Raw genomic sequence first — 288,358 nt, 5'->3', positions numbered from 1 at the left:
ATAAAGAAAGTTTTAGTTATGTATTGTGTTGTTTACAAAATAAATCTTTCTGGTCAGGTACAACATGAACTTCAGTTTAGACAGGGTCAACTACAAATATATATAACGTACAGATAAACCATCAAATAATACAAATGAAATAAAAATAAAAAAATATTCACATATGTGATGCGTATCTACCATTTTAGGTACAATGGTTATGGCGATGGCAATTTTAATGGTTCGTGGTCATTTTTCTGGGATGGTGGTTTTTATTGGACTGTCCCATGAACCGTTGAGTTTCAATGATTACGAAATTATACTTGTTACTAGAAGGGTGCGGATTCATGTTAGTCTGGATTGGTTACGGTGGCATGTCTATGAGCGAATGACGACGTAACCTTCAAAGTGTTATTGAAAAAGTCCGACCTATCATAACGAGGGTACCGGCAATTAAATCTACCTCTGGAAATTGGAGAATGTCCTGCAAAAAAGATTAGTAAAAATTACTTTCGAATCGGAAGTTTTTGCTCCTGATAAAATTAAGTTAGCTGAAATGGACTGTACTAGTATGCCTTGATTTTAGTATGCTGTCACGATTTCACAAAAATACACAATGGAGGTGAAATTATAGAGATTTGAAATTGCACAGCAAAACCCGTATATTTGACCAACCAGGCTGTCGAATACCCATGTGACAAGCGGCAAATACGTAATAATTCACGACGACCGGTTTGATTAGACCGCAGCATTCAGAAGGTTTGTTTTTGTGATAGCTCACTGACAAGTGCAACGGTATCGTTGTAGGTCTCTTAATATCATAAACATTCCCATTGATTTTCGCGTATGAAGAACAGGCTCCATGCACTCTCCTACATGTCGCAAAGTTTAACTAATTGAAACAGGAGTCTACGAGGCTAAATGGTCTGCATGCCAGACTCGCGATCGAGCCATCATATCAGATTTGTTACCTATGGCAATGTTGCCCAGAGCAGAACTCTTTCCTCGTATGGCCTCGGTACTCAATAACCTCATTGTGTTGCTGGTCCTAAAACACCAAATCAAACCAAGTAATCGAATTAAAACAACAGCAAAACCCTCAGCTAACTTTTGACTGAAATAGTCTTTCCTTGTTTTTGATAATTTATTCGAATTTTCCCTTGCATACATGTCTTAGTGTTCTACATTTTCGGCAGTATCACACTTGCGTCATCATGGCACGTGACCAACTGTTGTTGCTGATGATTGCAGTTTGATGTTGCGGAAAATTATGTTTTCTTTTTGTATAATATAAACATATTTTTTTAAACTATCAAGACTATAATTATAACTGTTCCTTTTTCATTCATTTTAAGGCAATATTTTGAAATCTAGTATGTATGTATGTATGTATGTATGTATGTATGTATGTATACATATAAACATACATACATACAAACATACATGCATACACACATACATACATAAGTAGTGAAAGGGGTGAGATTAGCGACAATGGGAATTAGCATTAAAAACACCCCCTGGGTAAGATTAGCGACAATGGAAATTTAACATTAACCACCCTGGGTAAGATTAGCGACAATGGAAATTTAACATGGGCAAAAAACCCTGGGTAAGATTAGCGACAATGGAATTTAACACTGGAGAAAGGAAAAAAAAGGAAATATTGATTTTAGCGACAAAGGCATTCGAACAATGGAAAAAAAAATATCGATTCTAGGGGTAGGTTAGATTCTATTACTGCTGTGTTAGTTTCGAATCCATGGTGGTTCCTTAGTTTGAAGGCTCTATTGATTTTGGTTCCACCTTCCTTGATTTGAGCAGTGATTTGTTCATTGTTTAATTTTTGCAGATTCCTGGTTAACTTCAGGATTGATTTGAAAATTGTTTTTGGTGGCTCTGCCTTTTCCTGTGTTGGATACCTAGGTTTGTTTGGAATTCTGATATTTGAGTTGAGAGTGGCTCCTGTGGTTGTTTGGTGGTGTTTTTCTACTTGGACTGGTATAGTGTTGATGTCCCTTATTTCTAAATATTTGGCCATTTGCCTTTGAGTGCCGCAGTGCACTATTATGTATCCTGTGTTAGGTCTAATTATTTTGAGCTGCCCTGAGTGATTTCTTTGTAGGGCTCCTATGATACTGTTTGTAGTCATGTTGGTAAATCTGGGGTTTCTACTTTTAATGTATAGTGTTAGTTCTAAAGGGTGGTACTTACATTTTGGTTTTTGATTTGCATGTTTTGTACAGTTTGTTTGGGGGTAGGTGGTTTTCTCTAATTTAGTAATTTCTTCTATTTGTGGTATTTGGTTTGCTGGAGTCTGTTTTGTCTTAGTCATGTTAGTTGGTTCCAATTTTTGTTTCAAGGGTCCTTTTCCTAAATATCCCTTTTGTTTGATTGTTGTAAAAACGGGGGTGGGGGTGGATTCTAAATCGGTTGGACTATAGAGTAAGTCTTTTTCCGTTAATGGTTTGGATGGCCCCGGGGTTTGACTATTATGGTATTTAATTGCACAGCTTTTGGTCGAATTAAAGGGTTTTGTTTGGGTTTTGCCCGTAGGCGTTATTGTTGAGTTTCCTTTGTTAGTCTGCTTAATCCCCTGCTGTGCTATCTCGCTATAAGTTCCTGCCCCTGCTGTTTTTGTCTCAATTTGTATAGTTACAGGTAGCTTTCTAGGGGATAATGCCAATGTTTGGAAATTGGGGGTTGGTGTTCTAAAAGAAAGGTCTATCGTGTTGTTTTCCATGGCCAGGGTACTTTCCAAAACCTCCCCCCCCCCCGGCAAGGTATCGTAAGTATTGAATATGATGGGAGAACTAGGGCTGAGTTTTACTGCCTGTGCTCTAATCAATTCAAAGTCCGGGGTTGAGGAAGTGAAGGATAATTCCGTGGCTTGTATTTGTTTGGAGTTTGGTGTAGTTTTAAAAGTTCCTATGTGTGTAGGAGTAGAATCTGTAGTGTGTTTTTTGGCATTTATTTTGTCCATTTTCCTTTTTTGTCTAACTTCCCTGTAATTTCTGGTGTTCCTATCGTGGATTGCCTGCTTTGTTAAATTTAGAGATGCCATAGTATTAGTTGGAGGTAAATTAGGTAGTATAGTAAAGAAAAGATGAGAGAGCTGTTTTTAATCCTTGTGACAGAAAGTCTCACAATAATACCGGTGCTTGTAGTAATGTAAGGATTCTGTCCAGGCGTATACTAGTATGGTTCCTAGTACCTGTTTTTTGGATTGGTGCTTAACAGCTAGAGGAGATTAGGTTTGTTATATAGAAGGAGAGAGATTAATTTGCCGTTATTATTTTCTTTTGACTGAAAATCGCACTTCGTTATTGGAGCTATATCGTGTGCGGATTCAATCCAGGTATTTCTAGTATGATCCTAGAACCTGTTTGGGAAAATAGGCGGCAAATTAGATGAAAAAGATTTAGATATAGTAATTAAAGTTTTGGATTTTAAAACAGCACAGAGTTTTTGTTGCTCGATAGCTTAGTAATTTTCGTACCTTGTATTTAACAGTTAAATACTATGAGGTGTTCAAAAGGTAGCTGCTAGGCGGGCTGGTAGGCTGGATTCCTTTGTTCAGTCAGATAAAAATGGCTGCCGTTTTCAGCTAGGCGGGCTGCTAGGCGGGCTGATATCCAAGTTATTGTGGTCGTCCTCCCTCAGGTCCTTGCTGCACCCTGCACGTATTTGGTGGTCAAAAGATCACAACAGCTTTTCCAAAAACAAAAACTTCCGTTAAGGCCAGAGCTTGCCGAAACGGGAAACTATCGATTTTGTAGTCTTGTAGTACGTCTTCTCCCCTCAGCGGTCTTGATATGAATGATGATGATGATGACCAGCTAGACTGTTGTTTGTTGTTGTTGTTGAGTTGGATTATAGTGGTGTGCGCTCGCAATGAGCATGTACCACTGGTTTGTGGTGCCATAGGCACCTTTTTGATTGCTCCTGGGGGAAGGAATGGTGCCACTTCCTCCAGGCATTTATGTGTTCACAGAACACTTTTTGATTGGGCCGTCAGGTCGAAGTACTTTTGTGTACATATCAACCTGATTGTAAGGCCTATTATTTGTTTGTGTTTGTATTTGTAAGAGTGGGATTGGACCCAGCACGCACTCTGTCATTCATTTGCATTGATGAGCGACCAGTGGGATTGGACCCGATCTAGTTCGCGTTTTAATTTATGATGCGTGCACTGCACGTATGGGTTTTGATGTCTGTCCGTGGTAAGGGGTGAAAGTGGTCGGGCTCGGGCGGAGTTGTCTTGCCACAGGTTAGCAGGGTTTTTCCGATCCAGGATATTTGTTCTAAATTTCCGTCTTTTGGAATTTGAAATAAAAAACTCTGTGCTGTTTTTGAGAGAGGTAGAGTTTATCGAGGTAGATGTTAGCTAATAGGTGACAGCAATTTGATTGGTTTGTTTTGCAGCATTGTGCTGCTGGCCCTGGATGGAACTGGTGTTTTTTCCATCTTATTGAGTAATTATTTAGGGTCCTATTTTTCTAGTTATAAGTTTTGGTTGCAGCCTTGTGCTGCTGGCCCTGATAGTCATTGGGTTTTTTGACTACCTTATGCTTGTAATGTTTTGGGGTATTGTTCTATGTTATTGTTATATTTGCAGCATTGTGCCGCCGGCCCTGATAGTCGTTGGGTTTTTCGACTACCTCATATGTGTAAGTTTTGGGGTCTTAATAAGGGTATCCCTGATGGTCTATTCTTGCGACCACCTTATGCGTTCTATTTTTGGGATTACATAGTTATATCTAGGTTTTTCTTGGCTGTCACCTATGTATAGAGAAAAGAGTTTTTGTAGCTGTTGGTTAGGATGTTAGGAGAAGGATAGGTAAGGAGGAGTGGAGTAGGATTTTAATTTCACCACCTACCCCCCTGTACTTTTCATCCTGGTTTTTGTACTATATTTTATTTTTTATTTTTTTATTAAGGTTGGTGTTTTTTTATTTTATTCTTGTTATTTGTAAAGTTTTATCAGCCAGTGGGTTTGTTTTGATTATAATTGTTTGGATTTGTCCTTAGTTTGTTTTAGTTTATCAGGTTCCTGAACGGTCGTGTTAGTCTGTGAACCCACCAGATCTATCCGACCGTCCCAGTTCCTAATTAATTGTATTTAAATTTTTGTATAAAGTTCGGTATTTTAATGAAAGTAATTCCTTAGTTTGTTTTAGTTTATCAGGTCCCTGAACGGTCGTGTTAGTCTGTGAACCCACCAGATCTATCCGACCGTCCCAGTTCCTAATTAATTGTATTTAAATTTCTGTATAAAGCCCGGGTTCCCCATTTTTTGTTTTTTTTTTTTTTTTTTTTAATATTAATTTTTATATTTTTTTTTTTCTCTCCTCCTTTTTTTTTTCCCCAAAAAGAAAACCCGAGCCTTATACAAAAATTCTTTTCTTAGTTTGTTTTAGTTTATCAGGTCCCTGAACGGTCGTGTTAGGCTGTGAACCCACCAGACCTATCCGGCCGTCCCAGTTCCTAATTAATTATATTTAAATTTTTGTATAAATTTCAGTTTTTTTAAGGAAAGTAATGATATTGTTGTATGTGGTGTTTAAGTTGGGGTTTGTGCTATTGAGGAATTCTGGATATGTACTCGTCGATCCTATTTTATTCTGTTCAGTTTTGAAAATTTCCCTTTCTTTCCGTAATTTATAACATGTTAAAGATATGGTGCAGGTCTTCAGGTTCCCGACAGTAGTAACAATTTGGGTTGTGAGGTTTTGGTCCTATGTGTTTACCATAGCTGTTGGCCAACTTGGTTTTTCCTGTATAAATTCTATTTATTACTTTTTGATCTTTCCCTTTAAGCAAAGGCGGTTTTCTATTTCTAGTGGTTTCTTTGAGTGTGGTATGTAGTTTTTTGCCTGTCTTGCTATTGTCCCAATATTCCTGCCATTTCTGATTTATCATGACTGTGATTAGGCTGTAGATTTCACTAACACTGTAAGCCAGTGGTACGTGGTTTAGCTCGCTCAGTTTTAGTTTAGCTAAGTCATCTGCTAGATTGTTTCCTAGTATGTTTATGTGGGATGGGACCCATAGGAATTCTACTTGTTGTTTATTGCTTTTTAGTTTCTTTAGTATTAAGTTGGTTTTATTTAGGAAATTTTCTCTACTGTTGGTGCTGTTATTTAGAATGGTTGTAAGGACGCTTAGTGAGTCGCTTATTATTACTGTTTGGGGTGGGTTGTTTTTCTCCACCCATTCTAGTGCTTGTAGTATTGCCCAGAATTCTGCTGTGTAGATTGAGCAGTGGTCCGGTAGTCGGTGACCAACTTGTATTTTAAGTTTGGGGATTACGTATGCAGCTGCTGTTTTTGCGGGTTTAGTGGTTTTTGAACCATCTGTGTATATTTGTAGATGGTTTGCATATTTAGTTGCTAAAATTTCTGATGTTATAGTGTGCAGCTGCAGTTCTTGATTTAATTTATTACCATGTTTGGTGATAGAGGTATTGATGTTTGGATCTTCGTTATACCAAGGTTCAGGGTCGAAGTTATTGTATTTGTCTTTTTGGTTTAAGTCTATGGGAAGTAGTTTTGCTAATTCGTGCACTATTTTTCCTGTTGGTACGTGGTGCTTTTGGGTGTTACTAAAGGAGATGTTGCATTTCTCTATTGCTAATAAGGTGGGGTGAGTGTTTGATTGTGATCGTAATCGGGCTGCGTATCTCAGTATTAATTCCTGTCTTCTGAGATGGAGCGGTAGCTCACCTGTTAGTACTTGGAGTTCTGCTAGTGAAGTTGATGGTAATGCTCCAGTTATTGTGATTAGGGCTTTTCGTTGTACTTGCTCTAATTTTTTTAGTTGTTTTGCTGGTGCTAGGTTGTAAACTTGGCACCCATAGTCAAGTTTGGATCTTATTAGTGCCCGATATATTGCTAACAGTGTTTCCTGATTGGATCCCCAGTTCGATCCTTTAAGGCTTCTTATTAGATTGATGTCCTTATTGCATCTTTGTACTACTTCCTGTATGTGTTTTCCCCAATTTAGGTGTTCGTCGAAGTACATACCCAGGAACTTCTTAAATTTAACATATTTAATTACTTGATTGTTTATTGTAAAAGTCGGTTGTGGTTTATTTAGTTTACGTGTGGGTGAAAATATTATGACTTCTGTTTTATCCTGTGACAGTTTGAACCCCCATTTGTCAGCCCATTTTCCTATGTTATTTAGACTATCTTGTATAGTTTGTATGGTTTTTTGACTGCTGGGGTTGCCAACTTTCCATATTCCGCTGTCGTCCGCGAATTGCGAAATTTCAATTTGTGTGGTTGCCAGATTTTTATCTAGGTCGTTGATCATTAAGTTGAAAAGAGTGGGACTGAGTACACTGCCTTGTGGAGTTCCATTTTCAAGGGGGTGTATTTCAGAGTGTGTGTCTCCGACTCTAGTTATTATTTTGCGGTCTGTTAAAAAGTTTTCGATGAAGTTGAACATTTGACCAGTAATTCCATAGTGATTTAATTTGGCTAGTAAGCCTTTGGTCCATACTAGGTCAAATGCTTTTTCTAAGTCTAAGAATACCGCTATTAGATTCCTATCTGCTTTCCTTTTTGAGTTGAAGGCTAATTTGATCGCTGTTTCCAGTCTTATGAGTTGATCCGTAGTGGATCTTTTATTTCTAAATCCGCATTGGTTTTCGGATATTAAATTATTTTGCTCTAGGTGGCATTTTAGGCGATTAGTTATTATTGTTTCCATGATCTTACATATATTGTTTGTTAATGAGATAGGTCTGTATGAGCTGACGTGGTGGGGGTCCTTATTTTGTTTCAGTATAGGAATAACTATAGCAGTTTTCCATTTATCAGGTAGTATTCCTGTTTTCCAGATTTTGTTTAAGAAATTAATTATTGATTTTTTGATGTTAATTGGAATATTTTTATACATGATATATCCTATTTTATCCTCTCCAGGGGAAGTTTCTTTTTTGGTGCTTAGTGCCTTATCCCACTCCGCAGTTGTAATATCTTTGTTTAAGTAGGAATTTTTACTGCCAAGGTCAGTAAATAGTTTACTATGGGTTCTTTCTACCTTGTTTCTATGTTGTTGAAATGAGTTGGTGTGGTTTTTATTACTGCTCATTTTTGCAAAGTGCTTAGCTAGTGTTTCAGCCTTATCTTTGTTTGTAATTGCCCCTGGTAATTTTGGTGTGCTATTATATGTTTTTCCTCTAATGGCTCTAATTTTGTCCCAGACTTGTTTGGTACTGGTTTTGATATCTATACTTTTGCAGTATTTTTGCCAAGTAGTTTCTTTGGCTTGTTTAATGATTTTTTTGAGTTCCTGTTCTTTGTTTTTGTAAGTGGTGAAATCCAGTGAGTTTCCTGTGCGTCTAAATTTATTGAGTGCTTTTTTCTTATCTTTATGTGTTTGCTGGCATAGTTCGCTCCACCACGGGACTGGTTGTTTGTTGGGGCGGCCATTTGTTTTAGGTATGCTAGATGTTGCAGCTAGATTGATAGTATTAATCAGGTTATCATAGTATGTGTTTAAATTATCATTTTCTATATCCTTGTGGTCTATTGTGCTGAGTAAGGTTTTGTACATTTTCCAATCTGCTTTTTCGTATTTCCACTTGGGTTGTGTTTGTTGTGAAGTGAACTGAGTAGTCATTTGCAGGGTGGTTATCAATGGGAAGTGGTCACTGCCTATGGTGTCAGTTTGATCCACTCTCCATTCCGCCACCTGTGCTATTGATGTGGAGCATATGGTTAGATCGATGGCGGTGAGGGTACCATTTTCGGGGTTTAATCGAGTTCTGGTACCGTTGTTTAATATGGTCAGGTTGGATTCTGCTATCCAAGTTTCAACCAACCTGCCTCTTTTGTCCGTTCGATCACTTCCCCATATCTCGTTATGCGCATTGAAATCTCCGCATATGACTACTCGGTCCACCTGTTTATTGTCATTAATTTGTCGGTATAAGTCTATGTTTGAATTTTTACTACTGCCTCCTGGATCGTATAAATTAAATATTTGGATGTTCTCTATTCCGGTGTTTATTATTAGTGATTGAATTTCCACTGACTGATTTTCGTCTACTTTAAGAGGTATGGGCACTGGTGTTACGTTGGGCATGTTATTTATAATGAAGATAGCTAACCCCCCTCCTTGCCCTTTGAGTCTATTTTGAAAGTACCCTGGGGCGTAACCCTGAATTTTTGGTAGGGCCCTTATTTTGTTGGTGATTTTTGTCTCTTGAATGCAGATTATGTCAGGTTTTATAGATAAGTTTTGTAGCTTTAGTCTTAGCTCATCTATATTGCCTGACAGTCCCCTCGCATTCCATTGCCATATTGTTATGTCCCTATTTGTTGTACTATACATGATGGTTATGTTCATTTATTGGTCTATGGGGTTGTGGATTTTTATATCCTACTTGTTCCAATATGAGTTTTAGTATAGTTTCTAGGTGTTTGATCCTACTTTCTAGTGCGTCTAGTTTGTTATTTGTAATATTTGTTGGATCCTTGATTTGAGTGGTGTTAATGATATGCGACCTTTGTGGGGAGGGTGGGTGTGGGATGGTAGGTCTACTAGGAGTTTTTGAAGTGACAGCTTTCAAGTTTGTTGTGCTGTTAGATACGATTTGCTTCGGCTTGTTTAATAATATTTCCTGTTTAGCTAGATGGTAGCTCATGTTTTTAGAGTTCATTAGTTGTATAATTTGTTCTTCTCTAATAGCATGGGGGCAGTTTGATGTGTCGGGGAGGTGGTTTCCCTTACAGTTTGTACATAGTGGGGTTTCCCTTTTGCATTGCCCTCTGTGGTTACCTCCGCACTGTTTACATGTGTGTTGGTATTTGCATTTAGTGCCATAGTGGCCCCAGCGTTGACAATTGTTACATAATCTGGGTTTGCTGATATATGCTTCAAGTTTATATCTGATTCCTGTGGGGTTTAGTTTAATTATTGTAGATAGGGGTAGGTTAGATTCTATTACTGCTGTGTTAGTTTCGAATCCATGGTGGTTCCTTAGTTTGAAGGCTCTATTGATTTTGGTTCCACCTTCCTTGATTTGAGCAGTGATTTGTTCATTGTTTAATTTTTGCAGATTCCTGGTTAACTTCAGGATTGATTTGAAAATTGTTTTTGGTGGCTCTGCCTTTTCCTGTGTTGGATACCTAGGTTTGTTTGGAATTCTGATATTTGAGTTGAGAGTGGCTCCTGTGGTTGTTTGGTGGTGTTTTTCTACTTGGACTGGTATAGTGTTAATGTCCCTTATTTCTAAATATTTGGCCATTTGCCTTTGAGTGCCGCAGTGCACTATTATGTATCCTGTGTTAGGTCTAATTATTTTGAGCTGCCCTGAGTGATTTCTTTGTAGGGCTCCTATGATACTGTTTGTAGTCATGTTGGTAAATCTGGGGTTTCTACTTTTAATGTATAGTGTTAGTTCTAAAGGGTGGTACTTACATTTTGGTTTTTGATTTGCGTGTTTTGTACAGTTTGTTTGGGGGTAGGTGGTTTTCTCTAATTTGGTAATTTCTTCTATTTGTGGTATTTGGTTTGCTGGAGTCTGTTTTGTCTTAGTCATGTTAGTTGGTTCCAATTTTTGTTTCAAGGGTCCTTTTCCTTTTCCTAAATATCCCTTTTGTTTGATTGTTGTAAAAACGGGGGTGGGGGTGGATTCTAAATCGGTTGGACTATAGAGTAAGTCTTTTTCCGTTAATGGTTTGGATGGCCCCGGGGTTTGACTATTATGGTATTTAATTGCACAGCTTTTGGTCGGATTTAAAGGTTTTGTTTGGGTTTTGCCCGTAGGCGTTATTGTTGAGTTTCCTTTGTTAGTCTGCTTAATCCCCTGCTGTGCCCAGCGAGTTTCATTTTATAGTGAAAGCGCGGACGTGAAGGAAAACATCCTTCTAAAAACATAAAATTGATCTTACCTAGATCATGACCAAAACAACGCGCGGACCTAAAAGAAACACTCACTCACTTTTTTATACTACCCATTCCTATTCTAAAAATTATTTTCATTAACCACTTCAATAGACTATCCACATACGCAAAGCAATCCAACCCCAAATCTACTCTCCCACACCTCAAACACCAAAAAAAATCATCTTAATCTACTATCCACACCAAATTACGTGAGCGGTTACAAACACAAACACACAAACACACAAACACATACACTCACACTATTAAAAAAAAGAGTTAGTGTTTATATTCACACTACTCTACCTACACACATTGGCAAATTGATGGTTATTTCTTTTCTAGATTATTGGGGTAGCCCTGAAAAGGGCTGGTTTTTTTTGTTTGCTATGGCAATCTTTTAGTTTCTAAGAATGCGATGTCCTCTGAGGATGGACTGGCAATAGGTCTGCTTCTTCGGAAAGAGAAGAAGAACTCTTTGGTGTCGATACGACAATCGACAAAGCCTCTGTCAGGTTCAGGTTGCTGCTGCTGCTGTTGTTGTTGCTGTTGCTGTTGCTGTTGTTGCTGCTGTCTCTGAAGTCTGTACTTCTCTGTCCATTCTTCTTTCTCCCTGTTCACTTCTTCTCTGAAGAGCTCTTCTATCAGGTCTTCAGTGACTTTTAACATTCTCACATTCTCTATTTCTTTTGGCTTCGGTATCAGACTGTGTCTGACCCTATGCAAATTCACGTAGGCTTCGTTGAGCTTAGCTAGTTTGCAGCACATCTTCGTAGGAGGATGAGTCGACAATGGATGGTTAGACTGGAAACAACCCCGGTTCTTAAAGTTAAAGCGCGGACGTGAAGGAAAACATCCCCCACACGGATTTCGAGTCGCAACGTTCAATGAGTGTCATGAGAGGGATAGTAAGAAATTAAAGAGCATCAATCAAACATTCTTATAGCTAAACAAAAGACAAAGGCATTTTTTTTTCAAAACACAACATTTTTTATTCAAAAATCACTTAACACTAACCAACAACAACTCTAACATTTTTAACAATAATCCAACATTATAACATCAAACATTTTTTTCTAATCACAAACATTTTTTTCAATTCACAGTCTACTTTAAACAGGGCTGACAACGTTGTGAATGAAATTGTGATTTCCACTGTTAGAAATCATTAGGCCATTGATGGACACTACGTTTCCTAGCTTGAGACAAAAGATAAGCATAATGGTCACAAAACCATCGATCTACTTTCACATCGTTTCTAGAAGAAGAATGAGGATCAAAATGAGTCACTAAATGTTCTAAGGAATAGCCCAGGCTGCGATGATGCAGAAAATACACACAGTGCTGTCCACACAGCAAGGAATCTGTGCCTTGTAATTTCACATTATTGAATCGGGTGGTTTGAGCATTTCTTCTCATAAAGTCAATAATATCGTCTTCCAAAGGGGGCAATCCGTACGAATCAAAATATTCCACACATCCTTCTTGAGGAAAGTAGACGGCTACCCAGTGGGTTCCTGGGAGATGACTGTCGTCCGTGTTGATCACATAAGCTAGATGGTCTTGAGGTTTGCGATGAGGGAGTTCATCTTTAGCACAGACAACAGGATTCCAAGAAGCCGTATACGAACTGTGGTTCAAAAGGTAATAAAGTTCCCAGGTATCCATGTTTTGTGTGCTTTTTTTCTTCTTCACAGGTAATAATAAGTCATCAATTCGATCCTGACTTTTTGCTTGAAAATGTCTGACAAATAACCGTTTCTTCGTTTCGTCTCCTCACTTTGATTCAGGACAGCTTCGATACGATGGATCTCTTGAGTGGTTAATGGTGGACAAGAATGTTCACGCAAGTCTTTATACCACTGATGTAACACGTTTTCGTCCGAGATGAGACTCCAAGCATCGTCCAGGTACTCGTCCAATTTTTCTTCTTGACTCAACATCAGGCATTTATCGTGTTGAATTTGATTGGGATGATCGTTTTGACATCCATAGCAATTTTTCTTGATCAATTCCATCATTTTTTCGACCAAGTGTTTGGCAAAACAGGAGACTAAATGGGCTTCTTGTTCTGTCCATCTCGACTTCATCATGACAACTTCTTCGTCTTTATCTTGGGATTCTCCTTCCACAGTTTCCTCACATTCCATCTTCAAAGTTTCTCCACTAGGTAAAGAGGGATAACAGTCTTCCATAGCTTCTAATAGTCTAGAATGACTTCTCTCAAACTGTTGATTTCTATCGTATTATCGAATTCTGCATACAGGATGACGTTCACTGTCTCTGGCAGCTCTTTTGCAAACTGAAGTTCCACACGAATCTGGCCCGATTTTATAGGGTGGAAATGTCCCTCGTCGCTGCCTTGGTCTGGAGTGAAATCGAAAGCCCACAAAGCATAGCCTCCTTTGTAATCGTCGTACGTAATGCCGTGACTGGTGTTGGTTCCTAACTGACCGGTGGCTTCGTACAAGGACAAGTACGATCTCAAGTAATTCATCTAAGTCTCGTCGTCACTAAAGACAGGTTCGAAAGGTCTGGTACACAAGGTCTTGCCATCGCGACTGACTTCGATTTTCTTCACGTTGAAGTGTCGAAAGTTGAAAGGATTTTTTTCGAAGTCTCCGTTGAAGGCTGAATTCATGACCATAACAAGGATTAAACGCTTGGGTAACTGTCCCTGAAACAGATGATCTTCGATCATGGAATGCTGTCCAGCAGGAATGGTGAACGTTTTCACTTCCACGCGTCGTATGGGATACTTGGCGGTCGTTCTGCTCAACGTCTGACTGATGTCATTTCCCACTTTAGGTAACACTTCCACGCGTCGTACGTAGAGTTTGGCCTCCTCGATTTTGCTTTTAGGATTGCCACCAGTAGTAGCATCATCATCAGCCAACAAATGGAAAGCGCCACTGCTACGATTCAGTCTCAAGCGGACATTGACACCGTTCAGCAAATATTTCTCTTGCAACCACATGTCCAAATGCAAACGATCCATCAGTTCTAAACTCTTTCTATCTAGGATTTTGCTTTGTCTTTCCACAAAGCCGTCATTGTCTTTTTTTAATGTGTCAAACTCCTTCGCTTCGTCAGGTTCCCATAGCACACAGGCATTGAGATGAGTATTCTTGGCATCTATTCCGTACGTCAAGAGATTTTCCAGGTAGGCACGGTAAGGGTAAGTATCCATGCTGCTGCTGACCAGTTTGTTGTTCAAGTACAAGTCCACTGAGCTGAACAAGGAATGCATGAAATTGTTGACGGGAGCTATATTCTCAGTGGCTGCTACTGTACCATTATCCTTATCTAGAACTTTGACTTTCAAGTACAAGTAACTGCTATTCAGATCGATGTAATCTTCGGGCTGTCCCTTGATTTCAAACTCGATGGGAGCGGAATCGGTCAATGAGGAGACGGGATGAAATTCCACCCATTGGGATTCTTGCATCGTCATCATCGTGGGAGGCATGGCAAACAGATCCAGTTCCGTTTTGGAACAGGCGCAAGACTCTCGGTGCATCATTTTTTTCTCTTTCTCAATAATCGAAAACGTCTAAGTCTCGAACGGTTCTTCTTTTCTTGGCCTTTCTAGTTTTAGAAGTGTGAAGTCTGGTGAAAGGGTGTTTTCTTCGTCGTCTCTTTCTGCCTTGTCCTTGCTGAATGCCTGACTCGGTAGCGTGCAGGGCATTTATAGGTGTGTCTCGTTGGCCCAAAAGGTCTTTACCGTTTGCCGCAAGACATTTTTGCCTGCCCTCATGAAAGCTTCTTTAGGGTTTTGTTTGTCGATGATGACATTTTGGAGAAATTCTTTGCCTTGCGTCAGTGCCACATCTTTCAAGGCGTGCAATCCGCGTGTCACCATCGTTTTCAACACCGGGGCCACCGAACGAAAGGCCGATTTTAACATATCTCCTAAACCGTGTCCTCGCTGTCGAGCAACCCCTCGGTACACTGGATACATGACTTACGAATCGTAAGAGAACCATTTTAGAAAATGGAGTTTCACCGTGACTTTTCCTTTGGTGAATGGAATATTTTGTCCCAAATCTCCTTTTATAGCAATGTTGACCGTGTCCAAATACGACTTGCTGACAGGCAAATAGTGAGGATGTACAAATTCGCGGTGGACGTGGTAAGTGTTTCCACCTTCCTCGTCAGTGGCCGTGGCAGAATTTACTTTGAAAGGAATGACACGCAGTAACGGCACGGAGGTGTGTCCCACCACGTTGTACTCCACCACATCGGAGTACACGAAGATCAAATTCAGTCCTTGGTTCAGTTCTACCGGGAAACGAAAGTACCTTGCAAAATGCCCGTCATTGTCAATGTTTGCGATGTGAATCTTTTTGGTCTGCTTATCCGTGACCATATTGAGGTCTCCACCCAAAATGTCATACAATTCAGGGCAAAATTTAATACGTATACTTTTTTCCTCACTATCAAATTTAATGAGTAGACGGTGAGACAGTTTGTGGTACTCCATGGTGACACGTTTACCTACTTTGGTCAGAACTTTGTCAAAGGTTGCATAGAATTTGTCAGCGATGGCCTCCACCAGATGTTGACCACTAAAATAATGGCCTGAGTTAATTTTAAAGTGATAAACGTAAAGAGGAGGAGAAGTGTCACTGCTGTTACGGGGTAATGGCTCCTTCGCAAGATGTGATCTATGTTGAGGACTGCCCGTCATGTTTTGCTGCAGTGTTGGGTCCAGAATTTCGACGACAAAAGTGTTTTGAGTTTCAGTGATGTTTTTGATTTGTGTTGGGTGAATCATTTCTACCAAAGCCACTTCCAAATGGGCTTCGTGGCAGGATGGCCTGAGGTAATTTGGCCGTATAACAGCACAACGTGTTGTGGGGAAACACCTCCATGGAACTGTCACTGGGTAAGGTTAAGTAAAATTGGTTTTGGTGACTCATAATTCCAGAGTTCTGTGGCTGTCCGAGGGGTTAGTGGACGTCAGAGGCGTGTCTCCGCCCAAAATGGGGTTCTGGTTGTGGTTGGAGTGGTGACTGGCACTGGTACTGGACACAAGGTTCCCGTGGTTCCCGTTGGAAGAGAATTTCAGGGAGGGATTGGGAAGCAGGTAACCGATGCAACTGCTCAATAAAATGGTCCACAATTGTTTGTCTCCTTGTTGCAAACTCAAATTGGCAACGGCTGCCCCGATGACACAATACACCACGAAGATTTGGCAGAAAAAGACGATTTGCGTTTTAGGCACATACTCTCCGCACCACACCCACAAGGGTTGTTTTTGTAAATCTTGCACAGAAGAACTAGGTGAAGGAGTGGTCGACGTAGCTGCATCTGTGTGAAAGGACATGATGGTCACTTCTTTTTATAGTCGATGACTTGCGAAGCGTCGATCCAAGAATCAAAACTGGGTGGATATCCTTTACAACGTACTCTGACTTCTTTGACACGTCGTTTGCCCACTTTACGGGTTCTGCGTTCGAGAATGCTTTCGATGTCGTACACGTCGTCTTCTTTTTTGGTGACACGTTGTAACTCGGGCAAATAAAACGTTCCTTTGAGCACTTCTCCGTTCATGTCTTCCAATTTATAGACGGCAGGATGACGGCCATGCACTCGTCCAGTGACACGAAACAATTCGGTCGTCCAGTTAGGTAAGTAACCTTTGTCGAAAGTGCGTTTGGTTTTGCCAATGCGCACCCAATCTCCTACGGCCAACTCTCCACTATTCTTGGGGACAGCCCTCGTCGGGGACGTACCAAACAGGCGCTCAAACACCAACACTTCGTTCTCGCGAGTCACTTCTTGCGGGCACGTCCGATGCTTCGATGGTAAGATTGGTTGTACGCTTGCATCAGGTGCGGTAAGATGTCGATGTACTTCAAAGTGTGGTGATGCGTAAAATATTTCCACATGCGTTTTTTCAAAGTGCGTTGAAAACGTTCCACAATGCTGGCTTTGGTTTCGGGATTCTCGGTGGTAGAAAATGAATGTCACGTTTCTTTAATTCTTTTTGGAAAGCTTGGTTCAGAAATTCGGTGCCTTTGTCCGTTTGCCATCGAAGAGGGTGACGGCCACTTTGTTTCAACACTCGTTGCAGGGCTCGCACTAACTCGCTGCTCGATTTGGAAGTCAAGGGCACGACCCAGGTAAATTTGGAAAAGACGTCGATGACACAAAACAAATATTTGTAGCCACGATTGTAGCTGGCCAAATGAGAGACATCGGCTAAATCGGCTTGCCATTGATGATCGATGCCTTCCACTCGGGTGCGACTTCTGGCAAACTTGCGTCGAATGGGTTTGTGTAAAGTGTAGGTAGCTTGTTCTTGTAACCATCGTTGCACTTGAGGTAAACGGAGACTTTTCAGTCGCGTTTTGGCAGCACGATACAATTTTTGAACTCCTGCGTAACCTGCAGGATGCGAGGGATCGTAGTAAATGCTGTCTAAGACTTTTTCCATTTTTTGTGTTGGTTGGTGTGTTAATAAGACACCCACTCTTTGAGGATGCTACTCTTTTTCTCTTGGGGTATTTTCTTGGATTGCAATGCTTTGCGTGTGCGACCGGCAATAGGTGTTGAAGAGGAGGATGTCTGAGCGGGGGATATTGGTTCTTGTTTCACTTCTGTCTTCACTTCTGTCTTCACTTTCTTTTTCTCTTGTGATGAAGAAGGGGTGGCCATCATCTTTTTAATCCATCCAATTCTGGAGGTAGGTGGTGTTATTAACTTGCGTCCTTTTTCTGGTGGAGTTTGAAACCCTTCTTCTTCTTCTTCTTCTCCTTTTTCTGTCTTGGTCACTGGTAGTGGTGGTACTGGTACTGGTACTGGTACTGGTGATGGTGCTGAACTTTTCATCAAGGTCTTAAAATCTTTCAGAGTGGGTAGAGCTGTTTCGTCTAAAGCTTTCTGGTGAAAGAGTTGCAGTCGTTGCAAGAGTTGACCGTACTTTTGCGATTTTTCTGTTTCGGACAAATCTTGGCGATCCATCAAGGACTGCATTTCGTGTTGTAACTGGGACATCTCGCTCAAATGGGGATTGGGAGGTAAATGCGGGGTGCGTTGTTCTTGCCACCGATGGTATTCCATCCATCGTTTGTAAGGCACTAAAGCTAGTTTTCGTCCTTCCATGGGGTTGTCAGGGGTCGATTCTGAGATCTTGGGACTTCCGAGGGCCTTTTTATCTTGCTCCCACCAGTCCTCCCAACATGGTTCCCAAGACTCCTTTCAGTAAGGGGCCTAACAAGAGAGGTAAAATGCCTCCACGTTGGACCAACATCTTCTTTTTTTGACGAATCGGAATTTTCTTTTGAACCATTTGGCGAAGAACGTGACGATGTTTGCTTAAGCATTGTTTCTGGTGTTTGGACAAAGGGATCGTGCCTTTCAAGACGTTCAAACAACATTCGCACACGGTATCGATGACCTCTTTGGAGGCCGATTGAATGAGATTTTTTCGTAGAGGTGGAGAAGCTTTGGACAGGACAGATAACATGTCCCCATGTTTGACTAAACGTGGTGGTAGTCCTTTCCTTTTCTTTCCTTGGGGTTTTCTGGAGGGTGACATCTTTGAGTCTTCAGGAGCACCAAAAAAACACTGATACCCTACTTGGTCACACACCTTTTTTATACTGGAACGCGTCGCCACTGATTGTCTTTACGTCGTATTAGTTTGAGGACAGGCATGACACGTCGTGCAGGGGTACGTAACGGACTAAATCGAGCCAGTTCTTGCTTGGACAAATCCAGTAAACTTTGTAACATGCCCGATCTTTCTTGAACTTTGATTTTGGGAGAAGGTACTTTGTGAGCAGCAGCCACTGCCACTAAATTGGAGGGTCCTGCCACTGGGGAAGTAATTTTTGGGGTCATCAACGGAGAAGTTCTTGGTGTGATCAACGTCTCCAAGTACTCTTCAGTTCTTGGTGTCATCAACGGAGAAGTGGATGAACGTGAGGCTGCCGGAGATGCGGTCACCGCCGTGGCAGGTCGTGGTTTGCGAGTGTAAAGTTGCGTCCTGGCCGAAGTGCCTCTCTTGCGACTAGTTTTCTTCTGTGGACTTTTCTTTTTCTGGGGACTTTTTCTCTGTTTCTTTTTCTGGGGGCTTCTTTTCTTTTTCTGGGGTAGTGTCTGGTAAGAGGAGGGTCCCGCCACTGGAGAAGTTCTTCTTGGGGACCTGGTCTTTTTCTTCTTCTTGGGGCTTCGTTGGACTTTTTTCTTGGGGAGAAGTTTGGGGGCATTAGTATCCCATCTTAAGAGAGAGCGAATGATGACCCCTCCTAGAGTACCGCTCCCTCCAGGTTTCAAAATGATTTTTTTTTTTTTTGAGTGTCGATGCGGAGATCGGCCAGTTGGACCAAAGCGACTTTGTTTCGATCGAAAAAGCGTTTGGTTTGATGAGGAATCTGAATGATTCCTTGGAGTAATTGACGTGCCGTCACCGTGAACCATCGTAAGGCTTCTTTGAGACTAGCTTCTAAGACACGAGCTCGTATTTGTGGATTTTTTTTCTCGACTGATGCCATACAAGGCACGAATCAATTTGACGGGAAGATGCGACTGAAGGGACGTCATGTTGACGTTGTGTGAGACAGACGAAAAGGGTCTGAGGTTTTTATAGATTTTTTTTGTGGAGTGAAATTAAGTCGAGGACGGAGACGTGTACAGGACAGGCCCTCCGTCTTGGCACCAGTGGTGAAACAAGTGGGTACGAAATCGCAAATCCTCGGAGGTCGTAGGTTTCAAATCGACGAGTAAATAGGCGTGTGGAGTTTGAGTGGCATCGTCGTACGCCTGAGTCAGCCAAGGCGTTCCTAACTGTTTGGCTAAGACTTGCACTTGCGATTTATCTCGAGGGCTTTTAAACAAGACCACGTAATGCGCATTGAGACTGATGGTGCGATGGGCTTTACTTTGTTGAAACAAATTTTGGGTGATGTAAACGACACTGGCATTACGGTGATGCCCTTTGCGCGTGAACCACAGTTTAATTTCTTCTTCGTCTTCTCCTAACATGTCGTCAAAAATGACCAAATGGGTTTGACGGGAGTCAGAGACGATGCCGTCGTCTTCTTTAGGAATGCCTTCCACAAACACGATGGAATCGCCTTGACTTTCTCGCAAGAGGCTGTACGCCGATTGCCACTCTTTGTAACACCACACGATCCGCTGAGGTGGCCGATCGATCAAATGATGTTTATGTTCGATCAAACGTTTGACGAATTCGGTTTTGCCTGAACCGCTAGGTCCAGCAATGAGCATGTTAAAGGGATGACGAAGATACAAAGCCTCCCAACTGGCACGATCTAAGTGTTCGTCGATGACTTTGACAGTAGAGGAAGAGGGAGCAGAGACAGCAGAGGTAGCCATAGTGTGAGAAATGTCACTTGTGACACGAAAACAAACAAGACAAGAGTTTATATACTTTTTTTCACAACACGTTTATTGAATGTTTCAAACATGAATACGAAAGATAAAAATACATAAAAGTCAAAGGCTTAAGTATAAGGATAAAAGGCACATGATAACCATTAACGTGGAATAAACACAAGTGTCTGTACAACATGTTTTGGGTAATGTTCTAACCAGTTCTATAGTAGGGGCTAAGGTCACACAAGTGTCCTCCCGAAAGGGTCTTTCAGGTCTGTCAACGACAGTCCTGTCCTGGGTGACGGGTTCTTCTGACACTGTCACTAACACAGGTTGAAAAGTCGCAAGGCTCACAATCGCATTCCACTTCAGAAGCCTCACACTTGAATTGTGCCTGTCTAAACTTGTTTTGTGTTTCTCTGAAAGTATTCATCTTGTTCGCTCGGTCTTGGTAGTCACAATGAACTATCGATCTTGCCTAGGGTTCCTTTTTATATACAGACCAATACCGACGTGTCCATACGGTAAGGTGAAATGATTGGGAAGTCGCATTCGCTTCTGGTACACGATTTGATAGACTTTTTCCAAGGGTCGACTGACGATGTGGTGAGTGGGTAAACGTACAATTTTGTTCGGTTGATAGGTGGTCACTTTAAAGTTTGCATCCTCTCCCGATTGCAAGGCTTCTTTCAATACCCCAAAGTTCACCACACGACTGGTACGATAATTCAGAGTCAATCCTTTCACTTTACACGTCGTGTGCAATTCTCCTTGTGGGTCCCGGTATTCGTAGCCGTAATTTTTGGGACCACCACTGACGAAACTTAGAATCTTGTCGTCGGGATGTTCGTCTGTCCAGGCTCCTAAACGGTCTCCTTCGATGTCAGGGTGCTGTTGACTCGGGTGATGGATGTAAATGCAACTGTCCGTGTCAAAGTACAGGACACGTTTCCCTAACAGTTCTAAAGCTTCGTACAATTTTAAGCGAGCATGAGCTGTCACGTAAGCCGCAATGATGACATTTCCAAAGGGGTCGTCTTGTACAAAGTCCAGATCTTCTTCGTAATTGACCAAGATCAAATCCTCGCGAACGACGTCCACGTGTTTCATGTATTTGGTTTTGTCGTGAATCATCTGAAAGTAGCGGGAAGGTTCTGTCAAATATTCCGTCTTGGGTAAACACGGTCGTTATGCCATTTTACCCCACAAGCAATTTAACATCACTTTGGCAAACGACCGCCTGCCTTCGTTTTTCTCGATGTGGTCTAAAGAGATGCCTTCTTGTTCATAGTATTTCTCTTTGAATGTCTTTTAGTCTTCGGAAGTGTGACACCAGGAAGGATACCCGCTGGCTTCTTGCTTCAGTTTCAAAAAGGCATCCACGTAGTCGGCGAAAATGCCTTTCTGACTGGGGTCACCCTTGTGGTATTGTTGTGTCTTGGGAAAGTGGCAAATTTCGTACACTTCTAACAGTTGGTATCCCATGTCCAGAGCTTTGAACAATTCTACGCTGACCCAGGTTCCCGTCAAAACCCGTTCTTCCTGGGTGTGCTGACAAGGTTGGTCTTGGTTGCACGTTTCGGCACAAGTACGGCACAATGGAAACATCAGTTTGCCTTGACAATGGTGAGGTAAGACGGGATGGTATAGGTTCGTGGGAGGCAAAACTTTACACTTGATCAAGCCTTCGTATTGTCGAATGTTTTTCAGGTCGATGTGTTCCGTGAACAATTGTGGGTGCCCTGCAGGAAAGGGACAATATTTGCACACGTAGGGATACAGCGAACACACGTCCAAGTATTTGATTTCTTCTCCTTTCTCTTCGTCGGCTTGGTACAGCAAACAGGTGGCATTGGCCCTTCCTCCGTACAAACTATCCCTCGGGTTTAGGGGGTCCATCAGCTTGTAACTTTCCACGGCACGTTTAAACTCGGGATCGTTTTTCATACGGTGATCGTACTCGTGTTCCCACATTTCCACCACTTGGTATCCTTGCTGTTCTAACTTTAGGCGTCGCTGACAAGTGTCCTGGTACAAGTCTTCCATGGTTCGTTGTAAAAACTGATTTTTAGTGCTACGATCAGGGTAACAGACGGGACATCCGTGAAATAATCAACCGTTAAACTCGTACACGATCTTGGGGTTTTCTAAGTCTCAGCCATCGACCGAATACGTTCCGATGGTCTTTTCGCCTCCTCCGTTGAGGGCATGCTGAATCCATTTGTCTTCCTTGTCGCACAAGTAATGTAACCAAAGTAGGGCTTTGACCGAGTATTGACGTTTGACATAGTTGGTCGTTTGAGGACTGATGGCATCCACGGTGTTTTCAGGCATGAATCGTTGTCGATACACTAAGGAACACGCTTTGGCAATGGTGCAAGCTTCTTTCAAAGGATCGACCCCTCCGTGTTCCATGAACAGTTCTCGAAATTTTCCACAGCAACGCCGTAAAATGTCCACGTCAGAACGACAATACTTTAGCATTTCTTCCTGAAAGTCGAAAGGGTCGGAGGCGTGAGTCTGGTACCAAGCGTAGAAAGCTTCTCGTTGTTCGGTACGCATGTTGTCAGGGTCGTAATAGTGAGCCTCAGGTAAATGGGGTAGAACGGCGTGTTGATTGGCTTCCGTATTGAAAAAGTGTGGAAAGTACCCTTTAGCCATTTCTGTCATTCCAAACGTTTTAGTCATTCGACTCAAAGGCATGGCCAAATAGCTCATCGAATCTTTACACTGCACTTGTCCCACTTGCATGAAAATGATTTTGGCTCCGTTCAAAGTGACTTTAGGACGTTCAGTGCCTTGTTCCGTATAGTATCTGAGAAGAAACTGTCCATCGTATCCGGAGAAATTGTGAGCCATCACCGTGGCATGACGATGACAATCTCCGTAACGTTCGATGTCCTCTTGGCTCCACGTCTTGTCGATGGGATCTAAGACCCATTGGGCAAAATCGGCTAACGTGTTCGGTCCTCGAAAGATTTTTTCACGCCCTCCGGGAATCTTGCTGCAGTGAGGGCAATGACTGAAGATAGGTTCTTGAATGCACTTCTCGCACGCTCGATGAGCCACGCAGAAATTAGGAATGTGAATGCCAGTCTCTTGCATGCATTCGAAATCGAAAAAGATGAAATTGCCTTTCTTCTTGTGACCGTCCTCTTTCTCTGGTGGGGGTTGGTATTTTTGCACGTAGCATTCGTGTTCCAACTCCACGATGTGGTGACAAATGTGACATTTTTTCTTTCCTGAACATACGTGTGCCTTGGCATTATTGGTACGTAGGCCTTGTCGACACGTAGGGCACAATCTCAGCAGTTGACAAGCACATTTCTGCTGTGAACCTTGCGTCTTCAGATGTTGTTGGTAACAGGCAGAGCTGAGAAACGTGCGCAGACAAGCAGGACATTGTACTCTTTCTTGTCCTTCGCTGAGACAGGGTGGAGAGGCCAAACATCCTGGGCATTTCCATCCGCAATGTTTGTGTTGCTCTCGATTGTTATAGCCATAGTCACATTTCTCACAGTAATAACTGTATCCCAGGAATCCAGTGATAGTGGTAATGGTATCGAAATGGTCATCGTGATAATAGACATGAATGTATTTTCCGTCCTTAAAGTCTTTCCCTCGAAACAACAGAGGTCCGCGCATTTCTTGAGGGTGCACTTTTAAGGTGTAGAGTGGAGCTAGGACATCTTGCAATTTCTGCATCTCAGGAATGCCACAGGGTGTGTCTTTGGACAGTCCGGCTTGTTGTAACAGGAGTTCTGCTTCGTTTCGTTGTTTGGCTCGGTCGGATCGTTGAATAGTTTTCCAGGCTCTTTTCCATTCTACCGTGTCGTTCTTGTTGGCATAGGTTCGTCCCACAACGATGGCTCGGGCTAAACACATCTGGTCTTGAGAATTGTGAATTTGGACGAGACTCTTTTTGGTGTTGCGAAGGTCGTTCACCAATAACACCTTAATGCGTTGTCCGGTCCCTTGAGGAGGAGAGACGTGGGCCATTTTCAGTGTGGCTTTACCATCGGTGATGTCAAACTGGTCATTAGATTGTTGTACGTGTTGAATCTTGTCCATGACTTTGGAAGGCGTTAGTTCTGCGAGTCTGCTAAACTCGATCCAAACAGGGGATTTCAAGCTGTCGTGATCTATGGATAGTGTCAAGCGATCGTCTTCTTTGTGTTGACATTGTCGCTTGAGTGCGGTGAGCAAAGAATCCCACATCTCGGTGATAAACCCTTCTGCTTTCTCCAATGGTACGTCGGACTTGAAATCTTTAAACTTCACTGTGTAGGTGTAAGCCGTGGTTCTAAATTTTCTAGAGGAGCGCTTTTCCGTCTCTCGAATGGAATAGTACTTTTCAGGGTTGACTAAGGGTGGTGAACTTTGTTTAGAGGGTTCGGATTCTGGTTCACTCATGTCCTCTTCAAAATCACTGGCATGAATTTGTGCCAAGATTTCAGCTCTGGTACGAGGCGATAGATCACGTTTCTGCCTCTTACTTTCTTCTTCTTCTTTCTTCTCGAATGAATAGGATCGTTTCATCTTGAGTGCAAAACGTCAAATGACTCAAGTGTAAACACCATAGACTAATTTATAGTCATGGCAAACCAGCGTATATAAAAAGGGTGTGTGTCTTGTCCTTTCACTATTCATTTCACTCTCAAACCGAGCACAACGATGGAAGAGACTACCCAGATGGAACGTTTCATCAGAGCTTTGCGAGGGGTCATTAGAAAATTCTCTTCAGACCAGCCGACGGACTACTCTCCTTCCTTTCGAGATAAAAGTCAATATACTTGCTATATCTGTCAGAAGGAAGGGCATTGGTCTTCAGAGTGTCCAGACCGTCAAAAAAGAACAAAAACAGGGGCTAGAAAAGACAAAAGTCAAGATACCTGTTATTATTGTCAAGAAAAAGGACATTGGTCTCCAGATTGCCCAAAAAAGAAACAAGAGGAGTCGGAAGAAAAGAGGGATTCTTCAGAAGAAGAGAGAGATTCTTCAGAGGAAGAAAGCAGACAGGTGAAGAAAAAGAAACAGGAGAAGAAAAGAAGAAGGGAAGAAAGTGAGGAGGAAGATGAGGAAAAGACTGTGACGGTGAAGAAATTTAAAAAAAAAGAGAGAGTGAAAAAGGAAACAGAAGAAGTGAATGTAATTTATAAAGTGTTCTGTTGTGAATTGTGAATTGGATTGTAACTATGGACAAAAGAATACAATAATTATATAAGGTAAGTGTCTTTGAGTTTTGATTTTAAAATAAGAAGCTACACTCACGCACTCATACACAGACATGTACTATAAGGGTAAAATGGGGTTTTTTTTTGTTGACTTTTGAGTTATTGGCAAATTGAAAGGCTATCTCTTTTCGAGAGAAGTGGGTGGCCCTGAAAAGGGCCTTTTTTGGTGTAGGGGTGAGTTTAAGCAATCAACTTTAACTGCCTTAAGCCTTTGCCACGGCCAAGGCCTACTTCTGATGATGATGATTGGGTTGAAATCACTAAGGGTGGTACGATAGGCTTAGTCACAGGGTTGGCGTGTTTCGCTCGGGAAGGTCGTATTCTCTTCGGTCGTGATAAAAAAGTCTGATACATTTGTTTCAGACTTCTTAACTCCGCTAAAATGTCCAACAGTACCGTAGCCGTTTGATTTTCACCCTCTTGTTTCTTTGCTGCTACTTCTTCTTCTTCTTGTTTTTTTTCTTACCTCTTCTTGTTGCTGTTGCTGTTGCTGTAGGAGAAAAGCTTGTTCCGCTTCCTTTTTGTCGTTGCATAAATTTCTCCAATTCTTCTTTCTGTCTCTGTCTAAAATTCTCCACTTGCGGTAATGAAGAATGAGACGAAGGTTCCGGAACAAATTCTTGCGAGGTAAGAAAATCCACAAAATCCCAATGTACCTCTTCTGAAAGTAAGTCCGGGTTCCCTTGGGCGGTCTCCACTGCTGGTGCACCCCAATGGATCGTTTTCTGAGTTTCCGTCATGTTGAATCACTGTCGCATAGATTGACAGCACACAGGCGCTAGCGAGTCTATATAGACCACGTGACGTCACAGACTGCTCTCTTCGGATTGGATGCGGACTGACTGAATTTTGTAACGCGTGTTCGGATTGGTGAATGAACTCAACCCGTTTCAATCCTTCCTCTACCTATAAATAAGCGCAGTTCACTGCATTTATTCACCTGTTCTCGTCGCCTCACGATGTGGACCACAGTTGAATCATCCACCCTTGTGTCTTCAATGATGTTTAGGACGGACATGCTCATGTATGTCCGGTCCAAGTGGACTGTTGTTGATAGGACAGATACTAGTCTATGGATGAGAAGAGTTTACATAGAAAGACAAGGATGCCTCAAGAGGGTACTTGTGTATGGACCTGCAGTTAGAAGGAGTTTAAGAAGAAGAAGATGTGACAGATGCCGTCTATGTTAATATTAATATTAACATAAACCCAAAAGCCCTTTTCAGGGCCACCCACATTTCTCGAAAAGAGATAGCCTTTCGATTGCCTACCCCTTTTTTTAATTTTTAAAAAAAAAATTAAAAAAAATCCCATGTTCAATACCCCTTGTCCCTAAAGTAGTTTTTTTTTTTAGCATGTTCAATTCCCCTTTGTCCCTAGACAAACCCAAACTCTATTCCCATGTTCAATTCCCCTTGTCCCTAGACAGACCCAAACTCTATTCCCCATGTTCAATTGCCTTTGTCCCTAGAATCGATATTTTTTTTTCATTGTTCGAATGCCTTTGTCGCTAAAATCAATATTTCCTTTTTTTTTCCTTTCTCCAATGTTAAATTCCATTGTCGCTAATCTTACCCAGGGTTTTTTGCCCATGTTAAATTTCCATTGTCGCTAATCTTACCCAGGGTGGTTAATGTTAAATTTCCATTGTCGCTAATCTTACCCAGGGGGTGTTTTTAATGCTAATTCCCATTGTCGCTAATCTCACCCCTTTCACTACTTACATACATACATACATACATACATACATACATACATACATATCAATTTAACTAGATATTACTATAGTTTGCTCCTCACAGCATCGAATAAGATATAAACGTCTGTATCTCAGTAAAATTTCAGGTCAGTGGAGAGATGGATTGAAAAGATTGGGGCCACAGGGGGCACGAGCTCCCCACTCTCATGTTAAAGTGGATACAATGAAATTTTTAAAAGTTTGTCGTTTTCCCCACATGACGCATTTCATTTCAAATCAATATTTACAGCAACTTCCTATTTAGGAGACCACACGTTACCACGGCATCCTTCACAGAAATATTTAGTCAGCATAGTAATTTATCTTTAAGAGATTTTATTACAGAATTTATTCTAATTCGTAGCATGATAATGAAAATTATGCTTTGAAACAAAACTGAACGACCTTTGATATCACTTTTAATGTCAAAATCTGCATTGTAATCTGAAGTTGTTGTATTTTTGCAGAGACTATAAATTAAACGAACTCAAGTAAAAAAATAATTCAGAAATGTGATAGTGACCCTGCATAATTGTTATAAAGAGTGACCTTGCATAATTGTTATAAAGAGTGACCTTGCATAATTGTTATAGAGAGTGACCTTGCATAATTGTTATAAAGAGACCCAAATATGATCACCCTGATACTGCTGAAATATTTTAAATGGTCGACAAACGTTGTTTCGTATATGTTCAGTCCATGTATCTTATGGTAAGATATGGGTTTCTTCAGTTAACATAAAATGAAAGTTCCATTGGTCCTATTATAGCAGTTTTTCCTGACTGGTACATTTTTAAAGTATTAATTGTTTGCCAGATGCTTTATGAAAACATGTGGCTATGAATCTGAAAGTTTATTATTTGCTAATACTATACTGGTACTATACTTGTACTATACTGGTACTATACTTGTACAATACTGGTACTATACTTGTACTATAGTGGTACTATACTGGTACTATACTTGTACTATACTGGTACTGTACTGGTACTATACTTGTACTATACTGGTACTATAGTGGTACTATACTTTTACTATGCTTGTACTATACTGGTGCTATACTTGTACTATACTGGTACTATACTTGTAATATACTGGTATTATACTTGTACTATACTGGTACTATAGTGGTTCTATACTTTTACTATGCTTGTACTATACTGGTACTATACTTGTACTATACTGGTACTGTGCTGGTATTATACTTGTAATATACTGGTACTATACTTGTACTATACTTTTGCTATGCTTGTACTATACTGGTACTATACTTGTACTATACTGGTACTATACTTGTAATATACTAGTACTATACTGGTACTATACTTGTACTATACTGGTACTATACTTGTACTATAGTGGTACTATACTGGTACTATACTGGTACTATACTTGTACTATACTGGTACTATACTGGTACTATACTTGTACTATACTGGTACTATACTTGTAATATACTGGTAATATACTGGTACTATAGCGCTGTGGTTCCAACCTTGTCGAGTGTGAGAACCCCTACTTGTCTTCAGAAACTTTCGCGGACCCCAACCTGCTAATAATAGTTGTAGTTTTAGGCTCAGTTAACTGAGAAATTACAGACCCATTGGAATAACCCCGAATGGTTTGGGAATAAAGACAACTCAGTCCTTTTGAAATTGAATGTCATCCTGTTGGTATTTAAACTCGCAACTCTTACTTGATAACATGGATGGTCCAAGGGCATCTATTGTTTTTTGAGCTTTTAGTTGAATCTTGTTGTCATATTTATTCATCTTAAACATATGGGAATGTTAGGATGTGTGTACATTGGTTTCAGTATGGAGATGGTTTAAAGGATTTTAAATCATTCCTGTCCGGCTTCAGTTCCTCTGCACTTAAGTATTGCTTCTTGTCAGCTTTTCAAAAAAAGCGACGATTCTTAAACGAAAAATGTTATCTTAACTCAAGATTTTGTCATTGTTTCAAAAGACTGGTTAGAATTATATATATTGTCCTTGTGCCGACTTGGTTTATTTACTTGATATGAAATCAGTCCTAGCGGTAATTCATAGCATTAATGATTCAGCCACTGTATCTGCCCCTGTCGTATTTTCATAACTCGCGATAAGTCGGTCTATTCTGCGCACAGCTTTGAAAAGATGTAATGTTTATTCATCGGGCTATAGAAATGAAATACATTACTTTGGACCGTTTCTGTCAGCAGTTCAGTCGAGTATTTAGATCAAGTTTATAGCTAGTTTTACAAAAGTGAACGTAACAATGCCAATAAATGGCAAGAGATTTTAAGCTAACTAAACCGATCTTATGGATCAAAATAGTAAAGTTCAACATTTTATAATAAAAAATAAGCTATTATATGGAAGATAAACAACAATGAATAGGATAGAATGTGTTTGCAACGTCTTGTTTATTGGGGAAAATTACTAAACAACTTAGAGACATACTATACGCCGGGGAATCGCTTGAGAATCCCGTTCTAGAGGCAAGTAGACACGTTGGGTAGCAAACGCTTTTGTATGTGTGGGACAACTTCGTGCAAAATTGGAACTTGGATTAAGATGCAGAATTGTTTTAAGATATACATTTCCATCTTTTATATAATGTATTTATTTTTATGATTCTAAAAGATACATAGTAAATAGGATTTTCTGGGTAACAGATTCAAGAAGGTCATGTAGTGGGTCTTCATGTTGACATTTAGAAATCACATATTCATAAGCATTTAGAGTCGGAATGCGAGATAATTTTGTAGATTTTATGAATATCACTTTTCTTAATTAAATTACGTTCGTTTTTTCTTGATACAAAATGGAATTTTGAACAAACAAAACACGTGATTCAATGTTTACCGAAATGACGTATCGTTGCGCAGAATTACCCGAAGCGCAGAATTAGCCGACATGGTGGTAGGCCTAGTGTCGACTGGCTATTGCAACTCTGTATCATTGATATTATGAACGCTGTAGATAAATCCCAAGGAAATCGTAAACATAACGTTACGACGAACCAGATTACTGTAGCTTACTTGGTACAAGTTCAGTTTTAATGTTTTCGTCCAGCGCAATGTTTTTTCTCTCTCACTCCAGATGTTTGCCTATTTTGTCCCACTCCAGATTTTTGCATTTTTTGTCCCTTACGCACGAGAGGGGAGAGGGGATGGAAAAAAAGAAAGGATTCCGATGAAATTGTGTACCATTTTAATTTCATTTAGAACACAGGGACTATTAATACTTTTTATCGTTATTTTCATGTCTTTTATGATTAATGAATGAGTATAAATTCATCATTGAACTATAAGCCTGCAGTTAAAAGAATGTTTATATATTCGTATTATTGCGCCATGGGCGAATCACAATTTGATATACCACTAGTATTGGTATATCAATCTGCTTTATAGCAACACTTTAAATGCCATGTTATATATATATATATATATATATATATATATATATATATATATATATATATATATATATATATATATAAACCACCGACTTTATGACACCCTTGGCTACCAAGCCTTGCCGGATTAACATTTTTGCGGGACCAACAGAGGTGACGCATCGCCAATATAATGCAGTTTCATCTGCATTATACACCTGCTCAGGACTGAGGTGCTCATCAACTACAAGCTTCTGAAATTTGTCCACATAATCGGCAGCTCCTTCGTGGTCTGTGGACCGCTTTTCTCCACACACTTTATGCATGGGAATTCCATGACATTTCTTGAACCTTTGAAGCCATCCTTCACTATAGTCACACTCATGTTCAACTTTAAGTTCTTTATGAAACAACCGAGCCTGGTCCATTATCATCCCGTTTCTTTTGCGTACGTACATTATCAGTAGACCACCTCCCCCCACCCCCATATGCAAGCGTATGCATTTAGGTTAACCTACTCTTCCCCCTCCATGCGTACATACTAAATGGATGGCCCCATATCATGTGTCACAGCTTTCGCAAGGAAACACCACTGTCCAGTTTTTTCAACAGTTCTACTTTATCTTGTATCAATATTGACTGGTGTTTAGGCTTGACACCACCACTGACACTTGAATCTTTCTTAGAAGCCATAGCTAGAGTCAAATGTAAGTAAAATAAGCTAAGAATCGCACAAAATACAAGTATCACCACTAACAACTGCAGTGTAAACAATCCGAGTGCGCCCCCAGTAAACTTATTAGGCGGTGTCGGGAATTGCAAGTCACTTCTACTAATTTTGTCCGGACTAAAAGAGGTGTCGGACCATCTGTTGCCGGAAAATCGGTGGTTTACCTGTATATATATATATATATATATATATATATATATATATATATATATATATATATATATATGTGTGTGTGTGTGTGTGTGTGTGTGTGTGTGTGTGTGTGTGACGTTACTAACTTAACTAAACCACTTGTTCCACTAATTAAGATTACACATCCCACCTATTTTTTTAATTAAAGTTCTTCACTTTATCTCATGAAATGTAATGGTTTTATTTACAACTATAAAGGTCGCATTACTTAGAATTTTGATTTCAATATACGCTTGCATATCAAAACGTACTTTGCTATTGTCCAACCAAACAAATGACTGCCAATGATGCTGAGAGAAGCCAGTACATATTAGGCCTACAACGAGATATGTTGTAAACTCCCATACGTTTTAATATATTTACATGTATCTACAATTGGTCACACAATATCCTGTAAAAACATATACATTTCAATGCATTTACACATATCTAAAACTGATCACACATATATCTCGTATAATATCTTGTAGAATCTCGTACGTTTTGATACATTTTCATGTATCTGAAATTGGTTGCACAAAATCTTGTAAAATTACATATGTTTTAAAACATTTACATTTCTCAAAAATTGGTCACAAAATATATTGCAAAGAACAACTCTGATAATATGTATTATATTGTAAGCGCAAATCTATAATATAAGATACAAATGTAAATTAGAAAAGGTGCAGGAATTCAGTTTCACAACAGTGACTATAAATATACATAGACAATTGAACTATTACATTATTAAATTACAGTAATCACAAAACTATATTCATCTGCTGGACACAATCTTTAATTTAGCTCGAGTAATATTTTCTCCATTGTTCTTCCTCGAGAAATTTACACAAAAAAAAAGAAAATTGTTTTTTTCCCATTCTTTTTGTGAAACCTTTATTACAAGTGGTGACCAAAAAAGAAAAGAAACTTTTTTCACTTGGATCTTCTTTTCCTTCCATTATTTTCTACCTTCGTGGATGTTTGCTTCTTTCTTACTGACATCACAAACAAGACTGACCTGATTCTAAGCCAGAGGAGATGATGGGTCCTTTGAAGATGTGGGATATTTGAAAAATTTTACATAGCGAGTAGGCACAAAATGCGTTTTCACCACTTATCCTTGTATTTAAATCAGTAGGGCTGGACAATTTCTTCATTCTTAATTTCTATGTTCTTGTTTTAGCATCAGACTGTATACGTATTTAATGCTGTGTTTAGATATAACTTGAAGGTAAACGTTTGTTTAGATTATTCGTTGGAATTACAAAGTGCTCAGTGGAGCAAATTATTATCTGAAACTATTGTGAATTTTTTCAAAAGAGTTCTGGACAATGTCATTGTGATACCTCGGTACTGTTGGCTGACAAGTACATTCGGGATTTAAAATATATTAGGAACAACTTTTCGACTTGGATAGAACTTTTAAGGATTATTTTCGATTCATTTCATAATACTGTACGTTCCTCCTAAATTTTCAATTATAACTTGGACAATACTACTACTGCTACTACTACTAACAATAATAATAATAATAATAATAATAATAATAATAATAATTATTATTATTATTATTATTATTATTATTATCATTATTATTATTATTATTATTATTATTATTATTATTATTATTATGTGTACGTTATAAAACCGTATAATTGCATTGGTATCTTCACGAAAACATTACTTCTTGATAACTTTGTGCACGTTCTAAAGAAATCCATTTGAAAGTAAGAATATCATACCTTTTAGACTTGTTCCACCCAAGTCTCATTATTTTCCTTGTTTATAAAGTTAGCATTCATTTCAGAATTATTTCATAATAGAGATCCTATTCATCTGACATTTGAGGAATCGATTTTCTTTCGCATTATTGCATAGAAAGAGTAAACAATTTTAAAATACTTAGCTTACAAATTATGCAAGGTACATGAAATTAAAAATAAAAATTTACATAAATATCGCATACTTTGTTTTACCCACACGGTTTCAATGCTTAACCTATGAGAAACGGAAATGCGCATTCTGGTGCTTTTAAACAAACATCACGTTGCCACCAACTCTGTGGAATCGATTGCTTCCCTTTGCTGCCAAACACATCTTCGCTGTATTCCTGATCTGTTGTTCTCAATGTGCCATGCAGCATATCGAAGATAAAAGAGTTGAATCCAAAGTTGCAGTGGAAATATCTGAGGAGAAAATAATACACCTTTTCATATAAATATGTAGATGTTATCTAGGAATATATTTCACGAAAGCAGCAGAAGCATTGTGCTGTCACGAGTGGCGAAGACATATTTCAACTTCGCAAGTTAAAAACTTCCTTACTGTCTGCAATATTCAAGACAGATTTTTGTTTTATTATATATTTCTAAATTCAAGAACCGTCTATTTGCGTAGATATTTTCTCCATTCTTTGAAAATGTTATTAACAGCTGCGTTATTATATTAAAAAGACGACTGCTATTTTACAATGATTTAACAACAGCAACTTTTGTTTTAATTTGGCTTGTAAATGTAATGATTCTAATTGTATATTTTGTCAAGTAAATGACTCTTTTCATACAAGAATGCAAAGATCTTTCGTTGAAGCCAAAATTCTACCTTACGTGCAAAAGGTCGTGTATGAAAAATCATCTGAAATATACAAAATCTTGAAAGATAGTGGTGTTAAACATCGTTGGGTTCCATTAAAACCAGATCGTAAGGGCGTTTCATCCCGTTGTGAGCCATGTGATTTATCCCTCAAACTGAAAACAGTGGCATTTTTCAAATGTGTACGAATTAATCCCCGATGTTGATAGGTCACATTTGTGGGTGAACTGATTTCAGCCCAAAACTGGAACACAAGATTTGATAACGTCACCTTTGTAAGCATAAGAAGGTAACACTACGCTATGTCGGGTTTGTCTTCAGACCAGCGCCAAAGTTGGTCACCAGTATTCACTAGAGTCTGTTCCACGTAAGAATGGTGGCTGTCTCTCTTCATTCCATTCACGAGTCAGTTTGTACGCCACGTGCGAATGACAAACAGAATTTGTCAAATGTATTACATCACTACTTTTGGAGCACACCAAAACAAAATGGAATTACGAGCTACTGAAAATTTGAACGTAGCTTAAATTAGACGTATTGATTATTTCAAAGAACGGTTTATGTCAGAGAAATATTTTAACAAATCAAAGCCTTTCTTCCAAGCTTTAGTTAGATTGGAAGAATGGTGAAATATATGATAAACGGCGGCATTGGGGTTTTAGCAGGTTTATTGTACGAATTGATAAAGAAAACATTAGTTTTGTGGGTTTTCCATCTGTCGTAACAACGTAGAGTGATTGTATCGGACACACTTCAGGCCCGAGCATCTTTAAGCTTAGGATTTTAATGACTGAGTTTACCCTTAGTGGGTTTGTTACTGTTTATTTCTAACTTCTAACGTGAACTGCGTGGCCTTGTCAAGCTTGCGGTCTTGTTCAGTAACAGACGATGCACCAAATTCCGATTGTCACCTGATTTCGGATCGCAATCGACACTCTTCTATTCCCGATTTCCATATCGCTTTCAAACATGATTATGTTTGTAATGAGAAATTAAATCGCTACTAAAATAATTTTGTTTTCATGTTTAATCCAGCATCCCCCCCCCCAAAAAAAAAAAAATTGTTTTTTTACTATTTTGTCATTGAATGTAACGGGTATGCTAGACTATATGAATGTCGTAAAATATCTAATAGACACAGTTCATATTAAGTCCATTAACTGACAATCCGCACGGTTAATGTGGAAAACTATTTTTTTTACAGACAATTATTACTTGAAGCCTATATTTGTTGTTATGAGTTCGTTTACTGGGATTTATTATGACGCCACAGTGATTACATCAATGTATGCTCAGTCTTGACTTATTTTATTACCCGTTTATCGATCGATCCATCGATCCATCGAGAGAGAGAGAGAGAGAGAGAGAGAGAGAGAGATGCCATTGTGACGGATACCTGTGATGGTCGTCATGAAATATGGATGGGGGTTGCCATGGCCACAGGGCGTCCATTCTGACTCCCGTGTGGGCGACCATGCCGTAGTAGTAATAGTATAAAAGCATGGAAACGTACACACCTGTAAAAGCAAGTAATTATAAATATAGTACGTACTTTTTTTGTAAATAATTGAGATCCTGCAATTTAATTACGTCTTTTGTCATACTGTTATTATGAGGATAAATGTTGAAAGTTTGGATTGAAATACCATATTTCAGCAGATGTGTGATTTCCACTGTTTTAACATTATTAGCTGGGGATGAAGTAACTTAGGCAAAAACTTCGCTGACAGTGGAAATGATAACAAATGCAAAGATGGCATTCTCGTTCATCAAACTTTCTAAGGACAGTCCTACGAACCATACCTCAAGTGTATGCCGATAGATGTTATTCAGACCACCTTGGACACTTACGAAAAAAAAAATAGTTTGGGAATAAAGTACATTAATTTTATTATCAGCATTGGGTCCAAACTATAGCTAATTCAGCAAATTACTTCAGTATAGACATTATGGGATTACGGACTACAAGTAAGATTTATTTACCTCCTGAAGAGATTGGCAACGTGCAATGACTACCCACCTCATTTTACTAAGGATTTTATTTAGTTCAAATTACAGTCGCGACATAGATTGACCTTGACAAGCCATCACAACAAACAAAGTAAAGATGGCAAGTGTTTGGATCTATTTTCCTAGACTCTTAACTTACGTGTCCGCCAACATGGTCGCGTATGGACAATATTCAAAACTGAGTAATAAATCGCCCGATAGCAGAGGCGCGTACCTAGCGACGATGGCGAAGTGTCACTCCAATGGTGCAAATGGCCGAGGTGGTCCGAATATAGTTTCGTGGTAATGTTGAACTATAATGAAATACTTTACTTACCAACATGCAACGGCACCGTGAAAGCAGGTAAAAACATAAAAATTTGGTATGTAATGAATTCACCTGGATGCATCGCAGTAGCGCCAAAGACAGTGGGACTCCCGTAGCGATGGTGCCATTTGTGGATCGTTTTGTAAAAGTAAGGATTATGGAACAGAAGATGTAGATGGTACGAAAACGCTTCATTGTACATGAATAAAGCAAACACAGTGAACACCAGGTACATCCATCCGTATTCAGAGATATTGGTATAGAGGCTATTTGTACCTAAAATGAAATGCGAAAGTTCAACCACGATATAACCATTTTTCGGGAATCATTTTGATTACCTCTTCAGTCGTACACAGTCAAGACGTTGCCTAATAATGTGACGCGAAGGACTATTTACCTTACGCTGCTAACAATAGAAACATGGCTGAACACCTTTGTAAACTGATAATTCCTGGTTATGACGTTATGAGTAGCAAAAGGCACCTTTTACATATAATTACTATTATCGAGGTAATTTAGTCAAACTTTCTAGCAAAACATAAAGCTTTTGTCTGGCACAAATAACATTGTATATTTCTCAATGTTTTTAAATTTGAGAGAGAGATAGAATATACCTCCATTCATAATGTAGCAAGATAGAAAGCCAGATGTCGTGCAGCCGACTAACATATTGAAGGACCCCATCAATATTTCATGTCTCTCGTCGTCTTTGGATAGCCACCTATCTGGCTGATATTTCTATTCCTCTGCCTGGAATATATGTAATAAGACCCTATAATTTTAGTATGGACTCGTGGTCATGTCTTTAATACCTAGTATGGAATCATAGTCATATCTTTAATACCTAGGATGGACTCATAGTCATGTCTTTAATACCTAGTATGGATTTGTAGTTATGTCTTTAATACCTAGTATGGACTCATAGTCATGTCTTTAATGCCTAGTATGGACTCATAGTCATGTCTTTAATACCTAACATGGACTCATAGTCATGTCTTTAATACCTAATATGGGCTCATGGTCATGTCTTTAATACCTAGTATATACTCATGGTCATGTCTTTAATATATAGTATGGACTCATAGTCATGTCTTTAATACCTAATATGGACTCATAGTCATGTTTTTAATACCTACTATGGACTCATCGTCATGTCTTTAATACCTAGTATGGACTCCTGGTCATGTATTTAATACCTAGTATGGACTCATAGTCATGTCTTTAATACCTAATGTGGACTCAGTCATGTCTTTAATACCTAATATGGACTCATGTTCATGTCTTTAATGCCTAGCATGGACTCATAGTCATGTCTTTAATACATTGTATGGATTCTAGGTTATGTCTTTAATACCTTGTATGGACTCATAGTCATGTCTTTAATACCTAATGTGGACTCAGTCATGTCTTTAATACCTTGTATGGACTCATAGTCACGTCTTTAATACCTAATGTGGACTCAGTCATGTCTTTAATACCTTGTATGGACTCATAGTCATGTCTTTAATACCTAATGTGGACTCAGTCATGTCTTTAATACCTAGTATGGACTCATAGTCATGTCTTTAATACCTAATGTGGACTCAGTCATGTCTTTAATACTTAATGTGGACTCATAGTCATGTCTTTAATACCTAATATGGACTCATAGTCATGTCTTTAATACCTTGTATGGACTCATAGTCATGTCTTTAATACCTTGTATGGACTCATAGTCATGTCTTTAATACCTAGTATGGACTCATAGTCATGTCTTTAATACCTAGTATGGACTCATCGTCATGTCTTTAATACCTAGTATGGACTCATAGTCATGTCTTTAATACCTAATATGGACTCATAGTCATGTCTTTAATACCTAGTATGGACTCATAGTCATGTCTTTAATACCTAGTATGGACTCATAGTCATGTCTTTAATACCTAGTATGGACTCATAGTCATGTCTTTAATACCTAGTATGGACTCATCGTCATGTCTTTAATACCTAGTATGGACTCATAGTCATGTCTTTAATACCTAATATGGACTCATAGTCATGTCTTTAATACCTAGTATGGACTCATAGTCATGTCTTTAATACCTAGTATGGACTCATAGTCATGTCTTTAATACCTAGTATGGACTCATAGTCATGTCTTTAATGCCTAGTATGGACTCATAGTCATGTCTTTAATACCTAGTATGGACTCATAGTCATGTCTTTAATACCTAGTATGGACGTTTATATTTGATGTATAACTATCTTTACCCTTCTTAAGCTACTTAGCTGTTTGTATCACTTGTCAAAGATGTTGGTTCGTTCCGTTTGTCGTACGTTCGTGTTTGTTTGTTACATCTTTAATACATTTAATATTTTTCACCTAATCATAAACGTTTTTGTATGGACACATTTCAAAGAAATTAATTTAAAGTAATTCATCTATAACAAAACGTGGTCAGTGTGACCCATTTTATTTTTATGAATGGCTCTTGTCTTTTTAGCTATCCGTTGGTTACACCCTCATTCTTCTGGAACCTATTTCACATGCAAGCAGAAAAATTGGTATGTGGACACATCTTAAAAAAGTAACTTAACCATGACAACACCATGTTTTTGTGATTGAAATTTTACTCTCTATTGATTTTTTATTTTCAGGAGTCCGTTCATTACAACGGCAATATTTTGGATATCACACATATACTCTTGATATTTATCATTTATACTCTTGATATTTGGCATTGTTATCGCTCATTACACTCATTATCTTTATACCGTTTTTACCACCACCCATTAACATTTCTCTGAAGATTCATCTCAAAAAGTAGTTTAAAATATACCCAAACTAGATCAATGTAACCCAGTGTTCACGCCTGAATGTTTATTAAATTTGATCTTTCCGTTCGCTGCACCCTCTATATTACATTCTAAATCATATTTCACCTACTCTCATAAACGTTAGTATGTAGATACATTAAAAAAGCGTAAATCGACTATGGAAAAATTATGCCATGGCGTCCAAATGTTAAATCGTGAATTACTTTTCTATTTTCAGCTTTCCATTCATTATACCAGTAATATTTTAGATCCTGTTGCACATACTCTCCTGGAAATTGTTATGTGGATAATATCAACCATTGATACTCAACCATATAAGAATGAGGTGAAATTGTTATGTGGATAACATCAACCATTGATATTCAACCGTATAAGAATGAGGTGAAATTGTTATGTAGATAACATCAACCATTGATACTCAACCGTATAAGAATGAGGTGAAATTGTTATGTGGATAATATCAACCATTGATACTCAACCGTATAAGAATGAGGTGAAATTGTTATGTGGATAATATCAACCATTGATACTCAACCATATAAGAATGAGGTGAAATTGTTATGTGGATAATACCAGCCATTGATACTCTACCATATAAAAATGAGGTGAAATTGTTATGTGGATAATATAACCATTGATACTCAACCATATAAGAATGAGGTGAAATTGTTATGTGGATAATATCAACCGTTCATACTCAACCATATAAAAATGAGTTGAAATTGTTATGTGGATATTATAACCATTGATACTCAACCATATAAGAATAAGATGAAACTGATTCATTTTCACTCTGGAGTAACTTTAGTTGTTTGTCTTTTGTTTTTTAAGAACTTTCTCAGTACCATATTGAACGCTATGCCCAAGCAATGGGACAAAACTATTTTTCCAAGGAAGTACAGAGGCAGCTACCCGTGAATGTCCTGGACAGGTATGAAACCTGCGACCGTTGGATTTACGAGTCCAACGTTCTCTCAACTGAACTATCGCTGCTCACCAAGAGTGACTTATCTATTTTCTACCTTCCATTCATTGCTATTTCAATAGACTGGGTCTCATCCACCTACACTACTGAAAACTGTGGGGTTTCCGCGTCTTTATAAGAGCAACTTAATCATGCCAAAATCAGATCACTATGGTCTTAATTTCATTGTCGTGTGACTTTTGTATTTTTCTCAATATCAGACTGTATATGGTCAGATGTCCAGAAGTGTTCCTGTTAGGAAGAGGATTCGTGCTTGCAACTAAGCACTTTGTCTTATGAAAATGTAATAATTTTCACACTCCTTCAAATATGCACGCTATCTTCAAATATTTTATTATTTTGTTTTATCTTTAAGTTTTTATGCTTCATCCGCTCTTAATCTTTCTTTAATGACATAAGTAAAATAACATGTGTGCTATTTTGGTAATCCCTTTTGTTTTATCTGATAGTTTCCTTTCTTTTTGTGCTAATTGTTTATAAATCAGTTCCTATGTAGTATTGGCTGAAGTGAATAGTTGATTTAAACTTGTTAATATTTGTGGCGGAAAAAAAATCATCATGAAAAACGTGCACTTAATTGATGTTCGCGTGTGTGTCTTTATGTGTAACAGGGGGCATTGCACGGCCGAACCGGGTCTCGAAACTTTGGACCTCCCAGAGGTCCAGTCCCATTGCAATTGTATAATACCGCAAAGGAAGTATCCTTTTTACTTCTCTACGAGTCAAACGTCCTACCATACTACCTCAATAATTTGTTCTTATTCATCTGCACTCAGGAAAAAAAAATGTTATGGGTACGTGTCTCTATATGAGCAACTTAATCTTTCCAAAACAAGGTCACTGTGACCTACGTTTCATTGTCGTGTGACTTCTGCATCAGTTTTTATATGGTCAGACTCCAAATGTGTAACTTAGCAAGTGGATTCTTGCGTAAGAGTAATTACTTTTTCTAACATTAATTATTATCGGAACTTTAGAACTTTTCACTCAAAATATACTTACTATGTACACATTTTCTTTTTTGTTTTCTTTTATATTTTTTGTTTACTTCCTACCTTCTTGCTTTCTCTTGTTTTATGTATTGACTCAAGTAACATGTGTGCAATTAGGGTAATCCCTTCCATTGTAACTATTTTTCCCTTTTATATTTGCCAGATTGATAGGGTCAATTCTATGTAGTATTCATTGAAGTGAATAATGTATTTAAACTTACTCATATTTGTGGCGAAATAAAATAGAATAATTGTATTAAGAAAAAAAACTTTCCACTTAATTGATATGTATGTGCAATATATAACAATGCACGACAGAACACTGGACCTCACTTACTCTAGAAGGGTACCCTTCCACTTGAGTTTTCCAAGCCGACAGCCCCAGTCCAGTTCCGTTACAAATGACTACATTTCAAGTACATTACTAATCACAAAGTCTCCTGAGACATTTCGACAACACAAGGTAAACGGGATTTTCTTTTGAAGTAGGATAAAAGTCACATCAATACAACGTCTTTAGGGAAAGACGAATCCTGAGACCACGACTATAAAACTTTACTAAAAAGTTTATTAATAAATATTACTCAGACTTCTAAATGTTATTCAAAATCGACGAAAGAAATCTTTGGATTGTTATAATATTTTGCAACTGACGTCTACCAATGTTCTATAATAGAAGATTCCAAGATTTTATCTTGTGACTATTACATCTATTCCAGAACTTTTAAAACAAGTCCAAACTTTTTTCTTGGTTCTGTTACCTGATTTATTTAATTAAATTTTCCTGAAACTGTCATCTGCTAGAAATCTCCAAAACACGAGGTCACGTGCATTGGTGTGCATTTTTCCTATGTTAAATAATATGAATTCAGTAAAATATCTCTCTTTGTATGTCTCTCTGTACCATACCTTGTTTTTCCGTCTGATGTAGAAGTACCACTGAAATCCCCAGGCCATGCCGTAGAACATTACAAATGACGATATTACGGACATTGCTAAGTAAGCATGGAGATCCCGCATGTTGTAGTATTCAAACAATGCACCGATCGATGAAAGCGGAGATGCTTTTGCAAAGGAAGAAACTCCATCCTGCGTGATGTTGGCAACATGAATTAAATAATGCACATAGTCCTTTACGAGTTATACCAACACAAGAAGTCATTCGCCTGAAATTGCACAATGGAAAGTAAAACAAGTTATTACTTTTAAGATATTGACTAGAAATGTCAATTTGCTCATTTCCAGTGACTATTATAACTAAATAATAACTTGCAGATTTTATACCTTTTGACATGGTAAACAATTTTTTTAAAATTCAATCTCTGCGTCGAACTGCATGTTTTGTTTGCTAACAACATCTAAACAACTGGCTTTCAAGATAGTCTTCGACATATTTGAATGTAGACATTCATGGTCAACATTTTTCTACGGCCATGGTCATGCCATCTTATTTCTCGCGACAGCCGTGCAAATAGCTTAATTTCTGTCAGTTAGGTGTCGGTAATGCATAGTATCACGATTGATAATGTATAGCATGAGGGTATGCATAACTTGACGGTCAATAATGCATAACAAGATGGTATGTATAGCGTGACAGTCTATAATGCATAGAATGATGATATGTATATCATGACAGTCTATAATGCATAGCATGACGGTATGCATAGCGTGACAGTCTATAATGCATAGCATGACGGTATGTATAGCATGACAGTCTATAATGCATAACATGACGGTATGTATAGCGTGACAGTCTATAATGCATAGCATGACGGTATGCATAGCGTGACAGCCTATAATGCTTAGCATGACGGTATATATAGCGTGACAGTCTATAATGCATAACATGATGGTATGCATAGCGTGACAGTCTATGATGCATAGCATGACGGTATGCATAGCGTGACAGTCTATGATGCATAGCATGACGGTATGCATAGCGTGACAGTCTATAATGCATAGCATGACGGTATGTATAGCGTGACAGTCTATGATGCATAGCATGACGGTATGCATAGCGTGACAGTCTATAATGCATAGCATGACGGTATGTATAGCGTGACAGTCTATGATGCATAGCATGACGGTATGCATAGCATGACAGTCTATAATGCATAACATGACGGTATGTATAGCATGACAGTCTATAATGCATAACATGACGGTATGCATAGCGTGACAGTCTATGATGCATAGCATGACGGTATGCATAGCGTGACAGTCTATAATGCATAGCATGACGGTATGTATAGCGTGACAGTATATAATGCATAACATGACGGTATGCATAGCGTGACAGCCTATAATGCATAGCATGACGGTATGCATAGCATGACAATCTATAATGCATAACTTGACGGTATGTATAGCATGACAGTCTATAATGCATAGCATGACGGTATGCATAGCGTGACAGCCTATAATGCATAGCATGACGGTATGCATAGCATGACAACCTATAATGCATAACATGACGGTATGTATAGCATGACGGTCAATAATGCATAACATGACGGTATGCATAGCGTGACAGCCTATAATGCATAGCATGATGATATGTATAGCGTGACAGTCTATAATCCATAACATGATGGTATGTATGGCGTGACAGTCTATAATGCAAATCATGATGGTATGTATAGCGTGACAGTCTATAATGCATAGCTTGACAGTCTATAATGCATAACATGACGGTATGCATAGCGTGACAGCCTTTAATGCATAGCATGACGGTATGCATAGCGTGACAGCCTATAATGCATAACATGACGGTATGCATAGCGTGACAGTCTATAATGCATAACATGACGGTATGCATAGCGTGACAGCATATAATGCATAGCATGACGGTATGTATAGCGTGACAGCCTTTAATGCATAGCATGACGGTATGTATAGCATTACAGTCTATAATGCATAGCATGTCGGTATGCATAGTGTGACAGCCTATAATGCATAACATGACGGTATATATAGCATAACATGACGGTATGCATAGCGTGACAGCCTTTAATGCATAGCATGACGGTATGCATAGCGTGACAGCCTTTAATGCATAGCATGACGGTATGCATAGTGTGACAGCCTATAATGCATAACATGACGGTATATATAGCGTGACAGCCTATAATGCATAGCATGACGGTATGCATAGCGTGACAGCCTATAATGCGTAACATGACGGTATATATAGCGTGACAGTCTATAATGCATAGCATGACGGTATGCATAGCGTGACAGCCTATAATACATAACATGACCGTATATATAGCATTACAGTCTATAATGCATAGCATGACGGTATGCATAGTGTGACAGCCTATAATGCATAACATGACGGTATATACAGCGTGACAGTCTATAATGCATAGCATGACGTTATGCATAGCGTGACAGCCTATAATGTATAACATTAATGCATAGCATGACGGTATGCATAGCGTGACAGCCTTTAATGTATAGCAATACGGTCTATACCGCATGGCATGACGGTCCTTAATGCAGAGCATGACGGTGAACATAGCCTGACGGTATATAATGCATAACATGACAGCCAGCCAACGTATCATAAGAACTTCATATCAAGAGAAACAAATGACTGAACCCAACGAGGATTTGGGATGTAAGTTTCAGAAATCGTTTAATGACTTCGAAAGAATTTTTGGTGTGTGTTTATTGGATCTGTATTTGATTCAACAATGCATCGCGGTTTCAATTATATAATAGTAATTGAGAACTAAAGTTACATCAGCATTAATTAAAAAAGGTGTAAGTTGATAATGGCAAATGTGAAAGGCTCACACATTTCCTCTATATCTTATGGAGAATAAAACAAAATTTATATTACTTTCATTTTAAATACTATTCAATGTTGAGATATCTGACACTTGATAATTGGCTAACGAGGCGAAACGTACACTCACCACGAGCTGCGGTCGCGAGTAGAACAACTATCACCATAGCAATAAACTTTGAAATAGCATCCCTCCAATCTACTTTTTTGGTTGTCAAGATCATGGTACTGCGAAATGTTTCTCAGATCAGTCTCGTTTCAGCTTTAAACTGTCAAAGAAAATCAAAGAAAAGAACAAAAAGTTAAGAATGGCTTTTACAAATGGATATCCGTGATAATTGTACATATATTAAGAGTTATTGTAAGAGGTAATTTTCAGATCTACCCACTCATGTAAGGACATTAACAGTACCAAAACAAAGTATATAACAACTAGCAAAAAGCAACTAAGAATTCAAGCTAATGTGTTGGGATATAAAACAGTTAAAAGTCTTGTTATTGTACTAACGAGTAGTAATTTTTACACCAATCCATTCGTGTAAAGATACCGACAACAACAAAACAACAAATAACATCAGGAAGCAATCAAAGGATTCAAATTATTGTGTTGGGATGTACAATAACACTTAACAATCACTGTGACAATACTAACGAGTACTAATATGTACACAAAGCCATTCGTGTATGGATACAACACTAAAAGAAATAAATCCTCTACACGGATTAATGTCTGATTTGTTGTGATTATTATGCACTTTATATTCACTCTAAGGTTCTCCAAAATCTCGTTGGTTATTCAATATTTGTCAATTCTTAAAATAAGGTTTATTTTTCTTCAATTCTTCCCTGTCTTGGAATTCCGTGATTGATTGTATATGTGCTTTTTTTTATTCTTATGAACTTGTCAAACTTGTTGATGATTTTAGTAAACTCAGCATAGTTACTTTCATGATCACCTATTTCTTAGCATGCCATCTCATCGAATGTTTTCAATTTACTAACAGCAGATGTTATTATTTCATCATGTTTTAAAACTTTGTATTAGATCAATTTTCCCCGCAAATATTTGCAAATTAAACTTGTTGAAAAGAAAGCTGAAGGCAGTTGCAATAGTGCTGCAGGGTAGACAACCTAAATAATGCTTATTGGGTACGACAAGTTTTGTACTTGCTTCCAGGCTTTCTATGCGTCGCTTTCAGCAGAACACATCAATGTCTTTCTTTAGTGGTGTTGATTCTCTTGATATCTTACATGTTGTGTTGTACATGTTGTGCTATGATATCACCTCTAAGATCAGAAATAGGTTTGATTATAACCCACTGGACACGATAACTAAAACAGCTACACCACCTCCTTTCAAACTGAGCATGCAGTTTGAACTTGTTTCATTTCTTTTCAATGCCGCGTGCTGTATGTGCGACGTGTACAGAAGGCACACTTGTGAGATCTTTTTGCACCAACCAATTTATGAGGAAATTTGGAAAAGTAATTCGATATAAATTTAAACCGGAACACGGTAAAATGTAAGTCATATTTATGTGTTACAACTAATAGCAAAATATAATTTGAAATTTGATTGACTAAATTGAAATGATGGCTTTCAAGTCTTGTCATGTGGAAAATTTAAAACCAAATTACTTGACGCGTGTATTTATTTGAAAACGTCCTTAATGAGTAAAGATAAAACACAGAAAAGACATTCGATAAAAGATGTAACATAGGACATGTAAATGATTACAACTAAGAGTACAGGACGCAGACAACTATATGGTTTTGGTATAAAAGATGCCATTTGCATCTTTTGGCTCTGAACAATAATGAATTCGACGAGACACATAAAAGCCGTAAAAAAAAGTATAAACTCTTCCGATGTCATCCTCAAAAGATATAGAAGAGCACAAGAAAAAAGTTGAATAATTCAAGCTGTCTAACGTTATGCATGATTTTATCCAGTAATGTTTAGCATGTTCTTTATTATCAACTTCATGGTAAGCAGCTGCTCCTGTAATGAAAGTCGTATTTGCAACAATTTTATAAAACGTCTCTCAATGAATAACAAATCTCACTGCGTTACGGCCCTCACCCCAGCATGCTGAAGCTCTTCAACAACTGTTCCATTTACTCCGACTTTAATACTACGTTGCTTCTAATATCAGCTGTTGTAACTGTCATAAGAGGAAGAACTCGTATCAACAATAAAATAACAAGTCCACAATTATTTAGAAACAATTTCAGTATTTTTCTTGTACCTATTTCCCCATTTGTAAAATGTATGTGCTTAAAACTAATAAATTAACACTCAGTGCTGACAGATGTAATTACAACTTGAATGATAATAATTCATTTATGTCTATAATTCCATTCCATGCTATTCTTTCATCTTTAAGTGCATGATTGTAAGCTATTTTGGTATTAATAATGTTACAGTTTATTATTAAAGGTCAGTCAATAGTGAGGAAATTTTAGCACCTCAAGCACTGACAAAGATTGCACGTCTCCTTCATTCGTAACTCGTTCATTTCATCCAGATTCTTTCTCTGTCCGAGAAGCACATTATTTAAGCATGTTACAGATGGTTATACTCTTCAGATTCTGTGTAAATGTCATGAATAATGTTTTCTTTTCCATGAGAAACCCTATGTACTTTTCAGATGACTTTTGACCATTGTTAGATATTTCAACAACTTAATTATGGCATATGCTAGACAATAATTTTATCGATAGATAAATGGCAAATAGTGGCAATGGTGTTTTTCATAACTCATTAGAAAATCTTTTCTATGAATATACTCAAGTTGCAACAAAAGTTGATGATCTTTTTAAAAACCATGATAGTAATTTTGCTGAGGGGTGTATATGGTGGTTTAACGAACGAACATGTGTAATGTTTTAACAAGAAGAAACCCAGTCACATTTGAGGAACTGTTTGACAAATATGGTTGTAAAGTATTCAGAGACCTTGTAAATAAATATTTAAGATACCTTCGTAATGTAAGATCAAACAAATTGGTGGAACAAAACGTTTATAACTTAGTTCAACAAAGAGGAATCGGTGGGGGGGGGGGGCTTCCTTTATCATAACAGAAGAATTGTGGGATATATAAAATGACTGTAAAACGGCACAGAGTGCATAAGGTCTATCGATACAACCTACATATACGATTCAACACACTGTTCTATAACGATAGCCAATTAAAGACCAAAATAAGGAAAAAAAAGCCTTTGTTTCATTCACAGGTATGAAAAGCTGTGCCTTCAGTTTTTATTACCACGAACGAAATACAAATGGACAGCTAAATATGCTACAAAAGAGAAACATAATCAATTTGTTATGGTAATTTCATAGAAGCTGTCAATTCGAAACTACAATTCATGTGATCTGACCTTAAACTGTCTGAAAACAGATTAAAGAGTTCATAAAGACATCAGCAAACTCTCAAATGAAAAAATCCGTCTGAACAGTTAGAGATTGTTGGGTGTACAATATATTCAGATAGTTGAAAATCAAATGCAGTTAGATAACTTAGAGTAATTATCTTAACAATTAACTGAGACAAAAAATAAACGTTATTCTTAGCTGAAAGGGTGTAACAACTTTAAAAATGAAATGGTATTATAGATGCTGATATAGCCACTGAATTAAGTATACATATAACAAATAGAACTTTCGTTTGAGGCTTTTACATAAAGTGGTGGACGAATAGTGCTCCATAAAGGGGTCAGTCGGCTACTGACAGAATAGAAAATACTAGTAAATATTGATAGCTCTAAGTCTGAGTTAGTCAATAAAGCAGAAGCAGTGTAGCTTGAAACAGCTTGTCATTTTGTCTCCCTACTTGCGGAAAGTGTTATTTATTTTTGTTTGCGTTCCTGGGTTTGTTACTTGTGTTTTTGCATTGGAGTTGTAAAGAAAGCATCTAACAGAATTAAGCAAACATTACGTAGATACCACGATTGTAGACGCAGCACACACTGTCCTCATTGCCAAAGGCAAGACGCACCACTAGTGCAATAGCATGATTACAGCTTTAAAATTTTTTCAGCATTAACTTTCAAAAGCAGACTTTAGAATCCCAAGCAACAATTGGTATCGATATAAATGATTGTAAATTTCTGGATAAATATTTGAGTTGACGTTTTCTTTTTAGACTTGTAGATATATTGTGACTGACATGTCTGTTCTTGAATGTCATATATTGAGAAATGGTGTGTGTCAAACAGAATCGCATTGCAACCTTAACAGTAGAAACATTGCAGGTTTTGGAGCCAATAATTTAGTTTGGTGCAAGCAGAAAAGGCAACAATGACTTGAATAAAACAAGCTATATATTCTGGCCGTGTTTTTTCAGGACGCATATAGCAGCCGGATATCGAGAGTCGGGTGAGGTCAGAAGTGTTTAGAAGTTATTTTACCTTGTCTCTTATTTTATGATAGAATGATTGTAAGAGACAGTGGCTATTGTCAAAACGAGTCATAGAATTAATCTGAAGTACTTGTGTCACTCAGTGTTTGTGCCCTTCAGGTTATTGCTTTTTGTCAACATTAAGCTCGTGTCAGCTACGTGTATTATTCATGCTCAAATAGCTATTTTGCCCGGGATTTGGCATCGTACTCAAAGTACGCCTTCCTTTTATATCTAGAAAGGTGAAGGCTTCATTAAAAACACCTCATGTTTTTATTAATATGCCTTCTAATATCATTACGGTGTCTGTCACAATATTGCCTTTAGTATAAGCTTAATCATCCCGATTTAGTTACATGTTTTTGATGATAAAATATACAATTATCACACATAAAAAAAATCATCTAGTATAAAGTACTGGCCATTTGATTAGGGATGGGCTGTGATATCAGTTGAAACATTTTGTTTTCTTTTAATCACAAGACAATCCCTGTTTGTTCAAATAATGTTATTTTGCTAAAAATCAGGCTACGATATTTTCCCGCTATTGACAAACGAAAATTAAACAATAAAATTATCAGGCCCCTGCTACACAACAGTAAGCTGTTGGTCTTTAATATAATTGTGGTAGACTGTGGTATATTGTGGACTATCACGGTTCATAATTTTTCCTGGTATCCGGCTCTAGTTAGGGAACTCTTTTGCAATGTTCAGATCTTTTCTGAACTACTAGAATCAGCAAATATTATCTCTGAATATTTAATGAACTGTTAGAGTAGGCCTTTGTAAGGATTGAATCTTGACTGCAACATTAAACAACACTAACACTACAATTAAGTAAAATACTGAAAATTTAATATATTATCTAACCTTTTTAATAATATTTAATATTTATATATTTATATTTAATATATTATTGTACGCTGCAATATATTGCTTGAATTGTTTTATTAATTATACTAGTGTATTGTTGGTGTTGTTTATTTTGTAATATTTACTTTTTGTGATAGCTAGCTCTAATAAGAGTACGCCTTTGTTATGTTTAAATCTTTACTAAACATTGGATTATGCCTTTGTTTGAAACAACACATTTGCATTGAATATTAACCTTAAGCACTTTTAGCATTAAACTTTCATGTATAATGTTGTAGCCTGGAAACAATTAGGCATTATCTCATTGATGCTTTCATTTTAAAATCAGCAAGTATTTATATCGTCTCTTAAAAACTGTTGAATTCAATCATATTTACTTTTGTGTCACTATTTTTGTTGCGTAAAAGATGAAAATTTAATATATTATTTATGCGCCAGTTGTGCTAGAAATGTTTTATTATTTATTTTCGTGGTATCTTATTCCTACGCTCCAAATATTGTCAGTGCGATGTACAAATATTAGCATATACCAGACCAAGAAAGAAAAACTTACACGGTTACTAGTAAGGTTGCCATTCTATTAAAAATCATGTCGCTAGTTGCTTGATGTCTTTACATTGCAAGCAAAACAATTTTAAGAACCCATTCGTTGAAAAAGATTCCATCTGAATGACCAAAATAGCATAACTTTATTACATATTAGTTAAAATATAAGTTCTTCTGCCTGGCCAAAAGTAGGTTCGTGTTCTTGAGTACACCATCAAATCCAATACATTAAACATTACCTACCTATATTGTACATGTGTACTTCCCCAGGTAACCAGTACAACGTTGATACTTACCAATGGGAACATATATATGCATAGCCTTGTTAGGTATCTATAAATATTAGATGATGTCATTTACCCACTAAGCTTTGCGCCATCGGCCATATTGTTTTCGGGTAAACATATGATACAGCGTTCAGTAAACAGTATAGTTGTTTTCATCGTAATGTAAGTGATAAATTGTTTGTGTAGTCAAAGTGGTACGTTTAAATAATATTTGTGAAATACTATTACTGTGATAATTGGACTAACTGTCCTTACCTCTGCATTCTTTAATCCTGCAAATATAGAGGTAGTAGTAGTATTAGGTCTCTTATCATTACATTGAGGTTTGTACAATGCAATTGTAAATCTTTGGAACGGAATTACAAGAATAAGGTACATTTTAAAACACCCCACATCTCTCCGAAATATCATGTGATTTAAACTGACAGTAAAACATGTTTTCCCCTTGTCAGAGCACAACCTGCTTCATCTTTAAATTACCATTACGTTATAGAATTCATACAAAGACTGAAGGGCCTGGACTCATTTAAAAAAATCTATCAGTTCACATGTTCTCTTTTACCTCGCACTTTTTAAATAAAATGATGTCGACTTAAATTCTCTCGAATTGTGTATTGCAGGTTTTAATATTTCTCAATCCATGTGTTTATACCACTTAAAAATCATTGAACCAAATCTCCCTCTGTATATCCAACTTCGCTTGTCATAGGTCTGCTTTCCCGTATTCCTCTCTCTCTCTCTCTCTCTCAATTAAGTTTAGACACAAGAGAATCCGTGTTGCTATAAAAAATATGTGTTAGGAGAAATCTATCAATACCCCATATATTAAATATCGTTACTACCCAAATGAATGGCACATGCGCAAATCAACAAGCTTAATGTTCATGATATTATTAAATTACATTGGCTTCCAGAACGGAGACAAAATGTTATTCCTTACTGAATGAGAAGAATTCATCAATTAAGGTCACATAAACAAACCTAGATGCAGTACCATTTTGAAACATATCCTCTATATTACCATTTTGAAATATATCCTCCATATTACCATTTTGAAATATATCCTCTATATTACCATTTTGATTGTATGATAGACTGAAACAATATTATTATCAAAAGACATGACCCAAGCCAAAATTGACATGCGTAGTTGTAACAGTAAAGTAGATTTTGATTGGATCGTAAATCTAAGAGAGCATATCTAAATTATACAAGATTACCCTGCCACGACGCATTCTACCAGCCATGTCGATTTAGTGAAGTATTTGTCATGTCGATGATAAACTTTTACTTACGAGTGAAGTGGCGATGCTATATGGAATAATTGTTATGATAACTTTATCAATACTCCATATGAAACAGCATTTCTATGAAAAGAAACGAATAAGCAAAAAATATCATGCGTGGTTTTAACTTTAATGTATTTCCCAATGTACAACGATACGTACCACGGTATACCGCACCTGTATTAGGTAGCAACAATTCAGTGTTTGGGGTAGGGGCGGGACATTTTCTGGTTTAATTTCCACCAGTCCATAAAAAACACCATATTATATCCATGACATAATTAGGAAATAAACTGTTAGTAATCTTGACATTAAAGAACATAAAATATATATGCTCAATATTTATGTTCAAACGAAAAGCGCAGCCCCCAGTCGCAATCCCCGATAATATGTCGTACAGTAGTTGCATTTTCTCTAAGTTTGCTAAATTTTGAATTCATTGCAATCTGAAAGCTGGAATTAAAGTGCGATGATTAAATTATATTAGGCCTGATAATGTGAAAGAAATTGTGCTGACATTTGAGAGCCTTTTGATAAAGATATGAAGTATCAATACCGAAGCCTACAATTTTCTCGCCACACGGTTCATATAATAAGCAGAGAACGTTGAGCAGATGCCATCCCTGGGCAAGATAAATAACAACAATGGCCAAATAAACATTAAATATACTTACTCAGAAAACAAAAAATGTTTAGTGAATTTGAGAAATAGCGTATGCTTCAGACAACAAGGAATTCATAGGATTAACACATTCACATAATTTAGTCAACAAATCAAACATTCTTTTTGGGTTTTGTTTCATTCATTCATATTTCTCATTCTTTGAGTAGGCTATAAAAGGTATTTAAAAAAAACACCAAATCATTATAAAACCTTTTACTGCTAATTTGCTTTCGATAGTCCTTAAAGGAATTGACTCTGGGAATCTTGAAGACTAACATAGTACAGTCAGCAAGTAATGGTTGCCTGACTTGGTCTTATGTTAGAAACCGGTACCGCTTTGCTAAATGTTTCGTGAAATGCAGGAATAGATTGCAGGAAAGCCTTTGATATCTTCTGAGTGGGATTTCTTACCATTTTACAAGTATGACAGGATCTAAAGTATATACAAACATCAAAATTTGGCTAATAAAAAAGATTCAGGATCTTGTTATAAGTCTTACTGATCCACATGAGTTGCATGGGCTAAACTAAAAATGTTCTGTCTATAATTTGATAGTTCATTGACCACTCGTCACCAGCAGATACATCAGGTGGTCTCCATTTTCTCATAAAGATCCGATTTCAACAAAATAAGACAAAGGAAATTCTATGATTTTTGTTTTCAAATAGCCTTTTGAAACAAACAATAAATCGAAAGATCATTTTCCTGTTCGAAGACAAGTTGTTGTCGCTTGTCACCCTTGTTACAATAAAGAGATTGGTTACAAAATTTTTGATCACCGTGATCAATATATTTTGATTAATTCCAACTAGGAGAACCGTGACATCATCAGAAGCTGATCAATACATGTATCAGATAAATCAATAATGTCCTGGACAACATCATTCTTAAGAACATCCGTTTTCATTGCACTAGAAACTACACAAGCTGGGTATAAATCAGGGATTTCTTTTCCGATAGGAACGGTTTTCTAATTCAAACAAGGCTTGTCTGTTACAAGCGGATTACTCACACCCTTCTGTCCAGCTAGGTCATAGCCTAGTAATAAATGAATCCCCTCAATGGGTAACGACGAGACTATTCGACTGTCTGGGGCCATGCGACTTAGTCTGATACATTTACACAGTGAAGCCGAATATTAACATAACCACACTCAACACCCTGAAGAAGAACAACATTAAAATAACGACACTCAATACCCTGAATAAGAACACTTTAATTAGATGATGCCCTCTCAGAAAAGAGGCCAGGTAACTGATAATAACAGACTCTGAGAAGCTCATGTGTCCTTTAAATTTTAATAGGGATAGGATTGGCAGAATCAATAATGACTGATATGGGACCTTACGATATTCACAAATCAGACTGAGGTTTGTTTGACCCAACGAGTGCATTGCTTTCAATACATGCCAGTGACCTTGATCTCTTAGAAATAAGAGCATCTGGAATAGGGCTGTCTTGATTCTGTTGCTTATTTTTCACTTTGTAACAATCAGACATGCCGTATCATTTCTTCTTGCAATAGGTACACGTAGGAAGAGATAAAGACGTCTGACCAATCTTATCAGAAACTTGGTTTATAAATGTCGTGCCAGATTGATGTTTGGAAGGGCTCGTATTCGGGTGAAATATTTTTACCAAAGACTGATGAGTGGAATATTTAAAGACAAAAGAAACTTTTAAAGCTAAAGATTGCTCGTCCGCAGTACGAACAACATTTCCTAAACGGCATTATGGACTCTGTTCTTGAACTATTCACCTAATATGAGCTGACTGAGACTTTCAAAATTTTTATCAATATTTTGGCTAAACACTACCTATGAAATAACTGCTGGTTTTCTCTCCCAAATTCGAAATGAGTTTGTCAGGTTTCTAATTTATACTTCCTGAGCCTTTCCCCATAAGCCTTCGGTACTAACTCAGAGCCCTTCCTGATGCATTCTATAACCAGATCATAGTAAGCACTTTGCTGATGTCTTTGGCTTTGCCAAAAATTGCACTCTTTAATAATTGAGTCCAATGCTATCTTGGCCATTTACAATTTTCAGCAATTTTTCTTCAAAAAAAAGGAAAACATTTATCTACTATTTTGACTTTAAAAGGGGGTACAAACCTAATATTTATAGTAACATCACAACCTGAATTTGTGTGTAAAGTGGATTCTGCAGTTTACTTACTAGCTCTAATTATTTTAATCTAAATAGAGATTCCATTTCTTCCTTTTGTCTTTCTCTCTGCATCTGCAATTGCATTTGCATTTGCATTTGGTATTCCTCTTTTTGTAACTATATTTGTCTCTCTCTCTCTCTCCTTTTCCTCCAATTGCATTTAGCATTTGTTTCTCTTTGCTAGTTCTGCATTCATCTTTATCTAACTGTATTTTTCTTGAAGCTCAAAATATAGTAGAAGTCCATATTAACGCCAATGATAAAGGCATTGAGATGCCTGTTGTGGCTTGTCTATTGCTGATGTTCCGACAGTCTTTTGTTGAATCAAAGTAACATAATTCCAGGTTTAAATTCACTATAAATTCCAGTGAATCTATCTATACAAGAAATTTATCAGAGCACATTTGTATTTCGAGAGATAATAATTACTTGAATTCACTAATTTGAAGAATTAATTTCCAGCCCGAAATAATACTCTACACAACAAACAATACAACATGACCGTGCTAGAAATTAAAGCACCAATGAAAAATCCTCTCAGTTACAAGATTATAAAGTTCTCTACTTGACGTCAGGAAAAAATTAGTAGTTTCTAAAAACACTATTACCTAATAGAAATTACTAAAATGATTCTGATGTTTACAGATGAAAAATATTGGTTATCATTAGAAACCACAATCTGGACTATGTCAAATACACAAAGGAAATTCTAAAACCCAGACCTTGACCAAAATAAACATATTTACTTCTATTACTAATAATTATGATTTTAAACCCATGCAGGTAGATAATAATTTAAAACCCATGCAGGTATATAATAATTTAGTTATGTATTAGTTCTTTACAGAATAAAATGAAAAAGTCACTTCATGTCAAAGAGAAAATAAACTCAGTGCTGGACAAGGTCAAGTCCAACATGCAGTGTTACATTACAATATCATGTAATGATATAAAAAAATAAAAACAAACTAACAAACCATGCAAATTGAATATACATAACAGTTTAATCAAACCTTTAGTAGATCAAGTATTGGAGGATATATTTTTCAGAATATTATAGTAGAGTTCCGCCCCAATATTCCCTCGTTAGTATCGGACGATTGTGATGTCCAATGTATTACCATGGACCCAGAGAAATCATCAAGGTGATTTCTTGCCAATGTGCATGATTCAGAATCCACGGAAGAAAAATCCGACAACGAGGAGGAAAATGAACAGTGAACAATGAATCTGACCACGTATATTTGGTATCTGACGTTTGATATAAATATTAATACAAACAATCAAAAGTATCATGCATATATATTAGTAAACAACCATTTTTAATATGACGTCTAATTAAATGAGTGAGATTTAGTGTAGTAGAAGTCTTAGTGTAGTAGGATCTTTATTCCGATGTTGTAATACACATCATTTTAAAATAAAAACTTGCATGATTATATTCTAAAATTGCATTTATTTTTCTTTCTCAATATTATTCAATTCATACTCTTTTAGGTAATATTTTAATACAAGCTTTTCGAATGATGAGAGTAAACAATATACTTTATTTACAAAAATGAATAATGAGAGAAAAAACATATATGCTGTTTAACATAGAATGAATCATGAGAGAAAAAACATATATGCTGTTTAACATAGAATGATTCAGGAGAGAAAGAATATATATGCTGTTTAACATAGAATGATTCAGGAGAGAAAAGAAACATATATGCTGTTTAACATAGAATGAATCATGAGAGTAAGAAAAGATCTGATGTTAAAACATTTTAACACAGGACTCATGAGCGAAAGAGAAGATACAAGTGAAGAGACAAAAAAAAACGCAACAAGGATAAGGTTGAAATATAAATTTTATTTCATACAATTCATGTTTTCATTTTAATGCCACTTTAGCAATACCTGTCTCTTGTTTTTGTTTGGTTACATCACAGACAAAAACACATATGTATGGTTTCGGTGCACGCATGTAATGTACAGGGTTCCTATTCAGTTAATCTTCTGTTTTATCAAGAATGTTTTAGTTTTCATTGCTATGAAGTGGTATATTTTTTTAACTCCTGGTACGTGATTTTATTTAATTTTTGTAACTTGTATCGATCTTTCTAATCTGTATAAAATACCTTTTGTTATAAATTGTGAGCGTAATTCGAATATGTTAAAGAACTAAAATTGCATAGGATTTATAAATAGATGTTGTCGGCATTTGTTGACAATTAGTAATAATAATCTTAATAACAAGACTTTAAATGGCGCCTATTGTATAGTTTCTCAGTGATTTATGGGATATCGATGCTTCGATAATAATTCCTTGACTTCCAATTAGTTGCGTGATGTCATGTGATTATGCTTAATTCGACGTAAAATCAATAGTTAATGCTGTCAAGTGGGGTTTATTTCGAAATATCGTCGCAAGATCAGGAGAATATTAAGCAAACTGTTTCATTCCGATTTTAAGAGTCATTCACACTTATTGTGTTCCTGTTGTTAGTCTGTGTTATGTTGTACTTAGATATTTGCCTGGATAGTTCAGTGGCAATAGAAAGTGCTAATTATTTGGACTATAATGTCATTTTGAAAGTATTATAGATTATTCGAAGGATGTCTGGACAAAGTCATCTTGACACCGTTACGGTTCTTGGAGGACCAGTACATTTCCGGTATTGAAATTTGTAACGAACTTTTCTTTCATTTAGGACTTTCATAGGCGTTTATAAGGACTAGATTGGATTCATAATATTATAATTTCCTCTCATATTGTTCAATTATAACTTTGATAATTAAATTGTTTGTTAAGATTTTTTTTTAAATTGCTGGTTTGGCTTATTTTCTGTAAAGTAAGTATGTTACCATAGATTCGTAAAAGGAGAAAGTGATCTTTCAGATTATATCAAGTATCAAAAATATATTCAAACGCTCTATCATGTCATCACAAATATTATTTTCATAGTAAAACAGCAAACTATCCGTTTCAGTCATTTGCAATTGAGGTTTGTCTTTGTATTTTTGTCTTCACGTGATTATAATAAAAATCAAAAATAAATTTATAAAACAGATACACAGCAATCTTGGAGATATTCTATATTCACATTGACGAGTAATTCCGCTTAACACGTTTCCCTTTTTGCACCATTTAATTCCACTGCCACTAGATAGTTTACACATTTTTATTGTGACCATTTGGAGTTTCCTCTTAGAACCAAAGTTATATCTACATTATAATAACTGAACCGATAACATACACCTTATTAAGGACAGCATCAACCATTAAAATTAATTAAAAAATCTAATGGAATAAATTTCAAAAGTACTTTGAAAGCGACTTCAGTTGCAACGGCTTCAAAAATATTTTTTGTTTCCTATATACCAACCAAATACTGTACAGTTCATCAACTTGTAGAAATTCTTCTCAAATGTAGTCTTTGCTATCTTTCGCATCTCTATGTCATGAAAACTATTGCATTTTATCCAAATTTCTTAAAGAATTTACATACTCCATTGATCTGCTTTAGTTCCATTCCTAGTTGTAAACACAGTTGAAGCTTTCTGTAATGTACTATGCAAAAATCCTAATCATCCAAAGTTGCCACCAATTTTTCGATCTTACAGGAATTATATTATGATCTTCAGGTATGTAAATTTTGTCCACACTCTTCTAGCATAAACCGATAATTAATCGACTGTGATGCACCTTCTGGTCTCCATGTACAGAGCAGAATGACATGTGTTCTTCTAAAACTATAGATTGTGTAAATACGTGTAAACAATAAGGCAATAGAAGTGTTGGTGACTGATTTTAGCATCTTTTGATAACAATACAAAATGAACTGATGCTAGTATAATCCATGTAAAATATTTCTGTCAATGGTCCTGATATTAGAAAAACGTAGAGATTTTCTTAATGTCAAAGTTAATTCAATGCAGCAAGATGCAGCTTTGTGTGAGAATGAATTGCAAATTGTATAACCTTTCTCACATTCCCTCCTGAAGCATGTCTCAAGAAAGTGTATAATCACATTTAAATGTTTTGTTCTTCATCCACCATTTACAATCTGGATAATGGCATTTGAGATAATCTCCAATGAAGTACGAGTATATGCATAGCCTCTGCATGGTGCATGTCTCCAAATCATGTAAATGATCCATTTTGATTTCTTAAAGAACGCGTTACGATTTTAGTTTCAGACAATAACAATAAAATATTTTCTTGGGAGGATCAGTAAACATGTTTCGAGCGTGCTTTAAAACGTCATATAATACACTTGTCTCCCTTGACCATGTTGGACCAGCAATGATACACTTACAAGGACTTTTACACTTTATTAACGCTCACATTTTCTAGATTCATCCATATTTTCACGCATCATAATGTTAGCATGTCCATTGACAATGTTCCACTGAACGGAATGGCAAAGAAGATGCCTTCTTGCAGGTATGCAGATGAAAAAGTAAGGACAAATTAAGAAACACAAGGATATAACAAATATACTTTGATATATTTTAGTTATTATATACCTTTCAAAACTGGCTGACACGTTTGATTCTCGACATATTTCATTTTGTATGCAATGAGAAAAAATATGCTGCATTAATTCATACATAAATAAATTATTTACATGGATGTGTATGAAACTGAAACGTTTTACAAAATTATTCATTGTTTAGCAAAATCATTCATTGTTTTGCCAATGAATAAGATAAAATAGACAACATAGTCCCCACACGCTGGAACAGTCGCTTTGCATATCCTTTTTATTAGGAATGAAGGTAGCATGTTTGTTCAAATACTCCGTAAACTTGATATTATGATGGCCTGGTCCTTTTTAATATTTATCAAAGAATTCTGTTCCCTGACTTCTCAAAATTTAATGCACATTAGTGTTTTTCATGTTCATATTGTTTATCGGCGTTAGCAATACGCCCACGTTTAAACTTTGATAAATTATTTGGTAAAGGATCTGCAGACTGAATTCTTTGTAAGTTGTTTTCCTAAAATCAGGTCACAATGAATAAAACATGAAGCTGAGATATGCCTGTCTCTTTCTTGACTAATTTCAAAATATCCTGGAGACTCGCTATTACGATATATCTTACTGTCTCTGAAATGGAAACGAAAACAACTCATATAAAGTCATAATCATTAAACTATTATTATAATTATATATTTCCAATTAATTAAATATTAGTTTTAAGTGAATTCCCACCACTCAGAGTATTCTTGAACTGTATATTTAGTCACATCTTCACTACTAGAGATAAGTACTCTCGATGTTGCGGAAAGTATTGTCCAGTATTGTCAACGTTGAAATCCACATGCCTGTAAACAAAAATAATTATACGTATGATTGCATTTCAGTCTGATATATTGAAATCTAATTTTATTGGATGACCTCCAACAGGAATTCCATCAGAATATCGGCAAATAGACGGGGTGTTATAGTTAGAAATATCAAAAGAATTTGAACTGTAATCTCCTGACATTGCCTTTGATTTGAACAATTCAACTATATTTCAACTAGGCTTAATGTTTTTGAAATATATTTTCGTACGTACTGTTACAATACTCTTTGTGCGACATTCTGATCTATTGAATCGATACGTAGCATTAGTTCTTTTTTTTAAAATAAAATATTTCAGAATGTCCATATATCTCAGCATGATTAGAAGGATTCATTCTCACTTTTCTTCAGGTTTGATTTCTATAGAACAAACACAAAAGCTTCAGAACCTTTGTAAATGTTTACCTTACATCAACTTCATTTTTCAAATATCTGAAGTGAGTAAATCATGAAATCATCCTTGCAGATGTAAACTGATTAACATTCTAATGTACTGTGATCGAACGAAAAGACCAATGTTAGCTCCAACCGGGTCAGGATTTTCAGGGTGATTGGTATCGTCTTGAATAAACAGTTGTGTGGATGACTGAGTAAGTTTATCATCTTGTCCATAAGTTGGCATTGTTAATATCATAGCTCTATAATTATTGTTGTTACAAGCCACGGTAGCTTTATTTTGTATGCCATCCTCGGTGGCATAGAAAGTAGCTAGGACTACTAAATAAATTCACAGGTCCAACCTTTTTATTGTCAACTATCTATTTACCATCTAACACCTTCAATTTCACGTAAAGTTTTAAACCTTTCACATTTAAATAATCCATAGAATTTCGACTGCTGATTTGAACTCCAATATGACACACTCTAGACAATTGTGACACTCGTCTAAATTTGTTGTTAATAAATGTCTGGTGTTGCTATCTGTTTTGGAGGAAGATCAAAGTTGGATAGCGCACAGGAATCACGTTCATGAAAATTTTCTAAGCTGAATATTGACATGACTAACAATTGGAAATGTAGTATTCATTTATGATTTCCTAATTTTTTCCCACCTCTTTGATTCTTTTTGCTGATATTTACGATTTTTCCTGCCTTTGAGTGTGTCTTCGTTGTAAACTTCTTTCAATTCGCTATACCGTTTTGTTTATATTTCATTTCACATGTGCGTAATGGTTTGGTAGAAATACTGTGTTGATTCTTTCAATTCAGATATGATTTGTTCAAAGGCTTGTTGTACCAGAGTTCCGACTGATCAGAATAGTTGTCTACCCTCTCCTGACTTAATAAAATACAGGATAGTTGTCTACCCTGACTTAATAAAATACTTAAATTTCATGATTTCTTTCTTATGATCCATTTCTTATGCCGAATTGATAGAGACACCTTTAATGTGATCAGCGAATATTCAGCTATTGAATGCTTTTGGAAAGCCTTTCCATTGAACAAAATATTGATATTTTCTCTTCGTTTTCTTTCTAATATTTTCTATATAAACCAGACTCTATTTTCACCCTTTCAACTTTTGGAGTTCTGAATTATAAGATGATCTTTTTATATATTCATCATTGTGATCATTAATTTTACACATGAGAAAATCTTGTTTTAAGAATCGATTTGCAATTTCAAACAACTCTGATTTATGCTACTGATTATAAGGACGACGAAATGGATATTTCAATACGTTATTCTCAAAAATCAACCATTTCAAATTTTTATGATGGCTCGTGCTTCCATTCAACTGAAGGTTTTTTCAGGTACACTTAAGCCTAGTCATCAGCTTGGTTTCTCTTGCTAACGTATTTAGGGGCAATATACTTTCGAATGCGATCAGGTGATGTGTTATAATTTGCAAATCATTTGTTTAAGTTGATCATATAACGATACCTGGGGTTGTGCGTCATCATTCTATACATAGCTTTGTGTGTTCATTAGTACTTTCAAGACTGGACTATTGTAACTCAATTCTGTCTGTTTCGTCTCAATATCTACTCCAGAAACTTTAAAAAGTTCAAAACACAGCTGCTCGGATCATACTTAGAGTACCACGATCAGAGCACACCTCCCCACTGCTCTGTACCCTACACTGGCTATCCATTCGATCCAGAATCAAACACAAAATTTGTTCTCTGTGCTACATTTCACTGTCGAACTCAGTCATCATACCTATCTGACCTCACCCATGTGTACACACCAGCAAGATAAGTATGCTCCTCTTCTGACAATCGTATTCTTATTATTCCCACTATGAAAACAAAGTCATATGGACAGCGTTCCTTGCATACCAAGGCCCAGCGACGTGGAATTAATTGCCCACTGAACTTAGACACAAAGACACAGTGATCACATTCAAGAGGGCTCTCAAAACTCACTTATTTCGACAGCAAGAACAAACATAAAGACCCAATAATGTTTCCTATCTGAAATATTCTCAGCATGTTTTTTAATTTTTTTTAATGTTTTTCTAATTTCATGTTGTTTGTTTTTGTAATATTATGTTTCTTATCTTATAGGTGTTGTCTAATATTGTTAAGCGCTTAGAACTTCTAAGATTAGGCGCTATACAAAGTCCTCATTATTATTATTATTATTATGATTATTATTATTTGCACTCTTTCGACTTAAGTCGCTTTTTTCTGGATTTTGTATCATAAAAACATTGTCTTTCCTAAATGTCTTGAACCATTGGACAGCAAAATTAGAAACTTCCTCCGTGCATCTTTTAATGGCTTTGCGATTCTGAAAAATATCTTTCATAGTGTTGCGAACAGATTTTGGAGATTTATTGTTCAATGCTTTCATCCATAGATATCTGAAAAAAAATATCAATCACAAATAGTAAATATTAAATTACATCACTTTCTTGCTACGGATTTGCCACAGACATACAATCATCAAGTTGTTCACCAATGGAGGCGATTCGTTCTGAGTTTTTGGCGTACTTGTACTTGCGACACCGTTCTATAAGCTAACTTTAAAAATAGGATAATATCAGATTTGTAAAGGATATATTCTTGCAGCTTGGATAAGTTAACGTTGTGGAAATACAGAAAGTGGAAGCAGGGAATATCTGTCCAAACTTACTGTAATCAAAACAGAATTTTATAACCCAATTTATTTTGCCAATGGCCCATATTTGAAGTATTCGCTACGGGATGCCAAGTTTCCCACTGGCAGACTGAGGTCCTGCTGTAAAAGAAATTAATCAATCAATAAATTAATATAAAACAAATTCTCACAATTCATACATTCCATATTTATCAAATATGCGTCTTGGTTCTTTAACCATGTCTTAATCAGGATTGGAGACTTTAAGGTAATACTTCTCAATGATTCATCCTTTTGCTAAATAATTCTAAAATAAAAACATTATTATAAGTCCTGAAAATTTATTTCAACGAGTATGTCAAGCGTATAATTGTATTTTCGTTTAAGCATTGCCCCGAATCGTATTCAAAGGGCATATGGTATCCCCTGTGAATTGAAGACAGTCATAGATATATGCATATATACGTAGATACATCTACTGTTATCTTCGTGTTGTTCGAAAATAAGCATAACATCCGACACCCAAGAGCGGCCCGTCCATATAGACAAACAATGTGGTTGCCCAGGGTTCCAAGTTCAATTAGGCACCAACTTTGAGGAGAAATTATCAAGTGGGTGGATGCCGATTGCATGGTGTGCCTAGAACGCAAGTTACTGCCAGCTATTCTAGGGTTTCCGCAGTCCGTCACCTCGTGAATTAGTGTACACATAATTTAGTGCAATACCACCTACATTGTATAAGGTACTGACATCAAAACTCTGGGATGCGGTGGTTGTGGACGAGTTAGTGGTTAGAAAGTTTATAAAATATCTATACAACCAAAAAGGTTGCAGGTGTGGGAGTGGAATCAATTTGCTATGTTGTTGTGGGTTTACCGTCATTATTCAGCACATGGCGGCATGTACATCTGGTTTTGGAAGAGTCTGGGAAAACACCTAGAACAACCACCGAACTAAGGAAAACAATTGGCAAGCTTTTTGATATACCCACGTTATCCGCGCCCAAGGCTTCAACCCACACGCATGTCAGTAATCTGCAAAGGCCAGCGCCTTAGAAAACTCCTCCACACAGAAAACTCGGCCACTCAGCCACCCTGTTAGCAAGTTAATGAATATTTAAGTAAAGTATTAGAACATGTTGCCTTTTTCAAAAGTTAATTTAAAAATATGTTTCTTATTACTTAACATGTTTTACTCAAATATAAACTGTTGATATAACCCTTGGACCCTAGATGCATAAATGACATGAGTATCAGCTATGTAAGTTAAAATGGTTATGGCGATGGCAATTTTAAAAGATCGTGGTCATTTGTCTGAGATGGTGGTTTTCACCGGACTCTGAACCGCTGTGTTTCAGTGGTTACGGAGTTACACTCGTTAGCAGAAGGGTGTGTGTTCGGGTCAGCCTGGATTGATTCCGGTGGCATTATCTTGAGTAAGGCACCATATAACCTTCAAAGTGATGTTGTGCTGTACAACAAAGAAATCAATTCGTCCCATCCTACCTAGACCACCGAAAGTACTGAAAACTAAAACGACCTCTGGAAAACGGGGAATGTCCTGCAAAAAGATTAGTAAAAGTTTCTTTCGAATGGTCGGTTTTGTTCCTGATCAAACTAAATTAACTGAATCGCACTAGCCTAGTACGTTTTGATTTTGGTATATTGTCAAGATTTCACAAAAAAATACACAGTGGAAGTTGGAATTATACAGATTTGAAACTGTCTATGCTAAATAGCAAAACTAGTATAGTTCACCCACCAGTTTTTGACCCACCATATGACCAACCCCAAACGTGAAGACAAGCACTTGTGATAACATAATATTTCATACCTAACTGTTTGATTAACAAGCCATCATCCCAAAGACTTGTTTATGAGATGTCTCATTCACAAGTGCTCCACTAGGTCACGAGGTATGGTTGTAGGTCTCGTATTATCATCAATGTTCCTATTGACGTTCACAAATGTAGAATAGGCTCGATGTGCTCTCCAACATGTCGCAAACTTTAACTAATTGATGCGGAAATTTATGAGGCTCATTGGTCAGGATGTCAGACTCACGAAGGAGAATAAGCGGTTTCAAGCCATCATATCTGCAACGGCTTCAATAAAGGGTCCCAGAGTAAGAGACTTTACTTCGACGGCCTCCGAACTAAAAGGCCAGTCCAAACCAGATATTCGACGTAAACATAACACGAAAAACCAAATAATTTTGATTTGTTTGAGGAAATCAGTACCAAGTTGGTTACAGTTCGGGTGCTATTATATCTCTGCAGTAGTTTCTTGACGTCTGTGTGTGTGTTTGTGTGTGTGTGTGTGTGTGTGTGTGTGTGTGTGTGTGTTTCAGAGTTTTAACGTAGCTTTTTACAATTTTCAGTCATACCGCTACGATGTCTGCAGTGTGGTAGTTTACAGCAATGTCACGCACTCTGGCATCGTGCCGCAGAAATTTACCGTCATGTCCCACCCAGACACATTATACTGACACCAGGCCGACCAGTACTAATACTAACCTCTTCGCGCTGTGCGCCAAGCGAGGCATCTGCAGGTGCCATTTTTATAAGTCTTTAATAGTATTCGGCCGGAGTTCGAACTTGCAAGCTCCCACGTCCGAGGAGGACTCTCTACCCAATAGGGCACCAGAGCAGTCGTTTCTCGACCTGTCTTCAAACAGTGTGTTAAATTTCCCGACCTTCCTTCAAGCAGTGCTGGTCATTTCTATAGCTTTATTCAAAAATTGTGTGCAATTTTTTGAACAGTCGTCTAACTTAAGGAAATTCTGGTTGCAAGTGGTCAGTGACTTGTCAAATTGTTGTTACTATGTCGTATAAACAGAATATTCTTTCTTTAGATAATTAAACTCCATTGGCTGGGCATTCTGGAGTCACTAAGACTTATCACAAAATCTTACATCATTTTATTGGCCGAAAATTTAGTGTTGTTACCAAATACTGAACATCATGGTATAATTGTCAAATGGCCGAATTTTGTTTTCTTGAACAAGGTTTCGGACATATTGTCCATAGACCATTCATTATTTTAACAGATGATTCAAAGGTTATTCTTCTTGATTATGTCCCTGATTTTGAAATAGCAAGAAATACTCATCTTCACTCTACTCACTTAAAAATGTAATTACGGCAGGATAAAGTTTTGACTTTACAGTTAAAAAGAAATTGATTTAAGTTATATTGTTAATACTCCTGTGTGGCGAAAAACAGAAACGAGTATGCCCTATAAATATGTTACAGGAGTATGTTGATCGAGATACCCCTACTAATCATTCAATAAATTTAGTGTGAAGATATAAGTGATGTCGCGCACCAGATTGTAGTGAGTTTGGTTTAGTCAGTCTAAAAGATTCGGAAATATTACAGAATCTAGCCGTGAAACTTTCACATCTACAGCGACAGGAAAGCAATGAATTGAAGCAGCTAATAAAAAACGAAAAGTTTTCAATACCGGAAATGTGCTGGTCCCCCAACAACTGTGACGATGTCAAGATGGCGTCGTCCGGAATTCTTTCGAATAATTTATAACAGTTCCAGAAAAATATCAATGTGTCCAAATAATGAGTATTTTCTATCACCACTTAACAGTCCAAACGAAATGTTTATCCTCTCGAAAAATATCCAAGTACAGAATAGAACACGTCTTCAGACTAACATCAGGAACACAAAAAGTGTGAATGACTCCATAAATCGGAATGATTTTAATTGCTTAATTTTCTCCTTATATGCATCGTATATTGCGATTGTGCTTCGCAATAGGCCCAACATGACAACATACATTATTGATTTACGATGAACTAAGTATATGCACATGACCGCATGCATCCACAGAATTCTTCTCAAACCTTCCATTTCCCATCAGTCAATGAGAAACCACAGCATAGGCGCCATTTTAAGTTTTATTATTACAATTATTATTACCAAATGTCAAACTGTCAACACGTACGTAAATATTTATTTACAGAGCCTAATTAATTTGCGATTTTAACAGAGAAAAATTACACACACAATTTATCACAAAAAATATTCTAAACTAGAATTAAATTACAGTAATGTTGTTGCACTAAATGAAAATATTCCTCAAATGTACGCCATTTTCAACAGTGGATAATCTTTTCTGCTTCGTATTCCTTGAGAAATTTACAAATAAAAGAAAACAATGACCATTTTAATTTGGTTTTTTATTTTTTATTTTAAACATGTATGGCATGTACTGATCATCACACCAAGAACAGACCCTATTTTCACTTAAATGACTTTTTTCCGTCAATACTGTTCTACCGTTCTGTATCTTCGCTTATTTCTTTTATGACATCTTAAATGAGACTAACCTGGTTCAACGCCTCGTGGAGGTGATGCAATCTGAAAGTTTTACATCTGAGGAGTCAGTTTTCTTGTTCGCAATATAGAATATCGTATAAACACAGTTTATATATAAGTCCAGGCGCTGACAATATACACGTTTTATATGGAAAACTATCTTTGTAAAGAAATTTAATATTTATTCTAATTATTAGATTTTCGTTTTCAGGCCTTTTTATGGCACCTTCACAGTGATTACATCGATATATGTTTAATCTTGGTATTTTCTAATGTCTGTTTATCGATCGATCAAGAGAGAGACAGACAGACAGACAGACAGACAAAAAGACAGAACAGAGCAAAGGAAGAAAAAAATGAAATCGGTCTTTATTTTAAATGCTACTTTGAATAATATACATTAGGGCTGATATATTTCCAAAATTGGAAAAGACGGTGGTTCTCAAAGCAAATGATATCGCCAATATCGCGATACGAAATATTTCCTTGCTAATACAGTTCAATGTTTCATTCTAAAATATATTATATAAAGGACTTTATCCTCTCTCTGCAAATTACAAACATAACATTTACCATTTTAACAGATATAGTTAATTAATAAGAAAGACTCAAACATTAAAACAGTTATCCAAACCAACACAATACAAAGATTTATCAATCAGTTTTTTTTAATCCTTGTATAATTACAAACGTACTAAATCATTTCCATATTCTACAATTATTTACCTCACAAATGGATGATTTATGGACTTATAAGCTGTAAGATTGTGTCGTTCAATTATAAATGTTTTATTTTGAAAATGTCAAAAAGGTATTAACCATAATAATGTTTTCAATGTCGTTTTCTTGAGATCGAATTTTGTAACGTTTACTCTTGCTCTTGTGTATTTGTTTTTTTGGCCTGAGTTACTGTAAGCAAATGCTTCGTTTTCCCCTCCCCTCCCCTCCCCCGTAGTCAGATTTTGCCTAAAAAAGGAATTGTTATTTTCTGTCGGACAGAACATTCAAGTTAGATGTCCAGTCCATTTGATATTTGTCTATTATATCCAAATAAAATACCCCACCCATGTCATTGTAGCGGATACCTGTGATGGTCGTCATGGAACATGGATGAAGGTTGCCATGGCCATAGGGCGTCCATTTTGATTCCCGAGTGGCCGATCATTCCATAGTAGTGGTAGTAAAATACTACGGCGATATATTCACCTGTAACAGCAAAGACTTTTAAATATAATACGTCCTTTATTGGAAATGTGTCCAAAAAAACATGTCTGTAAAACATTGAGATCCTGTAATTTAGGACTTCAGTCATACTGTCATTATGAGGATGGATGTTGAAAGTTTTGTCACCGCGTACTTTAGACGGAAATACCATTTTCACTGTTTTAACATCACACATTGGGTTTTTAGTTTAGATGCTAGACTTCACTGACACTGAAAGAACGATTGGCCGAGAAGATGAGAATGCATCACACTACTTTTCATTCGCAGCTTTTTGGTCAAATCTAGTCAATCCAACATATAAAAACTTCTTCATAGACATTATTGGATTACACAAACAAAATTTACTCGCTCCGAAATTGAATAGCTTGCCAACGACCAATAACTACAAAATTCTTTTTACGATGAATTTCATTTACTTTAAATTACAGTCATGATATATATTAGATTAACCTCGGCAAGCCATCACAACCAACAAGCAAAGAGACTGCCTATTTGGAACTATTTTCTTGGACTCTTAACTTACATACGATCTGGTCGGTGTATTATAATATCCACAAATGGATAGCAGATCGCCAAACATCAGAAGCGTTTACCTAGCGACGATGGTGTAGTGTCAATCCAATCATAAAAAAGCCGAAGGAGTCCGAAACAGTTTTCATAATAGTGGTGAACTATAATGAAAGAATTCACTTCCCAACATGCAACGGCACCGTGAAAGCTGGTACAATCACATAAATCTGGAATGAAATGAATTCAGCTGGATGCATCGCAGTGGCGCTGAAGGCAGTGGGATTCCCGAAGCGATGGTACCATTTGTCAATCTTTTTGTAAAAGTAAGGATTATGGAGCACACGATGTACATGGTACGAAAATGCTAAATAGTACATGAATAAAGCAAACACAGTGAACACTAGATATGTCCATCCATACTCACTGGAACTGGTATAGAGGCCGTGTTTACCTAAACTGAAATGCAAACATTCAACCACCTTATAACCATTTTTTTAAAAAAATCTAAACATTCTGAAAGTCAGTATCGTTTCCATCTTACACAAACGACACGTTTCATCCGATTTGACTCTAAGGAATATTGGCCTTAAGCTGTTAAAATGAAATTGCGTGAATTGATTGATCGCAGCTCTTAATTCATGAGTAGTGAATGGGGTCGTCCCCAGTCACTACTTTCATGTTTATTTTATATTTTATTTGTGTTTTTACCTTATGTGGGTAATTTTATTTGATATTATTTACTTCTCTGGTTGATGATGTAATAATAACGATTGTACTATATTTGCGTGATTCAACCATTTGTCCCAGCATTCCGAGAAATGCAAAACGAACTCCAAAGCCTCGCTGCTGCATGGTGCGAAATCGACCTTTGTCTTCCGGTACACGTTTGAACTTTGCCAAGCAAAAATGGCCTCTACATTACGACAGAAATGCATTTAAATCCTTCCACCATAAACATATAACCAAACGGAGTTTCAAATATCACAATTTTCTAAAGTATGAAGGCAAGATTTAGTCAAGTTATAAGTAAAAGGCGACCTTCAATATCGGTACAGATATTTAACTTGTTTAGTCAAACTTGCGAGTACACCAAAAAATTAAATGACATGCACAAATACGTGAAATGTTTCTCAATGCTTTTCAATTTGGAGAGAGAGAGAGAGAGAGAGAGACCTCCATTCATGATGTAGCAAGAAAGACACTAAGAAATCGTGGAGCCGATTAGCATATTGATGGAGCTGAGTAATACTTCGTTTCTCTTTTCGCTCATTGACAACCACTTATAGGGCTGGCATTTCCATTCTTCTGCCTGAAATAGGTGTAATAGGACTCTAGACGTTTAAGTTCGACTTGTGGTCAAGTCTTTTATACACAAAATTATACACGCCATAAAAATTTGTATGTAGATCCACCTTAAAAAGAAATCAAAACATGACCAAACCAGACCAATGTGACATGATTTTCATGTCTTAGTGATTATGTGGTCTTTGCATGCCGTTAACAACACCTTCAATATAAGAAATCCTATTTTGCCTACTCTAACAAACATTATCTAATATGTAGATACATTCTGAGGACTATGCCAAACTTATACCACTGTGAACTCATTTCCAATTTTGAATTAATTTTATACTTTCGTCTTTACTTTAGTTGCACCAGCAATATATAAGATCCTGTTTCACATACTTTCTTGAAAATTGGTATTTGGATACATTTCCACTAAGGAAACAAAGCCATAGTAACGCTTGGTCAATGTGATTCATTTGCACGCAGGAGTGCCCTTTTTTTTTTTAATGACACTCTCAGTACATCATTTCGCACCCTGTCGAGGACATGGGACAAAGAACCTTTCCAAGGGAAGCACCGAGGCAGCCGGCCCTGATTGGCCTGGACGGATATGAGACCTGCGACCGTTGGATTAGGAGTTCTGGAAACTACACTGAGCTAGCGCTGCTTACAAAGAATGGCTTCTTTAGTTTCTGCTTTCCACTTATTACTCCAAAAATATTTTGGTTCTTTTTTACCTGTTATATTTCCGCACCTCTATAAGAGCAACTAAATCATGCCAAACGTAAGTCACTGTGACCCAAATTTCATTGACGTGTAACTTCTCTATTTCGTTTTATATCAGTATCTATATAGAGGGATACCCCAACTTTGTTCCTGTTAGCAAGGTGATTTATGCTTGCAACTAACCACCTTGGTATGACATTAGTTGTCATAAGGATCTGTAAAAATTCTCACACTCTTTCAAAATATAATTGCTATCTTCACATTTTCTTTTGTTTTATTTTATATGTTAAGTTCTTTCCTGTTTTATTTTCCTTCATGACATAATGGAAGCCCGATATATGCCATCTAGTTAATTCCTTCTATTGTAACTGTGTTTTCCATTCTTATTATGCGAGATAGATAAGGTCTTTTTGTATGTAATATTGATTGAAGCGAATACTTTATTTATATTTAAACATGTTCATATTCGTGGCTAATTAAAATTAAATATCTGTATAAAGAAGTATATACACTTAAATGTTGTGTGCGTGTCTGAACAAGGAACTATGGAATGCCTGAAAGGGAATTTAACCTTGAACCTCCCTAACTCTATAATCGCACTTTAGCGCTTCGATTATCAGAGCAGACAAGCCTTTCCAGTCTCGTTGGAAAAGCCTAAGGAGTATTCCTTCTACTTCTCTAGAACAATTACTAATCACACATAAAATCACGCGAGACTTGTCCACAGTACATGGTAGAACGTCTTTTCGTTTGAAAATAATTAGATTTTAAAAGTCAGATCAAAACATCATATCTAAGAAAACACGAATCCCGAGGTCAGTGCTGTAAATCTATTCTCAAAATTTTCATGTGGTAAATATTACTCAGACTTCTAAATCTTAATTACAAGCAGAGAGGGCATTCATTTGATTGATTAGAATATTTTACAGTTGAAGCCCATTAATGTTTTATAACAGGACAGGCTACTTACAAGAATCGTATTGTGCCTTTTGAAACTATTCTAAACATTTGTTTGTTCTGTTACCTGATTTCTTTGACTCTAGTTTGTAGAAACTGTCTTCTAATCTAAATAATCAAAGAATTCGGTTACATCTGCATTGTGGTTCTTTTCTTTCGTCTTAAATATTATGAACTTATTAGCATATCATCTCTCTCTCTCTCTCTCCTATACCATGTTTCTCTGTCTGATAGAGAAGTACCACGGAAATTCCCAGGCCATGCCGTAGAACATTACAAATGACGTTATGACATACATTGCTATATGAATATGGAGATCCTGCATGTACTAGTATTCAATCAGTTCATCAATCGATTAAAGCGCTGATGATTTTGCAAAAAACGAAACTCCATCCTGGGTGATGTTTACAACATGGATTAAATCGTGCCGATATTCCTTTCCCAGATACACCAATATTAGAAGCCATTCGCCTGGAATTCCATGCAAGAAAAGTACAACATGCTATTACTAATAGGTAAATAGCTTGTGATGTATTTCCACTGTATACATTCATGGTCCAAAATGTCCGCACAGCCATGGGCTTGCCTCTTTTACTGCTTGCGACAGCCATGGGCTTGACTCATTTACTGCTTGCGACAGCCATGTGCTTGCCTCATTTCCTGCTTGCGACAGCCATGGGCTTGACTCATTTACTGCTTGCGACAGCCATGGGCTTGCCTTATTTACTGCTTGCGACAGCCATGGGCTTGCCTTATTTACTGCTTGTGACAGCCATCCAAATAGCTTACATTCTACCCGTTAAGTGTCTGTAATGCATAACAATACTGTCCATAATGCATATTGTCACAGATTCAGCAAACAAATAACTAAACCTGTAGAGGAATTTGGATGTACGTCGCAGAAATCGTTTAACTTCTTTGCAAGCTTTTCTTCTTTCTGTATGCATTGGATCCATATTTGAATTTAAAAAATACAACTCATGTTCATGGATATAGTATTAATTGAGAATTAAAACTTAATTCGTCATAATTCAAAAAGCTATAAGTTGGTAATGGCAAAACTGAAAGGTTCAGCGATTCTCTCCAACTCAAATGGAGAACAAAATTAAAACAAAGCTTATTTTACTTTCGTTCGAAGTACTCTTCAGTGTTGACATATCTGACACTTATTATTTGGCTAACAAGGCAAGACGCACACTCACCATGAGCTGCGGTCGCGAGGTGAACAACTATGACCATACCAATAACCTTTGAAATGGCATCCCTCCAATTTACTTTCTTGGTTGTCAGCATCTTGGTAATGCGGAAGCTTTTGTCAGAGCAGTATGGTTTCAACTTTAAACTATAAAAGAAAGTCAAAGCAAAGAACACTGAAAAAGTTTAAAAGAACTTTTAAGAATCGATGTCAGTGATAATTAGTAACATGTATATTAACGAGTTTTGGCGAGGTTTATTTTCACACCAATTGACTAGTGTAAGATTACCTACAGCAACAAAACAAAATAAATAATAAAGACAAACAAAAAGCAAAGAATTCAACCTGTTGCGATCATCATCATCAGTCCTTTAGTCTGGAAGACCGTTGGGGCACCGCACAAGACCTAACAACCAGTTTCCTCCATTCCTCTCGATTATCCGTCTTTCTCAGTGAGTCGCTCAGTGTCAAGCCTCTCCACTCTCGAATGTTATCTTCCCACCTCTTTCTTTGCCTGCCTCTCTTTCTTCTTCCTTGAACAGTGCCTTGTAGGATTGTCTTGGCAAGTCCTGGTGATCGTGAGACATGCCCATACCACTGGTGTTTCCGTTTTTTCACTATGGTCAGGAGGTCATCGTGAGGCCCAATGGCTTGTCTTATCCTTTGTCGTATTTCTTCATTGGTGATATGGTCTTTGTATGTGACGCCGAGGATCTTTCGGAAACATCTAATCTCTGTAGCCTGTATCCTTTTCTCCAAGTCCACTGTTATGGTCCATGATTCGCAGGCATAGAGAAATATGGAGGCCACCAGTGAGTGCATCAGTCTGACATTTGAGCTGAGTGCGATGTTCTTGTCCTTCCAGATGGGCTACAGTTTTGTCAGCGCTGCTGTTGTCTGTGCAATCCTGGAGAGTATTTCAGGCTTCGATCCTTCATCTGTTACAGTTGCCCCCAAATACTTGAAGCTGTAGACTGTTTCTAGCTTTGTACCTTGGACCCTGATGTCAGTGATGATGCCTTTGATGTTGTTGGTCATTGTTGTTTTGGTCTTCTCTGCACTAATTTCCATACCATAGGCTGCAGAGTTTTTGTCAAGGCTCTCTACTAAGCTAGATAATCTTGCTCATTTCCTGCTAGTCCATCAATGCCATAAGCAAAGCGTAAGTTGGTGATTGTTCTGCCTCCTATGCTGACTGTCCATGTGTGCTTATCAAGCGCGTCTGCCATGATTCTCTCCAGAAAGATGTTGAATAGTGTGGAAGAGAGCAGACAGCCTAGTCGGACTCCGATTGTCGTTCTGAACCAGTCCCCTATGCTGCAATTGAAGTATATATGTGATGGAATGTACAATAAAATTTAAAAATCATCGTGACTGTACTAACGAGTTGTACCTTTTTACACAAATACAGTCGTGTATGGATACAACTATGAAATAAATAAATCCTCTACACGGAGTAATGCCTACTTTGTTGTAGCTATTATAGATTGTAGAGAAATAGGGAGGCCACTTTGTTGTAGCTATTATAGATTGTAAATTCTCTGTAAAGTTCTGATAATTCTTGCTGTTTATTCAATTTCTTCAATTCTGAAATAAGCTTTCCTTCACTACGTTTCCTCTGTTTCTTTTTTCTGTATTTGTTTATAACTGTGTTTCTTCTATAATAAACTCATCATTGTTGATTTCATACTCAAATATTCATTTGCATGTCATGTCGCCGATATCGTTCAGTTTACTAATATCAGAGTTTATTATGTCATGAAATTTTAAAACTTGTTATGTCATCAGTTTTTGTTCGAATATTTGCACACAAAAAACTTCTTCAACGTGGACACAGAAAGAACGTTTCATGAAAACTGTGGAACCGTATGAACCAATACCTCTTTCCACGCATAGTGAAACATTTGTATTATACTCTATGCACAAACTTAAAGATTTGTACTAACTGGAGCACAACCATTTACTCAACACTGATAGTCTCTCTCTCTCTCTCTCTCTCTCTCTCTCGTCTTCATTTCTTTATTTTTACAAATTTAGTTAGATGTTACTAGATACGATCTTTAAAATCTATGTTTATGAATTGTATATGTAATAATATATAACATTTTAAATAAATGTGTATCACGAGTATATGTAATAATATGTAATAATTGAAAGGGAGAATATTTGAATGTTATAAGAACATAGGATATGATGCCACCACCAATCTGTACAGGAAATAAAAATAATTTGGAAAAAAATATCAAATTATTAACATATACTAGAACATAAAAAACCCTTAAAACGGCTGCTAACAATTAAGTTGTCATTCTGTTGAACATCATCCTGTTTAATTTCTTTACATTGAAGTAAACATAAATACTTTTAAATTACATTGTTTAAAAGTGATCACATCTGTCTGAAGAAGACAGCATTACGGTTTTACATATTCGTTACAATATAGGTTCTTTAGGCTGACTAAAAAGTAGGTTTGTGTGTTCGGGAGCACTGTCAAATCAATAACCAGTCGGGGATTTAAAAATTGTCTACCAATACGTGTGTACCCTCGAAGTAACCTGTTTAAATGCGATTCTTACAGATGGGAAGAAAGAAAAAAAGAAGATATATATATATATATATATATATATATATATATATATATATATATATGAGTAAAGGTGTTTATTAAGTATTGTATGATGTCATTTAGCGAGTATTGTATGATGTCATTTACCCACTAGACAGTACGTCACCGGCCATATTGTTTTCGGACAAACATATGATACAGCGTTCAGTCCACCATATTGTTGTTTTCATCTATGTCCAAGTGACACATAAGCAGCAAATGTACTTATACCTACCCATACATACACCTCAGCATACATATGTGTACGTCCATGCACGTACACAAAGGCACATCCAGTCCATGATGCAAATTGTCAGCTACTGGTAGAACGATGTCAACAAATTTATAAAGACTTCTCAATACTAAGCAATCTTTGTAGAGAAAGAGTTTACAAAACTGTATTACATTAGGCTTAATGTAGTAAAAAGATGGTAAGAATTTACATCATTAACTTGAGAAGAACTGACAACCAAATATGTAGTGAAATTCATCACCCCTGTCACCCCAATCGCACAAAGTACATAGTCTGTCTTGTCTTGGTATGTTTCCCAACGCCCTGACTCTACTAGAAGTTTGTGGCTGCTAGTTCCAAATTTTAGCAAGGCAAATAAACATTTCTTTCTTGAAATATGAACTACTTCTCAAAGTTTGAATCCTGTTTTAATAGTTGGTAAGTCGTACTTTTCGACATAGCTTCTTCTAATCTTATACTCCATTCCTGTATAAATAAGTTATTTAACGATTGTGCAAAGCTTGCTTTCAGAGCTTGAGGGTTGGATATTGATGCTTGGCAAAGTAGATCAATTCTTCCAACTAAAATCAATATGTTTTTAGTATGCTCAAACCATGTATAAATAAGCCGGACTGGACATCACTCAACATGATATTGCGTAACGGTTCTTGTTTTGGTGGAAGGAAGTTCGGAATATTTTACATTTATTATTGAGATCCGACTCAAATCATGTGACATCATTTCTTCTACAAAGCTCCAATTAAAACCACGTACTTATGTGAACAGCATATATGTTATGTTTCTGATTGGACTGCAGTGTTTAATAGTGATTCGGTGGGAGCGATATAAACCGCACCAATGATTAGCTCTACATCAGTTTAGAAAATGGATTTTTTCATCATACAAAAATATCCATGATACCAATTTTGCGTATAGATCATTTTCAGATACTATTTTTAGCTGGCCAAACCTATCCCATAGCCGCATCCGGAACGGTCATGCGCATTTGACGTAGGGCAACTCGAGTGATCTACACTTCTTACATGAATAGAACATTTGTCTTTATAGATCGCCGCAGATAGTAGTAAACAATAATGTGCCAGTACACAAGTATAAGAGATGAACTGCACGATTTCATCTAGTATTTTTAAGAACAAATGAGTATATATTGCTTTATGTTACTGCATCGTGATTCTCATCTAAACTCCGCCCGCCCCCTCTTATTACTGCATGGTAATGAATAATCCGAAAATAAACAAGTTAATTTGTCTAATTAGCAGCAAACAATGAACACCAAAAGGTGGCACATCACATATTAAGCAGATTCCTCAAAGATTTGCCATTTAGTTAATAAATTAAATGGGAATGAATGTGAATCCCAAAACTGCTTATGATACATTCGATTGGCTAATAAATTTATTTCTCTCTCTCTCTCTCTCTCTCTCTCTCTCTCTCTCTCTCCTTAGTTAACTAACTCATTGAACAAATATTGATAATAATGATGAGTTAACTCATCCTGCGATAAATTTGCAATGACCAGTTGCAACAGTACTATCAGCTATGTGTAACTCATGTGGCTTCTTGGATTGGGCTTGGGATCTAATTACGCTGGCATTGATAATGCTGTGTTCACCTGTATGCATCCATCCACTATGAAATTAATTATATGCAACAAAGAGATTTGTAAATCCTCATGTTTTCGCGAGTATATAGTCTTGAAGAGTCATCTAAATACACGTAGATTTGTAGAAATTGTAATTCTGGTCACATGCGAAAATCGTCCACCAACCCCTTTCCTTTCAGAAATGGATCATACAACTTTGTTAGTTCTATCCAGGAACACGGACAAAGTGTGGCAAATTCCTCGGGACCACAACGGTCATGGGGTCAACCGTTGTTTCAATCTGTGATTCATTGGGGCCTATTGGATAATTTTTCCAAGGGCCCACAAATCCTTTTCGCTGCCCTGGTCCTCTCTGATGCTTTCTGTGCTCATATCTACTTTTCAAATTTAGGTAGGTTACTGAACTATTTACTCATGATTTTTAAACATACTATTTCTGTGAAGGGTGTACAGATGTCAAACCTAAAAAAATGAGTTTGAAACGTTCTTCACGAATATACACTTTGTTCATGAGAATCGCTTAAGTTGCCGTACGTTGATTGCGCATGCGTTAAATATTGGAGTGGAAAACCCCAGATTAGACTTCCTGATAAAGGTCGATATAATTTTGCTTTCTGCAAATTAAATCAAACTCATGTACATATGTAGTGTCATAGGTATCGAGGTTAGTTTCATTCACACACAACATATCAGAAGTCTGAATAAACTGACGAAATGTCTGGGTAAAATCAAACGGAACTGTTTAGTGGTAGAGAACAGCCGCCAAAGAGCTCAGTTTGATGAAAGGTGGTCAAACAAAGGTCACGCCTTCATATGTTTTGACGTTATGTAGTTAAACAAAGGTCATGCTAGATAAACTGCTGGCGGATTAAAAGGTCATTTTGAGGGATTGCCTTTATTTTCTCGTGACGTCATCAAACGTGTGCACTCCCATATCCGCCTTTTCGATTCCGTAATTACGCAAACCTGCACCCAACTACATTGTTCTCGCCAGATGAATGTAAAGGCACGTCTCGTTTGAGCGTAAAGATATCCTAATAAATAACGTTATGTTAAGCATCAAAACCGCACGAGACCGAATTCGAGACTTTTCCTATTTTTATTCAAATAAAACAACGTTGGAATCTTCAACTATCTTTGTTATCCTTTCATTAACAAATAGATCCATCGATAGAAAGACGTATAAACAAATGGATATGACTGATGATATGACTGAACAGATAGAATAACATCCAGTATTCATGGCCTGAAATCAATCATACGGTGATAGTTCAAGTTAAAAGGTCAATCGTTGCATTATACTTCAAATTTCTAAATCATTTAAATAATATTTGGTTTTGACATTCGACACAACGTTGTGCTCCTTTCGGCACACTTTTCATTTTAATACACTGAAACAATATCTTTCAGTAGTTATCGCTTTCATAAAATGTCATCCTCCTTCCAGCATCATCTGCACCACAACTACAATATTTGACAGTAGTAATTAAACTTGATTTGTCAACTGTCTTAGGCAAAAGCACTCGCTTTCGCGAAAGGTATTTGTACATCCAATTCTGGTATAATATACATGCTATGAAATTTTAATTCCGTAACTGACATTGTATCCTGATGTTCATTGTCCGGAAATATTCCTTCAAGATGACAGTCTTGGGGACACCATGCAAAATAACTTGTTTAGTTTTCTTCAAAACTTCACAATATCATCTGTCAGACATAACTGCATTTCTGACTGATAATAAATATGCATGATTGCTGTTCAGCTTCACTATTCCATATTCCGACATAAGCCAGGGAACTTCCAGCTATATTTTTTCTTTCGTACTATAGGGGCTCTGTATGTGAAGTATAATCTATGTATCATTTTGATGAAGTAAATATTCTCATCGACGACTGAATCAGAGTTTTATCTTGAATATACGTGATGTTGACAGAGGTTTGTAAAGGAAGCCAAATGGCGGCGCAGGGTGCTTGTGGTTTGCATAAAGAGTATCTTGTTCTGGTTTATAACAGAATAACACCATATTATATCAGTTATTATTAGGATTTGTTGTTGCTGAGTTTAATTATAGTGGCGTGTGCACAAATGTGCATGTGCCACTTTTTTCTGACTGCACCGCAGCCTGCTAATTGTTCCTGGGGAAGGGAATGGTGCCACCTCCCCCAGGCTTTTATGGGTTCAAGGAACCCTGATAGTTTGGCCTCAATCTGTGGGTCCATAAAGCTCCATTACAGCTGAATGGTTGGCTGTCATTAGTGGGAAGGAGAGCTCGGGAACGGTCCTGGTTGCTTCACATCGCTGGTTACTGTTGCATTTGCTTGGTGTTTCTTGCGTTTTTATTTTTTATTTTTTTTCAAAATGTTCTAAAAAAGGGGGGGGGGTTCTATGCTGTTTATAGAGATTGTTAGTAGAAATCATGTATGAAGAGAGATTTTCAAGGTTATTATGGTATTACTAGCCGAGGTGTTTATGGTGTACTTCCTACGTTATGTTATTTATAAGTTTTTAGATATTGCCTCTTTAAGTTATTTATTTATTAATGTTTTTAGAGATTGAATGTTATTTATACTTTATTTAGCAAGAGACCGGAGTCCTAGCCGATTACACGGTTCGTTAAGGACATCTAGGACATCCGATTTTGCGGTTTTCTTAGTTTTTGATAGGTGCTTCGTAAGTGAATTATTTATCAATATTTTTATAAAATTGAATGGTATGTTATGGGGTTTTATGTGGGGGCTTCTAAATTTATTTAGCTAGTTACTGGGTCTTTTGGTTTTGTGGGGATAGTAATTATATTTTGTTCCTAAGTCCTGCTGAGTCTGTGAATTTATTTATATTTTATATGCTGATTGTTTATTTTTATTAGAGTCCATAAGTAACTCTGGGTATGTGTGTGGTGATGCAATCTCTTTTTGGTTTTTGATAAATATTTTCCTAGCGGGTTGATATTTTGGGCATATATTGAATACGTGGTGTAGATCTTCGGTGGTGTGGCAGATAAAGCAGTTAATGGTTGCTGGTTTGGGTCCTATAAACCTTCCAAAACTGCTTGCTAGTTTAGTTTTTCCAGTTATTATTCTGTTTATAGTTTTCTGTTCTAAATAGGTACCGTTAGGTAGCTGTATGTTCCTATCTACGGTTTTGGGGGTTTCATGGTGTTTTTTACCTTTTGTGGAGGAGTTCCAAAAATCTTGCCATTTTTTATCTATATATGTTTGTGCGAAGCTTAGTGCTTCTGTAGAGCTATAGTTAAGCTTAATAGAGTTTTGATCTCCTAGTTTGGTTTGTGCAACTTTGTCTGATGTTTCGTTGCCAGAGATTCCAATGTGCGACGGTATCCACATGAGCTCGACTAATTGATGTGCTGTGGTGATATCGTCGATTAATTGGCATGCTCTGTCGAGGAATTGTTCGCTAGAGAGTGTATTGCGATTTTGGATCGATTTGATAACGCTTAGGGAATCGCTTATAATGACTGCTTTAGGTATTTGGCTGTCTTTGATCCATTGTAGTGATTCAAGTATAGCCCCTAATTCAGTGGTGTAAATGGAGCAATAGTCAGGTAATCTGGATCCCGTTTGTATATTGAATTCAGGGATGACTATTGCTGCTGATGTTCTTGGTGGGTTGTTTGTTTTTGATCCATCGGTATATATTTTAACATAGTCCGGGTATTTTTTTGTTGATTTCGTTTACTAGTACAGGTTTTAGTTAGTTCTCTTCTCCTTCTTTATTGCCTAATTTGGTAGCTTCAATGTTAATCCTTGGTGGTTTTTGTAACCGTGGTGAATTGTTCTGGTCTGTATTGTTTGTTACCTGTTTTTTTAGTAGAGGTATCTTTTCTCTTAGTTCAAGGATTACTTTGCTACTTGGTGTGGTGGGCATGATTTTGGGTTTGAAGACAACTTTATCCTTGTTTATAGCTGTTTTGGTGGGATGGTTGTCTGGGTGGGTATCTAATCGAATGGAGTATCGGAGGAGCAGTTCTTGCCTACGTAATTATTAGGAAACAATAATAATTATCATGAGATGAAAGAACAGAAAATATTTAAGCTCAAACGACAATTGCACACCTAACCACCCCGATAATTAAAATGGGCCAGTGCCTTACAGTAGATGAATTTGCTCTGCTTCAGTTAATTGTTGTATAAGTTGCAATCTTAAATCTAGAACTATAGTGGAAATATTAAGATATTCAGTGAAAGACATTGTGTTGATATTAGAAAGCCTTCTGATAAAAATAGGAAGTGTTAAGGCCTACAATTTTTTTTGCTACATTATTGATGTAATAGGTAGGGAAACTTTGAGTGGGATGTAAACGCCCAGTCAATATAAATGACAGAGATCGCCAAGTAAACCTCAACACAACAATTCATTTGGCCACCGTGTTCTCAGCTATTACAGGTGCCAAAGTTGAGATTAAGACCAGATGATAAGAATAAGATAAAAATTCTTTATTTCAGACTGCATAGTGCGTACATCTAAATTAAAATAGTGTCAGGAGGTGGTGAAGATGTGTGATCTCCTGCGTTCCTTAGGGTTTTGGTTATCGGTATCTAGATGATCGACCACAATGTTATTGCCCGGATGGAGTAAAGAATACAATACAATACGTAATCAAGGGATGGAATAAAAGAGAACTGAGCTGAGATATAGAATGAAATAACACGAGCCTTGCATGTAAAATATAACTTTAATCAAATATAAAAGTCAAATGAAAAGTAAGAAATAAATTTTAAAAATTCCTTAAAGACATAGCAAATAGGCACATTCAATTTTTTTTATACAATGAGGAAACTTATATTACATATATTCATACATAAACAGATAATTTACTTGAGAATTTAAAATATTGAAACGCTTTACAATATCGTAGATGGATCTATTTTTCAGCCAATCACGAAGTTAAATCTAGAGTATAATCCACACACGCTTGAATAGTCGTTTTATATCTGCTTTTCATTGACAAGAATTAGTGTAGCATGTTTATTTAAATACTTCGTAACGTTATAGTATAATACACTACTCCTATTCCACAACTATCAAGGAAACTAAAATGAACACCAGTGTTTCTATTTTTATAATGATTATCGGTGTTAGCAATAAATCAGCATGGAAACATTCAAAAGTGTTCGGTAAACGATCTGCAGTTGAACTTCTTGCAAGTTTTTTTCTTAAAATCGGGTCACAAGGAATTCAACACTTCAACACTGAAGCTGAGATGTATTTATTATGTTATGATATATTCACTTGACTAACTTCACAATATGAGATGTATTCAATATGTTATGGTGTATTATGTTGACTAACTTCAAAATATGAGATGTATTCAATATGTTATGGTGTATTATCTTGACTACCTTCAAAATATGAGATGTATTCAATATGTTATGGTGTATTCTCTTGACTACCTTCAAAATATGAGATGTATTCATTACGTTATGAAGTATTCTCTTGACTAACTTCAAAATATGAGATGTATTCATTATGTTATGAAGTATTCTCTTGATTAACTTCAAAATATGAGATGTATTCATTACGTTAGTATGTCTCTTTCTTGAATGACTTCAAAATATGAGATGTATTCATTACGTTATTATGTCTCTTTCTTGAATGACTTCAAAATATGAGATGTATTCATTACGTTATTATGTCTCTTTCTTGACTAACTTCAAAATATGAGATGTATTCAATATGTTATGGTGTATTCTCTTGACTAACTTCAAAATATGAGATGTATTCATTATGTTATGAAGTATTCTCTTGACTAACTTCAAAATATGAGATGTATTCATTACGTTATTATGTCTCCTTCTTGAATGATTTCAAAATATGAGATGTATTCATTACGTTAGCATGTATCTTTCTTGAATGACTTCAAAATATGAGATGTATTCATTACGTTATTATGTCTCTTTCTTGAATGACTTCAAAATATCATGGAAGCTAAATATGTACGACACTGCTCATTGTCTCTAAAAAGAAAAAGAAAACAGGTGATATAAAATGATAATCATTTAAATATTATTATAATTTCAATTTAATTTGGATAGTACTTAAATAGTATGATGAAGTGAATGCTGACAACTCAGAGCATTACTGAACCGTACATACAATACCATGTTCCTCGTCTTCACCAGAGATAGGTAATCTCAAAGTTAGGGAAAGTATGGTTCAAGTTTAAATGCAAACAGAGTTATTCCTTTGATAAAATCTGTTCTTTTAATTTTCTTTCCCAAATCATGATTCCACCTTCCAGTAAACTGAAATAATTCTGAGTACGCTTGCATAACAATCGCACCATCTAAGTTTGTATTAAAATCTAATTTTATTGGACTACCTCTTGTGGGTATTTCATCAGAACAGAGGCAATATATTGGATGTTACAGTTAGAAAAATGAAAAGATTTTTTGAACTGTAATATCTTGACACAAACCCATGTATAATGAGAATAGATTTTATCCTTGAAATTGGTATTCCTAGTGAAATTAAATACCGCCTGTTGCAAAACGATGTGTTCTACACTCTGCTTTAGCAAATCGATACTTAGCGGTAGTGCTTTTAAATATTTCAGAATGTCCATAGATCACTACACGACTGATTCTTACGTTGCTTGCTAGTAGATAAAGGTCAGTTATATATATGGGGTCGTCCATTAATTATGTCAACAAAATGGGGGGAGGGGGTTTGAAGAAGTTTGACAATTGTTGACATGGGGGAGGGGGGAGTTCAAGATAAATTGACGTCAACAATGTTATTTTTTACAATAAATTTAATAAATAAAAAAATAGGAAATTAGTCGGTGCGTTGGTATCGGGTGTATCGGTTCCACAAAAAATTAATGAATCAGCCACTATGCCCATTATAACAATTGAGGAACATTTGGCTTCCCCATGGGAAGATGATAAAAGCTGGAATATAAACTTTCGATTTTTTTCATGAATTCAAAGTGTTATAGTCAATTTGAAATCTGTTAAACAAGTAAAAAAATGTATTAAAATTTATTTGTAGGCCTTTTAATTTCCATGATTCTATTTTTAGCATAAAAGCCAGCTGTATAAAATATTGTTAGTTTGTAGGGGAGGGGGTAAAATTTTATTAGGGGGGTCACTGACAGTTTGACAGTTGTTGACAAGGGGGGAGGGGGTAAAAAATTGCCTAAAAATTGTTGACATAATTAATGGATGTCCCCTATCTTGTAATCAGGTTTGGTTACTGTAGACAAAAAGCTGTAGAAATTATGTAAAGGTTTCGCTTGACATCGACTTGATTTATCAAATATATTGAGACAGTGAATAAATCATTAAAAAGAGCTTCTTGCAGGTATAGACTGATTGACTTTTTAAGGTACTGTGATAGTGCGAAAAGATGGTATCTCCAGCCGGGTGGGGATCTTCAGAGTCATCGCTATCATCTTTGATAAACAGCTGTGACGATATTTTGAGTAGATTTAGCATCTTGTCCATAGTTTAGCATTGTTTGCATCATAGCTTTATACTGAATGTTGTTACAGGTTATTGTCTCATTATTTTGTAATATAGCTTCTTGTGGCAGAGAGCCGAGTTTGTAAAAACAAGTTCGCAGGTCCGATGTTTCATTATCAGCTAAATTTGTATGATTTGCTTCCTTTATAATATAAACCCAACATAACAAAACCTTTTAAATGAAAATAAATCTCAGGCCACATATTGATGGCGTATGTCAATATCACAACTGCTACAATATTGTTATATTATTCACCTTTACATAAAGCTCTGAACCTTTCAAATCTAAATAGTCCATAAAATTGTGTCCGCTGATTTCAAATTCATTAGGACTATCTCCAGGCAAGTGTGACAGTGGTCCATTTCTTACTAAAAATATATCTGATGCTACCACATGTGTTGGAGGAAGATCAAAACGGCAAAGTTCACTGGAAGCACCCTCATAAGTTTTCTAAATTGAATACGGACATTAATAAAACTTGAAAATTTCTTTTCCCATTGATGATTTCTAAGTCTTCTTTTTTATATTCTCTTTCCACTTCTTTCATTCTTTCTGTTGATTTCTACGATTTTTCCTGTCTCTGAGTTTGTCTTCCTTATTAACTTCTTTCTTCTTCTATACCGTTTTTCTTTTTATGTTGCATTTTAGATGGATGATCGTAGTGGGTTAATAAGAAAGTTATTTTAATCGCGATTCAATTCTGTGTTAGTTTTTCTTAAACGGCTTTTTGTGCCGGAGCTACGTGTTTTACTGATGCTTGATGAGAGTGAGAAGCAGGTTCCTCAGACTGATTAGGATATTTGGTTACAGGTGCTATAAAGAGTGAATATACTTTGATCCACCGATTTGATTGATTGATTGATTGATTGATTGATTGATTGATTGATTGATTGATTTTTATCATCTGCAACATTCTTTTGAACATTCATCCACATGTGTGTACTTTTTATGTATAATTTACAGGGATTCATAATCAAAATAAAACGGATACTGCTTAATGAGAAGTGGCATGGACACTGATGAGATCATGGACACTGATGAGATCAGAAATGATGCAAAATTACTGTCTTCTGACTTAATATAAAATTCAAATTCAGTACGTTTTTTTCTTTAATGGTAAATTTATTGGTGAACCAAGGTTATAACTCATTTTAATCTTCGCAACAGAGTCTCTCCTGATTCTTTCAAAATGTTTTCCTAGCAAATGTTGTATATACATATAGTAAAATTCTGATTGAATGGTCTTTTTTTCGTTTCATCTCTTTAATAGAGACATAAAATTGAAGTGGATTTTTTTGGCGCGTTTAAACGTTATACACTGATTGTCTGGAAAATAATAATTGTTATCATCACTTTGTGTAAACGTAACGATTCACTTTTTTATGCAAGATTGATAGAGGTTACTTTTCCGTTATCATCTTCCATCCAGCTATTGAATGATTTTGAAAAGCCTTCCCACTGAACAAAATACTGATGTTTTCCGTTTCGTGTCTTTTCAATATTTGTCTTCTTTAAACCAGTCTATTTTCATCTGTGTCAACTTTTGGAGTTCTGAATAATAAAATAATCCTTTTACATCTTCATCTTTGAAACCAATAATTTAATAAATTGGAGAGCCTTGTTTTAAGAGCCGGTTAGCAGTTTTAAACACTGTTGCTATATATTTCGGCTGTTAAGAACGACGAAATGGATGCTTGATTATGTTATTCTCACACGATCATATACTTTTAATTTGCATAGTGGCTTATGCTTCCCCAACTCGAGGTTTTTAAAGATACATGTATGCCCAGACATCAGCTTGGTTTCCTTTGATAACATCTTTAGGGGCAATATAATGTAGAATGCGATCAGATAACGCGTAATAATTTTCAACTAATTTGTAACTATGATTGTGCTTTATCATTCTATGTATAGCTATTATAATGGTTGTTTGCATTCTTTCGACATAATTAGGTTTGTCACAAAACATTGTTGTACCTAAATTTCTTTGATTAGCAAACTCAGAATCTTTGTCTGGGCGTCATTTAATGGGTTTACGATTCTCAAAAATATCTTTCAAGGCGTTGCAAACAGATATTGGAGATTTATTTTTCAATGCTTTCATCCACACAAATCTGGAAAAATATCAATCACAAATAGTAAATACTAAATTACATCACTTTTTTTCCTCGAATTTGACACTGCGTCCTTGCGTCTTTTCATTCTCAACTCCTTGGATTTCAAGTGACTTTCCATATTTGTCACTTCCACATCAGTTGAGACTTTGATGGCTTTCTTGAACAGAGAATGTAGCTTCTTTGTGTTTTCTGTTATCGTGGAGTTAATTGCTTTTTTGTCTTCTAATTTCTGCTTGGAATAAGCCAATCTGTGTTATTTCAGTGAATTTTGCAACTTGTTTCAATGTTGAACATTTAACGATTATGTATTTCTGTTTGTTATATACTATTTGGATTCCCCCTCTCTTAGTTTCTTTGTTAGTTTCCTGGTGATGAATTTGTCACTTAGTTTTCTAATATTAGTTTCCATGACTACTAGCTCCTTATGATGATATTTTGGTTTTGTTTGAATATGTTAAATTTATTACCTAGTATTTGTGATCTTATTTGGTCCAGGTCTTTGGGGACTGTGATACTACTCTTCCTAATGGTATTCTTGTCACCTAAATGGCCATTTTGTTTTGGTTTTGAAGTTGGCATGAGAGTATTTCCCCTTACTTCTTAGCTGAAGGAGTTATGGTTGTTCTAGTCGTTTGTTCTGGTGGTTTTGGCCATGTTTGGTAGCACTGGCTACGTAATTTGCAATCCTAAGGACAGCAATAAAACACGAAAGTACAACATGTAAGAATCGGAGTGTTTCCCCTTCCTTCTCAGTCGAAGGAGTTATGGTTGTTTTAATTGTTTGTTCTGGTGGTTTTGGCCATGTTTGGTAGCACTGGCTACGTAATTTATAAACCTGAGTACAGCAAAAACACACAAATCTACAACATGTACTAATCTATAGCCAATACGCATGCGTCGTCTTTGCATGTAATTTACAGTAAAGTGTGGAATCATGTGTATGACACGTTGTTAGAGACTGTAGGATGTCATAATTACATCCTTGAAATGTTGTATGCGTACCCAAACTAACTACATTTTAAACCAGCATTATACTGTCAGTATATCTCTATTCACATTTTAAACCACCACTGCACTCTCAGTATATCTCTATTCACATTTTAAACCATCATTATACTGTCAGTATATCTCTATTCTCATTTTAAACCACCACTGCACTCTCAGTATATCTCTATTCGCATTTTAAACCATCATTATACTGTCAGTATATCTCTATTCACATTTTAAAGTAGCATTATACTGTCAATAAAGCTCTATTCACATTTTAAACAGCATTATACTGTCAGTATATCTCTATTCATATTTTAAACCAGTATTATACTGTCAATATGTATAGATGGATGGATGGATGAATGGATGGGTACGTGCGCGCGTGAGTGTATGTATGTATGTATGTATGTTTTTATGGATGGATGGATGGAATGATTTACGATAACAATAACCAACGTTGTCCCTTCAACAGCCTTCAAAAGTAAACGTCGACTACAGTTTCCAGATAATTGTTTGTACTATTGTAGTCCATGTATTATTTACAACCCCTAAACCTCCAGGTCATTGTGCATGTTTAACTAAGTATTATTTATAGTCTGTTTGCAAATACACGATAAAAATATTTGCTCATTGGAGTTATTTTGCCAACTATAAACAATACTATGACAAGAAATCATAACGATCAGGTATACATAAATACATTCATACATGCATGCATGCATACGTACGTACATAGTTATGAGCAAAGTTGGTTCCGCACATCATCGCAAAAGATATCCCCCTCTGTAGCTCAGTAAAATTTCAGGTCAGTGCGGGGCTGGATTTGGTGGGGGGGGAAGCGGCAATAGTAGGTACGTGACCCCCATTCCGGTTGCAGTGGATACAATAGAAGGTTTACAAAGTTTAATAGTTTATCTCTTTCCCCAAGGACGCATTTCATTTCAAATCAACATTTTCAAGCAGCTTCCGAATTTGGAGAATACACGATATCACAGCATCCATTTCAGACGTATTTAGATAGACCACACGTTATCACGACTTCCTTTACAGAAGTATTTAGACAGACCACACGTTACCACAGCATCCTCTACAGAAGTATTTAGATAGACTACATGTTATCACGGCTTCCTTTACAGAAGTATTTAGACAGACCACACGTTACCACAACATCCTTTACAGAAGTATTTAGATAGACCATACGTTATCACAACATCCTTTACAGAAGTATTTAGATAGACCACACGTTACCACAGCATCCATTTCAGAAGTATTTAGATAGACCACACGTTACCACAGCATCCTTTACAGAAGTATTTAGATAGACCACACGTTACCACAGCATCCATTTCAGAAGTATTTAGACAGACCACACGTTACCACAGCATCCTTTACAGAAGTATTTAGACAGACCACTCTTTACCGCAGCATCCTTTACAGAAGTATTTAGACAGACCACACGTTACCACAGCATCCATTTCAGAAGTATTTAGATAGACCACACGTTATCACAGTATCCTTTACAGAAGTATTTAGACAGACCACTCTTTACCGCAGCATCCTTTACAGAAGTATTTAGACAGACCACTCTTTACCGCAGCATCCTTTACAGAAGTATTTAGACAGACCACACGTTACCACAGCATCCATTTCAGAAGTATTTAGATAGGATAGTAATTTAGCTTAATGATTCAGCCACTGTGTCTGCCCTTGCCTTTAGTACACATGGAGGGGTAGTACCTCTGGTGGGGGTAGTATTCGTACTCCCTTGGGGGTGGCTAGTCCACCTTTGGTCCCCACTTGGCGCTCAGCTATTACCTGTGACTCCAAGAAGCTGTAGCATGCGCAGCGGCCACATCATGGGGCAACGGTTTCGACCAAACTCAAAGTCCACGCAGCGGTTGTTCTCCCCACCCTCCTCTATGCTTGCGAGACCTGGACTGTGTATAGCCACCATGTTAAAAAACTGAACCACTTCCATGTGAGCTCTCTGAGAAAACTACTGAAAATCAGATAGCAGGACAAGGTACCGAACACAGAGGTGCTCACTAAGGCCGGCATGACAAGCATCCACACCATGCTGTGCAAGGCACAACTCCAATGCACTGGCCATATTGTCTTCATGCCGATAGAACGCCTACCTACGGAGATCTTCTATGGAGAGCTACAGCAAGGCAAGAGATCTCACGGTCGTCATAAAAGAGGTACAAGAACACCCTCAATGCCTCGCTGAAGAACTTTGGCATTGACACTGACAGCTGGAAGAGTGTCGCTGAAGATCGATCTGCTTGGCACCGTCAAGTTAATGCCGGTGCGGCAGCCTTTGAGCAGAAAAGACTGGTGGACGCAGCTGAGAAACGTGATCTGCTCAAATCCATGAACAGCAGTTCCGCAACTCCCAGTCAGAAACCTGTACATCCGTGTCCCCACTGCAACAGACTCTTCTGGTCCCGTATCGGACTGATCAGCCATCTCTGGACCCACCCCAAGTGAACTGATGACATTTAATTGTCCTCAATGACACCGATGGACGAACATCATCAGTATATGACACGTGTCTTATGGTAGGGATGGTAAAATACCTTACAAGTCAATTTTCATTTGGCTCAGATTTTGCTAGAAATAACTTACTAATGGTCATTTAAGAGTTTGTTGAAATATAAAACTGAAGTGAACTGAGGTAGATCACGTTATTATGATAATGTGGCTAAGAAATAATGCCACATAGAAAACATGTTACTGTGATAAGCATTTGAAACGTAGACACCGTGTTTCATATTATCTTCCGTGTTCAGGCATAAAATGAAAATCCTGTTTGTTGTTATTCATTTGTTGTCCAAAATAAAGTTTAGGATAAACTAATAATGATATATATCAATGTTACTCATAAAAACAGTTGCAATTGTAACAAGTAGTAATAAATCTTGACCATGTTGTTGCGTAATTATTTTAAATTATTATGAAATCTTTGTAAGCAACGCATTGACATTTATGGAGCACATGTTGACAATTACCTATCCTAACGAGCTTGAGCAGGCAGAAATTAGCCAATCTCATTAAATTTCTTTAACATGATTCTGTGTTTTACTTCTTTGTACCAAAAGAAAAGGGTTAAAGTCCGTTTAGTCTGCTTGTGCTAGTTAGGAAAGAAAAAAATGAAAATGGTCATCTCGTCATAGAGTGAATGGTCATGACAATTGTAGTACATAAGATATAATACAAAAACACTATCATTTACTCCTAATTAGGTCACTCTGACTGGTATTTGTTTGTTCACTGGTGAAGGAAATAAGACTGAATTATCCAACTCGTACTTACTTAGATAATTACCCAACTCGTACTTACTCAGAAAATTACCCAACTCGTACTTACTCAGATATGTTGGTACAGACCATTATTTGTATGAAAATATTATATTTTTCTTTGCCCATAGTAGAGTCAACACATTGGAAATATTAGCATAGCCTAAAAGTGGGTGGTAAATAGTGTTGCATTGAAGGCTATATACGGACACACCACATTTATTATTTAGAATGTACAGAATCAGTCCAGAAGTGTACTGAAGGTAACATTTAAAACATCGGATGAGTGCCATTGGTAAATAATACAACGCAAGTATTGCAGGTCAAATTTCGTAATAATAAAATCAGGAGAATTCTTAATGTACCGTATATGCTCGCTTATAAGTTGAGTCAAACTGCAAATAACATAGATCTGATCCGCTATAGCATAATGCGCCTGCAGATCGTGGTCTATGTTGTTTGTTCTACTTATTACTCCTAACAAACTGCAGAGACTCAGATCATCCTGGCCATTATGCGACGGCAGATCTGAGTCTGTGCAGCTTATAGTTGGTCTTATCTTATAAGCGAGCATTAACGGTAAATTATTAAGTTAATTTGTTTAATTAGGTTAATTTGTATTACTTCTAATAACAATGCATGCACCCCATAAAACTTTTACAAACCTCCTGCAGACTAATGGTATGGCAGTACACCACGGTTTAGTTAAGAAAAAGACAAGGATACAGTGCAAGATGTATTGTAGGCCGATAAATCAGCCCTTCACCCGTGATGTATTGTAGGCCGATAAATGATATTGATTTTCGGGTGAGGGGCTGATATCACCTATTCATTATAAGCTGCAATTATCTGCATTCAATTTGGCTGCACACATCGGTGTACATTTCATACACTTACCAGTATTTCTCGTGGCTGTGCAGCAACCGTCGGCTAAAGGGTTCTTTTGGTAACATGCACACTATATTTCCGGAGCAAATCATATGTACGGTGACTTGTAAATCCACATTGAGTAGCACAACCATCTGTCCTGTGGCCATTTTGAATTTCTCGCTTGATGTGGATGTTACCAATTGCTTGTATGTGTCTAAAGTGTACGCAGCTTTGTTCCAGAATGATCTGCATGCAGCGAAATTGCAAATTTTTATGAACAGGTCATATCAGGCCAGGGACGTCATGGGGGGGGGGGGAAGGGCATTCCCCCCCCCCCCCATTTCCATCTGCTGAATTGCTGTAGCCTATATACGAAAATTAACAAGCCCGTCAAGTTTTGCCTCCCCGCCATCAAGTTTGCCCCCCCTCCACCAATCAAGTTTGCCCCCCCCCCAATAAAAAAGTTCAAATGACGTACTTCATCAGACCCACACATCGTCCAGTATCAACACTGATTTGGGGGGGGGGGGGTAGATTTATCGGACTAGATGTATTGCAGATGGCTTTAAATGGAGAGTCAAGGCTCGATGGATCCAAGTTTATATACAAAATACGCCCAGTTTACCAGGGTAACATATTTATTTGCAGTAATATTTAGATTATGATCTATGGCCGAATAACAAGTGGTCTGTGGGAAAGGATTTAGTTACCTGTTATATGGTGGAAATATTCACATCACACACACACACACACACACACAATAGTGTTTAAGAAATATATCAGCCATAAAAACCATAATTATTGTCACTGTTATTATTATTGTTATTATTATTATTATTATTATTAGTATTATTATCCAACAATTCTTACTGTGCATTTCTTTATATTCAAATGCTGATTACAATAAAATTTGTTTGTTTATTTGTTTGTTTTTTGTTTTTTGGGGGGTTTTTTTGTCGTTGACACTGATATGTACACTGAAAGTAGAATCGATACAGACGGTGTATGTTTACATGTCGCACGCGACGGTAACTACATGGCTGCATCAACAGTGAATAGTGGTCCAAGAGTCAGGACGAACATGACGGATTACACCGACCACCCATTTTCAGCCATGTATGGAATGAATGTTGTTACACTGTATGTCAGTGCTATTAGGTTTATATTGTTATGGCACGAAACGTATTCTGTAATTTTGCTGTATTTCCAGACGCTGACGCGAAAATTCAGTAAGAAGTGGGAAAGAAAATTTAGAGAATTTTTTTTTTTTTTTAAGTGCAAATAATGCCGGGGAAAGCACAGAAAACGCCGTACATACATTACAGCTGTGTACAATTTATTTAATTGCGTCCTCTTGCAATGTAAAGAATATGACATATATTTTTATATCAACAAAATGTTCTAGCATTCTTGGCCGCCCAACGTATTAAATTGAAAGTACTTCGCAGCTATTTTAGACCTATCTAACCTTTTAGGTCATGAAATATTAACCAATAAACAAGCTGAGAATCTTTACTGCCACGGTATACGAAAATCGTGTGTGATTACATGAAAACAACTCACGCAGCACGTGAAGCAAAGATGTCAGAGCCTAATTTATGTACATTGAATGCTAATAGCTATCCAGTGTTATGTAATCAGCAGAGCAGTGTTAAAAACGCTCTTGCGGTTTTGACATAAAAGTAGACGGCCATGAGAATATGCGGTTTTCTAAACCATTTTCAGTTTTGGTAGGGCTAAGATGCGCTTGAACCAGACTTGGACTCCAAAAGAATTTAAGTAACACAAAAATCGAGATTGAATGGCACCTGAAGTAGTCTTTTGGATTAAATTATGCGCATTGTTCATTTTGAATCATGACTTGGTGCATGTTAATGGAAACCACCCACATGTGTTACCTCATCTGCGTACATGTAATCACAGGATACCGAAGGAAAACGAGGTATATGGCATCAAGGTAGCCCTACATGTAAGACCTCTAGGCAGATATTTATGTTGTGGGCGTCAGGGACATAGCACTAAAACAAAAATAACATGTGCTATGTCTTCCATTGTACGATTAGTTATCATGGGATTTTTTTGTGTTTTTTTTTTTGTTGTATAAAGGGAATTTTTATGTAAACTTAGTAAATACCAAATGTTTGATTTCAGTTACTTTTTATCATGACATGGACCATTTTTTTTATTGATGTAAAATATTAGGGGTGAAACGATACACGGTAGTCCTACAATGTAAATATTAGGGGTGAAACGATACACGGTAGTCCTACAATGTAAATATTAGGGGTGAAACGATACACGGGTAGTCCTACAATGTAAATATTAGGGGTGAAACGATACACGAGTAGTCCTACAATGTAAATATATGGGGTGAAACGATACACGGGTAGTCCTACAATGTAAATATTAGGGGTGAAACGATACACGGTAGTCCTACATTGTAAATATTAGGGGTGAAACGATACACGGGTAGTTCTACAATGTAAGACAGCACAAGTTATTGTAAATATTAGGGGTGAAAAGATACACGGGTAGTCCTACAATGTAAGACAGCACAAGTTATTGTAAATATTAGGGGTGAAAAGATACATGGGTAGTCCTACAATGTAAGACAGCACAAGTTATTGTAAATATTAGGGGTGAAACGATACACGGTAGTCCTACAATGTAAATATTAGGGGTGAAACGATACACGGGTAGTCCTACAATGTAAGACAGCACAAGTTATTGTAAATATTAGGGGTGAAACGATACACGGTAGTCCTACAATGTAAATATATGGGGTGAAACGATACACGGTAGTCCTACAATGTAAATATTAGGGGTGAAACGATACACGGTAGTCCTACAATGTAAATATTAGGGGTGAAACGATACACGGGTAGTCCTACAATGTAAATATTAGGGGTGAAACGATACACGGGTAGTCCTACAATGTAAGACAGCACAAGTTATTGTAAATATTAGGGGTGAAACGATACACGGTAGTCCTACAATGTAAATATATGGGGTGAAATGATACACGGTAGTCCTACAATGTAAATATTAGGGGTGAAACGATACACGGTAGTCCTACAATGTAAATATTAGGGGTGAAACGATACACGGGTAGTCCTACAATGTAAATATTAGGGGTGAAACGATACACGGGTAGTCCTACAATGTAAATATTAGGGGTGAAACGATACACGGGTAGTCCTACAATGTAAATATTAGGGGTGAAACGATACACGGTAGTCCTACATTGTAAATATTAGGGGTGAAACGATACACGGGTAGTTCTACAATGTAAGACAGCACAAGTTATTGTAAATATTAGGGGTGAAAAGATACACGGGTAGTCCTACAATGTAAGACAGCACAAGTTATTGTAAATATTAGGGGTGAAAAGATACACGAGTAGTCCTACAATGTAAGACAGCACAAGTTATTGTAAATATTAGGGGTGAAACGATACACGGTAGTCCTACAATGTAAATATTAGGGGTGAAACGATACACGGGTAGTCCTACAATGTAAGACAGCACAAGTTATTGTAAATATTAGGGGTGAAACGATACACGGGTAGTCCTACAATGTAAGACAGCACAAGTTATTGTAAATATTAGGGGTGAAACGATACACGGTAGTCCTACAATGTAAATATTAGGGGTGAAACGATACACGGTAGTCCTACAATGTAAATATTAAGGGTGAAACGATACACGGTAGTCCTACAATGTAAATATTAGGGGTGAAACGATACATGGTAGTCCTACAATGTAAATATTAGGGGTGAAACGATACACGGGTAGTCCTACAATGTAAATATTAGGGGTGAAACGATACACGGGTAGTCCTACAATGTAAATATTAGGGGTGAAACGATACACGGTAGTCCTACAATGTAAATATTAGGGGTGAAACGATACACGGGTAGTCCTACAATGTAAGACAGCACAAGTTATTGTAAATATTAGGGGTGAAAAGATACATGGGTAGTCCTACAATGTAAGACAGCACAAGTTATTGTAAATATTAGGGGTGAAAAGATACACGGGTAGTCCTACAATGTAAGACAGCACAAGTTATTGTAAATATTAGGGGTGAAACGATACACGGTAGTCCTACAATGTAAATATTAGGGGTGAAACGATACACGGGTAGTCCTACAATGTAAGACAGCACAAGTTATTGTAAATATTAGGGGTGAAACGATACACGGGTAGTCCTACAATGTAAGACAGCACAAGTTATTGTAAATATTAGGGGTGAAACGATACACGGGTAGTCCTACAATGTAAGACAGCACAAGTTATTGTAAATATTAGGGGTGAAAAGATACACGGGTAGTCCTACAATGTAAGACAGCACAAGTTATTGTAAATATTAGGGGTGAAACGATACACGGGTAGTCCTACAATGTAAATATTAGGGGTGAAACGATACACGGGTAGTCCTACAATGTAAGACAGCACAAGTTATTGTAAATATTAGGGGTGAAACGATACACGGGTAGTCATACAGTGTAAGACAGTACAAGTTATTGTAAATATTAGGGGTGAAAAGATACACGGGTAGTCCTACAATGTAAGACAGCACAAGTTGTTTTTGTTTTCACGCCCAAAACATGAATATCAACATCGAGGTCTCATATGTAAGACTAGGTACACTGCCTGCGATACTTTACATATCAATACATGTATGACCGTGATTTTTCCATCTTTCGAAGGTAGGTGGTGTCCTTTTATGTATGATGTTTACTGGTTGCATTTCCAGTATGCAGATTACAGATGTGTAGTTATATATTTATATGCAATTATTATCGAAGGCAAGATAAACTTAATTTCAAACAGACTATATGTTGGTTATGAGTTTTATTTGGTGTTTACAGCCATTTAATCGTGGCTCCATTTAACTCACCATAGCCACCAGGCCCTTTCATTTACATGGCATGGGTGCTTTGAAAACATCTTATTACCAGTTTCAGATGTTGTGACAAGAAAGGTTATATAAAACTTGTATACTTTGCCTGTCACATTTTCATATACAGGACTTTAAGCTAATTTGCAGTAATTAACATGCATCATGTTTTCCAAGTGCACAATTTTGTACAGTTTTTGTACGATTCATGCAATCCCACACCCCGAAAGCATATCAGTTAATGACTTTTGTATGAAGTTTCTCTGTTGTTATGCCATACTTCCTGTTTGTCACTCAGGGATAAACTACATTGATTTCTGATTGGTGGTTATTGTTTAATCTGGACCAGCACTAGCAATAACCACCAATGAGAATTCAGTGTAACATTTCACAGTGTGACATGCTGTTAGCATTGTTTTCAAATCGACCAGATAAAATTCAGTGTAGAAACTTCATGGAAAAATGGTTATTACATGATGAGTAAAGTACTTAATTATTGATGAGGAACACATTTGGAATGTATATTATATACTGAACATACAGCTGGGTTAGGCTAATTAGCATGGATTTGGCGGAGGTAGAAGATTACAAACCATGTCACTTTGTGTTAATTGGTTTATGATGAGTGCATGTTCTTGATAGTCTTTTTCAGTTTTACTAATAATAATGGGTGCCTGTGACTGATTTAGATCAATTCTAAATTTAAAGAAAAACAAGGCAAACTAATAACTTGCATACGGTAAGTTTCATTTTTTATTTGTTCTCCATCTGTTGTATCGATATGTGTATTGTTACAGCAAAAGTATCGATGCATTGATGTATTGATGCATTATTTCCCACCTAGTGGATATCCTTCCTAAATTTGGCACAAAAAAAGCTTTTTGAGAAGCACTTTTATTTTTAAAAAATAGTAACTGTGACACTATTTTTACATTGCTGTAAAATATTCTGTTCAACATATGTAATGGATATCATCTGATTTGAATCAAACAACCCAGCTGGTGAGCATAGTTTCTCATCACATAGTTGTACTGAGACAATCACATAGTTGTACTGAGACAAAAGGCTGTAGTAAGTATTTCACAATGAATGAGCATCATCAGTCTGATTCCATTTTATAATGGTGACACAACAATGCTCGAACAATGTTCTGAATTATTGTATTGGAAAAAGGCATCATTATTGGAACTTCTGTTTTTAGAACTGGAATGCCAACTTTTCTTCAGGAAAGAATTCATGGTCTGCAGCTTTCAGTATCCTATGGAGAACTTGGTTTTGTTGAATCTGTAGTTTTGTTTGTGTACTCATTTAAAACAAGGATATCTCAACTCAGGCGGCCATGGGTGATAAAGGAATGCAATGGATTTTCACTCGTACCTTGTGGCAATGAAAATAATGAGGATCATGCTACTGACCAGTTGGTAAACGCAGATAAGGTGGTAGTTGTCCATTTTATTTGGACTAAGTTCTTGTCATTTTTCAAGGTAGGATGTAACTTGTTGACAAATATACTAAATTTCAAAACCAAAATACCATTCCAGAACATGCTGACCAGTCCAGAATACAATGGGCAAGATCTGACTGACCGAAACAATTTATGTATTTATGTCAAAACCATAAGTGTCTTGAAAGGAGTTTTTTTATTATTGCACCTTTATGATGTTATAGAATAGTACTATTAGGCATATGGGTATAAACACACAAATACAAATTGAAAAATATTACACATCATTCCACAATTATACCTACATTGGATTCTTGCTGGTTTTAAATTTTTGAATTATATATATGTGTACAGTTCTGTTTGGTTTTCATATGTACCACAATGATAGTATGGTGGTTTTAAAAATATACATGTGCATTTATTAGTATAGACTAATACAGAATGTAACTATGGGGGGGGGGGCACGACATGAGGTGCCATTATTTGTCTTACGATGAGGTCTCATTCACTCTGGTGAATGACTTTCTTTACCACTATATACTGGTACACCATTTTGACAGAAAATTAAAATCATTCATTATTAATCTCCAAGAATGTGATGACATTTTTGAAGAGACATTAAATATCTCTAAAGAATTATTTAAACATACAAAATGGTCATTACTGGTGAAAAAGTCCATAAACTTAATGACTTTCTGAATAATAGTTTTCACCTTAGCTGAATTAGGGATCAGTTTGTATTATCCAGTTGTAAAATGAACCCAGTAGTACGATTATTAACTTCTACTGTCTTCATGGGTTGCGGTACTAAAGTGATTAAGTTTTTACAATACTTAGCAATAAACAATCCCACGTTTAGCAGAGATGAAAATTCAAGTTTATCCTTAATTCAGTCATAAAATTTATTGATATCAGCATGTGGATGTTTTTGCCATTTACCTAGTATTTCATGATTACGTTTATTTTGGAAGTTTTATTTACCTAAATCTTTTGGGTAATTCTTAATTGTGTTGATGTTCCATTAAACCACAATATATACATGCCATCCATCTGTTACACGTTGTTTCATATTCACACCCTAATTCTAGTTCTCGCTACTCTTGAATGGAATGTCATTTTGACGTGGAGGTTTTCACCAGATCTCTGCTGTCATACGTGAAGATCTGGTGACGAATGCTTAAGGGTCATGTTCTGGTGACCTTTGAATTCAGACAGTGGAAATGCAGCTTTCAAAAATCTGAAAGTGAACCAAACCTATTCATTCGGTACACATTCATGCTTTTTATCCACACTGCATAGTCTACAAACGCAAAGATGCAAGACTTCATCTGATTGGTTGATAAAATTAGCGATTACGGTAATAACATAGGCTACCAAAACATGACCTGTAAGCAGTCACTGTAGATCTTCATGTAAGACAGTGGAGATCTGACTTTAATTATATTGGCAAACAAGATAGACCCTGATCTGTTGCATTGTGCAAATAATGCAAACATCCTGGACCTCAAACCAGTTGCGTTATGCAGTGGCAGATCAGGGTTGATGTTTATTCTACTGATTACTTATAACAGACTGCACAGAACCTGATCTTTTATTGCATTGGTAGGGCTGGGTCAGTGCAGATCCGTTGGATTCCACTTATAAGTTCATATGGTAAATACGACTGACTGTATTCACTGAAATAAGATCATCTGTTAGACACGAGTCAGAACTTGCGTATACATTATTTCTGTATGTTTATCTGTTTACGTATCAAAAGCTTTGACATTTGGCTGGTACTGATAAATATAAAATACTTTTTGTAAAAATTTACCATAAACAGTGCTCCAAGTGTTTTGGGAATGTGATGCGATAAACAGGCTATGGAATGATGTGACCTACTGGATTTAAAATAAAGTGAACATAGATATTGTGCCAAGTGCAAAGACAATGCAGTTGGGAGATAAAAGTGCAGATGGAATATATGAGCAACCTTAGGATTTTTGTTTTCTTCTGGCCAGATATTACATCTATAACATGAAAAAGGTACCTTCATGCTTTATCAACTGATAAGATCTGAACATTGTCCTTTCTTTCATCATACATTGACGAAAAATTCTTGTTTTATAACTATTTGATCAATATGTATTTCACATATCACTTTTGTTATCTTATGTCTTTTCTTAGTTTTGAAATGCTTTTTTCATTTTCTTCGTCAAACACTTTAAATATTATTAAAAGTTTCAACATCATTTCCAAATTTCAGGTAACCTTAATACGCCAGCTTGATTTTTTCAGATGATCCATGACGTACAACTGGAACCTGCTCATGTGATCCGCAAGAGAAGTGTCGACCAAAAATTGAGAATTTATCTTCATTTAGACCAGAGTGTTAACAATCTTCCATCAGCACTCCGGAAGCTTGTACAAGTAAAGATAAATTGTGACGTTTTTAGCACGTAGCATAATGTGGGTCGATTTTTTATGGATACTTAGGGCAGAATATGGGGCCGTGTCCTAGTATATGTATATTAAATTGCTATTTTTGAGTTACTCCTTGAAATTTTGTTCCCAGTCAATCTAAAGATGCATCCCAGGTCTCTATTCCAAATACACAACAAAAATCCAGAATCTTTATTACATTATACACAAAGTTTACTGATGCTTTGTTAATGAACAATTACTACAAAGTAAAAGAAATGGGAAAATAATTGCAACTATTTTCTTGTCTTATAGTGTTTTCTTTAGCCTGGAGTTTCTGCAGGTAAAAGTGAGCCCCCTATAAAATTGGGGTCAAAATTAAATTGAGGGGTGGAATATATGGAAGTCAAATGGGACTCCTAAAATGTAAGATTTGGGGGAAAATCAATTTAATGGTTTCGTGTGAAATCTTTGCCTGTGTGTGTCTTAAGCAGAGTGGTGTGTGTGGGGGTTTTTTGACATCGCATTATCACAAACTCACAGGTAATTAGTGTGCAGATAAAGTGCTTGTTTATCAGTTACACTGCATAGTGTGTGTGTGTTTTTGACATTGCATTATCACAAACTCACAGGTAATTAGTGTGCAGATAAAGTGCTTGTTTATCAGTTACACTGCATAGCATGTGTGGGTTTTTTGACATTGCATTATCACAAACTCACAGGTAATTAGTGTGCAGATAAAGTGCTTCTTTATCAGTTACACTGCATAGCGTGTGTGGGTTTTTTGACATTGCATTATCACAAACTCGCAGGTAATTAGTGTGCAGATAAAGTGCTTGTTTATCAGTTACAGTGCATGGTGTGTGTGTTTTTTTGACAATGCACTATCACAAACTCGCAGGTAATTAGTGTGCAGATAAAGTGCTTGTTTATCAGTTACACTGCATAGCGTGTGTGGGTTTTTTGACATCGCATTATCACAAACTCACAGGTAATTAGTGTGCAAATAAAGTGCTTGTTTATTAGTTACACTGCATAGTGTGTGTGGGTTTTTTGACATTGCATTATCACAAACTCGCAGGTAATTAGTGTGCAGATAAAGTGCTTGTTTATCAGTTACACTGCATAGCGTGTGTGGGTTTTTTGACATTGCATTATCACAAACTCACAGGTAATTAGTGTGCAGTTAAGTGCTTGTTTATCAGTTACACTGCATCGTGTGTGTGTGGGTTTTTTGACATTGCATTATCACAAACTCGCAGGTAATTAGTGTGCAGTTAAGTGCTTGTTTATCAGTTACACTGCATGGTGTGTATGTTTTTTTGACAATGCATTATCACAAACTCGCAGGTAATTAGTGTGCAGATAAAGTGCTTGTTTATCAGTTACACTGCATAGCGTGTGTGGGTTTTTTGACATTGCATTATCACAAACTCACAGGTAATTAGTGTGCAGTTAAGTGCTTGTTTATCAGTTGCACTGCATCGTGTGTGTGGGTTTTTTGACATTGCATTATCACAAACTCGCAGGTAATTAGTGTGCAGTTAAGTGCTTGTTTATCAGTTACACTGCATGGTGTGTATGTTTTTTTGACAATGCATTATCACAAACTCGCAGGTAATTAGTGTGCAGATAAAGTGCTTGTTTATCAGTTACACTGCATAGTGTGTGTGGGTTTTTGACATTTCATTATCACAAACTCGCAGGTAATTAGTGCTTGTTTATCAGTTAACACTGTATAGCCTCTAATGAGATCATGAATGTGTCACAGAAAATGCATGGACTGATATTGGTCACATCAAATCTCTGCTCCAGTGACACATAAATGCAGTCTTGAGAAACACAGGTTATATGTGAGATAAGTGTATACAAACACTAAAAAAATGACAGCTTATGTGTTTTGTTTTCTCATTTCCAGACATTGGATGAGGTTTTTTTTACTCCACGTAATCAACATTATATTGTTTGTAATCTGATCTTAAAATGTGTATAAAAATATACTTTACATAATTACGATAGTATTGACAGAAGTACAAATTACTTTCAGAGCAAGGTTTTGAAAGCCATTGCTTATTGGGAGGACACGCTAAAGGTTAGAGCTACAAGAGTTCCAATCAGACTTAACAGGTTTGGACAAAACTACTATTCTCATTTCAAACAAAGTGAAGATTTTATTTTATTTAGAATTTATGCCTGTTAAAATCTTTAAGCACTTCCAGAAGCATTTAACAGTTATGTAACGTTGACTCAACATGTAACTATTTTTATGTAAAGTGGATTTTCAACATGTAACTATGTTATATACAGTGGATTTCAACATGTAACTAATTTTATGTAAGTGGATTTCAACATGTAACTGTTATGTAAAGTGGATTTTCAGCGTGTATCTTAATTTATGTAAAGTGGATTTTCCAACATGTTTTATACTGGATAATAGGAGAACATTTTATATTGTACAGCTGCAGTGTTTCCCCTAGGGGCACAAAGCTGCGTCAGAAATCCCCTTGGTATACAAACGGAGTTGGATTAGAAATGTTTGGGGTCTCTGCACAAACTAATGGGAAACACTGAGGTTGTTTAGAAGAGTTAACTAATATATGCACATTCATAACAAGTATGTCTGATTCTCATTAATGTATTTTCCAAGTGTATTCACACTATTATGCTCTATGACAGTGCTGTCCAACCTTTTTGACACCATGGACCACTGACAAATTTGTTTTGAAGCTAAGGGCCGCAGCAGAAAACTTAAAAGCAATGACTATAAAAATTATTCATAATTGTTTACCTGGTTAAGAAGATATGCTATGAAAGTAGGCCATTGACATTTTTCACATAATGTAAAAAAATTGCACGAGTTCTAGCGGAACTATTAAATTCAGCCAGCGGGCCACATGCGGCACTGCTCTATGATCCTAGAATTAGTGACAGAAAAGAGGGAGAAGCAAGAAGCTTTGTAAAATTCAACAAATGATTAATTTACCTAGAATACAAAGTGAAACATTTAAAAGAACTTACAATATTACAAAAATAAATTCCATATAATCATAGAATTTCTAACACGAGTCTTAATGATTGACGTTCTGAAGAAACGAGTGGTATTCCAAAATAGTGAATCCATTGGTGGAAGTTTTGATATGCCTGTGTGGCCTGTGTCATAGTAATGTGTCAGTGATCTTTTGTTGATTTCATAATAATACAATCCAAGAATATATCTTTATTTGAATTTCACTGTAAATTCAAGTCTCTATTTCCATGAATGTTATTTTCAGCACTTTGTATTTCCCAAGACAAATAACTTAAATAAAGTTTTTGAAAATTCCAGCCTAAATGAAATGATGGACACAACAATAATACAACTGATTCTGCTCAGATCTTAAAGGATGAATAAATAATTTCTTGATGACCAAGATTATATAGTCCTCTACTGGACCTCTTGTCATAATTATCATTTTCTTAAAAAGAACTATTACCTAATGGAAAATGTACCTATTATGTAATGGAAAATGTACCTATTACCTAATGGAAAATGTACCTATTACATAATGGAAAATGTACCTATTACGTAATGGAAAATGTACCTATTATGTAATGGAAAATTTCATTATGAAATGTTCCCAATGTTTTCAAGATAAATTTGGTTATAATTAGAAGGTCTGTTACTTAAATTATAATATAAAATGAGTTAGACAAAAATTCATGGGGAATTTCCTTTGATCTAGACAGATTGAGATAAATATGTTTACAAAACCAAAATCAACAATTCAGGTCAGGTAGAAGATGAACTTTTTTTCGACAAAGTCACATCCAAAATAAAATTATCCATTGCATATCTTGAATATAAAAAAAACAATACAGTTTAAGCATACGTAACAACACTCACACATCAGTATGTCTGATACACATTAATATATTTCCTAGTGTATATACATACACATCAAGTATGTGTGATCCATGTTAATGTAATTCCTAGTATATACACACTCACAATAAGTATGATTCACATTAATGCATTTCCAAGTGAGTGTACACTCATGCCAAGTATGTTTGATTCACATTAATGCATTTCCTAGAGTATATACTCATACCAAATATGTCTGATCCACTTTAATGCATTTCATAGTGTGTGTACACTCATACCAAGTATGTTTGGTTCACATTAATGCATTTCCTAGCGTGTGTACACTCGTACCAAGTATGTCTAATTCACATTAATGCATTTCCTAGAGAGTACACTTATACCAAGTATGCCTGATTCACATTAATGCATTTCCTAGTGTCTACACATATACCAAGTATGTCTGATTCACATTAATGCATTTCCTAGTGTGTGTACACTCATACCAAGTATGTCTAATTCACATTAATGCATTTTCTAGTGTGTGTACACTCATACCAAGTATGTCTGATTCACATTAATGCATTTCCTAGGGTGTGTACACTCATACCAAGTATGTCTAATTCACATTAATGCATTTCCTAGTGTGTACACTCATACCAAGGATGTCTGATTCACATTAATGCATTTCCTAGTGTGTGTACACTCATGCCAAGTATGTCTAATTGACATTAGTGCATTTCCTAGTGTGTGTACACTCATACCAAGTATGTTTGATTCACATTAATGCATTTCCTAGTGTGTGTACACTCGTACCAAGTATGTCTGATTCACATTAATGCATTTTCTAGTGTGCGTACACTCATACCAAGTATCTGATCCACTTTAATGCATTTCCTTGTGTGTGTACACTTGTACAAAGTATGTCTGATTCACATTAATGCATTTCCTAGTGTGTGTACACTTGTACCAAGTATGTCTGATTCACATTAATGCGTTTTCTTGTGTGTGTACACTCGTACTATTGCCAAGCTTTCTCAGATGTACCCACATTAGCCAAGACTCAAGCTTGCTTAGAGAGAGGTGAGGTGAGTGATCTGGAATGGTGAGTGCTTTAAACCACTCGGCCACTTGGGGCCTCCGAAGAGTTGAATAAGAAAGGCTTAGCATTTTGTGACCTAGTCTCAGATTTCTTCTCTGATGTTGATCCTTAACTTGCTGATCTTGAGTCTAACACCAAAAATTATTTTTGGGAAACTTTAAAACATTCATTAGATTTAGAATGATGTATGCTGTCTTTCAGGAAGTGCAGAAATGACAATGTTACCTACAAAGATGGTCAGCGATATTGTGTTGACGGCTGTCACCCTGTCACAACATGTGGGGATATTCAGATTCCAGAAGATCATTTACAGGTCAGTGTCCTAGGTTTAAATAGAGTTCAACAGGTCTTGTATAGGGAGTCTAAGGTCTAACAGAACTGCATTTTATCATATGACGGCATCATCAAGAGTGCAAATGTTGTTTATTGGGTACTCTGAAAACTGCAGATACCCAGTCTCAATTCCACAGAAGTCCAAGAAAACACAGCCTGAGTCATCTGGACTGATTTGGCTTTCAGTTGATGTCAAACCCAGGGCCAGGAGAAGAAAACAGAAAACATCCACATTATGGGGGCTAGATGACTTTTTGAATGTTGATTGAGGTTGTTCTGTTCAACTATTCTTGGGACCCTGTGAAGCTGCTTTTAATGTGGAATAGTTATCAATTGATGTTGTTCAGAATTGTATCATTGTCTTCTAACTCTTTGAGTAATTAGAGTACCCTGGCATATAATTTTTTATTAAGTGCCTTTCCTGGGTACCATGTATATTTAAATGGAACAGCTCCAAAGTAAATTTAATTAATAATAACAACAAAGCATGTCAGTTCACATGCCAGTATCTGCAATTCTCTATGCAGATACAAACTGGGCAGCTATGGATGGTAAAATAATTGCTAATCTGGGTGTGTTACCATAACCAGTGCTTTTCCAAATATTGTTGGTCAGCATCTGTGAATGCAGGATGAACTGGATCAGTAACCCATGTGTAGGGCATATGGACTAGCTATCACATGAACTCATTGGGCAGCTACATGTACCATAAATTGTTTTTCTGAACATAACATATATTTTAACAGAAATTATTTCTCAATTTGGAAACAAAAATAGCTCAGTTGGTACAGCATTGGGCTTATAGTGCTAGGGTTGCATGCACAGCATCTTCCCTGGCCAGCCTGGGTCATTTGCTATGATGCATCATTGGAAAAGGCACTTTTTTCCCCATTTCCTTGGTTTGATACAGCCAGTGCTGTTAAAAACAGCCATCTCGTGGGTCGGTGGTTCTTCCCTGGGTTTTCCAGGGTTCTTCCTCCACCAGTTATACTGGCCGCCATGTATAGCCTATCTTGTGCTGAAAAATGGCGTTAAACCCTAGATAACAACAACAACAACAACATAAAAACAACCAAACAGATTTCATTTGAATGTAAGATTCAAAATGCAAATAGTGCTATCAAATAAATGGGATGCCCCATATATGATGTCTTTTCCTAAAATAACTTCCCGATATCATTCACCATTTTATGGTACACCATTACAAGTCTTTAAATAGGAAAACAAGATGTATTGATTTTAATACGTTCAACAAAATGTTTTAAAAAGTGAACAAATAACATGTAATAGGCATAATGAGCGCAGCTTTAGTAATGTGTTCTGACTTGGGTCTATACATGGACAAGGCACTTGTACATTCAGTGAAGAAACTCATAATGACATGTACAGCAGTTTTATTTGAAACCACGGAAATGTTGTACATAGGGTTAGAATTCATTCTTCACTATACAGAAGTGTTATTTTCGCGGAATGTAGAATTCATTCAGAAATATCGATTATATATTTTTTCATTAATTTGTATTGGGAAAAAAACATCTTTTTAATTATTTTTTTTTTTATTTTATTGTTAGGAATGTGCATTATCTGGAAGTTCCAGGGTAATCCTTGAGGTACTGGACATGTACAACTAAAATCCAAGGTTTTTTCCAGCTGGACCATTCTGCAGATCATATGCATTACTGTAAAAGCTTGTCTTGCAAGCAATGGTTTCCAGCCTACCATCAGTGCTCACTAATAAGAAAAATCTGCCTTCTTATCATTAACCTGCCATTGGATAAATTACTGTTGACTTTTATTGTCCACTTTTCCATCGGATCTGTCATCTTTTACAAACATTTTCTTAATGCAATGACTTAGTTTTGTACTTTTAGCACTGAGCTGATTAATTTAAAAGATAATAACAAGGCTGGGGGGAAAAAGGTACCAAATGTTGTCTTAGTAAATTAGTAAAGTCTGCCAAGAAGAAAATAACTTTCTAAAATAAAGCTTCTGACACTTTAAATCTATATGATCAATTTTTTACAGAATTGTCAATATGTGAACAGCTCTACAGGCTTCAGCATGATCAACAATGCAGGGAAGGGTGTGTCTGATGCAGACTTTGTCCTGTATGTCGCTACATTGTCCACACAGAGATGTTTCATGGACCAGACCATTGCATATGCAGCCCACTGTCAGTTGGAGGCTGCTCTGGACAGGTGAATATTGCATCAGTCTCCAGATGTGAATTATTTATGGCAATGTTCAGCTTCTCATTTTGTTACATGTAAAACCAGCCCTGATATAGGGTTACAAAAACATTTGTTACTGACAGACACCATTTAAAGGTAAGCTTCAGGTTTTTCTAGGAACCATTGAGGAGTTGTCTGACAACCAACTCTAAGTTTACGACTTATTTGAAGACTATGGCCAATACTTGATCAAACTTGGTGTTTAAATTTATGTACAACACCTGGCAGATTCAAGTCAGAAAAGTCCAAAAATCTTGTTGTTCAGCAAAACCTCTGTATAAAGTTCAGTTAACGGAGATAATGAAAGTGTCCTTTAAATTGTCTGTTGGAATCTGCATCTGTTGTCATGATTTCTGTTATATACAACTTTGACCAAAAGGACTGGACACACTAGATAAGTGTCTACTGTAAAAAGGATATAGGAGTTCCCTGTATGTCTTTTATGAGCAGGTATCGGCTATCTCTAGGTTTCAGCAAAAGGCAGGTTGCACTGTAGTAAAAGTTAGGGAAGTTAATCCCAGTGATAAGAAGAATTGGTCCCAATCTTAATTGGAAAAATATTTCAAAAATTGCACAGAATTTTCAGCTTAAGCATTTTGCTTAAGAAAATGTAATTCTCGCTTTGATTTTTTATCCAAATCAAGATCTAAAGCAAAAATCCCCACAGAGGGTACCTGAAATTGATATTTGATAGAAATTGTTAAAAAGTGCGAGTCCTTTCATTATTTTCATTTTGCAGGTTGTTGGGTACCTCCATGTCTGTGCCACACTATACATTTTCTTTTACCCAATATCGTAGTATTACTGTCGGTAGTAACAAACTTGGTCTTCCAGTCAGAAACTTCTTAGGGAAGGGAGAAAGTAAAGTAAACTTGTTACTGTAAGGACACGTTTTTGCAAGTCCTTGTTCATCTTGATATTCATGATTTCAAAATCAAAATTTGCATTATTTTCTATTCAAGTTATAATGTCAGGTAGAATTTATGAGGAAAGAAAAGAAAGCTGGCAAATGGACAGATAAATCTGAGCAAGTGGACAACTTGCACTGGGTATATTGGACTGGTTACTTTCTAATGCTATGTATATTTGATTTAATTGTTTGTTTTTATATATAAAAGAATTATTTTAATACATGATACTGTAATGTAATATGGTATGCTGCACTTCACCTTGTCCAAAATTGAGTTCATTTCTGCATGAGCTAATTGACTTTTTTATTTCATTTTATGTTTTAAAAAAAACTAATACATATCTAAATTATTCTCGAATTGTATGGGCTTAATATCAGGATCATTATTAATAGAAGAGGTAAATATGCTTATTTGGGTCAGGGTTTTGGACTTTCCTAAGTGAATTATACAGGTTATGGTTTTGATTTTGCAAACATCAGGATCTTTCTAGAAGGTTATTTTCCATTAGGTAATGTTTTTTGGGGGGGAAAATGCTAATTGTGGCCTGAGGTCAAGTAGAGAACCATATAATCTTGTAATTGTGAGGACTTGGTCATATATGCTTTAAAAGTCTTAGCGCAGTCAAATTGTATTATATGTTGTGATCAGTAATTTTGGGCTGGAATCCTTTTTTTGTGGTTCAAATTATTGAATTAAAGTGATCATTTTCTCTGGAAATAGAAAAATTCTGATAAAATTCTTTGATTGAGACATTAACTGGAATTTATAGTATATTCAAACCTGGAATTATAATACTGTGTTTCAACAAAAGACTTGACACATCAACACTTTAATAACTACCATAGACGCATCATCGACTGAGTATTTCTTCTGGACTTTTACTAATTTTATTTTGATATATTGCATCTGGAGCACCTGCCTCTAAAGAAACAGACCTAGGCCAAATACACTGTATCAATACAATAACAGATCATTTCCTATTCTAGTACTTGTAATGCTCATTAAATTGCTTGTATTGTAAACACAATTCTCCCTGTGTACTTGCTACATTTTACATGTATCAGATGTCCACAAATTTTCATCTTTTCACCATTGTTTTCCCAGACTAAGCATGTGCCAGTAGCTTCTCATGGGTCGGTGGTTCTTTCCAGGGTTTTCTTGGGTTCTTCCTCCACCATTAATACTGGCCGCCATGTATAGCCTTTCGTGTGCTGAAAAATGGTGTTAAACCCTACAACAACAACAACAGCCAGACTAAGCATGTAATAAATATAAAATTGTAAACCATCTTAATTAGAATAGTGCATATTGGTTCATTCTTTCTTATTGGATCAAAATAGTAAACCCTGTCTATTGCTTTAAGATTTAGAAGCTGATTCAAAAGAGTTTAAAGTATCCATTTATCTCTACTAGAACCATATAGTATCCATTTATCTCTACTAGAACCATATAGTATCCATTTATCTCTACTAGAACCATATAGTATCCAGTTATCTCCTAGAACCATAAAGTATCCAGATATCTCTACCAGAACCAAGGTTGTTCTTTGCTATTTAATCTCTTGTATTGACTTTTACAGCAACATCCAAAATTCTGCTATCTACAATTTCAGTTTTTCATCTTGTTCACATATTAATACCAGTTAGTTTCTGCTTTCTTTTTAGTTTTCACAGTTCAGACTGAGGGATTTTTTACTTAAAGATTCTTTCAGGTCTTCTTCATTGGTCTGTTTTGGTGGCTCAAACTGGTTTGATATATTTATTAAAGTCTACAATTTTTTTATGGCCTAACTTGATTCTCTGTTTGCACAGTTTGGTGAACTTTGTTGCCATGATTTGGTGAATTTTGTTGCCAAAGATTTTTCATTCATTCTGTTAACTTTTAAACTTTAGTAAGTTCACTAGCAGCTCTGTTAGACTTGTCAAGAAAAGTTTTAATTTCTAGTACAGCTTGGATATAGGATTTTGTTTATTGTTGTTGTTCAATATTTTTTTCTTTTGTCATGTCATATTTCTGGTAGAAGACGCCAGGATAATACATTCTGAATCCCAAAAGGTCAGAAGCACTTGGAGTATCTGTTTATCGAGAATAGCTTCCATAGACATCAGTCTAAAATAAGGAACAACAATTATACGTAACTTTTTATTAAAAATACAATGAGTTTGTGTAATTTTTATTTTTAATCAGAATTAATTACATTATGATCATTTTTGTAGTTTTAACATCTGTTTGCTACAAGTGAAAAAAAAAAGATAAATGAATTTTGAAATTAAATTATTGAATTTCACTCGGTACTTCACAATTCATAATCATTATAATATTTTTAAATGTTTACTGTAATGTAATAATAATGAAATAGCAGTTGATTAGATTTTAATGATAATATGAAATCTGATAACAGCAATTTTGAATGGTTATGAGGAATGGTTGTATCTTGATGAATTTGCACAATTGTCCCACATAGATTTAATTTGCAAAATTGTCATTGATCAAGACTGCATTTATAATGAATAAATACAACACTTAGATTTAATTTACAAAATTGTCATTGATCAAGACTGCATTTATAATGAATAAATACAACACTTACATTTAATTTGCAAAATTGTCATTGATCAAGACTGCATTTATAATGAATAAATACAACACTCAGATTTAATTTGCAAAATTGTCATTGATCAAAATTGTCATTGATCAAGACTACATTTATAATGAATAAATACAACACTCAGATTTAATTTGCAAAATTGTCATTGATCAAGACTGCATTTATAATGAATAAATACAACACTTAGATTTAATTTACAAAATTGTCATTGATCAAGACTGCATTTATAATGAATAAATACAACACTTAGATTTAATTTGCAAAATTGTCATTGATCAAGACTGCATTTATAATGAATAAATACAACACTTAGATTTAATTTGCAAAATTGTCATTGATCAAGACTGCATTTATAATGAATAAATACAACACTTAGATTTAATTTGCAAAATTGTCATTGATCAAGACTGCATTTATAATGAATAAATACAACACTTAGATTTAATTTGCAAAATTGTCATTGATCAAGACTCCATTTATAATGAATAAATACAACACTTAGATTTAATTTGCAAAATTGTCATTGATCAAGACTGCATTTATAATGAATAAATACAACACTCAGATTTAATTTGCAAAATTGTCATTGATCAAGACTGCATTTATAATAAATAAATACAACACTTAGATTTAATTTGTAAAATTGTCATTGATCAAGACTACATTTATAATGAATAAATACAACACTTAGATTTAATTTACAAAATTGTCATTGATCAAGACTGCATTTATAATGAATAAATACAACACTTAGATTTAATTTGCAAAATTGTCATTGATCAAGACTGCATTTATAATGAATAAATACAACACTTAGATTTAATTTGCAAAATTGTCATTGATCAAGACTGCATTTATAATGAATAAATACAACACTTAGATTTAATTTGCAAAATTGTCATTGATCAAGACTGCATTTATAAAGAATAAATACAACACTTAGATTTAATTTGCAAAATTGTCATTGATCAAGACTGCATTTATAATGAATAAATACAACACTTAGATTTAATTTGCAAAATTGTCATTGATCAAGACTGCATTTATAATGAATAAATACAACACTTAGATTTAATTTGCAAAATTATCATTGATCAAGACTGCATTTATAATGAATAAATACAACACTTAGATTTAATTTACAAAATTGTCATTGATCAAGACTGCATTTATAATGAATAAATACAACACTTAGATTTAATTTGCAAAATTGTCATTGATCAAGACTGCATTTATAATGAATAAATACAATACTTAGATTTAATTTACAAAATTGTCTTTGATCAAGACTGCATTTTTAATGAATAAATACAACACTTAGATTTAATTTACAAAATTCTCTTTGATCAAGACTGCATTTTTAATGAATAAATGCAGCACTAAGACTTAGATCATCATATTTTTTGGCCATAAGTCATAACAAGATGGTTTTGATTGATATGTGTTTAGACTACTGGTTAGCAATGTTTACAAATACTGTCAAGTATTCAAGATGGCATCTGTACTAGGCATTTGTGAAGTTGATAAACTCAAAATATTACCTTAAAGTTTGAAGCAAAGTCCAGCACTTTTAATTTTCTTTGCAATAGATGTTGTATATATTGAATTAAAGATTACAATGTGCGGAATCTAATTGTATGTGAAGAATATTTATATACTTCGAAGATCAAATGCTCGATGGATCGTTAAATTTACATCAGAATATCTCCAGCATGGCTTGTGATATTTTAGTTCTAATTCTGAACTGTCATTCAATTTTCTGATTGGATGGAAATTTTCATGAATATTCCTTGTCTTTAACATGGTCACATACTTTTCCAAATGAACATTGTTACATACGAGTCACTGAGCTATTGGTTTTTGTACAGGAAGCATGAATTACCTATAATTTACTTTCGACCTGTGATACAGTGTAAATCTAAATGACGCTTAGAAATAATGAATATTTAGAAAGATACATTTTATTTGCTTTTATGTCATGTATATTCTATAGCAGTCTTTAATGAAGAAAGTTACTAACATATTGAAAAAGTGTAGTGACCTTGTAAGACAGAGAATTACCTGATGATACATGCTTGTTACTGGGACTACTAATTAAAACAACTAACTTTGGGATTAAATTTCTGTGGACACCTGTAATAAACAGTCATCTCAAACAATTTGGAATATTTAATAAACAGCTGTTATTTGCTACAAAGGATACTATGGAATGATTGTGCTTTGCAATTTTTATGGTTCTCTAACTGGGAAAGTTGGCATTTTTCATTTAGCTTGGTTGTTCCAAAGGTGTTCATCCCTCAGACAAATGTTTTGAAATAGTAAGGTTAAAGTTGTATTTTGGGGGTTTTATGAAAAATTTGAATATTTAGGCTTTGTTGCATATTATTTAATGTGGCCAAATGAATTAGTGACATTATCTTTGTATTGTGAACTTGAATAAGGTGGATGCTTCCAAGCTGGATTATTAGCAATAATTCCTTTGATAGTTGAGCTCTGGTGATAACATACACCTGCCACTTGGGTTAATCTGATTAGAATATAGTTTTCATTCAGATAAGCAGGTGATTAAAGTATGAAAAACATCAACTTTTGACTTATATGGAAAATGACTTTAAAATGTTTAGGGTGCTAATTTTGCAGATTGAGGAGACTGACTGGTGTAATGAAGGGGCAAGGAGGGCACAGTGGATGCAGAGTAGTGGATATTTTGCCAAAAGGGTGGTGGGGTTGACCCTCTAATTCTTTCTAGATTGAACACTGAAACTGTACTGTCTTTGTAAAATTGTATTGTTTTTGTAAAATGAGTAACAAAGCTTTCAGGACTCATGGTACTAATTCAGTTTCCATAATAAACCTATGCAAAGACTATGATATTAAAAAATTTTGAGTGCTCATGATCAAACCTACATTTATCAGTATAAATGAAACCTGGATGTTGGCTTCTGTGTAGAGGAAAGGATATGAGCTGCTGCATTTCTGGACCTGCATGCGTTTGAAACATGTACTTTCTATTCCGCATCAAAGAGTCTGGTGCTAATTTTAGTAAAGAGTGTTCCAAACTCAAGACTGTTAAAGGACTGAAATTCCATCAATAAAACAATGTGTCTGTTTTTTTTTCCACTTACAACTAGGACAAGCTCTCAAAAGATTCTTTTTTCTTACAACATAACTTACATTATTAACCAATCCTTTTTCAGCCTAACCCATATATACTCTATTTTATATTCACCCATTTCCAGGCTGGTTCCCATTTTTACATACCATTAGTACCGTGTGTCATTCACCAGCTTAATGCAACAGTTGATCAGGGTCAACGCCGTTTGTTCTACTGATTGCTACTTACAAACTGCATAGACACAGATGTGATGGCAGATCTGGGTCTGTGCTGTTTCCAGTTGGACTCGTAACTCTGTATGCAGTAAATAAAAATTTCATGCCAAAAAGGGAAAAAAATATTTCACATGATTTTATGACAAGGAGCATCCCATCATTCTACTGGAATATAAATTCCAGGCAGTTTATGGTGCTTTCTGCTGCAGCAAAATTCTGGCGTTTAATGTGTAGATCTTATTAAACTTTTTTTTCCATTTCAGACCAGTAGCAGGATACTTCAGTCTATGTCCAAATGCCATCTCCACAAACCGACATGAGTATGAGACTCTTCTATCCGTGCTGAAGCATGAAATACTACATTCCTTGGTAAGAAATGTACATGATATTCTTCAGTGTGATTTCAGTTTTTTAGAGATGTTTTTTTCTGCTATACAGATTTAGTTTACTGATCTTAAATCAAATTTGACAATGTAAATCTGAGTCATCATAAATAAATACTAGGATTATATAATTATTGTTTTTGAAATTCATGTAGTATCAATAAAATTCCACCTAATGACCATCCCAATACTAAGACCACCTGGCTGTAATGAAAGAAAATATGAAGATCCGACTTTGTACTGTGTTCCCATGTTTGCAACTCCAAAACGTTGACAAGCACACTATCACTGGTTCAACCAGTATATGCCATGGTCTGATTTTTACAAAATCACAACTGTGGAGAAAAATAAAAATGACCAAGGTGGTTTTTTTTCATTTTCTTTTAATCTTATGCAGATTTCCAGCCAATCAATAAACTTCCAACTTGCTAAATTATCGTTTCTATGAAAGTGGACCAAATCCATCATGTGATCTATCCCTATTGTACTGGTCACTTTGCTCAGCCTATCCATTTTTCCCACCATTCTCCTAATACTGTTATTCCCAAATTTTGGATTGTTCGGAAATAATGATGTATTTAATATATCCCCCAAAAGTTCTTGGCATGGTGCCAGATTATCATAACCTCCATGAAAACATGTAATATAAATAACATATTCAGGGAACTTTCAGCCATTTGCATATGTAAAAGCAGCTGAGTTTCCTAGTTATATGGAATGATGGATAATTTATTTCTTTACACCTATGTAATTTTAAGATTGTACAAGTAATAAAAATGCCTGCAGAGCAGATGACTATGGTGAACAAACCAAGACAAAAGTCAAACAGAAAAGTCTGGCTCAGACCTGTAACCTGCAGTAGATTGGAAAATTTAAATATGTTTAAGTCTTGTATCCATTCCTAAGTTGCTGTGTTCAATAGAAACTTTCAGGGAAATATTTTACTTATCTAAAGTTTGTACCCAGATATGACAGTTCTTTTCTTACCTGCTTTTAAAGCTGAGTGATATACAAGATATTGACAAGTGAGACACCATACTCCATAAAACACTACTTTTTACTTAACAGGGTTTCACTGCTGGTTTGTATGCCTTCTATAGAGATTCCAGTGGTCAGCCTTTGACTGCCCGTGATCCTTTCAGCAACAAGCCACCTTACATTCCCAGGTGAGAAAACAGACTAAAATAGATTGGACTTGAGTTGCTTGTTCTCCAAGTGCTCAGTGTGTTAATATTGGCATCTATGTATTTTCCAGCCTTTGTCATTTTGTCCTGATGAATGTATTCATCTCACCAATTCTGTCCTTCATTTGCTTTGTAGTAATATTATATGGCAACATGTATTTGGCTTGGAAATATTTTATCTCAAAAGCATATGGCATGCTGTCTACTTTTTTACTATGGCCAAGCTGTCTAAAGTACTCGCCTTTACTGATCACTGCCATCTTACCTCTCTGTTTGGGTTTGAGTCTCTGGCTCTGCCAATGTGGGTATGTGAGAAATCTTGCCATTAGCTGGTTGGTTCTTACTGGGGTTTTTCAGAGTTCTTCCTTTATCAGTTATACTGACCACTATATATAGCCTATCTTGCACTGAGAAATGGCATTAAACCCAATACAAAAACAAGAACCTACTGTTACAAAGATAAGTTGTTGTTTCTTATATTGTCATTTTCCATATTTAACTTTTGTGGAATTTTAACTTTGAAAGGCTTAGCAAAATGTGTAAAGGGACATAACTCATTCTAATCCTAAAAGAAAATCAATTATTAGAGTTGTAACCTTTCTAATATTGGCATTGCCAACAACACAGAGTAATTCCAGTTGACAATACTCATTGGTAGTTCCTGAAATACTTTTCTCAGAATGATTTATGAATTATTTAACCAATTTCCTGCTAAAGATGAAAAGGAGAAAAGGTTTAAAACCTGTATAATTAAGTGTGTGTGTGTACTAGATTTTTGCACATCAAAATTAGGTCAGTATGGACTGTTTAATGCATGCCTTGTTAAAAAAAGCGAAAAAAGTACAAGGGTATTTGGCACTCTCAGTTCACATTGTCCTTTTCCAGGTATTACAGATTTTCCAAGTCTGTAATAACAAGTTCACATAATGATTCCTGGCTGGCTGTGTCTATGGGATCTATAATAATGAATCCTGGCTGGCTGTCTCTGTGGGATCTGTAATAATGAATCCTGGCTGGCTGTCTCTATGGGATCTACTCATGTTTAAGAATCTATTTTGAAGCATATAACGTATGAAAAAATAGTGGATTCTTGGCTCATCTCATTTTAGGTAGAATCTGTGGTAGTGGAGTGTTTTCTATATTGATCCCAGATTAAGTAGATTCTGGATTCTGTGCTATGCTGATCCCACCATATCAGAGTAGAATTATGGTAGGCTGATCCCAGGATGAAGACTGCATTCTGATTTCAAATTACATGTATCCGGTCTAAACTAATTTGAATGTCAAAAGACTTATGAGTCTGCAGAATGACTTGCACTGATCCTAGTCAGTAAGACTTGCCTTTTTTGGTCTGATCCTAGAATGTACGACTTGAATTGTCTGGTCTGATCCTAGTCTATCAGACTTGCATTCTTTGGTCTGATCCTAGTCTATCAGACTTGCATTCTTTGGTCTGATCCTAGTCTGTCAGACTTGCATTGTCTGGTTTGATCCTAGTCAGTGAAACTTGCATTGTATGGTCTGATCCTAGTCAGTGAAACTTGCATTGTCTGGTCTGATCCTAGTCCGTGAGACTTGCATTGTCTGGTCTGAGCCTAGCCAGTCAGACTTGCATTGTCTGGTCAGATCCCCATCTGTCATGCTTGCATTGTCTGGTCTGATCCTAGTCTGTAAGACTTGCGTTGTCTGGTCTGATCCTAATCTATCACACTTGCATTATCTGATCTGATCATAGTCTATCACACTTGCATTGTCTGGTGTGATTCTAGAAGTCTCATGATAAATTGTCTGTCTGGTCTGATCCTTGTCTATCAGACTTGCAATATCTGGTCTAGCCTATCAGACTTGCAGTGTCTGGTCTGATCCTAGGCTATCAGACTTGCATTGTCTGGTCAGATCCTAGTCTATCAGACTTGAATTGTCTGGTCTGATCCTAGACGACTCATGACAAAGATGGGGGTACCTTAATTAGAGACCACTCCAGTAGTGTAGTGGTTAGAGCATCCGTCTCGGAGGTCATGGGTTCAAACTCTGGCCAAGTCCTACCTAACACTTGCAAAAAATGGTACTAACAGCTGCTTTGCTTGGCGCTCAGCATTAAGAGGTTAGTGGTAGGACTGGTCGGCCTGGTGTCATGATAATGTGACTGAGTGGGACATCATGATACATGTCTGCGGCATGATGCCCCAGTACTGGACATCACTATAAACTGCCACACTGCAGACATCATAGCGATATGACTGAAAAATTGTTAAAAGCTACATTAAATGTCCTAACACTGCACACACCTTACAAACCATCACAATACTATAATAAGGACAGGATATGAATATATGATTGGGGAAGAAGAGCAAATTGAGTTTGATAAATTTCTTTCAGTTTTAAAATGTATCAAATGATAGCCAACTAGGTGTATTGCATACCACATTGGGATTCTACCCTGATGGTCAGTGTCATAGCAAAATGCAGCAACTCCCAGAGATAACTGCGATATATGTAAACTCAGTGACCTACATGGACTGCTTGGTCCGGGCATTCAGTTTTTGTGATATTCCAATTGGGTGCATCCACTATATCTACTTCCACTTCTCCTCTTGTGTACATGTGTAAATTGTTATATTTTATCATAATTGTAAGGATTTGTATTGTTATCTTTGCCATGACATCAATGCGTAAGAACCCAACTTATGCAAGAACAGACTTACATAGCGGTCCCAGGAATGTAACCTTTACATATCTCAGGGATATGCTGTACTTGCGTCCATCACAATGTCCCTAACGTTCTAGAACTTTAAATCCATTTGAGATTAAGGGATGAAACTTGATGTACATCATTACTAGAAGGTGTTTTTTAGGGCATTGCAAGGTTTAGGTAATGGCTCAGTGTGTTGCGTCTTAATTTGAACTTTCCCTTGCACTCTATAATTTTAAGGGAATTGAGACGAAAGCATGAAATCTGGGCATCATCACAGAAAAGTTGGTCTTGATTATATGCATCTCTCAGTACCATATCTTCTCCACAATGAATATCACTGCAACCTACATTTAACTTTTGAACTGGCTTGGGCAAGATTTGCGTTTACCTCATAACCAAATGGTTTTTTTGGCAGCCTGTATATATACTGTTGATCTAGGTTCATGAATGTTGATGAAGGGATGCATCTGTATGAGGACTTTTGCTTTATCTCAAATGCAGGTCATAGTGATCCATATTTTGTCCATCACTGACTTTGGTAAAATTGTGTTTTGACATTTTTTCTTAAGTTCATTGGTAGAATCAAGAGTAGTTAATTATATACATTTCTGTTCGTACCACATCTTTACAGCAAGAGAAGGACATGGTGACCTATATTTTACATCTTAGTGGCATGGATTAAGTTTTTGCATTTAGTTCATAAGCAAATACATTGTATGACCCTATAAGTATAATGAAACTTGTTGACAGGATGCATCTTATGAATACTGCTATTCTCTGTTCGTGAAAGTGAGTCGTTCTGACTTGTATTTCATGCTTCACTGATTTGTGTTAAATTTCAACACTATTAATGCCAGAATCTTCCAACTTTTTTTACTGCATGCATCTCACTTACCGCTACACTTTTACAGCAAAAGGTCTTTGTGACTTACATTTCACATGTAACTGGCTTGGGTTCTTTTTTGCATTCATGAAACTTGGTAAGGGGATGCACAATTGATGAGTACTATGTCAAATAAATTCATCACTGTGACCCATTTTTTATGCTTCTTTTACTTTGGCAACATTTGTGTTTTAGGTTTATTTCTAAAGCTCTGGTAATGGTACATTTGTAAAAGTAAATGAGTGTATGGATCCCTATTAGTACCACACCTCAACAAATGAAGGTCATTGTGACATACATTTTACATATTAGGTTAACATTTTGTGTTTGACTTATAACCAGATATATTTGTGGCACCTGTAAGAATCCTGAATCCTGAGGGGATGCATAATGATGAGTACTACCTGGCACAGAAGTAGGTCATTGTGACCCATAGTGTATGCTTCACTTGGGTTCAGTTTCACTTGTTCATGCCAGAATCACCAACCTTGATGACTATGCATCTCTGACTCCTATTTATGATTCACTAACTTTGATTATCTTTTATTGTTGTTGTTGTGGAAGAAACTGGAAAAATCCCAGGAAGAACCACTGACCCATGGGAAGCTACTGGCAAGCTTTCTCCCATACCCTCATAGGTCAAACCCAAGACTTATACCCACAAGAACAGAAGTGAGATGGCAGCGATCGATAAAGATAAGCACTTAAGACCACTCAGCCACCTGAAGTCCCAGTTACATTTTGTGTTTAAAGTTTATTTCTAAAGCTCTGATCAGAGTAGACTCATCTTACTAGTTGATTGTATGTGGCTCTGTTAGTACCAGACCCTTACAATAAAGGTCATTTTCATCTAAATTTCACATTTAACTCTCTTAAGGTTATCTATTAGCATTTAGCTCATATTCCAGATTGGTTTCTTATCTACTGATAATACAGGAATTGTGAAACCTTGTGAGAGGATACATCTAGAAAAGTAGTACACCTACATCTTGAAAGAAGGTCAACATTAACTCATATTTCAGGCTTTACTTTGTTTCTATTTGATTTTTTTACCCATTAAACTGTATACATCTTAGTACAGTATAACCTGCCTTGAAAGACCACCCATTCTACCTAAAAGTATGGTCTCACAGCAGTGGTCTTTCAATACAGGTTTAACTGTACTACAATCATATGTTTGGTCACAGTGACCTATATATAATCTATTACTGGCATTGGTAACGATTCTACATTTAGCAAGTTTTGGGCATGTTATGATCTTTTTTACTTGTTTATTGTTTTGATTTCCCAAATATACAAAATATATTTTGCAAAAATTAGCAAAAGTAACACAGAGACAAATGAAATTTAGTATGCCTATTTGTATGTTTAAATAGAAGTTCAGATTATATTTTCATGTCATGATAGCAGTTTTCACATTATTCTACATATTACAATGTTTAGGACTCTGTGAATGTATCTTCTTTTTTCAGCAAGAGTATATTGTGTGTCTTTAATTTTTGGCAAGGGCATGTCATTCATATCTTCTAGTTTTGGCAAAGACACATCATGTATCTTCCATTTTATGGCAAGGGCAGATCATGTATCTTCCATTTTTGGAATATAATAAAACTTGGTATTTGCCTTCAGCATAGGAATACATCAGTGGAGTGACAAGGTGGTCAAGAAATTCACAAGAAATGACTGGAAACTGAAGAGTGGAACAACTGCAAAGACGGTCGATATGATCATCACACCAAATGTTGTGGTATATTATATTGTTTTTCTGGTTTTATTTCATGGCAAGATGTATTACCCATCCTGCATGCATTGGCAGTCATTATGGTTTGAAATTTTTGCGATGGTTTATGTCACAACTGCATGTTGTATGTGTTATTTTTTAAAGATTCTTTTTTTCAAATTACTTTTGAATATTAATCTAGCTGCATATTTAGTGTCTGCGTTGTGAAAAATACACACACTGAAATTTTACCAGTGAGACACAAATGGAATGAGAATAAATGTAAACCAAATACCGTTGAAATACAAACAATTTGAGTTCATTATGAAGAAAAAGGAGACGGCAAACACAAAATTCCAAACCAAACAAAATGCAAATGCATTTCATGGATAGATTTTAAAATCATTTATTTTCAAGCTGCCACTAACTCTGCTGTTTAATGTCCATGATGCTTAAGAATTGGAAATTTTTACATTGACACTTTGTACCCCTTACATTAATTGTACAGGCAGAGATGAAAAGAACAAACTGTTGATGTGATGACATTACTGGTAGTTTATCAAATAAAATACAGGTGTTCACCAACATGTACAATTTCGACTTAAAACATTTAGCATTGATATAATTTCTTGTTAATTTTTTTAATATTTATTTTTTTTAGTAATGACTAAAATATAATTAAACTATTTGTCTACAACAATAACATTCAGGTTTATAAATGACTAAAATGAATGGTGTTAAAGTTAACTAAATGACCACAACTGTCACGTAAGTCAAGGGTTATCTACATAACATTGACAAATAACCATCTATATTTTTACACTCATTGCATTACTGATGTATTTTACTAGATTGTAATTTCAAAGTGGCCTTTTGCATTTAATTCATCTGCTATTTCATTATTAAAGTTCGCATTTAAATAAGACCAGATACAAAACCTATAGTTATCTACCTTTAACACTTTCCAGTGCAGAAAACCCAACTGGTTTCAAGGGTTTTTTCAGTTTAATAAATCCTTAGATTTCACCTCAAGTGAGATTCTGTTAGTTAATCAAACTTGACAAATATCATTTATGATTCTGATGGACTTGTCATAAAGTTACCAGTGTATCTCATTCCTCAGATGTTTCTTGTGACAAGGACTATTTGTGTGACAACTATATTTGTGATTTTCAGAAGGAACATATATTCAGCTAATCCTTCATTTAATATATATATTTAAAAACAAATTAATTTTCAGCATTCATACACACACACACACACTGGAGGCTCGCATAATTACATTCCCACTATCTCTCTCATCACAAAAGTATATTTATATAAAAAAAATCACATCTGCAAACCGAAAACTTGTAAGAGTATTTACACAGTCTCCGATATACCATGAGTTTTATTTAAAAAAAATAGTAGAAAGAAATGGTTTGTAAAGTTTACATTTTTTTTACAAAATCTAGAGCATTATTAGAGACAGTATGCATACTTAAAAAAAATTTGACCATAGTATTTCAAAACATACTGTGATATATATCTTAATATGCTGCAATTAGGAACCAACAATTTAATTTGCTTGTGGAGGGCCTTGGACTTTTTTTAAATGATCATAATCATTGCATAGCTCTGTTAAAGTTGAAAATTTATATTTATGTATGTATTTGAACATCAGAGAACACCACTAATTACATCATTCTTAGGAACAGGAAAACTGCAACTAACCCCTCCCTCTCACCTCCAGAAGAAAGCAACTATCTGTATTTTAGTCAAATGGGCTTTTGGTTTTTATTTTACTGTATTATATACCATGCATTCAGTTTTTAGATATTTTACTGTATTATATATCATGCATTCGGTTTTTGGATATTTTACTGTATTATATACCATGCATTCAGGTTTTAGATATTTTACTGTATTATGTACCGTGAATCGTTTTTTTAGATATTTTACTGTATGATATACCATGCATTCAGTTTTTAGATATTTTACTGTATTATATACCATGCTCTGTATTTTTATTACAGAAGGAGGTAAGGCGCCATTTTAACTGTTCGACACTCGAAGGTGCAGAGCTTGAAGACCAGGGAATGAATGGCACTGCTGTCACTCACTGGGAGAAACGGGTATTTGAGGTTTGTACACCATTCTCTATTACATGAAGAATTCAATCTGAATAATTGATTCACTAAGTGTGCCTCTTACTCGTTTACATGTGTACAGGGCCAGAAACTTAGATTGGTCCGAGGTCAAAGACTGATTCTCTTTAGTCATAGATCAGCCGTATGTAAGCAGCATTAACCTGTCAGACTTTGTAATATTTTTTGTTCTTATAAATTGAAGAAGATACCAAAAGTATCGAGAAAGTTAACTGAATCTTTTGTCCTCACACTTGGGACTTCGTCAGCAAACTGATTTAATCTCTACTGTTTTTTTTTTACCCTCAGTCTTATACCCAGAGGGATGCACTGTTATATGAACTCAAAATAGTCCTAAAATAGTGATTTTGTACAAAAACATTAGCACTTCAGTGAATAATTTAAATAAATTCTCTAAAATTTCAACTGAAAGCTGTTAAAATAGTAATTTTGCTTACTTCTCCCTTACATAAAATCCTGAGGGCTGTTCCAGTAAAACATATACCCCCCGGGGGGAAGGCACTTTCAAATTCAACCAACCCAGAACAGAAGCAATTTAAAAAATTATGATCCACCGTCAGATGTGTTTTAATCGAGAAACACTGCCCCCTACAGCAGAATATTTTTTAAACATAATTTCTGGCTATGGGTTAGTGGGCAGTAGAAGTGATTTTTATATTGGATTGGGGACAGAAGCGATTTAAATGACAGCTGGCTGGAGGTAATCTACTGAATTCATATACATCATACAATCTACTGCATATTTTTATTTGTATTCATTCATTATAATCAGTCTTTTGTCCTTTTGCTTGTTTGTTAGCCAAGTATGTCTCTGATACTGTGAAATCAGATTTTCATGGTGGCTTATTATTTGTAGATGTCATTGATCAGTCCCTTAATACCTACTAATTTAACATCCATGAATACAGATTTTATAATAGATATTTCTATTCTAATACAGAAATCATGAATTTGTATCCTTACTAAACTCTTGTGTTTCCTAAAGTGATCAATATGTCTTACTATTTTTCTTTGTTCTCAGGCATGCTGCTTTTGATTAGAATTATAGTTAAATCTTGTATTGCTTTAAATGTGTGGTCAGATTCTATGATTCTTTATTATTTTTTCCAATAAATGTTTTGGTAAACTTATATGATTTGTCAGAAGAAAATAAACTGATGCCTGTGGAAGTGATGTTGCATCATTTGTCTACCTTTACACTATATCATTTCTTGTAAGAACATCTTTTTCAGTTACCGGTCTTATTTTTACGCCTTGTTGCAAGACTAATATAAAGTTATAAAAAAATATAGCAAGTCAAACATTTTTATATCACAGATTTAATAAAATGGATGAAAGTCAATGAATCATTTTTCCCAGAGCACTCATAAAATCAGTCATTGCAGTTAACTGTATTGTCAACAGCATCATAATCATCACTGATGGCCTAGCAGTAACATTCTGCACTTTCGATCCAGTTGTCACAGGTTCTATCTCCCACTTCTAGTCTTTCATATAAGACTTATACCTATGGCCTGAGGGGCTTTCATGGCAGAGTGGTATAAGATGCTTGTCTTGTGATACAGGTTTGAGGGGCTTCCATGGCAGTGGTACAAGATGCTTGTCATGTGATTACTTGCCTCCAATGTGCTAATGAGAATGTTGCCAGTTACTTGTGGAAAGTCAGTGGTTCTACATAAGTGGTGTTTGGTGTCTCAAAAGGACTTGGATTTTCTTCAGCAGTAAAACTGGCTGCCATATATAGATTCTCTTCATCTGAAAATTGTGTAAAGGCCATAATGATCTACTGAAACCCCGAGATCTCATATCTAAATGACTTCAGCTGTTGGAGATAAACATCAAATCAATAGAGGCTCCATGTGCCCAAGTGTACTAAGGTGCTTGCTTTTACATCACTTACACATCTCACAGAGTGAGTTTGTGTCACAGATCAACCAGTTTAGGTTGGTGGTCTTTCGGGGTTCTTCCTCCACCTAATATATTGTAAAAAAAATCACCAAAAAAGCCAAAATCAAACCACACTGAATCAACCAACTAATCAACTGTGGCAACAGCAGCAAAGGTACTAGTCAATCATTTTTGCCACAGCTGTATGAGTTTATAACTTTTGACTCAATTAATTTTTGTAGACCTTTGAATATCGTCAGTTATGCCTTTCTGACAGTTACCTAAAAGTCTTCATCAGTTAGAACAAATGGAATTTTCATGGTGAGCATATGAGATGGAAAAGTCTTGAGCAATCCTGCATCCCACACTGCCGAAAAGTTTACATTTAAGCTCACTTAAATTTTCTCTTAACAATGTTCATTGTTCCAACTAGAACTGTTATAACTTATTCAAGCTATATTCACCAATATCTGATGATATGCATCTGTAATAAATATTTGTAACAAAGTATGAGAATGCATCAATGTTTTTCAATGATGCATTTGAATTGAGCAACAACCACAATCAACAAACCAAGAAATCAAATTATTCACAAAAGATTTTTAATTTTTTAAATTTGCCAAATATTTTTTCCAACCATACTGATTCAGTGGACATATCACCAGAATGGACAGAAACAGACCAGAAGGTTAAAATCAGTATGATACATCGTTTAAGTAGCTAAATTTATATTGGTTTAGTTTACTCTACACCGTTTATTGTCTTCCTTTTGATGAAATTTCTTACTGAAGCTAAGAAAATAATGTTGCACACATAAAAAGAGGCACACTTCTACTCATTATTGTTTTTATTATACTTCTCCATTCCAGCCTGTTCTAATGATCTTCTACCCCCACATACTGTTTGTCTTGTTTATGATATGCATCTAAATTTCTCACTTTTCCTACTACTATACATATGTTCTGTGAATATGCATATCAGTGTGAAACACAATGGGGAGACTAAATCCAAGATTCAAAACCTATACATTTCTGGATGTATTCTGCTTGGATTCCATATTTCTGCACAAAACTCAGAGGTCAGGACTCTGCACTAATTCAGTTCCCACTGTAAATTTGTACAAACACCACGATATTAAAATTCAGTAACTTTAAATTTTGAGTGCTTATGATCAAATTTGTATCAGTATAGACACATCTATGATGACAGCTTTTGTGAAGAAAAAAAAAAGCATAACAGCTGCACCATTTTCTGGATCTATACAAATTTGAAATGTGTGCTTTCAATACTGCATCAAAGAGTCAGCTGCTGATTTCAGTAATGAGTCGTCCAAACTCGGGTCTGTAAAAGAATGGAAACTATTGTTGTTCTAACAGCACTGTAATATGGCAATAATTTCTGTCCACTTTTTACTTTAGTCCCTTGCTAATTAATAGTTTTAGATTTTACAACACTAAGCACATTTTACCTTTTGACAATAACACATCATTTTCAAATATTTAGATTGCAAGAAAATAGAAGTTATAATTTTATTAAAAGCACTGGTACCAGTAAGACTAAAGGAGATGGTAAAAAAAAAAAAAGAATCAGGATGAACAGATTAGTTGTGTAGTAAAGAATCCATATATCAGAATGACATCAAGTATTTTTTCATCAATTTCATCATCAGTTAATGATACTGCTTAAAAATGTATTGTACTAGATAATAGACTTTTTTTAGTTATCCATTTTGCAATACAAATACCAAATGATGGCTTGGAACTAAGTACCACCATGATCAAAATATACATAGGAAGAACCGAACACAAACAGGACAAATTTTATCCATCTTGCTTTGAGTTTACACAGATCAGTCTCTTATGTTTATTGTCATTTAATTTTTACACATAGACAGCATGTACATCATTTGGTCATACATCTGCATGATACAAAAGTTTGTCTTTTTATTCTTTTGTTGTTCAGTGGTTCTGCCAACTTGAGATCTACACACACTTAATTATGTTGTATGAGGATTCTCTGATGTTCCCTATGAACATTAATCTGTTAATTGTTTCTGAATTTAATATGATCCACCTCCTCTGTGTATGAATATTATTCTGTGCTGTGAACGCCTTTCATTGCCTGCTGTCTGAAACGCATATGCATAACTAGCTTGAACAAGTTACTGTTCTTTATGGTTGTGCAATTTTCAACATCTCACATGTATGGCCCCATGGGTATTCTCTCTTGGATATCTCTGTCCCAGAAAGAAAAGTTTTGAACCAGAGGTATCGTTAGGATTTTAAAACTAAGAGTCCATGGCTCCCATTTTGGTAAAAATATGAGTCCCATCAGGAAAAGTTGCAGTCCCCTCTCAGAAAACTATGCCAATTATAAGAACTATTGGTTGCTTTCAACCACTAAATTCTGTCATTGTAAATATCATCACAGCTAACTGATCAACACATTTTCCCACTATGCAGGTGACTGAAGCAGGACTGACAAGTCTTTGAATTTTACCGCCCACCTAAATAAAAAAATTGGCATCCAAATACACGTGATTATAAGCATTTCAGAGACCTCTGTCAGTTTTCACTAACATAAACCCTGCCAAAGATTCACTTCCTTGAATCAGTGTTTTGCTGCCTCTTATGCCAGATTTATCTCTTCCATAATGCTGTTTTAGGGTTTTAAGTCCAACATTCCCATATTCTGCTTGTTTAGACATAGGTATATTTAATAAATATAACCAGCATATTGTCCATCCAACACGTACATCGGACTCGCACTCAACATCAATTTTGGGCTCAAAATCACACACTGGTATTTCCAGTGACATTTTTCAAATGTCCAACAGACCGATATACATGAAATTCATTGTCATCATAGCTATCACCAGCCAGTATTTGCCGACTGAAAACATCGTCTGAAGACAAACCGTGTTGTGCTTCAACCATTTTGGTTTCCTGTGTGGCCGTTATTGGAAACACGCATTTATAAAACTTCCACGATGAAAGTAAGGCTAAAACTCCATAAAATGCCTGTTCTATGGCCAATGAACAAATAAAATTTCGTTTAACAGCCATTCATGTCGAACCGAAGTATCCAGATATCTGTATGTGGCATCAAGCATTGTGAGAAAGCTGCGGCAGCGCGAATTACATCGCGAAATGCACTTTTAAAGTTAAAGTTAAAAGTTTAATAAAAATTCATTACTGCGCAAAGCACTTTTATTTATATCTGCAGCGTTGACGTAATTTGCCGAACGCGTATCACTGCTTTAAAAGTATGCAAATTCATACAAATTACGTGCACTCGCATGTACTGGCATCATTTTCTGACCCAATGTTTTATTCATGTTAGACCACTAGGAGGGGGGAGGTAGATGCTATTTTAAATATATATTCGGTTTTTTCTTCTTCTTTCTGACAACTCCACCAGCGATTTCTCATTTTGTTAGTACAACCCACAACTGAAGTGATTTTCCTAACCAATCTTCCACTGTCAGAATCAAAATAGTTCGAAACCACCTCCTACAGACGTTTTTTGAATGCCATCCCCGGGGGGGATATATGTTTTACTGGAACAATTTTAAAAGAATAATTTTTGTAAAACAATTGCATTGTTTGTATCAAATCACTATAATACCTCTGCTTTGATATATTTTTACATTGTTTTGTCTTGTATACCCTGTCAACCATTATGTTTTTGATATAACCTCACCTGTATATTAATTATGCTTATTTGGTACATTCTGTACTCCTCCTCTCCAGTAAAGCAATAAAAAGTTGCTGGTCATTTTTATTCTCATCTTGTTAGTTCCACACCATGTAAATTTGAGGTTTTAGAAAAATAGGTTTCTGTATAATGTTAGTATGAGGGTACATTGCAGACAATCATGAACTTTCCTAACACTATCATTATGTTCTATTTATATCATGATTATGTTCTATTTATAGTATCATTATGTTCTATTTATAGCATGACAAATTTCTGAGAAAACTGATAGGTTTCCTCAGCATGAAAACCTGTCTTGCAGATTCATTATACTAATGAAGAAACTTTTTATGGTGCAAGCTGTTATTTGACGCTAGCATCATCTACGTGGTTTGTGAATGCTAAATGACTGAACAGTGTTAGTGGAAAGGGATCTATTTAAAATTTAAAACATGTCTGATCAGATAAAGGATGGATCATTGGGGGCTTAGAAATTTAATCATGCGATTGTTTTAATGCATTTAGGTCATAGCCATGCTTGTTGCATGATTTGTGGAGTTGACTTTCCAATTAGTTCTGGGAAAGTTTTTTATGCTTTACTTCTCATTAGCCTGGCAGGTACTTGTATTTATTTATGTCCATTGTTTAGCAGGCTGTCAGGACAACACTGGTTATATAGTAAAGATTGCAATGGTAGCAAATAATATTACTTAGAAAAGGGACCCAACATTTTGTTGTAAAATCACAATAGTCTCCATTTATTTTCTGCACAATAATTGTCTATAGTGGCTGCATGGAGACTGTTGAAAGTTTTGTTCATTACGTTCTGGGTGTTACATACATTTCATTCTGTATTGTCTTTCTTTTTATAAGTCTTAATAATAAATTGAAATTGTATTCCAAGTCTGTTTTGCATCAGCAATTAGTCTTATGTTATGATTGGCCAGTGTCATTTTTTTTTTTAATTGTCTATAGTGGCTGCATGGAGACTGTTGAAAGTTTTGTTCATTACATTCTGGGTGTTACATACATTTCATTCTGTATTGTCTTTCTTTTTATAAGTCTTAATAATAAATTGAAATTGTATTCCAAGTCTGTTTTGCATCAGCAATTAGTCTTATGTTATGATTGGCCAGTGTCATTTTTAGGTCATTAGACCTTTTACTCCTTCAGGGAATTGTTCTTTATGGGCCTGTCTTACATCATCACACCTTTTGCAACCTTGTGGCTGTTACTATGATTGGTCAATGTCATTCTGCAGGTCATCACACCTTTTACAACTTCACTAATATTTCTGATGTGGGTCAGTGTCATTCTGCAGGTCATCACACTTTTTACAACTTCAGGAATATTTCTGACATGTGCCAGTGTCATTCTACAGGTCATCACACCTTTTACAACTTCAGGAATATTTCTGACATGAGCCAGTGTCATTCCATCCTCTGGGATATTTTTTATTGCAACCTCCAGGATACTTTGTGATGGGCTAATGTCATTTTACAGACAAGCAATGCACAGAATTAATTTTTAAAGAGTATTCCATAAAACTGGAAGGAAAAGTAAAGACTTTGAAGTAATGGGAGGTTGGAAGGTGCGAGTACAGGGAGCAGCAAAATGTAACCAGCTCTTACATATTTAAGCAGATAAATTAACTGCCTGCTGGTACTTCGGGAAATCTTTAATGACATTCCCTTATATGAAAAATTTAAACTCTGCATTTGTTTCACTCCCACTGAATTAAAATTCTTGTTTTATTTGCCCCTTAAAAATTGCAAATGGCCCATTGTTATTTTTACTTTACTAGAATACGGAAATAGGTCATCTGCCAATCATGAGGTCTCGTATCGATTGTATTAGCTAGGAAGATCCCTCTGATTTACTTTGGATGACTCAGTTACTCTATGGCTCACATCTCTTTTACATTATTATTGGTATAGAAAGTAACCGTAACTTGTTTTTCAGAATGAAGCAATGACGGGTACCTATACTCAGAATCCAGTTATCTCTCGAATCACATTGGCTTTAATGGAGGATACAGGGTCAGTATTTGAAAATTACAGCTTTTTAAAGATAGTCAAATAAATTGAAACACATCAACATAAACCGCCACACTGTAGCAGTCATAGTGATATGACTGAAACTTTGTTAAAGTGACATTAAAAAATCCAAAACACAGACAAATATTTTCAAGTAATAATTATTTAGCACCCATTTAAGCCCAGATTGTGAATTAGCAAAATTGCTTCAATTGTTTTTTTACTGTATCCAGTTCTGACAAATGAATTTTCCTACAATGAGTCATATCAAGATTTGTGTACCTCAATTTACCCATCTCCATGAAAAACCTTAAAAAAAATAAGCTTTTATAATTTCATCTCGACATTGGAGATACATTTTTTCTTTCTAAAACCAGGCATTCATTCTGAATATTTTCACATTCAAATCCTGTGTTAATCACTGAGCTAGATAATTGGCAGCATGAGGTATGTAAGGGGTGAATTGTTATGTACATTACTAATCAAATCCGTATGTAAGGGTGAATTGTTTTGTACATTAGTATTCAAATCCGTATGTAAGGATGAACTGTTTTGTACATTAGTATTCAAATCCATATGTAAGGGGTGAATTGTTATGTACATTACTAATCAAATCCGTATGTAAGGGTGAATTGTTATGTACATTACTAATCAAATCCATATGTAAGGGGTGAATTGTTATGTACATTACTAATCAAATCCGTATGTAAGGATGAATTGTTTTGTACATTAGTATTCAAATCCGTATGTAAGGGTGAATTGTTATGTACATTAGTATTCAAATCCATATGTAAGGGGTGAATTGTTATGTACATTACTAATCAAATCCGTATGTAAGGGTGAATTGTTATGTACATTACTAATCAAATCCATATGTAAGGGGTGAATTGTTATGTACATTACTAATCAAATCCGTATGTAAGGATGAATTGTTTTGTACATTAGTATTCAAATCCGTATGTAAGGGTGAATTGTTATGTACATTACTAATCAAATCCGTATGTAAGGGTGAATTGTTATGTACATTACTAATCAAATCCATATGTAAGGGGTGAATTGTTATGTACATTACTAATCAAATCCGTATGTAAGGATGAATTGTTTTGTACATTAGTATTCAAATCCGTATGTAAGGATGAACTGTTTTGTACATTAGTATTCAAATCCGTATGTAAGGGTGATATGTTTTGTACATTAGTATTCAAATCCGTATGTAAGGGGTGAATTGTTATTTCCGTTAGTATTCAAATCCGTATGTAAGGGGTGAATTGTTATGTACATTACTAATCAAATCCATATGTAAGGGGTGAATTGTTATGTACATTACTAATCAAATCCGTATGTAAGGGTGAATTGTTTTGTACATTAGTATTCAAATCCGTATGTAAGGATGAACTGTTTTGTACATTAGTATTCAAATCCGTATGTAAGGGTGATATGTTTTGTACATTAGTATTCAAATCCGTATGTAAGGGGTGAATTGTTATTTCCGTTAGTATTCAAATCCGTATGTAAGGGGTGAATTGTTATGTACATTAGTATTCAAATCCATATGTAAGGGGTGAATTGTTATGTACATTAGTAATCAAATCTGTATGTAAGGGGTGAATTGTTATGTACATTAGTAATCACATCTGTACGTAAAGGGTAAATTGTTGCGTACACCGCTAAATAAATTCATAGATAAGGGGTGAATTGCCTGTCAGATTTCACCTAACATGATCTGGTTGTGACTTCTCCCTCTTATTAAATAAATAAAATATTCTTATAAAACTTGTATGATTGTAATAAGTCTTTTAAAAAAACTGATGTCAATTATATACAAGATTGTTGGAATTCTTGAATGATTTACAACCTGCCATAAATTGGCTTTCTTTTCTGGAAATTCTGTGACCTCATAAATGTGCTGTGCTAAACAAATTCACTCAGGGCTGTTACATTTAAACATACATGGTACCCAGAGAAGGCAGTTCTTAAAAAATATATCCTGGGGTACTTTAATTTCAGAGTTCATATTGAAATGATAAGAACTTTTAAATTGCATCTGTGGGTGGATACCTCACTTTAAAAGTGCCTTCCCTGGGTCCCATGTATTTTGTAAAGGAACAGCCCTCAGCAACAGACTCTTTTCTTGATGTATTTTATTACCTTATCATACAATCTTCAACCTGTGCAAATAGGACAAATGTTTAAAATGTTCATTCCATTACAGTATATACTTGCTCACAAGTCCAGTCCAACTGCAAACTGCACACACCCACATCTACCATTGCATAATATGCCTGCAGATCTGGTTTTGTGCAGTTTGTTTGGAGTACTGATAGTTAATAGAGTATTCTATGTAATAGCTATTACTTGGCAATAGAGATTTGCCTAAGAGTAAATCAGAAACTACATACCAGCATATATATATATTTTGTTAATGATTTTAGAGTGTTTGGATCCTTAGCTAAGTAAGAATTAAAAAAATTGAAAGAAAACTTTCAATACTCTATCATTTCACAAGTGATTATCCCCAGTGGATATGTGCATGGCATTAAGAGTTAGGTAATTCATTTTTTTTAAATAGTTTTCAACTTTGCCATTTTTTGGTTTATATGTTATATATTTGGGATTTTTTTGTCAACTTCCAAATTTTTATTTCAATATAGTTAAGATATTTGAACATTTTACTTTTTAAATTTTGAAATGTTCAAAGTTTTTCTTTACCTACATGCATATGGCTGACATGCTAAAGTTATTCCCCTTTCCTGCCTATGTACTTATTGGGGAAAAGAAGGCAATCAGGTCCATGAACCCATTTCTAGTCTTGATCATGTTTAAATTGTATGTGCTTTAGAAGTATAACTAAAAAGATGTTTTGCAGCATCATGTCTTAACAGTCGATCTTGTTTGCAGAATTTTATTTAGTTTTATTGCTTTTCATTTCACAAGTACAGTGTGTATTTTGAATTGTACTGAATTATTATATTATTATGGTCAACATGATAAAGACAGGCAATAAGTACAATAAACTCTGCAATATAATGATACTGTAATGAATGAGGCATCAGCTGTGTGTACACTCCCATTTGATTCAATTCACATAGTACACTCCCATCTTCAATTCACATTGTACACTCCCGTCTGCTTCAGTTCACATTGTACACTCCCATCTGCTTCAGTTCACATTGTACACTAACATCTGCTTCAGTTCACATTGTACACTAACATCTGCTTCAATTCACATTGTACACTCCCATCTTCACAATTCACATTGTACACTCTCATCTGCTTCAGTTCACATTGTACACCCCCATCTGCTTCACTTCACATTGTACACTCACATCTGCTTCAGTTCACACTGTACACTCACATCTGCTTCAATTTACATTGCCCACTAACATCTGCTTCAATTCACATTGTACACTTCCATCTGCTTCACTTCACATTGTACACTCCCATCTTCACAATTCACATTGTACACTCCCATCTGCTTCAATTCACATTGCACACTCCCATCTGCTTCACTTCACATTGTACACTAACATCTGCTTCACTTCACATTGTACACTAACATCTGCTTCAGTTCACATTGTACACTAACATCTGCTTCAATTCACATTGCACACCTCCCATTTGCTTCAATTCACCTTGTACACACCCATCTGCTTCAATTCACATTGCACACTCCCATCTGCTTCAATTCACATTGCACACTGCACTTGTATATTATGTGTATCATCTGTTACAACAATATTCAAATAGACTTATTTAAATTTTGCGATCCCATTGATATTCAGTCAGATTAAATTGAAATGTACTATTGATATCATTCAGTCAGATTAAAATTGAAATGTACTATTGATATCATTCAGTCAGATTAAAATTGAAATGTACTATTGATATCATTCAGGTTAAAATTGAAATGTACTATTGATATCATTCAGTCAGATTAAAATTGAAATGTACTGTTGATATCATTCAGGTTAAAATTGAAATGTACTATTGATATCATTTAGTCAGATTAAAATTGAAATGTAGTTACAGTTATGACAGTGATAAAAGTTAATGTTCAGATCACATTTGGAATCTCCAATTGACTTGATTCTGGTAACATATCAAATAAAGCATTTCCTTTGGAATTTCCTGTTGACTTGATTTTGGTGGCGCTATACAGTTTCGCATTTTCCATAGGGTTAAGATTTTAAAGAAAAAGAATTTCCCCGGCTTTCCTTACTGGTTATACTGGCTATTTAAAAAAGACCTTGTTTATCTTAGGTATAATAAAAAGAACCTTTAATTACCTTTATTTTGATGTATGATTGATGGGTGTACTATGGGTTATAGAGTATACAGCTTGGCCTTACTTCAAATGTGAACCTTTCAAAAAAGTGCTAGCTCTACTTGGTCATTTTCACTTCCTGAACTTCAGAGGTAAATTGTATAAAAAAGAGCCGATAACGTTTTTTTACATTTTACATATTTGGTAATTCATTTATTGCACTTTCAGAAGCTGGTATTGTCTAGTCTGGCAAAATTCATTTTCCCTATTTTAATAGCTGCTATGTATAGTGTACTTTAGACTAATTCAGGCTGATTTTTTAACACAAGGGAGCAGTCATTTTAGTTAGCAGTGTGCTTAAATCATGTAAAATTTCCAAAAGTACAATATCCAAAGAAATATCATCCACATTACATTACTGTAGCATATAGGTATGCCAACATTCTCTCCATTGTGCATGTTTTAAATGCAAACTACTTCACCTTACATACGTCACTCTCTTTAAAGTACATATTAATTGGTGAGCACCCACTTTAATAATATATGAAATAAAGCATTTCATTTGGAATTCCCAATTGACTATGTTCTAGTAACTTAACAAAAAAGGTGTTTGGTTTAGTATTCCCCATCTACTTTGATTTAGTAACATATCAAATAAAGCATTTCATTTGGAATTCCCAATTGACTTAGTTTTAGTAACATATCAAACAAAGCATTTCATTTGGAATTCCCAATCGACTTAGTTTTAGTAACATATCAAACAAAGCATTTCATTTGGAATTCCCAATTGACTTAGTTTTAGTAACATATCAAATAAAGCATTTCATTTGGAATTCCCAATCGACTTAGTTTTAGTAACATATCAAATAAAGCATTTCATTTGGAATTCCCAATCAACTTAGTTTTAGTAACATGTCAAATAAAGCATTTCATTTGGAATTCCCAATCGACTTAGTTTTGGTAACATATCAAATAAAGCATTTCATTTGGACTTCCCAATCGTCTTAGTTTTAGTAACATATCAAATAAAGCATTTCATTTGGAATTCCCAATTGACTTTGTTTTGGTAACATATCAAATAAAGCATTTCATTTTGGAATTCCCAATCGACTTAGTTTTAGTAACATATCAAATAAAGCATTTCATTTGGAATTCCCAATCGACTTAGTTTTAGTAACATATCAAATAAAGCATTTCATTTGGAATTCCCAATCGACTTAGTTTTAGTAACATATCAAATAAAGCATTTCATTTGGAATTCCCAATCAACTTAGTTTTAGTAACATATCAAATAAAGCATTTCATTTGGAATTCCCAATCGACTTAGTAACATATCAAACAAGGCATTTCATTTGGAATTCCCAATCGACTTAGTTTTGGTAACATATCAAATAAAGCATTTCATTTGGAATTCCCAATCGACTTAGTTTTGGTAACATATCAAATAAAGCATTTCATTTGGAATTCCCAATCGACTTAGTTTTAGTAGCATATCAAACAAAGCATTTCATTTGGAATTCCCAATCGACTTAGTTTTAGTAACATATCAAATAAAGCATTTCATTTGGAATTCCCAATCGACTTAGTTTTAGTAACATATCAAATAAAGCATTTCATTTGGAATTCCCAATCGACTTAGTTTTAGTAACATATCAAATAAAGCATTTCATTTGGAATTCCCAATCGACTTGGTGTTGGTAACATATCAAATAAAGCATTTCATTTGGAATTCCCAATTGACTTACTTTTAGTAACATATCAAACAAAGCATTTCATTTGGAATTCCCAATCGACTTAGTTTTAGTAACATATCAAATAAAGCATTTCATTTGGAATTCCCAATTGACTTAGTTTTGGTAACATATCAAATAAAGCATTTCATTTGGAATTCCCAATCGACTTGGTTTTGGTAACATATCAAATAAAGCATTTCATTTGGAATTCCCAATCGACTTAGTTTTAGTAGCATATCAAACAAAGCATTTCATTTGGAATTCCCAATCGACTTAGTTTTGGTAACATATCAAATAAAGCATTTCATTTGGAATTCCCAATCGACTTAGTTTTAGTAACATATCAAATAAAGCATTTCATTTGGAATTCCCAATCGACTTAGTTTTAGTAACATATCAAATAAAGCATTTCATTTGGAATTCCCAATCGACTTGGTGTTGGTAACATATCAAATAAAGCATTTCATTTGGAATTCCCAATCGACTTAGTTTTAGTAACATATCAAATAAAGCATTTCATTTGGAATTCCCAATTGACTATGTTCTAGTAACTTAACAAAAAAGGTGTTTGGTTTAGTATTCCCCATCTACTTTGATTTAGTAACATATCAAATAAAGCATTTCATTTGGAATTCCCAATTGACTTAGTTTTAGTAACATATCAAACAAAGCATTTCATTTGGAATTCCCAATCGACTTAGTTTTAGTAACATATCAAACAAAGCATTTCATTTGGAATTCCCAATTGACTTAGTTTTAGTAACATATCAAATAAAGCATTTCATTTGGAATTCCCAATCGACTTAGTTTTAGTAACATATCAAATAAAGCATTTCATTTGGAATTCCCAATCAACTTAGTTTTAGTAACATGTCAAATAAAGCATTTCATTTGGAATTCCCAATCAACTTAGTTTTAGTAACATTTCAAATAAAGCATTTCATTTGGAATTCCCAATCGACTTAGTTTTGGTAACATATCAAATAAAGCATTTCATTTGGACTTCCCAATCGTCTTAGTTTTAGTAACATATCAAATAAAGCATTTCATTTGGAATTCCCAATTGACTTTGTTTTGGTAACATATCAAATAAAGCATTTCATTTTGGAATTCCCAATCGACTTAGTTTTAGTAACATATCAAATAAAGCATTTCATTTGGAATTCCCAATCGACTTAGTTTTAGTAACATATCAAATAAAGCATTTCATTTGGAATTCCCAATCGACTTAGTTTTAGTAACATATCAAATAAAGCATTTCATTTGGAATTCCCAATCGACTTAGTTTTAGTAACATATCAAATAAAGCATTTCATTTGGAATTCCCAATCGACTTAGTAACATATCAAACAAGGCATTTCATTTGGAATTCCCAATCGACTTAGTTTTGGTAACATATCAAATAAAGCATTTCATTTGGAATTCCCAATCGACTTAGTTTTGGTAACATATCAAATAAAGCATTTCATTTGGAATTCCCAATCGACTTAGTTTTAGTAGCATATCAAACAAAGCATTTCATTTGGAATTCCCAATCGACTTAGTTTTAGTAACATATCAAATAAAGCATTTCATTTGGAATTCCCAATCGACTTAGTTTTAGTAACATATCAAATAAAGCATTTCATTTGGAATTCCCAATCGACTTAGTTTTAGTAACATATCAAATAAAGCATTTCATTTGGAATTCCCAATCGACTTGGTGTTGGTAACATATCAAATAAAGCATTTCATTTGGAATTCCCAATCAACTTAGTTTTAGTAACATATCAAATAAAGCATTTCATTTGGAATTCCCAATCGACTTAGTAACATATCAAACAAGGCATTTCATTTGGAATTCCCAATTGACTTAGTTTTGGTAACATATCAAATAAAGCATTTGATTTGGAATTCCCAATCGACTTGGTTTTGGTAACATATCAAATAAAGCATTTCATTTGGAATTCCCAATCGACTTAGTTTTAGTAGCATATCAAACAAAGCATTTCATTTGGAATTCCCAATCGACTTAGTTTTGGTAACATATCAAATAAAGCATTTCATTTGGAATTCCCAATCGACTTAGTTTTAGTAACATATCAAATAAAGCATTTCATTTGGAATTCCCAATCGACTTAGTTTTAGTAACATATCAAATAAAGCATTTCATTTGGAATTCCCAATCGACTTGGTGTTGGTAACATATCAAATAAAGCATTTCATTTGGAATTCCCAATTGACTTAGTTTTAGTAACATATCAAACAAAGCATTTCATTTGGAATTCCCAATCGACTTAGTTTTGGTAACATATCAAATAAAGCATTTCATTTGGAATTCCCAATCGACTTAGTTTTGGTAACATATCAAATAAAGCATTTCATTTGGAATTCCCAATCGACTTAGTTTTAGTAGCATATCAAACAAAGCATTTCATTTGGAATTCCCAATCGACTTAGTTTTAGTAACATATCAAATGAAACATAGATTTCATGATAAGGTGAGTTACAGTTATTTTACAAATAACATTTTTTTCAATCATAAATGTGAAAGATGTAATATGATTGGAGAATAGAAAGTGATCTTTATTTTTATTACACTTGATTTTGGTCTGACCAGGAATTAATGGGAACTAGTTTTATATATATTTACAGTTGGTACAATGTAAACTACAACAATTCTGAGGAACTGGAGTGGGGAGCTGGCCTTGGCTGTGACTTTGTCAAGAAAAGCTGCTTTGAATGGATAGAGACAAGACAGATAAAGTAATATTACATGAATAATATCTTAAGTTAAACTCAGTATCATGGATGACCCTCTTTTGGGTATTTACTCATTTTCATAAGTATTATTTTAAGTATCATGTTCTTCTCTGAGGCAAATGTCACACTGGCCATTCTCACTCATATTCTTCTCTATGAGGCAATGCATTCTGGCTCCCATTAGAGCTTCATAATCAGTTATGTGAGAAATGTGCAAGCGGAATTTTTGGTTCCCACATCTTGGTCTTTAATCCAAATTTCAGATTTTCATCAGTGTCTCTGCATATTCCGATTGTGGATCAGGCACACTAGCATACCGCATTGTGGACTAGCATACCGCATTGAATGCACTGAAGTTTGCGCTCGCAAAATAAACTGTAGACCAGGCAAAAAAATCTACTGGTGTAATGTGATATTAGATTGGTCTGTTTGGCATCAAAGATCCACTGTTTATTTTCATTGGAAGAGATTTAGGATAAGTACACAGTTGTCATTTTCTAAGATGGCAAAGCTTTAGCTACCTGTAACTTGCATTACACAATGCCACAGTATAGTATGTTTTTCATTTTATTTACATTTAGTTTTGGTTAGACACTATCAAATGACCTTCTTTTGGGGTGTTTCTTCTGGACCTCTTTGGGGGCTTACGTGCCTCTCACTCCTCAGCCCATTTTCTTTTGCAGTTTTTATATTTACATAACTGTGCAATGAGGAACTTTTTGCATCATCTCTTATCCCGTCATTGTGAACTTACCATGGTCATTGGGGGGTAAAATTAATTTACTTTGCTTGTTGATTTTAAAACCTATAAACATGAAAATGAAAAATAAAAAGGTAATGAGTAAAGCAATAAATGACTGAAGTAATGAACATATGTCAATAAATTATTTATTTTATTTGTATATTTACTGATTTAGTTGCTTAAAAATTGTATCCATGAAAATCAACAGTACTTAAGCTATAGCATCATATAGCTTTCAGTTGAATTATTTCCACTTCATTCACACAGACTTATGGTTCTTTTGGACCTTGTGTCTTATTCATCTTGTGTGTGGTCACTTGGCTGGCCATGCATAGTGCCGTCCATGTTATCTCCCCTCTTAGTAAAACTGTTGTGGTCTTATTGCCTGTTTTGTGATTTTTGCCTAATAGTTGCAGCCCTACATCCAGTGTTGGTGTTCTGCACTGTTAGCACAGAAGAGAATTTGTCACTTCCTAATGGCCTACCCTCTTGTGAGAATATCAATCCCCCACCAACCATGGCAAGATTATACCAGTTCAAACTGAATTCATATAGCATTGTATTTTCACAAGTTTAACTATGTTGTTCAAAGATAAACATATGAACATTACTTGCCCATTCAAAATATGCATTTAATTTTAATTCATTATATTTGCTAAATAGTCCAAATGTATATTATTTGTATGAAATTCTAAGTAAATTAGTGATATATCAAGGTTCCTCAAGCCTGTTTACAAATTCTAAGTAAATTAGTGATATATCAAGGTTCCTCAAGCCTGTTTACAAATTCTAAGTAAATTAGTGATATATCAAGGTTCCTCAAGCCTGTTTACAAATTCTAAGTAAATTAGTGATATATCAAGGTTCCTCAAGCCTGTTTACAAATTCTAAGTAAATTAGTGATATATCAAGGTTCCTCAAGCCTGTTTACAAATTCTAAGTAAATTAGTGATATATCAAGGTTCCTCAAGCCTGTTTACAAATTCTAAGTAAATTAGTGATATATCAAGGTTCCTCAAGCCTGTTTACAAATTCTAAGTAAATTAGTGATATATCAAGGTTCCTCAAGCCTGTTTACAAATTCTAAGTAAATTAGTGATATATCAAGGTTCCTCAAGCCTGTTTACAAATTCTAAGTAAATTAGTGATATATCAAGGTTCCTCAAGCCTGTTTACAAATCCTGATTCGCAAGCTCATCTGTGAAAGAAACAATATTTGCATACATAGCTTGCAGTGCGCTGCCAGACTTAGCTGTTGCCACCAATGCCAGTCATATGCAACAGGATATTTGGCCTAGTACTGGACTATGGCCTAGTGCTTGACTAATGCTACCCAATATCAGCCTTGCTGAATAGTTCATTAACTAGTTTAACTTCACCTTTCCAGAACCAAACTAATTGTTATTTATTTACATGTAACATGAGCATTACTTGCACTTTAAATTGATATGAAACAGATGCAAGTTATTAGATTTTTAATTACCATAATTAATATACAGCAAGCCTTTAAGTTTATCACTAATCATCTCTTTTACTTGGAGGGGGTGAGATATTATGAACCCTCCATTTATCACTCCATCCATATGCCTGCTACCACATTTCCTAAATTTCTGAACAATATCTGACCAGACTTTATACATGGTTCATTAATTTTTCTCTTTTTGGAAGTTCAGGGCCTTCATGGTTGGAAATTCAAAAGTCACATACTTCAACCCTGGACATCCCATGGTACTTACCATTAACATGTATACATTTTTTACATCAACCCTGGATGTCCCATGGTACTTACCAATAACATGTATACATTTTGTACATAATAATAATAATGAGGACTTTGTATAGCACCTAATCATTAGAAGCTCTAAGCGCTTTACAACATTAGACAACACCTATAAGATAAAAAAACATAATAATATTATTACAAAAACAAACACCATGAACTTGGAAAACATTTAAGAAAACATGCTGAGAATATTTAAGGTAGGAAACATTATTCAGTCTTAAGTTTGTTCTTGCAGTCGAAATAAGTGAGTTTTGAGAGCCCTCTTGAATGTGATCACTGTCTTTGTGTCTGTGTTCGGTGGGCAATTCATTCCACATCAACCCTGGATGTTCCATGGTACTTACCAATAACATGTATACATTTTGCAATGGCTTTAGTCATCCTCATTTGCATGTGTGAAAAGACTGCCAGATTTTGAAAAATGGCACTAAAATTCATGATTAGACAAAACATTTTATAGTCAGCCAACCATCCTTTTTTTTTTTTTTGTTGCAGACCCTTGCCCTTTTTTCCCGTTGTAGTTTAAAGAAAAATATTAGTAATAAAAATTATTTTAAAAAATTACAGAAATTGATTTGTGCATCTAATTGAACTGGTTTAGCCCAGTACTTGAAGTGCTTAGTACATGATATATTCTAGTCATTTATATATATATATATATATATATATATATATATATATATATATATATATATATACATACATACATACATACATACATTGTTTAACAAAAGCAAAATACCTACCCTGAATTTAAAACCAGCACAGTAGGAAACACACATTTTTGTTTTGTGCTGAATATACTGATAGGTAAGGTTGGCATCTTCAGTGCAGTAAATGGTGTGGGAATTGGGATGACAAGCTGTTGCAGTTGCTCTGATCATCACGCCAAAACATTGCACATGTTTTTTGTTTTCTTATGAGGACAAATATGTTGACCTAAGCACTAGCAGATGTTTGCCTTTCTTCTGACTAGGAAAGGTGACATCCATCCATTTTGTAATGAAGTTAGGCAAGGTAGCCTGAACACAGACTGTACCAGGAACAGAGAGTCAGTGGCCTTGTGTAACTTGGGAAGGTTTGACGCAGAACTTCCGCCAAAATATCAGGTAATATTTTAACCAAGGCTGGTATTTTATGCTCTTTTAGCTTGACTGGTTATAGACCAGGCTGGTATTATATGCTTATTTAGCTTGACTGATTATAGACCAGGCTAGTATTGAATGCTTGTTTAGCTCAACTGGTTATATACCAGGCTAGTATTTTATGCTCTTTTAGCTTGAATGGTTATAGACTTGGCTGGTATTTTATGCTCTTTTAGCTTGACTGGTTATAGACCAGGCTGATATTATATGCTCTTGTTGTGCAACTGGTTATAGACCAGGCTGGTATTTTGTGCTTTTAGCTTGACTGGTTATAGAGCAAAAGATTTGTTGTTGGGTGTCTATTGTCCCATAGTTTATTTTCTAATGATCTGTTGTCTGGTGTCTATTATCCCATAGTCAATTACATTGATTATCACTACTCATCCTAAAGAACTTGCAGGATTACCATGACAGTTTACACAGTTCAACCCATACTCTAGTTGTCATAGATTAAAAAAATGGTGTCCTTCAGGCTGATAATATTCTTGCCACTCAGCCATCTTGAAATCTCGTAACCACTCCTTATCGTAAATAAATGATCATATCAGAATTGAGTTTTCACTTAAAGACTTGTAATATTTAGCTGGTCTTAAATGACATTTAATATGGCTGACATTCTAATCATCTTGAAAATTGTATCACTTCTGATCCTGGATGCATGGCCATGATGACAAGATAACATATGATGCCTGATGGTCCTAAATGAAGATTACACCCAGCAGACATACACTAGTGCTTCCATGGCAGCCATCTTGAAAATCTTATTATTAAACCTTCTGAATGGAAAGGTCCATTGACCTGAGGTTTTCACCAGAAGACTTGTTATCATGTCTAGTTTATTTCAAAATGAAATTATTGATCTGACAAATAATATTGCCACCATCTTGAACATATTGTTATAGTTACTACTCGGCAGTAAGTCCTTTCAGGCTGGGATTTTCATCAGAAGACTTCTTATAGTGTCTACATGGTCTTAAATAAAATTGTACTAATCTGACATCCTGGCATGTTGAAAATCCTATCACAGTTCCAATCACTGGATGGTCATATTGATTTTATATCCAGATGGTGAGTCTTACTAATATAGCTGTCATAATGGACAGCTTGAAAATTCTGTTATTGCTGAATGGATTGGAATATCAGTATGGCTTTTTCACCAAAAGACTATATATCTAGTTTGTTGTGAATGAAGAGGGTACCAGTCTTACAGTCAACATGGCTGCCATAAAGGCTATCTTGAAAATTGATATTCCTGCTTTTAACAAATGAATAGGAATGTCAGTGTCAGTATGGGGATTCACTGAAAAGACTTCATACAATTTCCAAGATCTTACTTACTGCATGGCAAATAAAATTGACATTGGCTGGCTGGATATCACTCGAGATTATCAGAGATGGTTTCAAGACACACACTGAAAGAAAGATTTGGTCTTATCTTGAATTCCTGGAAATTATTTTTGGCCAGTAGAGTGTCAGTTCCTTGGTTTTACAGTATAAAAAATATTCCAACTAGATGCACATAATATGGGTTATTTGTATGTTGTGAATACATTATGGTTTTATTTCAGAATAGTTCTGTATAGAGATTTTCAAAATATAAAAATATAAGTTTATATTGAATATGATAACTACAGCTAATTGTAAGAAGGGTTCTTTCACTGAACTATTCAGTTCAAAGAAAGTTCAGTTACATGAAAACTGTGTTCATTGAGTGAACGTCCAATGAAAGGCAATTTTTAAAAGGTTCAGATCATAAGTTGTAATTCCCAATTGTAACATTGCAAGTTAAGAAACTAAATGAATTATATAGATATCAGTTTTAAATTTGTACATGCATCAGCTCATAGATATTTCTCAAATAAATACTGCTGATTTGTCAACCATTGAAGGTATCCATATATTCATAACCTTACCAGGAAACAAGAAGCATTTCTTTAATGGTCTTTACTTCAGGTATGACAGTGTCCATTATTTTCTGCCAGATATGGTTTATGTTACTAATAATAGTAACAAAATATATTAATGATAAAATTAACAAGTATAGTTCCACTGAAAGATACATTTTAGGGGCAACTCATTTTAATAGGAAAAAAATTAAAGGGAGATCATCACAACAATCCCTCACCTAATGTTCCCAGTGATAATGTAAATTCTCATGATTTAGGTGGGTGTATACTTTCCTGTTGTCATTTTTAGTAATTTATAGAACTAGACAAATGCCTTGTCTGTGTTTTGAAACCTAATTTAAAATTTTGGAGGGCAATTAAAAATGTATACTTGATCAAAATTTTTACAGTTTTTAAGATTTGTTGTTGTTGTTGTTGCTCAGTGTTGTTTTAATATAGTTTAAAAATACATTTTTAGACAGATCTTAGTATTGTTACAGACCACTTTATGTGTAGAGGTTTGCTTATGTACCATTTTTGTTCCTTATTATAAGTACTTCAGTTCCTTAGAAGGAGTAAATCCAAGAGAGATTGGGAAGTATGGAGGAATAGTTGTCTTAGCAGATTACTGCCCCTTTCTTCAGGTGAGTCTGAATAGTCATCTTTATTATTCTATTTCAGTCTGGTTTAATCTGTGGAAAATGCTCTTTGAAATATTTCTGCATTATATAGACCATAACTTTTCATCATAAATGCTTGAATTATTATATCCCTGCCTCTATAGAGGTTAGGGTATATAGGCATTCTTGTCTTTTATCAGCCGGCCAGCACACAATCTTGTTTGCACAACTATTCCCCTAGTTTTGCGGATTGGAGGTATTTATTCCTCTCAAGCCTATGGCATGATATTTGCTGTCAGCCACTAATATAGTTTTTGTTTCTAATAATAGGTACATTCACTTTTCTACAGTTAGCTCTGGGTGGACCTTTGGCTTTGAAAAAATTGAGTTTATTAAGGAACACTCATTTTAATCCAAAGATAGAATGATACTCATTGGTTACCTCCCTTGAGATTGACAGTTTCTTTGTGGAATCGTTTTAGGACAGAATGCATATGCAAGATTAATTGCATAAATATTTTCTTAATTTTTTTGTCTAAAATCTGACCAAGTTTATGGGTGGGTTGGTTAAATGACTGTTTGAGGTTGAAAACATGAATGAATCTAGATGTTTTGATGTGTATGGGTTTCCTGAATAGTCAAAGTGAAAGTTGAAATCTCCAAGAAGAATCAGGTTGCCACCTATCAAATTTCCATTCTCCAGGAGTTTCGGAACTGTTCCAAAAAGTAGTCAGCTTGTTTTTTCTACTAGGAGGAGGGTGGTAGAGGCAGAAAAAATGAACTGACCTTTGTTCCAGTGAGTTTGGTTTGGACTAGTTCAAACGATGTGTGGTAGAAATTGGAGGTTGTGGTGTGGTTAAGATGTCTGATGACAGCAATTCCACCTCCATAAGAGTGGCAGGGAAACAACTTGGAGTAACCGGTGGGTGTTAGTTCTGAGCACTTTGGCTCATCACTTGATGTTTTAGCCATGTTTCTGTCAGGAAAAAGACTGTTATTCTGATCATTGATAAAATTAACTATTTCTATGTGCTTTTCTGGTGGTCCTACTGATTGGGCATTGAATAATGCTATACGCAGTGGTATCTCTTGGATAGTTGACACAAAGGTTGACAATTTAATAGGGATTTGAATTACGTTATCTAAATTAATGGCCAAATTTTTAAATTGTTGAGCCAGAAAGGGCAAAAGGGAGATAACTGGAATTCTTCTGTTTACGTTTAAGTAATGATGAATTAACTTGATAAATTGCATCAGTAAGTATTGTCTCATGCTAAATTGCAAAATAAGTATTCTCTTTTCTAAATTGCAAACAATAGCTGCAATATGTTTAGTTGAATAAACAAGTATTGTCACATGGTAAGTTGCATAAAAAATGTATATGCCTGATGACATCTGACTATTGCTTTTCAGCTGTTACATTTTGTTTTAGAATATTGTTTTTCCATATTGATTAATTGACCAAAATCACAATTACACAGACTATCTAAGAAAACTGGAAGAATCATTGTCAGTACTCCATAAGATAACATGATGGTCTTTGTTCACAATACAAGTGGATGGGAATTTAGGATGGAGTCTTGTAATCTAAATGCCTTATTGGAGCAACCCCTGAATATCTTGAAAACCTGCATCCCTAGAATACCTCAAATACCTGTAGCCAATGAAACACTTAAAAACCTGTATTTTCTGTGAAATAGATCATTATCCACTGCATTTTGCATGATCTAACACTACCAAAGCCTGGAATCGAGATATTGAAACAAAAGCAATTTGATTTGGAACTACCTTCTGAAGTAAACTTAGCACTTTCATTATAAAACTGCTGGGGCCCTGAGTGGTCTAAAGTGCTGATCACTGCCATCTCACCTCTGTAAGCATGGGTTTGAGTCTCAGATTTGTCCAATGTGGGTATGTGAGAAAGCTTGCCAGTAGCTTCTCGTGGGTCCGTGGTTCTTTCCAGGGTTTTCCTAGGTTCTTCCTCCACCATTTATACTGGCTGCTATGTATAACCTATCTTGTGCTGAAAAATGGCATTAAACACTGCAACAACAACAAAATTGCCATATTCACAAATAGTTTTAGCAGACTCAAAAGTGTTTTTTAGGTTCCCAGTGGGGTCAGTGCACATGACCTCCCCCCCCCCAATGACATCCAATTGAGAATAAATATCTTTTCATTTAAGCTTAAAGAAAATTAATGGAAATTTAAATTTGATTTTTTAAAATAGGAACGAAAGAAAATGTTTTCTTTGAAGAATTGAATACACTTACAAGCAAAAAATAGCTCATAGATGTCACATTATCAACCAACTTTATTTTGCCACTCAATGTAAATGCCATATCAACATTGGTCATTCTGAAGTGTACAATACTATGATCTTGTAGCCTCAAGAAGTTGTTGAAGGAGGTATGGGTATTTATATTAAAATTGAAGTTATGCTGTCAGTTGACACAGCAATACCACCCAGAATATCTGACACTCCCTCATAATAAATAAAGTGGCACACATATATGACACACACACACGACACACACAAACACATACAATCACAACCAGATATTAAATAAATGTCAAGTTTCTGTATTCAAAATCCATTGGATAGTGGAACATTATCTCAATTGCATGCAGTCTTTGCTACTCAATTGCTCAGTAGATGGGACAGAAGATAATGCAGGTGTCGTTTTGTGTTCATGTTTGTACACATCAGCAACTGGATAGTACTGTTGTTCAAACTTCCTTAAAGATCTTGTTGAATTTTTCTCAGCACAGAAAATGGTCTTTCTGCATTTACATTTGTATGAGGGAGTGTCAGATATTCTGGGTGGTATTGCTGTGTCAACTGACAGCATAACTTCAGTTTTAATATAAATACCCATACCTCCTTCAACAACTTCTTGAGGCTGCAAGATCATAGTATTGTACACTTCAGAATAACCAATGTTGATATGGCATTTACATTGAGTGGCAAAATAAATTGTTTCTTTCTGCACCTTACAAAGTCAAGTTACATACAGGAATTTTAAAATTTAATTTTACTGGGCTTTACTTACTTTGAAAATTGCTTATCATTTCTAAAATCATGCATTTCAAGACTTTGCCATCAGAAAAAATCATACTTGTTCACTATTTGGACTGTCTTTTGCGCTTTATGTATAGAGATATAGAGCAAAATCCGAGTTCAAAGAAACTTTGCTGCTATTCACAACCTTGCCAGTAATTGATAATAAAGATGTCTTAAACATGCTCATCCAAGGCATTGATTTGGAATAACTCTTCAATATGCATCTCTTTGATTTATTGAGCTTCAGATTGGTTTGTTAAACTAGACATGTAAAAATACCCTAATGGGCTCTCCCACAGCATTCATCAAAGGAGTAAACATGGTTTCAGCCTTGCTGTTTTCAGCAAAGTAATTAATCTGTGGAATGGGATATATATATATATATATATATATATATATATATATATATATATATATATATATATATATATATATATATAAACACATTATCAATTAATTGCCTCTTTTTATAATCTTTTGTTAAAACAGTTTTTAAAAGGCTGTCATTTTTTATTCAGGCTACACTTGTGCTAGGGACATGTACAGTGCTGCTCAAAATCTCTATCTTTCTCACTGATTATTTATTTTATTTTTGAGATAACTAAAAATCGTGTTTCAGGTTACCTGGATTCTTTAATAGGCTTTTGTTCTTTATTGATTATAAATGTTGTATGATTATCATGCCTTGGTTACCTGGAGTCTTTATTAGGCATTTGTTATTTTCTGATAATGAATGATGCCTTATTAAAAAAACAATTTGTGTGGTAGGGTCTTTGAAAAGGGGTTTTTCAACTTCCATCCCAGTTGCAAATCCTTCACCCTCCCCCCTTCTCCATGTCCCCACCAAAACCATACCCAATACATTATTCTGGAATATTTTGAAAACCAGTGGCTTCAGTTTTAATTTCTGTTTTTATTGATTCAGGAGTTTGTGTGGAAGACTGGTAATGAAATCATGAGAGGATCCAGGTGTATCAATCTAGAAAACAGTTTAGGTAATAATACATTGTCGTATTACATTACACAGGTGTGACAATCTAGAAAATAGTTTAGGTAATAATACACTGAAATGTTACATTAAACAGATTTGACACTCAAGACAAGTTTACATTGTAATGTTACATTACACATTATAATAATTCAGAAAACAGTTTAGGAAATAATACTTTTACATTACACAGGTGTGACAATCTAGGAAACAGTTTAGGTAATAATACACTGAAATGTTACATTAAACAGATTTGACACTCAAGACAAGTTTACATTGTAATGTTACATTACACATTATAATAATTCAGAAAACAGTTTAGGAAATAATACTTTTACATTACACAGGTGTGACAATCTAGAAAACAGTTTAGGTAATAATACACTGTAATGTTTATGAAGTCCAAAAATGCTACATTACACAGGTAGAACGCAGATGCAGGATGCAGAAATTAAAATACAGTGGATTGTAACATGCACTGTTTTGCATTGCTGCCAGTGCCATCCACTGTGACTGTTCATATACCCATGGCTTGTTTCAGTGGCTTGTGCTTCAATAGAAAGCTGCCATTGAAACTGACTTACTCAAGTGTCGCTGAAATACCATCTTTAACTTTGTTGCATAAGCTGATGTGGCACAGGTGAATTATTCTGCCCTCTTTTCTCATTATTATCATTATAGCTAGTTCCTTTGGCCTTAGCTTAATCATAGCTCGAGTTCCTCTGACCTTACCCTAAATATAGCTTGAGTTCCTCTGATCTTACCGTAACTATAGCTTGAGTTTCTCTGACCTTGCCTTAACTATAGCTTGAGTTCCTCTGACTTTGCCTTAACTATAGCTTGAGTTCCTCTGACCTTGCCTTAACTATAGCTTGAGTTACCCTGACCTTACCCTAATTACAGCTCCAGTTTCTCTAGCCATATCCTATGATTGAGCTCCCCTAACCTTACCCTAATTATAGCTTGAGCTCCTCTGGCCTTGCCCTAATTATAGCTTGAGCTCCTCTGACCTTACCCTAATTATAGCTTGAGTTCCTCTGACCTTACCCTAATGACTATACCATTCTTATAGCTTGAGCTTCTCTAACCTTATCAAATTTATAGCTGAAGTTCCTCTGACCTTACCCTAATTATTCCTCCAGTTTCTTTGGCCATATCCAAACTATAAATGAAGTTCCTCTGGTCTTACCCAAATTATGGCTCCAGTTACTTAGTCCCTGCCTGCCGTTTTTTTTGCCTTTCTAATGGCTCACTATGTTCTATTCTCATCAATATGTTGCCTTTTCTAAACCATTTTTAGTTATCTGGTACGCAGAGATGGAACAGTTTACTGTCAATATATACTACAATAAAACTGAAATTAATTTTTGTGGAGGCCATCAAATTTTCAGTTCTGTTTAATGTTCCCATTGTTTTGACTTGAGAGCACATGATTGATAAGGGGATGTCACTCTATTATCAAAAAAGATACCCAAGTTGGAATTGTACATCTGACACTCCAGACCTTTTGTGTACAGTTTTATTGAATGGCAGTATATCTACATGAATTTAATTTTAAAAAACCACCAAAACTCCAATTAGTGCTAGAAATATTGTCATATGTCTTTTTTCTCCCCAAATAAGGATATAATGCAGCCTGTTAACACAGTAGAGTTGTAAATTCTCTGAACAAAATGATATGGACAGCATTAAAGGTAATCGTTTTGTTTTTGAAAAATTGAATGAATGATAGTAAGCTGTAGATGTGGAAATTTGAAAGAGGTCACAAACTTAAAAAATGTCATCTCAGTGAAAAAGAAGTCACAAACTTTAAAATGTCCTTTCAGTGTAAAAGAAAAATCCATACTTTATATTATCCATCTCTATATTTACAACATCATGAAATATTCCTATCGTGCAGAAAATAAATGTGAATATGAGAAAGCTTGCCAGCAGCTTTCTGTAGGTCATTGTTTCCCCCTGGGTTCTCCATCTACCAAATATACTAGCTGCTATATGTAGCCTATCATATATTGAAAAAGTTGTAAATCCCATCAGGCTTACTGTGCATGTATGTGTGTTTACAAATGTTCATTATCATATCATCCATGCTGTTGCTCTTATTTCCAATCAGTCATTGATATTCCCATTAATTTTATATTAGTCATATCATTGGTTGATATTCCCATTAATATTATATATCACTGTCATATCATTGAATGATGTTCCCATTAATTTTATATCAGTCACATCATAGATTGATATTGCCATTAATTTTATGTCACATCATTGATTGACATTCCTGTTAATTTTATCAGTCATATCATTGATATTCCCATTTTATATCACTGTCACATCATTGATTGACATTCCCATTAATTTTATATCACTGTCATATCATTGATATCCCATTAATTTTATATCACTGTCATATCATTGATATTCCCATTAATTTTATATCAGTCAGATCATTGATTGATATTCCCATTAATTTTATATCACTGTAATATTGATTGATATTTCCATTAATTATATGTAATATCATTGAATGACATTTCCATTAATTTTATATCACTGTCATATCATTGAATGATATTTCCATTATTTTTATATCACTCTCATATCATCGATTGATATTCCCACTAATTAAGTCAGTCATTTCATTAATGGATATTCCCACTAATTACATCACTGTCAAATCAGTGATATTCTCACTTTCTCATTTCCATTCAGCCATTGATATTCTCCCTTGTAATATATCCAGTTGTCAATTTTTTAAAAGATCTTGTAGTTCCTGAATCTTGTCCTTCAGATAATAGTTGTCATCGTCAGCCATTGACTGGTTTGTGGGGTAAAATATAACCCATGGGTCTGGCACCATGACTTTAAATGCGCAGCTTTCTGTTGGAGATTGCACAAGCCACTGAAACAAGCCATGAACTCTCACAGTGCAAGGCACTGGAAATAATTCAAAAAATCATGCAATGAGTCTTGATTAGACAATTAATTTGAAACATGCTACAATTGTTCAGATATTGCAACTTTTAAAAATGTTATTTTTAGCAATTTTATTCACAATGCATTCTGTTACACCAGTTTTAAATTTATCAATGTCAGGTTATGATTTTCTTTTTTGATCAAGACAATAACATCCATATTCTCTATGCTGTCAGTTTGGGAGATGGTACATGCTTATGAATGGTATATACTGTACATGTATATGCTGATACATTGTACAGTTAGTACATGATGTACTGTACACACTGGATGGTAAATTCTGTACATATATAAATTGGATAGTACACATTACATGTATACACTGAAGGATGGTATGCACTATACATGTACCTGTTGATGTATGATATCTGCTGTACATGTAGACATTGATAGTGCATGCATATGCTGTGGATGTACTATACATGTACACATTGACAGTACATGCATATGCTATGAACACTGATAGTGCATGCATATGCTATGGATGTACTGTACATGTATGTACACATTGATATTACATGCATATGCTATGGATGTACTGTACATGTACACATTGATATTACATGCATATGCTATGGATGAACTGTACATGTACACATTGATAATGCATGCATATGCTATGGATGTACTGTACATGTACACATTGATAGTACATGGATCTGCTGTGGATGTACTGTACATGTACACATTGATAGTACATGCATATGCTATGGATGAACTGTACATGTACACATTGATAATGCATGCATATGCTATGGATGAACTGTACATGTACACATTGATAGTACATGCATATGCTATGGATGTACTGTACATATGTGAAATGCACAGTTTTCATGTAAACACTGATGGATCGTAAATGAAATGGCTTGCTCAAATTTGCTGTCTCAAATACAGTATAGCATATACTGCTGTCTTGGTCAAATATAGCGTTTACTGCCATCTTGGTCAAATATAGCATTTACTGCCGTCTTGGTCAAATATAGCATTTACTGCTGTCTCGGTCAAATATAGCAGTTACTATCTTGATTAAATATAGCATTTACTGCTGTCTTGGTCAAGTATAGCATGTACTGCTATATTGGTCAAATATAATATAGCATATACCACTGTCTTGGTCAAATATAATATAGCATGTACTACTACTGTCTTGGTCAGTATAATATAGCATGTACTACTATCTTAGTCAGTATGATATAGCATGTACTACTGTCTTGGTCAGTATGATATAGCATGTACTACTGTCTTGATCAGTATAATATAGCATGTACTACTGTCTTGATCAGTATAATATAGCATGTACTACTGTCTTGGTCAGTATGATATAGCATGTACTACTGTCTTGATCAGTATAATATAGCATGTACTACTGTCTTGATCAGTATAATATAGCATGTACTACTGTCTTGATCAGTATAATATAGCATGTACTACTGTCTTGGTCAGTATGATATAGCATGTACTACTGTCTTGATCAGTATAATATAGCATGTACTACTGTCTTGATCAGTATAATATAGCATGTACTACTGTATTGGTCAGTATGATATAGCATGTACTACTGTCTTGGTTAATATAATATAGCATGTACTACTGTCTTGATCAGTATAATATAGCATGTACTACTGTCTTGGTCAGTATGATATAGCATGTACTACTGTCTTGGTTAATATAATATAGCATGTACTACTGTCTTGATCAGTATAATATAGCATGTACTACTGTCTTGATCAGTATAATATAGCATGTACTACTGTCTTGGTCAGTATGATATAGCATGTACTACTGTCTTGGTTAATATAATATAGCATGTACTACTGTCTTGATCAGTATAATATAGCATGTACTACTGTCTTGGTCAGTATAATATAGCATGTACTACTGTCTTGGTTAATATAATATAGCATGTACTACTCTCTTAAATCTTGGCCGAGTCATACCAAAGACTTATAAAAATGGTAATAGTACCAGCCTCACTTGGTTCAGCATTAAGTGGTTATTGTTAGAACCGGTCAGCTTGGTGTCAGGATAATGTGACTGGATGATACATGTCTGCGGCATGATGCCCAAGTGCTTGACATCACTATAAACTGCCACACTGCAGACATCATAGCAATATGCCTGAAAAATTGTTAAAGCTATGTTACAAATCCAAATCACATGCACTCACGCCTGTACTGCTGTCTCAGTTAAGTATAATACATCATGCACTGTTGTCTGTACTGAGGTCTCAGTCAAATGCAATGTAGCTATTACCATCTTGACTGTTTGTACTGTGGTCTCAGTCAAATGCAATGTAGTTATTACCATCTTGACTGTTTGTACTGTGGTCTCAATCAAATGCAATGTAGCTATTACCATCTTGACTGAATGAAAAAAGCACAGTTTGGTATTGACATTTTTTGAGGTTTGATCAGAGTGCATTGTGAAGAAAAAAACTATGATGTAATTTGATCCAATTTAAGCAATGGTATAAACTTTACTGTCTCAGTATAATTCAAGCAATGCTATTTGGTATTTAAGCCAAGATATTGGAGTCAATTGTTGGTAATATCCAGAGAATCGACCTCCTGACTTTCTAGCCACATAGATGTTGTGCATTTTGGTACTGCACAGCACAGATTGAAATCAGTTCTATATACATTTTGGTACTGCACAGCACAGATTGAAATCAGTTCTATATACATTTTGGTACTGCATGGCACAGATTTAAATCAGTTCTATATACATTTTGGTACTGCACAGCACAGATTGAAATCAGTTCTATATACATTTTGGTACTACACAGCACAAATTGCCATCAGTTCTATATACATTTTGGTACTGCACATCACAGATTGAAATCGGTTCAGTATACATTTTGGTACTGCACACCACAAATTGCCATCAGTTCTATATACATTTTGGTACTGCACAGCACAGATTGAAATCGGTTCAGTATACATTTTGGTACTGCACAGCACATATTGAAATCTGTTCATTGGTTCTGTTTGTAAAATGTAGCACTGACCTTCTTTCTGGCTGCTTCTGAAATACACTTATTACTGTAACTACTACTGAAATACACTATTTACTTTAACTGCTACTGAAATACACTATTTGCTTTAACTGCTACTGAAATACACTACTACTTTAACTGCTACTGAAATACACTATTACTTTAACTACTACAGAAATACACTATTACTTTAACTGCTACTGAAATACACTATTACTTTAACTGCTACTGAAATACACTATTAATTTAACAACTACTGAAATACACTATTACTTTAACTGCTACTGAAATACACTATTACTTTAACTACTACTGAAATACACTATTACTTTACTACTGAAATACACTATTTACTTTAACTGCTACTGAAATACACTATTACTTTAACTGCTACTTAAATACAGTATTACTTTAACTGCTACTGAAATACACTACTACATTAACTGCTACTGAAATACACTACTACTTTAACTGCTACTGAAATACACTATTACTTTAACTGCTACTGAAATACACTATTACTTTAACTGCTACTGAAATACACTACTACTTTAACTGCTACTGAAATACACTATTACTTTAACTGCTACTGAAATACACTATTTACTACTGAAATACACTATTACTTTAACTGCTACTGAAATACACTATTACTTTAACTGCTACTGAAATACACTACTACTTTAACTGCTACTGAAATACACTATTACTTTAACTGCTACTGAAATGCACTATTACTTTACTACTGAAATACACTATTACTTTAACTGCTACTGAAATACACTATTACTTTAACTGCTACTCAAATACACTATTACTTTAACTGCTACTGAAATACACTATTCCTTTAACTGCTACTGAAATACACTATTGCTTTAACTGCTACTGAAATACACTATTTACTTTAACTGCTACTGAAATACACTATTTACATTAACTGCTACTAAAATACACTATTACTTTAACAGCTACAGAAATACACTATTTACATTAACTGCTACTAAAATACACTATTTAACAGCTACAGAAATACACTATTACTTTAACTGCTACTGAAATACACTATTACTTTAGCTGCTACTGAAATACATTATTACTTTAACTGCTACTGAAATACACTATTTACTTTAACTGCTACTGAAATACACTATTACTTTAACAGCTACAGAAATACACTATGTACATTAACTGCTACTAAAATACACTATTACTTTAACAGCTACAGAAATACACTATTACTTTAACTGCTACTGAAATACACTATTACTTTAACTGCTACTGAAATACACTATTACTTTAACTACTACTGAAATACACTATTTTCTTTAACTGCTACTGAAATACACTATTTTCTTTAACTGCTACTGAAATACACTATTACTTTACTGCTACTGAAATACACTATTTCCTTTAACTGCTACTGAAATACACTATTTACTTTAACTGCTACTGAAATACACTGTTACTTTAACTGCTACTGAAATACACTATTACTTCAACTGCTACTGAAATACACTACTACTTTAACTGCTACTGAAATACACTATTACTTTAACTGCTACTGAAATACACTATTACTTTAACTGCTACTGAAATACACTATTACTTTAACTGCTACTGAAATACACTATTTACTTTAACTGCTACTGAAATACACTGTTACTTTAACTGCTACTGAAATACACTATTACTTCAACTGCTACTGAAATACACTACTACTTGAACTGCTACTGAAATACACTACTACTTTAACTGCTACTGAAATACACTACTACTTTAACTGCTACTGAAATACACTATTTACTTTAACTGCTACTGAAATACACTATTACTTTAACTGCTACTGAAATACACTATTACTTTAACTACTACTGAAATACACTATTTTCTTTAACTGCTACTGAAATACACTATTTTCTTTAACTGCTACTGAAATACACTATTACTTTTACTGCTACTGAAATACACTATTTACTTTAACTGCTACTGAAATACACTATTTACTTTAACTGCTACTGAAATACACTATTACTTTAACTGCTACTGAAATACACTATTACTTTAACTGCTACTGAAATACACTATTACTTTAACTGCTACTGAAATACACTATTTACTTTAACTGCTACTGAAATACACTGTTACTTTAACTGCTACTGAAATACACTATTACTTCAACTGCTACTGAAATACACTACTACTTGAACTGCTACTGAAATACACTACTACTTTAACTGCTACTGAAATACACTACTACTTTAACTGCTACTGAAATACACTACTACTTTAACTGCTACTGAAATACACTATTTACTTTAACTGCTACTGAAATACACTATTACTTTAACTGCTACTGAAATACACTATTACTTTAACTACTACTGAAATACACTATTTTCTTTAACTGCTACTGAAATACACTATTTTCTTTAACTGCTACTGAAATACACTATTACTTTTACTGCTACTGAAATACACTATTTACTTTAACTGCTACTGAAATACACTATTTACTTTAACTGCTACTGAAATACACTATTACTTTAACTGCTACTGAAATACACTATTACTTTAACTGCTACTGAAATACACTATTTACTTTAACTGCTACTGAAATACACTATTACTTTAACTGCTACTGAAATACACTATTACTTTAACTGCTACTGAAATACACTACTACTTTAACTGCTACTGAAATACACTATTACTTTAACTGCTACTGAAATACACTATTACTTTAACTGCTACTGAAATACACTATTACTTTAACTGCTACTGAAATACAGTATTACTTTAACTACTACTGAAATACACTATTTACTTTAGCTGCTACTGAAATACACTATTACTTCAACTGCTACTGAAATACACTACTACTTTAACTGCTACTGAAATACACTATTACTTTAACTGCTACTGAAATACACTATTACTTTAACTGCTACTGAAATGCACTACTACTTTAACTGCTACTGAAATACACTATTTACTTTAACTGCTACTGAAATACACTATTACTTTAACTGCTACTGAAATACACTATTACTTTAACTGCTACTGAAATACACTACTACATTAACTGCTACTGAAATACTACTACTTTAACTGCTACTGAAATACACTATTTACTTTAACTGCTACTGAAATACACTATTACTTTAACTGCTACTGAAATACACTACTACGTTAACTGCTACTGAAATACTACTACTTTAACTGCTACTGAAATACTACTACTTTAACTGCTACTGAAATACACTATTATTTTAACTGCTACTGAAATACACTACTACTTTAACTGCTACTGAAATACACTACTACTTTAACTGCTACTGAAATACACTATTTACTTGAACTGCCACTGAAATACACTATTACTTTAACTGCTACTGATATACACTCTTTACTTTAACTGCTACTGAAATACACTATTTACTTTAACTGCTACTGAAATACACTATTACTTTAACTGCTACTGAAATACACTATTTACTTTAACTGCTACTGAAATACACTATTTACTTTAACTGCTACTGAAATACACTACTACTTTAACTGCTACTGAAATACACTATTTTCTTTAACTGCTACTGAAATACACTATTACTTTAACTGCTACTGAAATACACTATTGACTTTAACTGCTGCTTAAATACACTATTACTTTAACTGCTGCTGAAATGCACTATTGACTTTTACTGCTGCTGAAATGCACTATTACTTTAACTGCTACTGAAATGCACTATTACTTTAACTGCTACTGAAACATGCTATTACTTTAACTGCTACTGAAATACACTATTACTTTAACTGCTACTTAAACACACCATTACTTTAACTGCTACTGAAATACACTATTACTTTAACTGCTACTGAAATACACTATTGACTTTAACTGCTGCCTAAATACACTATTACTTTAACTGCTGCTGAAATGCACTATTGACTTTTACTGCTGCTGAGATGCACTATTACTTTAACTGCTACTGAAATGCACTTTTACTTTAACTGCTACTGAAATACACTATTACTTTAACTGCTACTGAAATACACTATTACTTTAACTGCTACTGAAATACACTATTTAACTGCTACTGAAATACACTATTTACTTTAACTGCTACTGAAATACACTATTACTTTAACTGCTACTGAAATACACTACTACTTTCACTGCTACTGAAATACCCTACTACTTTATCTGCTCCTGAAATACACTATTTAACTGCTACTGAAATACACTATTTAACTGCTACTGAAATACACTTCTACTTTAACTGCTACTGAAATACACTATTACTTTAACTGCTACTGAAATACACTATTTACTTTAACTGCTACTGAAATACACTATTACTTTAACTGCTACTGAAATACACTATTTACTTTAACTGCTACTGAAATACACTATTACTTTAACTGCTACTGAAATACACTACTACTTTCACTGCTACTGAAATACACTACTACTTTAACTGCTCCTGAAATACACTATTACTTTAACTGATACACTATTACTTTAACTGCTACTGAAATACACTATTTAACTGCTACTGAAATACACTATTTAACTGCTACTGAAATACACTATTTAACTGCTACTGAAATACACTATTTAACTGCTACTGAAGTACACTACTACTTTAACTGCTACTGAAATACACTATTACTTTAACTGCTACTGAAATACACTATTACTTTAACTGATACACTATTACTTTAACTGCTACTGAAATACACTATTACTTTAACTGCTACTGAAATACACTATTTAACTGCTACTGAAATACACTATTTCTTTAACTGCTACTGAAATACACTATTTACTTTAACTGCTACTGGAATACACTTTTACTTTAACTGCTACTGAAATACACTATTTACTTTAACTGCTACTGAAATACACTATTACTTTAACTGCTACTGAAATACACTATTACTTTAACTGCTACTGAAATACACTATTACTTTAACTGCTACTGAAATACACTGTTACTTTAACTGCTACTGAAATACACTATTACTTTAACTGCTACTGAAATACACTATTTACTTTAACTTCTACTGAAATACACTACTACTTTAACTGCTTCTGAAATACACTATTACTTTAACTGCTACTGAAATACACTCTTACTTTAACTGCTCCTGAAATACACTATTACTTTAACTGATACACTATTACTTTAACTGCTACTGAAATACACTATTTAACTGCTACTGAAATACACTATTTAACTGCTACTGAAATACACTATTTAACTGCTACTGAAATACACTACTACTTTAACTGCTACTGAAATACACTATTACTTTAACTGCTACTGAAATACACTATTACTTTAACTGATACACTATTACTTTAACTGCTACTGAAATACACTACTACTTTAACTGCTACTGAAATACACTATTTAACTGCTACTGAAATACACTATTACTTTAACTGCTACTGAAATACACTATTACTTTAACTGCTACTGAAATACACTGTTACTTTAACTGCTACTGAAATACACTATTAATTTAACTGCTGGAAAAATAAAAGACTCAATGGATCATTTGTTTTTATGTAAGACAAACTCTGCAACCAGACTGACTTACTTTTATTTCATTTTTAATGGAGACTATACGATGGTAAAAGATAAATATATCAGATGCTTTTGTTTCCTTTGTGAAGTTGTTTTACAGTATGGTTGCATTTTGTTGTAGACTGAAATAAACTAAATAAAACTGCACAAGTGATGTCAGTTTTCATTTATTAATGTACTAATAAAATGTGCTTACTTTGCTGTGTGCCAGCGAGATAACTCAGTATCTTATTTGTGCAGTTTTGCAGGTTGGGTTCAGATTTTCTTCTTTGTGTTCGAACACTGAATAAAACATTGTAATTTTATATGAAATAATTAAAATTTGAAAATGACAAATGAAATAGTAGTAATTGAAAATCGTATATAAACCATGGCAATAATTTTTAGTCAAATCAGTGTATAATTGTTTCTTAGGGCTGTTCAGCAAAACAATTATTGAACCTAGTGAATGCACTTTTATTATGGAGTAATCATCCATAGACATCATTTAGAATTTGGTTTTATTTTCATATGACCTGAGTAATTAATGTACATTGGAAACTAGCATATATATTTTTGTTAAAATCGCCTCCCCTTGCATGCCATTTATATTTAAATGGAACAGCCCTTTCCAAAATGGTTTTTAACAATATTATTTTATTCTCTTTAATGCGTATATTAGTGTCAAACATGGATTTTATGACCAGAAACCACATGTAAAAGAGAAGTTGCAAATCAAGATGTTTTAATGTTCTTGTCAAGCCAACGCAGTGAAAGAGTCCAGATGTAGTAGTCACTTTTCTAATGGCATTAGTAGCACTATCATCAGTTTTGTTATTAATGTTTTCAAAACTAAATTAGTTGGTAGAATGTGGTCCTGATACTTTGGCACTTACCTTATTGCTATATTGTATTTAAGAATTCAGTAATACATGATTGTACACTAGCACTTTATTCAATAATGCATGATTGTACACTAGCACTTTATTCAATAATACATGATTGTACACTAGCACTTTATTCAATAATACATGATTGTACACTAGCACTTTATTCAATAATACATGATTGTATACTAGCACTTTATTCAATAATACATGATTGTACACTAGCACTTTATTCAATAATACATGATTGTACACTAGCACTTTATTCAATAATACATGATTGTACACTAGCACTTTATTCAATAATACATGATTGTACACTAGCGCTTTATGCATTGCAAATAACAGTGGTGATTCTGTACTTTGTTTTTTTTCTCTTTTAGACCCGGTACATAATTTTCTAGGAGAAGGGTTTGGTCCAAAATCTAAATGCTTTAACCACCCAGCACCCTGGGTCCTAGAGCATTGCACCGAAACCTTTTATCCCCATTTTGGAAGTGGATGTTACAAAGTGAGTTGTGTTCGAATAAGTCTTTCTAAATCCCCATTATGGAAGTGGATGTTATAAAGTGAGTTGTGTTCGAATAAGTCTTTATAAATCCCTATTATGGAATTGATGTTATAAAGTGAGTTGTGTTAGAATCAGTCTTTATAAATCCCTATTATGGAAGTGGACGTTACAAAGTGAATCGTCTTAAAATTAGTGCATATTAATTTCTTGATCATGTCATTGGGATCATACATTATTTTTGCTTAGTTCACAGTAATGTATGATCCCTGAATATCAATAACTTTTGCTGAGTTCAGAATAATACATGATCCCTGTGATATTACAAAGGGGTCACATTGTTTTGCAGGGTTCAGAATAGTAAATGATCCCTATGATATTACAAAGGGGCCATTGATTGTTTTGCAGAGTTCAGAATAATACATGATCCCTATGATATTACAAAGGGGTCATTGATTGTTTTGCAGAGTTCAGAATAGTGTATGATCCATTTAATATTATATATATATATAATTTCTCATTGGCTAGTAGTAACAGGTGAGTTCTTAGAAGAATTAACTTTTTTCCCATTGAATGGGTTAGGTCAAGTAGGTTCTTTTACGATGTGGGATATTTCTTAATTGACATGTACAAGTGGTAGCGATTGCATTTCCAGCTCTTATGCTTGTATATAAGTATGTGGAGCAGGACAATTTTGTCGTTGTTATGTTCTTGTTGTAACATCAGCCTTCAGACATAGGTGTACCTTTATCATCTTCATCATGGACCACATTGGGGAGCCTATCTTCAGTGTCATGACTCTTTATCCTTATGCTCTATAACTTTATAACCATTTAAGATTCATGGATGAACCTTGGTATTCTTGTGCTTCATCACTAGTAGTGTGTACCCAATTTGAGGACCTTGGTATTCTTGTGCTTTATCACTAGTAGTGTGTACCCAATTTGAGGACCTTGGTATTCTTGTGCTTTATCACTAGTAGTGTGTACCCAATTTGAGGACCTTGTTATTCTTGTGCTTTATCACTAGTAGTGTGTACCCAATTTGAGGACCTTGGTATTCTTGTGCTTCATCACTAGTAGTGTGTACCCAATTTGAGGACTTTGGTATTCTTGTGCTTCATCACTAGTAGTGTGTACCCAATTTGAGGACCTTGGTATTCTTGTGCTTCATCACTAGTAGTGTGTACCCAATTTGAGGGCCTTGGTATTCTTGTGCTTCATCACTAGTAGTGTGTACCCAATTTGAGGACATTGGTATTCTTGTGCTTCATCACTAGTAGTGTGTACCCAATTTGAGGACCTTGGTATTCTTGTGCTTCATCACTAGTAGTGTGTACCCAATTTGAGGACCTTGGTATTCTTGTGCTTCATCACTAGTAGTGTGTACCCAATTTGAGGACCTTGGTATTCTCACTAGTAGTGTGTACCCAATTTGAGGTCCTTTCTTGACATTTAAGATCAGTCCTCAATATTTTGTGCTTTCATTGCACTTGTACAGCTCCATAAGTTTAGAGCTATTTGAGAGTACGTGGTACACTTGAACAGCTCCATAAGTTTAGAGCTATTTGAGAGCATGTGGTACACTTGTACAGTTCCATAAGTTTAGAGCTATTTGAGAGTACGTGGTACACTTGTACAGCTCCATAAGTTTAGAGCTGTTTGAGAGTACGTGGTACACTTGTACAGCTCCATAAGTTTAGAGCTGTTTGAGAGTATGTCGTACACTTGTACAGCTCCATAAGTTTAGGGCTATTTGAGAGTACATGGTACACTTGAACAGCTCCATAAGTTTAGAGCTATTTGAGAGTACATGGTACACTTGTACAGCTCCATAAGTTTAGAGCTATTTGAGAGTACATGATACACTTGAACAGCTCCATAAGTTTAGAGCTATTTGAGAGTACGTGGTACACTTGTACAGCTCCATAAGTTTAGAGCTATTTGAGAGTATGTGGTACACTTGAACAGCTCCATAAGTTTAGAGCTATTTGAGAGTACGTGGTACACTTGTACAGCTCCATAAGTTTAGAGCTATTTGAGAGTACATGGTACACTTGAACAGCTCCATAAGTTTAGAGCTATTTGAGAGTACGTGGTACACTTGTACAGCTCCATAAGTTTAGAGCTGTTTGAGAGTACGTGGTACACTTGTACAGCTCCATAAGTTTAGAGCTGTTTGAGAGTATGTGGTACACTTGTACAGCTCCATAAGTTTAGGGCTATTTGAGAGTACATGGTACACTTGAACAGCTCCATAAGTTTAGAGCTATTTGAGAGTACATGGTACACTTGTACAGCTCCATAAGTTTAGAGCTATTTGAGAGTACGTGGTACACTTGTACAGCTCCATAAGTTTAGAGCTATTTGAGAGTACATGGTACACTTGAAGTGCTCCATAAGTTTAGAGCTATTTGAGAGTACGTGGTACACTTGTACAGCTCCATAAGTTTAGAGCTATTTGAGAGTACATGATACACTTGTACAGCTCCATAAGTTTAGAGCTATATGAGAGTATGTGGTACACTTGTACAGCTCCATAAGTTTAGAGCTATTTGAGAGTACATGGTACACTTGAACAGCTCCATAAGTTTAGAGCTATTTGAGAGCATGTGGTACACTTGTACAGCTCCATAAGTTTAGAGCTATTTGAGAGTACGTGGTACACTTGAACAGCTCCATAAGTTTAGAGCTATTTGAGAGTATGTGGTACACTTGAACAGCTCCATAAGTTTAGAGCTATTTGAGAGTACGTGGTACACTTGTACAGCTCCATAAGTTTAGAGCTATTTGAGAGTACGTGGTACACTTGAACAGCTCCATAAGTTTAGAGCTATTTGAGAGTATGTGGTACACTTGAACAGCTCCATAAGTTTAGAGCTATTTGAGAGTACGTGGTACACTTGAACAGCTCCATAAGTTTAGAGCTATTTGAGAGTACGTGGTACACTTGAACAGCTCCATAAGTTTAGAGCTATTTGAGAGTACGTGGTACACTTGTACAGCTCCATAAGTTTAGAGCTATTTGAGAGTACGTGGTACACTTGAACAGCTCCATAAGTTTAGAGCTATTTGAGAGTACGTGGTACACTTGTACAGCTCCATAAGTTTAGAGCTATTTGAGAGTACGTGGTACACTTGAACAGCTCCATAAGTTTAGAGCTATTTGAGAGTATGTGGTACACTTGAACAGCTCCATAAGTTTAGAGCTATTTGAGAGTACGTGGTACACTTGAACAGCTCCATAAGTTTAGAGCTATTTGAGAGTACGTGGTACACTTGTACAGCTCCATAAGTTTAGAGCTATTTGAGAGTACGTGGTACACTTGTACAGCTCCATAAGTTTAGAGCTGTTTGAGAGTACGTGGTACACTTGTACAGCTCCATAAGTTTAGAGCTGTTTGAGAGTATGTGGTACACTTGTACAGCTCCATAAGTTTAGGGCTATTTGAGAGTACATGGTACACTTGTACAGCTCCATAAGTTTAGAGCTATTTGAGAGTACGTGGTACACTTGAACAGCTCCATAAGTTTAGAGCTATTTGAGAGTACGTGGTACACTTGTACAGCTCCATAAGTTTAGAGCTATTTGAGAGTACGTGGTACACTTGTACAGCTCCATTAGTTTAGAGCTATTTGAGAGTACATGGTACACTTGAACAGCTCCATAAGTTTAGAGCTATTTGAGAGTACATGGTACACTTGAAGTGCTCCATAAGTTTAGAGCTATTTGAGAGTACGTGGTACACTTGAACAGCTCCATAAGTTTAGAGCTATTTGAGAGTATGTGGTACACTTGAACAGCTCCATAAGTTTAGAGCTATTTGAGAGTATGTGGTACACTTGTACATTGTCAGGTCAAATTTGTCGGTCCATTTTCATCACTTGCTATTATGAAAGCCATATCAGATTAATGGGTAAAACTTGGCATAGCTATATATCATCATTTAAAGCCATTGTGTATGACTGTAACATGGATGGTTTGCACGTTAGATAACAAAAAAGCCTTATCAATCTTGGGGTCAAAAGCTCAATGGTTAAGGTCACTGTGACTGAAATAGAGACATTCCATACAACTGGAATGTTAGGAGAAAGGATGCTTATGTCCATGAAAAGTACTTTATTTTGCAAATATTAATCAAATTCAGAAGGAAAGCATGAATTTCTGCTGCCTTTTTTATTACAGAAAGAATACATAATTGAGTTGTCATTGAACTGATCTGAAGTTAAATTTATTGACTTCTTACCAGAATTTCATAGGCTGTAAAACTCTGCATTTAGTTAGTTACAGTTGTTCTGTATATTTGAAAGCTTATTGATTTGGAGGTCAAAATATCAGGTCACGGTAGCGGTGAATAAAAGACAAATAAATGGTTTCTGTATAGTTCTAGACCGTATAACATTTCCAAAGTTTGTGGGGGCTTAACTTAAGATATGGAAATGGCCAGTTAGTCTTGTGGTCACAAGGTTAAAGGTCTAAATAAGTGTGGCTCAAAAAGAAAATGCATTTTTTTAAACAGATTTCCTTCTGGAGCAAGTTCTAGGACGAGACTTTGTGGATGGCTTGCACTTGGAATAATAAAGAAACCTCCAGACTCTGGAGACTAAAGATCAGAAATCATTGTAATTACAACTTATATAAGAAAATTTTGGTTTCTGCACATTGTTTTGTGCAGTAATGCTGATGTAAAAGGTTATTAAGCAGGCATCTTACATGTGCTTCATTTGTACGACTGTCGATTGACTTGTCATCCCCACTTTCATTTTCAAGATAAAACTGTTTCAGATATCTCTTTTTTTAATGTTTGCCTGTCTGTCAATCCATCAATTATCCACACATTTCCAGGGCGAAATCCCAAACTATTTAAGATATCCCAATGACAATTCGGTACAGTAATTAAACTGGTGATGCAGTTGTGGTTTTTTTTCTCCAGTTTGTTATCAGTGATCCACCATTCAGTCTGTCTTTTCTGAAGTAAAAGTAAATATCACTATGTACCTTGTTCATATAAGCTTTCTGTCTAATTTTTGACAAACCATTTCATCTACTACCAGACATTTTTGGCAGTGTAATGGATATGGACAGCTCCATTCTGGGATTTTAAAAATTCATTCCATATGTAATATAGGGATATATAGCTACAGCTGTGTTTGTCTTTCCATTAGCACTTCCATTTTAGAACATAACTTTCAAATCATTTAGGATATTTCATTTAAACTTAGTGAATGTCAAACAATTTGTATGCAGTTGTCTCTTGATACAGTTTTGGGGGCTTACTATGAAGACATTTATCATAAGAATATAAATTGAGAGTGGACACAATAGGGTACTATATGTAGCATCTACATTAGAGTGTACACCATAGGGTACTGTACGTAGTATCTACATGAGAGTGGACAACATAGAGTGCTTTTTCTAGTATCAACATGAGTGGACACCATATGTAGTATCAGGATGAGTGGACACTGTAGGGTACTGTATGTAGTATCTACATGAGTGGACACTGTATGAGGTACTGTACATAGTATCTACATGAGTGGACACCATAAGGTACTGTATGTAGTGTCTACGAGAGTGGACACCATAGGGTACTATATGTAGTATCAAGGTGAGAGTGGACACTGTATGGGGTACTGTACATGGTATCTACATGAGAGTGGACACCATAGGGTACTGTACGTAGTATATACATGAGAGTGGACACCATAGGGTACTATATATAGTATCAAGATGAGAGTGGACACTGTATGAGGTACTGTATGTAGTATTTACATGAGTGGACAGCATAGGGTACTGTATGTAGTATCTGCATGAGTGGGCACAATCGGGTACTGTACATAGTATCTACATGAGTATACACCATAGGGTACTGTATTTAGTAACTACATGAGTGGACACCATAGGGTACTGTATTTAGTATCTACATGAGTGGACACCATAGGGTAATGTACATAGTATCTACATGACAGTGGACACCATAAGGTAATATACTTAGTATCTACATGACAGTGGACACCATAAGGTAATATACTTAGTATCTACATGAGTGGACACCATAGGGTACTATATGTAGTATCAACTTGAGAGTGGGCACTGTATGGGGTACTGTACATAGTATCTGCATGAGTGGACACCATATGGTACTGTACTTAGTATCTACATGAGTGGACAACATAGGGTACTATATATGTAGTATCAAGATGAGTGGGCATTGTATGGGGTACTACTGTACATAGTATCTACATGAGTGGACCCCATAGGGTACTGTATGTAGTATCTACATGAGTGTGGCCCCCGTAGGGTACTGTATGTAGTATCTACATGAGTGTGGACCCTGTAGGGTATTGTATGTAGTATCTACATGAGTGTGGACCCCGTAGGGTACTGTACGTAGTATTTAGATGAGTGTGGACCCCGTATATGTAGTATCTACATGAGTGTGGACCCCGTAGGGTACTGTATACATAGTATCTAGATGAGTGTGGACCCTGTAGGGTACTGTATACATAGTATCTAGATGAGTGTGGACCCCATAGGGTACTGTATACATAGTATCTAGATGAGTGTGGACCCCATAGGGTACTGTATACGTAGTATCTAGATGTGTGTGGACCCCGTAGCGTACTGGGGCCCCAAGTGGCAGAGTGGTCAAAAGCGCTTTCCGTTACGGATCACTACCATCTCACCTCTGTCTGCGTGTGTTCAAGTCTCAGATTCAGCCATTGTGGATATGTGGGAAAGCTTGCTGGTAGCTTCTCGTAGGTCAGTGGTTCTTTCCGGGGTTTTCCTGGGTTCTTCCTCCACCATTAATACTGGCTGCCCTGTATAGCCTATCATATGCTGAAAAATGGCATTAAACCCTACAACAACAACAACAACCATAGGGTACTATATGTAGTATCAAGATGAGAGTGGACACTGTATAGGGTACTGTATTTAGTATCTTCATGAGTGGACACCATAGGGTAATGTATGTAGTATCTACATGAGTGGACACCATTGGGTACTTTATGTAGTATCAACATGAGTGGACTCCATTGGGTATTATATGTATTATGAAGATGAGATTGGACATTAGAGTACTTTATATAGTATCAACATGAGTGGACATCATAGAGTACTGTATGTAGTATTTACATGAGAGTGGACACCATAGGGTGCTACATGTAGTACCAACATGAGAGTGGACAGCATAGGATACTATGATGTATCAAAACTGAGTGGTGCATAATAGGCTACTGTCACAAGTAGTGTCCAACTTGAGTGCTAAAGCATGGAGAATTTTTATAATGAGTTTTTACATAATGGAAAATGTTGTACAAGATGGCATGGGGACTTGAGAGATGCAGTAATAATAATGTGGACTTGGTAAAGTACCTAATTATTAGAAGTTCGAAGCACTGTAAAATATTAGATAAAACAGAAACATATAAACCACTCCAGTGGCCTAGTGGTTAGAGCCTCCGCCATGGATGTGGGTTCAAACCCCTGCCGAGTCATACCAAAAACTTTTTAAAATGGTACTAACAGCTGCCTCACTTGGCGCTCAGCATTAAGAGGTTAGTGTTAGGACTGGTCGGCCTGGTGTCAGTATAAAGTGACTGGATGGAATATCATGCTACATGTCTGTGGCATTATGCCCTAGTGCTTGACATCACTATACACTGTCAAACTGCAGACATCTTAATGATATGAGTGAAAAATTGTTAAAGCTACATTAAAAATCTAAATCACACACACATACACTCGCATAAAAACATACATGATGCAAGATTAAAGATTACAAAATCAAACACCATGAAATTGCAAATGAAAAACTTGCTGACAGTAATTAAGAAAGTAAACATGGTGAAATCTTTAAGTCTATTCTTGTAGTCAGATATAGGTTAAGAGCAGTCTTTACCATGAGATCTTAAAATGACTCTTGTGTTTAAAAAAAATTTGTGCCAAATATGGGTATGTGCAAAATTCATTGGGTCACCATGTATAGAATATTGTTCTGGAAAATGGCATTTAACCCACAACAAAACGTCAGACATCCAAGTACACATTGGTCAAAAAAGATAACTCTTGCAAAGTAATAGCCCAAAGTAAATCCTGTATTACTTTCCATGTAACTTGAAGTATGGTTATTATATTGTGTTGTAATTCAGCACTTGCAATTAAATCACTTGTGCAGTTAATCACTTTTGATTTATTATTACCTAAAAATATACAACTTGTCGTTACCTAAAAGTATACAGCTTGTCGTATTAGATTCAGTTCATAGTCTGTTTTTCAGGTACATGCCCCTTTAGGCTAATATCAGTGGGCATTCAAAGCAGAATTGCAGACTCTTTGTTTTTTTGTTAAGTGTTATGCTGGGATATATTTCTTTTGTTACAGCTAGATTTTTAATTGATTTGCATTATAAAATAATTCTTTTCTTATCCTTATTTCAGTATTCATGTGAGAGTGAAACTGGCCTAACTATATATGTCCGAGGCAAACCGCATGTTTGTCACTATGAGGGGCAAATAATCAGTATCCAGTTCACATCAGCAGACTGGCTTCACAGTGGTGACATTATCTGTCCTGCCTGCTCCGAAATGTGCCCAGAGGATGATATATGTCCCGCTGAACAACAACCTGTAGCAACAGTGGATAGTATTGAAGCCAGGAGCCTAGAGATACCCTGTGGTGCAAAGTCTTTCTTGTATGGGTCTTACAACAGTCCCATTGTGAGCCTTATATCTGCCAATTTATTGTACTTTATTATAATTTACCTTTATTGTAGGTAGCTGAGATCTGAATTATAGGCCCAACAAGCTTTCATAACTAATTCTGGTAGTCAGTAGCCCTAAAATCCCACAACAACCTCTGATTTTAAAATCCTGTGATGAATAATGTTATACAAAAATCCAGTGAACAGTTGCATAGACATTTCATTTAATTTCTTTTTGCTCTAGTTATCCTTTTAAAATGATAAATTTTAATATAAGATGATGATGGATGGATGGGAGAGGTGACATTCAGCTTTTAGTTGAAGTAGTATTTTTAAAATGTTAAATTTTAATATAATCATGTGCAAAGGTATGGATGGATGGGAAAGTTGGCATCACATTTTTTGTGTTGATTGGGGCTTCAAAACTCAGTTATTTTCATTGGTTATGAATATTAATACAGACAAGTTCATTTTCTTCTAATATATTGAGCCACTCACACAGAAATGCATTTGAATTATTGTATATACTTGTATTACAGGTATGATCCAACTACAAGTAAAATGAACCCAGATCTTTCATTGTAAAATGCACTGGCATATCAGGGTCAGTTTTGGGTTTTCAGCCTGATTACAAACTGCACAGACTCAGATTATGATCAAGAAAAGAAAATGAATGTATGTTTGGCATAATAAAACTAGAATATATTCTTTATTGATGTTGCAGTACTGGATTGCGGTTTTTCGACTTGCTTTATGCAGTAAATAACCCAATAGGGTACGTGCATTCTACCATGAGCATGTCCATTGCTCATACGTCCAGGGCAAGTTAATAAATCTACCAGGTAAGTGCGTTCCACCATGAGCCATGTCCATTGCTCATACATCCAGGGCAAGTTAATAAATCTACCAGGTAATTGCACTCCACCATGATGTCTGTATAATCAGTGGTTTTTTTTAAAATTGTAGATCTTTTTGTCTGTTTCGTACAAGTGTATAGGATCAAGTCGGTTTTTTAATGCTTCATGGCCAGATGCATACCAACTGCACTTCAAAAAGACAAAAAGTAAATTTTTTCAATTCAGAAATTCTGTAACATCCACCAAAGTACAGATTAGGAAAGGTGGGGTGCAGTCAGATTGGACAGTGAAGATACTTCAAGAGATTTGAACACTTCACACATTTACTAGGTATAGTCAAGATACTTCAAGAGATATGAACACTTTCTCACGCAATATTTACAAGGTATAAATTGCAGAAATAATATAGAATAATAGTTCTTGAAGTTGAAAATAATGCAAGAAAAAGGTTTTTTAAATTGAAAGTTAATTACACTTTTATGAGAATTGTTCCCATTTCCCTCACTACACTTTGCTGAAATGACAACTAGTTCCAGGTGTTAATATACTTGGTGACGTGATTATCTAATGGTGTTTTCAGTGGAGTTGGAGCACTGTAGGTCAAAAACAATCTTGATGTTTTCTTCAAAGCGAATAAATATATATTCCAAAAATGTTTATAAAGATATATTCCCATCTTGTAATAGCTTTCATGTGCAATAAAATTAGGAGGAGCAAAGCCACAATTAAAATGTTGTCTTCACTTGTACAAATTTAAATGCGTGATGAATAAGTTGACTCTCTGCCTTACCTGTTTTATGAATGGTGGGACACATGGTTTCATTTTTCTTGCAACAAACAGGATTATTGTGAACTATATGAACGTTTCGTGTTAAAATTGGTAGACTTGCCTAAATCATTTGAATAATAGTACTCTCTGCTGAAAGTTTGTAATTTGTTCGCCAAGATTTGTATATATTCTGCTAATTGCCATTCATGACACAAATGTGTATTCGTAACCCTATTAATAACTTGGATCAAAGTTTTTTTTAAAGGAACATTTGCTTTTTCTACTAAACACTCTGTATGATTAACAAGAACAAAGAAAGAGATTGGTGAATAGGTTATATCATTATTTGAATGTTTTCTTTATATTTTTTTTACGTACGTGCAATTTTTAAATAAGCCATCAAACATTTTCATTAGATTTATTTTGCAGAAAATTCTAATGCAAAGTATAAAATGCAGCTGAAAAAATTTGTCATCTTTTAAGGTAACAGATGCCGTATACAGAGAATTTAATGAGAAGGACTTACCCTTTAAACATGTAAAAGTCGGAAGTGCAGACGAAGAGGTAGATACAGCTACAGTGTTGATAAAAATCAGCAGGGGTGGGGGTCTTTTCTTTACTATCATTGTCATTTGCCATGCATAAACTTTGAATTGTGACTGAATGGATATTCTTTGTTTTGCGTTCTTTACATATAAAAAATGCATTGTGAGATAGGTATATTTTGCATATTTCATGTGATACTTTTTACCATGAATCTAAACTTTTGTGACCTATTTTTCTTTTATAATTCTATACATTTTTTGTAATCTCAAGTGGCACACAATGTTTTATATGACAGTGTTTTGATCTGTTAAAAATTATTTTAATGTTTCATTTCCCCAATTTTCAACATGTGCTTTGTAGTCCCAGTTGATTGTCTATTTACATTGTTATACATGGAGTTTCCCCTATAAATGCATTTCCATGTTTTATGTGAGATGATGTTTCAGGTTCATGTATATTCCAATCTAAATACAACAGTCCATATCATACACTTTCTGTTCAGGTAGTTTTGCAAAACCACTTGAAACGGCAAATTTGCAAAACCAAAAAGATGTATAAAAATTGTATTAGTCATGTTTGCCTGTAGAAGAATAGTATATTTTTTGCTTCTAAATCCTGTTTTGTTTCATTTAAATTTGGAGCATTTGGGATTTTTGTGGTACAGAGAAATCTAATTTGGTAGGCACATTTGTATGTATGCACATTTGTATGTATGGATAACCTGATTACAATTTCATGCAAAAGAGGCGCTTTGTTCCCATTTCTAAATTTTGGAACACTGTGGACTTGGGCTTCTTGGATTGCAGAGATCTGTTGTCAGACAAGTCTAGTTAAAAATCCTTTATTCATATAAAACTGTTGAAAAATACAGTGCATCAGTTTTATTAAGATGGTTGCTTTTCTACCCATTTTCTTGAATTTTGGTACACTCTTAGTGCCTGGGGAATATTTGCATATATATATTACAAATTCATATGCTAAGTGTAATGGGAAAAGGAAGAAAACATTTTGTACAAACATTTTTGCTAAACAGAAGGGACCCTGGGTACACATGTGGTCTAAAGCACTCACATTTGCCAATCACTTCCATCTCGCCTCTGTCCACGTGATTTCATACCTTAGGATTGGGTAATTTTGGTATGGGAGAAAAGCTGCCAATAGCTTCCCACAGGTCAGTGGTTCTTACCAGGGTTCTTCCTCCACCAATTATTCTGACAAGTATGTATAACCCATCTTGTGCTGAGAAATGGCATTAAACCCAAAACAACTACTAAACAGAATTCATATGTTTATACATAAAATCTTGTAGACATGTGTGAAAATAAGTGCATTTTTATCATCGTTTCAGAGAGAACAAGGGACAATAAATTTGGCCTGTCCATTTGTCCATCCAGTCCTTCCATCCATCCATTCACCCACTTCCATTTACAGCCATCGACTGCCTTAAATTTTAATGAATGTCTTTCAGTCTGCCATTTGCTGTTTATAAGCTCTTGGTTGACACTGTCGTCCTTTACTGATATCATTCAGCACAGTTTTAATCACTGATTGCCCAGTATCTTTTCTACAGAATAAAAACCCCTTTAATATTGGATTTCAACCAGATTTATTATGCTATTTTATATCGATGAGAAAATGGCAGTTTGATTCTAAGCGTTATCTGCCAAACAAGTATAGCCTCTGATGTTTAGACCCATTTTCATCACTACAGAACAATATCCTTGATAATTTTTGCATTTAAACAAAATTTAAGTGCTGATATGACCTTGGTTGAGTTTTAATTTCAGTTTTCTACATTGTCTTTGGAGTTGCAACCTTTGAGAGACGAACTTATCCACTTCGTTTCTACACTAAATTTCCAGTAATTATTGACTATTGATGATTCCTTGATTTCTAGCATGACATAGTTCTTTGAGGTACAATTGAGCCATGTTGTTTGAAACTTTGTATACAAGTCAAGCTGTTCTCAAAAATATTTGTTAAATTACTGTTAACATTTTAATATCATTCATTGCATTTGAGGTGTTTTCAGCTCTTTTAACAAGTGTGATAATTTGTAAATACTCGTCAGAAGTGTTACAGTAGTCTAGATATGGTTGTATATAGCATTTGTAATGTATTAACCTACATTTAATTGAGATATATCTTGCTACATAACCATATATGAATTCACTGGCATATCATTTGAATTTGTTCATTCCATTGCAGATTATTGTCAACTATTGCCCCAAGCATTTTGGCTTGGGGTAACCATTTGTAGGTAGATTACATTCAGCATAATTCTGATTTTTATGTTTCATTTTTCAAGCCATGTCTGTTTATTGACAATGGAATTCACTCCTCAATCTGGCACTAGATGGCATGACTATGCAATGGGAATCTCAGGCTGGTTCTCTGGTTCAGAAGACTTTGCTCGTAAACAGTCTCTCTGAAACAGAGAACCAGATGATGAATCTCTACCATCTGGAGATGTACAGTTAACATGACAGAATTATGGATCACTCATACTTCATACTAGGGCAGTAATTATTGATTTTTAGGTCATTTAAAAGATATTGCTCAGGGATCCCAAACTTCTAATGACTTTTACCATACTTATTGTCCTGACAAAATAAACATGGCACACCTTGTATTTGTGAAATTAATATAAAAACTTTGAAAGGAGGAATAACAAGCTGTGACAAAAAGAAAACACTGTTGTCCTGAAAATGTCATTTTTGGGTTCAGATTCACTGCTCAGTAAGTACTTTTATCCTTCCATAATTCATGGGTTTTCTCTTGAACAAAATGTTGTTTTTTTTAAAATTCGTTGCAGAAAGCAATATTTTAGTATGTGACCTATCATTATTTTATTCCACTCTTCTGTTCAAAAGAAAATGTTAATTATTAATTGACGAGAAGACTTTTACCATGAAAATATCTAATATCCATATACACAATAACATTTGATGTGAGGGACTGATGTACTGACTACAGGATAGTAATAACCTTGGGGCAGTATTTAAATTGTTTTTGGTAAATCTAAGCAGTAAGTTTTCACCCTTTTGTGCTTGTGATTGTGGTTAAACAATTAAAAAAAAAACAAAGATGAAACTAATGCATGGGATAATTTTTAGCATCTTGTGTCCAGTGTCTTCCATGTTTATCTTTTTTAGGTTTTGAGCACATTTGTCCGACATGTCTGGCCAAAACAGCAGTTTTAGGATCAGAAATAAGTTGTGTATGAAACGAGCACCAATATTAGTTTTACATGCCTAAATTATTTCATTTTTGTGTAAAGAAAAATTTCAAACACAACCTCTGTTATGCTTTTGCTGTGTGTGACATATTGATGTGTTAATGCCTGTATAACATCTTTAATAATATTAGTTTATGATGCATAATATACAGAACTAATTATGTGTGTAAATTCAAAATGAAATCAATAGTATTGTTGTAAACTAACCCTACATTAGTGAAACTTATTTTGTGATGAAAATAGCATCAAAATTCATTTATTTTAAATAAAACATAATGAAAATTGTACTTGCCTAAACCTTGTCTAAGCTTTCTGGCAGTTAATTTTCATTGAGGAGCTGGAAGTCATCTATGATTATGTCATCAAACAAAAAGAACCATCGTCATTTTTAACCCTTGAATACCACGATTTTTTAGGGGGCTTATTTTCTTACCTAACCATAGGACCCAAGTTAAAAATTTAGTTTCTTCATGCATTGTCTACCATGTATCATCTATTCACAGTTGTTATTTACAAGCTTTTAAAAACCATTTTACCAATTTGCATATGTTATAGGAAACATGGCATTTTTCTCAGGTATTGTCAGTGGATGCTAACCAATACTGTTGATGTTACCAAAGTCAAAAATCTTTAAATAACTTCTCAAAGTAAGGTGAATTTGACCAAATTTGACAAAATGCATCCAGTCATGAGCCATCTAGTTATCAGTCAAGGCATGTCACATGATACCAATTAGCCATCAAATATGGCCACTGTTTCCATAAATAGATATACCCATAAATGATTTCATCGCAAAGAACAGTATAATTTTATCAGTTTGACAGAAAACTTAATTTTTTTACAAATATGGCCACCATTACTAAAAATAGGAAAACTTTAAATGACTTTCGTTTGTTGTACTGTATGCCTTTAATAGCTGTTCTGCAGAATTTGACCAAATTTTACAGAAAGCATCCTGAAATGATGCCATTCAACTGTCAGATGTGGCTGCCACTACTAAAACTAATAAAAAAGACTCTACTTCTCAGAAACTGATTAGCAGAATTTGAGCAGATATTATACCAAAATTGACTTTAAGCATTTGGACATAGGGGCTTTCAGGTTTATACAAATCAGCTGATATGCCTTAAAATGTAACCATGTTACTATAAAAAAAAAAAATCATTTAAATGTTTTTTAAAGAAGCACTTGCTAGAATTTGACCAAGTCTGAAAATGCATTTTGTATAGAAATGATGCTAATCTGACATTAGATATGGCTGCCATTACTAAGATTATAAAAATGTTGAATAATATCTTAAAATAAACATGAAACAGAAACTTCAAAAAATCAGTCAGCAGAATTAGTCAATATTCTACTTTGAAGGTCTTTAAAATTTATACAAATAAAGTGGATCCACCAATAGATATGGCATCTGTTACTTAAAACAGAAAACATTACCTGAAGAAACCAGCCACCAAAATTCAACCAACTTTGAAAGAAACCTTGAAACAGTTATTTTCATAATATATGCAGTCAACAGTATTGGAAAAAATATCTACAGAAAGCATTCAATTGACCTAGATTTCATGGCCATCTGAGTTCATTTGTTTGGCAGATGTCTGCCAGGTGAGCAATCACGCACACTTGGGCCTCAGGTCATGTCTGCCAGGTGAGCAATCACACACACTTGGGCCTCAGGTCATGTCTGCCAGGTGAGCAATCATGCATAATTGGGCCTTTGGTCATGTAAGAATCAAATCTTGTGGAAGCACTGGCTTTTTACATTTGTATGTATTTTAATTAAGTATGAAGTGTAATAAAAACTTTATATTGTCACAGGATATTGTTTTCTTTATATAATATGTGCATTCTCTTAAATGTATTTTTGCAGGACAACATACAGTATACTAAATAATTGTTTTATTATCCAAGCATCCCAAAAATTGTGTACACTGGTCTTGTTCCAGTAGTAATGACATTTTGACCGACTGCAAAATATTTGTCATGCATTAGGAATTTAAATTCTTTTACATGTATTTAACTTCACAGCTGTGAAATAAAATATTTTAAAACTTTTATGAAAAAACAAGCCAGGAAGGCAAATGTTTCTTTGACTGGTGTTGCACTGCCTAGGGGCTGGTCATAATTGATACTTGATCTTGGCTTTGCAGACAAAGCAGAATCTGTTATACAATGCTGTGTCCAATTGATCCCATCTGTACTGACTTACATGTGTGAAGCATGAAGCAGAGCCTCCACTTGTTGGCATTGCAATAACAATACCTTTATGGATTTGTTCCTAATAAAAGTCACAAAAGAAATATTAGAAAGTGATGATCAGTCAAGCAAGTAAAGCATAAGTGTTAATTGGTTGTTCATTAGTAAAACCAGCCAATCAAATAAATTTGATGGCATACTCAAGTATATAACACTTTCAAGCATATTTTTATAGATGGGCCATGCCTTGTGTCGGGATAATGTGACTGGGTGGGACATCGTGCTACATGTCTGCAGCCTGATGCCCCAGTACTAGACATCACTATAAACTGTCACACTGCAGACATCGTAGCGATATGACTGAAAAATTGTTAAAGCTACATTAAAAATCTAAATCACACACACACACACATAGATGGGCCATGAGAACTGGTTAATTTATTTGCAGGCACTGTCATTGGACAGAAGTTATCTTAAATTGCATTAACCACCAAGAGAAATATTGGCAATTATGATGAAAATTTTAATTGTCAGTCAGAAGGTTTCATATGGTTCAATCGGTTCACATAGCTTAGATTTTTTTTAAAAATTGTTTTGAGAATTATCAAAAATACTTGCAAAAGAATATTTTCATAAGTGCAGGTTTTGCACAATTTTCGAAAGTCAGGCCAAGTTGGCCAAGCAGGATGTATTGAAACTGCATTTATTTGTCTCTGGCTGACTCTGGATCAAATTTGCTGTATGTGCTGCCATATTTACCTGTGTGCAACATGCATAAAATTACAAACAGAATAGACATCATCTGGCATATTGTCTGATGACAGATCAGGGTGTATGGTGTTGAAAGTTATCAGAGTCAATGGTGTTCAAGGTTATATATATATATATATATATATATATATATATATATATATATATATATATACACACACACACACACACGTACACATATGTACAGGTATATGTACATATGTACACGTATATACACACGTACATGTATATACACATGTACACATATATGTACATATATATAGATATATATACATATATATATACATATATACACACACACACACACATATATATATATATATATATATATATATATATATATATATATATATATATATATATATATATATATATATATATGATGCATCTTTAAAATCATGGAGTAAAATCCTCTGCAGATTTACTATATATACAATTATGCACACATTCACATCTAAGTGCTCTGGTTATAAATTGTATTTTATGTATGGATTAGTTTTAAGTAGGTTTGTTATTGGCGATCTCATTTGCTTTAGGTACTATATTGATTACATTTTTTTGGTTGTTTGATATAAAAAAAATGTGCCATCTGAATAAACCCTTTAACCCATCTGGTTATTGGTACTTACAGGACAAAATGTGTGTGCCGTGAAGATGGCTGCAGTGTCTGCATTTTTTGTTTTAATCCTGCCTTTGGCATGTGGCTGGAGCCTCCATTGCCTTTAATGACAGGTGACTGTACATGGCTGTTTTGTTGAACAGTTGTTTCCATCAAAAAAAGAAGGTTTTAAACCAAACATGCTGCATAACAATCTTGATATTTGGATCTTATTTGAAATTCATGGTTTCCTTGTGTTGATGCCATTCTCCTAATCTTATTTGAATTTCATGGTTTCCTTTTGTTGATGCCATTCTTCCCATTCTTATTTGAATTCCATGGTTTCCTTGTGTTGATGCCAGTCTTCCCAATCTTATTTGAATTCCATGGTTTCCTTGTGTTGATGCCATTCTCCCAATCTTATTTGAATTTCATGGTTTCCTTGTGTTGATGCCATTCTCCTAATCTTATTTGAATGTCATGGTTTCCTTGTGTTGATGCCATTCTTCCCATTCTTATTTGAATTCCATGGTTTCCTTGTGTTGATGCCATTCTTTTCTGAAATCCATGGTTTCCTTGTGTTGATACCATTCTCCCAATCTTATTTGAAATCCATGGTTTCCTCATGTTGATACCATTTTCCCAATCACAACATCCTCGGCCATTTCATTTGCAAGATAGGAAAAAAGATTGCTCATTCTGAACTACCCTCAAACCCAATATTTTATTATTAACATCTTAATAACACTATTGACGTCTCGATTACGTATTGTAGCTAAAAGCAACATAAACCATGGACGTTTCAGTTCTTTGTAGATCGAGAAGTTGCAGGAATGACATTTAAAGTAGAGGTGTTGAATAATGGTTGAAACCTATCAGATGTTTTCAACACCTATCATATATCAAGGATCTTTACACATCTGCCTACCAGTGTTGGAAGTATCACATCAGTTCTTCCAGGTCTCCATCAAGAAGTTGAAGTTACTTGACACATTGAAGAGAGATGGGTATGTTTCAGTTGCTCAATCGCCTTTGCAGTGATAAACAAAATTATGGAAGAACAGGTGCTGGATAGTCCAAAAACTACAGTCCGTGATCCGAGTGCAAAAACAATTATTAAATGCATGATGGGAGACTTTAAATGATGAGAAAAATGTTTTTTTATAAGTTTTTATTGAATTGCTGTAAATTCATGTTTACAAATTCTCAATTATAAGAGGGAATTGAGGATGAAATGTTTATAGGGCTGAAAACATGTATATACAAATAAATAAGAGTAAGGTTAAAATGAAAACAGTATCATACCCAATGCTGGCTGATTCGGACCATGCCTGGTTGAGACTGAATTAAGGCCGATTCTGACCATGACTGGTTGCGACCAAATTATGGCTGGTTGGGACCATGACCTGAGACCAGATTATTGGGTTTTTTTATACTATGAAGTCCAAATTACAGGCTGATTTGGACAAAGATTGGTTGAAGCGAAATTGTGGCTGACTTGGATTATGACTGGTTGAGACTAAATTACAGGTGGATTCTGACCAAATGCCAGCTTGATTAAGACCATGTGAAATATTATATCATAAAGAAAAACAACGGAACACCCATGTCTTGTTATATTTTATTAGTTGTTGTCTTTTTTTCAATATGGTTTTATTATGACAATACTTGGTCCAGAAAATTTTCAGAATACATGTATATATGTATGACATTATATTAAATGGTGAATTTGACAGGACCTCGGGTTCATTGCTAAGTATGCAAGGTAATATTTAGTACTATTCGAATTTAATAAAATATACAGTATAATGGTAAATTCTTCATAAATCTAATTAAAACATGAAACAGTACAAAATATGTACATGTTTGTATATATATGCTACTAGATTGGATTGGCCTTGTTTTCGTGATCTTTTTCAGTGCTAGTAATTGTATTATTTTTTAATAAAATTATTATAGTTTGCTCAAAGGTGAATGAGCTACTTTGAAATATTTCACCATTGAACTGCAATGCAAGATAAACAGCCTTACATTCTTTCATTTGATTTGTACACAGAACAGTGCAATTATCTTGCATAAAATCATAGTTTTATTCCCTTAATTGCAGTTTTGAATATGTGGAGAATAATGAGATATATATCAAATTTTAAACAATTTTAGATGTTAACATTTACATACAAGATGAAACTTAATGTTTCACATGGTCTCAGTGAGCCTTTAATATGATCCGAATTAGCCAGCACCCATCCTACCAGTATGAATACTCAAACTGAAGTACATGTGTACTTGCCTTGATAAGATTTTGATACCTATGGCCAATTTTCAATTTCAGAAAGCAGGTTTACTTTGTCATTTAAATTTAAATGAAATTAAAACAAAAATGTAAATTAGAAAGAATGCCAGATTTTTGTCTTGACACCTTAAGTTTATATATCTACTAATTCATTTTTAAAAATGTTCTAAAATTCAAGTCCTTAATTGCTGAAATGTACTGCTGAAGATATACAGCAGTTGAAATTAATTTGTTTAATTTTTCAATCAATTGAGCCTAGGAAGCACATTGAATGCAAGAAAGACAATTGAATTCCATTTTGAACATTTTTTGGTTTAGAATAAATTGTGTTTCTATAAAATGAAATCCATTTACATAAACAAAGTACCCACCATGTAACAGATCGTTATTTAAAGAAAAAAGTCACCAATTCCGACAAGAACAACAGAAAGCTGAATACATAGGATCTTGAATGTGCACTCATTTCAAATTAAATTTAGGGCATGAATCAAATAATTTGTATCTTTTATGACCTTTGACGTGAGTGAAATAAATTGTATCTTTTGTGACCTTTGACACAGGTCAGATAATTTGTCTCTTTTGCGACTCCTGACACAGTGAAATAATTTGTATCATTTGTAACCCTTACAAAGCAAATGATTGAAATTGTTTGACAAGCTTTTTAAATTTCACTTGAAATGAGCACTACTGTAAGACTTTTTGTCAAATGATGTAACTTGACTGATTTTATTTGACCAAACTGCAGTATAGTGCACTGAAATGACCTTGAAATATGATCAGGTGACTTGGCTATTAAGACTCTTCAATGCATTGACGTTAAAACATTATTTGGGGCATTAAGAGGTGTTATATGATGTGTTACATAAATTATGGTACAGGAATATTTACACAACACAGTAGGCATGTAATAAATTTAACTTCAAAACAAAAGTCACTTGGTAAGAAATCATATTTATCATGAAGTTATTTAAAGGTTATAGGTGCATTTGTTTCATCTTTGTGTCATGAAGAGAGCATAAGGGTGATAACTCAGTTGTATCATGCAGAGAGCATAGGGGTGAAAACTAGGTTAGGTTGTATCATTTAGAGAACCTAGGGGTGAAAACTCAGTTGTATCATACAGAGAGCAAACGTGAAAACTCCACTATCATGTAGGGAACATAAGGGTGATAACTCAGTTGTATCATGCAGAAAGCATAGGGGTGACAGCTTGGTTGTATCATTTAGAGAGCATAGGGGTGAAAACTTTATTGTATCATTTAGAGAGCATAGGGATGATAACTTGAAGCTTTCAATTATTTATTTAAAAACATATCTTCATTTGGAGAAAATAGTTTCCTTTTGCTCCAGTTCAGTGAATTACACTGCTATTTTACCGCACTATTATGCTATTGAAATAAAACAAATTACGATATTTATAATCATTTGCACATTTCAATATATAGGAATAAATGTTTGGTTGTCAAGCCAAACCTTATTAACATTATATGATTTTGCTGTTTAACGAACATAAATCTGCACAACCTTTTTCTGCATTAAGCTGAATTACGTTGTTTTTTAAAGTTAGGTTGACATCTAATTAGGGGTACACAAAAGATGCATCAAAAGTTTACTAAAATTGAAATTGTTTGATGAAGTGTGTTTATTTGTAGGTGCAACGGCAAGACTTCCACTCATTAAAATTGACAGAATTAAACACATTCCTGATAATTTTCCACAAATTCTAAAAGAAGATAAACACTTCATATATAACATTTTTCTAAAAACTGACAGTAGGCTAAATGACGAATTAAAAATCTAAATTCTATGAAATACTTGCAATTTGTAATAGTTATCTTCGTGATACCTAAGGCAATTGATCCATCTACAACTACCCTGGTAAGAATAGATTCAAGGGCAATAACCCCGAGAAATTTCCCAGACGTATTACTCCCCTTCGTCGGTGTTAAAGAGCAGATATCCAGAGAAGGTGGAGTACATGTAACCATGAATGAAGCAGGCACGTTTCTGCAGCACTAGCCACACCTCGTCTCCCTGGGTCAACTCCAGTATCGCCGTGTTTGTGGACGTCGCCCAGTATGGAATACTCTCCGCCCACACCGTGAACACCAGCTTTCCGCTCTTCATCAGATCGGCAGCAGCCTGGTATATAAATTAATAATTAAACAAAAAAGATAGGTGAAATCAAATCTTTCTTAATAATAGTGCACGGAACTTGAATAAAGTGCCCTTTCAGTGTGCAGTTCCTCTGAGCAGATTGCCTCTAGGTAAACTTTTGCAAATGTGCAAATGGGACTTGTTTCTTCCAGCGTCATTTTACGCGTGGCTGCACTTTGGACAGTAACACAAAATCATCTTTAATAAATAAATTACACAAGACCTGCTACTGATGCAAGATCCTTAATTATCCTCTATTATCCTAAATCAAAGAACACTTGTGGCAAGTCGTCAAAAAGAAGTGTTCATAGATAAACTCATTGTTTTATTTTTGTGACTAGACATGTATTTGTGATAAATTGATCCAAGTGTCTTAATGATGTATATACCGTCTAGGTGTGCGGAAAGTAGGAAGCGGAATAATCACTCATTTGTCTTCTCTAAACATCAATCAGATTTCGCATAATCAGTTTCATCCACCTTTGTAACGACAGCTATAAATCGAAATATTTCAAATCTAACCTTGATATAAACTGTTTTGACCCGACTTTCTGGATGCTTCGGAAAATTTTGACCTGAAGAAGTCCAAGTACTTCCTGATGCATCCGTCTAAACGTTGATCAATAAGTTAACAATTATAGAAAACATTTTAAACGTTGATTTAATTCATCAGCCGTCTTGACATTTTTTCTAGCCACCAGCAGAAGTCTTTCCAAAGCCAATAAACGACAAAGATCGAGGTTAAAATGAAAACCTTACGTCATCAGGTTGTATGTATGTATGTATGTATGTATGTATGTATGTATGTATATGTTCCTGGTGAGTTATATGATGGTATACAAGTGCAGAGTTGTCTAGGGTGATCAGTCAATCTCGTAAGAAAACTTCCAACCCTTGATGGAACAATGTTAACCCTAAGACGCCACGACACAATGAACCGTTCCTAAACCTCTTAACGTGGGTATGGATCACTCAAGTATTTAGCCTCTGCGGTCTGGGGTTTGAATCTCACTCATGCCTCACCCCGCAAAGTTTAGGATTCGCTGATCCAAGCAAAGTGACGACCTTTTGTCTGGTTCCCTTACTCCGAAGGGTCACTCGCGGCACTTTCTTTGCCCCTGAGATATCTGTAATTAGGTCAGCTATATAAAATTCCTTATTTTTGAAACTAACACTAATACGTGTACAGTAGTTTTTAAAAGGCATTTTACAAATGCAAAGCTTCATCCTAAGTGATAATATCTTCCTGTTTATTCCCCGGGGGAAAAAAGTGGAGAGCTAAGAATTTGAACAATTTCTTGCCCTTTTAAATATGTATCACAACAAAAAGCGTTCATATCCATTCCTTATACCGTTACTGACTTAAAGAAACATCAATATTACCAAAAATATCACGGATAATTGTACAAGTTCGCATAGACAATATGCCCGTTCTTTCGTTGGTCCCTGGATTACTTTCACAAACTTGAAATTAAATGAAACCAGAATTTAATATACGATAAACTGCTCTCTGTCTGGCTTCAGTTTGACTCTTAAGATGGTATATGTTGCAAAAGCATTTTACCAAATTCATTAAGTAGCGAAATAAGACCATGTTTCGAAAGATATTTTGGACTCCAATTCTAGTTGTGTTTCTAAAATATTTTAAAATTTTGATACCAAAGCTTAGTTTTACATGTGTGGATTCGCGTAAATGCACGTGCAGATTATCAATATTACAAAAGAAATGCATATTGTTATCTCAGTAAAACAAAGTCGGCTAGTATTCATTAAAACAGAGCTTGAATGAAACTTTTTTGGAGTATATGTAATAATTAGCATGAAAATGTTAATCATCGTAACATTTGTCCAAATTAGTTCATATGGAATTAGATATTCTTGAGAGAAGCGTGCATTTTCGTCTTTCATTTTATGTATACCTTTTACATCACTATTTGTCTAACCATATAATTTTCTCTACTCAAAAAACAAATATGAAGAAAGAAGGATCACCCTGACGAAATCCACAGCCGATATTGAAGAAAGACAAACACTGAAAACAAATTTTCAATAAAAAAAGGTCTTCCTGTTTTGATGAAGCTATTGGGCTTTTACTGCTTATATTCTTCTTCTTCTTCTTCTTCTTCTTCGTCTCCTCCACCTTCTTGGGTTTAACGCCATTTTTCAGAGCAAATTAGGTTACACATGGCGGCCAGTATAACTGGTGAACGAAGATCCCGGGAAAACCCCGGAAGAACCACCGATCCACAGGAATCTATTAGAAAGCTTTCTCACCATAAAGGTGAGATGGCAGTCATCCATAACGGTGAGCACATTAGACCACACAGCTACTCGAGGCCCCTTAGATTAATTTGAAAAACATAAGGAATTTACGATTTTATGGAGAAAAAAACACAACACATTGACAAAGGAACTTGTAAGCCATATACTATTTTCTTGAGTACAGTATATACAATGTACCATAATGTATATCTTTTATCAATACTATTTTAACTTTCATCTTCTATTGGCGACTTATTTTCTTTCCTGACGTTTACTTAGAATTACGTAGCATCTTCCAAATAATCATTGGCTATATTTACATATTTTCCAAATAATCATTGGCTATGTTTAATTTTGGTTGTAGAATAATGAATCCTTCCCTCTGTGATAAAATAATGATTATTTCTAAATCCCATAGTGACTGAACTCAGAAGTTACCCTTTAACACTAAGAACATTAAAGAATCTACCGGAAATCCATTACTACCATCAGTGCTACGGATGTTACCCTTTAGCCGTAATAAAATTAAATACGCTACCGTATATCCATTACTGCATTCAGAGCGATTATGTTGTCACCACTCTTCTGATTTAAAACAACCCGAAACTTAAGGGGAATAGCTTCACGTTCCTATGGACCAAATTCTTCTGGAGACAAATGTGATGTATGAGCCCAATTAATACGTGAAAATGTGTTTTAATTCCTCTCTCTCTCTCTCTCTCTCACACACAAGTAGTGAAGGGGGGCACTCTACGTACAATGGGAATTAGCATTAAAAACACCCTTGGGTCAATCTACGTACAATGGAAATTTAACATGGAGAAAAATCGTGGGTCAATCTACGTACAAGGGGAATTAACATGGGAATAAATCGTGGGTCACTCTACGTACAAGGGAATTGAACATGGCAATAAATCGTGGGTCACTCTACGGACAAGGGAAATTTAACATGGGATTTTTTTTAAATTTAAAAAAATTTTTTTTAAAAAAGGGGTAGGCAATGGAAAGGCTATCTCTTTTCGAGAAATATGGCTGGCCCTGAAAAGGGCCTTTGGGTTTTCTTCTTCTAATTTCTTCTTTTCCTCCACCAAGTTCTTATTTTATCTCCTACACTCTTCTTCTCTTTCTTTTTTTTCTTCTCCTCTTCTTTCTTCTTCTCTTCCTCCTCTTCTTTCTTCCTCTTTTCATTTTCTTCTTCTTTTTCAATTTTTTCATTCCATTCTCTCATCCTTATCCTTTCCTCTTCATCCTCCTTTTCCTCCTTGATTTCTTTCAACAGATCACTAATGATTACCTTCATTTTTCGTAAATTGTTTATCTCCATCTTCACTCTATGGGGACTATATGAGTAGTGATCCTCGTTTAGGTTAACCAACATTTGCTCAAACATTCCTAAATTGTCGAGGACGTTTTGCAATTTTTCCATTTTGTCAAGGTGGTTCGAAGCCATCTTCTTTTTTATTCTGTGCAGAATGGTTTGAACGACGAATACTGTGGGTTCTTATACTCAAAGCGCGAACGTGAAGGAAAACATCCCCCTGAAACATAAAATGGATCTTACCTAGATCATGACCCAACATCGCGCGTACGTGAAGGAAAACATCCCCCTACTTTCTCATTTCATATAATATAACCCTAACTATACTCTCCACATTTGCTAAGAAACCCATAATCTACTATTCCCACAAACATACCTGAGCTCTTACAAACACAAACACACAAACTCATACCCTCACACTATCTTAAAAAAGAGTTAGTGTTTATATTCACACTACTCTACCTACACACATTGGCAAATCGATCGTTATTTCTTTTCTAGAGTATTGGGTAGCCCTGAAAAGGGCTGTTTTTTAAACTCCAGATGCACCTATCTAATGGTTGCACCTTCCTGGCCTGGCGCCGCACACGCATCTTCTTCCCCAGTCTTCTTTCACCTTTCTTCTAGGGAGCGCAGAGGGAGGATGATTCGCTTCAGCACCCCAATCCTCTGTTTCAGGAATATTAAACGACATCATCTCTTCTCTTTTCTTTTCCTCCTCTTCCCTCTGTCTTCTCTCCTCTTCTTCCTTCTTTATTCTTGCTTCTTCTACTATAGCCTCCGCTGATAGTTCGTTTACTATCCGCCTGGCATATTCCAGGTGCATCTGGAGTTCTAACAGTTTCACTATTCTGCTAGTCATTCTTCTGGCTGTGTTGATCAATCAACAAGAGTAGCTGGACTGCCGAACGAGTTTCAATTTATACTGAAAGCGCGAACGTGAAGGAAAACATCCCCCTAAAAACATAAAATTCATCTTACCTAGATCATGACCAAAAAAAAAAAAAAAAAACAACAACGCGCGGACCTAAAAGAAACACTCGCTCACTTTTTTTTATGCTACCCATCACTTCAATAGACTATCCACATACGCAAAGCAATCCAATCTAACCCCAAATATACACCTCAAACAGCCCAAAAAACAAACATCATTTTAATCTACTATCCACACCAACCTACTTTATCACTTACAAACACAATCACACAAACACATACCCTCAAAATTTTTAAGAAATAGTTAGTGTTTATTTTCACACTACTCTACCTACACACACACACACACACACATTGGCAAATTAATAGTTATTTCTTTTCTAGAGTATTGGGTAGCCCTGAAAAGGGCTGTTTTTTTGTTTTGCTATGGCATTCTTTTTTTTAGTTTCTAAGAATGCGATGTCCTCTGAGGATAGACTTTCTGGCGATAGGTCTGCTTCTTCGGAAAGAGAAGAAGAATTCTTTGGTGTCGATACGACAATCGACAAAGCCTCTGTCAGCTTCAGGTTGCTGCTGTTGCTGCTGCTGTTGCTGTTGTTGCTGTTGCTGCTGTCTCTGAAGTCTGTACTTCTCTGTCCATTCTTCTTTTTCCCTGTTCATTTCTTCTCTGAAGAGCTCTTCTATCAGGTCTTCAGTGATTTTTAACATTCTCACATTCTCTATTTCTTCTGGCTTCGGTATCAGACTGTGTCTGACCCTATGCAGATTCACGTAGGCTTCGTTGAGCTTAGCTAGTTTGGAGCACATCTTCTTAGGAGGATGAGTCGACAATGGATGGCTAGACTGGGAACAACCCGGTTCTTAAAGTGAAAGCGCGGACGTGAAGGAAAACATCCCCCACACGGTTTTCGAGCCGCAACGTTCATGAGAGGGATAGTAAGAAATGAAAGAGCATCAATCCAACATTCTTATAGCTAAACAAAAGACAAAAGCATTTTTTTCAAAACACAACATTTTTTATTCAAAAATCACTTAACACTAAACAACAACATTTCTAACATTTTTAACAATAATCCAACACTATAACATCAAACAATTTTTTTCAAATCAGAAACATTTTTTTCTTCAAATACTAACTACTTTGAACAGGGCTGACAACGTTGTGAATGAAATTGTGATTTCCACTGTTGGAAATCATTAGGCCATTGATGGACACTACGTTTCCTAGCTTGAGACAAAAGATAAGCATAATGGTCACAAAACCATCGATCTACTTTCACATCATTTCTAGCAGAAGAACGAGGATCGAAATGAGTCACTAAATGTTCTAAGGAATAGCCCAGGCTGCGATGATGCAGAAAATACACACAGTACTGTCCACACACCAAGGAATCTGTGCCTTGTAATTTCACGTTATTGAATCGGGTGGTTTGAGCATTTCTTCTCATAAAGTCGATGATATCGTCTTCCAAAGGGGGCAATCCGTACGAATCGAAATATTCCACACATCCTTCTTGAGGAAAGTAGACGGCTACCCAGTGGGTTCCTGGGAGATGACTTTCGTCCGTGTTGATCACGTAAGCTTGATGGTCTTTAGGTTTGCGATGAGGGAGTTCATCTTTAGCACAGACGACAGGATTCCAAGAAGCCGTATACGAACTGTGGTTCAAAAGGTAATAAAGTTCCCAGGTATCCATTGATTTGTGTTTTTTTCTTCTTCACAGGTAATAATAAGTCGTCAATTCGATCCTGACTTTTTGCTTGAAAATGTCTGACGAATAAACGGTTATTCGTTCTGTTTCCTCACTCTGATTCAGGAGAGCTTCGATACGATGGATCTCTTGAGTGGTTAATGGTGGACAAGAATGTTCACGCAAGTCTTTATACCACTGGTGCAACACGTCTTTGTTCGAGATGAGACTCCAAGCTTCGTCCAGATACTCGTCCAATTTTTCTTCTTGACTCAACATCAGGCATTTATCGTGTTGAATTTGACTGGGATGATCGTTTTGACATCCATAACAATTTTTCTTGATCAATTCCGTCATTTTGTCGACCAAGTGTTTGGCAAAACAGGAGACTAAATGGGCTTCTTGTTCTGGCCATCTCGACTTCATCATGACAATTTCTTCGTCTTGGGATTCTCCTTCCACGGTCTCCTCACATTTCATGTCCAAAGTTTCTTCACTTTGTAAAGAGGGATAACAGTCTTCCATGGCTTCTAATAATCTAGAATGACTTCTCTCAAACTGTTGATTTCTATCGTATTGTCAAATTCTGCATACAGGATGACGTTCACTGTGTTCCCTGCTTCCAGTGGACTCGCAAACTGAATTTCCACACGAATCTGGCCAGATTTTATAGGGTGGAAATGTCCCTCGTCGCTGCCTTGGTCTGGAGTGAAATCGAAAGCCCACAAAGCATAGCCTCCGTCATAATCGTCGTACTCAATGCCGTGACTGGTGTTGGTTCCTAACTGACCGGTGGCTTCGTACAGGGACAAGTACGATCTCAAGTAATTCTTCTGGGCAAAGTTAGGCTCGAAAGGTCGGGTACACAAGGTCTTGCCATCGCGACTGACTTCGATCTTGGACACATTGTAATGCTTAAACTCAAAAGGATTTTCGTTGTGGACTCCGTTGAAGGCTGTATTCTTGACGATACCAACAATCAAACGCTTGGGTAACTGTCCTTGGAACAGATGATCTTCGATCATGGATCGCTGTCCAGCAGGAATGGTGAAGGTTTTTACTTCTACGCGTCGTATGGGATACTTGGCGGTTGTTCTGCTCAACGTCTGACTGATGTCGTTTCCCACTTTAGGTAACACTTCTACGCGACGCACGTAGAGCTTGGCTTCTTGGATAACAGTTTTGTATTCATTGTTATGGGCCATCAAATGGAAAGCGGCACTGCTACGATTCAGTCTCAGACGGATATCCACTCCGTTCAGCAAATACTTTTCTTGTAACCACATGTCCAAATGCAAACGATCCATCAGTTCTAAACTTCGCCCTTGCAGAATTTTAGTTCTACGTGTGTTAAACCCCACATTGTGAAGATTGCCATCTTCTGTCAGGGCTGTGTCGGTAAACGTGTTTGCACCGGCCGTGTCAGGTTTCCATACCACGCAAGCATCCAGATGAGTGTTCTTGGCTTCTTTTCCGTACGTCAAGAGATTTTCCAAGTAGGCACGATATGGGTAAGTATCCATGCTGCTGCTGACCAGTTTGTTATTCAAGTACAAGTCCACTTCGCTGAACAAGGAATGCATGAAATTGTTGACGGGCGCTACCCTATCATTGGCTCCAGGATTGGTGTTGTCAGTTTTGATCACTTTGACTTTCAAATACAGGTAACTGCTATTCAGATCGATGTAATCTTCGGGTTGTCCTTTGATTTCGAACTCGATGGGAGCGGAATCCGTCAAAGAGGAGACGGGATGAAATTCCACCCACTGGGATTCTTGCATCGTCATCATGGTGGGAGGCATGGCAAACATATCCAGTTCCGTCTTGGAACAAGCACATGACTCTCGGTGCATCATTTTTTTCTGTGTCTCAATAATCGAAAACGTCTAAGTCTCGAACGGTTCTTCTTTTCTTGGCTTTTCTAGCTTGAAGTCTGGTGAAAGGGTGTTTTCTTCGTCGTCTCTTTCTGCCTTGTCCTTGCTGAATGCCTGATTCGGTAGCGTGCAGGGCATTTATAGGTGTGTCTCGTCGGCCCAAAATGTCTTTGCCCGTTTGCAGCAAGACATTTTTGCCTGCCCTCATGAAGGCTTCTTTAGGGTTTTGTTTGTCGATGATGACATTTTGGAGAAATTCTTTGCCTTGCGTCAGTGCCGCATCTTTCAAGGCGTGCAATCCGCGTGTCACCATCGGTTTCAACACCGGGGCCACCGAACGAAAGGCCGATTTTAACATATCTCCTAAACCGTGTCCTCGCTGTCGAGCCACCCCTTGGTACACTGGATACATGACTTGCTTACGAGTCGTGAGAGAACCGTTTTCGAAAATGGAGTTTCACCGTGACTTTTCCTTTGGTGAATGGAATATTTTGTCCCAGATCTCCTTTTATAGTAATGTTGACCGTGTCCAAATACGACTTGCTGACCGGCAAATAGTGAGGATGGACAAATTCGCGGTGGACGTGGTAAGTGTTTCCACCTTCCTCGTCAGCGTTTGCGGCAGAATCCACTTTGAAAGGAATGACACGCAGTAACGGCACGGAGGTGTGTCCCACCACGTTGTATTCCACCACATCGGAATACACGAACATCAAATTCTGTCCTTGGTTCAGTTCTACCGGGGTACGAAAATACTGGCCAAAAGTCTCGTTGTCGTAAATGATTGATAATTCGGGGGGTTTTTTTTGTTGTTCTACTCTCTTCCTCATCTCCATGTCACCGCCCAACATGTCAAACAATTCATCACAAAAATAGAAACCCATGATTTTATCCTCAGGAAATTTTATCAGGAAGCGACGAGCTGTTTTGTGGTATTCCAGGGTGACAGTTTTGTTCTTGACATTCTTAAAAGCTTCCCCAAACACGCCATTAAACCTGGTGGCTATGGTGTTGACCAAATGTTGACCACTAAAATAATACCCTTGGGGAATGAACAAGTGATAGGTGGTGTACTTTAGATTTTTTGTGCTAGGGCTTTTATGCTTATATTTGCTATGGGTATCCATCCACTGTTGTATTTGTTCGTCATAAACTTCCACATTAAATGTATTTTGATTGACAACGACATTGAGGACTTGGGTCGGGTGAATCATTTCTACTAAAGCCACTTCCCAATGGGCTTCGTGATCTAAGGGGATGGCTTGAGGTAATTTGGCCGTGTAACAGCACAACGTGTTGTTGGGAAACACCTCCATGGAACTGTCACTGGGTAAGGTTAAGTAAAATTGGTTTTGGTGACTCATAATTCCAGAGTTCTGTGGCTGTCCGAGGGAATATTAGTGGATGTCAGAGGCGTGTCTCCGCCCAAAATGGGGTTCTGGTTGTGGTTGTTGGAGTGGTGACTGACACTGGCACTGGACACAACGTTCCCGTTCGAGGAGAATTTCAGGGACGGATTGGGAAGCAGGTAACCGATGCAACTGCTCAATAAAATGGTCCACAATTGTTTGTCTCCTTGTTGCAAACTCAAATTGGCGATGGCTGCCCCGATGACACAATACACCACGAAGATTTGGCAGAAAAAGACGATTTGCGTTTTAGGCACACGTTCTCCACACCACACCCACAAGGGTTGTTTTTGTAAATCTTGCACAGAAGAACTAGGGGAAGAAGGAGTGGTCGACGTAGCTGCGTCTGCTGTGTGAAAGGGCATGATGGTCACTTCTTCTTTTTATAGTCGATGACTTGCGAAGCGTCGATCCAAGAATCAAAACTGGGTGGATATCCTTTCCAACGTACTTTGACTTCTTTGACACGTCGTTTGCCCACTTTACGGGTTCTGCGTTCGAGAATGCTTTCGATGTCGTACACGTCGTCTTCTTTTTTGGTGACACGTTGTAACTCGGGCAAATAAAACGTTCCTTTGAGTACTTCTCCGTTCATGTCTTCCAATTTATAGACGGTAGGATGACGGCCATGCACTCGTCCAGTGACGCGAAACAATTCGGTCGTCCAGTTAGGTAAGTAACCTTTGTCGAAAGTGCGTTTGGTTTTGCCAATGCGCACCCAATCTCCTACGGCCAACTCTCCACTTTTCTTGGGGACAGCCCTCGTCGGGGACGTACCGAACAGGCGCTCGAACACCAGCACTTCGTTGTCGGGAGTCACTTCTTGCGGGGCACGTCCGATGCTTCGATGGTAAGATTGGTTGTACGCTTGCACCAGGTGCGGTAAGATGTCGATGTACTTCAGAGTGTGGTGATGCGTAAAATATTTCCACATGCGTTCTTTCAAAGTACGTTGAAAACGTTCCACGATGCTGGCTTTGGTTTCGGGATTCTCGGTGGTAAAAAAATGAATGTCACGTTTCTTTAATTCTTTTTGGAAAGCTTGGTTCAGAAATTCGGTGCCTTTGTCCGTTTGCCATCGAAGAGGGCGACGGCCGCTTTGTTTCAACACCCGTTGCAGGGCTCGCACTAACTCGCTGCTCGATTTGGAAGTCAAGGGCACGACCCAGGCAAATTTGGAAAAGACGTCGATGACACAAAACAAATATTTGTAGCCACGATTGTAGCTGGCCAAATGAGAGACATCGGCTAAATCGGCTTGCCATTGATGATCGATGCCTTCCACTCGGGTGCGACTTCTGGCAAACTTGCGTCGAATGGGTTTGTGTAAAGTGTAGGTAGCTTGTTCTTGTAACCATCGTTGCACTTGAGGTAAACGGAGACTTTTAAGTCGAGTTTTGGCAGCACGATACAATTTTTGAACTCCTGCGTAACCTGCAGGATGCGAGGGATCGTAGTAAATGCTGGCTAAGACTTTTTCCATTTTTTATTTTTTGTGTGTTGGTGTGTTAATAAGTCACCCACTCTTCGGTGATGCTACTTTGGGTGGGTCGAAAGGGTGGTTTGGATACGGATTTACGTGTCCGATGGGCTACGGGAGTAGAAGTCGAAGGTAGTGGTGGAGGTGGAGGTGGCAATGGAATGGCTTTGGTTTTCTTTTCTTTTTTCGCTTCTGGTTTCCCTTCTTTCTTTTTCACTTCTGTCGAAGGAGGCGTGGACATCATCTTTTTAACCCAAGCTTTCATTTCTTCTCGTTGGGGTGTGGGGGACGGGGTCAACAAGGATGCTGCAATCTTACTCGAAATGGGAGCTGCTGACGGTGTTTGAAACACTTCGCGCGTCTCTTCTTCCTCAGGTCTTTGTGGGGTAGCATCTCTGGTAACCCTTGGGGATGGTAGTGGTGGTGGTGGTGGTAATGATGGTGCTGGACTTTTCATCAAGGTCTTCAAATCTTTTAGAGTGGGTAAAGCTGTTTCGTCTAAAGCTTTCTGGTGAAAGAGTTGCAGTCGTTGCAAGAGTTGACCATACTTTTGCGATTTTTCTGTTTCGGACAAATCTTGGCGATCCATCAAGGATTGCAATTCGTGTTGTAACTGGGACATCTCGCTCAAATTGGGATTGGGAGGTAAATGCGGGGTGCGTTGTTCTTGCCACCGATGGTATTCCATCCATCGTTTGTAAGGCACTAAAGCTAGTTTTCGTCCTTCCATGGGGTTGTCAGGGATGAATTCTGAGATCTTGGGACTTCCGAAGGCCTTTTTATCTTGCTCCCATCAGTCCTCCCAACATGGTTCCCAAGACTCCTTTTAGTATGGGGCCTAACAAGAGAGGTAAAATGCCTCCACGTTGGACCAACATCTTCTTTTTTTGACGAATGGGAATTTTCTTTTGAACCATTTTTCGAAGAACGTGACGATGTTTGCCTAAGCATTGTTTCTGGTGTTTGGACAAAGGGATCGTGCCTTTCAAAACGTTCAAACAACATTCGCACACGGTATCGATGACCTCTTTGGAAGCCGTTTGAATGAGTTTTTTTCGTAGGGGTGGAGAAGCTTTGGACAGGACAGATAACAGGTCCCCATGTTTGGCTAAACGTGGTGGCAGTCCTTTCCTTTTTTTTCCTTGGGGTTTTCTGGAGGGTGACATTTTTGCTTGTGGGTTCCGGGACATTCACCGAACAGACACTAACGTCGATGACTTAACGCACACCCTTTTATCTTTTTTTCTGGGACTATCGCTTTGTCATAAAGGTGACAATGTTTTTCCGAAAATCGCCAAGGAATCCTCCCCTTTGTTGACGCCTCTTTTTCTTGGAACAACTGTGTCTTTTTTTAGGGTAACGTCGATGCTTGGCTAAGCGCTTTGTCGGATGACGCGTCTGCCTTTGTCTCTTTCTTTTGTGGCTTCTTGGAGGTGACATCTTTTACAAGTTCACTGATACCCCGACTTGGTCACAGGCTCTTTTTATACTGGAACGCGTCGCCACTGATTGTCTTTACGTTTTATCAGTTTGAGGACAGGCATGACACGTCGTGCAGGGGTACGTAACGGACTAAATCGAGCCAGTTCTTGCTTGGACAAATCCAGTAAACTTTGTAACATGCCTGATCTTTCATGGACTTTGATTTTGGGAGAAGGTACTTTGTGAGCAGCAGCCACTGCCGCTAAATTGGAGGGTCCTGCCACTGGGGAAGTTCTTTTGGGGGTCATCAACGGAGAAGTTCTTGGTGTAATCAACGTCTCCAAGTACTCTTCAGTTCCTGGTGACATCAACGGAGAAGTGGACAAACGTGAGGCTGCTGGAGACGCAGTCACCGCTGTGGCAGGTCGTGGCTTGCGAGTGTAAGGTTGCGTCCTGGCCGAAGTGCCTCTCTTGCGACTAGTTTTCTTCTTCTGTGGACTTTTCTTTTTCTGGGGACTTTTTCTCTGTTTCTTTTTCTGGGGGCTTCTTTTCTTTTTCCGGGGTGATGGTGGTGGTGTCTGGTAAGAGGAGGGTCCTGCCACTGGAGAAGTTATTCTTCTTGGGGACCTGGTCTTTTTCTTTTTCTTCTTGGGGCTTCGTTGGACTTTTGTCTTGGGGATAACTTTGGGGGCATTAGGATCCCATCTTAAGAGTGAGCGAATGATGACCCCTCCTAGAGTACCGCTCCCTCCAGGTTTCAAAATGATTTGTTTTTTGGTTTGAGTGTCGATGCGGGGATCGGCCAGTTGGACCAAAGCGACTTTGTTTCGATCGAAAAAGCGTTTGGTTTGATGAGGAATCTGAATGATTCCTTGGAGTAATTGACGTGCCGTCACCGTGAACCATCGTAAGACTTCTTTGAGACTAGCTTCTAAGACACGGGCTCGTGTTTGTGGATCTTTTTCTCGGCTGATGCCATACAAGGCACGAATCAATTTGACGGGAAGATGCGACTGAAGGGACGTCATGTTCACACTGTGTGAGACAGACGAAAAAGGGTCTGAGGTTTTTATAGATTTTTTTCATGGGTGGAGTGAAATGAAGTCGAGGACGGAGACGTGTACAGGACAGGCCCTCCGTCTTGGCACCAGTGGTGAAACAAGTGGGTACGAAATCGCAAATCCTCGGGGGTCGTAGGTTTCAAATCGACGAGTAAATAGGCGTGTGGAGTTTGAGTGGCATCGTCGTACGCCTGAGTCAGCCAAGGCGTTCCTAACTGTTTGGCTAAGACTTGCACTTGCGATTTATCTCGAGGGCTTTTAAACAAGACCACGTAATGCGCATTGAGACTGATGGTGCGATGGGCTTTACTTTGTTGAAACAAATTTTGGGTGATGTAAACGACACTGGCATTACGGTGATGCCCTTTGCGCGTGAACCACAATTTAATTTCTTCTTCGTCTTCTCCTAACATGTCGTCGAAAATGACCAAATGGGTTAGACGGGAGTCAGAGACGATGCCATCGTCTTCTTTAGGAATGCCTTCCACAAACACGATGGAATCGCCTTGACTTTCTCGCAAGAGGTTGTACGCCGATTGCCACTCTTTGTAACACCACACGATCCGTTGAGGGGGCCGATCGATCAAATGATGTTTATGTTCGATCAAACGTTTGACGAATTCGGTTTTGCCTGAACCGCTAGGTCCAGCAATGAGCATGTTAAAGGGATGGCGAAGATACAAAGCCTCCCAACTGGCACGATCTAAGTGTTCGTCGATGACTTTGACAGTAGAGGAAGAGGGAACAGAGACAGCAGAGGTAGCCATGGTATGAGAAATGTCACTTGTGACACGAAAAAACAAACAAGACAAGAGTTTATATACTTTTTCAGAACACGTTTATTGAATGTTTCAAATATGAACACGAAAGACAAAAATACATACAACCCAAATAGTGATGTACAGGAATATAAAACACAGCAAAGCGATCAAAGTGGAATATAAACAAGTGTCTGTACAACATGTTTTGGTTAACCAAGATGTCCTAGGGACAGTGTGTAATGTTCTTACAGTCTCTACATGAGGTATTGTCACACAAGTGTCCTCCCGGAATGACCTTTCAGGCATGTCCATGACAGTCCTGTCCTGAAACGAGTGGTTGTTCTCGGTGACGGGTTCTTCTGGCACCGTCACTAACACGGGTTGAAAAGTAACTTTTTTCCTTGAACAACTCTTGTGCATACTGGGCCACTTCTTGGGTCCAAGCCTCAAAACCCCCCTTTTTCCAATCACGAACATCTGTCCAATGGGGATGTAAGTCACAAGCTACACACACATCGTCATACACGTCTTGGGTAGCTAAAAGTTGACGAATCTTTTTTTCCTGTTGAGGTCGAGAAGTATCCAGATGAAAACGCAAGGCTTTGAGCAAAAGGAGTTTTTCGTGACCATTTAAGGCCATGGAGGTGGTAAGTACTGATCGTAAAGAGTCCACAAGGAATCGGCTGGTAAACGAAATCCCAGAAAACAAGTCACTAAGACACACACCACTTGTCGTCCCAAATTGAATGGATATAGTTCTTGTAATAATTGATGGTAATGATCCACGGTTTGAATATGGTCATTGAGTTCCTTCCACGGAATCTGTTGAATGATATGTGACATAATCCGTGGCATGGCAACTTGATTTTATAGTGTCTTTGTTTCGGAAGCAATAAAGGTAATTTCTAACCAAACACGTTCGTTCTCCAGTAGGGAATTTAAATGTTACATACTGTAACTGAAACGCCAGAGTTTGTCTAGATGTTTCGTCTTTTTCTAAGCAGATTCCATGTAACAAATGTTGGTAATCCTTTAACTCGTCTTCCTCAATACGTTGCAGTAAGTGAATCTCCAAGTAACCAAAATTACGAACGTCTAGCCCATCATCATCATTCATATACTGAAAGTATTCAACAAGGTCTGACCAGTGAAAAAATTTCTGACGAATCAGTCCTCTTATACCATTCAGGTACCAGTGGTTAAAGATCTGGTGACGTAACGGATGCAATTGTTCTTTACGTTTCACTTGTATTTTCACCAACTCTCGATAAATCCTTTCTCTCAACTCCTCAGGCAAGCCCAAAATGTACTCTTGTAAAGTATCCATAAGTATATACACTGTTTTTGGAATCGCTGGGTGGTAGCCAATAGCCTCGTTTAACTTTGTGCCTAATGTAATATCCACTCATAATCAGTCTTCTTGTACTTTGGAACATAGCATAATTTAAAAACGGACGAATCACTTTGAGTTTGCGTTTCACTTGTATTTTGATCAGTTCTCGGTAAATGCGTTCTCTCAACTCTACAGGCAAAGCACGAATGTTCTCTAGCAAAGTATCCATGAATAGGTCATACTAATTCCTCTTTGGTCTGACACAAGAAATGTACTCTTTGCACAAACATGGTTTCACTTCAGTGTCGAATTTAAATCGTTGAGTCACTAATCTACACATGACAATTCGTTCAGAAGTTTCCTCTTTCACCAAGTTGACATTGTGTTCAAGATGTTGGTAATTCGTTAACTCTTCCTCTGGAATTCGATGCAGTACGTTTACAATGATGTAACTACAATCGTCCATACCAAACCAATCCTTTTTAAAACTAGAGGATCGTTGATCAATGTCTGTCCGATGGAACACTTTCAATTGAATCAATCCTTGTATAGCCTTCAGGTACCAGTGGTTCAAACACCGGTGACGTAACGGATGCAATTGTTCTTTACGTTTCACTTGTATTTTGACCAGTTCTCGATAAATGTGTTCTCTCAACTCCACAGGCAAAGCACGAATGTTCTCTTGTAAAGTATCCATGAACAAATGATTATGGTAAGAAGTTACTTCAATGTCTCGGTCCCACTAAAGGTAAGTAATGACAATTCGGTGACCATCGAGCATGTTCTACGTAGGCCGAATCTTGCGGTTCCCAGTGGTGAAGTGACACACCGCAACTGAAGCACTTGACTTTATCTCCTTCGCCCAAGTAGAAAAATCCGGCTCTGGCTAATTCTTCGGGGGTCGGTCCTCCCAGATACTTTGGCCATTTTCCTTTGAACGATTGAAGACGATTTTCAAAGTCGCAGTATTCCGACAAACGCACAGGAAACGAATATTCGTCTTTCACAGGTTCGTTTCGATGAGGGTTGGGTGACATGAACAGGAGTTTGCTCAGGGCTGGATGACATCCGTAGGGGGGTAGACGTGAAGGTGAACATTCCCCTTTAAAACGAAACCCAGTAAAATGTCCAAGAGGACGAGCAGCATCGCTTTCGCACCCCACAGGTTTGACACGCACAGCATCACTTTCCATGATAGGGGTAGGGGCACTAAAGTTCCCATGATGCTTTACGGCATCGCTCAGGTCACAACGTACAGCATCGGTCCCATCGCAAGGCTCACAATCGCACTCGTCTGCAAACTCCGTTACGCAATTACAATGGTAACCACATGGACAATCGCAGTTTCCTTCCGGACATTTTCCGTCGCAATGCATGGGTCTTATCCATCCAGTATTAGTCGCACTAGAGAAAGATACAGCTTTTTTACAATCCCCAAACTGGAACGATGTCTTTTTCAAAGTATTCATCTTGTTCGCTCGGTCTTGGTAGTCACAATGAACTATCGATCTTGACCATAGCCCCCTTTTTATACTAGTCTCAATGCAGTCTCCAGCTTGTACATCTTTCCTTTTTTACGTTTTTTATGTCTTGTTTCGGAAGGTACCGTCTCTAAGGTACCGTCAACATTGTACCGTAGTGTAATGAGTGGAAAGGCCATAGAAAGGTAAGGGCAGTGCGGAGACCATCGAGTATGTTCCAGAATAGCTGAATCTTTATAGATACATAGATCCATTCGTAACTTCAGTCCGCAAGCGAAACACTGTACCTCGTATCCCAATCCTGACTCAGGTCCCAAGTAGACAAATCCTGTTCTAGCTAAAACATGCGAAGAAGGTAATCCTTCCCTATCCGTAGGCCATTTCTGAAACGTGTCCAATCGACGGGTACAATCACAATAGTCAGGTAAGAAGACTGGAAAATGGTAGGGTTTGAACTTGGAGTTCTCATCGGGTTTCTCACTTGATTCTTGCTGTGGCGAAGTCATCTTTCTGGTGGGTGGCTATCCTCTTACAACCAATGTTTTATACCAACGTGTCCATACGGTAAGGTGAAATGATTGGGAAGTCGAACTCGCTTCTGGTACACGATTTGATAGACTTTTTCCAGGGGTCGACTGACGATGTGGTGAGTGGGTAAACGTACAATCTTGTTCGGCTGGTAGGTGGTCACTTTAAAGTTTCCATCCTCTCCCGATTGCAAGGCTTCTTTCAATACCCCAAAGTTGACCACTCGACTGGTACGATAATTCAGAGTCAGTCCTTTCACTTTGCACGTCGTGTGCACTTCTCCTTGTTTATCCCGGTATTCGTAGCCGTAATTTTTGGGACCGCCACTGACGAAACTTAGAATCTTGTCGTCGGGATGCTCGTCTGTCCAGGCTCCTAAACGGTCTCCTTCGATGTTAGGGTGATGTTGAATCGGGTGATGGATGTAAATGCAACTGTCCGTGTCAAAGTACAGGACGCGTTCTTCTAACAGTTCTAAAGCTTCGTACAATTTTAAGCGAGCATGAGCTGTCACGTAAGCCGCAATGATGACATTTCCAAAAGGGTCGTCTTGTACAAAGTCCAGATCTTCTTCGTAATTGACCAAGATCAAATTCTCTCGAACGACGTCCACGTGTTTCATGTATTTGGTTTTGTCGTGAATCATCTGGAAGTAGCGGGAAGGTTCTGTCAAATATTCCGTCTTGGGTAAACACGGTCGTTGTGCCATTTTACCCCACAAGCAATTTAACATCACTTTGGCAAACGATCGCCTGCCTTCGTTTTTCTCGATGTGGTCTAAAGTGATGCCTTCTTGTTCCCGGTATTTCTCTTTGAATTTTATTTGGTCTTCGGGAGTGTGACACCAGGAAGGATAGCCGCTGGCTTCTTGCTTCAGTTTCAAAAAGGCATCCACGTAGTCGGCGAAAATGCCTTTCTGAGTAGGGTCACCTTTGCAGTACTGTTGTGTCTTGGGAAAGTGGCAAATTTCGTACACTTCTAACAGTTGGTATCCCATGTCCAGAGCTTTGAACAATTCTACGCTGACCCAAGTTCCCGTCAAGGTCCGTTCTTCCTGACTGTGCTGACAAGGTTGGTCTTGGTTGCACGTTTCGGCACAAGTACGGCACAAGGGAAACATCAGTTTGCCTTGACAATGGTGAGGTAAGACGGGGTGGTATAGGTTCGTGGGAGGCAAAACTTTGCACTTGATCAAGCCTTCGTATTGTCGAATGTTGACCAGGTCGATGTGTTGCGTCAGCAATTGCGGGTGCCCTACAGGAAAGCGACAATATTTGCACACGTAGGGATACAGCGAACACACGTCCAAGTATTTGATTTCTTCTCCTTTCTCTTCGTCGGCTTGGTACAGCAAACAGGCGGCATTGGTCCTTCCTCCGTACAAACTATCCCTTGGGTTCAGCGGGTCCATGAACTGGTAACTTTCCACGAGGCGTTTAAACTCGGGATCGGTTTTCATACGGTGATCGTACTCGTGTTCCCACATTTCCACCACTTGGTATCCTTCCTGTTCTAACTTTAGGCGTCGCTGACAAGTGTCCTGGTACAAGTCTTCCATGGTTCGTTGCAAAAACTGATTTTTAGTGCCACGGTCAGGGTAACAAACAGGACATCCGTGAAATAAGCAACCGTTAAACTCGTACACGATCTTGGGGTTTTCTAAGTCCCAGCCATCGACCGAATACGTTCCGATGGTCTTTTCGCCCCCTCCGTTGCGGGCATGCTGAATCCACTTGTCTTCCTTGTCGCACAAGTAATGTAACCAACGTAGGGCTTTGACCGAGTATTGACGTTTGACAAAGTGGGTCGTTTGAGGGCTGATGACAGCCACGGTGTTTTCAGGCATGAATCGTTGTCGATACACTAGGGAACACGCTTTGGCAATGGTGCAAGCTTCTTTCAAAGGATCCACCCCTCCGTGTTCCATGAACAGTTCTCGAAATTTTCCACAGCAACGCCGTAAAATGTCCACGTCGGAACGACAATACTTTAGCATTTCTTCCTGAAAGTCGAAAGGGTCGGAGGCGTGAGCCTGGTACCAAGCGTAGAAAGCTTCTCGTTGTTCGGTACGCATGTTGTCGGGGTCGTAATAGTGAGCCTCAGGTAAATGGGGTAGAACGGCGTGTTGATTGGCTTCCGTATTGAAAAAGTGTGGAAAGTACCCTTTAGCCATTTCTGTCATTCCAAACGTTTTAGGCATTCGACTCAAAGGCATGGCCAAATAGCTCATCGAATCTTTAAACTGTACTTGTCCCACTTGCATGAAAATGATTTTGGCTCCGTTCAAAGTTACTTTAGGACGCTCGGTGCCTTGTTCCGTATAGTACCTCAAAAGAAACTGTCCATCGTATCCGGAGAAATTGTGAGCCATCACCGTGACATGACGATGACAATCTCCGTAACGTTCGATGTCCTCTTGGCTCCACGTCTTGTCGACGGGGTCTAAGGCCCATTGGGCAAAATCGGCTAACGTGTTCGGTCCCCGAAAGATTTTTTCACGCCCTCCGGGTATCTTGCTGCAGTGAGGGCAATGACTGAAGATAGGTTCTTGAATGCACTTCTCGCACGCTCGATGAGCCACGCAGAAATTAGGAATGTGAATGCCGGTCTCTTGCATGCATTCGAAATCGAAAAAGATGAAATTGCCTTTCTTCTTGTGACCGTCCTCTTTCTCTGGTGAGGGTTGGTATTTTTGCACGTAACATTGGTGTTCCAAGTCCACGATGTGGTGACAAATGTGACATTTTTTCTTTCCTGAACATACGTGTGCCTTGGTATTATTGGTACGTATGACTTGTTCACACGTAGGGCACAATCTCAGCAGTTGACAAGCGCATTTCTTCTGTGAACCTTGCGTCTTCAAATGTTGTTGGTAACAGGTAGGGCTGACAAACGTGCGCAGACAAGTGGAACAAGGCACTGGTTCTTCGCTCAGACAGGGTGAAGAGGCCAAACATCCTGTGCATTTCGATCCACAATGTTTGTGTTGCTCTCGATTGTTATAACCATGGTCACATTTCTCACAATAATAAACATATCCCAGGAATCCAGTGATACTGGTAATGGTATCGAAATGGTCATCATGATGATAAAGGTGAATGTATTTTCCGTCCTTAAAGTCTTGGCCTCGAAACAACAGAGGTCCGCGCACTTCTTGAGGGTGCACTTTCAAGGTGTAGCGTGGAGCTAGGGCATCTTGCAATTTTTGCATCTCAGAAATGCCACAGGGTGTGTCTTTGGGCAGTCCGGCTTGTTGTAACAGGAGTTCTGCTTCGTTTCGTTGTTTGGCTCGGTCGGAACGTTGAATAGTGTTCCAGGTTCTTTTCCATTCTACCGTGTCGTTCTTGTTGGCATAGGTTCGTCCCACCACGATGGCACGGGCTAAACACATCTGGTCATGAGGGTTGTTAATTCGGACGAGACTCGTTTTGGTGTTGCGAAGGTCGTCCACCAATAACATCTTTTTGCGTCCAGTCCCTTGAGGAGGAGAGACGTGGGTCATATCCAGTGTGGCTTTACCATCGGTGATGTCAAACTGATCATTAGATTGTTGTACGTGTTGAATCTTGTCCATGACTTTGGAAGCAGTTAATTCTGCAGGGGTGCTAAACTCGATCCAAACAGGGGATTTCAAACCGTCGTGTTGTATGGAAAGTCTCAAGCGATCGTCTTCTTTGGGTTGACATTGCTGCTTGAGTGCAGTGAGCAAAGAATCCCACACCTCGGTGATGAACACTTCTGCTTTCTCTAACGGCACTTCAGCCTTGAAATCTTTAAACTTCACCGTGTATTTGTAAGCCGTGGTTCTAAATTTTCTAGAGGAGCGCTTTTCCGTCTCTCGAATGGAATAGTACTTTTCAGGGTTGACAAAGGGTGGTGAACTTGGTTTAGAGGGTTCGGATTCTGGTTCACTCATGTCCTCTTCAAAATCACTGGCATGAATTTGTGCCAAGATTTCAGCCCTGGTACGAGGCGATAGATCACGTTTCTGCCTCTTACTTTCTTCTTCTTTTTTCTTCTCGAATGAATGGGATCGTTTCATCTTGAAAGCAAAAAGTCAAATGACTCAAGTTCAAACACCATAAACTACTTTATAGTCATAGCAGACCAGCGTATATAAAAGGGTGTGTGTCTTGTCCTTTCACTATTCATTTCACTCTCAAGCCGAACACAACGATGGAAGAGACTGACCAGATGGAACGTTTCGTCAGAGCTTTGCGAGGGGTCATTAGAAAATTCTCTTCAGACCAGCCTACGGACTACTCTCCTTCCTTTAGAGATAAAAGTCAAGATACTTGCTATATCTGTCAGAAGAAAGGGCATTGGTCTTCAGAGTGTCCAGACCGTCAAAAAAGAAAAAAAACAGGGGATAAAAAAGACAAAAGTCAAGATACCTGTTATTATTGTAAAGAAAAAGGACATTGGTCTCCAGATTGCCCAAAAAAGAAACAAGAGGAGTCAGAAGAAAAGAGGAATTCTTCAGAAGAAGAGAGGGATTCTTCAGAGGAAGAGAGGGATTCTTCTGAGGAAGAAAGAAGACAGGTGAAGAAAAAGAAACAAGAGAAAAAAAGAAGAAGGGAAGAAAGCGAGGAGGAAGAAGAAGAGGAAAAGAGTGTGACGGTGAAGAAATTCAAAAAACAGAGAGACTAAACAAGGAGAAAAGAAGAAATCAATGAACTTATTATTAAAGTGTTGTGTTATAAATTGTGAATTGGATTGTAAAAAATGGAGAAAAGAATAAATGAATGATATAAGGTAAGTGTCTTTGAGTTGTGATTTTAAAATAAGAAGCTACACTCACGCACTCATACACAGACACGTACTATAAGGGTAACATGGGTGAGTTTTTTTTTGAGTTATTGGCAAATTGAAATTGTATTTCTTTTCGAGAAATGTGGGTGGCCCTGAAAAGGGCCTTTTTTCTTCATGGTGTAGGGGTGAGTTTAAGCAATCAATTTTAACTGCCTTAAGCCTTTGCCACGGCCAAGGCCTACTTCTGGACTGCGTAATGTTGATGATGATTGGGTTGAAATCACTAAGGGTGGTACGGTAGGCTTAGTCACAGGGTTGACATGTTTGGCTCGGGAAGGTCGTATTCTCTTCGGTCGTGATAAAGAAGTCTGATACATTTGTTTCAGACTTCTTAACTCCGCTAAAATGTCCAACAGTACCGTGACCGTTTGATTTTCACCCTCTTGTTTCTTTGCTGCTACTTCTTCTTGCTGTTGTTTTTTTCTTACCTCTTCTTCTTGTTGCTGTTGCTGTAGGAGAAAAGCCTGTTCCGCTTCCTTTTGTCGTTGTATAAATTTCTCCAATTCTTCTTTCTGTCTCTGTCTAAAATTCTCCACTTGCGGTAATGAAGAAAGTAACGAAGGTTCCGGAACAAATTCTTGCGAGGAGAGAAAATCCACAAAATCCCAATTCACCTCTTCTGAAAGTAAGTCCGAGTTCCCTTGGGCAATCTCCCCTGCTGGTGCACCCCACTGGATCGTTTTCTGAGTTTCCGTCATGTTGAATCACTGTCGCATAGATTGACTGCACACAAGCGCTAGCGAATCTATATTGACTACGTGACGTCACAGACTGCTCTCTTCGGATTGGATGCGAGCTGACTGAATTCTGTAACGCGTGTTCGGATTGGTGAATGAACTCAATCCGTTTCAATCCTTTCTGTACCTATAAATAAGCGCCGTTCAATGCATTGATTCACCTGTTCTCGTCGCTTCAAGATGTGGACTACAGTTGAGTCATCCACCCTTGTGTCTTCCATGATGTTTCGGACAGACTTGCTCATGTATGTCCGATCGAAGTGGACCGTTGTCCACAGGACAAACACCAGCCTGTGGATACGTAGGATCTACGTCGAAAGACAAGGATGCCTGAAAAGAGTGCTGATGTACGGACCAACAGTAAGACGCAGCCTAAGGACAAGAAGAAGACCAATGCGGTGCCATTTATGTTAATGAATACATTAACATAAAACCCAAAGGCCCTTTTCAGGGCCAGCCATATTTCTCGAAAAGAGATAGTCTTTTGAATTGCCTACCCCTTTTTTAAAAAAATTTTTTTAAAAATTTAAAAAAAATCCCATGTTAAATTCCCCTTGTCCGTAGAGTGACCCACGATTTATTGCCATGTTCAATTCCCTTGTACGTAGAGTGACCCACGATTTATTCCCATGTTAATTCCCCTTGTACGTAGATTGACCCACGATTTTTCTCCATGTTAAATTTCCATTGTACGTAGATTGACCCAAGGGTGTTTTTAATGCTAATTCCCATTGTACGTAGAGTGCCCCCCTTCACTACTCACACACACACACACACACACACACACACACACGTTATCCTGGCACTAGTCAATCATATGTTCCAAGTAAAGAGGATCTCCGAGAAAAGGGTCATGAACCGAAGCCCAAAGTTTGACAAGTGATTGATACTTTTTAAATGACCCCGAACCCCTAGTCTTACAGATCTTCTGTCTCACAATAAAAGCCTTAAAACAAGGCAACAAAATCAATTACCTTGGCCTTCCGTGCCGTTAAACAATGAAACGGAAAAAAGCAAGGACTGAAGAAAATAGGAAACGGCTTGCAATTGGTATTTCTGATCCATCAGTATCACAAGTGAGCTTAATTTCATCCTAAGGGAAATTTGAATCTTACTTCATCTATTTATTCATTCGTAGCAATGTCAACTCTTCACTTTAAATCACTTTAATATATATATACATACACACGTATGTTTTTGGGTGTACTGTGGTTTATTAGAGAAAATGTGCTAGTTCCTGAGGCTTCTTCCTACATTAGGAATTAGACGGATGTCGAAAATTTATGAATAATTTTTTTAAACAAAATATAAGCATGTCCAAGGTAGAACAAATCAACAGACAAATACATGGATGGGTTGACAGACAGACAGACATACGGATAGATAGATAGATAGATAGATAGATAGATAGATAGATAGATAGATAGACAGACAGACAGACAGACAGACCGATAGATAGATAGATAGATAGATAGATAGATGCCTATTTTTGGGAAGTGATATTAATGTTGCATATTGGTTTCACTTCTCTGTTCCCGTCTGATACTTGAAAATAAATGCGGATCAGGATATTGCAGGTTCGAGTCCTGCCGGGCTCGCCATTGTAGACCCGGTGATTGAATAATAACGATTCATTCAATAGTCAGTGTAGATTTATTTTCTGACTTAGGGTAGGTAGCAAATGAACCAGAACTAAGGCTTCTGTATAGTAACTAACTTATATTTCTTGTAAAAGAAATATAAATGTAGATATAGATGCATATTCCACAAAAGCTACATACTAAAGAGACCGCTCCGGTGGCTTAGTGGTTAGAGCGTCAGCTTCAGATGCGGGAGGTCGTGGTTTCGATCCCCGGCGGAGTCATACCAAAGACTTATAAAAATGGTACTAACATCTGCCTCGCTTGGCGCTCAACATATAGAGGTTAGTGTTAGGACTGGTCAGCCTGGTGTCAGGATAATGTGAATGGGTGGGACATCGTGCTACATGTCGGCAGCATGATGCCCAAGTGCTAGACATCACTATAAACTGCCACACTGCAGACATCGTAGCGATATGACTGAAAAATTGTTAAAGCTACGTTGAAAATCCAAATCTCACACACACACACACACACACACACACACTAAAGAGAGTGTCATAACTGCTGTCTATGAAGACTTCTGATAGACTGCGCTGACAAGAAGGTAGGATAGGGCGGGGTTAGTAATGCATGACAACGTTCAATGCACGTGCTATTATGGTGAACACTTTGTATTCTTTCACCCACTCCACTGATCTACCTACTTACATATACATGCTACATCAGACGACCTCTACACAGTCTACAACACATACAACAGATATAACATTTATGTCGAATATAACACTGTCTACATAACAGTAAGGTAAGGATAACTTACATTAACACCGGCTACATAACAGTATGGTAAGGATAATTTACATTAACAATAGTTATATAACAATATGGTAAGGATAATTTACATTAACAATGGCTACATAACAGTATGGTAAGAATAACTTACATTTAATATCAAAATAAATTGCTTTCAACCTTGTCATCATGCAGATAGTACAGTGGTCTTAAAAATAATGCCAGTAAGTTTTAAATTTTTTACCAAGGTGATAATTCCTGTCTGTTAATAAAAAGGATCATTCTCAGTTATCAAACTCTGACATTTTGTTAAACTGGAGCAAATATTCATCAAAAGCATTCTGTTTTAATGATTTCTACTTTTAGGCATCGTTAGAGTTAATTACTAGCTGAATAAAACTTTCAATAACTGTAAGTACATGTAAACGAATTTCTTGCCATGGATAAAAAGGCAATATCGGTGGGATCTCTGTCTTCGAAGCATTTTGATCAACTGATGCTTTTAAAAACTTTAACCTACTGTCGTAGACTTGGTAATTGATAAATCTGTGTCGCACGATAGCCAATCAACTTACTCTCTCATGATAGTTAATCAAGTTAGAGTCGCAAGTTAGCCGATACATGCGTGGCATGATAACCAATAAATTTGGTGCCGTATGATAACCAATAAACTTAGTGTCGCATGATAGCCAATAAACTTAGTGTCGTATGATAAACCAATAAACTTAGTGCCGTATGATAGCCAATAAACTTAGTGTCACGTTATAGCCAAGAAACTTAGTGTCACGTTTTAGCCAATAAATTTAGTGTCGCATGATTGTCAATAAACTTGGTGCAGCGTTATAGCCAATAAACTTAATATAGCGCTAAGTACAACAACAGCAGCGTTGCAATTTTCCCCATTGAACTATTTGGATACAGCGCCGGCAGGCGATAGAAGACGTCCACTGCATGATACAGATCATAACTGGGGTCCCTACAGCAGCGAAATGCAATTGGCAGGACAGAAACATATGTGTTCTTTCTCTGGTAATAAGAATGGCAATACATATACTTACATTTATCATCTTGAATTTTATTTTCTAAGTTCTGCAAATCCGAATGACACGACCCATGTCATAGAAAAGCTGGCAGACTCCGACATTTTACTGTAATTTTGACTACATTTCTAACTGAAATTACGTTCTCCTTACTGCACTAGTTTGGCCCAAATCCAGTCCATCAAAAGTAGAAAAGCAGAACTGAGTTTGATCAACAGAAAAGCAAAATCCATCCTTTCCAGACCAACTGGAAAAGCAATTTAATGCTCACTCATTCAAAATATGACTCAAAATTTCGATTTTATGTAGACCAAAACGAGAATGTTTTAAAACTAATGTTAAGCGCGCGACGAAGTTCAAAGGTCGCTGGGTGGTGCTATGTGGGCATTAATATTGTTACTTGCGTATGATGAATGTCCTGTTGTGTATTTATTTTTTTTAAACAGCATAAATTCGATTATTTTTTTCTGGTAGTGTATTCTTTTATTATTAAGCCTTGGGAAACGAAATGAGTATCTAATAAAACAACGGTTACTGCATTTGTATCGGAAAATACGAACTCATTTTATCCGATTAATACTGTACTCCCAAGGTCGTGCGGTATTACTCAGAAAAACGCGTTGATATTTTCCTGTACAAATGCAGTAACTTATATATATTCATTGAAACTAGTTAATTTCTTCTTTACTTTTTCCTTTGGGGGTGTGTGCTTATTCGCTATGATTCAATCGAAAAACTTATCCATGGGTGAGAGATAGATCCTTGCACATCTCTCACGTGTTCTAGCACTGTCTCCTTTTCTCTTATAGTACACATATAAACCTGCACACTAAATATGACGACTTTCATAGGGTGGTCGTAGTTTTTATTTATGGAAAGTATTCCATACAAGAAGAAGTCAGATAGTATGTTGGCTCGCAGCAGTATGCAAGTTCAATGATATCATATGCAGCTGTTACTTTATCACTGAACGATGCAAAGTCACGTGATCTTGGATACAAGACCACATTACACTGTCGTCACGTACAACCTTCATGTGACCACATCAATTTATATTCGTTGCGTCCATTAGTTACGGATTTGTCACTATTCTGAAATGACTAAGTTACAATCTATGGCTCAATCATCTCGTGTGTGTGTGTGTGTGTGCGTGTGTGTGTGTGTGTGTGTGTGTGTGTGTGTGTGTTCTGTGAATATGAAGTTTATGCCAGCATAATCCAACACGTTAACCCGCGTTACGTGTCTTTCAATACGGGGTTCAAAACTTTATGTTCGTCTTGACACAGGTTTATACTTCTATATTACTGATTCCATTCTCATTCCTAACATTCTTATACATTGCAAAGATATTCAAAATAAGTATCAAAGTCAAGTTTGTTTTGGGATTACATTTTTGCACCGTGAGTTGTTTTTAATATCGTTCTGCACGGGCCAACCGCGCCTCTCTTTTAAATAAAAAAGGCACTTGCTTTTGAACTGTGATACCGGTGTATAATGTGTACAGTTTTATGTGACAACACGCTGATCACTGTACCTTTTGATGCCCTTGTGCCGCTACCACCACCGTAAATTGGTAAGTGCCATTATATGGGGCTGTGAAGCGCCCCGTTTGTTTGCTGTAGGTGTCCCCTACGTTGGTGACTACTTTGTCAAACACAAGGTCGGTGTTCTGCTCTACAGGGCCAACATTGGGACCCAGACCCACAAAAAAGGCAACTTTTGAGGCAGGCTTGGCAGACTTACCTGCAAAATGAAGAACACTGAGATAAGAAAAACTTGGCGTTATTGTATATGCTTTTAAAATCTGATGAAAAACATGACTGGATTAGACGATAATTCCACACTGATAAAAATAACCAATCTTTGCATGACTGATCGCGTCACTATGACTTATATCGTATAGTTATAGCTCTGTTTCCATAAATTAGAAATCAACTGCAAGTATGTGGCACGTCAAAGACTTATATTGACAGGAGAGAGAGAGAGAGGGATCTCAATATATCTGCTGCAATGACCTCATGCCTTAGCCACAAGGATATTGGGAATACGACTTTTAGCGTGGTAAATTTGGTGCATAAGGGTTCGTCCATTAATTATGTCAACAAAATAGGGGGGAGGAGGTCTGAAGAAGTTTGACAATTGTTGACATGGGGGAGGGGAGAGTTCAAGATAAATTGACTTCAACAATGTTATTTTTTTTACAATAAATTCAATAAATCAAAAAATAGGAAATTAGTCGGTGCGTTGGTATGGCACACACTCGTTCGCCCGTCAACAGCCCACCAGTTTAATCCTAAACTGGTTGAGCTCTTGCCAAGGAAGTCTAGGAAGCTAGAATATAAACTATCGATTTTTTCATGAATTCAAAGTGTTACAGTCAATTTGAAATCTGTTAAACAAGTTAAAAAATGTATTAAAATTTATTTGTAGACCTTTTAATTTCCATAATTCTATTTTTAGCATAAAAGCCAGCCGTATAAAATATTGTTAGTTTGTAGGGGGTGGGGGTAAAATTTTATTGGGGGGTCACTGAAAGTTTGACAGTTGCTGACAAGGGGGGAGGGGTGTAAAAAAATGCCTAAAAATTGTTGACATAATTAATGGACGTCCCCTAACCCTTCCTAGCAGCTTCACATGTTGAAAACACATTTTTCTAAAAATATAAAATAAAATACGTTTAGTGCACGGCCTAGTTCCTTCACAATTCCTCTTTAAATTCAACACGTATTAATATACTAAATCCAAATCGCGAAAAATCCCTAGAAAATTTAGCACGAGACCCAAGTATGCCTCATCTAGCTCACCTGTTTGCACAGCTTTACCAAATCATTAATATATGTAGTATTACAGGTACACAACCCAGTGTACACTATGTCTCAATCTTTGTCAATTTTACCTATTTCATTATAGTGATTTGTTAAGATAAAAAATCCTTAGAATATAAAGGCATATTTAATATGCGCATAATTAAACTCGTCCACGATCCTGATGATCTGAACCTATTTACCAAATTCCATCAAACTCCTTTGAGAAATGTAGTCTCCAAGGAGGTAACAAATTCAAACAAGCTCGGCCAGTCAGTGCAAGTTCTCCTACTAACTATACGTATTGTCTCGTGTATAAAAGAGTCAGTCTGAGATCATCACAACGTACGCCTCTTTACTAAGTCATACATAATCTCCTACTAACTATACGTATTGTCTCATGTATAAAAGAGTCAGTCTGAGATCATCACAACGTACGCCTCTTTACCAAGTCATACATAATCTCCTCATTAACTATACGTATTGTCTCATGTATAAAAGAGTCAGTCTGAGATCATCACAACGTACGCCTCTTTACTAAGTCATACATAATCTCCTACTAACTATACGTATTGTCTCATGTATAAAAGAGTCAGTCTGAGATCATCACAACGTACGCCTCTTTACCAAGTCATACATAATCTCCTCATTAACTATACGTATTGTCTCATGTATAAAAGAGTCAGTCTGAGATCATCAAGTCATACATAATCTCCTCATTAACTATACGTATTGTCTCATGTATAAAAGAGTCAGTCTGAGATCATCACAACGTACGCCTCTTTACCAAGTCATACATAATCTCCTCATTAACTATACGTATTGTCTCATGTATAAAAGAGTCAGTCTGAGATCATCACAACGTACGCCTCTTTACTAAGTCATACATAACCTCCTCATTAACTATGCGTGTATCTCGCTCATGATATATTTCACGGTACATATTTATGATAAAAATCTACGTACCAAGTTTTCTTAAATTCGAGTCGGAAATCTGGTCTTAAGTTTCCTAACAAGTTCCACAAACCAAATGGAAATCACTTCATTAGTGTGTGTGTGTGTGTGTGTGTGTGTGTGTGTGTGTGTGTGTGTGTCGATCTTACTTAAATCAAACCTGTCCGTGATTTGGATGACATAAGTCTATTAAACAAGTTTAATCCAAAGGAAAGGAGGTGTATTATCTCAGCCAATCAAAACAAAGATTGAAAGGAGATGTATTACCTCAGCCAATCTGATCGAAGATTGAAGGGAGGTGTATTTTCTCAGCCAGTCAGATCAAAGATCATCCCAATAATATGAGTGAATTTCTTTCGCACGATTGCCTCTGTAATATGAGTGGATCTCACTCATTATCAAATTCATCAATTCCATTCGTCCATGATCTAGATATAATCCTTTATTCCAGGTTTGATAAAAATCGGATCAGAAACATGGCATCTAGAGTGGTAACAAGCAATTCTTGTCGGGTCGACATACAAATGACGCAGCGCCATGACCTAAACCTTCTTGACTTGCGGCCAGGTGGCCTAAAGATGAAAAAAATTCCTTTATTGATGTATTTCGTTTTTTAAAGTTTAATTAAAAGTTGTAATCAAAATATTTTGCCCATGTAGGAAAATTATGGGCAAATAATGTATGTAAAATGTCTACCGTAAACATATGTCTTTCGAAATGTAATTTTTGGGGTATGCACAAACCTTCTTCATTGCGGATCAGGACATTATGTTCGACCTTCATAATATCTACTATAATCCTAATCCTTTAAAGAAAAGAAATGGATTCACTCCATGTTAAGTTTGAAGATCTATCTGCATACAAGGATCCAAAAGAAGACCATTATTGCATCATTTGAAGGACTTCTTACAGCAAGAAAATAAAGAAAGTTGATCCAAAAGAAGACAGTTATTACATCGTTGACCCAACTGACGTCCTGGATTTTAAAACTATAATCCGCCCGCAAATTAACATGGCAGTTTCTTTAAAATCAGTGTTGTCCTCCATGAAAAAAGTAATTGCAGTTGGCAGAAGAGGTTTGTGTCAAAAATGTCATTAAAATTAGACGAGATGTGTTATATTTATCAAAACTCGAAGTTTTGCATGTCATGTAGTACTAACTGCATAGGTGCCCTACCGAGCTCCTGTAGGACAACTAGATAGACATGGACTTGGAGCAAAAGTGTTAGGTAAGCACTAAGGCGTGCTATGTAGGAAAGTCTGCAGACATGTAGACGACTTTAAGTGTTTATCTCAAAACTGGCAAAGACCGGTTCGAATACCAGCAAATGCAAAGTTTTGCCAGTTCTTTTGAAAAACAGAGTTGTAAGGCTCTAAGCTTGGCCGTACGTAATAATCAAAGTCCTGAAAGTATTAAAATGTTATGGCTATCTAAATATGCCATGATTTGAATCATTTATGCTTCTCTCCCCGACAGCATTGACGTAATGTCATTTTAGGCAGTTATTTTACTTGCGCTAATATATTTAATTTACTTATCAAATGTTATTATTTTTATTTAACTCTGACTTTAGTTATGCAGCATAACCTGCTATCGTTTATCTGCAAGGCAATTAGGGAATTAAAAAAATAGTATGCCCAACATTTTTACCAGCTTCTGAAGATTAAAAAAGGCTACAGCATTTGGTCTTTACTTTAAACTACTATTATTGTCGTGCAGAACATACCAGGGCGAGAAATATATTTTCGCTTAGCTATGATCGTAGCTCAGAAAACTTCACGACGTTAATTACATCCCTACTCGTCTATGACGAGGACCATAAGCTGTCGCGGAGAGAAAATGCCATGGCGAGACTCATATGATCTTGTCATGAGTTTGATCGTTAATTTTCACAATAATCTTGTTACGCTAATTATAAGACATATTTATTATATATCTTTTTCCAACAAGTAGCAGCTAAGTGCAGCAACTATTTCAAACTGCTACCAGTTTGATATTCTAAAGTATGACCACTGATCAATTATTTTTCAATAAATAAAATTGTCCCGTGAACGTAGCATGCAACATTCATAATCTTGACAAAGAATTTCAAATGAGTCAGGTTGGAGAGTTTCTAAATCAATGCTTTCACCTTTTCACTTTTACAGTACATGCAACGTTACTTTGACTTTCGGTCTTGTATTGGTTGAACAACAATAAAACGGATCATATAAGCGGATAATTCAAAAACAAAAATAAAGTTATTGTGACCTTGTCTCCTTCAGGCGCCTTATTGTCCCATACGAACAAACTTAGTTCAAAATATAGTTTTCAATGGCGACGAATTATTTATGAGGCTTCTTTACTTGGCTGATGTTCCGATTTATGTAAACCTTTGTCTCTACACTGTTAACCGCAACAGTAAGTTACACCGCAATAAATTTTAACAATTCTCATTTTTGAGAATTTTAGTCATGAAATGCATGGCCTAAACAATAGCCTTGTCCTGTGGTTCAAGTTAACAATATGTAGATATTGATGGCTGGCATTATCATTGCATTGTTCTGCAAGTAATGTCACTAGACGACACACTAAAAATAGACTCATTCCAGTTATTCGAAAACGGTTGCTTGAGACGGATGGACGATAGCCGCCGAAAATGATCGGGAAAACTGGACAAAATGTCTGAAACAAATAGTCTTTCTTTTCCAATATATCCTTTTTATGTTCAACACGAAACACTATGGCAGCTTACTGAAACCAAATTGATATCTGACTACAAATTCCTGAACAATCGCTCCTTTATATTACATTGTTGTCATGGAAACCCACGAGAAATTTTAAAAATGACTATTTTATTAGGACTAGAATACATTTTTGATTCAACAGAGTTATTTACTATTTTGAAAAACATAGACAAAGCTGGACAAAGGACCTTGATGGAATCTACCTTCCTCTACAATTCACTACGCCATAGTGAACAGTCTTGTAACCGAGAACGAGGCTGTCTTTATTTCCCTGTCTTGTATCCTCATTCATTGTTAGAGAGATAGACGAACAGATCAATACCTACGTCAGAAGTTTGAAAAGCTACATTTCTTGTGAAATCTCTGGTTTGACCAACTTCTTACTCTAAAATAACTATTTCCATACCACATGAGTGATGGTAGACGTTGTGCGATTTGTGTTTCGACACCATGGCTATATTTTAGGTAACACATGTCTGTCTCGGCGTATTTGGCCAGGAGAAGGCACACAAAAGCAAGATATTATTCACCACCACATTATTTACCTTCAATTTCAAAATGTATCTCTGCGCAATAATATAGCGATTAATTTCTTACTCTTCGAGTTCGCCTTTATCTACATTTACCATTAGCTATCTTTTTAGGGGCCCCGAGGGACCGAGTGGTCTAAAGCGCTCGTCGTTACGGATCACTGCCATTGAGTCTCAGGATTGTCTGAAGTGGGCACGTGAGAACGCTTGCCAGTAGCTTCTCGTGTGTCGGTGGTTCTTCCCGGGGTTTTCCAGGGTTCTTCCTTCACCAGTTATACTGGCGCCATGTATAGCCATTTTTGTGCTGAAAAAATGGCGTTAAGCCCCACAACAACAACAACAACAAGCTATATTTTTAGCAATTTGGTATGATCAAGGTCGATAATAGCATTATATTATTAAGATTAATACGCTAGCAATAACTTGACTCACACTAGTTACTGTTTTTGTACCAAACAATTTATCTGTCTATAAATATTATAATGCGAACCGACTCGCTGATCGTGATAATCAATATTGAATTATAGAAAAATGTTAATATTGAAACTATATGTGTACCGCGGTGTAGAGTACACATACGGAATATGTGTACCGCAGTTCAGAGTACACGTCTATGGAATACGAGTACCGCGGTCTAGATTACGCTTCTATGGAATACGAGTACCGCAGTTCAGAATCTACGTCTATGGAATACGAGTACCGCGGTGCAGAATACACTTCTATGGAATACGGGTAGCGAGAAGCAGAGTACGCTTCTATGAAATACGAGTACCGCGGTGCAGAGTACACTTCTATGGATTAAGAGATGTGCGTTTGATTACAGAGAACCATATCTAAGTTTATAACACGCTTTATGCACATGCCTGTTGATAAAGACTTGATTTTGTAAAGGGGTACGAGGATGGGAAGAGAGACACTCACAGACAACTATAAAGATTTAATTTAGTATTCTGCCACTATTTATGGGTTTATGGGGCCGTTGATTTGTGATTAGGATCAGAAGCCGTTAATATGTGACCACAAACGGTTAATTTGTCACCAGGAGAAGTTACTTTGTGACTATTTAAAAGTGGTCATTAACGGAGACGTATATCCTGTAAATGTTTCAATCATCACTGTTTCCCCTTGAGCTTCCGCGTAGCTTTAGAAAGCCTTGCACACGGTGTAAATACTGTCATTGACTATTTGTGCTCGTACCATGTTTGTTTGCAAGTTGAGCCTTAAAGACGGCATCGACTAATTATTCTCTTTTCAAGAAATAAAAAGATTTATTTCCGACTTTAAAAAAAGATTAACTAAGATGGAAAATGTGGAGCCAATAAATCGGGGAAAGGAGAATACGGGTACCCTACACACAATAAAATAAGGTTTATAAGCTTGATACTTCGCGTATCTTTACACACACACACACACACACGCACACACACACACACACACACACACACACACACACATATATATATATATATATATATATATATATATATATATATATATATATATATATATATATATATATATATATATATATATATATATAATTTATATTTTCTTTAATTTAATTGTTTGTTTGTTAATTTTATTTTTTTTATTCCATTACATGCTATTGTAATGTAAAAATCTTTTTTACTGGAATTTGACATTTTCCAGAAATTAGTTTGACCGGACTGTTTTTTATTTTCGTAAACACCTAATAATAGAACTTTGTATTTAAAAGCTGACCTGGTTCCTGTTGGAGTAAACAACTTCTTTTTTTTTCTTCTTTTTTTTAATTAATTGTTTGTGTGGGGTTTATTAGTGAAATCGAGGCTGTACTGGGAGTACGTGGTGTTAAGCATGTAAAACTTCTATCTTGTTCTACAAAGTGATCACGTGACCCTCATACGGGAATCTGCTTTTGCGTCTTAAATTTCCTATAGGGAATTTAGTCAGTTGGGCTTTTAAACACTTGGACATAAGGTGTTTTTTGTGACCAGTTTGAGTTGAAATTCTATTTTATGAAATCTTGGACAAAGACATTTATTGAAATTTTATTCGGAATTAAAAACTGGAATATTATTTTCTGTGGTTCAACAAGGAATTGTTGACTCATCAGTACTATACTGACTATAGCATACGTCATCGCCTTCCATTTTGGATTTTCACTGGGACTCGAACTCATTAGCCTTACTGTGGTTCAAGTCCTACTTGGTCAACAGGACACAAATTGTATCTGTAAATGTAATACACTCCAGCCCAGTTGATCTATGTTGTGGTGTTCCACAGGGGTCTGTTTTTGGACCTGTTCTCTTCATTCTGTACCCTCAGTCGCTCTCAATTGTCATAGATCATCATCCAGTGTCTCACCAATTGTACTCTGATGACACCAAAATATACAAATCTAACCACCCAACTGAAGTTGATGCTACAATCCAAGGTGTAGAGAGGTGCATTTCTGATGTGAAATCATGGATGACATGTAACAAGCTGCAGATGAATGATGATAAAACTGAGGCCATTCTGATCACAACACAAAGACTTTCTCATTCACATCCTTTACCTCAAACAATAAATATCAGCAACACCAACATTAAATTCACACAATCAGTGCCAAATCTAGGTGTTACTCTGGACAGTACTCTCACATTGCACCAACATGTCATGAACATATGCAAGGCTGCATATCTTGAGCTGAGACGCATCAGCTCAATTCGCAAATATCTTTCAGCTGATGCCACTAAAACACTTGTGTGTTCATTAGTACTTTCAAGACTGGACTATTGTGACTCAATTCTGTCTGGTTCATCTCAATATCTACTCCAGAAACTTCAGAAAGTTCAAAACACAGCTGCTCAGACCATACTTAGAGTACCACGATCAGAGCACACCTCCCCGCTGCTCTGTACCCTATACTGGCTATCCATTCGATGCAGAATCAAACACAAAATTTGTTCTCTGTGCTACGTTTCACTGTCGGACTCTAGTCCAACACACCTATCCGATCTCACTCATGTGTACACACCAGCAAGATACTTACGCTCCTCTTCTGACAATCGTATACTCATTATTCCCACTATGAAAACAAAGTCATATGGCCAGCGTTCTTTTGCATATCAGGGCCCAGCAACGTGGAATGAATTGCCCACTGAACTTAGACACAAAGACACAGTGATCACATTCAAGAGTGCTCTCAAATCTCACTTATTTCGACTGCAAGAACAAACTTAAAGACCTAATAATGTTTCCTATCTGAAATATTCTCAGCATTTTTTTTTTTTTTAATGTTTGTTTTTGTAATAATAGTATTATATGTTTTTTTATCTTATAGGTGTTGTCTAATGTTGTAAAGCGATTAGAGCTTCTAAAGATTTGGCGCTATACAAAGTCCTCATTATTATTATTATTATTATTATTATTATTATTATTAAAACTTTTTATTATTAGGACTTCTAATTTTTAATTCTTGAATTATTTTTGGATTTGATTCTTAAAACCGTAAGTTCTTTTCCTCATTTTTACCTTGTTTTTCTAGGGGGGGGGGGGCATACATTATTTGTTAAATTATACAAAGCTTGTTGTCTTCGCTGTTTTCTTGTTACTGTTTATGACAGCCTAAACACGTAACTATATATATATATATATATATATAGAGAGAGAGAGAGAGAGAGAGAGAGAGAGAGAGAGGGAGAGAGAGAGATGTTTTCGTTTGTTGCTATATCCTACTGCATGCAAACAAGCTCTGATGACAAATTTATCAATTGTATTGGTCAAAGCGATCACTATTAAAAACTTTGATATACCGAATAAAACAAGTTCTGTTCCAAAAGGAGTAATGTACAATTTTAAAAAGTTTAGTTTCGTACAATTTAATTTACTTTGTAGAACTTGATTAATAAATCAAAGTTTGTAAATTTTGCTTTATCCTGTGTAAAACACAACTTCGTTTATCCTGGGTTTAAGGGTGATACAATTAAATTCTGGGCCTTTAGTGTGCCACAGCTTTTTCTTCTTCACAATTTAAGTGGTGACAACCCCAAAAAATATGCACAATAGACCAAAAACATCATACCCCAGTATGTATATATATATATATATATATATATATATATATATATATATATATATATATATATATATATATATATATATATATATATATATACATATATATATTTGGCCTTTGGATAGGTTGGTAATGTAATATGCCAATAAATGAATGCATCGATTTGGCCTTTGGACATGTTGGCAATGTCATACACTAGTAGGTGTATGTATAGATTTGGCCTTTGGCAGGCCCGGCCCTATGATGTGTTGCTCAAGGCAACATGGGGGACCCAAGGCAGCAAAAGCGATGAGCGTTGCCCAAACAAAAATACTGCATTGCCTGAAAGCACAGGGCCCGAGGCGGTTGCCTCGTTCACCTTGCCCTAGGGCCGGGCCTGGCCTTTGGACTTGTTGGCATTGTGATATGCCAATAGGTGAATGCATCGCGTTGGCCTTTGTACAGGTTGGCAATGCCATATCATAACAGATGCATGTATGGATTTGGCCGTTGGACAGGTTGTCAATGTTACTCCCCAACTAGTGTATGTATAGATTTGTTTTTGGGATTCGGCTTGCAATGTTACACCCCCAAATAGGTGTATGTTTAGATTTGGCTTTTGGACAGGTTGGCAATCTGATTGAAATCGAGTTCTACTTAGAATAAGTAGATTATATGCTTAATTCACATATTTAATCTTTGTGCAGTCCAAGGATGATACTACACCGACATTTTCAACAACAATTCCTCGATGAATCCGACAAATTAATCAGTTTTGACACCAAGAATTTAAATGAAAGTTCGGTAAACCAAAATGTTTTGACCGGTGACAGCGAAGTACGATTCCTCTTTTTTTTTTTTTTTTGGTCCAGAGGCCGAGATAGTACAAGGTGTTTTAACACCTTGTGTTGCAGTGTCATAAAACACCAAATCAATCCATACCTTATTTAGACACCTGTACTACTGCTATCCACATCCTAAGCCATTTTTCTGGGAATGCAAACGATGGTGGGTTGTTGTTTTTTTTTTCTCTCCTTTTTTCAGAGACTGACATAGGCATTCATATGTCGAATTAATATTCTTAACACATTTCTGAGATGGAATAAAAAAAGAGGAATGTTTTGCATACAACTTCTGACTAATGCCAGTGGGAGTTCTCAAGTTCTCAGCCTGCATGTTTAAACTTGAAAATTGCATTTCGTCTGAACATGAATTAGTGTTAGGACTACATAGTCGATAAAAATTTGCATAGCTTTTATGTTTGACAAATCGCCAAAACCAAGATAGCCACGCCTGTCAGTAGCATAGCGTCGTCTCTACAAGTTTCGTTTGAAAATGGGACCACTTAATTTGAGAGTGGGAGGGAGGGAGGGGATCATCTTTCGCATAGACCAAATGGCAGAAATGTGTGGTGGCATTGTACCGTTCAAGTATAGACACGCATATGGTTTCACTATTTTGTAACCCGAATAAGGGTCTCAAGAGAATCGATAATAAAAAAAATAATGCAATGAACTCCGTTAATTACGTATTCGAGTACTCCTCTGCGCGCAATAGAGTTATCCATTCCTTACATCAACCAATCCCTACCACCCACCCACCCCCGTTTCCGCTTAAATGAACTACTTGGCAGGCCGAAGCCTGAAAATATTTCTGGTCTCCATGCTGAAATTGAAATTCAAATACAAGTTCTCAAGTGTGCAAATATGTAAAGTCTTTGGAATCACACGATCACGCATTCTATATAATAGAAATACACTGTTTCGAGGCTCGAACATGCGATCCCAAAACAGCTAATGATGATCTCTCTGTAGATGGCGTATTCTGTGTTCCAGATCAAGTATTCGAGCCATTGAAAACGTGAATAGCTTCTCGAATTCTCGATTAGGATAGAAAGCATGTGATACATACCATTTCTCTAATAGGCTGTCTCGATATCGTATATTCGAGCTTCGAGAACTCGCATTCGTGCTGTATCGAGTACATTATCACATGGTTTGACAAAATATTCCAATCAGTTTTCGCTAATTGTGCATTCGAGTTTCTAATACTCCCACTTAAATTATGCCCCTGTTGACTTTCATGTTATTTCCATTAAGCGAAGTGAAGTTTCGATTTCGCGTTATGTTGAAAACGATTGCGTGCAATGGAGAGCCCAGTTTCATGCATTCCAGAGATCATATGATTGAAAAATATCTTCTGGTTCTCCCAAGTTCGAGTAGTCGAGACTCGAGATCGTGAATCGTTTCCACAATAAGGGCCTTTAGTATATTTACCATTTATTTTTCGTCTTGTATTAGTGCATATTTACGCTTAATTGGAAGGTATTATCTTTCTAATTTTTGCAAACCTTTTATAACATTTTAAAATTTTTTCCTTGATATTTTATATTGTTGAAGTTTATGCTTGCGTTCATTTAAATGGGTTTTTATTATATATTTTATGATAACATGTTAAAATATATCATTGGAAAAAATTATATCGCCTCACTGACAATTCAACTTTTATCGACACAGTGGCGATATTATTTTTTTAGAACTAATTTCTATTTCATTCAGTAAACATGCTTGTCTTTAAGGTCGTTATTTCAACCTTTATTTCCCTATTTAGCTCTCTCTCTCTCTCTCTCTCTCTCTCTCTCTCTCTCTCGTCATCAGGACTAACATATCTTAAAATGTGTCAAGACTGTTGACCCTCTAGAATACATTTTATGTAATCAATGAGAAGGCGCCATCATAAATGCCTAAAAATGACAAAATTAACCCCACAAAAAACAGAATGAAGGCTTAAAGTACCAACGTCTTTATAATTAGTTTTCCACTGGAATCATGCAAACTGGCAGTGATTGAACTTACCTGACCTTTTGCTATTCGACGTTCTGTGTATGCAACTCATACATTATCGTTTAACTACTACAAAAGGCACGCATTTTAAAGAGAAACAAAAACTCTTGACTAAATATAGTAACAAAAAATAGTACTCTCATAGCAGTCTTAATCATGTCTGGAAACCATGGAGAAATCAAGCATGGATGAGTATTGATTGAATCAGACATTGACGAGGATTGATTGAATCGGGCATTGACGAGTATTGATTGAAACCCGAAATTAAATGATAGTCGAAATTTGGGTACAAGGTCAGTTGCCGAAATAGGATGAAAGCTTGCCACTACACAAAAATAAAATTTACGTTTGAATGCTTAATTTAATCAAACTTAAAAGCAAACTCACAGTCATTAAAGTATATTGTTTAATGACGTTACCTCTGAAGTATGATAGAGCGTTGTCGTTCTTATACATTAGCTCCCCCCTTGCAATGTTCACTGTGTCAGTCCGCTCAACAAATATGTTAATGAAAATAACTATTTTTAGCGTTATAACTATATTTAGCAGTATGTTATCAGTTTAAATTTGTGAAAATCGCCGTCTTAAAATTGCTGTAAAATTTCAAACTCCTTTTTATCTCTGTACTAATGCAGCCTGTAATCGCATTGACTGGGTGGGTGAAGAAACAAATCCATGCAAATCAAAGGCTTTTGGCTTAAAAAGTATATAATAAAAGAAAAATCCATCTTTTTGAGTAGATATAAGGAAATATTTCACTCGTGAAGTGGAAACATTTTCTAGTGTTACTCGTGGCTTTGTCACTCGTGACAATACAATATTTCTACTACCCTCATGCAATATTTCCTGATATCCACTCAACAAGTGGAAACAGTGTATTGTTACTCGTGGCTTTGTCACTCGTGACAATACAATATTTCTACTACCCTCATGTAATATTTCCTGATATCCACTCAACAAGTGGAAACAGTGTATTGTTACTCGTGGCTTTGTCACTCGTGACAATACAATATTTCTACTACCCTCATGTAATATTTCCTGATGTCCACTCAACAAGTAGAAACAGCGTATTGTTACTCGTGAATTCGCCATTCGTGACAATACAACATTTCTACTACCCTCATGTAATATTTCCTGATATCCACTCAACAAGTGGAAACAAAGTATTGTTACTCGTGAATTCGCCATTCGTGACAATACAATATTTCTACTACCCTCATGTAATATTTCCTGATGTCCACTCAACAAGTAGAAACAGCGTATTGTTACTCGTGAATTCGCCATTCGTGACAATACAACATTTCTACTACCCTCATGTAATATTTCCTGATATCCACTCAACAAGTGGAAACAAAGTATTGTTACTCGTGAATTCGCCATTCGTGACAATACAACATTTCTACTACCCTCATGTAATATTTCCTGATATCCACTCAACAAGTAGAAACAGTGTATTGTTACTCGTGGCTTTGTCACTCGTGACAATACAATATTTCTACTACCCTCATGTAATATTTCCTGATATCCATTCAATAAGTGGAAAGAGTGTATTGTTACTCGTGAATTCGCCATTCTTGACAATACAACATTTTTACTACCCTCATGTAATGTTTCCTGATATCCACTCAACAAGTGGAAACAGTGTATTGTTACTCGTGAATTCGCCATTCGTGACAATACAACATTTCTACTACCCTCACGTAATATTTCCTGACATCCACTCAACAAGTGGAAACAGTGTATTGTTACTCGTGAATTCGCCATTCGTGACAATACAATATTTCTACTACCCTCATATAATATTTCCTGATATCCACTCAACAAGTGGAAACAGTGTATTGTTACTCTTGGCTTTGTCACTCGTGACAATACAATATTTCTACTACCCTCAGGTAATAGTTCCTGATATCCACTCAACAAGTGGAAACAGTGTATTGTTACTCGTTAATTCGCCATTCGTGACAATGCAATGTTTCCAGTTCACTCATATAACAATTACTGATATCCACACAATAAGTGGAAACAGTGTATTGTTACTCGTTAATTCGCCATTCGTGAAAATGCAATGTTTCCAGTTCACTCATATAACAATTCCTGATATCCACACAATAAGTGGAAACAGTGTATTGTTACTCGTGAATTCTCCATTCATGAAAATGCAATGTTTCCAGTTCACTCATATAACAATTCCTGATATCCACACAATAAGTGGAAACATTGTATTGTTACTCGTGAATTCTCCATTCATGAAAATGCAATGTTTCCAGTTCACTCATATAACAATTCCTGATATCCACACAATAAGTGGAAACAGTGTATTGTTACTCGTGAATTCTCCATTCGTGAAAACGCAATGTTTCCAGTTCACTCATATAACAATTCCTGATATCCACACAATAAGTGGAAACAGTGTATTGTTACTCGTGAATTCTCCATTCGTGAAAATGCAATGTTTCCAGTTCACTCATATACCAATTACTGATATCCACACAATAAGTGGAAACAGCGTATTGTTACTCGTGAATTCGCCATTCGTGACAATGCAATGTTTCAAGTTCACTCATATAACAATTCCTGAGATCCACACAATAAGTGGAAACAGTGTATTGTTACTCGTGAATTCTCCATTCGTGAAAATGCAATGTTTCCAGTTCACTCATATAACAATTCCTGATATCCACACAATAAGTGGAAACAGTCTACTCGTGAATTTGCCATTCGTGACAATGCAATGTTTCCAGTTCACTCATATAACAATTCCTGATATCCACTCAGTAAAAGTGTAAAGAGTGTATTGGTACTCGTTAATTCGCCATTCGGGACAATGCAATGTTTCCAATTCATTCGTGACAATTCAACGTTTCCAATTAATTAGTGAAAAGAAAATATTTCCACTTCACTCTTGAAAAATCATTCCTTACATTCACTAAAAGCACCACATAACCTCTATATGTTCTTAAAGTTTTTGTACAATTCCTCATTTTATATTTTAGAGCATTTCTTTAAGTTGGCATAATGTAACCACTGTTGTGTTTGGGTACTGTGAAAACCTAACACACACACACACACACACACACATTACATATTTGTAATTGTATTTGACAAAGTTTCTCAAATAAATATGTAAATATGGCTTAAACTAAACCCTATAAATATAACATACCTACCTACCTCAATGCATGCATGCACGCAAACGCACGCAGGCACACACACATTCATACATACATACACGCATGCATGCATACATACATACATACATACATACATACATACATACATAGCATAAAAATCATCACGTTTGAGCGTTCTTCATAAAAATTTGCTCCTTCTTACTACTCAGATATATCATCTAATTTCTTTGTGTTTTCCTCATTATAGTTTCAATTGGGATTTTCCCTATTATAGTTTCATTTGGGATTTTCCCCATTATAGTTTCAATTGGAATTTTCCTTATTATAGTTTCAGTTGGAATTGTCCCACTTATAGTTTCTATATGGATTTTCCCCCATTTTAGTTTCAATTGGGATTTTCCCTATTATAGTTTCATTTGGGATTTTCCCCATTATAGTTTCAATCGGGATTTTCCTTATTATAGTTTCAATTGGGATTTTCCCCATTATAGTTTCAATATGGATTTCCCCCATTATAGTTTCAGTTGGAATTGTCCCACTTATAGTTTCTATATGGATTTTCCCCCATTTTAGTTTCAATTGGGATTTTCTCTATTATAGGTTCAATTGGAATTTTCCCCATTATAGTTTCAATTGGGATTGTCCCCATTATAGTTTCAATTGGGATTTTCCTCATTATAGTTTCAATTGGGATTGTCCCCATTATAGTTTCAATTGGGATTTTCCCTATTATAAGTTAAATTGGGATTTTCCCCATTTTAGTTTAAAGTGGGATTTTCCCTATTATAGGTTCAATTGGGATTTTCCCCATTATAGTTTCAATTAGGATTTTCCCCATTATAGTTTAAATTGGGATTTTCCCTATTATAGTTTCAATTGGATTTTTCCTTATTATAGTTTCAATGGGGGTTTCCTCATTATAGTTGTAATTGGGATTTCCCCATTATAGTTAAAACTGGGTTTTCCCCCACTATAGTTTCTATTGGAATTTCCCCTATTATAGTTTAGCTGGGTTTTCCTCATTATAGTTTCAATTGGGATTTTCCCCATTATAGTTTATAGGTTCAATTGAGATTTTCCCTATCATAGGTTCAACTGGGATTTTCCCTATTATAGTTTTAATTGGGATTTTCCCTATTATAGGTTCAATTGGGATTTTCCCCATTATAGTTTCAATTGGGATTTCCATTATTATAGTTTCAATTGGATTTTTCCCTATTATAGTTTCAATGGGTTTCCTCGTTATAGTTTTCATTGGGATTTCCCGTATTATAGTTTAAATTGGGTTTTCCCCATTATAGTTTCAATTGGGATTTCCCCTATTATGGTTTAAATTGGGTTTTCCCCATTTTAGTTTTAATTAGAATTTCTCCTATTATAGTTTAAATTGGGTTTTCCTCATTATAGTTTCTTTTGGGTTTCCCCTATTATAGCTTTATTTATGGAATCACATAATTCTATATTTTCACCATATAGCTTTTCACAAGTTTGTCTTTGTTTAAAATATTTTTAATGTTAGAAATTGCATTACAATCTTCGTCTTGTAATGAGATACACTTTTGGATATCAAAATCAGGTTTTTATATGATCATTTCACCTCCATACAATGGGTCTGTCACTTTCATGAGGTCTTCAACGACACTAAATACAATTATTTTCTTCTATGAAATTCAAAATTGTTGTGTGGCAATAGGGTTGTTGACAGTCCCATAGTTATTTAAATGCAGATCAGAGCCTAATACCAAAATCACAGTCATCAACAATTAGTATTATATCATCATCTTAATCACTAATTTCCTGTGTTGGTAAAAGTCAGGATTATTACTGTTTGAACCACATATTGTAACCATTGTAACCCTAGTTTCTTTAAAAGTAATATCCAGAATTATACAGTTAAATTAGGAATCTGTGTTGGATGCAATGAATGATCAACTCTCTTTAAATTAGCAAGCCTCTAGATAGCTAATCATTTCTACTGTATGGCCCCAGTGGCTTGCCATAATTGCCTAATCAAGATTGGCTAGCGCAGGGGTCTCAAACACGTGGCCCATCAAGCCGTATCATGTTGCCCGCAAACTGATTGGCGTTACAAGGTGCCATGGGAGATAACAAAGGTAGTGCGGCTCTTGAGCCGTCGAAAATGCCCTCATGCGGCCCTCGGGGTGGTTTGAGTTTGAGACCGATGGGCTAGCGGTTTTTGGAATTTGAAATAAATTTAATTAACCGATGGAAAGGTGAACATAAATTCACTCACTTTTTTCAAATGCAAAGTGAAGTAATTTGATTGGTTACATGTAAAAGCTGAGACAGTAATCGAAATTATGAAATGGAATATATCAGTTTATACACTCACCTGGTATACCAGGTTCTCCGGCAGGCCCCTGCTCACCGGGTTCTCCTTTGGCCCCAGGGTTTCCAGGTGGTCCCTTGGGACCCTTGATTGGCAGCTTTACAGGTAAGTTAACTTCCCCACGGCAGGACAACTCCAGCTCGCAAGTTCCGAGGTCACCGTTTTCACGGACTGCACGTGTTCCTGGCCGCCTGTTTCGAAGTCTCCGAGAGCAAGACATATGAGAGACAGACAGACAAACTAAACTCACAAGAATCCATCGGGAAATCATTGTTAATTTCCTAGTGTGTTCTACATGGAATACTTGAATCTCCTTTATATCTTTGGTTTTCACTGAAAGCGGAAGAGTCCTATTTTCTAGGCATCAGTCCAAACTCTGAAGAAAAAAAATTATAAGAATAAGTACTGGTACACACTTAAGCAAGTCCTTGCACAATACACCCTATTGCAGCATCTGAGTCCGTTCCGCTAGTGAAAAATGGACCTCCAATGTAATACGATCGTTCCCACAAACCCATGCGAACAATATGCGTATGCATAGGTCGTATCCATATTTTAATCATATAACTAATAAGGTAGTTCCAATATAGACAAATTAAATTCGGTATGTTTTGCGGGGTGCTGGTTAAATGGCGGAAATGGAAGAGAAGCTGCGAGTGGGAAAACATCATGCCTATACCTACATCATGTGGGAAAACGTTGTTTATTTCAATTTTGAATAAGAAATGCTTGTGCCATTTGATTTCCACATAAATTCACACAATAATATATATATATATATATATATATATATATATATATATATATATATATATATATATATATATATATATATATATATCAAGCATAGAAAGCATGATTTAAATGGATATGTGAAATTATTCAGTGAAAACAACGTGACCGATTGGTTTGTATGAAATAATGATGAATGTAGTATTATTACGTAACAGGGTCAGTAATGGTCGACACTCCATTTGTAGTATTGCCCTCAGGGGTAAATTTATGCTAACGTCGACATTCCTTTTATAGTATGGCTCTCACAGGTACATTTGTGTAATGATCCATTTTTATTTTATAGTATGGCTATTACAGGTATATTTCTGTAAAGGTAGACATTCCTTTTACACTGGCTCACACGAGTAAATTTTAAGCAAAGGTCCATATTTGTTTTGTAGAATGGCTCTCACAGGTACATTTTTGTGTAAAGTCCCACGTTCCTTTCATAGTATGGCTCTCATCCGTAAATTTTGTGCAAAGGTCGACATTTCTTCTGTAGTATTTATTTTAATGGTAAATGTATGTAAATGTCCACATTCCTTCTGTAGTATGGATTTTACGGGTAATGTATGTAAAGTTCCACATTCCTTCTGTAGTATGGATTTTACGGGTAATGTATGTAAAGGTCCACATTACCTTCTGTAGTATGGATTTTACGGGTAATGTACGTAAAGATCCACATTCCTTCTGTAGTATGCATTTTACGAGTAATGTATGTAAAGGTCCACATTCCTTCTGTAGTATGGATATTACGGGTAAATATATGTAAATGTCCACATTCCTTCTGTAGTATGGATTTTACGGGTAATGTATGTAAAGATCCACATTCCTTCTGTAGTATGGATTTTACAGGTAATGTATGCAAAGGTCCATATTCCTTCTGTAGTATGGATTTTATGGGCAATGTATGTAAAGGTCCATATTCCTTCTGTAGTATGGATTTTACGGGCAATGTATGTAAAGGTCCATATTCCTTCTGTAGTATGGAATTTACGGGTAAATGTATGTAAAGGTCCACATTCCTCCTGTAGTATGGATTTTACGGGTAAATGTATGTAAAGGTCCACATTCCTTCTGTAATATGGATTTTATGGGTAAATGTATGTAAATGTCCACATTCCTTCTGTAGTATGGATTTTACGGGTAAATGTATGTAAAGGTCCATATTCCTTCTGTAATATGGATTTTATGGGTAAATGTATGTAAAGGTCCACATTCCTTCTGTAGTATGGATTTTACGGGTAAATGTATGTAAAGGTCCACATTCCTTCTGTAACATGGATTTTACGGGTAAATGTATGTAAAGGTCCACATTCCTTCTGTAATATGGATTTTACGGGTAAATGTATGTAAAGGTCCACATTCCTTCTGTAGTATGGATTTTACGGGTAATGTATGTAAAGGTCCACATTCCTTCTGTAGTATGGATTTTACGGGTAATGTATGTAAAGGTCCACATTCCATCTGTAGTATGGATTTTACGGGTAATGTATGTAAAGATCTACATTCCTTCTGTAGCATGGATTTTACGAGTAATGTATGTAAAGGTCCACATTCCTTCTGTAGTATGGATATTACGGGTAAATATATGCAAATGTCCACATTCCTTCTGTAGTATGGATTTTACGGGTTATGTATGTAAAGATCCACATTCCTTCTGTAGTATGGATTTTACGGGTAATGTATGCAAAGGTCCATATTCCTCCTGTAGTATGGATTTTATGGGCAATGTATGTAAAGGTCCAAATTCCTTCTGTAGTATGGATTTTACGGGCAATGTATGTAAAGGTCCATATTCCATCTGTAGTATGGAATTTACGGGTAAATGTATGTAAATGTCCACATTCCTTCTGTAGTATGGATTTTACGGGTAATGTATGTAAATGTCCACATTCCTTCTGTAGTATGGATTTTATGGGTAAATGTATGTAAAGGTCCACATTCCTTCTGTAGTATGGATTTTACAGGTAATGTATGCAAAGGTCCACATTCCTTCTGTAGTATTTATTTTAATGGTAAATGTATGTAAATGTCCACATTCCTTCTGTAGTATGGATTTTACGGGTAATGTATGTAAATGTCCACATTCCTTCCGTAGTATTTATTTTAATGGTAAATGTATGTAAATGTCCAGATTCCTTCTGTAGTATGGATTTTACAGGTAATGTATGTAAATGTCCACATTCCTTCTGTAGTATTTATTTTAATGGTAAATGTATGTAAATGTCCACATTCCTTCTGTAGTATGGATTTTACGGGTAATGTATGTAAAGGTCCACATTCCTTCTGTAGTATTTATTTTAATGGTAAATGTATGTAAATGTCAACATTCCTTCTGTAGTATGGATTTCACGGGTAAATGTATGTAAAGGTCCACATTCCTTCTGTAGTATTTATTTTAATGGTAAATGTATGTAAATGTCCACATTCCATCTGTAGTATGGATTTTACGGGTAATGTATGTAAAGGTCCACTTTCCTTCTGTAGTATGGATTTTACGGGTAAATGTATGTAAAGGTCCACATTCCATCTGTAATATGGATTTTATGGGTAAATGTATGTAAAGGTCCACATTCCTTCTGTAGCATGGATTTTACGGGTAAATATATGTAAATGTCCACATTCCTTCTGTAGTATGGATTTTATGGGTAAATGTATGTAAAGGTCCACATTCCATCTGTAGTATGGATTTTACGGGTAAATGTTTGTAAAGGTCACATTCCTTATGTAGTATGGATTTTACGGGTAAATGTATGTAAAGGTCCATATTCCTTCTGTAGTATGGATTTTACGGGTAAATGTATGTAAAGGTCCACATTCCATCTGTAGTATGGATTTTACGTGTAAATGTATGTAAATGTCCACATTCCTTTTATAGTATGGATTTTACGGGTAAATGTATGTAAATGTCCACATTCCTTCTGTAGTATGGATTTTACGGGTAAATGTATGTAAAGATCCACATTCCTTCTGTAGTATGGATTTTACGGGTAAATGTATGTAAAGATCCACATTCCTTCTGTAGTATGGATTTTACGGGTAAATGTATGTAAAGGTCCACATTCCTTCTGTGGTATGGATTTTACGGGTAAATGTATGTAAAGGCCCACATTCCTTCTGTAGTATGGATTTTACGGGTGAATGTATGGAAAGGTCGACATTTCTTCTGTAGTATGGATTTTATGGGTAATGTATGTAAAGGTCCACATTCCTTCTGTAGTATGGATTTTACGGGTAAATGTATGTAAAGGTCCATATTCCTTTTGTAGTATGGATTTTACGGGTAAATGTATGTAAAGGTCCACATTCCTTCTGTAGTATGGATTTTACGGGTAAATGTATGTAAATGTCCACATTCCATCTGTAGTATTTATTTTAATGTTAAATGTATGTAAATGTCCACATTCCTTCTGTAGTATGGATTTTACAGGTTAATGTATGTAAAGGTCCATATTCCTTCTGTAGTATGGATTTTATGGGTAAATGTATGTAAAGGTCCACATTCCTTCTGTAGTATGGATTTTACGGGTAATGTTTGTAAATGTCCACATTCCTTCTGTAGTATTTATTTTAATGGTAAATGTATGTAAATGTCCACATTCCTTCTGTAGTATGGATTTTACAGGTGAATGTATGTAAAGGTCCACATTCCTTCTGTAGTATGGATTTTACGAGTAAATGTATGTAAATGTCCATATTCCTTCTGTATTATGGATTTTACAGGTTAATGTATGTAAAGGTCCACATTCCTTCTGTAGTATGGATTTTACGGGTAAATATATGTAAAGGTCCACATTCCTTCTGTAGTATGGATTTTACTGGTAATGTATGTAAAGGTCCAAATTCCTTCTGTAGTATGGATTTTACGGGTAAATGTATGTAAAGGTCCACATTCCTTCTGTAGTATGGATTTTACGGGTAAATGTATGTAAAGGACGACATTTCTTCTGTAGTATGGATTTTACGGGTAAATGTATGCAAAGGTCCACATTCCTTCTGTAGTATGGATTTTACGGGTAAATGTATGTAAATGTCCACATTCCTTCTGTAGTATTTATTTTAATGGTAAATGTACGTAAATGTCCACATTCCTTCTGTAGTATGGATTTTACGGGTAAATGTATGTAAAGGTCCACTTTCCATCTGTAGTATGGATTTTACGGGTAAATGTATGTAAAGGTCCACATTCCTTCTGTAGTATGGATTTTACGGGTAAATGTATGTAAAGGTCGACATTTCTTCTGTAGTATGGATTTGATGGGTAATGTATGTAAATGTCCACATTCCTTCTGTAGTATGGATTTTACGGGTAAATGTATGTAAAGGTCCACATTCCTTCTGTAGTATGGATTTTACGGGTAAATGTATGTAAAGGTCCACATTCCTTTTATAGTATGGATTTTACGGGTAATGTATGTAAAGGTCCACATTCCTTCTGTAGTATGGATTTTACGGGTAAATGTATGTAAAGGTCCACATTCCTTCTGTAGTATTTATTTTAATGGTAAATGTATGTAAATGTCCACATTCCTTCTGTAGTATGGATTTTACGGGTAAATGTATGTAAAGGTCCACATTCCATCTGTAGTATGGATTTTACGGGTAAATGTATGTAAAAATCAACATTCCTTCTGTAGTATGGATTTTATGGGTAAATGTATGTAAAGGTCCACATTCCTTCTGTAGTATGGATTTTACGGGTAAATGTATGTAAAAATCAACATTCCTTCTGTAGTATGGATTTTATGGGTAAATGTATGTAAAGGTCCACATTCCTTCTGTAATATGGATTTTATGGGTAAATGTATGTAAAGGTCCACATTCCTTTTTGTGTAATATGACAAGCAAGTATTTTAATATTGTGTTATTCCATTCCTTGTAATAGTTATAGGTTACTGAATTTGTACGGGAAAATATGAACGAGTTTTTCGAATGAAATACTGCACGACCTTGAGAGTGCAGTATATCCATCCGACAAAACGAGTTCATGTTTTCCCATACAAATGCACTAACCTTTTTATTATATGCTCATTTTTTATTATACCTAATGCTTCATTATATTAACAAAATACACTACAAGAAACAAAGTAACTATTCGGCTAATGTGGTTATGTGAGAAAGCTTGCCAGTAGCTTCTCGTGGGTCGGTGGTTCTTTCCGGGGTTTTTCCGGGTTCTTCCTCCACCATTAATACTGGCCGCCATGTATAGCCTATCTTGTGCTAAAAAATGGCGTTAAACCCTACAACAACAACAACAACAACAAAGTAACTGAATGTATCATCATTATACAACAACAACATTATTACTGCGCACGTAACTCCGCCCAGATAAATTTGAACATAGTCGCGCGCTCGACATAACTTTCGAAAGAAAATGGCGTGTCTAGTTAAAATCGAAATTTGGAGTCATATTGTGAATGAATGCGCGTTTCAACAACTTTTCCATTTGATCTGGAATGAATAGATTTTGGTTGTTTTGTTTTTTCTCGATTCTACGAAATTTCGTGATTATAGACTGGATTTATATGTGATAATTCCCCATGAAATACATCGGATTGACGAAGCCATGGACAAGCGTGTTGACATCTGCAAATATTTCTGTTTCTGTCATTGAATATTTGAAATCATAATGCGGGAAAAATATGAAATCTTCCAATTTCAATTAACAAAAAGACGCTATGGATTTTAATGCTTATTTCATTTTGAGTGCAGTAAGGATAATGTAATTGCACTTATGTTCGAAATTACAGTACAATTTCAAGATGTGTAATCAAGATTGAGAATTCGGATTTCCAGAACTAAGAAAGTACATTTTGAGGAAATTCAGGATGTAAAACTGTAAGTATAGTTTTCTTTTGCCATTCTTATCACCAGCTAAAGAAGACAGTATATGACTTGTCACTTGTATGTTATCTGTAAAGACCCTTTCTGGCGTCTACGGCATAGCTAGTCTAAATCCGAAACATTGTATCAAAAAAGTATCAAAACGCGGAATGTGCCGAAGCAGCTATTATGTGGCAGTCCACGAAACATCTGCTTTACTTCATTCAGAAACAAATTTTAATCAACCACAACGTAAAGCGCCTACAACGCGAGTGTATATGATTTGTTTACAAATCAAAGGTTCTGGCGTCTGCGTCCATTGTTTGTTTACAATAGAAAGTAGTTCCTTTATGCACGTGAATGCAATATGTGTATTTGAACGCGAGTTCAGTATCGTGTAATCTTGCACGATTCTGACAATGTAAAGTTAATCGGAGTAAAAAATAAGCATATAATATTAATATATTCTGAATCAAAACGATATGAAATCTATAAATGACACACATGTGGATCCATTGATAAATATAGTATTCATGTATAATATTAAAAACAAAAGTAGTAGACAATTAGACATTTTACTTAACAGAGAATACGCAGGACATTCACGAGATAATGCATTTGCTCGAAGTGATGCCCTAATAAAATACTGTTAAGAATGGATTCGATATTACCGTTATGCCAATATAAACAGTATGCAATGAAATAAAAAAAAATCCACGCGATTTAAGCAATAACGATTGTGTATAAACAGGGCTTAATTGGATACGGCTATTGTTGCGAAGAACCTAGTCTTCAAATCCATTTGCTAGAATCGTCACGACTGCGGATGGATTTGTGTTTACATCTTAAAGTGTAACAAAACGTTTTAGACATCACGGAAACAAATGATTTTCAAATTTAATGGAGATTTGCCAAGCTCTCTAGAAGAATGAGTTTTTGAATTAATGAAGGGTTTCTTATATAAGCACTACCGTTTTGTACTTTTGGGAAACAAAGATAATTCATATTCAATTCGTGGTTTGTCATATATATATATATATATATATATATATATATATATATATATATATATATATATATATATATATATATATATATATATATATATATATATATATATATATATGATTCTATTTCTATGTGTTCATTTAATTTCTTTAAACTCTAGTTTGGCCATCAATAGACCTTCAATTTAAACTTTAATGATAAAAAATTATTTTTACATTCTTTTCTCAATTACTATTTCTTGTTTTCTCTCAATATGTATTTCCATTGACCTAAAAAAAATGACTATATACAAATTTATATTCTACCCACCAGGCGGTGCAGTGACCGTTTTGTGATATGATTAAATACTTTTCAGATACTGTCCTTTCTTTGCCAATGAAAACTACAGCTTTCTCTTTGAGGTGAATTGCAAAAGCACAAAACGCATCCAATTCAAGAATAGCAACGAATTTAATCGATTCGATACCGCTAACGACTCTGGTATTGTGTTGATTTATTCTGTCTGATATGAAAACGTACGTCGTATTTCCTTTTCTCGAGTCTCAAACGTGACAAACCTCATGCTGTCTAAGGAATGAAACGTTTGCACTGGTCGAGGAATTAAAATTTAGACTTTATTTTCCCGGTATTGCTTGACGTAAACAAATTTGCAACCTTTATAGACGATACAATGTGTTAGTGAAACTCTTTTGGGTATCTTTTATCAAGATGGTTCATTATTGGTACATATATGAAACAATACTTGTATAGATATGAATCAATACTGGTATATATATATATATGAAACAATACTTGTATAGATATGAATCAATACTGGTATATATATGAATCAATATGGTATAGATATGAATCAATATGGTATAGATATGAATCAAAACTGGCATAAATATGAATCAATACTGGCATAGATATGAATCAATACAGGTATAGATATGAATCAATACTGGTATAGATACGAATCAATGTCGGCATAGATATGAATCACTATGGTATAGATATGAATCACTATGGTATAGATATGAATCAATACTGGCATAGATATGAATCAGTACTGGTATAGAGATGAATCAAAACTGGTATAGATATGAATCAGTGACAGTATAGAGATGAATCGATACTTGTAGATTTTTTAATCAATACTGATATATTGATGAATCAATAATGGTATATATATTGATCACTACTGGTATAGAGATGAATCAATACTTGCAACAAATGAATCGATACTGGTATAAAGATGAATTGATTCCGTTATTGAAGCTATATCATAAAATGCAAATTTATTAAATAATCGTAATCTTAAGTCGATATAGTTTTTTGTACGACAAATTTAGCATTATTTTTCTTCATATACGGCAAATTTAGCACAATTTTACTTCATGTACAGCAAATTTAGCACAATTTTACTTAATGTACTGCAAATTTAGCATATTGTTTGCTTCATGTACAGCAAATTTAGCATTATTTTTATTTCATATATAGCAATTGTACCTTTAATTTAATTCATGTAGGGCAAATTTAGCATTATTTTACTTCATGTACGCAAATTTAGCACAATTTTACTTCATGTACAGCAAATTTAGCACAGTTTTACTTAATGTACAGCAAATTTAGCACAATTTTACTTCATGTACAGCAAATTTAGCATTATATTTATTTCATATATAGCAATTTTACCTTTAATTTAATTCATGTAGGGCAAATTTAGCATTATTTTACTTCATGTAAGGCAAATTTAGTACAACTGTACTTCATGTACAGCAAATTTAGCATTATTTTTATTTCATATATAGCAATTTTACCTTTAATTTAACTCATGTAGGGCAAATTTAGCATTATTTTACTTCACGTACGACAAAAATAAAGCATTATTTTTATTCATTTAAGGCAAATTTAGTTTTATTTTACTTTATATTTGGAAAATGTTCTTAGATGGTTCCCTTCATAACGAGATGATCGCGTTTCAAATCAATTTAAGACGACAAAAATGATGACGGCTTTCAGTTATTCACATTAAGTTACGGGTATAGTCAGTGTAAAACGAAACTATGAGGAGAAACTGAATGGAATACGTGTTGTTGTATCAAACGCGACAATTTACCAGTGATATGTCACGTGTTTACACCGAAAATAACGTTCACCAAAATTGGACAGGTTCGTTCATGGGCTACGATGGTCATATTAAACTGCATTCAGAAGTTATCTTTTCCCACCAGAATTCGAGTTCCCATATTTATGCCGTTTACAGCTGCAAGTAACTGGGTATAAAAATAAATTCCATCTTCTAAATACCCCATAAACTTCTGTGAAAATTGTAGAATATACAGAAGTGATTTCTTTAGCAACTATTTACACTAAAATGAAATTATTTTTTTAAAATAAAGATGTCATGATGAATACTATGTCAAGAAAATATACATACAAATTTGCTTGACCTATCTGCAGTCCTGTGATTAAATTCCGCAAGCACCGTAATACTTATCGCTTACTGATTGGTTCGTATCAAGTCTGACGGCTTCTTCTGATATTCCGTACGCTTGACTACCGAATATACAAACTACATGACTGGTTTTCAATTATGATTCTAAGCGCCTCGTTGACACACATGAGACACACCAATTATGTTGTCAAAACCATCGGTCACATGTATTGGAAACACACGTATTCATGTAATGCCTTCCTTGGTCTACACTAATTATTGTTTCGACCTGAATATAATTTAAGCAATAAAATTGACAAGAGTTGGAAAAAAAGTAAATGTAAATCTTAACATACGCAAAGCACAGAGTAGACGAATCCTTAGGACAAGCCAAGCACCGAATACGCAAAAGCACAGAGTAGACGAATCCTTAGGACAAGCCAAGCACCGAATACGCTAAGCACCGAGTAGACGAATCCTTAGGACAAGCCAAGCACCGAATACACTAAGCACCGAGTAGACGAATCTTTAGGACAAGCCAAGCACCGAATACACTAAGCACCGAGTAGACGAATCCTTAGGACAAGCCAAGCACCGAATACGTAAAGCACCGAGTAGACGAATCCTTAGGACAAGCCAAGCACCGAATACACTAAGCACCGAGTAGACGAATCTTTAGGACAAGCCAAGCACCGAATACACTAAGCACCGAGTAGACGAATCCTTAGGACAAGCCAAGCACCGAATACACTAAGCATCGAGTAGACGAATCCTTAGGACAAGCCAAGCACCGAATACACTAAGCACCGAGTAGACGAATCCTTAGGACAAGCCAAGCACCGAATACGCAAAGCACAGAGTAGACGAATCCTTAGGACAAGCCAAGCACCGAATACGCAAAGCACAGAGTAGACGAATCCTTAGGACAAGCCAAGCACCGAATACGCTAAGCACAGAGTCAGCAAATCCTTAGCATACGCTAAGCTTTGAGTTAAAGAAGCCAAGTAATATTGTAGGGGGAAATACAATGGCAATTCCGAAGGAAACGTTCCCATAAACAGTACTGTAGTGGAGAAATACAATGGAAATTTATGTCACTGTAAGCTACTATAGGGAATATGAATTTTTCAGTTTAGTTGGAAATGTTGTAGAAGATATAGCAAAAATAATTTACAAAATATCTTCTTTTCTGACTCCTCTTTATGGTCTGGTTAACAGTAGTAATGGATTAATAGCTCATATTTTCAAGGGGGGGGGGGGGGCAGCTTCTCTTTCCCCAATATGCAGTCTTAGTAGATTCGCTCGAGCTGTGACTCAGATTTAGTATTTGAGAGAGACTTAAGTTGAAGGTGGGACATGACTAATTACTATCAATTTGTCTTCAGCTTAGTAGCAGTTCTCTTTTTCACAACTCTAAGCGACCCACGCGAGCACTTGTTGCGTTATGGCCAGTTTGAGAGAGAGAGAGAGAGAGAGAGAGAGAGCAGCTTACAATGTCTCCTAAAGATCACAACAATTTATATGTAGCAATATATACAACCTTTACAGTCTCGTGTAGAGGCCCCGAGTGGCCGAGTGGTCTAAAGCGCTCTCCTTTACGGATCACTGCCATCTCACCTCTGTCTGTGTGGGTTCGAGTCTCAGATTCGGCCAATGTGGGTATGTGAGAAAGTCTGCCAGCAGCTTCTCGTGGGTTGGTGGTTCTTTCCGGGGTTTTCCCAGGTTATTCCTCCACCATTAATACTACCGCCATGTATAGCCTATCGTGTGCTGAAGAATGACGTTAAACCCTACAACAACAACAACAACAATCTCGTGTAACTAGACTGACTGATTTGCTAAACTATCAATACATGCGAACATACTGTTGAAGTCATAGTGCAGCTTTGACTGAAAGGAGCGAAAACAGTACACACACTTTCTCTGTGGTAAGAGCGGTAACAGTACACAGTTTCTATGATAAAAGCGGAAACAGTACACAGGTTGTCTCTGTGATAAGAGCGGAAATAGTACACAGGCTGTCTTTGTGATAAGAATGGAAATAGTACACAGGCTGTCTCTATGATAAGAATGGAAATAGTACACAGACTGTCTCTGTGATAAGAATGGAAATAGTACACAGACTGTCTCTGTGATAAGATTGGCAACAGTACACAGTCTCTATGATTAAAGCGGAAACAGTACACAGGTTGACTCTGTGACAAGAGCGGAAATAGTACACAGGCTGTCTCTGTGATAAGAGCGGAAATATTACACAGGCTGTCTCTGTGATAAGAGCGGAAATATTACACAGGCTGTCTCTGTGATAAGAGTGGAAATATTACACAGGCTGTCTCTGTGATAAGAATGGACTTATTATTATGCACATACTTTCCCTGCCTCCACGCAATTATTTTTTAAGCTAGTTTCCAAACAAATGGCTATACCCTAACAGTGAACTAATGAAGTTGTTGGAAGGCATTGTTCTCCATTGCTGTTGTTGGAAGGCAGTGCTTTCCATCAAACTAAATCGGTAGTAATACGTGAATATGCAGCTGCAGCCGTTCATCGTCCATTCACAGGACCAACCGGTGTCAATGGATTTTAAGAATAGTATAATCTCCATGTGATTGGTATTGGTATTATATTCCTCTGCACCCTACAGAATGTGGTTTAAAATAGGTTTGTTTCAAATAGAGCGGAAGTTGTTTATACATGACACTCGGATCAAATTTTTGGAGTTTCCTAAGTGAGTTATATATAATCCAGGTTATTGTTTTGTAGGCATCACGATGATTCTAGAAGGTTATTTTCCATTAGGTAATTTTTTTTAGAAATTGCTAATTGTGACCTGGGGTCAAGTAGAGAACTATATAATCTTGTAATTGTGAGGACCTGGCCATTCGTGCTTTAACATCTATTACTTTCAAGTTATATTTTATATCTTGTAACCAGTAGTTTTGTGCTGGAATCTTTTTGTTTCAAATTATTGAATTCAATTGATCATATATATATATATATATATATATATATATATATATATATATATATATATATATATATATATATATATATATATATATATGCATGTATATACAATAATAATTATATTTATAGACATTTCACATACAACTTAGCGCAAAAGTCATTGATATGTAGTAGTTAAACAGAGATGCTCTGTGAGTGAATCGTGTAAAATGTGTACGAATTCGCGCACTTGGAGAACAGTGATGCGTGAGAACTCTCGCAAATTAAAGTACCGCATATGAAAATGTGCTTGACTAAGTATGCAATTTTTATTTATGTTTTGCGGTGAGGCAACTATTTATACATCTGGGTTCTTCAAGCATGTCATGAACGGTTGTTAAACAAAATTTGCCTGGCACATTATGCCCTGGAATAAGCATTTTGACGTATTTTGAACCTTTCATAAAGTGTGTTTCACAGCTGCGTGTGTAAAATACGGACTTCCTAGAAAACCCCAAATGTCTGATTCCCGGCTTGGTTCATTATGTTTTCGTTCAGCAAATACTAGCTTGAAATAGGGGATAGTAATGATGACAACAATTTTTAAAATTATGAAGTATATAGGATTATTGGAGCTAGGAAATTGTTAATAGAGATACCCGTGAGTGATTTTATGCCCGATAATGCTATTAAATACGAGCGAGATGCACATGTTGAATGGACAAAAATAGACAGCATGACGGCCAATCTCCCATTCAGCGGTATTTCGAAATTAAATGTAGAAATGGCAGAATACTGAGCATACTTAAAATGCAAACAATTGAAAAGTAGAATGATTTTTTTATCAATCAATTTAGCCCTGTGGATCATATACTGTAAAATCATATATCCATATCAGGGTTAAGATAAACTGAATAAATAAGGATGAAAAAATGAAATTAAGAAGTAAAGATATTTATTTGAATAACTCTGTCTCCACAAGCAGACTATGGCATTGATGGACTAAAATTCCGTATACAGCATTTTGGAACAGATAAGAAACATTGCAGGGTAGTCAGTAAACTAATGATTGAAGAAAGCAAGTTTATGTTAGCAAGAATATCCTATTTTGGAGCAGATGTATTCAAAAGATAATATCTGTGAGCTCTGGAAAATTGCAAATAACAGACACAACGATCAGTTCCCCAACATCTTAAGCTGACAAACATACCTATTTAAATGCCCCTTGAGAAGGAAGCACAGACAAATATTCATACACAGATAAGGAACAGAGTATCCTCAGAAATAATTAATAGACTGATACTTATACAACTATAGGTGACATATTTTAAAGACTTTGATTTCGTTAGAGCTCTAAAACAGTGTAGTAGGAAGAAAGATAGACATATATTGAAGTGTTAGGTAAATATTTAACTATGTCCGTTTCATCCTCCACCTCCTCTTCCCTTCTTTCGGTGGCAAAGGGTGAAATTCCCCTTAAGATAAAATCCTGGCAGCATCTTTCCTTAAATTGTACATGGGGGATAAATTTGGAATTTCTCTTGTTATGCAGAGATACATAACCAGTGAATGAAGGTGCTGATGGAACAACAAATAAACAAACAAATAAAATTAGCACAGAATCAGCAAGTGGGCAGATTTTAAATCGCTCAAGTTTATCACCTTGTGTAAAACGTTTTTAAGAAATTATAGAATAGGACAAGGTGTTGTCAATAGTTTTCCTTCTTCACTAACAACTATTACCTATATCATCTGCAGGAAGTAAAGTGTGATAGATTTTGTTGGTATTCATCCTCATTCCCATGCCGGGACTTGTTCGAGATGAGATTTTCTTTGCACGAGGAAATTGATTGTTTCTTCTGTTTTGAAGATAACGTCGTAATGTCTTCCAAGTTTAAGTTAGACATGAGATTAATTATAAGATGTTTTCAAAGCCCTCATGCTGTGCAAAACAAAGGGCCTGGTGGCTAAAGTTAGTTAAATGGAGCCACCATTAAGTGGCACAAAATAATGAATAAAACTCACTGGCAACCAACAGGTAGTCTATTTGAAAGCATTTTTGTTTTCTTGTCATCGATAAGAATTGCATAAAAAAATATATCATAACTACATCTCTATCTGTATCTGTATACTGGGAAAACAACCAGTATGTCAACATATATAAAGGGGCACCACCTACCTTCCAAAGATGGAAAACTTATCAAGTTCATATGTGTATCGATATGTATCGCACTCAAATATTTCCAGGAAAAATAATTAGTCTTTTAGAATCTAAAATAATGTGAATAAAAATTAAAATGTAACTCCAAACTGGCCACAAACAAACACTTTCCAGTGTAAAAGCCCAACTAACTAATTTCTCTACAAACAGGTTATACAGTCAAAAAAGGCGCAAAAAAGGGTCACGTGGTCACATTCCAGAACAGTGTAGAAGCTATTTAGATGTTTAAGGTCATGAATTCCAGATCTCACTATATGTATCACACAATAAAAAATAAAAAAGTTGTTTTCTTGATTCTCCAGGAACTAGGTCAGCAAAAAGATAAAAATTTATAATTTTAGGTGTTTTCGACTAAACAGTCAGGTCAAGCTAATTTCTGGAAAGTATCAAATTCCCGTAAACAAAATTACATTACTTGACATGTAATGAAATTAAAAATAAAAAGATTTTAAACTTACAAACAATTACATTAAATCAAATATAAATTAAATAAAATATACTTAACAATAGTAATTGGTCACATGATATGTGACCATCGATTTATTCTTGCGCACGTTTATTGGGTTATGTGCACACATTGAGCAAGTAGACATATAGACTTTTGCTTTGGTGCCCTGTCGAGGAAGGTGAGGGCCCGTATAAAAATGTTTAATCTCCCCCACATACACACACACACTGCTCCGGTCTTTTTTCGCGCTCATGTTTAGGTGGTTTAAGGGGGTGAAGGACCGGCTTCTACCCCAAAAAATATCCGCCTAACATATGCATTTCGTTTTTTCAAGAGTGGGAGTGACAAGCAAATAATTTGCTCGTCATATTCATCAATCTATGAGATCAGCAGAAACATTAGTTTGAAAGATTGCTTTTGTATTGATGGATGCATAATATTGTTGTTGCTGTAGTTCTAGGTTTTAACGCCATTTTTCAGCACAGGATAAGCTATACATGGCGGCCAGCATAAATGATGGAGGAAGAACCCGGGAAAACCCCGGGAAGAACCACCAACCCAAGATATGCTACTGGCAAGCTTTCTCACGCACCCACATTGGCCGAGTCCGAGACTCGAACCCACGCAGAAGTGAGATGGCAGTGATCCGTAACGGCGACCGCTTTAGACCACTCGGCCACTCGGGGTCGCATCCAAAATGCATTAATGCAAGCAGCCTAAAAATTGAATAAAGAGAGCTTCATTTATACAGGCTTCAGTTATATTCAGACTTTCTTATTTTCGTTAATCCGATCAACATGCATATGAAAAGTTCAAAACTCTTGTAATTTTGACGGGAAGTTGGTATAACCCCAGAGGCATGTGAATGTGAATAAAACTAAGTATTCAATTATGGTACTTTTTCATTTTCATGGTAATTTTTGTTTCCTTTATTAGCCGTTAAAAAATTATTCTCTCTTCATTATCTCACTTGAATTTTAAATCCAACATAAGTTACACTGGTCTTGAAAAATGTACACCTAAAACTATTCAATATCGAATGTAAATCAAACGCATGAAACAGTCCTACATCTGATCTCAATAATGCCATGATACAAATTGCCCTAGTCTATTCAACTTTAATTGTTTAACCTGTCATTCTATACAATTTTGTCAAGCTTCTAATGAAGCTCGAAGAGATGTTTCCCTATCATCTAAGACTTGTTGCGAATATCAGCATAATTATTTTATTTATTTTAAAACTTTATAGATAATAAAGATGGAATTGCAATGATAATGATATTTTTGCTATATAACTATCAATTTTAGATAATTTTATAAAATTCCTCTACGTGAGAGAAACAACAACTGAAATTGCTTAATATTTCAACTTCAAATACGAATTTCGTCTAAAAAACCCAGACCGTATTACATTTAGATGAATCATATTACAGGTCTGTGGCATGATGCCCCAGCGCTAGACATCACAAAAAAAGGTCACACTGCAGACATCATAGCAATATGACTGAAATGTTTTTAAAGCTACGTTAAAAATCCAAATCACATGCACACCCGCACACACACACACACACACACACACATTTCAATGAACTAATATGTGTATGAATATATCAGTTTTATGAATGTAGCACGTGTTTCTCAATCCTCGATCGAGACAAACATGTGCAACAAAAAAGCCTGCACGCCGCACGAGATTTGGTCTTATTCGGTTCCATTTACACCACACGAGTGCATTTCAATATTGTTATCGGGGGCGCGCCTTTAAGGAAACTGCGCATCCCTTTCGAGAGTATCGTGATACTTAATCAAAACAATCGTCAGTACTTTCCTACTTTAAGGAAATGACGGTAAAATTCAGGCTTTTTCTCGTGGTAAATAAGTAATTGGTGTGTAAAACAATGAGTAGGTTAAATAAATTACCATGTTCGGACATATACGAAATTGACAGACAGTATCAGAGAAACTCGTGCATCAAAAAAGCGTTGACAAGACACAAGTGGGCATGTGATGCAATCGTGTTTGTTTCGCTTGTTTTCTCTAATATAAATGTATATTTTTTCTTTACTGTACTAACTGATCATGATAACAAAGGATAAAAAGTCATAAATTCTGCCACAAAGTACACAATTTAAACTAAAATCATTGATATTTTTGCGATAATCGGAAACACATATCGGCCCTGAGGAGCATTAGGAGGTCCAATTTTGGGGAGAACTAATTTTTGGGAACAGAGATATAATTTAGTACCAAAATTATTACGAAGTAGTTTGCAGTGATACTTAATAACAAGGGAGCTAACTGTCAGTATCAATAATTTTGTTCTTAAATATCTACCATGCTGCCTAGCATTGCTGGTATCGTGGTCATAGTCTAGGATTAAACATCTGCATATAAAGGCGACCGTCAAGAATCGATTGAATCTGGTTTTCACGAATATTGACTGTTAATCTTTGCCAAAGTATTCACTGCTTCCCACTTAACACAAACCGCTGAATCGTGCCTTGAGGATCAAAGAGTGCAGTATTGTAAAAAGACGCAATTCAATACAATCAAGAAATAAAGACGCCATTCAATACAATCAAGAAATTTAGTTAAAGGCAAAATGAGGAAATTCACTTTAGTCACGTCTATGGAAACACAGATTTCGAATTAAGATGAAATATTCGCAAAAGTATTGCGAATATTTGAAATTAAGTTCTTTTTGAATCACTCAATTTGTCACTAATGGGTTTTGGTACCATACAAATAAATAATGAACAAATGTATTGAAAATAGATAGAGATAATTTAAGGCAAAATACAATAGAAGAGTCAAAGATGAGATATTGCAAGCGTGTCCTGCAAAATTGATTAAAATGTCTAGACGTGAAATTGACATGCAAAATGGAATAAACTCTCTGAAATTGAAACTGACCTCCATAGAAAAATGGATTCAACTCTCTGGACGTGAAACTGACATGCAGACTGGATGCAACTCTCTGGAGGTGAAACTAACCTTCATTGCAAAATAGATTCAAGTCTTTGAACGTGAATTGACTTTTGTTGTTAAATGGATTCAGCTCTCTGGAAGTGAAAATGACCTTCATTGCAAAATGGATTCAACTCTTTGGACGTGAACTGACCTTTATTGTTAAATGGATTCAACTATCTGAAAGTGACAATGACCTTTCTTGCAAGATGGATTCAACCCTTTAGACGTGAACTGACCTTTATTGCTAAATGGATTCAGTTCTCTGGAAGTGAAAATGACCTTCATTGCAAAATGGATTCAAAAATCTCTGGAAGTGAACTGACCTTCCTTGCATAACGTCTAAGTCATATAACTGAACATCGTGCCCTCCGTGTTGACACAGAAACATCAAACTTATGAGACATGACAAGGACAGAAATAAATCTAATTTTAATCAGATAATATGGCATTACGAAAGAATAAAATGGTTTCCTTTATTAATCATCACTCAAATTCTAAATAAACAAGTTCCTAAGGGCAAGAATCTGTCCTGAACTTTACGGACAAAAATTAGGAAATCTTCCAGATTGTTTCCCTCACGGAAAGCGGTTAGCTTGGAAACAAATGTTGTCGGATTTAGTACATATTCAGATTTATATTTCCCCGAATTTTATGGAAATTATCCATGCTAAGTATCATGAAGACATCGTACGTTTAGAGATTTTCACCGGAAGTTGATTAACAAAAGTTCCTTTCAGTACTGGCTGAAGTTAACGAAAACCGTTCATATTAATCAGGCGAAGCTATATAGCAGAATTCCCAGAATGAACAGCCCTGACATTAGCAGCAGGAATTCCCAGTATGATTAGCCCTAACATTAGCAGCAGGATTTCCCAGCATGACTAACCCTGACATTAGCAGCAGAAATTCCCAGTATGACCAGCCATGACATTAGCAGCAGGAATTCCCAGTTTGACCAGCCCTAACATTAGCAGCAGGGTTTCCCAGCATGACTAGCCCTGACATTAGCATCAGGAATTCTCAGTATGACCAGCCATGACATTAGCAGCAGGAATTCCCAGTTTGACCAGCCCTGATATTAGCAGCAGGAATTCGCAGCATGACTAGCCCTGACATTAGCAGCAGGGATTCCCAGTTTGACCAACCCTGACATTAGCAGCAGGAATTCCCAGTTTGACCAGCCCTGACATTAACAGAAGAAATTCTCAGTATAACCAGCCCTGACATTAGCAGCTGGAATTCACAGTATGACCAGCCCTGACATTAGCAGCAGGAATTCCCAGCATGACCAGCCCTAACATTAGCAGCAGGAATTCCCAGCATGACTAGCCCTCACATTAGCAGCATGCATTCACAGTATGACCAAGGGTTACCCGAACATCAACTTCTAGTGCTCCCGTATGCTCTCCATTGTGCCAGTGGTTTCGATTTGAATCAGATTTCCATCCAATGGACATCTGACACAGTTTGAATCAGATGTTCATCCAATGTCATCTGACACAATTTGAATCAAATTTTTATCCAATGACATCTGACACAATTGGAATCAGATTTACATCCAATGGACATCTGGATTTACATCCAGTGTACATCTTACAAAATTTGAATCAAATTTTCATCCAATGGACATCTGACACAATTTGAATCACATTTTCATCCAATGGACATCTGACACAATTGGAATCAGATTTACATCCAATGAACATCTGGATTTACATCCAGTGTACATCTTACACAATTTGAATCAAATTTTCATCAATCTGACACCATTTGAATCAGATTTACATCCGATGGACTTCTGGATTTATATCCATTGGACATCTGGATTTACATCCAGTGTACATCTTACACAATTTGAATCAAATTTTCATCAATCTGACACCATTTGAATCAGATTTACATCCATTGGACTTCTGGATTTATATCCAATGGACATCTGACACAATTTGAATCAGATTTCCATTCAATGACATCTGAAACAATTTGAATCAGATTTTCATCCAAAGGACATCTGACACAATTTGAATTAGATTTACATCCACTGGACATCTGTCACAATTTGAATCAGATTTACATCCACTGGACTTCTGGATTTACATCCGATGTGCATCTTACACAATTTGAATCAAATTTCCATCCAATGTACGTCTGACACAAATGGAATAATATTTTCATCCAGAAGACAACTGGATTTACATCCAATGGACATCGGACACAATTTGAATCAGATTTACATCCTATGGATCTCTGGATTTCCATTCAATGGACATATGGATTTCCATCCAGTGGACATCCAATATACATCTGGATTTACATCCAATGAACATCTGACACAATCTGAATCAGATTTATATCCATTGGACATCAGACACAATTTGAATTAGAGTCACATCCAAGGGACATATGACACAATATGAATCAGATTTACATCCAATGGACATCTGGATTTACATCCAATGTACATCTTACACAATTTGAATTAGATTTACATCCATTGGACATCTGACACAATTGAATTAGAGTTACATCCAATGGACATCTGACAAAATTTGAATCAGATTTACATCCAATGTACATCTGACACAATTTGAATCAAATTTCCATCCAATGTACATCTGACACAATTTGAATCAAATTTCCATCCAATGTACATCTGACACAATTTGAATCAAATTTCCATCCAATGTACATCTGACACAATTTGAATCAAATTTCCATCCTATGGACATCTGACAAAATTTGAATCAGATTTACATCCAATGGAAATCGAACGCAATTTGCATCAGATTTACATCAAATGGACATCTGACACAATTCGAATCAGATTTCCATCCAATCGATATCTGGATTTCCATTCAATGGACATCTGGATTTACATCCAACGGACATCTGACACAATTTGAATCAGATTTTATCCAATGGACATCTGGATTTACATCCAATGGACATCTGGATTTACATCCAATGTACATCTGACACAATTTGAATCAAATTTCCATCCTATGGACATCTGACAAAATTTGAATCAGATTTACATCCAATGGAAATCGAACGCAATTTGCATCAGATTTACATCAAATGGACATCTGACACAATTCGAATCAGATTTCCATCCAATCGATATCTGGATTTCCATTCAATGGACATCTGGATTTACATCCAACGGACATCTGACACAATTTGAATCAGATTTTATCCAATGGACATCTGGATTTACATCCAATGGACATCTGGATTTACATCCAATGTACATCTGGATTTACATCCAATGGACATCTGACACAATTTGTATTAGATTTACATCAAATGGACATCTAACACAATTCGAATCAGATTTTGAATCAAAGGACGTCTGACACAATTTGAATTAGAGTTACATCCAATGGACATCTGACACAATTTGAATTGGAGTTACATCCATTGGACATCTGACACAATGCAAATTCGCTAGTCGTTCTATTTTATCTCGATATACCAAATCTAAATGTCTCAACATCAGTCTAGAAGTTACTTCCTACAGAAAGAGCGATTGGTTTTTTTTTCTTCTTCAAAAACTACTTATATTCTGCTATTAAAGTTCTAGAACTCTAATCACACGAAATACTTGGCATAATTCCGCTTAGTCTTGACTTGAATTTTTTTCATTGGTAACATTGGGCAAGCCTCTGTTTCTTTTCACAAACAGATATCATACAGACTAGTTGCAATATTATACACACTAGTTGCAATATCATACAGACTAGTTACAATATCATACAGACTAGTTGCAATATCATACAGGCTAGTTGCAATATCATGCAGACTAGTTGCAATATCATACAGACTAGTTGCAATATCATACAGACTAGTTGCAATTTACTTTCTGTCTCTCGTCATCCTGATGAGTCATCAAGAAAACGTTTACATTTCTTAGATATCTTTAGTCGTATTTATTTCTTGAGTTAAATACATACGTTAACGTTTAAGTGATAAATATCAAGTGTATTGAACTGGTTAAATCTAGTCAAGATGAGATGACAAGGACAACGCATATCCTTATATACTTCAGGGCATTTAGCACAATAGGTCATTTTGCTCTTTAGGCATTTGGCACTATTGGTCATTTGGCAATTTAGGGTATTTGGCACATTGGGTCATTTCGCTATTTTGGGCATTTGGAAATTTAAGGCATTTCCAACATTTTGGACATTTCTCCACATTGAATTATTTCGCACATAGGAGCATTTCCCATATTTGGACATTCCGTATTGTTTATTCAGCATGTTTTTATTTTTCTGTGTGGACATTTGTACATATGTATGTAATGCCATGGAAACACGACACTGAAGCTTTGTTTAAGCAATATAATATGAAGAATTCTAGCCTCAGGACAATGATTGACGAAGGAATTACCAGTGATCTCTGTCATGAAATCACGCAGGAGAAAACTATTGTCCAAAATATTTGATTCTTGATGAGACACAACAATGGAAAGGAAGAATGCGCATTTCATGATTTTGGTGTGGATGTGACAGACGGAGAGGAGGAGGTATTCATGGATTAAAACATTTTTCTCGGTATAATATGTGTAAGATTTTTGCATGACTTCGTACGTAAAATGATGCATTGCATTTCTTTAACCTACCGTTCCCAGTCGACCCCGGCATTAATGGATTAGATTGACGGATTGAGACCGAACCGTGATGGCCCAATCTATCTGATATCTCTCAAAATGGTTTTCACTTGATTATGCCGATATCCCTGTATTGCGATCCTCAATTTGCGTCCCGTATACAATAGAGAATTCCAGCTCAAGTGTCAAATATCAATCATCCCTAATACAGTTCATATTTTTTGCACGAAATTTATGTATTTTTTGCCCCAGACAAGAAACGGCACGAGTGTTGAAATGCCTTGGATTCACCGCTTCCAAAGAAACGTCTCTGATTACAGTATCAAACATTAGAGCATCACTGTTATATATATATATATATATATATATATATATATATATATATATATATATATATATATATATATATATATACATACACATGCACACAATATTCTGTCATTGTCGCTTTATATTTGTTTAATAATCACGTTTTCACAGTTGTGTAACTTTGCGATATGCTAAGAGAATTTCTCATTGATATTCCTTTAGACAAATAACTTGCAGCTTGATATGGCTCAGTCCGTCTAATTGATATTTCTTTTGGCAAATAACATGTAGCTTGATATAGTTCGATTTGACAATATTTTACGCTGATATAGTTAGATGTCGTCTTACATTACTGGCATTGGTCTTCAGACTGTTTGATGGTCGTCCATGATTAGATTCGACTTGTGAAGGATAATGACCAGTGAAATAACAATGGGAAACAAATCTACAATATTTCAGAAAATGATAGATTCGTATTTATGAGGTCTTTGATAGAAATAATCATTGGCTCTTGTCGTACTTTAACAGAAGAACAAGAACACGAAGGAAAATTACACGAAGAAGACGACGATGACGATGATGATGATGATGACGACGACGATGGTGATGATGAAGACGAATAAAACTTAGAAACGATCGAATTCGAAATGACGATTTACAATTTCTTGTTTTTAGTGCTTTAATTACAGAAAATTTTGTTTCTAAAAAAAACAAAACAATGAGACCCTTAATAAATTACGAATCTACCTTCCTTTATGCCAAGTAATGGTTGGGTGATAAGCAGAAATAAAGAGGGAGATAGGGCCCAGGGTAACCTTCAAATCCAAACCAAGCGAACACAAAATTACAAAATGTTGACTTTCTAGTATATTACAATCCATGATAATTGTAACAGAGTATTCGATGTGGCAGAAAATGATCATTATGTTGATTGAGTATTATGGTCACGTGTAGTTCACTGTAACGAGAACGCTTGAGTATATGGTCACGTGTAGTTTCACTGTAACGAGAACGCTTAAGTATATGGTCACGTGTAGTTTCACTGTAACGAGAACGCTTGAGTATATGGTCACGTGTAGTTTCACTGTAACGAGAACGCTTGAGTATATGGTCACGTGTAGTTCACTGTAAAGAGAACGCTTACCCTAAGGGATAGGATGGCTGGAAAGAAAGAAAGAAAAAACACACAAAAAACCTTAAAAGGTTACAACATAGTGCACATTTTTATTTATTCTGTGTAGTAGTGTTGTTAATGGTATAAAAGGGAATTTAATAATGACATGTAAGGAATTTTGTCTCCGTTATGATTATAGATACTGCAGAAAATCAGTAGAAGTTATATATCGTGGGAAAACCGATCAAGTGTAGCAACTGGCGTAGACTTACTAAAATGTAAGATAAGTGTCTTAAAATGGAACAAGATAAACGACAGCGCAGACAGACAGACACACACACACACACAGTTGTGGCCAGGATAGTCTACTTGAAAGTATCCCCACTGGTTCAGTCCGCCTAATTTTCCCTAAATATATTAGGTCCTTAATCGAAAGACCCTAAACCCGACAGGAACATTCCTTTTCAAAACTCAAGGGAGAAGGATGAACTTTGAGACAATGATAGGCAATATGGCAGTAAGAAGATTAATTAAACTTGTATATCCCTCGTACATACAGCTGACGGAAGTTGATGTAAAACCGATAAATTGGACTCTAAAGAATCGGATTATCAAAAGCGTTTCTCAAGACGTCACCGAATGTCTAATGGAAAAACTTGTTCACAAATAGTTGTTGTTTGATGTATGCAACATTGATACTATCTGTAACAGTGTTGGTACCTAGTCAAGTCTGAAGACAGGACGCTAATTACAGATAAAAATAGATACGAAGAGTGTATTAACGTCACGTACTCACAAAACAAAATCCAGATTCGTGTCAAATGAACAAAACATAGCTACAACCAAAGATATTTGAGTGACAAAACTGCGAATGGATATACAGTTTAACAAATTACAATTCTCAATTATCCGTTTCAAAAAATTAAAAACATTTTGAACAGATAGCTTGACAAAGCAATACTATTTACTTTCAAAAAATGATTTCTTTTCAGTTAAATTTGCTTGAAATATGTAAATAATCATATAATACGCGCCTTAAACACACTTCACGTCAGCAGACTTATTGACAATTAAAACACTATACAAAATGTGAAAATTTAAATATTTACAGTAATATAAAATGTGAAAACTGAGTTATTTAGAGACCTAAAAGGAACAATGGAGTTATTTTTCGTGCATCTAGTTACAATACAAAAGCTTTACTTTTAAATTCATCCATTTTGCAGTTTAAAAAAGCTTACCTGAGAATAAATGTATGACTGTGTAAAGGCAGATTTTTACTTTAACCATGATAATATGAAGGAAAATGAAAATCATGATTGATTTAATAACAGAAACTTTGTAAAATGATTAACTATCTAATAAGGCAAAATATGCTTTTGTCAGAAACGAAAAAAAATGGAAGATCAATGCTTTGGAAAGATAAAATAGTCACTGAGGGAATAAACGAATGAATAAACTTTGATAATTAAAAAAATATTCTGTAACGAGTTTAGCTAAAGTGCATCTTGAACTGAATCGGTTGAAACCGACATGGTATGTCAATTACCATCATTATGTGGTTTCGACTACAGACAGCTAATTTAATATTTGGACTGATCCAAGTTAGCAATAAATAGTGGCGTCCAATAAATTTACCCAAACCATAATTTTAGTATTAAAATGTGGAGTAAAGATCTACATAGCTGCTGTTGACTACAGTATTAAAGACGACATAAACAGGAGGGAACTTTTTGTAGTAGAATGACGACATACAACAGGAAGGAACCTTTAGTAAGAGAAGGGCGGTAACAAAATGAAATTCATCTTACACCAATTTTAGACTTACGTCATCTGACTTCTCTCTCTCTCTCTCTCTCTCTCTCTCTCTCTCTCTCTCAATTCCTAGTTTAGTAGCTGGTGTGAGTATGTTGCCTTGCTCAATGTTTACACTAATAATTTGTTTCGTCGTGGAAAACACATTAGTAATTTGTGTTGTCTTGTGTTTAGTATATTAAATTTGCATTATTTATTAATTAGTTTTTTAATTTTTTTATTTCATTTTATGTTGTTGTAATGTAACATTGTATGCTGAACTTAACCTTGTTCAAAATAAAGTTTATGTTCTACTTGACCCGAATTATTGATTTTAAATTTTATTCTGTAAATCACTAAGATATAGCTACAACTTTCTCTGTGTGTGGGGGGTTATTATTAGGACCATTATTAATATAAGTAAATATGTTTATTTGGGTGTGGGTCAAGGCTACCTGATGTACATGCTATTGTCCATGTTATATATTATAATTTTAGTAACAGACTTTCTAATAATAACTAACATTTTATATGGTAAACATTAAGAACTTTATAGCAGGTTTTTTAGAAAATGGTAATTGTGCCGTTCGGTTAGGTAGAGAACTACATAATATTTTCACTGGAAAGAAGGATTATTCATTCTTGCATTAACATCTGGCAGAATCAAGTTATATCATTGTTGTGCAGCATTTTAATTGGGCGAAGTTAATTCAAAATTATCTTTATCGAAATATAAAGTGCTCTAAATTAATATTCTTGTACAGAGAGTCATGGATTTATAGTGAAATACAACCAAAAGAATATATTCTCGGACTGTACTATTGTGATTCAACAACAGAATGTTGGCACATCGATACTTTAAACTAATCACAGGCACTTCAGTACTTCAGCGTTGGACTTAATTTGGATTTATATTAAAATTTGTACAGAACTTTAAATTATTAGGACTTTTGTCTGTAATTATAGGACTATTTTGGGATTTAATTCGATCGTAAGTTCTTTTTTTTTTCATTTTCGGTTTGTCTTCTATGGAAATAAATTATTATTTGAATTTTACAAAGCTTGTTGCTTTTCACTCTTTTCTGTTACTTATTTCAAAAGCATAGACTCGTAACACTTGGAACACACACTCTGTTGGTGTCTACATCAGTAATTTTGCCTCAGAAAATGCTCTCCGTTAGTGTCTAGATTAGTAAATTATGAGCTAGTGGTGCCTCAGAAAACATACTCTGTCAGTGTCTACATTAGTTCTACGTTAGTGTTGCTTCAGAAAACAGACTCTGTCACTGTCTACATTAGTTCTACGTAGGTATTGCTTCAGAAAACACACTATCCGTGTCTACATTAGTTCTACGTTAGTGTTGCTTCAGAAAACATACTCTGTCAGTGTCTACATTAGAACTACGTTAGTGTTGCTTCAGAAACATATTTTGTCAGTGTCTACATTAGTACTACGTTAGTGTTGCTTCAGAAAACATACTTTGTCAGTGTTTACAATAATACTACATTAGTGTTGCTTCAGAAAACACGATCAATCAGTACCTTCATTATCAACTTGTGTGTTAACGTTGCCTCGATACGACATGCTGAAAACGATACAATTCCATTGACTTGTACAGTAATAGTGTCCAGCTAGTACTTATACAAGCAAATTTCGAAACAATGAAACCGCCTGCTAGTGACGGCACTAAAAGGTGGTTATTTTGTGTTTACGAGATGACTGAAGTGAGACAGCGGAGTGATCTCAGAATAAAGGAAGAAGCAAATTCAAAGAAAGGGGTTTGTATGCAACCAATTGAACGGTATTCAAAAGTCATCATTAACCAAATAGATTAAGACATGGATAAACACCAACTGAAGAAATAGTTGCAAAGTTTTTAAAGAAAAATTTAAATATACTTTTAAATAAAATTCCCATCAAGCACAAATCTTTTTTCGGGGTGGGGGTGAGTGCTGAAGTAACACCAAACGTAAGTTTTGCAGGGGTTGGGGCAGAATTTCTTGCTACACCACTGATTAATTTGAGAAATATTACCGATATGATAAGTTAATACTTTAATAACTCAAGATGAATATATCATTTATTTTGTTCCTTTGTTTGTAAGACGCTGTTGTTCCCTTATACCTCCTCCTCCATTAAATTGGATCATGAAACAGGGCGAAGGCAATAAAACCAGAAAAGAACGTGAGCAGCAAAGCACTTCTCTTTTTATTTCAAATATAACTTTTTCGTACTCTCGGGAGTAAACATCGGATGTACAGGGTTTTTAATAAAAGAACATCTGAGCAAGATTATGCAAAGATACATGACCACCAGTCTCAATTGGAACATCCTTTGCCCTTTCTGTTATGTCAAGTAAGTAACCTCGGATGTAATTCGCCGCAATTGAGAACTATATTTGGAACTATTTTATTTCACATGGCACAATATGGCTGGGGTAGCGCTCTACAGTTTCGTATTTTGCATAGAATTTTAAAGAAAAAGAATTTCCCCCGGCTTTCCTCACTGGTTATACTGGTTATTTAAAAAGAGCTTGTATATCTTAGATATAGTTCATGGAACCTTTAATTCCCTTTATTTTGATACATGCTTGATGGGTGTGATATGGGTTATAGAGTTACAGCTTGGCCTTACTCCAGATGTGCATCTTTCAGAAAAGTGCTAGCTCCACTTGATCATTTTCACTTCCTGAACTTCAGAGGTAAATTGTATTTTTTAAAAAACGATAACTTTTTTCACATTTTATATATTTGGTAATTCATTCATTGCACTTTCAGAAGCAGGTACTGTCCAGTCTGGCAAAATTCATTTTCTCTATTTTAATAACTACTACGAATAGTGTACTTTACACTAACTTAGGCTGATTTTTTTAGCACAATGGAGCAGTCATTTTAGTTAGCAGTGTGCTTAGATCATGTACAATTTCCAAAAGTACAGTATCCAAAGACATGTCAGTCACATTACATTAAAGTATCATAGAGGTATGCCAATATTCTTTCCAATGTGCGTGTTTTAAATTCAAACAACTTCACCGTACATTCGTCACTCTTTCAAAAGTACATACTAACTGGTGAGCGCCCCCTGTAGACTGAAAAAGTCACAATCGGACTATTGTCGGCTTTATCTTTTGTAACATGAATTAAATCCCCAAACCCATCAAATTTATGTGTATTTATACAACAATATCTAGGGTTATTTCTCGACTTAATGGAAATATCCGAGCTAAGTTCCGATTTCATCAATAGTCGCCACAAACATCCGGCTGCCAAGATACGCGAGCTGAGCGCGTAGTAACCACGCTTTCCGGACCTCTTAAAATGAAATGATAAAAACACTGTCGGCACATGGAAAAGTCCTGCATGCCATCGAAGTTTTCTTGAAAGAAAATCCAGTTACGTTGTAATTAAAAGGCATCTTTACACCATAGAAGTTTTATTACTCTTGTGACCACGCACAATGATATAGTTACAACTACGACTACCAGTTTTACCACTTGATGGTTGCTGTTATCATATTTAGAAGTGAATATTTTATTAATTTATCATCTTCTACCGTAATGATTATTTAGAACTTATTTTCAAGCCAAATATATTTCAGCTCATGTTACGGCATCACTTGTTGATAGGAATGTAGATCAAGTTATCTCCTATAAAACTACGTCTTTAAAGAAAACAACAGAACAAGTAAAACCCCAAACAATCTAACACTAATTCGTGACCATCTTAATGAAGAGTTATAAAGTTACAATACCATAGTACATGCAATATCTGATTTGAAGTAATAAAACAAACCATCCGTACCATAGGTGATGAAATTTATTTTCGAAATGTTCTCCAGTCCGGAAAAGGTGGGTGACTTGCTTTCCATTCTTGTCGCAGATATTTCGTGCTTTATTGGCAATAACGTGTTAAAAGCAAAATTACAAGATGGGGCGAATGTTCTTCTGGCTTTCGTGATGATGTTGTTGGGGTAAATTTTCTTTTTTTTTTAAATTGTATTGCCAAGAAGATCACGCTTATGTATGCAGAGCAAAATAATTGGAAGCACCTTTTTCAACTTACACCTTCATTATGACATAAAAAAATAATTAATTAACGATCATGCAGGCAAGAGTTGGACAAAAGCCGTCACACGTAGATTTATTTCTGATTCCATATAGTTGGTAGACTGAATATTCGTACTTACGCATGTAATTATAAAACATGTGCACTCTCTTTGTTCTACATTTATATTTTATCTTTTAGTTTGGTGGCCAACCCCCACCTCCACTCATCATGTCGTCAGTATATTACTATCGGCTTGAGAAAAAGGAAGAATCAAATGAATTAGTCCTCTGGATTGCAAAATTTCTTTGTTTTTACATCGAACGATTTGTCTTTTAATTTGCTTATAATTGTATTTCAAAGACTATATATGGGTGGAAAAATTATACAAAAATTGTCCAAAGAAAACACATAGAAAACAAAGCAGTTTTAAAATCTCTTGTTTCAGAAAATTTAAGCAAGCTTTTAATATATTTAAATTATCCACAAATAAATTCTTTCGGCCAACCAAGCCTTTGCAAAGAAAGGATTAAATAGTTTCAGGTACGTGCTTCAAATATACGTATTCTGTGTTGTAATGACGTGACTATATTTTATTAACAAGAGTACCTTAAAAGATATATTATAATCTTACAACGTGGTACAGAGTATAATTCTACTTCTTTTATGTATAACTTTGTTTCTTTCGTTGGGTTGTTGACCTTTCCAATCCTAAATCAATTTATATTCTAAATGCAAGCCATTCACAATAGCTGATCACGAAAAAAACCACAACAGAACTCTAAGTTATTTTGCGAAAACCAGTTCTCTTCTTTAGTGCCGGTGATCTTAACATTTGAGATATGGATCCCCAAATCAGTAGATTTCTTAAATGTCTCGAATTCATGCTGTCGTAAAATTTTGGTCATAGATGGTGGTATACGACTTAAATTTTATACGGAACCGTCTTGGAGTCATCTGAATTTTAAACTTTGAATTATTTTTTCAACCCAATAGGCATTAGGTGTCTTTCTTGCCTCAGATGTCTGTGACATTTAACGTATTACCCCCAAAACACTTTGGTATATTTCTTATCTCAAGTGCAAGCCACTCACAAAGTCTGCTTAAAGTGCGTGATAAAGAACGTTAAAGATCGTGTGATAGCCATTTTCTTCTTAGAGTCATCGTGACCTTCACTTTTAGCATTTTTGTTCCCAAAATCATGAGATGTCTTTCATTCTTAAATACAAAACCATTTGCAAGGTTTGATCGAGGTATCGGGTGTAAAAGTCAAGTCGTGTGTGGAAACTGCTTTTCGTACATTCAGTCTCTGTGTCCTTGATTTTTGAGACTGGTTTTGTACGTTCATGTGTTTACCACTCGATATATTTGTCTGCGTTTTATATGACAGATCTACTTATGGGACGTTTCTATGGCATATCTATCTCTAATATTTCTCAATTATATATTAACCTGTAAAATATTTATATTACAGATCTACCTCTAAGAATTCTCTTTTACAGAACTACCTCTAAATCATTTCTATGACCGATCCACATCTAAGTCTTTTCTATGACAGATCTACTTCTAAGATTTTTCTATGACAGATCTACCTGTAAGACTTCTCTATTACATATCTACCTGTAAGAATTCTCTTTTATAGAACTACCTCTACGACTTTTCTAGGACCGATCCACATCTAAGTCTTTTCTATTACAGATCTACCTCCAAGACTTTTCTATCAAAGGTGTACCTCTACGATTTTTCTATGGCAGATCTACCTGTAAGACTTCTCTATGACAGATCTACCTGTAAGAGTTCTCTATTACAGAACTACCTCTAAGACTTTTCTAGGACCGATCCACATCTAAGTCTTTTCTATGACATATCTACATCTAAGTCTTTTCTATGACATATCTACATCTAAGTCTTTTCTATGACATGTCTACATCTAAGTCTTTTCTATGACATATCTACCTCTAATACTTCTCTATGACATATCTGCCTTTTCGTCTGTTATATTACAGATCTACCTCTAAGACTTTTATATCACAGATCTACCTCTAAGATTTTTGTGACATATCTACCTGTAAGACTTCTCAATGACAGATCTACCTGTAAGACGTCTCTATGACTGATCTGCCTGTAAGATCTCTCTATGACAGATCGACCTCCAAGACTTCTCTGTTACATATCTATCTGTAAGACTTCTCTATGACAGATCTACCTCTAAGATTTCTCTGACAGATCTACATCTAAAACTTCTCTATGACAGATCTGCCTTTTCGTCTTCTTATTACAGATCTACCTCTAGGACTTTTCTATGGCAGATCTACCTCTAAGACTTCTCTATTACAGATCTGTCTTTACTTCTATTCTATTGCAGATCTACCTCTAAGTATTTTCTATCACAGCTTTACCTCTAAGACTTCTCGATGACAGATCTGCCTTTACTTATTTTCTATTACAGATCTACCTATAAGACTTTTCTATTACAGATGTACCTCTAAGAGTTTTGTATTTCAGATCTACCTCAACGACTTCTCTATGATATATCTACCTGTAAGACTTTTCTATGACAGATCTACCTGTAAGACTTCTCTATTACATATATTCCTCTAAGTAAACTAATATTGATGTATGCAATCAAGGTCAATGTACATTGATACATAAATGTCATCAAATACAATACAAATGAAATTTACATAATTTAATAGCTTCCAATTTCTCAACATCACAAGATGCCTTACGGCAGATATCAGCAACCATTACATGTGAAATAAAAGCATGTATTCGTTCTGCAAAATGAAAAACTTTCATTCAAATCCTGTATTTATATACATAAATTTCAACTATTCAGATACCAACATTCAGATTTTGCTAAACTCTTGGATATACGTACATATTCCAGTGATATGGTTATACAGTTTAAAAAGCCATATTTTTGTCTGTTCAAGATGGGTGTATGTCTGTATTGAATTTTCTATCAATTATTTTCGAGATAAGCAGCGGAAAAAATATATCTGTCAAAGATGTATTACTTGACAAAACGTTGTCATTTTTCTCACGTTTCTTCAGCAGTACTGTGCCTGGCTTCAAAAAAAGGGAAAAGCAAGCAAATCGCGACCCAATTTGTGAAGCCTGTGCGACTGTGGACTACAACGTTCGTGCCTTGACTTACAATATAAATGAATTTTGATAAGCTGTTTTTAATATAGTCTACTATACCTGTATTACAAGATGTATATCTTCATTTTTTTTTCCCGTGAGAGTGAGCAATCATACATATGTCAAATTTAATTTCAAGGGTTTGATTTCTCAAAATTATAAAGTGCTGTGGGATGTTACTGCGCATCAGATAAGAGGAATAAATTGTACTAATTCGCCTAGTGTAATTTAAATTTATTGTCATTAAATTTTAAAAATCTTCTAGTGATTTTTTTTGTAATTGAATTTTACATCATATATAGTTTGTAAGCTTGTTTTTTAATCCGTGAAATTCAACATGTTGATACAGTCGTTTGAAAAAAAATATGAATCACGAGCAAGTCTATTAAGCATATAATTGTTACTGATATACCCATGTTTACCACATTGTAAGTGATTACCACTGATACAATAATAAGGGCATCAACAATTAAGTGGTAGTGAGTGGTTCAATGCCAAAGATTCCATCAAAAAAATAAATAAATAATTAATTTGTGAATGAAGGAAACACTTCAATTTCGAAGAGTATTTCCATGTTCTAATTGAGATAATGTGGGCTTGACTTTCTCAATGTAATGGATAGGTCATGGTGTTTTCCAGTAGCGCTTAATGGAGGGGTGTGTGTCTTGCAATCGTTTTTGACTATCGTTTATGGCTACACGTAACTTTCTGAAATATAAATATAATCAATGCTTTTGAAGTCAGTGATACAAAGCCTCATAAAGAATACTTTGTTGACAAATTTAGACTTCAAAAAGGTTCATTTATTTGTACAGTAAGTGGTAATAATTTACTTTCCGGAACTGTTTCTTAATTATTGCCATTCATCTAAATATATGCTATATTTTGCAAGTAATTTCTTTATAAAATATATGACATGTATTTAATTCCATTTTAGAGCAGTTTTTTTATCTAATTTGTTACCTTTTTTTACTTACCAGCGTATTCTCTTGCGTTGCAATGTAAGGTTCCATCCAGAGCTGTATTTTTAAAGTATTCCTTCGAGAGAAATAACCTGTTTCCCTGAAGTGATTCTTGGCGTCTAATTCCGGCACGGCATCACAAACCGATCTGGAGGTAGAAAAGCTGCCCTAACATTGACTGTCAATATTTAATGCAATAAAAACAAGCTGGATTGTTCCTGAAAAAGCGTCGCTTGCTGATTACTTAGATCAATACTACCATCTTATTACTCGTAAAGGAGAAGTCAATTGAATTTCTATTGCAATTAGCTTTACCACACTCAATGATTAAGTTGACCCGATCAGAGACCCAAATTAATATTATTCCACGAGTGTCAGGTGGCAAATAAATACGTCCTCCAGCACTATGTTTCATCACTGAATATTACGCATTAGGTTTCATATAACATGCAGTAAAACTGGTAAGCTACAATGTATTTTCCTAAACATTCTGTAGTGATTTCCTGTTATAGTTGACGTGACTCACAAGCAATGAATATATGCAATTTCTAATGTTATATTACAACATCCAATCAAGACCCCGCCTCCCATGTTGTACTCCTCGGAAAACCATAATTTGTCCATTACACTGGGAAAGCCAAGTAAGCACACAGAAACTCAGTTAGAACATAGCTCTTTCACAAATTTTCAAACATGAAAAAGACAAAATAATGGATATTTTTTATGTTTTAGCCTAATTCTGATTGAACGAATGAAACTTGCAGTTCAGAGTTGTTCGTGCCAAATTTGGTTCAACCTCTTTTTTAAAAATGTGTGTCATATTCAGTGTTATCTGAATGATTTATGCCATATTTAATATTATCGGATTGATTTATGCCATAGTTCATATTATCGGATTGATTTATGCCATATTTAATATTATCGGATTGATTTATGCCATAGTTCATATTATCGGATTGATTTATGCCATATTTAATATTATAGGATTGATTTATGCCATAGTTCATATTATCGGATTGATTTATGCCATATTTAATATTATCGGATTGATTTATGCCATAGTTCATATTATCGGATTGATTTATGCCATAGTTCATATTATCGGATTGATTTATGCCATAGTTCATATTATATGAACAATATAGTTATTTATCTGTATTTAAAAGTACTGCAGTATTATGATCTCGTCTTATGATGGCGAAAATGTAAACATAGAAATCGAAATCGTGCTCAAATTCGAACAATGACCTTCAGCACCGAACTCTAAGTGACATCAAAACAAATTTATAAAATATCACTTACGTCAAATAGTTTTGATATACATTAATGATACTAAGAAACTCTTCGAGTAATGCCTACTCTGTACGTGACCGGTATTACCGGTTTACAGGGGTATTTTTTCCCGACTGATCGTACCACGGTCCAGTATGAGTGTTCCCGCACTTCTGTACTTTCCATGAGGAATAGACGGAAATTCCCGAGTAAGTTTGTTATGAATTTAATGACATTTTAAGTGTTTTCTTTTCCATGGAAAAATAACTCCAAAAAGTATTAATTATTTCACAAAATAGTTGTATTTGTCACAAATTAATCGGACTGTAACAAACACATGCATATTTTTAAACCTTGAATCACTTTATGACACGTGTCACGTGTGCCATCATGGAGTGCGAAGGAGATGTTTTGAAAGAAACTTTGGCTAGGTCCATTTTTGGGATGAAATTCGGATTTAAAAAAGGAGACAAAAATGGCATTTTTATAGTTAGCTGTTAGTTCATGTTACTGTTCAGGACACAAGTTGTTTCCTGCTTGAATGTTATTTAATTTCTGTAACATGGTGTCATCTTGCCTTAAATTAATGGCTGTAACATCGTGTCATCTTGCCTTAAATTAATGAATGTAACATGGTGTCATCTTGCCTTAAATTAATGGCTGTAACATGGTGTCATCTTGCCTTAAATTAATGGCTGTAACATGGTGTCATCTTGCTATAAATGTATGCCCCAGAAAACTAAATTGTTGGTCCCCAATATATAATGTGGCATATCATGGTACGTATCGCGGTATCTTCAGATATATATATATATATATATATATATATATATATATATATATATATATATATATATATATATATATATATATATATATATATATATATATATATATATATATTATAATATAATGAAGTTGGAGTATGCGCATTTGGTTATAGCGCCACGTTTTAAGGAATTCTTAGATTTGTGTGATTACTTGTGTGATTATTGGAATTCGGCGCAATGGATATATCCTTAGCCGGAAATAATTACCCAGTTACTAGGATCAAACGTCACGGAGTGAAGTGTTAGTGAGTTTCCATGATGCCATGGTTCACTAGTAGTGAATTCCGGCCAAAACCTAATGAATGTCCCTGAGTAAGATAGTCCATATTAAAATCTAGTGGTGTACATTGGTGGTGTGACTGCAGTGGCAATATTTACGGTAGGAAACAGGCAAATAACACAAAGGAATAAATAAGAAGGGACTCGGCAGATACCGGTTATGTCGCCATGGTGGCAAATGTGGTACGGTTATATTAGCGAAATGTGCCTGGAAAGCATACCTTGACTGGCCTAAGGTGGCGGAGTTAAAATAGATCCCAGTTTTAAGGGATACTTCTATAGTTTCTGCGGCGTGAAGGCTGGCGGTACGGAAACCTGATGAAAAGAAACCATGCAAATGTGCGGTTGATATACATTTGGCAGGTTGTGAGATCTGTGGTCTTGCATTGATTATAGTAAAATTGATGTATAGAATGGACACGTCTGGCTTTCTAATTTACAACTGAAGTTGTATGGAAGTCTTTAGAAAGTTGGGGTAAACTTAAGACTTCTAGCGGGAATCGCGCGAAGGTTTTGACACCGCTCGGTCAAGTAAAGACCCCTGGCTTGTAACAATGTATATACTTTTCAAGGTACCTATCAAATCCGGATCTCTATGCTTACCCATCTGAAATATGTTTAGAACACAGAGCGGACCTGTTTGATTTTGTCACTTTTGACGAGAGTTTCCGGAGTCATACATTCAATCATCAATAACATTTAAATTTCCTTTCAGTGGAGGTATTACTAGTTTTGTAAAGTTTTACTTGATCAACTATTTCCTTTTAATTGAAAGTACTGCATATGATTCACGTGCAGTTTGAGGCAAAATCCACGGACACCGAGTCTGAGATTTCGCCAGTATCTTGATATGTTGCTTACAACTAAACATCGGATGGAGGCGTCACGAAGTTTGATATATCGGTCTGCAGTAGAGTTTTTCGTATGATGCATTTATTGGTTGGGTGTTGAAGACCCGCCTGAGAATCAGCGCGTCAGATGATGCAATAATGCCGAGGTTTTCCGAGTAGCCACAATGGCAACTGAACGTTGTCCCAAAATAGAGTATTTCTAGATAAATTCGAGGTTATGATGAAGTGGATAGATCCGAACTGTCAATCAATCTGGCATATTGACCAATCAAAAATAGGTATCGATTTTACTGCGTAGTTACGCGTTCCTATCTACCATATTTGCTCAAAAACATGAGACTAGGCTTGATTACTCTTGTTATATTGCAAAGGAAATTTGAAATATTACGAAAAAATCACTGAAAATGTATCCCCCATCCAAAAAAAAAAAAAAAAATGGTTCGCCGTTGTGCTTGGGGCACATGCAATGCAGACTGTCGTTATTATGAAAGGATTCAGAGAAGGATTTTGAAGAATTTTTTTTCTCCAAACACCAACATGGAAAATGGTCTGTGTTTGAATTGGTGCATTATTTATAATCATATTTCATATATAAATATAGAAAACGGTTTTTGAAGAATGATGTTATTGGTTGTGCGTGTGAAAATGTTGAATACAATTTAATGCTAATGGTATGTTTATGTTCGACTTCTATTTGAGTTATAATCTTACAGGCAATAAAGAAACTGTGTATATATGTGTTTTTATTTTTATAACCTAGGTTTGTTTGTTTTGTTTTTTAAATTAAATTTGGAATACTAGAATCATGCATCATGCTTCATTAGTGGTGATTTTGTTACAATTGTTCAAAATTGAGCATTCACTTGTAACTGATATCAAGTGGACAAAACACCACCCTTACTTTAAATTCTGGATTGGCCCTAATCCTATTCATATCTGTAATTGCAAAATTTGATTTTGACATCAATTATTTTAAAAATGTAAATTTAATTATTTTACATACAATTTTATTTTCGAAGGTTTTCTTTTTTTTAAAATTTAATTTATAAAGAGGTGAAACTGATGAAATATTTCTGTTGTCTTTTTTAGACTTAGGACTACTAATAAGGTATGTCATACCATTTATGTAAATTTGTGTCCTTCTGACTTCAAATAAAACTAATTACTTACAAATTACTGATTAAAAAACACCTGCAAAATGTTATGGCATCAACGAAGTAAGATCACACAGTCTCACTAATTAGCGAACAAAGTTCAAAGCGGATGCAAATATATCGAGACAACGTGCATATAGTTGCTTATTTCAATGTGTCATTATTATTATTTCCTTCTTTCTAAGACATTATGATAAATGATCATTTTACATGGATCTGATATAATTTAAATTTACTAGTTTATCAATGATACCCTTATGACATATTTTATCCGGCCAACTGAGGATACATGTTAGCACGGCGTAACGAACGTAAAACATTAACTGCAATCACTCACGTAACTTTATATATAGTGTTCATTTATTTATTGCAACTTGAATATTTATTTTCCAAACATAATTAAATTATTAACTGAACACGCAAAACTACTTGTTTTATTCTTATTTGACATATATACATAACGAAATACTGAAGCCATACAAGAATATATAATTATTAATAAATATGCCTAACTTTGCAAGAACAGAGAGATTTTGTTATTGTGTCCTGTTCAAGCAAAATGTTGTCTTGAAATTTGTCAGGATGTTTGTTCTTCATCACAGACCACCAGCAACGTGTTGCAATTGTAAACTAATTTTCGCCTAATATCCTTACGAGTTCTAGTTCAAGCCTACCTTCAGCGCACGATCTGAACAAATCTTGCAATCAGGTCGAAAACTTTCATAAATATTGTCGAGAATATTTTCCAACGAATTTTTTACTGCTGCTGATGTATCCGCCATTTCCACGATAGCTCGTGAGACGGAGTAACAATAACTAAGTGGTCTAAGCTTATCGTTCAATATCGGAACTATCAGTTGCCCAAATAGGTATCGATGCATTTTCTTTGCGTGCCTTTCTGAAAACGTGATATGCCCCCGAGGATGTCACGTGACCATTAATTCTACTCATCATTAAGTACTGCACATTAAGAAAGCACTCACAGCGGTCATAAGGTCTAATATTGAATTATCACGCCAGCTTCACCGGCTAAAAATATCAAAAGAAGTCACTAATGAAAACAGGCACGTGCATAATATCATCACGTTTTAATTTATCACTTATCTTCGAAAACAGACATATATTTTGCTTCTCAAAATTCTAAGGTTTACACCAATAACATTTCTGTGAGTCGAGTTCCAGATTTAGATTTTGATATAGTGATTACACAACAGAAACAGCCGTATTTTTTAGTGTCAATAACGACTGACACACACGCACACACATACAAAGTGTCAATACCAAAGAATTGCCATGGCAATACTATTATGAACGAGTCCCACACGCTTACTTAATAATAACAGGGAATTTTGTTTTGAATAACGGCGTGTGTTAAGGTATACGTGGCCCTTATTCAAGACAATAGGCTAATTGTGTAACACATATGGCGTGTGTTAAGCTTAGCGTGTCTCACAAACAAACTGAAGAAAGTCTGGGAATTGGGTCATACATTTACGCTAGTGTTGGGGTATACGAGTCCCAGATACTTATTGACGAAAATCTGGGAAATGTGTTATATATATATATATATATATATATATATATATATATATATATATATATATATATATATATATATATATATATATATATACACACGCTTGTGTTAGAGTATACGAGTTCCACAAAGCTATTGAATAAAATCAGGGAAATGTGTAATATATATTGGCTGTGTTAGGGTATTATTATTACCTATGTTATAATTGCTATTGGTATTATGAAAATATTTTGTATGTTTGTCTGGATGGATGAGCATGAGTGAAAGATAACACATATATAACACACACATATATATTAGAATAATAATAATAACAATAATAATGGGGACTTTGTATAGCGCCTAATCTTTAGAAGCTCTAAGCGCTTTACAACATTAGACAACACTTATAAGATAAAAAAACGTATAACGGTATCATTACAAAAACAAACACCATGAAATTAGAAAACATAAAAAACATGCTGAGAATATTTAAGGTAGGAAACATTATTAGGTCTTTAAGTTTGTTCTTGCAGTCGAAATAAGTGAGTTTTAAGAGCACTCTTGAATAGGATCACCGTGTCTTTGTGTCTAAGTTCAGTGGGCAATTCATTCCACGTTGCTGGGCCCTGGTATGCAAAAGAACGCTGTCCATATGACTTTGTTTTCATAGTGGAAATAATGAGTATACGATTGTCAGAAGAGGAGGTAAGTATCTTGCTGGTGTGTACACATGGGTGAGGTCGGATAGGTATGTTGGACTGGAGTCTGTCAGTGAAACGTAGCACATAGAACAAATTTTGTGTTTGATTCTGGATCGAATGGATAGCTAGTGTAGGGTACAGAGCAGCAGGCAGGTGTGCTCTGATCGTGGTACTCTAAGTACGATCCGAGCAGCTGTGTTTTGAACTTTTTTAAGTTTCTGGAGTAGATACTGAGATGAAACAGACAGAATTGAGTTGCAATAGTCCAGCCTTGAAAGTATTAATGAACACACAAGTGTTTTAGTGGCATCAACTGAAAGATATTTGCGAATTGAGCTGATGCGTCTCAGCTCAAGATATGCAGCCTACCATACGTTCATGATATGCTGGTGCAATGTAAAAGTACTGTCCAGAGTAACACCTAGGTATCGTGCTGATTGTGTGAATTTAATGTTGGTGTTGCTTATATTTATTGTTTGAGGTAAAGGATGTGAATGAGAATGTCTTTGTGTTGTGATCAGAATGGCCTCAGATTTATCATCATTCATCTGCAGCTTGTTACATGCCATCCATGATTTCACATCAGAAATGCACCTCTCTACACCTTGGATGGTAGCATCACCTTCAGTTGGGTGGCCAGATTTGTATATTTGGGTTTCATCAGCGTACAATTGGTGAGACACTGGATGATGATCTATGACACTTGAGAGCGAATGAGTGTATAGAATGAAGAGAACAGGTCCAAGAACAGACCCCTGTGGAACACCACAACATAGATCAACTGGGCTGGAGTGTATTCCATTTGCAGATAAAATGTGTGTCCTGTTGACCAAGTAGGACTTGAACCACAGTAAGGCTGTATCATGAATGCCAAATACATGCTGGAGACGGTGAAGTAATATATCATGGTCTATTGTGTCAAATGCTGCAGACAAATCAAGGAGGGTGAGGCCTGTAATCTTTCCGCTATCCAACGCAGAGAGAATGTCATTAACTACTTTTAGAAGAGTAGTTTCAGTACTGTGGCAAGGGCGATATGCAGATTGTACACTGCTAAAAAGACTGTTTGAATTCAGATGAGATACAAGCTGGGATAGAACAACCTTTTCTAAGATTTTTTATATGAATGGGAGATTAGAAACTGGGCGGTAGTTCCTTAAATCGTTATGGTCTAGTGTTGGTTTCTTCAGCAGAGGCTTTAGAATGGCAGTTTTGAAAAATGATGGGAATTCCCAGGATGAGAGAGAGGTATTAATAACATCAGTTAGCGAAGGAAATACTGGATCTAAGTGCTCAAGCAGCAGTGATATTGGAATATATATACCACAAACATTAAAAATAACATGGTTTTTAAAATGTTGGTATAAAGCAATTTGATATACCAATAATATTGGTATATCAAATCGTGATCCGCCCATGGCTCAACAATACGCATAAACAAACAATCTTGGAACTGTGTGTTACTGGGTCTATTCCTATAGATCAATGATGAATTTCCACTCATCAGTCACTAGTGACGTATGAAATTAACAATAAAAGCAATAATAATCCCCGTTTTCTAAATGAATTTAACATGGTACACAGTTTAATCGCAATTCTTTCTTTTTCTGTTTCCCCTCCACTCTCATGCAGAAGGAACAAAATATGCAGAAATCTGGAGTGAGAGAGAAAAAGAAATTGGGCAGGATTTTAAAAAAGTTGAAAGTGAAACTGCACCAAGTAAACCTGTCTATAGTGTTTATATAATCAAAGTTGTAATTGCCGGTAAATGTCTTGGTTAAGGTGTACACCTATGTAATGTATTTAAGACTTTTTTATTGTTGTTGTTGTTTCTAAAACCTATTATAAGGTTCTAAAAATCGATTATTACTAATTAAATATGAAAATATCCGAAGGCCGACCACCCCACTGTGTTAGCCATCGTATCAAGATAAGGACGAAAACCCATGAAAAGAAGAGAATATAAGTTTTCGCTTACCACACCGTCTCTTGACCTATGAAGAATGGTGGTAAATGTTATGCCAAAGGCAAACCGACCTGAGAGAGAGAGAGAAAGAGACAAACGTATGGTTGGTAGTAATGTTAATTAAAGTAGAATAATTACTTAGATAAACATTAAATATATCAAGATACTTTAATTACCTCTTGTTGTTTCGTCGTTTCGCTTATATTCTATTCCACGCTAATTTCTAATCGCCTGTACGTCAGTGCATTGATGAGCGTTCAGTATACAATATTATTATACGCTCATTTTTTTCTCTTTTAACTTTACATTGTCAGAATCGTGAAATATTACCCGATACTGAACTCGCGTGCAAATACACATATTGCATTCACATGCATAAAGGAACTACTTTATATTGTAAACAAACAATGGACGCAGACGCCAGCACTTTTAATTTGTAATCAAATCATATACACTCGCGTAGTAGGCGCTGTACGTTGTGGTTGTTTAAATTTGTTTCTGACTGAAGTAAAGCAGATGTTTCGTGGACTGCCACATACCAGCTGCATTGGCGCATTTCGCGTTAACCTTTCTGATACAGTGTTTCGGATTTAGGCTAGCTATACAAAAGACGCAAGAAATGGTCCTTACAAATAATATACAAGTGACAAGGCATATACTGTCTTCTTTAGCTGGTGATAAGAATGGCCAAAAATATGCTTACAGTTTTACAGCTTGAATATCCTCAAAATATAGATTCTTAGTTCTGCAGATCCGAATTACATGAGCCATGTCATAGGTTCTCCATCTCGATTACTCATTTCGAAATTGTACTCTAATTTCGAATATAAGTGCAATTACATCCTCCTTACTGCACTCAAAATGAAATAAGCATTAAATTCCATAGCGTCTTTTTGATAATTTCAATTGAAAGACTTCATATTTTTCCCACATTATGATTTCAAAACATTCAATGACAGAAACAGAAACACATTTGCAGTCCTCAACACGCTTCTACCTCGCTTCTTCAATCCGATGTATTTCATGTGGAATTGTCACATATAAATCCAGTCCATAATCACAAAATTTCGTAGAATCCCAAAAAAAATACCAAAACTATTCATTCCAGATCAAATGGAAAAGTTGTTGCAATGCGCATTCATTCACAATATGACTCCAAATTTCAATTTTAACTAGACACGCCATTATCTTTCGAAAGTTATGTCGAGCGCGCGACTAAGTTCAAATTTATCTGGGCGGAGTTATGTGCGCAGTAATAATGGTGTTGTTGTGTAATGATGAATCTGCGCTTGTGTATTTAGTTTGGAATACGGCATGCATTCAGTTACTTTATTTCTTGTAGTTTACTTTGTTAATATAATTAAACATTAAGTAGAATAAAAAATATGAGCATATAATAAAAACGTTACTGCATTTGTATGGGAAAATGTGAACTCGTTTTGTCGGATGGATATACTGCACTCCCAAGGTCGTACAGTATTTCCATTCGAAAAACTCGTTCATATTTTCCCAAACAAATGCAGTAACCTATAAATCTATGTGTTTGTAGGTCTAGTGCTCTACTTTCTTCATTAAAATCATCTTTCATGTATACATCAAAAGTGTAACTTATATTGATTTAATCAGTGCGAATTAAAATAGATACTCAGTAATTAAAACAATCAACTTATCAATATGCAAAGGTGATTGTGAATAGGCATAAAAGGACAGAACTACATTTTGTAGCGGACACACTCGGCAGGGATGTGACGTTATTCACCCAATCAACACGCAGTTGACTCTCGTCAATCGAACTCCGTTCAAAGGGCAAATATATGTATTTGTATGTGATATAAATAAGATATATGTATAGTATGTACGCTGTCTCAATGATAATCCACTCGTTGTATAAATGTCTAATTCAAAGGAAACTCGGCAAGCCTCGTTTCCTTTTAATGAAAAATTTATAAATCTCGTGGTATATCGTTGATACAGCGTACAAACTATACATACATTCTATATTTATACCACATACATTAAAAATAACATGGCATTTAAAGTGTTAGTATTAAGCAAATTGATATACCGATACTATTGGTATATGAAATTGTGATCCGTCCGTGACGCAATAATACGAATACATAAACATTCTTTCCACTGCAGGCCTATATATCAATCATGGATTTCTACTCATTCACTAATCATAAATGACGTATGAAAATAACGACAAAAGTATTAATAGTGCCTGTTTTCTAAATGAAATTAAAATGATACACAATTTCATCGGAATCTTTGCTTTTTTTCCATTCCTCTCTCCCTCTCGTGCGTAAGGGACAAAAAAGCAAAAATCTGGAGTGGGAATGAAAACCATACGGCGCTGGACGAAAACATTAAAGCTGAACTTGTACCAAGTAACCTGTAGTAATCTAGTTCGTCGTAACGGTATGTTTACGCTTTCCTTGGGATATATCTACAGTGTTCATAATATCAATGATACAAAGTTGCAATCGCCAGTCGACACAGGCCTATATGTTAAATTTGTCGGTTACGAGGCACACATACGTTAGCGTATTTAATGCTGTATAGTCTTTGTTTCTTAAACCTACTATAATGTTATAAAACTAGATTATTAATTATTAAATATAAAAATGTCAAAATGGTCATCCCCCTCACTCTCTCTCTCTCTCTCACACACACACACACACACACACACACACACACTCTCTCTCTCTCTCTCTCTCTCTCTCTCTCTCTCTCTCTCTCTCTCTCTCTCTCTCTTATCGTAGCTAGATACGAGAGAGAGAGAGAGAGAGAGAATTTTATAATTTTTAGAAATGTTAATTAAAGCAGAATAATGACTTAGACGAACTGTCAGTCTATTAAAATATTTTGATTACCTCTTGTTGGTTCGTCATTTCGCTTAGTTTCTTTTCCACGCTAATTTTCATACGCCAGTACGTGAACGCCTGACAGTTCAGGTTCAGTGTACAAGCAGCTAACCGTATTTGCAGTGCACTACTTTCTACATAAAAAAAAAAACATATTTCATGTTTAAATCACGAGTGTGTCTTACATTTATTTAATAAATCTGAATAAAAATAGACACTCAAAAAGAAAACAATTAATTTATCAATTTGCATACGTGATTGTGAACAACAAGAAAAATCGTAGAACTACATTTTGTAGCGGACACACTCGCAGGGATGTGAGGAGCTCATTCACTCCGTCAATACACAGTTACAAGGAGCATAACTCCACTCAAAGTGCAAATATGTTTATTTGTATGTAATATAAATAAAATATATGTATAGTATGTACACTGTATCAATGATATACCACTAACTGAATAAATTTTTCATTAAATGGAAACTCGGTAAGCCTCGTTTCCTTTTTATGCAAACGTTTCACATCTCATGGCATATCATTGATATAGTATACATACTATACATATATTCTATATATAAACAATGCTGTCGGACATTTCTGCGCACCTAATGTTTCCGTCACCACTATTGAAACAAAACGCATACCGAATTCGACCGATTGACCAAAATAAAATACTGCAATGCTTAACATGTGAAAAGAGGCAATTGTCACCAGAATATTCTGTTCAAAATAATATTAATTTTGGACGCACGGGATACCACCCCCTTGCTTTGATGACTCGCAATATGTCGGTCTATTCTGCGCACAGCTTTGTAAAGATGCAATGTTTATCCATCGGGCTATAGAAATGAAATACATTACTTTGGACTGTTTCTGTCAGCAGTTCAGTCAAGTAATTAGGTCAGGTTTATAGCTAGTTTGACAAAATTCAACGTAACAATGTCAATAAATGGCAAGATATATTAAGCAAACTAAACCGATCTTAAAATTTTTTTTTATAGTAAAGTTCAACATTTTGGAAAAATAAGCTAATACGTGGAAGAGAAACAACAATTAATAGGATGTAATGTGGTTACAACGTCTTGTTTATGGGGGGAAATTACTAAAGAATTCAGAAACAGACTATACGCTGGGAAATTTCTTGAGAATCCCGTTCTAGCAGCAAGTTGGGTAGCAGACGATTTTGTACGTGTGGGACAACTTCTTGCAAAATTGGAAACTTGGATTAAGATGCAATTTTTTTTTAAGGTAAACATTTTCATTTTTTAAATAATATATTTATTTATTTGATTTTAAAAGATATATAGTAAATAGGATTTTCTGGGTTACAGGTTCAAGAGGGTCATGGAGTGTGTCTTCATGTTGAAATTTAGAAATCTCATTTTCATATGAATTTCGAGTCGAAATGTGGGATATTTTTGTACATCACTTTTCCTAATTAAAGTACGATCATTCTTTCTTGATATGAAACGGATTTTGTACCCAAAATAACACATGATCCAATATTTACAGAAATTACGTATCGTTGCGCAGAATTACCCGACGCGCAAAATTAGCCGACATGGTGATATAAGTATACAGTGAGTTCAGTAATCGACTCCACTAACGTCAATGAGCTCAATATTTCATTAATCTGTCTTATATAATTTTTCAAATGAAGGATTAACATTAGCTTCGAGAGACATTCAGAACTTTAGTCACATTATACTCTTTGTCGACAATTTTTCCCTGCATGTACATTCCTGAGAACTTCTGGTAGGGATTGATGTATCTTGACAAACACTTGGCCTTCATGTAATAAAATGGTTTCATTTGTTTTATTTTTGTTTTCTTGTTTGTTTGTTTTTTCAAATAAGAACGAGGCGAGGCAAAGTTCTCCCGGGAACGCAATTATACTGTCTTTTCTGCACACAAAATGTCGTTTCTTAGTGAATGGGGAATCTTGTGATGTTCATGTCTGTAACTGTTCTGAAGTGTCACAACAGGATCAACGTTTAAAATAAAGGGTTTGTTCTCCCTGATCTTTTCTCTTCGATAGAATGAGCATACAATAGCTTGTTATAAGAACCTTTGGAATTTTTGTCTTCTTTTTCTTTTAAATTGTCTATGTTTTATTGTCAGGTATGCACATACACAATTTCAGTATGTGTATCCTCTTAACAGAATAGAAAGGAACTGGATTACATAAATAGGACGATGAGAAGGTGACACAGGATATCCGGCCATGAGAAACAGGATATCTGGCCATGAGAAACAGGATACCTGGCCATGAGAAACAAGATATCTGGCCATGAGAAACAGGCTATCTGGTCGTGAGAAACAGGCTATCTAGCCATGAGAAATGGGTTATCTGGCCATGAGAACCAGGATTTCTAGTCAAGAAAAACAGAGAAATCTACCTGTTTTGCTAACCTTACTTTTCCTATTTCGGTCTGGTTATCTCAGACATGTCGTATCATTCATGGTGTCCACGTGCTAGGAACTAGTTTTAAAACATAAATATCTTGATGTCTTCTGCTGTGCCTGGTGGAGTTGTAATAAAATCCAATAACAACAACAACAGATATATAACAAAAACAAATTCACTCACTCATAAAGTAACTTAAGATCTCTCCAACTTTGATAACAAAACACACAGACACACACGCACACAGACACACACACAGAAATCGAGCTATTTGATAGAGCTCTAGACATAGGCAATACACGTCACTGGTCACACAAAACAAAGCTCTCTCAAGTGCTACTGCAAAGCCGGCAAAACCAGAAATGTCTTAAGTTAAATTGGTTTCTTCTTGCTTTGTCGAACATTCCGCCCCAGCTGAATAACATATAATAATGCGACTGCAAATGAAAACGTATGTACGTACCAGCCATAGTGGTTCATTCATCGGTTCACGTGCTGTTCCACAAAAAGATTTCCATGTATCGTATCATTGCACTAGTGATAGCAACACTTGCCATATTTCCACGACATAAAATATAACGTTCCAAGAAATTTGTGAATTAGAAATTTCCTGATGTCACAACATACTTAGAACTGTACCCAGTAGGCATATTGTACTGCACAGTGTAGTACTGTTGCATAGCATAAAACGTTTTAAAAATTCGAACTAATCTAAGTTAAAATTTGACCGTATAAAAGATATTAATTATTTATTGTAAATTTCACATGACATCCATCGATCAAATGTGATAATACAGTAATAATATCAAATGATTTTATCTTTCTGTTTTCTCATAAGTAGAACTTGTATAATCAGGGTCGACATGTCACCCCATTGACCTCATTACCATATTCGTCTTAATGCGCAGTAGTGGATAAAGAAAAGCACGTGGTTCGAGACGCTCATTGCGCAATACTTCCAACACAGAGCAATTTTAACTTTTTCTTGATTTTTTTTTCCTTTTCAAAAAATCTGAGTATATAGCTAGATTTTCCTCAGATCATTATTCAGGGTTTTATAAAAGACTACAAAACCTGATTTACATTTTTACAGAGTGAGAAGCAATAAGTACCCAATGATTGCCGTGTTTTGAATATGCTAACTAAATTGCAAAGGTTGAAGGGTTATCTTAATTAAGTTGGAAAAATAATCAATGTCGGTGTTTGTACCAAGACAAGAAAATACCAGTCGCGGGGCTACATTATACATGCTACATTAATAATATATTCCCTTGACTGGGATTTCCTTGTCTCAGTCCCAAAAACCCCAACACAGATTATATTAAACTATCCATGAGAAACAGGCTATCTCGTCAATAGAAACAGGTTATCTAGCAGATAAACAGGCTATCTGGACGTGAAGGGAACGCTATCTAGTCATGAAAAACAGGCTCATTGGCAATCACGAGACACATGCAATCTGGCCAGGAGAAACAGACTATCTTGACATGAGAGATATGCAATCTAACTATGAGAAATATGCTCTATGGCCATCATGAGACACGGGCTATCTATCCATGAGAAACAGATTACCTGGCTATAAGAGACACACTCTCTGGCAATGGAAAACGTTATCTGGTCATCATGAAAGACAAACTATCTGGTCTTCATAGTAGACATGTTATCAGGCAATCAGAGGCAGGCTGTCTGGCCTTGCGAAACAGGCTATGTGGTCATCATGAGAGACAGACTATACGACCATGAGGGACAAACTGTCTGGCCATCGGAACATACGTGTTATCTGACCATGAGAGACAGGCTATGTTGCCATCATGAGATACAGGCTATCTAGCCATGAGAGACAGGCTATGTTGCCATCATGAGATACAGGCTATCTAGCCATGAGAGATAGGCTATGTGGCCATCATGAGAGACAGACTATCTAGCCATGAGAGACAGGCTATGTGGCCATCATGAGAGACAGACTATCTAGCCATGAGAGACAGGCTATGTGGACATCATGAGAGACAGGCTATCTAGCTATGAGAGACAGGCTATATAGCCATCATGAGAGACAGACTATGTGGATGTTAACATTTGTGAAATTTGTATCAAGTCCCACCAAGAACCATATGCCAAGTAATGATATTTTATACACTTTTTACATCAATTGAAAGGAAAGAAAATTTGAAACCTGTGTCAAGTCTGAGCAGTGTGTTATGTGCTATTTCAGCTCTAAATTATTGTATATTCTCTCTCTTTTTGTCCATGGGAGAACTAAATCACAGTTTCAATAAGGTTCACAAAATGTTCGTTCAAGTTAAAATTTTATATTATCTTATTTCTGAGCGATTGACCAACTGGGATGACAGAGAGTGAGAATATAGCTCGTCAGTCCCCATTGAATCTTTTTAATCTTGAAAAGGACTGGAAGAATTCTCGAAATTTTAGGAAACCTCAGATTTTCATCAAACTTAAAAATATGTATCATTTTAATCGAATATAAGATATTTCGACTGAATTTTACTCCTTGATGGTGATATGGAGATTTGTCTACAAAAAGATCGAACATTACAGCATTAAGCCTCATGCCTCAGCTGTTATCCTATGGTAGACATCAGCTGTTATCCTGGGGTAGACCTCAGTTGTTATCTTTGGGTAGACCTCAGCTGTAAGACCTCTTTTTCGGCAATATGTAATGACATAAGATATCGGACTGAACTAATTGTCAAGGTTGTAATTCGTTTTCATTAGATATTATTCTTCCACTAGCTTCTCGATTTATCCGTCATGCAATCACTAAAACAATACTTGCATTCCACACACACACACACACACACACACACACCAAACACACTGTTCTGGACAATCAACCTATAAAATAAACAATTACCCAATAAAAAAGATAATTGACCAATAACACGGATAAAATTTTTTTTAAGAAATCACAAAATTGACATAATTTGACAGTAGCATTTATGACAATGTCAATCCGACAGCAAAAAATTAGCTCATGATTTTGCAAAAGTGTCGATTTCATATATTGCATTGTGCTAGAATTGTTGATCACAAATCAAATTTGGTCCGATGTGATATCCACACAAACGTCATAGATTCAATATATATTACAATCAGATGCTTTTAATAACAAACACTACATATTATTTTTATACGAGCTGAACCACTTCAGTTAGAAGATGAAATACCAGGTGTTGCGAAGAAATTAAAGTATACCAGACTTTTGTAGATTAATCTCTCTCTCTCTCTCTCTCTCTCTCTCCTCACAGACACATCAAGCCCATTTCACATATGAACAGATCCGATAAGATAGAAGTAAAATCCTGGCCATATTTTTGTTCCCGACCAAACGTGTGATCTTAGAGACCTACTCATACCAATTCATTTAATAATGATAATGTTTGAAATGCTTGCATTCAAGATTCAGATATAAAGCACTCTTGGGATTATGCTATTTCTGGTATTTTAGAGCGAGTTAAGAAGATTGATTCGACGTGAATTGACACATACAGCCTTTTTGTATTTCGATGCTGTTCCACCATTGATTTATGTGATGGGAGAATGTTGATATAAAGGTTATTGAGGTTGTTTACACAGACAATAGAAAATTGGACCAGTATTTCCCCTTTGTTGAGATAGTAACGTATAATCTCCTATAAACTCGAACTCATCGGTGAATCCAAATCAAGTTCAGTTCAATAGTGTGACCAATGACACTTTTAATATAACCTTACACGCGTCAAGCTTAAAACAACAAACATTTTTATTGAAAGGTTTTCAGACGCAATATACGGAATCAAACTGGTTCTCGAGGTTTTTCCAGAAATTGTCTTTGGAAAGGAGCGGGAGAAATAAATTACTATGAAAATGAATAGGAAGAAAGACGTCCGTATGAGATCCAATAACGCCAATAACTTAGTGTTGCTCTTGTGTCAGTCTTCACTCCTCAATTGTCAGGGGTTTATGGCTGCTTATTTTCTCTCATAAGATTATTTTTTTACATTCAGTTGATTTGAAATATTAAGTCGGCTTTGGAATTTCTACAGACATTATAGGCACTGGAAGACTTTCATCAATACGCTGTGCTAGAGTAAACACAAAAATGTGATGAAAATGCCTAGCAATTCATTTTCTGACAATTTGCTTCTTTCAATGGAAAATAATCCATGCTATTTAATTCACTTCAGAACCAAGCTGTGCAATCAGTCGTATCTGTTGCAGCAGATATTTCGATAGAATAAAGAGATAATGTGAAAAATGTAAAATAAAACTAAACTCCTCTCTCTCTCTCTCTCTCTCTCTCTCTCTCTCTATATATATATATATATATATATATATATATATATATATATATATATATATATATATATATATATATATATATATATATATATATATATATATATATATGTATGTATGTATGTATGTATGTATGTATGTATGTATGTACACACAGACGCATATATCATTCACAGTTTCTCTGCATCAGTGAGGAAGTACAAGTGTCCAATTTCGTGATATTTAATTTAAAAGCAAAGAATTCGAATTCGTGGCATACTTAGTCAAGGAAATTTGACTTAATTGACGAAAGAATAAAAAGAAATTGAACGTTTTGCATCCTTCACTTTCTTCAAATAAGTCCATAGTTTTAGCATACGGGCCATGCCGGACCAGATCTCCAGTTCCGGTTGGTGAAAATGTTTGTTTTGCTTGAGTCTTACCCTTGAGATTGCCTTCACATTCTGTTATAATAAATTTCACTCTGAAAGTCACAGATTCAAACGGATACAACCGAATGAGTCCGATAGCGGCCTTGTATTGGTCATGTGCTAGTAGTCATCGTAGTAAAATATAGATATACACGCCAAACTATATCAAGCCAATTCATTACATGAAGCAAAACATTGCGTTGGACAGAATAAATATGACCAACAGGGATAAATTATTGTATTTTTAGAAAAAAGAAAGTGACAACGAGATAGGCCTATAATTGTCCCCTTCGTAGCACGAGACTGATGAAAGGGAGTTTGAGTTTTTTTTATATCTGCATTACCAAAAAGAAACAAATCTCATCTTACTTATCGATCTACACACTAATCCAATGCAGTTCGATTTTCCAAATAAAAGGCGTATCTGTGACACGAAAATCAGATTTTTATTTTCTTTTAAATGAATAGGTTCTATTTCTATAGAACTCACAGCTACATGGTGTTGATTAATGACTTTTGTACAGTAATCGATAAGCATCATTTAAAGCACGTGTAGCCCCTTCTATCATTGACAAACATTATAACTGTACACTTACTTGATGAAGAGATGGCCCGATAATCGAGCTAGAATGCATTAATAAACATAACGATTTTTCGCCGGTATTTGTGTTTCGATATAGTGACTAACTTTTATATAGGTTGTTTGGTTTGGATATAGCGACTAACTTTTAAATGACATGAACAGAAAAAAAATATTGGTTTTTAGTGAGACTATGTACAAGCGGACTTTTTTTTAAGTGCATCAAGTAAACATCTTGATCTTACTCCTGTATTTTATCAAATAATAAAACAAAGTCAACATGCTTCATTCAAGACCTATTTACTCACTTATTTACTTACTTACTGACCTACTTACTTACGTACTCACTTACTTCTAGCATTCCTGACAATGCTAGATGTTAGGGCTGATGTCAGACTAACACATGGCGTGCACTACAAAAACTGTTTATAGCATTCTGCACAAGATGAATACCTTTCCGGCTGCTTTCCTTGGTCTTTAACACTTGTTGCGTTTCTAAATCACCTTAGTATGTATTATAGCATAGTTTGAAACCTAACAAACAATGCGTACACAATAAACACGTCCGTGTGAGTGTTGGATCATCTTATGAAACAAAGCCAAATTGGAAGCATGGTGCCTTGACCACGCCTCGCCATTGGACATGGTTCAGAGCTGTTCTCTTCAGTTCGGCCCACGTTTTTCTGGCAGCCTCGATCTCTTTCTCAAAAGACCTGTTCCATGTATTCCATTGTTTGACAACCATTCGCTTGTTTTTGGGGTTGCATTCCAGGACCTTCCTTGTGATGTTGTTAGGTGTCTTTCTCAGTGTATGCCCGATATAGGGCCATTTCCCCCAGGACCGGCGTTTGGGGATGGCAAGTAACGCGTTCGCCCAAGGCCCCGCTCGAGAGGGGGCCTCGCGCTTTAGGCCTAAGGTCGTCCTTATAAGTTTGTCAAGCAATATTCTCCAGTAAATTGGAAACAATCATACAGGCCGCACGTAATGCACGCAAATCGCGAAAGTTGATCTAGTCTAGACATAATCAGTGTTTGCAGTAGCATACCAATCGAGATACCGATATTCTGGCCCCGCGCGGTCATGGTCGGCCCTATGTCCCTCGTACTCCTAACGCCGCCTCTGATTTCCCCCTGGAGATGCCTTGGTGAAAAGGTAGCTGGCCAGTGGATTCCCACAAGTCGGTTTTACGGATTCTCTCTGGCCGTTGCATGTCGAGGATGCGGTGGAGCAAAGGACTGCAGTTTGACAGAGGTTGTCTTAGTTAGCCGTCAGATCTCTTAGCTGTAGAGCAGGACAGACTTCACGTTTGCTTTGAACAATCTAATCTTGCTTTTTCGTGCCAGTTCTTCTCTCAGTGGTGCATCACTTTGTTCATAATTTTCGTACACTTACTTCTCGTAACCTTGTCCGACAAAAATAAACTATTTTAACATTGCCCTTGAACCATGGTGCGATATACCATTCTGAGTCGTGATTAAACATTTAATGTATTATGTATATGGATGAAAACTAATTGACTGATTGATCAATTTGTTGGTTCACCGTTGTTTAGCGGGAAAATCAGAACATGAAAGGTTGATCGTGCGAAGGCAACTGTAGTTAACTGTATTGTCCAGAGAAACACGACAGCCCGAGAATCAAACTGGGTTGTACAACATACAAAGTTTGATACTATCATCACAGGCTATTCAACTCTGTGTTTATAAATAATCAGTATTAACACTCGATGTATATATGGTATTAATATTTATACTTGGTATTTATATGGAATTAGTATATTCACTCGGCTATATGGAATCAATACTTATACTCAGTGTATATATGTAATAAGTATTTACACTCAGTGTGTGTGTGATTTAAACTTTTAACTTAGCTTTAACGTCGCTACGATGTCTACAATGTGACAGTTTATAGTGATGTCTACCACTGGGGCATCATG

At 36.0% G+C, this 288,358-nt stretch overlaps 2 protein-coding genes and 1 pseudogene across 3 annotated transcripts; 1 reads left to right on the top strand and 2 right to left on the bottom strand.

The window, feature by feature from the left end:
- Nucleotides 1-33,476: 33,476 nt before the first annotated feature.
- On the bottom strand, nucleotides 33,477-42,206 carry LOC149791284 (lathosterol oxidase-like; annotated as a pseudogene).
- Nucleotides 42,207-94,569: 52,363 nt separating this feature from the next.
- LOC149791283 (leishmanolysin-like peptidase) lies at nucleotides 94,570-180,617 on the top strand. 2 transcript variants are annotated; one of them, XM_089969799.1, is made up of 16 exons: nucleotides 94,570-94,988; nucleotides 101,670-101,801; nucleotides 103,840-103,919; nucleotides 106,934-107,045; nucleotides 109,091-109,263; nucleotides 116,409-116,514; nucleotides 117,597-117,694; nucleotides 122,920-123,037; nucleotides 125,026-125,133; nucleotides 132,703-132,779; nucleotides 141,408-141,518; nucleotides 145,017-145,149; nucleotides 147,626-147,715; nucleotides 151,681-151,750; nucleotides 164,561-164,688; nucleotides 173,127-180,617. In XM_089969799.1, exons 1-16 carry the CDS (start codon nucleotides 94,848-94,850, stop codon nucleotides 173,463-173,465), a joined length of 2,016 nt encoding a protein of 671 aa, XP_089825925.1. In that variant the 5' UTR covers nucleotides 94,570-94,847; the 3' UTR covers nucleotides 173,466-180,617. The 2 variants fall into 2 exon arrangements, with proteins under 2 accessions (XP_089825925.1, XP_089825926.1); XM_089969800.1 differs by lacking the exon at nucleotides 147,626-147,715.
- A 2,681-nt stretch (nucleotides 180,618-183,298) lies between these two features.
- On the bottom strand, nucleotides 183,299-267,500 carry LOC149791282 (complement C1q tumor necrosis factor-related protein 3-like). Its single transcript, XM_089969798.1, has 4 exons — nucleotides 267,304-267,500; nucleotides 232,698-233,070; nucleotides 214,869-215,077; nucleotides 183,299-186,802 (listed from the first exon to the last, which is right to left on the bottom strand). The coding sequence occupies exons 2-4, from the start codon at nucleotides 232,963-232,965 to the stop codon at nucleotides 186,587-186,589; spliced, it is 693 nt and encodes a 230-aa protein (XP_089825924.1). The 5' UTR covers nucleotides 232,966-233,070; nucleotides 267,304-267,500; the 3' UTR covers nucleotides 183,299-186,586.
- Between the last annotated feature and the right edge of the window lie 20,858 nt (nucleotides 267,501-288,358).

This window comes from Sinohyriopsis cumingii, chromosome 9 (assembly GCF_028554795.1).
Source record: "Sinohyriopsis cumingii isolate HCF-2022 chromosome 9, ASM2855479v2, whole genome shotgun sequence".
Classification (NCBI taxonomy): Eukaryota; Metazoa; Mollusca; class Bivalvia; order Unionida; family Unionidae; genus Sinohyriopsis; species Sinohyriopsis cumingii.
This window is presented reverse-complemented; position numbering and strand designations above follow the sequence as displayed.

Coding starts and splice junctions, on each gene's coding strand:
- LOC149791283 (XM_089969799.1), top strand. CDS start 94,848: ATGGCACCTGAAGTAGTCTTTTGGATTAAATTATGCGCATTGTTCATT. Junction 94,989..101,669: donor GGATACCGAAGGAAAACGAG/GTATATGGCATC, acceptor TGATTTTTTCAG/ATGATCCATGACGTACAACT. Junction 151,751..164,560: donor CAATCTAGAAAACAGTTTAG/GTAATAATACAT, acceptor TTTCTCTTTTAG/ACCCGGTACATAATTTTCTA.
- LOC149791282 (XM_089969798.1), bottom strand. CDS start 232,965: ATGATTTCCCGATGGATTCTTGTGAGTTTAGTTTGTCTGTCTGTCTCT. Junction 215,078..232,697: donor CGGAGAACCTGGTATACCAG/GTGAGTGTATAA, acceptor TTCATTTTGCAG/GTAAGTCTGCCAAGCCTGCC. Junction 186,803..214,868: donor CGGCACAAGGGCATCAAAAG/GTACAGTGATCA, acceptor TTTATATACCAG/GCTGCTGCCGATCTGATGAA.